This window comes from Lepus europaeus, chromosome 9 (assembly GCF_033115175.1).
Source record: "Lepus europaeus isolate LE1 chromosome 9, mLepTim1.pri, whole genome shotgun sequence".
Classification (NCBI taxonomy): domain Eukaryota; kingdom Metazoa; phylum Chordata; class Mammalia; order Lagomorpha; family Leporidae; genus Lepus; species Lepus europaeus.
Genome location: NC_084835.1, coordinates 74,451,185 through 74,678,325, shown reverse-complemented (window position 1 = coordinate 74,678,325; position 227,141 = coordinate 74,451,185). Strand labels below are relative to the sequence as shown.

Sequence of the window (227,141 nt, the reverse complement as noted above, 5' to 3'; positions counted from 1 at the left end):
AGTGCTCACCCTCTCTGCCTCTCAAGTAAACATACGTAAGTTTACCATGCACTATGAGTCTTAGCATGCCCCAAACTTTCCTCCCAAGACACAGAAATGCACTTGGTGGAGTTAGTTTCCAGCCCACACCCACTCCGTCTCCCAGTAGATGTTCTGAGTCTCAGTCTCTAAGTGAAGACTCTGCTGCTCTATCTTAACAATGCCGATCTCAGGAACTCCTGGATCAGGAGAACATGGAAAATACTGGGTAATACTGTGCTCCCCCAATCTAGGCCCAGAACAATGAGAATTTCCTGGGGATTCCTTGTGACATGCTTGTAAGTGAATTCACTGATTAAAACACACACACACACACACACAGTTGGCATCTCCTACTTTTTTTGAAGGCCATAATGAATACTTCCAAATGCAGTTAATGGGGGTGGTGGCAGAGGGGCTTTGGGAGTGGGTTGGTGTTACAGGGAATTAGAAATTTAACCTCACGGCCTTCACCCTTTCCTAATTAAGTAGAGAACTGCCATGACCCATCAGCTGCAGAATTCTTCCACCTCCTCTTTGAAAGCTGGCAGAGGCTTGAGTGAAAGGAAATCAGGGCAAATAATTAAAAGTGGCAACTACCACCATAACAATAGCTTGCTATAGGTGTGCAGGAATCTACATCTTCCCCTTTATTCTGAGCGAGTTTCTTTGAAACTTAATGACTTCACACCGTGTGCATTGGAAGGGATGTGTAAGTGTATAACCTAGCCATTTACCACAAGACTCCTTCATGTGTGTTGATGCATGTTCGAGCTCAATCTGACTGCACTTCCTACAAGTTCATTTTCTCTCTTGCCTCGCTCTCCACTTCTTTCCCTTCAGTCTCCCAGTGTGAATCACACCTCCCAATCTGCCTGCCTCAGGGAAGCCAGCCAGAAGCAGCAACCGACAGCACAGGTATTAAATTATAGTGCTGGTTAACAGAGCTAGAGAAAAAAAAAAATAAACACCTGCTATGCATTCCATTCAAACTTTGGAACTTGACTGGAAAAGCCCAAGCTGCAAGCAAAAAGACCAAATCTTTGTCACAGAAGGATCACATTAGTTGAAAAAGAAGCAAGACCAGTAGGGGCAGTTGATTCAATCCAGTCTGAGGAGGACTTAAAGGATCATCTAAAGGTCAGAACTTGAGTAATCTCATGCAGCTGGGGTTTTTATTAGTCAGCAGAAATGGGTAACCAGATTGGCAAGGGGAAACAGTGTGCAGTGAATAACCTAAAATCTAAGTTTCTATCACTATTGCTCTTTGAAATATTATTTAAAACATTGCTTGGGGCAGACCCGTGGCACAGTGGCTAAGACACTGCATGGGACACCTGCATCCCATGCCCGAGTGCCTGGGTTCGAGTCCTGCCTCCACCTCCGATTCCATCTTCCTGCTAATGTGCATCCTGGGAGGCAGCAAGTGACAGCTCAGGTGGTCAGGTCCCTGCCACCCACGTGGGATATGTGGACCGAGTTCCAGGCTCTTGGCTTCCGTCTGGCCTAGCCCTGGTTTTTTTAGGCACTTGGGGAATAAACCAGAGGATGGGAGATCGCTCCATCTCTGTCTCTGCCTTGCTAGTGAAAAATAAAATATTGTTTGGTCTCCCAAATACCAGAAAATGTCAAACTCTACATACATTGCATATTCCTGAAATTAGTTCAGTCATCGTTTTCACTTTAAGCAGAGTAGACTCGTTTCAACAGAATGTTGACCTGTGTAATCTGTTCCTTACAGCCACTATAGTTTCAAAATCAGAGTTGTTTTCCCGTGGTTCCTAGCCGAGGATGTGGAAAAGCCTTCCTTCTAGTAGTTTTCTGCCTCTGTCCAGTCAGCAACAACCCCCAGCCTGTGCCTACTCCATGCTTTTCTTCAAGTAAAGTCGGCCAGATGATGGACTGGAATGATTTCTGCACAGTCACTAAATACCCTCAGAATAGTAAGAATACACAGGAAGTGACTTAGCTACCCCACTGGCAGACTGCGGGACTGCCTGCAGCTGGTGACCCTCAGAGCCCACGGAAGAGCCAAAGGACGGAGAGAGGCCACCAGGTCACTCACTGCTCAAATTCTCACCCCCAGTGCGGGCACCTTTCCTTGTCACTGCTCTTCTGCCTGCTCCCCTCTCCAAGTGATCCCACCCATCCATGATTTCCCCATCACCTGTGCAGGGGATAGACTCCCCCAGAGCGTCAGGAGGGTAGCCAGGCCAGAGGATACAGGACCAGTAAGAGCTGGCCCTGCCATCTGCCTTTCACAGCAAGACATGTGATCTCACCATTACAACAGAACGAGTCATAAGCAATGACAGCCGAGGGTCTGCCGAACATTCCCACTGAACTATCCAGACCGACTTTATTTTGACCTTAGGCCACTTTTCTCCTTCAAGATTTCCTACCTTGGTTCAGGATGCTCCCTTCTGTCCACACCATGGAGCCATTACTTGCACTCTCCACCTTTGTTTGGTCATGAAGTTGTACAGAAAGTATCACCTAAACCTTTCTCAAACCAATCCCTTCCTCCCGACCCCACTACCACTTCCCAAGGTGCTATTACCAGTTCCTCCTGTGTAGATCACTTCCATAAGATCTTAAGTACTTTTCCTGTTGGGGCCTGCGCTGTGGCATAGTGGGTTAAGTCACTGCCTGCAGCACAGGCATCCCATATGGGTGCCAGTTTGAGTCCTGGCTGCTTCATTTCCAATCCAGCTCTCTGCTGTGGCCTGGGAAAGCAGTGGAGGATGGCTTAGGTCCCTGCACCCATGTGGGAGACCCAAAAGAAGCTTCTGGCTCTTGGCTTCAGATCAGCCTTGCTCCAGCCATTGCAGCCATCTGGGAGTGAACCAGCAGATGGAAGATCCCTCTCTCCTTCTCCTTCCCTCCCTCCCTCTTTCTGCCTTTCAAATAAATATTTTAAGTTACTTTTTCTACTCAGAAGTGGGAGTGTCATCACCTAAAATCCACCCCCCCCCCACCAGCTGCCACACAGACACTCCCAGCAGCATGTCCTCGTGGTTTTGAGAATCGCCTCATCTCCTTAGTGTGGCACCCAAGGGCCTCCCCCGTCCAACTCCCCTACCCCTCAACCTCGTCTGTGGCCACCCTGGCTTCCTGCCTAGTAACACTCCTGCATAGGTTATGTTGTTCTGCACCTCCCAGCTTTGTTAGCCTCTTGCCTCCTCACCAGCCATGATCCTCCCAGACCTCCTTGGCATACCCCTCCTCCGCCGCCGCCGCCTATGTGCCCCTCAGCTGGGTGACCCTTCTCTGTGCTCTGAAATCACCCTATTTATATTTCATTATCACACTCACTGTGTACTATTGAAATTGCTATTTACATGTCTAATAATCTAATAATTTAAAGATTTGAAAGAGTTACACAGAGAAGGAGAGGCGGGGGAGGGGGGGGAGAGTCTTCCATCCACTGGTTCACTCCCCAGATGGCCACAATGGCCGCAGCTGCACCAATCCAAAGTCAGAAGATTCTTCTGGGTCTCCCATACAGGTGCAGGGGCCCAAACCCTTGGACCATCTTCTACTGCTTTCCCAGGCCATAGCAGAGAGCTGGATAGGAAGTGGAGCAGCCAGGACTCAAACCAGCATCCCTATAGGATGCCAGCACTGCAGGCAGCAGCTTTACCCACTACGCTACAGTGCAAACCCCAACCTAATAATCTTTAGTGCTGACTTATTTATGTCCCAGCATCTAATAGCTACTGAATAAATGTTTGTTGATGACAGATGAACTACACACACAAAAAGGCTGTTATTTCTAGAACTAGCAGAAAACTGATTTCATGTACCTCTCTCTACCCCCTGAAGAGCTTGTGTGCATGGATACACACTCAATTAAATGAGAACCAATGGAATGGAACTGGCACACAATAGGGAATTGTTTATTAGTATATTAAATCCTTCTAATGCTTTGGCCTTTTGATGCTTATTTTGAATTTTGCCCAATTAAAAGTCCTGGAGGACTCCCAACATAACAGATTTACTGCCCTGCCTGAAACAAGTCAAAAACTAGGAAAAAATTATGAATCAATGGCTTTCAAAGACATTGGATATTGAGCAATAGAGAACAGTGCTGACCAAGAAGTAGATAAAAAGCTAAGAGTCATAGGGCTGCCCGAGCTGCCTGCCTCAGGGAAGCTCATGGACGTGGGGCAGGGAGGAATGACCCAGGCAGGAATAACCCAGGTAGGCCTGTGGTTCTGCAAGTTGAAGAGATGGAGCTGGGAGTACAGGAAGCCAGGGCAGCTGGCATTCATGGGGCAGAGTCACAGAGAGGGGAGAGCTAGGCGTGGAGAGAGAAGGCCAAAGAAGTGAGGAAGGACTTCCTGACGTCTCCAGCTGAATGGTGATCAGTGCATTTGTGGGAAGAAACTACCCAAGGTTAGGAAAAATCTAGGAGAAAATTTAGAGAGAAATCTTCGTAGCTCACAAAAGGCCAACAACAGCTCCTGCTCCCACCAGCCAGAGTGGAAAACCTCAGAGCTCCAGGGCACCAGCTAAAGCACCGAGAATGCTGCCTGGAGGAAAACCAGCCCCAGAAGAAACCCCTCCCATCTTACCCAAGAAAGCTTAAAAAGAAGTATCCCACAAGGATCAAACTGTTTCCAAGGAATCAACCTCATTTTCAAACCAGATTTGAGAATATGTATAGAAGTTCACAAACATGTAGCACCCTATGAATTCACAATAGCGGGATCTAATAAAAAACAAGTGGGGGTGTCCTGGTGGTGCAGCAGGTTAAGCCACCACTTGAGACACCAGCATCTCATATCAGAGTGCCAATTTGAGTTCTGGCTGCTCTCCTTCTGTTCCTGGTCACTGCTAATGTACCAGGAAAGCAACTGAAGACGGTTCAAGGGCTTGGAGCTCTGCCTTCTACATGGAAGACCTAGACTGATTTCTAGGCTCCTAGCTTCATCTTGGCCCAGTCCTGATCATTGTGGCTATTTGGGAAGTAAGTCAGAGGATGGAAAAATCTTTCTCCATTTCTCCCCCTCTATCACTCTGCCTTTCCAATAAATAAGTCTTTTTTAATCACCAGGCATTGAAATCAGCAAGAAAATACAATCTATAGTTTAAAAATAAAATCAATTGAGGCCGGCGCCGTGGCTCAATAGACTAATCCTCCGCCTTGCGGCGCCGGCACACTGGGTTCTAGTCCCGGTCAGGGCACCGATCCTGTCCCGGTTGCCCCTCTTCCAGGCCAGCTCTCTGCTGTGGCCAGGGAATGCAGTGGAGGATGGCCCAAGTGCTTGGACCCTGCACCCCATGGGAGACCAGGAGAAGCACCTGGCTCCTGCCAACGGATCAGCGCGGTACGCAGGCCGCAGCGCACCTACCACGGCGGCCATTGGAGGGTGAACCAACGGCAAAAAGGAAGACCTTTCTCTCTCTCTCTCTGTCCACTCTGCCTGTCAAAAAATAAAAAAATAAAAATAAAATCAATTGAAACCAACCTAGAAATGATGGCCCTGACAGGAGGGATTGATAAAGACACTGAAACAGTTTTGAAACAACATTCCATGTGTTCAAGGAGCTGGAGATGGAAAACGTTAAATGGTAATATGGAAGACAAGCAAGAGTAAAATTAAGCTCTAGGAATGAAAATTACAATGTCTTAAAAATACACCTAATAGGACTAGTAGTAAAGTACGCAGAGACAAAACCAGTGAACTTGAAGATACAGCCAAACAACTACTAAAATGAAACACATTTTTTTTTTTTAAAGAACCCAAAACAAAATGAACAGAGCATATTGAATTGTGGGCCAACCTCAAGGAACTGCATTCACATGTAATTGGAGTCTCAAGGAGTACTGGGGAAAATATTTGAAATAATGGCTAAATAGTTTCTGGGCTTGATGATGAACTATAACCCCAGATTCAGAAAATCATGATGAACAGGAGCAACGAAATATAAAGAAAAACATATCATAATCAAATTGTCAAAATCCAGTGATAACAAAGTCTTGGGGCAGGCATTGAAGTACAGTGGGTTAAGCCATCACTTATGACACCCACATCTCATGACAGAGTACCAGTTCAAGTCCCAGCTCCTCCACTTCTGATCCAGCTCCCTGCTAATGCTCCTGGGAAAACAGCAACAGATGGCCTAAGCGCTTGGGCCCTTGACATCCACATGAGAGACACATAAGGAGTTCTGGGTTCCATGTAGAACCCGGTCCAGCCCTGGCTGTTGTGGGGAATGAACAAGCAGGTAGAAGATCTGTCTCTCTCTCTCTGTATCTGCCTTTCAAATAATAAAAAATAAAAAAATAGAAAGGCACAACAGGTTGACAATCAGACCAACTGACTTTATATAAAATTTTCTTTGGTCTCCAAAAACAGTACCTCTAACAAGGCAAATAAACTTCAAAATTATACATCTCGTAACCCAAATGTCTCCTAGCAACACGTACTTATACGAATCTTATATTTTGTTACTCTCTAGGTGGATTTGTAATGAATTTAAAAAGTATTTTATTTGGAAAATTATCTGGCTTTCAACATTAATTTTTCAAAGTAATCGTAAATCCTGTACTTCTTTTCAAGGAAAAGTATTTGCCAGAAAAGCAAAAGTCATTTCAGCTTGTCCTTCAAAGACACTGTAGCTGCTGATACATGCGAGACCTGGCTTTATTCGAGTTTGTGCTAAGGCTTCCTCCTGCTCTTGAGGAGCTGGGAAGTACCAATAGGGTTAACCAGAGCGATAGGATGGGGCCGAGAAGAGAAACTTAACCAGGCTGCTCTCTCCCTTGGCCGCTCCAATCTGAGCGCAGCTGATAAATGAGTTCATCTACTACACAAATAGCCTTTGTTTCATTCTGTAGCCTACTGTCTTCCCACCACTCGGAAGAGAGAAGAGGTAATATGGTCGCCACAACTTGCCTACTCACAGCTGGAGCCTTGCATTGCTAGGCTTGTAATACAGTTAATGATTTCCTGAAATTTGCCTTTATTTCAGCATTCACCATTTTTAAAGATTTTCAAATGAAACTTGGAATCTATAGAAAACTTGAAACAACAGTACAAGCAGCACTTAGATTACACAGTTGTCAACACTCCATCACAGTTGCTCCCCCTCTGTCCCGTGCATATATTGTTTGCTGCATGAAGTCTCCAAAGAACAAGAACATGCTCTGATAACTCTCAAATGTAACATAAAGGTGGACACTTGACCTAGCATCTGACCGCCTGGGTTCTATACCCACCTCCAGCTCCCGACTGTAGACTTCCTGCTAAGGCAGACCCTGGGATCCCAGCAGCAGTGACAGGACAAGTAGTTGGGTTCCTGGTACCTGTGAGAAGATTGCATTCCTAGCTCCTGGCTTTGGCGTGGCCCAGTCCCAGATGTTGTGAGTATTTGGAATGAACCAGTGCTGAGACGGAATGGACTAGTGGATGGCAGGTCTCTTTCCCCTCCCCAACTCTCTTCCAAATACATCAACGTTGATGTGATAGCACACAGTCAGCATTCAAGTTTTCCTAGTTGTTGCACTCCATTGCAGTTTGTAACCCACACTGTGTCTGATTATTCACTCCTACCAGCTAATAAATCTCAGATGAAACTAATAAATGATAGCTTGATTCTGCAATTGATCCAGAAGTAACAACGCCTGAAGTCAACCCTTAAGTATCAGCTACACCACTCAGAAAAAGCAGGAGCAGCAGGTACCTGATTAAACCACCCTTCTGAATAAACACTGTAACCCCCTTTAGGGTGCTGTGCACGCCAACACTGCCCTCGCAGGTAATGCTGGTGCGTACCTGGGGGCCGGTACCACAGGAGCAGCAGTTGCTCCTAACCTCTCATCCTCTGCAGGGCACAGATACCGTTTGCAGCAGTGCCTGCCATGTTGAGCTCCTCAAAACCTCAGGCAGGGCCTCCTCCCACCCACAGAAGGAACAGCCTTCCTGGGGCCCCTGCCATGGTCTCCCAGCTTCTCCTACAATGCCTTGATCAGGCACAGCCTCAGAGTCCATCAGACAGTGTGGGGAACCAACACACGACCTGAACTCTATCAAAGGCCCACTGCATGGCTGAACTCTGCTGAAGGCATGCTTGGCCGGATTGCAAAGCTCGAGTTGTGTCAATGGCAAAGGTCACCTGACATGATGCTGAAGCAGTTAAGGAAACACCATAGCCACCAGTGAACAGCAGGTGGGATTCACCCCAGGTAATAATTAGTCCCCTCAAGACCCCTCCACACTGTGATTCTTCTCTTAATCCCAGCTTCCAAATCCTTCCTGTAAACAGAAACTCCCCACCATTCCCTGTTTCACTACGTTGACGCCTTCATCATGAAATCCTGTTTTCATGAAACTACACATTTTTTATGATTAACCGATCACATCACTGTTGATAACAAATACTAGGAGTAACCAGACATCTGGGCCTCTGCTTCCGCCTCCACCTTGGCAGTAGACAGAGTGACCTCTGGTTTCCCCACACTAAAATCTTTGAGTCTGCTTCCTTAATCTACGCGACGCTGTTCCTCTTTCAGGTTAACCTGACACCCTGCCGAGCTGGACGCAGCAAGACAGGAAGCATGAATGCCTTGACTTTGGTCAAGCTGGGTATCCCCTAGCCCCTGGGCAACTGACCATGTATACCAAGTGAGCTCACCATGACTTCCAGGGAAATCTCTCAGGACAGGCCATGCTTCATCTTCAGTTCCTGCCTCCCAGACGCCTCAGGACTCTTACATCTGCAAGCTATTTATATCTTCAGGTCTTGAGTCGGCTGAGAATTAGGTGAGCAAGGGCCCATGGCTTTCACCTGGCCTCAGACCTAATTGTGGAACTGAAGCACTTGGTCAAAGTTCTCCCCCCACCCCGCCAGGACCACACCTGTCTGCTATTTGATATTCTTTGGGTACGGGTATTTCCAGCAGCTATGAACAAAAAGGATTGTGCTATTGCACAACACAGTCCACTCATTCATTCATTCATTCATTCATTCATTCAGTTACTGAGCCCGAGCACAGCACGCAGTACCAGCCCCTCCCAGACAAAGCTGACGACATGAGTGCCCTGCCAGCTTCCCCACAGCCAGATCGTCTGTGTTGTCCACACCACTCTTTATCGAACTTTCTAGAAGCCCTGATATCAGGAAGGACGTGACTTCTGCAGGGCCTGGGCATCAGCTCACTTTAATAAACTCTTCACAAGTACTCAGTCCAGAATCCCCATCTGAGAAGTTTTCCGACTTGTACTGAGCTGACCGCACCCTTCCCCACTGGAGGTGGGCCGATCATGCCTGCCCAGGAGCCTCCCTCCCCTCAAGATCAGCCCAGAGGGAGCACCTATGCCCCTGAGTCCAGAAGAATCTGGCCTCAGGCTGGGTGGGCTCTGAAAAAGAAAACAACTTGAGTTCTGAAGGCTGCCGGGCTCACGGGCAAGAGAAAACTCAGAGCCGGCACACGGCAGAAGGAGCCTGGTTCTGGTTCACCCAAGCTTGATGGCTCCCTTCTCTCCCATCTGGGAGACAGCTTTGTTCCCTTACAATAAGATGCACTTTATGTAAACTGTTTAAGTTGGTTTCCTTGTGATTTCAAAATCCCACCTAATACCCAAGACAGAGAAGGTGCCATGCCTGGTCTCTCTTTAGATCTTTTTCTAGCCCTTCCAGATAATTAGAACACATGAGGTTGTACTGCACTCTCCTTACCATCTCCATGAGGGAGTGATGCATCTGCAAGTCTCTTCCTTATTGGCAGAAGCAGGTCATGTGACCCAAGAGCCCACACCCATGTGAAGCTCCCAGGAGGCAACCCCCACCTTGCACCTGTCCTGAAGCCCAGCTCCTTCCCTGTTGTGCTTGCTCCACTCTTTCTAATTTCACATCCATGCTCTGAGATCAGGAAGGCAGAAATAAAACAGCAGTGAAGTGGCTCTACCCTGTCTCGGCCATAAGTAATGATACACGGATGCCTGTAGCCAGCCCCGAGGAGCATGTGCCATGAGGACCAGCCCACCTCCAGATCCCTGCTGCTTGCCAGCTGAGTGACCCTGGGAAAGTCACACAACCTCTCTGCGCCTACAAGTGCTCCTGTGAGGACTGGAGCAAGTGAAATAACACAGAGAGAAGACAGGGCGTGGAGCAATAAAAGTTCACTGTCACTCTTTTCTTTTTCCAGTTCTGATTGGAGCTAAAAGAACCCTCATTTGTGTGTGTTTAAAATTTCCATAAGCTTCACTTTAGTCGTTTTGTCACATTTTGTTCACATTTCTTATTTTTCCTTGGGCACTTCCTGCTTTCTTCTGATTGGGAAAAGAAAACCAAGGCTAACTACTGACGTAAAGGGGCCAGCCCACCAATAAGATAAGCTCATTGCTGGAACGTTCTACAGACTCGAGCCTGCATTTGTCCTCCGAGACAGCTCTTCTCTTCCAGATGTCACCCTCGGCTGGACAGGGACCCTGCTGCCACCACCCTTCCCATGCTGTGAGACCACCCAGGCCACAGAAGGTCAAGAGGCAGTGCCCTGCCAATCAAAGAAATCAGTGTCACCTGCCAAAAACCAACAAAGCTACTCCAGAGGGGCTTTTCTAGTATATAGGTATTTGAAAAGCAGAGCTACAGAGAGAGAGAGAGAGAGAGAGATCTTCCATCTGCTGGTTACTCCCCAAAGGTCTCCCACATGAGTGGCAGGGCCCAAGCATTTGAGCCATCACCTGCTGGCTTACTTCCCAGGCTCACCAACAGGGAGATGGATCAGAAGCAGAGCAGCCGAGATTCGAACTGGCGCTCCAGTAAGGGATGCTGGTGTCGCCAGCGGCAGGTTAACCCACCACGCCACAATGCTGGCCAGAGGGGCTTTTCAACCTGCCAGTTCTTCACAGTGAATGAGGGAAGTCCTTCACTGCTCCCAAGCAGAACAGCATCGGCAGGCCCAGGGCTGACAAGACTTACCTACGAGGCTCGGAATTCATCCTCTGGCCCTCCCCAACCACTCTTTCATTGTCTCCTGCTGAAATCAAAGAAGCAAAAGAAAATTCATGAAAAGGACTATCAAAGAAGCTGGAGGTCCTAAGTCGTGCAACATTTACAAATTACACTGAGTTGTTTGCTTATTGTTTTTTGTGGGTTTTTTTTGTTTTTTTGTTTTGTTTTTAATTTTTGACAGGCAGAGTGGACAGTGAGAGGGAGAGACAGAGAGAAAGGTCTTCCTTTGCCGTTGGTTCACCCTCCCATGGCCGCCGCGGCCGGCGTGCTGCAGCCGGCGCACCACGCTGATCCGAAGCCAGGAGCCCTGTGCTTCTCCTGGTCTCCCATGGGGTACAGGGCCCAAGGACTTGGGCCATCCTCCACTGCCTTCCCGGGCCATAGCAGAGAGCTGGCCTGGAAGAGGGGCAACTGGGACAGAATCCGGCGCCCCAACCGGGACTAGAACCCGGTGTGCCGGCGCCGCTAGGTGGAGGATTAGCCTATTGAGCCGGGGCGCCAGCCTTGCTTATTGTTAACACTGTCTGTTGCACCATCTGACAAGCAGTGCTTAGGATGAGACAGATGAGAAAGCGCACGTTCGCTCATTTACTCAGCCCAGGCGCCAAGGACTCCCTAGTGCTGGACACCAAGGACTGGACAGGAGGAGATGCTCCCTGCAAGGAGAGGCCGGAGGGACACACAACTGCAGCGGAGTTGGTAGATGCTTGTCTTAGTCTGCTCTCTGCAGCTGGGCCAAAACACCCGAGGCTGGGGGATTCATAAAGAACGAAGGCTTATTTATGTCGCCCGTGGTTCTGGAGCCTCAGAAGCCCAGGAGCACGGAGCTAGTGTCTGCTTGGCTTCTGCTGAGGTCTTCTCGCTGAGCCACAACATGGGGCAGGGCATCACATGGCTCCCAACCTCAGGAAGCTTGCAAAAAGAGAGCTGCTTTGACCCCACAGCTGCTCCCTCAATAACCTGGTGAGCCATGGTGAATACATTAGTCTCTGAATGGATTCCAGCAGAGCCCTCTTAGAACCTAGGAGGCCAGGAAAGGCCTCACAGGGCTGGGGCCCTAGCAGAAGCTTGTAGCAGGAGGACAGGGAAGGGGGGTGGGAAGCAATGGGTGTTCCAAGTGCAGGCAATACCACGGGCAAGGCTCAGAGGCTGTAAAATGCAGAGGCTTGAACAGCACATCCCTGGGGCTTCTAGGAGCAAGTTCCCTGTGGGGACAGGGCGGGGGCAGAGAAAACAGCTGCGAAACCTGCCTGCAGAATTTAGGAAGGGGGAACTTGTGAATGCAGCTTTCCCAGCCCCACCTGTTGACTCGGAATTCCTGGGGGGAGCCCCAGTGTCCAGCTGACCCTGAGTTCCCGGGCACCCAGGGCGGGCACCAGCCACCAGCAGCTGGGACTCATTGCCGTCTTAAAGGAGAAGAGTGATATAATAAGATTTGGTTTTAAAAACGCTATTTTCGTGGCAGAATGGAGAAGGAAGTAGAGCAGACAGAGACTGAGGAGGAGATAAATCAGGAGCTTACTTCAGCTGTCTCACGAGGCGATGATAAATGGAAGCAATTGGGAGGGAGGATTGGGTGGATTCATGAGATATTTCCAAGGTGGAAACAACAGAACCTGATGAGCAATTAGACGTGGGTGGCGAGGGAGAGAAAATAGTCAGGAATGATTCAAAACAACGGGGGCGGGCAGGTGGGTGTTTGGCCTAGTGGTTGAGACGCTGGTTAAGACGCCTGCAGAGTACTTGGGTTTGATACCCAGCTCTGGCTCTGACTCCAGCTTCCTGTCGATGCAGACTCTGGGAGGCACCAGTGACGGCTCAAAGAATTGGATTCTTTCCACCCCTGTGGAAGACCTGGATTGTGTTCTCAGCTCCTGGCTCCAGCCTTGGCTCAACCCTGGCCTATTGTGGGCATCTGGGGAGTGAACCAGCAGAAAGGAGTGTATTTCTGTCTGTCTGTCTGTCTGTCTCTCTCCCTCCCTCCTTCTCCTCCCACTCTGCAATCTCTCTTCCTCTAAAGTTAAAGAAAAAAAAAGGTTGAGAGCCCTTAAGAGAAAGAGGGGAGCTGGGGTTGTGGCACAGAGGATTAAACAACAGTGACACCATCATCCCACATTGGAGCATCCGTTTGAGTCCTCGCTGTTCCACTTCGAATCCAGCTCCCTGCTAATCAGCCTGGGAAAGCAGCAGAAGATGGCCCAAGGGCTTGGGCCCCTGCACCCATGTGGGAGACCTGGATGAAGCTCCTGGCTCCTGGCTTCAGCCTAGTCCAGCCCTGGCCATTGCAGCCAATTGGGTGTGAACCCAACAGATGGAAGGTCTCTGTCTCTCTCTCTTTCTCTCTCTCTGGAATTCTGATTTTCAAATAAATAAATAAACCTTTAAAAGGAAATAAGAGAAAGCGGGAATCGGAGGCCAAGCAGCAACTCGCATTTGCCGAGCAGGTAAAGAGAACTCTCACCTGCATTCATGTGAGCGTGCCACGTGGGAGGAAGCTGTGGACAACCAGATGTCAGGAGACAACAGCAGTCAGACGTGGGTGGTGGGAGGAGGCAATGTGTTTCTGAGCAGTGACTGACAAGAAACTGCTGCAGAGTGAGTGGGAGTGGGAGTGGGAGTGGGGTGGGGGTGGCCGGCTCCTGGAGAGGTCACCACAGCACAGGTGCTTGGCAGGCAAGAGGAAGGAGAAAACTCATGTGAAATGAGGTGGGAAATTGGGATAGAAGGAGAGTTTCAGGAAGAGATGAAAATGCCCAATGCCTGGGGAAAGTCAGCTAGGTCCCATCGGGCGTGGCCTTTGCAAGGCCATTGCCAACAGAGAGAAAGCAGTCCTGGAGGGCTGGGGTCCAGGGGTGGGGCGGGAGTGAGTCACAGGCCAGGAGGTGCAGCCAGCAGTGGAAAGCCCTGCCTTTACAAACGGATGAAGGGAAACAGGGCCAGGGCAGGTCTTCTCCTCCGGAGGAAAGGCCAGAGCCAGACTCGTGGAAAGGCTTTTAAAACGTTTCACCTTATTAAAATTGCACGCCTTAAGCAAGTCCTTGGATGTAGTTATTCTCTACCTCTACAGGCCAGGAATTGTTAGAAATGCGCTTACTCCCACAGTTCACCACTCCGTGTGTGTAGAAGGTAGAGTCTCCACAAGTTAGGGAGGTCATTTTTTCCAGTTTGAATGTTTGAAAATAATTGTATCTATTGCTAACATCTCAAATTCTTGCAGTAAAATATAACAACACCAGGGTTACATGTGGGCTGACATGATGTTTGTAAGAAAGAATGTAAGTGATAAGAATGAGGTTCAAAATCCATGTTCCTTGGGATATCATCAGAGACATGTTGCTATAACTAATTTCCAGGACAGTACAATAATGATAAAAACAATAGCAAACATTTATAAAGTGTCTATTATATTCCAGGCAATGTCTTAAGCATTTCAATTTATGAACCTATATAATATTCAAAAAAATTTTATGAAAAAGATACTATTATTAGCCCATTTCACAGATGAGGAAACCATAGCTCAGATAGCCTAAGTAATGTGATTCAAGGTTTTTTTTTTCTTTTCTTTTCTTTCTTTCTTTTTTTTTTATGATTCACTTATTTATTTGAAGGGCAGAATTATAGGGAGAGACAGAGATTCCATCTGCTGGTTCACTCTCCAAATGGCCACAACAGCCAGGGTTGGTAGGCTGGAGCCAGGAGCCAGGAACTCCATCTGGGTCTTCTAGGTGAGCAGCAGGGGCATAAGCACTTGGGCCTTCCTCTGCTGCTTTCCCAGGCACATTACCAGGGAGCTGGATTGGAAGTGGAGTATCTAGGACTTGAACCGCATTCATATGGGATGCCAGTGTCATAGGTTGGGGCTTAACCCGCTGTGCTACAACACTGGCCCCAGAGCTAAGTTTTTTGAGATGATTTTATTATATTTAGAAATTAAGGGAAATAGCCCAATATATCAAAGTGGGGGGGTGGGCAGACCCAAAACAACCCAATGTCTTCCAAATCTTCCAAAAAGAGCGTCAGTAAGCAAATTGTGGTTTATTTAAAAAACAAAGTATTACTCAGCAAGCAAAAAAAAAAAAAAAAAAAAACTGAAATAATCAATAAATCTCAAATAAGATGTGGTCAATGAAAAACCGGGAATCAACGGAACACACAGAGTATGGCTCCACTTATATGAAGTTCCAGAACTGGCAGAATTAATTCTCAGAAGTAAAAATAGTGGTTCCCTCCAGGGTCCAGGACTGAGAAGGTGGAGGGCTTGTGCAAGGGGCCTGAGGAACATCCTGGAGTAATGAAAATGTTTTATGAGGCTGGCGGTCCCAAGTGAAGTCATCCGTAAATCAATGTTAGAAAACAGGAAAGGGTTAGGGGAATTGATGGAGTGCGGCTGACGAGCAGGTTGAGGGCCTCGGTCAACACATACAGATGCAGGCCTAGCACCAGCCAAGCCCCTAGCCTCTGGGACTGAGAGCGGTGAGGCAGTTCTGCACCCACAGGAGCCAGCAGGAGCTGGCTGAGGGAGGGAGAACCAGGAGGGTCCTGTGCCATCTTGGCTGGAGGAGTGAGGACGAGGGAGAGTTCTTTCCCAAGGGCAGACGTTCCTGGGGCCAAGGATGTGAGAGCTGGGAGGGAACCCCGCCCCCTCTTATTGATGTAGATGTCATTAATGCCTTATTCGTGGTTTTACAGCGACTTAGTGACAGAGCTGGAACCAGCTTGTTCAGTTGCCCCTCGATTTCAGTGAGGAATGATTCCAGGACCACAGCCCCCACCCCAGGATAACAAAATCCGCGATGCTCAGCACCTTATATAAACTGACATGGTATTTGCACAGAAGCTACACACATCCTCTTGCACACTTTAAAGCATCTCTAGATGACCTGTAATACCTACTACAATGTAAGCATCATGCAAATGGCTGTTCTATAGTACCGTTTAGGAAATATGGCTAGGGGAAAAATGTGTACATGTTCAACTTAGAGGTGATTTTTTTTTTTCCTGAATATTTTCTATCTGCAGTTGGTGGAAGCAGCAGACACAGAAGCAGAAGCAACCGACAGGGATGCTGTCCTTCTGGAAGCAGCCTATAGGGAGAGCCGCCTGTGTTTCCTCTACAGCAATAAAATAAGTCATTTAAGGTAATGCCAGCTCCTCAACAACATGTCCCTGCCTCATCTCCCATGGTCTACTTGGAGCACTGCTAATGGTGGCTCTTACGCCTGTGTACTCAAAGCGAATGTATGATTTCCAGTTAGCTTTTTCATCTAGTAAACATTCATGAATCACCTACCTTGTCAGCAGGTGCTTGCTAGGTGCTGAAAATCCCAAAAGAAAAAGCCACCGTTCCTGTTCTCAGCTAACTCAAGGTTGATCAGGGGAGACGCACACAAACACATGACTCACTGTCACATGAATGAGGCTTACCGGTGACACGAGCTGAGTCGGAGCAATTCTGCTAAGGCGGAGAGTTGAGCAGGCTTCCAAGAGAGGTTGGGGCAGGCATTTGGCACAGTGGTGAAGTCACTGCTTGAGATGCCCACGACCCATATCAGAGTTCCTGGTTCAAGTCCCAGCTCTTCTGCTTCTGATCCAGCTTCCTGCTAACATGTACCCAGGGAAGCAACAGATGATGGCTCAAATGCTTGGATCCCTACAACCGTGTGAGAGACCTGAATTGAGTTCCAGGCACCTGACTTCATCTTGGCCCAGCTCTCACTGTTGTATTTGGGGAGTGAACCACAAGACTGAAGATTCTCTGTCCGTCTGTCTCTCTGTCTTTCAAATAAAATGAAAATAAATAAATTTAAAACTTTTTTTAAAAAAATGTATTTATTCAAAAGGCAGAGTTAAAGAGGGAGGGAAAGCTAGAGAGAGAGCAATCTTCCATCTGCTGGTTCACTCCTGAAATGGCTGCAACAGCCATTTGGGCCAGGCCCAAGCCAGGAGTTTCTTTTGGGTCTCCCACACAATCTGCAGGGGCCCAAGCACTTGGACTATCTTGTGCTACTTTCTCAGGCCATTAGCAGGGAGCTGGAGAGGAAGTAGCACATCTAGGATTTGAACCAGTGCCCACAGGGATGCCGACACTGCAGGCAGCGATGCTACACCACAGCAGTGGCTCTAAAATTTTTTTAAAGAGGAAATGTTTAAGCTTCTGGGAGGATAGAGTGGGGTGCCTAGGGAATTGAGAGGAAGAGTTTAAGGATAAAATTAGTGCACTGAAGCACAGGCAAGTCATGTTGCAAAGACATAAGAAACTGCCCTCGTTTATTCCCCATCCAAGACCCCAAGTCCAAAGACAAGACCTGGCTCTGCTTAGCAATCGCAGCACCAAAGTATCCACGGAAAGGTCACCTTCCATGCACCCCGAAAGTAAATACGATGGGAGCTCAGCATGTTCTCACTGTACAAACAGAATTTCCACACCAGAACTAGGACTGAGCGTCAGTGAGTAGAAACATGTTTTTAAGTGCAACTGAACTACCACAATGATCTTAAAACAGGAACCCGAACTTTTCCATGAGCCGTTGTTAGAGCATTCAACTGTTGGCTTTGTCTACCAATACCTCTCTCATCCAAGAGACATGCATGCTCCTGACATGCATGCCACAGCTCTGCCAGTGATGGTTAGCAGCACTAATGGAAAATTAATGAAAATGGTTACTTCCATAAGAAAAAAAAAAAAGCTTTGTTTTCTCCCACCTCAATATTGATTTTTAACCAGCCCTGTAATTATAAATGTATGATTTCATCCTAAGATAAAGGCAGGCAGAGGGGAGCAGAGTGTGTAATCCAGTCCAAGGCAGGTAGGCTCTGAGCCATGCAGCAAAGCTGTACCCCAGCAGGTGCAGCCTAAGTGTCTCTCACATTCTCTCCACCCAGCATGTTTGGCCTTGTAGTTAACATGTTGGATAAGATACTCATTTCTCACACTGGAGTGTCTAGGTTCAGGTCCCAGCTACCTGATCCCAGCTTCCTGCCATTAGGCACCTTGGGAGGCAGCAGGTGATGGTTCAAGTAGTTGGGTCCCTGCCGCTTCCACAGGAGACCTGGATTGAGTTTCTGGCTCCTGGCTCTGGCCTGACCAGCCCCAAACACTGCAGACATTCAGGGAGTGAACTAGTGGACGAGAGCTGTCTATGTACCTCTGAAATTAATTATCTAATTTTTAAAAAGAGATGGGCATACAGTGAGACCTCAATAAAACATAGCATGACTACTATTATTATACTTAGTTTCCTCTACAGGAAATGAGAGTCGAAATCAGTGGTTTTCAGAGGAATTCCAGCACATCCAAGGGCTGCCCAAACTATTAAGGGATGGGGCTCTGGGTGGTTCATTCTTCAAAATGCCACCCTTTTTCTTTTTTTCCAGTTCTGCTTATCTCAGATTTATGGGTTCTTATTCCTGTTAGGAAAAAAAAAAAAAGGATACTGCAGATTTTAAAAAGTACTTAAAAAAAAAAAAAACTGGACTAGACAATTTTAAGCCCATGACACTAACTAAAAGTGGGAAAACATCTGAGCTCGCATCAGAGGGGCAAGTGATGGCAATGACAGAAAAGCTGTGGTGGTCCTGACCTGAACCCAGACCCACGCCTCCCAGCTTTCCTCACTGAGGGCTCTCTGAGGAAGACTCCCCGTGAGAGCCATCTCTGGAACCACTTGCTCAGCTGCCTGGCAGACGGTGGCTGAACACCTACTTCCTCAGTGAGATATCTCATAATACCATCTCTGCCTACTACCACTCACCTCTCGCTCTGGTTAGTGATTGGGAAATACTTCCCTGTACACCTAGGACTGCTGCCATCTCACATCTTGTCTATCCAAGTTCAGCTCTGGGTATGGATTTCCAACAATGTTATCTCGGAGGTGGTCTTCAAATGCAATAGATGGCGATTCATAGTCACTCCATGTGTTTTGAGGCCACAGGCAACCTTCAGCACTATTCTCCATGGGCTGTTGCTAATCCGAACTGACAGCATGGTAGAAACAGCCTGGTCCAGAATGTGGGGGTGGACCCAGCGCTTTGATCTGTTGGCTAAAAAACCATGGGCAAATAACTTAGATTCTTTAAGCCTTGGCTTCCATGTCTGAAGAATCCACCTAAATTGTGTCCACCTTGTCTACTCCACAGGACTTCTATGAAGATCTCATGAAAGACTGGATGCCAGAACCATGTAGAAGCACCCAGAAGGGAGGGCCCAGGGGCCCAGTGTCACCACAGATGATCTGAGCCTGCCTCTCCAGATCTGGCCTAGCAGGGAGGGCCGTTCTCTGGACACACCCAGACGTCCCCAGCATGAGGTCATTTAGAGAAGGCGAGTGTGGGGGCTACAAGTTACTACATGATCCATCTTCGCATCTGGTCCCAGCTGCTCATGGTCATGGCTTGCCCAATGCCAGGCAGGTTAAGATGAAAGTGTCCTGGCAGAGATTCCATCCAGATACCACCAGTTCTTCCTGGATTGAACAGATAGTGGATCTCACTCCCACAGCTTCTCAATGGCAGAGCTGGCCTTTGGCTCAAGGGGGCCCCAGGCAGGAAAGGGTGGGGCCCCTCCTCCTCCTCGCTCCGCTCCCATTGGCTCTTGAGGAAGGTAGGTGGGAGGGAGCCGCAGGCATAGCCACTTGTTGTTGGGACATCTAGGGTGTGGAAAGTCACAGAAAACCCTTAGAAGAAGGCTAAAGTCACAGAAAATCCTTAAAGGGCCAGGTGGGCTGAAACTGCTGCATAGGAAGTCAGTGATTTAGAAAAGTGCCACGTCCAGTGTAAAGGACATTTGGAGGCTGACCCTGGTGCCCTGGACTGGGGTTTGGAAAACCTGGCTGTCCTCTGAACTCTGGGCGGCCTTGGACAAGTCACATCATCTCCAGATAGAGTGGACCAGAACACTGCTTCTCAATTGGGTGCCTTTAACTCCAGAGTACTCAGTGGTGAAAAGCTGCAAGTCACTCATCTTCTGGGAAGGTCAATTTAACTTGAAGATCGGGAGGAACAACTTTTGGAACAGCTTTATGAGATAAAATTCACATCCTACACCATCCTTCTATGTAAAGTCAATAGTTCAGTGATTGGCAGCATTGCCACAGTCAGCTTGAGACTTTTCCCAGCTTCCCTCAAAGGAAGAAACCCTGCTCCATGTAGCTGTCACCTCCCATTGTTACCCAAGCCTCCCAGGCTCTACTACTCATCTACTTTGTGTCTCTGTAGGTTTGCCTAGTCTAGGCATTTCATGTAAATGGAATCATACAATATGTGGTCTTAAGGGGATAATTTTTATATTAATGAAAACAGTTATGTTATGAAAAACATACAGAAAATTACACTCATTCTTAAATCACAAAAGATTTATGTCAAATGTCTCTTGTGTCTGGTAACTTGCGAATGACTGTGAATCATCTATTGCCTGGGAAGACCACCTCCAGGATAACATCGTTGGAAATCCACACCCAGAGCTGAACTTGGGTTGAAAAGATGTGAGATGGCAGCAGTCCTAGGTGTACAGGGAAGCATTTCCTGTTCTTCTCAAGGAACAGGCATCCACGCTCCTCTCTTCCTAGGGCCACTTTGTGAAAATTCTGCAAAGCACTGGGCTTAATCATCTGCTCTTCCATTCTAGTTCCAATTTTTTTTTTTTTTTTTTTTTGGACAGGCAGAGTGGACAGTGTGAGAGAGAGACAGAGAGAAAGGTTTTCCTTTTGCTGTTGGTTCACCCTCCAATGGCCGCTGCAGCCGGCGCACCGCGCTGATCCGATGGCAGGAGCCAGGTGCTTCTCCTGGTCTCCCATGGGGTGCAGGGCCCAAGCACTTGGGCCATCCTCCACTGCACTCCCTGGCCACAGCAGAGAGCTGGCCTGGAAGAGGGGCAACCAAGACAGAATCCGGCACCCCAACCGGGACTAGAACCCGGTGTGCCGGCGCCGCAAGGCGGAGGATTAGCCTGGTAAGCCATGGCGCTGGCCTCTAGTTCCAATTTTAAAAGGTTCCAAATGCCCAGCTTGATAAATCTAGAGTGATTTTCCAGGATAAATTATTTGTGACTTTCTGGTTTCATTGTCCTCTTCCATGCCTTCATCTTTCATCTTATTTCATATCTATTCAGAAGTCAACATTCGAAATAGCTGAAACAATCATGAGATTAGGCCAATGTTTCAGATTTCAATAAAAAAGAAAAAAAAAGAGTAGAGCTGTCCATTCCACCCATTTACCAAGGAGCATCCTTCCAAGAGTGTCTTTTTTTTTTTTTTTTGACAGGCAGAGTGGACAGAGAGAGAGAGAGAGACAGAGAGAAAGGTCTTCCTTTGCCGTTGGTTCACCCTCCAATGGCCGCCACGGCCGGCGCACTGCAGCCGGCACACCACGCTGATCCGAAGCCAGGAGCCAGGTGCTTCTCCTGGTCTCCCATGGGGTGCAGGGCCCAAGCACTTGGGCCATCCTCCACTGCACTCCCGGGCCATAGCAGAGAGCTGGCTTGGAAGAGGGGCAACCAGGACAGAATCCAGTGCCCCGACCGGGACTAGAACCCGGTGTGCCGGTGCCGCAAGGCAGAGGATTAGCCTGTTGAGGCATGACACCGGCCCCTTGAGCCACGGTGCCGGCCCTCCAGGAGTGTCTTGATCTGTCTTATCCACTGTAGCCTCTCCAGTGTCTTGGACCATGACAAACAGGACAGCTCAAACAACCAACATGAGGAGGGAGCAGTGTTTACCTTAGCATTTAAGCTGCCCATTAAGACACTGTCATCCCTTATCAGAGTGTCTGGGTTCAGTATCCAGCTCTCTGCTAATGCAGACCCTGGGAGTCAATGGTGATGGCTCAAGTAGTTGGGTCCCTGGCACTCCCATGGGAGACCTGGATTGTATTCTTGGCTCCTGGCTTTGGTCCCAGCCCAGCCCCAGTCCTTTAGGTTTAGGGGGAATGAACTAGTAGATGAGAGCTCGCTCACTCGCTCACTCTCTCTCTCTCTCTCCCTGTCTTGTTATTTCTCTATCTTTTTCTGTCTCTCTGTCTCGGTACTTCAATACACTCATGAAAATGAAGTTAAGGGATAAATATAATTTTGGTATAAAAATTGTGAAAGTCATGTATATGAGGGGGTCTCCAAAAAGTTATGAAAAAACTATGAATTTCAAAAATTTTTTTCACCAACAAAACTCTTTTTTTTTTTTTTTTTTTTTGACAGGTGGAGTGGACAGTGAGAGAGAGAGAGAGAGAGAGAGAGAGAGAGAAAGGTCTTCCTTTGCCGTTGGTTTACCCTCCAGTGGCCTCTGCGGCTGGCGCGCTACTGCCGGCGCACCGTGCTGATCCAAAGCCAGGAGCCAGGTGCTTCTCCTGGTCTCCCATGCGGGTGCAGGGCCCAAGCACTTGGGCCATCCTCCACTGCCTTCCCAGGCCATAGCAGAGAGCTGGCCTGGAAGAGGGGCAACCGGGACAGAATCCGGCACCCCGACCGGGACTAGAACCCGGGGTGCCAGGGCCACAGGTGGAGGATTAGCCTATTGAGCCGCAGCAATGGCCCAAAAAAACCCTTTTAAATTCCTTTTTCCACAAACTTTGTAAAAGTACACTAGTAATTTCTGGAAGAAAGGGAGAAAAGGAAGGTGGGCGGGAAGGGGAGCAAGCTGTTTGTACCTTGCTCCACACCTCACCTGGAGCCTGGGTTAGTTCCCGTTGGAAAGGGCATGTACCTTAGGCTCAGCACTGAGCATCTATCTCCAGCCCTGTGCTACACTGCGGGTGCTTTGAAGGAACTCCACTCCTAGAGCCATTATCGCAGTGCAGTGTTCTTCGAGGCCTGTTTTTTCCGACTCACTCTTACCAAACCTTCAACCCTGTTGGGTCTAGTTTCTTGCGGCTGATAGAACCTGAGGGCAGACATGGCGGAGTACGCAATAGCATAGGAAATGCTGAACATGCAGGGCCAAGTGTGACTTTGGGGGCCCGAGACACCTTTGCTTTCCTAGGCTCCTTCCTCCAAAACAATATTAATAATACACTCATAGTCTATGCTTGCAATGGCATGAAGACAAGTATAGTCCTGGCTGGGTTTATGCATTATATACCACATATGTGAATTCTATTGATGTTTTCTCCTGATTTTAAAAGAAATTAAAATGAAAACCTTTTCATTGGCCCCAGGCCCTGTGCTTGTTGTTGCTGGAGACTCTGGTCCTCAGATCAGGACAGTGAAAGAGCCTGGGGACACACAGAGCCTAAAGCCAAGCTTCTTCAGACTGAGCCAATCACTCACCCTGGAGTGCTCAGTTAGTCTTAAAAGAAACCCTCCTGGCGAGAGACTGCAAGTACTGAAATAATGAATTACAGAAGGGCTCCTTTAGCAGAAACTTAAGTTCCACTACAAGAATTTCACCAAGAGAAATGAAAGAGGAGGGTAGGTTCAGAAAAAAGGATTTTAAATCTGTTGGTAGCTCTAGTAAACACACACACACACACACATACACATACACCCAAGCCCAACCAAGAGGTAGAAGCCTGCTATTTGATAATGGCTGCCTACCAAGAATTTGCTGACAGGGCCAGCATAGTGGGTAAAGCTGCTGCCTGTAGTGCCTGCATCCCATACGGACGCCGGTTCGAGTCCCAGCTGCTCTACTTCCAACCCAGCTCTCTGCTATGGCCTGGAAAAGCAGTAGAAGATGGCTCAAGTCCTTGGGCCCCTGTCCCTGTGTGGGAGACCCTGAAGAAGTTCCTGGCTCCTGGCTTCAGATCAGCACAACTCCAGGTGTTGTGGCCAACTGGGGAGTGAACCATTAGATGGAAGACCTCTCTCTCTCTCTCTCTCTCTCTCTCTCTGGCTCTCCTCTCTGTGTCTAACTCTGACTTTCAAATAAATAAATCTTAACAAAAAAAAAGTTTGCTGGCACTTAGGATTTCTGTCCCGTTTCCTGAAACATATATCCTCAAATTGGAAGATTCAGAGAAGGAAATTATCTGGAATGCAGGCCAATTTTTCATAAAATCACTATCTTTGCCACCTCCCCAAACTCCCTGCGAGACGTCTGCCCATGCAAACAGTCATGGATTTTTATCTGTGTCATTGGCCTCCAGTAATGGCCAGTGACTGGATGGGACTCTGAGTAACTGTCCTGAGTACCCTGGCTTGGGCCCCGCTGCCCCATGCACTCTGCACACGAGTGAATGTCTTTAGTTGCCAGAACAGTGGAAGCTGCTCCAAGAACACTGCTTCAGATGTGGTATCCCTAGACCATACCTTACATGGTGACACTAGCAACAACCTGTCAGTGGACACATAAAAATCAATTTCCCACCTGCTGTCACAGAGAAGATGAAAGGGAAGAGAATTATATTCTGGGTTTGTAGATGGGAACAAGTGAGCTCTCTTGGGTCCTGAGCTGGCTGGAAGCTGAGACTGGCTTTCCCTTCCCACAATGCACTGCAACTGGCTTCTAGTGAGCTTCCACCAAAAACAAGACCAACGCCAGAACTCTGGAGTTCCACAATGCCTTTAGCCTCTCTTTCAGAGGGCACAACTTGGATTCTGGGAATAACCCAAGAACTACCATCCTGGGTCCAAACACTTGGCTCTGACATCTATTAGCTAAAACACAGTATTACAATGGGTGATGTCCACTGTGGGTCTCCAGATGGAGAAAATAAAATGTGGTGGTCCCCAAGCAAAATTCTCCATAATACACTTTTATCCATGGAATTCTGAATGAGCAGCTATTTACTGTATGCCATTGATCTTGGGGTGTGGGGCAAAGGGAGAAGGCACACTCCCCAGCCACAAGGAGTGTACATACAGGTAGGTAGGGACCACACTGTTGCCACATCGGAGACCCAGAGGAGGCTCCTGGCTCTGGATCATTCCAGCTCAGGCTATTGCGGTCATTTAGGGAGTGAACCAGTTCTCTCTCTCCTTCTCTCCACCCCCCCCCACCCTGTAACCCTGCCTTCCTAATAAATAAAATGAATTTAAAAAAAAAAAACACCTCTGTGAATCTAGAATTATTTTGGACCTTAGGAATATGGACTAAATAACTAATAGAGAAACTAATCAAAAGCTTATATTCAGGGTGGGCATTGTGTTGCAGTGGATTAAGTCACTGCTTGGGATGCCTGCGTTCCATATTGGAGTGCTGGTTCAAGCCCTGGAACACTCCCAATCCAGCTTCCTGCTGATGTGCCTGAGAGGCAGCAATGGTAACCTAAGTGCTTGGGCCCCTGACAGTCACATGGGAGACCTGGACAGAGATTAGGGACAGAGAATCAAGGTGTGAAATGCAGTCACATTCTTAAGCTGAAGTCATGCAGGGGAGAAGAGGAAAGCTGCAAGCATCAAAGGAGCTTGGGTGCAGGGATCACGAAGGTGCATCATGGGCAGGAGGACACCAGACACTGCAGGGTCCCTTGGGTAAAGGTCCCTTTCCCAGAGATTCCTATACACTGATGATGAGGAAAGGACATGGTGGCAATTAGAAGGAAAGCTTTCATTCTTAAGAGTGTAGTCCACTCTGCCTGTCAAAAAAAAAAAAAAAAAAAAAGAGTGTAGTCTCAGGGCCAGTGCTGTGGCGCAGTGGGTTAATGACCTGGCCTGAAGCGCCGGCATCCCATATGGGCGCCGGTTTGAGACCTGGTTGCTCCGCTTCCAATCCAGCTCTGTGCTGTGGCCTGGGAAAGCAGTAGAAGATGGCTCAAGTCCTTGGGCCCCTGCACCTGCGTGGGAGACCTGGAAGAAGCTCCTGGCTCCTGGCTTCAGATCGGCGCAGTTCCAGCCGTTGCGGCCAATTGGGGAGTGAACCATCGGATGGAAGACCTCTCTCTCTCTCTCTCTCTCTCTCTCTGCCTCTCCTTTCTCTGTGTAACTCTGACTTTCAAATAAATAAATAAATCTTTAAAAAAAAAAAAGAGTGTAGTCTCAATAGGGTAAGTGTGGAGGTCAAATTCTGGAGGGCTGAAGAAAGACTCAGGGTAGGGGCAGGCATTTGGCACAGCAGTTAACTTGCTGCTCTGCTTCTGATCCAATGTCCTGCAAATGTCACTCTGGGAGGCAAGTGATGGCTCAAGTACTTGGGTCCCTGCCACCCATGTGGGAGACTCAGATGTAGCTTCAGGCTCCTGGCTTCAGCCTGGCTCAACTCTGGCTGTTGCAGACATTTGGGGAGCAAACCAGTAGATGGAAGATCTTTCTGTGTCTTTCTACTTCTGTCTCTTTGCCTTCAAAATAAAATGAAAAAAAAAATGTAAATAAGAACTTTAAAAAATAGAAAGACTCAGGGTAAAGAGAGAAGACAAAAATCACAGATCATATACTTAAGATATTTGAATGGAAAAGATTTTTTAAGAAGAAAACAGCAGGATTAAGCAAAGATAGCTTCTTTAAAAATATTTATTTCTTTGAAAGGGAGGGTGACAACAGAGAGAAAAGGACAGAGAGACAGACAGAGAGGGAGAGAGAGAGCTTCCATCTGCTGATTCACTCCCCAAATGGCTACCACAGCCAGGGCTGGGCCAGGTCGAAGACAGAAGCACAAAACTACATTTTGGTCTCCTATGTGGGTGGCAAGGACACAAGCACTTGGGCCATCTTCTGCTGCTTTCCTATGCACAGTAGCAGAGAGCTGGGACTCAACCGTTGCTCCAATAGTGGATGCCAGCATTTTAAGCATCAGCTTAACCCTCTGCATCACAATGCTATACCCAAGCAAATTATTTTTCTTTCTCTTCAAGTTAATAAACGCTTGTGTGCAGACCTAGAAGGAAGGGGTTGAGTAGATGAAAGCTGAGTAAGAAAAAGAGATCATTGAAGAGACTGATTTTAGAGACAGCAGGAAGGGACTCATTTGTTAATTTTGTGGATTAATTTAAAATCAGGCACTTTATGCAAAGTATTGTGTTCTGCACAGTAAGAAATAGAAAGGATATAGGGCAGCAAGATGGCGGAATAGGAAGTGAGCACATTGATAGTTTGTCAAGACACACGTTAATAAAAGTGGAGATACTGCAGGGTCAAGGAAGAGTGGGGGAAGAAACAGCAGAGGAAACTCTTCCGGAACTAGTGATTCACAGTGGACCTGCGTGGAGAGCGTGGGAGCCCAAGTTCAGGACACCAGCGGCAGACTCAACACACCAGCGCTGGAACGCGAGGTGAGCCGAACCTCAATAGCCCGAGACACCAGCGGGCAAGCGGAAAGAGGAGACTAGAGGGAACGAGGCTTGAAACTCCGTGGGGAAAAGTTCACCAGGCTAACTAGAAGAGAGAGAGGAAAAAAAAAAAAAGTGACCGATACGGACACGAGTTTCTCTCTCTCCGCTCACCTCTCAAAGGCGAGCAAGACAAAGAGCAGGCGCCATTTTGGACATACGTCATAAGCAGGGCGACCTCAGGTCTGCACCAGCCCTGAGCCTAGCAGAAAAACCTGACTCTTGGGGGAGGGGTGAAATAACAGGAGATTAGGATCTAACTTGGCAACCCAGTGGGAGACTGCAGGAGAATTGGAGCCCACACTGAGGGCAGCACAGATTCCCTGTGTGGTCCTTGGGAAAGAGCTTCTGATCTCTGGCTCCTGTGGGTATATCATTTGCCTGCTAACTACCTCCAATTACATTCAGCTGTGCGGAATTACTTCCCTTTTGAATCAAAAAAAGAAAGAAAGAAAGAGAGATTTACCACACCTAACTTGGGAGTGACATCTTTGACACACCCTCAGCCCTGAGGAACCAAACACAGCTCTCAGTCCACACTCATCTCAAGCCTCCACCAAAAGCAGACAGTCCACTTAATATAGAGCCATAGTGTAACAAGAAAAAACACCACAGTGAAGAAACCAAATATCTCCAACATGCCAAACAACAAATGCAAAAATCGAGGTAACAAGAACAAGGAAGACACTATGACGCCCCCAAATGAAAAAGACACCCCAATGCAAGATTATGAAGATGATGAGATAGAAGAAATGCAAGAAGCGGATCTCAAAAAATTGATAAGAACATTACGAAGTTCTCAAAAACAAATTCTTGAACTACAGAAATCCTTAATGGACAAGATAGAAAATCTCTCTCATGAAAATGAAATATTAAGGAGGAATCAAAATGAAATGAAACAACTAGTGGAACAAGAAACTCTGATAGTGACGAGAAATCATAATGAAATGAAGAATTCAATAGATCAAATGACAAACACATTAGAGAGCCTTAAAAACAGAATGGGCGAAGCAGAAGAGAGAATATCAGACTTAGAAGACAGAGAACAGGAAAGGAAACAGGCAAACCAAAGAAAAGAAGAAGAAATTAGAAATCTAAAAAATATTGTCGGGAATCTACAGGATACTATTAAAAAACCCAACATTCGGGTTCTAGGAGTTCCTGAAGGCATGGAGAGGGAGAAAGGATTAGAAGGCCTTTTTAAGTGAGATACTTGCAGAAAATTTCCCAGGTTTGGAGAAGGACAGAGGCATCTTAGTACAGGAAGCTTATAGAACCCCTAATAAACATGACCAAAAGAGATCCTCACCACGACATGTTGTAATCAAACTCACCACAGTGAAACACAAAGAAAAGATCCTAAAATGTGCAAGAGAGAAACGTCAGATTACTCTCAGAGGATCTCCAATTAGACTCACAGCAGACTTCTCATCAGAAACCCTACAAGCTAGAAGGGAATGGCGAGACATAGCCCAGGTACTAAGAGAGAAAAACTGCCAGCCCAGAATATTATATCCTGCAAAGCTCTCATTTGTGAGTGAAGGTGAAATTAAGACTTTTCATAGCAAACAGAAACTGAAAGAATTTGTTGCCACTCATCCTGCCCTGCAAAAGATGCTTAAAGATGTGTTACACACAGAAACACAGAAACATGGTCACCAATATGAAAGAAGGTAAAGGAAGGAAACCTCACAGCAAAAGATCACAGGAAGCTCAATTTCTCTTTGACATAGAATTAAACTCTGATGCTCTGTTAAAGCAATGTGTTAAAGTAATCTATTATGTTCTCTTGATGTCTGTTAAATTCTAATTGTTCAAAAACAGCTGAATTTTTATTAAGAGCTACGGGTTATGTAAATATGTAAATATGTAAATATGTGCTTATTTTCAAAGATTTGAATAATCACCTTGTAACAAGATCAAATTTGGTCTATGTTATGTCATGATTTTAAGGAATCTTATTTCAACCAGATATTTTGGATTTTGAGCCTTCTTGGCATTCTTGACAGGCATTCAAAAAATCGAAGTTTCAAACAATCTGGTCTCTAAAATTTCCAGTAAATCCTGGACTTTGGTTTTTCCAGTTTGGGCCCAACTGAAAAAATCGAAGGACCTATGTCTCTCATCTTATAGAGACACCAACTAATCAGGCTATTTGGATCATATTAGAAGTACTGTCAAGATGTGATGTGGTACCAAACTTTAGTTTCTATAATGGAAAATGCTATCAATACAAATGTTTGAGAATTAAAAAGTCTAATGATCTTGTGTTACTAGACATGATAGTTATCTTAATGAGAAAACCCCAGAGGCCTAAAAGGTTAAATACTTGTAAAATCCTACAGGTGCTTTCAAAAATACTGTGAAGTAAGCAAGTGCCTCTTGTTGGTTGATGAGTTTATAATTTTAAACATGGCGACTTAAAGTCTTTTGTCATCCACAGTTATATATATGATGTGCTGCTTATAAAACTAAAGCGTTGTTGGTTCTGTGTTTAGCTGTCCTCCTATAGGTTCCTATGGACTTTTTCCAGCCACTTCCATTGTATTCAGTACTTTGGGATGGCTCTGTAAACAGATGAAGCCAATAATGTATTAACAGTACCAACTGAGAGAAAGTATGGTTAACTGAGGTTACTAAAAACAAAAAGCAATTCAAATCAATTGGCAATTTACAAAAAGAGTTAAAGATTTTAAAAGCTATTATTAAAATTGCTATATTGGTCTATTATGCTATATGTGTGTACATATTGTATGTCCACATGGGGAAATTTTATTAAGAGTTTTATTTTAAATGGCTTATAGATAAGATTGTTCATAAATTTAAGCTGCTAAAATCAATCAAAGATACATTTTAATTTGTGTGACCTGAATCTGTGTATCATATGTTTTAAACTTGTTGGTAGAAAGAAACTAAAAACATTTTATATGGTTGTGCTTAAGTTTACTGGTTAAACAAACTATACCATGTTAGATATTTAAGAGGTGTTTTCAAATATATGATTCTTAAAATTTATAGAAGGCATTGGACCTTCTGGTAAATGTTTTCTTAAGTTGTTATCTAATGGTTGAAACTGTTTGCTAAGTATTCATGTGATATTGCTATTGTCAGCAAGCGATCTAGGACTTGCTCGCTCATTTCTCTATTCTAAGCCCAACTTGTTCTTTCATTTCTCTATTCTCTTCAAGGTAGGAAACTAATTCTATTAAGAAGGAATCTGTAGGATGCACAATTTAATCTTTAGACCTTATAAAAGAGATGGCTAACATTTTTCTGTAATAGCATAGCCAAAATAAGAACTTAAATAATAATCTCATAGCTAGATTCACTTCGCCATCAGCGAAGTATACAGTAAGTAGAAAAAACCTCCCTTTCAGACCAAAGGGAAAGAAAGTTTTTAAGTGAGAATATAATTTTCCTCATGGGCATTGTCTACCTTAGAAAAACTACTACAGAACATGCCTGTGAATAAAGACTTGTAGTTCAGGCCACCGAAGATTAGAGATGGGACACAGGCACTCCCTTGACTTGCATCCTCTGGTCTGCTTTAACACAAACCAGGAGGAAAAGAAAGCTCGGCATCAGAAGCAATGGGTGGCAGGCCTATTAATGGCTGATCTGTACAGTGATCTGCCCTCAAGGAGACCCAACAGGCCAGTCCACTGCAGTGGCTTTCAATGTGGTAAGCCTGGGCTTCAGCAGAAGTCAGCTTGTGAAGAGCCCTGGCAGCTCTGCCAAGAGTTGGATCACTGGAAATGGACCTGCCCTGGAGTCGAAGGATGCCCAGGTCAGAGCCACAGATCTTATTGGCTCTAAGCTGAAAAGCCCTTCACTCAGCCCAACTTCCAAAGTGACCACTGCAGCTGAGGGGATGGTCAAGTAGGGTCAGCAACATTGCAGGCAGAACTGTAAATTTCTTGTTAGAGATGCCCCCTGCCTTTACCTGGCCAGCTCTCCTCCCAGGTCAGCCAAGTAATGAAAGTCAACAGAGTGCCTTCCCCTAGGAGGTTCACACCTCCCTTAGGATATACCCCATGTGAAGAGATAGGTAGGTCTGGGCCTCTGAATTTACAAGGCCTAAAGCCCACCAGATTATTATCAAGCCCCTTCTATCAGGTTCTATTTGCCTCTCAATCAGAAAACTTAATTGTAGCTTAGACAGCATCTTTCTTAGCTCCTCTAATAATGACTCTGTCCTTTGTTCTAGACCCTGTCTAGCGTACTTGGGCCTCATTCCTTTGTAATCATAACCTCTACTCTACCTCCAATGGCTCTACTCCCAACCTGTGTGTACTGATGGTCCTCTTCCCCACTTAATGCTGTATAATTGTTCAAACCTGGTAAATGCCACTCTTAGGATCATTGGTTACTATCCTCACCCTGTCTTTTATGACCTTGTCTAAATATGATCAGAGTCGGCAAACTTGGAAGGCTTCCATAGCCTTGGCAACTCATGACGACAGCCTAGGGTGGTTACTGGCACCATAAACTAGAGTGTCAATTTGTTGGGTCAACAACAGGAGCCACTGTGCACTTGCTCCTCGTGTGGGATCTCTGTCCTTAATGTGCTGTACATTTTGATTTAATGCTATAACTAGTACTCAAACAGTATGTTTCACTTTGTGTGTCTATGTGGGTGCAAACTGTTGAAACCTTTATACTAAATTGATCTTCTGTATATAAAGAGAATTGAAAATGAATCTTGATGCAAATGGAAGGGGAGAGGGAGCGGGAGAGGGGAGGGTTGTGGGTGGGAGGGAAGTTATGGGAGGGGGAAGCCATTGTAATCCATAAGCTGTACACTGGAAATTTATATTCATTAAATAAAAGTTTTAAAAAAAAAGAAATAGAAAGGATAAACAAAAACAGTGTCTTATCTAAGGAGCTCACTACTTAGTGAGAGAAATGACAGTTATGCGAAGAGTAATAATCATGGCAGTAAGCATCCTATGTTGTTAACAGAAAGTGCTATTGCAGTTCAGAGAGGAAATGTGGGATGAAGGGAGAAGGGACATCTCAAAGGGCATCGTGGAAGGGAAAGTGCTATACTTAGTCTTGAGAGATTAGCAAGGGTATGCTCAGCAGAAGATGCGGAAGAAAGGGCCGGGGGAAAGGTGGAGTACTAGCAGCACAGATGGAACTGATGGCAAGGATTGAGGAGTTGGCCTTGGAGAGGAGGAATAATTCACCAAGTGGGACTTAAGGAAATAATAAAAAAGATAAAGAGATACAGAGGATGGAGCATGAAAGAACCCATACCTGCTGGTCCCATTGTACTCTGGAATGTGGGAAAGCAGAGGAGTCTCTGAAAGCAGAGGGTCAGGAGTCAAGGTCAAGAGGAAAAGATTTGAGGGGCTGGCCTCGTGGTGCAGTGGGCTAAGCTTTGGCCTGCAATACTGGCATCCCATATGGGCACTGGTTGAAGTCCAGCTGCTCCACTTCCAATCCAGCTCCCTGCTAATGTGCCTGGGAAAATGGTGGAGAATGGGTCAAGTGCTTGGACCTCTGCCACCCACTTGAGAGACCCAGATGGAGTTTTAGGCTCCTGGCTTCAGCCTGGCTCAGCCCTGGCCATTGCAGCCATTCAGGGAGTAAACCAGAGGATGGATGCTTCTCTCTCTCTCTCTCTCTCGCTCTCGCTCTCGCTCTCGCTCTCTCTCAGTGTGTGTGCATGTGTGTGTGTGCGTGTGTCCCTCGCTCTCTGTCACTCTGCCTTCAAAATGAATTTAAAAATCTTTTTAAAAAAAGAAGATGAAAAGATTTTCACCTGAAAATTCAGGTGTGCCTGAAAGAAATGGAGATGGAGACTGCAAAGCAGCCAGGTGGGTTTTGTTGAAGTTAGAAACTCCCAAAATGTTGTATAGGACAGATCAGCACTCTGGGGATAAAGGCTAGAGCAGTAACTGTTGGGAGGATTTTTGCTTCTGGAAGTATGCTGGAGGTACTCTGGCCTATCTTCTGATGGGAAACTATTAACAACATTGATATACAAAAAGCATTGATGGGCTCGGCAAGAAAATGGCAAGTGACTGAAAACCAGCTGAAAGTAAGAGCAAAAACCAAGAGAGATTAGCAGAGTTCTTATTTATTTGTTTATTATTTTTTTTGGACAGGTAGAGTTATAGACAGTGAGAGAGACAGAGAGAAAGGGCTTCCTTCCGTTGGCTCACCCCCCAAATGGCCGCTATGGCCAGAGCTGCGCTGATCTGAAGCCAGGAGCCAGGTGCTTCTTCCTGTTCTCCCATATGGATGCAGGAGCCCAAACACTTGGGCCATCCTCCACTGCCCTCCCGGGCCACAGCAGAAAGCTGAACTGGAAGAGGAGCAACCAGGATTAGAACCGGCGCCCATATGGGATGCTGGTGCTGCAGGTGGAGGATTAGCCAAGTGAGCCATGGCACCGGCCCCTATTTGTTTATTTTAAAGATTTTTGTTTACTTATTTGAAAGTCAGAGTTACAGAGAAAGGGGGAGAGAGAGAGATCTTCCATCTGCTCATTCACTCCCCAGATGGCTGCAATAGCCAGGGCGGGGCCAGGATGAAGCCAGGAGCCAGGGGCTTCATCTGGATCTCCCAAACATTTGAGTCATCCTTTGCTGCTTTCTCCCAGGCCTAGCAGGGAGCTGGATCAGAAGTGCAACAGCCAGGACACAAACCAGCACCGGTATGGAATGTTTAAGTTGCAGGTGGCAGCTTTACCCACTACACCAGTGGCCTCAACATAAGCAGAATTCTGCCAGTGTGTAGTGAGTAAAGCCATTGCCTGGCTTTGGATTGGCCCAACTCTGGTCACTGCGGCCATTTGGGGAGTGAACCAGAGGATGAAAGATCCTCTCTCTCTCTCTAATTCTTTCAAATAAATAAATAAATCTTAAAAAAAAAAAAGCAGCATCCTAAAGCTGGCTACATCTTGAAAACATTCATCAGGACTTGAAATTTGATTTTCATAGCCTTACTGAGTAAAAAAATCGAGACCCAACCAATGTGAGGGGTTTAATAGAAGAGCCTCCAGCTAGAACCCCAATGACTTACACCTTCTATGTCAGAGTGACCTGAGAAATACATTCACCCTCTCCCTCCCTCAAGGTAGTGAAAGGAATAAGGAATTTGTTTTTTTATACGTTAGATTGAGGAGGAAGGGAAAATCTAAGGTTGAATATTTAAAGTTGTCAATAACTTGTGCACAGAAGAGACAAATACAAATTTTCTCAAGAGAAACTCATTCAATCAAGACTCAATTCCCACAGATAAATGCTCACAGTCAAGAATCATAAAATACACAGGGAAACAAAACACAAGTGAGTAAAAGCAGGAGAGAAAGAACAGAAGAATCAGATTCACAGAGCTTTTAGATAGTGGCATTCTAAGATACAGAATATGAATTAAATATTTAAAAATATAGAAGTTAAAATGAGTAAAGAGTAAAAGACTATATAAATACAAGAGCATATTTGAAAAAGCACCAAATGAAACTTCAAGAAATAAGAATGATAATTAAAATGTGTTAAGTTTAACAGGAGTTAGGATACAGTTGAAGAGACAATTAGTAAACTAGAAGATAATTCTGATGAAATGAGACAGACTATATCACAGAGTTAAAGATATAGAAAATATGGACTAATGTTTAAAGGGTATCAAAATGAGCATGAGAAAATTTAATATAATGTCTATTTAGAATTCCAGAAGCAGAGGGATAAAAGAATGAGGAATATCACATGTCAAGAGATGAAAACTATTCAGAACTGATAGAAGCCACCAGTTTATAATTCAGGAAGCCTAAAAAACATCCACCCAATCCGGTATCAATAAAAAGTCAAATCATGGTCCACAACCAGCTATTTCACAAAAAACTATTTTAACACCAACAAAAGGTTGGAAGAGGATATTAAAGAAAAAGAGAGTGAGAGAGAGCAAGAGAGAACAGATTACCTAAAAGAGGATTGCATCAGTTAGGCAGACAGCTGACTTCTACTTTCTGGCAACTCAGGAAGACAAGACACAGTGGAATGGCATCTTTAACATACTGAGAGAAAATAATCATCCACCGCACATACCCCTGAACAATGTTTCCAGAACAAGAGCAAAATAGCCACTTTGAGACAATGAAAAACTGGGTGAATGTCTCCCAGAAGATTCTCTCGAAGAAAATTCTAAAAGTTACACATCATGCTGAAGGAAAAGTGATTTTATGGAAGATGTGAGATGCAGGAAAGAATGATGAGTGAACAGAAAGTGGTAACTGTGTGGGCAAATCTAAACAAATGTCAGTGGTACAAGATAATGTTTTATAGGGTTAAATATCAGGATGGGGTGTATGTTTGGCACAATAGTTAAGGCGCTGCTTGGGACACGTGCATCCCATGTCAGAATGTGACAGGGTTGAGTCTTGGCTCCACTTCCAATCCAGCTTTCTGCTAATGTGCACCGTGGGAGGTAGCAGTGATGGCTCCAGTAACTGGGTCCTTGCCACCCACATGGGACACCCTGCTTGAGTTCTTGGTTCCCAGCTTTGGCTTGACCTGGACTTGGCTGTTGCAGGCAACTGGTGATGCATATGGAAGATCTCTGTCTGTCTCTTTCTATCTCTCTGTCCTTCAAATAAAATGAAAATAATAAAGATTTTTTTAAAAAATATAGATTAGGACTAACATACAAGACACCAACACCAATAGTATATAACCTGATATTAGGGGGAGAATTTTTTGATAGTAAAGTATTCCAAAAATCATACACAGTGCAAAAGGAGAAAAAATACTTTCAGATTTTGATAATTAGTATTTTTATAATAAGAAGAAAGAATAGGCATAAAGTGTATAATTTCCAACTTAGTAAGAGAAAGATCAGGTAAGAAAAATGTTTACTCAAACAGAAGAAAGGAAGGGGTGGATCTTACTGGATCCAATTTGAACAATCCAAGAATAAAAAAGTTTTGTGCATGAGACAATTTGGAAAATTTGAACAATAACTGGGTATTTAATGATATTTAAAACTTGCTATTTTAAAATATGAATGGTACTGTGGTTTTGTTCTAATATGTAAATATTATAAATACATACTGAGTAATTTATGAATGAGTTAAAATGATGGTTTGGTTTTACTTATAGACGATGTAGGAACAAGGTGTTTGGCTTAGGGGTTAAGCCGCTGGTTTCGACTCCTGACCCCATAATGGAGTGCTTGGGTTCAAGCCCTGGCTCTGCTCTTGACTTCAGCTTCATGCGAGGCACACTTTAGGTTGAATTCTCATCTTCTGGCTTCAGCCAGGTCCAGCTCTGGCTTTTGTGGTAATCTAGGGAGTGAACTAGTGGATGGGAGCAGTGTGTGTGTGTGTGTGTGTTTCTGCCTCTTAAGCACTTTAACTACTATCAGTGTTGGGTTGTGAGAAAGGCATAGACGATAAGCAAAACAAAATTCGTTAATTATTGTTAAGGATGAGAGATGATTTCTCCATTTTTGTAAGCACTAACTACATGGAAGGTCTTCAAGAATTCATGGGTGAGGCCAGTGCTGTGGCGTAGTGGGTAAAGCCGCCACCTGCAGTGCTGGCATCCCATATTGGCAACAGTTCTAGTCCTGGCTGCTCCACTTCTGATCCAACTCTCTGCTATAGCCTGGGAAAGCAGTAAAAGATGGCTCAACTCCTTGGGCCCCTGCACCCATGTGGGAGACCTGGAAAAAGCTCCTGGCCCCTGGCTTCGGATCGGCGCAGTTCTAGCCATTGTGGCCAACTGGGGAGTGAACCATCAGATGGAAGACCTCTCTCTCTCTCTCCCTCTCTCTCTCTGCCTCTCCTTCTCTCTCTGTATAACTCTTTCAGATAAATAAATGAATCTTTAAAAAAAATCCATGGGAAACGTATTATAAAAAACTATGCATAAATTTCAGAAAATGTTGTACCAGAACAAGCTAATTTTTTTTTTATTTATTGGAAAGGCAGGGAGAAAGAGAGAGAGAGAGAGAGAGAGAGAGAGAGAATGTTTCAATCCTCTGATTCACTCTCCAAATGTTAGAAGCTGGATACTCAACCCAGATCTCGCACGTAGGCATCACAGACTCAATTACTTGAGCTATTACTTGCTGCCTCCCAGGGTCTGAATTAGCAGCAAGTTGGAACAGGGAGCAGAGCCGGACTCAAGATCACTCTGATTCACGATACAGCCATCCCAAGTGGCATTTTAACCACTAGGTCAACTGCCCACCCTCAAAGCACACTTTTAAAATTTCAGTTTTCCACGAACTTTTCAAGTACCCTCATATAAGGGATCTAGAAAATATGTATTATCTTTTAATTCTATTTCTCACTAACTCTTTTGAAGTCCCCTCTCTATACAGATATAGATGTAAGTGCAAGTATATCAGAAATCACAATCACTATAAATTGTCAGCTTAAAAATCCATCTATATGCTATTTATAGAAAACACATTTGGGCCGGCGCCGTGGCTCAACAGGCTAATCCTCGGCCTAGTGGCGCCGGCACCACCGGGTTCTAGTCCCAGTCGGGGTGCCGGATTCTATCCCAGTTGCCACTCTTCCAGGCCAGCTCTCTGCTGTGGCCCGGGAAGGCAGTGGAGGATGGCCCAAGTGCTTGGGCCCTGCACCCCATGGGAAACCAGGATAAGCACCTGGCTCCTGGCTTCGGATCAGCGCGGTGCTGATTGGAGGGTGAACCAATGGCAAAGGAAGACCTTTCTCTCTGTCTCTCTCTCTCTTTCACTGTCCACTCTGCCTGTCAAAAATAAAAAAAAATTAAAAAATGGAAACACATTTAAAACATAGGAAAATAAAAAGTTGAAAGTGAAAAAGACATAAAATGATATTCCAGGCAAATGCTAATCAAATAAGCTAGTATAACTAAATTAATCATAAACAAAATAGCTCCTACACACAAGAAACAGTGCTGGGAACAAGAAAGATCCACAGTGGGTTTTGTTAGTTTACTGGGAAAATACAATACTTTTAAATATGTGAACCTATTAACCTAGTTTAACTTTGGTAGCAATACCAGATAACAACTCTAGCTGAGTATAGGTTGCCATCTCACGACATACAGATGTAAAAATCATATACTACTAGCTAGCTAGGGCAGATTAAAGATGTTCACATATTTTACACTACTCCTGTGGAGGCACAGAGATGGATTCCTTTCTCTTTGAATCTGAATCGCCTCCAGAAAAGTGCTTAATCAATGGGTTGTTTTAGAATTGAGCCTGGATGACTTGAGACTATCGAGAAAAACCTGCAGCTTCTGCCTCTGTCTCTTAAGATACTCTCAGGGGCCCTGAGCTGCCACAGAAGTAGCACGGCCTTGACGATGCCCCTGGAGAGGTAACAGGAAGGCAGCACCGGTGACAAGCCCAGGGGACTGCAGATTTTCAGCCACGGCTATCAAGGTGCCAGACGTGAGAACAAAGTTGTCTGGGACTCACCACAATAACCGATTCACCAGCAAAACCACCAAGTGAGCTCCGTAGGTCCACACCGAGCAGGAGTATCCCTGAACTGGGACCTGCACACATTCCTGACCTGAAAAACTGTGGCTATAATGAAATGCATGTTGTTTTAAACAACTCAATGCTGGGATAGCTTGTTATGCAGCAATAGATAACAACAACAAGAAAAAACACTAATACATTCCAGCAGTTTATTAGACCCTAATTGGTCATAAACATTAGAAAATAATATAATTTATTCTATTAACAGATAGAAGGAGAGAATTCATGTTATCCTCTAAATTAAAGCAGAAGAAAAAGCAGCTGTAAAATACTATCTCCAGGGGCTGGCGCTGTGGTGTAGCAGGTAAACTGCCACCTGCAGTGCCGGCATCCCATGTGAGCACCGGTTCGAGTCCCGGCTGCTCTACTTCTGATTCAGCTCTCTGCTAACACAACTGGGAAAGCAGTAGAAGATGGCCCAAGTCCTTGGGGCCCTGCACGCATGTGGGAGATCCAGAAGCTCCTGGCTTTAGATTGGCGCAGCTCCGGCCGTTGCGGTCAACTGGGGAGTGAACCAATGGATGGAAGACCTTTCTCTCTAATTCTCTCTTCCTATCTCTCTCTCTCTCTCTCTCTGCCTCTGCCTCTCTGTAACTCTGCCTTTCAAATAAATAAATAAATCTTTAAAAACAAATACTATATTCAGGTTTTCACAAGGCAAAACAAACTCTTCACAACCTAATAGAAAGGAACTTAATCAGGTTAGTTCAGGGTATCTACAGAAATTGGCATTAACAGTGAGACATCAAATTGGGTTCCTTTTAATATCAAGTATAAGACAAATGTTCCCACCAACCCTACCTCTAATCCATTTCACACTGGAGATTCGAGTCAACAGAGAAAGGCAAGAAAAAAAGAAGAGTAAAGACTGTAAAAGAAGAAATAGTTATCATTTTCAGATGATTCAGCTGTCTTCAGAAACAATCTGCAGAATATAAAATCAACACACAAAATCAACTGCATTTTCAGCTATCAATAATAAGTGATAGAAAATTTATTTTAAAAATATAACTTAGAAGAATATCAAACCTTTTTAAGCAATTTGCCAACCTTTCCCAAATTCATCTACAGATGAATTCCAGTCAAAATACCAACAGAGATTTTGTGGAACTGGACAAGCTAATTCTAAATGTGTATGGAATTACACAAGGACATGGGGACAAAGATGACATTGAGCCCAAGTCACTCTTGAAGAATGGGGGAGGTGGGGTGCATAGCAAGATGTCAGTATTTATTTTAAGGTCCAATAAGTAAAACAGCACAGCAATTAAAGATACAAAGATCAGCCAATAGAATTAAGAGCCTCAAAGAGAACAATGTGAAATTGGCAGCATTACAGATTAATGGGAAAGATGTACTATTCAATAAATTAGTAGAGCAATTGGCTTATCCCTGTGGGGAAAAACTAAAATTGGACCCTGAACTCACACCATGAAAAAGGATAAATTTTAGGTGAGCTAAAGAGCTAAATGTGAAAAAACGAAATCATAAAACTTTTAAAAGAAAACCTAGGAGTATGCATTTAGCCTAGCGGTTAAGACACCCATGGCCCACACTGGAGTACCTGGGTTCAACACACTGCTCTGGCTCCTGACTCCAGTTCCCGCCAATGCAGACCCTGGGAGACAGTGGCCATGGCTCAAGTAATTAGGTTCCTGCCACTCACCTAGGAGACTTGAATTGAGTTCCTGGTTCCCGGCTTTGTCCCAGCCCACAGTCCCAGCTGTTGCGGGCATTTGGCAGTATTTCTCTGTCTTTGTGTCTCTGCCTCTCAAATAAATATTTTTTTTTAATTAAAAAGACAACATAGAAGACTAGCTTTATGAACTTGTATGTAGTAGGGGAAAGATCATTGAAACCAGATACAATTATACAAACTATACAGGGAAAGATTAAAGAATTTAAATGTTAAAATTAGTAACTTCCGTCCATCAAAAGGTACCATAAAGAGAGGTGAATAGTAAGCCAAAATTGGGAGTGTATATTTGCAACATACGTAAATAACTAAGAATTTGGTTTTTTTTAATTTTTATTTTTATTTTATTTATTTATTTATTTTTTTGACAGGCAGAGTGGACAGTGAGAGAGAGACAGAGAGAAAGGTCTTCCTTTTGCCATTGGTTCACCCTCCAATGGCCGCCGCGGTAGGTGCGCTGCGGCCAGCGCACCGCGCTGATCCGATGGCAGGAGCCAGGTGCTTATCCTGGTCTCCCATGGGGTGCAGGGCCCAAGCACTTGGGCCATCCTCCTCTGCACTCCCGGGCCACAGCAGAGAGCTGGCCTGGAAGAGGGGCAGCCGGGACAGGATCGGTGCCCTGACCGGGACTAGAACCCGGTGTGCCGGCGCCGCAAGGCGGAGGATTAGCCTAGTGAGCCACAGCGCTGACTACGAATTTGTTTCCAAAATAAGAGAACATAAAGAACCAACAAAACTTTCAAAAGAAATAGACAAAGGATCTGAGTATGTGCTTCTGCACAGCTGATTTGCACATGGCAAGACACCCATCCTCATGAACCCAACAAGAGAATTCACTGTGAAACCACAGTGAGCCATCACTATATGCCCAGTGCATTGGCAAACATTAGAGTTCCACAGAGAGAGGAGAGGCAGAGAGAGAGAGAGAGAGAGATCTTCTGTCCGATGGTTCACTCCCCAGATGGCTGCAATGGCCAGAGCTGCGCCAATCCGAAGCCAGGAGCCAGGAGCCTCTTCTGGGTCTCCCATGCGGGCACAAGGGCCCAAGGACCTGGGCCATCTTCCACTGCTTTCCCAGGACACAGCAGAGAGCTGGGTTGGAAAAGGAGTAGCTGGGACCAGAACTGGCGCCCATATGGGATGCCAGCGCCTCAGGCCAGGGCGTCAACCTGCTGTGCCACAGCGCCGGCCCCGCGAACATTCAAAACAAGATCAAGCATTGGCAAGGATGTGCAACAAGGAGTCCTTAGTACGTAACTTGCCAAAAAGTAAACTGACCTAGCCACTCTAGAACACTGAGGATGTGGCTATAACCTAGTAATTTCACTTCTAGAGGAAGCCTTGAACAAAGAATCATGTCTAGAATGCGTATATTCTATATACTATATTCTAGTCAAGTCTAGAATATACGTATTGCACACAGGGGCTCCTGTGTCAGTAAAAGCCTAGAAACTGCCCAAATGTCCATCAGAATCAGCATCTCCACACAAGGGGACTTAAGACCACAGTGAGCCTGGGTTAGTGCTAGCTGCAGCCAGGATCATGCCTCTCAGGGCCTGAGCTTGGCAGGAAGAGGCAGACTGCAGAAGACTGTGGACTATGGCACTGCACCCTGTAAAGGCCCAGCCAGAACATCCCCATCAGAGTCCCTTCGACACAGGATGAAGCTAGAACGCACTGCAAGGGAATGGGGACCACATAGCTCAGAATGGCTGATTGTTGTATGGATAGAGATGGCAGGCGGCAACAAAGAGGGCCACCAAGGAGACTCCAAGGGTGAGAGCAGTGGTCTTTTATTCGCTGTGGGTACTGGGTGCACAAAGCATGATTCTCTATTCTGCCTCATACTATTACACAGCTGGTGAGGGTCACCCAGGACTGGCTAAGGTCAGAGGGGCCCCTACAGGACAGCTCTCCCCACCGTGGCCCTCCCCTCCTCCCACCTCTCCTCCCCTCCCTTTCCTTTTCCAAACAGGTTTTCCACTTGCGCTGGATTCAGGGGAAACCGCTGTCTCTGATGGAGTAAGGATTCCATGTGCATGGCCAGGGCAGGGACTGAAGGTCAAGGGGAGTAAGAGAAGAGAGGAAGGTGGTGGTGGTAGTGGGAAGGACCTCTAAGACGTGACACAAAGAACAAGGAGAGGTTCTGGGAAAGCTGATCGCAGCACCCAAAGGAAACGAGGAGTAATGCTCAATGCACCAATTAATGCAACTGTGCGTCCACGCTCAGGGCCTGATGAAACCGGTTTCCTTGTGGCTGACAGCCAGGGGAGAAAAACCCCACTGGGCCTGATTTCCCAGTGCCCTTGGGGATGTGCTTGGCAAATGGGCACCTGGGAACGAGGAATAAAGGCTCCTGTCAGTTCCTGCCAACTTCTTATCCTGACACGGTTCTAGCATCAATTAAGAAGGCCTCCATCCTGTCAAGCCTGTCTGCCAGGGCACAGGGTGGAATACCTTTGCCTCCCCTAATACCAAGATTGCTCTCCCTTTGGTTTTTTTCCTAAAGCAAAACTTGGCACTGGCCTCCAGTGTGGCAGAGAGACAAGCCCGCCCCTCCGAGGCCTCTCACTCTCCCCGGGAGGCAGGGGCTGGCGGGGAGATGATGCACTAAGCACCTCGAGAGAAGAGGCTTAAGCTGGCCCGGCTCCTCCATCACAGGGCCTGCTGTCAAAGGACATGGGGCCGGGGTGGGGGTGGGAGGGGCGCTCTGGCTCCAGCTCGGCTGTCTTCAGAGCTCCAGCTGCTGGGGCTTTTTGTTTCTTATTACATTAGTCTTCTTCAGAGAGTTTTTCATCAGCAAGACTCACTGAAGCAGGCTTTATGGTGCAATAATCCAGCATGTTTTGTTATAAATATCCCCAGGCAAAGTTAGGGCTATTTCATATGACTATCAAAGTAACACGCCCGCTTCGGATGCAACAAGGATCTGCTGGGAGCAGCAAGCAGGAAGCTTACTGTCTACATCTTAAGAGGCCTTTGTTTTAGTAAAATGGGCACATGGTTTCCTGTGAGAGAGCTGGCTAGCTGGGCAAATTCAGAGCACAAGAGAAATAAAGATATAGAAAGAAACCATGCTCTTTGCAGACTTAAAAAGAAAAGAAAAATCACCCATCCACTTGCTTCCTGGGAACAGCACTGTTGGCTGTGCTGATGTGTACAACAACTCTGAGAGCAAAGGCTCCAGGTCCAGAAGCAGAGGCCTTGGCTCTGCACATGATGCTATCGTCTGCTTTTTTATTACGAGTTCAAGTTCACCCTCCTTGCCCTGGAAAAACATTAGATGAAAGTTTTCAATTGGTAAGCCCAAGACTTACTCCCAGGGTTCTGTTTCATACATTGCACTCAATCTTCTCTAGTTAGATCCTGGAGAAGTTTGGCAGGGGACACAGCCAGCTCGTCGAGTGGCAATGCAGTGGCCGCAGAGCCCCATGTCCTGGTTTCCTTTCCTGTGCACACTTGCTGCCCAGCTCTTGAGAGAAGTTTGCAAACTGCAGCCTTCCTACCTGGGAAGACGGTGCACCCCTGAAGCTGTGAGTCTTGAAGCAAAGTTGTCCTGAGGAAGGAGGAGATATCTGTAGGTGTTGCATTTGGCAAGCAGCTTGTTTGTTCACTGACTTTGTAGTTTGTGAAGCACTTCAACTGCCCTAGCCGCTGTCCGGGGCATTTGCATACCGAATCATCCTAATGAGCCAGCAAGGCAGGCACCTTTCCCCCCACACAGATGAACCTGCAGTGGCCACACAGGACAGTAACTGTGCACAAACACACGCTCCGGGGCGTGGGAGGCAGAACCTTCTGCCACCCAGGTGGACAAGTCATGAGAAACACGTGTGCCCAGGAGCTGTGACATGGCTGGAAGCTGATCTAGCCTGGATGCCCAGGCTATTGGATTGTGGAGATGGCTCCTGTGGATGGAGATTTGAGTAGGAAACTTTGGACACTGATGTGGGGCTCCTTTTGCCCATTGCACCCTATTCATGGTGGCTTTCTGGGAATACATCCAGGATAGCTCCTCCCACCCCCAACCCTACCCTCAATCCGCCCCGCCAGGTCTCATGCTGTGGTACAGAATGGATGTATTTATCCATTTTTTTTCCTCTCTCTCTTTTTAAAGATTTATGTATTTGAAAGGCAGAGTTACAAATAGAGAGGGAGAGACAAAGAGAGATTTTCCCTCTACTGGTTCATTCCCCAAATAGCCACAACAGCCAGGGCTGGGTCATGCCAAGACCAGGAACCTGGAATTCCATCTGGGTCTCCCATGTGGATGGCAGGGGCTCAAGTACTTGGGCCATCTTTCTCTGCTTTTCCAGGGGCATTAGCAGGGAGATGGACTGGAAGTAGAGCAGCTGGGACTCAAATTGGTACCCATATGGGATGCTGGTGTCATAGGCAGTGGCTTAAACCATTGTGCCACAACACCAGCCCCTGGCCTCCATTTCTGAGCCACAGGGTTATGTTGCCTAATACAGCCTGTGAACATTGGAGGCCAACAGGGGTACCATGTTGAGTCCCAGGCAGGACCACTGGGCAGGTGTTCCACCACACCTCCACCCAGCATCTGCTGCTCCAGGAGGAGCATCTGGTGGACCCCATGAATCAGGCCCTCTCTTCCAGCCTGGAGCAGGACTCCACACCCACGGGGCTGCAGGGATCTTGGCAGAGATGTGAATCTCCTTCCCTCCCATAAATGCACTCCTGTTGAACACCTAACTGCTTTGTGTTTCAGCCTGGAGCCTGCAGTGAGACTTGAAAGGGATTTCTTTTCTCAAGCCTTTTCCCACAATGGATGTACTAGGCTATCAGACAGCAAACCAGTTCTCCTAGCAAAAGGACTAGGGACCAGCTGTTGGTTAATGGGCAATTAGCTGGTGCCAGCATATACAATGGGGGCTGCAGTTGGAGGCAAAGGATTTAGAGGTAAAACAGGCCACTCCATCTGGACTGCAGAGCTTGTAGCTTCACTCCATAAAGACAGAAGAATGAAAGGGGAAATACCTTCTTCTTCCCTTGGTTTTCCAGTTGGAAGGACAACATCCAGTCCTTTGAGGGAGGAGGGTAATGTCTGGGATTACCACACCGCCACCAGCCAGCAGGAGGAGCAGGGTGACAAAAGGTGAAGATGTGATGCCAGTTCTCAGTCAGAACACCATGTGGGGCCAGCGTTGTGGCACAACAGGTAAAGCTGCTGCCTGCAACGCCAGCAGCCCATATAGGCATCGGTTTATATCCTGGCTGCTCCACTTCCAACCCAGCTGCCTGCTAATGGCTTGGGGAAAGCAGCAGAAGATGGCCCAAGTATTTTGGCCCCTGCATCCATGTGGGAGACCCTGATGAGGCTCCTGGCTCCTGGCTTCAGCCTGGTCCACTCCTGGCCATTGTAACCATTTGAAGAATGAACCAGTGGATAAAAGATCTCTGTCTCTCCCTCTGTATCTCTGCCTTTCAAGTAAATAAATAAATCTTTGGGGCTGGTTGGCACTGTGGTGTAGTAGGTTAAGCTTCCACCTGTGGCGCCACTGGCATCTCATACAGGTGTCAGTTTGAGTCCTGGCTTCCAATCCAGCTCTCTGCTAATGGCCTGGGCAGGCACTGGAGGATGGCCCAAGTGCTTACGCCCTGCACCTGGAGGACCTAGAGGATGGTTCTGGCTCCTGGCTTCGGATCGGCCCAACTCTGGCCATTGTGGCCATTTGGGGAGTGAACCAGCAGATGGAGGATCTCTCTCTCTCTCTGTCTCTCCCTCTCTGTCTGTAACTCTCTCAAATAAATAAATAAATCTTTTTTTTTTTTTAAAGGAAATTTTGCTGAGGCCCATTGATGGAGGCCAGGGGCTGGGCACATTTTTGTGTGACACAGCAAAGATTAATGACTTTGAGGCACAAAGGAACTTGCTGCTGTGGCTTCCCCAAGGTGAATTAAAAGTGTCCTGTGTTCAGTTTCCACCTAACCCCTCTGAGACGGCACCCAGAGGAGCATGACTTCACTCCAAGGGTGGCCTGAGCAACAGTCAGAGGACAAGTGCCAGACTGTTGCCTGGCTGGTTTGGCTACTGCTGACTTCCAGAATTTCCATTCCAGAAGGGAAAAAAAAAAAAAAAAAGGACAGTAAAATCTCTAATTATGCCTTCTGTAGGCACTTCCCTCCCGCAGGCCCAAGCTACCTGGCAGGCAGCTAAGAGACTCCCCAGGTGCCCAGGGAGGGGCCCTGCTGGCATGGAGCCTTCTCATCTAGCCAGGGCTTGCAGCTCCTCCCCATGTCTTCAAACTTCTAGCCTAACGTGGGTTTTCCCCAAGTGATGCTTGCTACAAAGGGTCATTTGTGGACCCCTAACCAATACCACCAGTCAGCTGAACCCCAAGAGCTTGACCAACTCAAAGCTGTGTCCCCACCCAACTCTACCCCCCAGATCTCTTCAAGGAGAGGAGAGGCTGGGGGTGCTGTGGAAGGGCCATAGTAAGAAGCTCCAGGGTCTGATAAAGCAATGGCTTTTTTTTTGACAGGCAGAGTGGACAGTGTGAGAGAGAGAGACAGAGAGAAAGGTCTTCCTTTGCCATTGGTTCACCCTCCAAAGGCTGCCGCGGTCGGTGCACCGCGCTGATCTGAAGCCAGGAGCCACGTGCTTCTCCTGGTCTCCCTTGGGGTGCAGGGCCCAAGCACTTGGGCCATCCTCCACTGCCTTCCCGGGCCACAGCAGAGAGCTGGCCTGGAAGAGGGGCAACCGGGACAGAATCCAGCGCCCCGACCGGGACTAGAACCCGGTGTGCCGGCGCCGCAGGCGGAGGATTAGCCCATTGAGCTGCGGCACCGGCCAAGCCTCTTTTCAAATGCTGGCTCAGAGAGCAGAGCAATGACCCACCCACTGACTGATCCTTCAGTGGTGGTACCTGGTAGGCAGGTAGGGTCACCAAGAGATGCCTTAGCAACCTATAAAGGCCAAATCAGTGGACGAAAGTAGGTGGGCAAAGTGGAGGTTAGAGGAGAGCTGGGAGCACTGATACTTACATTCATATAGACATTGTCTTTCACAGTACATGAGTACACTATGCAGAGTCAAGTGAGTTTGGGATACCTGGTCTGTGCAAGACCACTGGAGGGATCTGACAAGACAGTCTAGTTAACACCTGTACTCCTTAGTTTATACAAGCTGTCACTCTGTGCTTTGTACCAGACACACCCCAGTTTTAGTAGACTAACAAGTCCTCAAACAAGATGTGTCACGGCACCTTGCTCTTTGCCTGTAAAACCTTCTGGATCAGTCTAAGGAAGCCCTATGGATCCTTCAATTCTCCTTGTAAAAGTGCCTTGGTCCCTGTCTCCTACAGAGTAGGTCCTCTGCCTGTGCCTTGCACTCCATCACAGCAGTCAGCACATCCCATGTAGCTTTGCAGTGACAAAGTGCATCTCACCAACTTGGTTCCATCACAGTGCTTGGAGTATAGTGAAAAGTAATAAAATTTAAGAAAGTATTGTTAACCTTATGCCATTTGATAAATAGACATTCTTTTTCAAAAAGACAAGGAAAATGAACTTAAAGGCAGAAGGTAAAATAAACAAGTTGAGGCATAGAACATCAGCAAATCTCTCCTTGTGCTTGGTTCATTTCTTACCCAGACCACATGGTGTGCTGATCACTACTTCCCAATAGGTCTCCCAGTGGCTTCCAGAGGCATCTGTCTCCCTTATGTAGGAATCTACCATATGATATGCAACTCTGATACACAAATATATATATATATATATATATATATATATATATATATATATATATATTTGGTGTCTGTGTGTGTGTGTGTGTATGCATGACAAACCAGTCAACAGATGAAATCCAGAAAGCAAGAGCAGCTATAACACACATAAACTGGAAGTGGTACCATGAATTGAAATACATCCAATTTGGGGTCAGTGTTGTGCATAGCAGGTTAAACCTCACCTGCGATGCTGCAGTCCCAAATCAGAGCACTTGTTTGATTCCCAGCTGTTCTGTTTCTGATCCAGCCCCTGCCAATGCGCCTGGGAATGCAGCAGAGGATGGCCCATATGCTTGGGTCTCTGTCACCCATATAGGAGATCTGGATGGAGTTTCAGGCTCCTGGCTTTGGCCTGGCCCAGCCCCAGATATTGTGGCCATTTGAGGAGTGAACCAGTGGGTGGGGGATTCTATCTCTCTTTCTGTCTTTCAAAGTAAATAAAATATTTTTTTTTTTGACAAGCAGAGTGGACAGTGAGAGAGAGAGAGAGAGAGAGAGAGAAAGGTCTTCCTTTACAGTTGGTTCACCCCCCAATGGCCGCTGCGGCCAGCGCACCGCGCTGATCCAATGGCAGGAGCCAGGTGCTTCTCCTGGTCTCCCATGGGGTGCAGGGCCCAAGCACTTGGGCCATCCTCCACTGCACTCCTGGGCCACAGCAGAGAGCTGGCCTGGAAGAGGGGCAACCGAGACAGAATCTGGCGCCCCGACCGGGACTAGAACCCAGTGTGCCAGCGCTGCAGGCGGAGGATTAGCCTAGTGAGCCACGGCGCCGGCCTAAAATAAATCTTACAAAAAAAAAAAAAAAGAAATATATCTAATTTACAAAACAAAACAAAAAAAACCCTTCATAGATCTAGGAAGAAGCACCAGCAACAAGCTCTATCATTGAGAAAAAGGGATTGATATTTTATGAGACAGCCCAAACTAATGCCCGGATGTCAGGCTCTCAGGTAGCTCCACCACAGGGGAAAACACTATTGGCCTGGAGATAGATCCAAACTTGCTGTTCCCATGGGCTCCAGCTTGGTTTGCAACCAGTCATTTATAGACTGTTAAGTGAGGTGCCTGAATCAGAGTCTCTAACATCAACTAATGATTCAAATAGAAAACTCAGTAGAGAAAACCCTCACTATGGTAATGGCCAATTTTTCAGAATCATATCAAGTTAAGAAATTCCCAAGTAGCTCTTTCAAATAGATAGACCTAAAATGTTCCAGTTATTACTCTCAGTGCTACTACTGATTATAATTTTTGTTATCATGCTGTCTGGTTTAGAAGAAAAACCTGTGTGGGCCAATGGCATTCTGATGTGAATCAAAATGGAAATTCAAAATATTAAAGAAATGGAGGATTTGTTTACAAACGGGGCAGACTTTAATCATCTCTTTTCTAGCAGAGTAAAACCAGATCAAGTACACTGCGAAAGTGAGCTCCTCCAATGGAAAAAATGGTGGTGCCTGTCTTTGGCAGACAATTCTTCTAAGTTTCCAGCGCTCATTCCACTAACAGGTTAAACCTCACCTGCGATGCCGCAGTCCCAAATCAGAGCACTTGTTTGATTCCCAGCTGTTCTCTTTCTGGTCCAGCCCCTGCCAATGCGCCTGGGAATGCAGCAGAGGATGGCCCATATGCTTGGGTCTCTGTCACCCATAAAGGAGATCTGGATGGAATTCATGCAGTTACTCACCCATTGCTGTAAGTTTAAGCTCAGTTCTTAATATTCCTCTGGCTCAGAGACTGACTTGCATTGTCAGGTTGCATATGAAAACTTTTTTTTAATATTACCAGTGTTCCTAGAAATTATAAATGCATTCTAGTGCTATATCCTCAGGCAAACTATCTAATCTCTCTGGGCTTCAACTTCTTGTTCTGAAATCTGACTCCATGGCTAACGATCAGTTCAGCTTTAAAATCCTGAGCCTGGATCTGATCTGACCCACAGGGGTAGGCGTAACCAAACCTAATATACAGAAACGTCCATATTTATTAAACATCAGTGAGGGGATTTGGTGGTACAGAACTTCTTAAACTCACAGTGCATGTAACAATCCACCTACAGGTGGATCCTATTAAATCGCAGATTCTGATCAAGCAGATTTGAGGTTCTGCATTTCTTTTTATAAAATTATTTTTAATTAATTTATTTTATTTGAAAGGAGAGAGAGAGAGATCTCCTATTCAATGGTTCACTCCCCAGATGCCTGTAACAGTTGGGCCAGGACAAAGCCAAGAGCCAGGAACTCCGTCCAGGTCTCTCATATGGGTGGCAAAGACCCAGCTACTTGAACCATCACTGCTGACTCCCAGAATGGAATTGGAATTAGGCTCTCCAGACTCAAACCCAGGCACTCAAAAAAATGGAATGCAGGTATCCCAAGCAGCAACTTAACCATGGCGCCAAACACTCACCTTCTGCATTTCTGACAAGTGCACAGGGATGCCCATGCTCCATGGACCACACTTTGAGTAAGAGGCCTGCTATGCTAAAACCTCCCTCAGGAAAAAAAAAAAAATCGCCAAGGATGTTTCCCTGCCTCTGATCCGCCTTGCCTTATACCCATGACATTGCCACCCCGGCCAAGCTGTCTGCACAAGGACCAGCACCAGAGCAAGGTGCCTGTGAGAGAGAGTTTAGCACAAAAGCACAGTTCAAAAGGAAGAGCCTTTAATAGAACAGGCCACTTCCTCTCTCTTTTAGGAGGTTTGAATATGACACACAGAGAACTGTGCCGAAGTGCAACCTGGGGAAGAGGAAGCAGACAGAACACAGGCAGTGGCAGGAAGACTCACATAGAAGCAGAGACAGAGAGACTGAGGCGCCAGACTACAAAGAAAGTCCTTCTGACACCACATGGATAACAACGCCGGGGCGCTGGAGCTTGTGCTCCGAGGGAATGGCTTTTTTCTTCTCATTTCAGGATGGTTGTATTCTGTATTAAAAAAAAAGCTGACTCAAGTCTCAGCTGCATTACTTTCTCTGGGACTTCCAGTGTTGCATCTTTTCTTGACAAAGCTCTTTGGATTAGCACTTCTACGTGGAATAATGTATGATCTGGTCACAGCGTGGAGAATTTCCTTAAGAACGGTCAACATGTTCTGGACCGGCGCTGTGGTGTAGTAGGCTAAGCCTCACCTACAGCGTGGACATCCCATATGGGCACCAGTTGGAGTCCTGGCTGCTCCACTTCCAATCCAGCTCCCTGCTGATGGCCCAGGAAAACAGTAGAACAAGGACCAAGTGCTTAGGCCCCTGCATCTGCATGGGAGACCAAAAGAAACTCCTGTCTCCTGGCTTCGAATCAGCCCAGCTCCAGCCATTGTGGCCATTTGGGGAGTGAACCAATGGACGGAAGATCTCTCTCTCTCTCTCTGCCTCTCAAATAAATAAATCTTAAAAAACAAACAAACAAACAAACAAAAAACCCTGGGGCCAGCGCTGTGGCACAGTAGGTTAATCCTCTGCCTGTGGCGCCAGCATCCCAAATGGGCACCAGTTCTAGTCCTGGCTGCTCCTCTTTCAGTCCAGCTCTCTGCTATGGCCTGGGAAACCATTAGAAGATGGCCCAAGTGCTTGGGCCCCTGCACCCACGTGGGAGACCAAGAAGAAGCACTGGCTCCTGGCTTTGGATTGGCGCAGCGCCAGGTGTTGCGGCCATTTGGGGAGTGAACCAGCAGATGGAAGACCTTTCTCTGTCTCTCCCTCTCACTGTCTGTAACTCTACCTCTCAAATAAATAAATAAAATCTTTAAAAAAAAAACCTGCCAACATGTGAGTAGTACTCAAAATATCAAAAGGCTTCTGAAGACATTCACTTGAACATCCTACTGCAAACACCAGAAATACCTCATCTTAACCACATCAGAGATACTTCTCAGGACACAACCACTTACTAGGAACCTCTGGGCTGGCCCTGAAGCGGAAGTAAAGGGAGAGAAGGTAAGTGCCAGGATCTTGACAGATCTCAAGATTCCCAGTTTCTATTGTAAGGGAGACACAAATCAGCCTCTTCCCTTGTTATCCACCATAAGATTTTCACTATTACTGAAGTCCGATAGAAAGCAGAAGAGCTATCAGGAATATAAAATGTATATTAGTATGCTCTGATGGTAGGTCGAATAATGACCTCCTAAAATTCACGTCCACCTGGAACCTTAGAATGTGGTCTTATTATAGATGGGGTCTTTGCAGTTGTAATTCGTTAAAGCATAAGGTAAGATTAAATTGGGTTAGAGAGGCCCCACATTCAATGACTGGCATCCTCAAAAGAGAGAGGACAGACACCACGAAGACCCTGTGAAGATAGAGGCAGAGGTGGAATTCTGTGGCTACAGCCAGGAAGATCACTCCGCTGGAATCATGAGGAATGCCCACTGGCACCCTGATTTTGGACTTCTGGCCTGTAGAACTGAGAAAGAATAAATGTCTGTCTTGAGCCACCCAGATTGTGCTAATTTATTATGGCTGCCCTGGGAAACCCAGTTAGATATGGATCAGTAACAGGGCTTATATACTTTTAAAAATTTATTCAATTCTTACTGGAGTGGCAGAGAAGCAGATAGAGACAACTCCCATGCTGGTTCATATTCCAGATGCCTGCAAGGGCTGGGGCTGAGTAGGGTTGAAGCTGGGAGCTAGGAACACAATCCAGGTCTCCCAGGTAGGTGGCATCACTTCCTGAACTGTCACTGCTGCCTCCTGAGGTCTGTATTAGCAGGAAGTTGGAATCAGGGGCCAGAGCTGATAATCAAACCCAGGTACCCCAGTATGAGAGGTAGACATATTAACTGCTAGGCTAACTGCCCACTCATTTGTATTATTTTTCACTGAGGGTTGGCCTAGCACCACACACATACACACACACACACACACAATGGCAGAGGTATGAAAAAAAAAAAGACATGTTATACCATTTCTTCAGATGTCTTCCTCCCCTTGGCATTTGAAGCAACCATGCTTACTTTTCAGTTAAAATTAGAGGTGCACAGTGAGATATCCACATCACCCCAGAGACTACCCCCACCCCCCCAGCTCAACTTTATGCTTCTGTGCAGGGAATCAGGGACCAGAGATGTAAGATTTCATCAAGAAGCCAACCAGCAAGTGCTTCCCTTCCCTTCATCTTCAGGCAAAGCCTCCATTAATATTCATATTATAAACAGAAAATGTTACTAGTCCCGCAGCCTATCCCCCAGGGTTACACTTCTATGCTAACTTTGAATCTGTTCGATAATTTGCATAGAATTAGGGCAAATTGTCTTCTGTCTTATCATGCAAAGGACCATTCTAAGTAAGTGATGAGACCAAAAGGATGCTTCCATTTCACCCCCTGCACAAATTAAACACTGTTTTAGAGATATCCATATGCCATTTGAGCAAATGAGAAATGTGGCCTCCACATCACTTTGAGGGACAGAATTCAAAAGTGATGTCTTATTCACTTTCCTAGTCTCATTTCCCCCTAACCTCTCCAATGGTATATAGGCAAGGACACAGTGTTGCATCAAAAACATCTATGGTTAGCACAGACAGAAAGGTCGAAAGGAAAGGAACCAAAATACTAAGTGTTGTGTGCTTGCATTTTCCTTGCACTTTTATTTTCTAAATTTTCTGCCTGATACCATACTGCTCTTATAAACAAGGAGAAATCTGTGAGAGATGTAAAAGGCTTACAGATAAGCTCTCTCCTCTGCAATGTCTTTGAACTACAATTGTGAGGAATTTACCTGGACAACAAAGGTGAAGAACTTGAATTTATATTCTGTTATACTTGTTGGACTTGGAACACTGTAAATATATCCATTGTCCCCCTCTGACATTTCCAAAATCACCCATCTACCATTTCTCCACACAACGCTCATCATCAGCCAAAGTAAATATTTTCTTCCCTAAACATATTTTTCCTTCTTTGCCTCTCAATCTGACTTAGGTGACCCTATGACTGGGAAAATCATACTCATTCTTTTTTCAAAGCTGGGTATTTCATTTAAAGGTAATATTGTTTTTCTAAGAACTCCATGAAACATACTATTTGCACCACTTTGTAAAACAAAATAAAATTTTTTCTCATCTACTTGAAATGCAGAGCAATATATAGAAAGAGGCAAGAGAAACAGAGAATGAAATTTTCCATCTGTTGGTTCACTTCCCACATGCCAGCAATAGTCAGTGCTGGGCCAGGCTGAAGCGAAGAACCTGGCCATGTGGATGACAGACATCCAAGTACTTAACTGCTGTGTCTCAGTATGTATTAGCAGGAAGGTGGATTGGAAGTAGAGTACAAACCAGTACTCTGATGAGGGCTGGGGGGGTCGCCAGTAGTGGCTTAGCCTGTTGCACCATAATTTCCACCCCAACACTACTTCTTGCAACACAGTGTAAGCTATTTTAGGTTAGTGTGTTTACATATGTATTCCACCTGACAAGAGAGACCTTTCCAGGACATAAACTATGTCTTGTACATATTTATTTCCTACAGTGGTCTATGTACAGAAAATTCTTTCAAGTTTACTAAATGAGTATTTGGGGAATCAGGCATCCCATCAGGGATCACTTTGAGAAATGTCAAATTTAGGGGGTGGCATTGTGGTGCAGGAGGTAAAACCACTGGCTGCAATGCAAGTATCCCATATTCAAGTGTGGGTTTGAGTCCCAACTGCCTTCACTTCTGATCCAGCCCCCTGCTAATGCTCCTGGGAAAGTAGCAGATGATGGCCCTTCTACATGGGAGACCCAAATGGGAGTTTTAGGCTCCTTGCTTTGGCCTTACCCATCCCTGGTCATTGCAGTTGGGACGTGAATCAGCAGATGGAACATTTTTCTCTTTGTTAGTCCTTCTTTAAATAAATAAATAAATCTTAAAGAAAGATAAGAAATGTCAAATTTAGATTATCCTTATTTTGACCTATTTGTTAATTTCAAATGAAGAATAAGCATCTTACAGAAGAGGTGGGATGATCCTAAATTTAGCTTGGTTTCCAGGATACTAGCATTTCATGGTGGGAGGATGCTGTTAGAGAAACTTGATAATTACAATCGAAATACTCAATGTGTCCCTTATGTGACTTTTCTTCTTGCTGCCCATCCCCCTTGGGACTCGCTCTTTCTCTTGTTGACTTTCCTGATGCAGCTTTGGGAGAGGAACCCTGTTGACATGTTCACATGTGACTGGATTCTTTTAGTGAAATAGTAAAGTTTACAAAATAGTAGGCAAGCCTTGATTAAATCAACAAGGAAAACAAAACACGTTTTCCTAAAGATCGCAGCAAGATTCTACCCAGACTCCTGGCCTGGAACAAAGTATAAACCAAGTTAAGAATGAGATTGTGAACGGGACCTATCAGTACACTGTCACATGCCAAGTGATGAGGGGGCAGTCATGTGTTTATGCAGTATATACCGACTGTGTCTGGAAGATATCCAAAGATGTCTATGGTCAAACTTGGCAATCTGGGGCAGGGGGAAGGGACCAGTGGGCCTCTGGGAGATCTCAGGGTAAGGTAATTAGTTTGGTATGCCCTTTGATATTTGATTTTTCACCATATATATCTAAGATGTTTTCAATGAACAATTAGAAGTAAGGGCATGGCTTGCTTACTGCTTCCAACTCTACAGGAAACTGATTAGGCAAAGCCACAAACCTAAGGGTTACTGTTAAATGGCTCCACTGTATTATCATACCTTTCTAACCTCTCTCTCACCTACTCACTCCCATTGCAATACATAAGAATTTTGCATGATCTTAGATTATATTTAAATATGACACTAAGGCTGATGCAGTCAATCAGTGACTGTCATCAACATAATATGCTGCTAGAAGTGGGCAGGAAGTAGAACAGCCACTACTAATATATATATAATATTATATATTAATATATAATAAACTCTAATATATAGTTTATTACATGTGATACACTGTTCTAAGTGGCTTGCATATGCATAGGACAGTTCATTACATTCTCACAACCATCTCACGGGTAAGGTATTATTCTTTACAGATGACCAAAGGCACCGAGAAGTTGCCCAGGGTCACACCAGGTAAGAGGAAACCAGGGTGTGCTCTTGCTCACAGGCAATTGTCTCAACACCACCTACAAGAAAAGAATTTAGAAAGACCCAAACTGACATTATTATTTTAAATAATAAATTATAATAATAAAAACAATTAAAAAAATAAATTTACCAACAAAGTTGTCTTAAAATGAGTTGTTTGGAATATTTTCTTTTTTTTTTTCCTACTGATTGGAATGAATGAGAACTCTTTCTTTTTTATTTATTTATTTATTTATTTATTTTTTTTGACAGGCAGAGTTAGACAATGAGAGAGAGAGAGAGAGAGAAAGGTCTTCCTTCCGTTGGTTCACTCCTCAAATGGCCTCTACAGCCAGAGCTATGCCGATCCGAAGCCAGGAGCCAGGTGCTTCTCCTGGTCTCCCATGCTGGTGCAGGGGCCCAAGGACTTGGGCCATCCTCCACTGCCCTCCCAGGCCATAGCAGAGAGCTATGGAAGAGCTGGAAGAGGAGCATCCAGGACAGAACCGGCACCCCAACCGGGACTAGAACACAGGTGCCGGTGCTGCAGGCAGAGGATTAACCTAAGTGAGCCGCAGTGCTGGCCTGGAATATTTTCTTCCCAGGAATACATGTATTTAACATGTGAAGGTCTACACAGACTCTGGTCCTGTTGCTATTACATATCTATCCTTTCACTTACCACTAGTGTTCAGGTGTATGTTGGCAAACACTTTAGGCTCCTTGTGTGCACAGCAAAGCCTCACAATGTTTCCTGAAGCAAAAGTATGATCAAAATATTCTGCTGAGGACCAGTTTTCAACTGTGAAACAACTGCAGTGAAAAAGCCAATGCACCAGCACAATACAACTGAAAATATCAGGGAGTGCTAAAAAGTGAGCTGTGAACCACGCCCACAGGGCACTTCAGAGGGGCACATGAGTGTTTGAAAACAATGCTAAAAACAAGAATTGGGCCGGCACCATGGCTTAACAGGCTAATCCTCCGCCTTGCGGCGCCGGCACACCAGGTTCTAGTCCCTGTTGGGGCACCAGATTCTATCCCGGTTGCCCCTCTTCCAGGCCAGCTCTCTGCTATGGCCCGGGAAGGCAGTGGAGGATGGCCCAAGTCCTTGGGCCCTGCACCTGCATGGGAGACCAGGAGAAGCACCTGGCTCCTGGCTTCAGATCAGCACGATGTGCCAGCCTCAGCGGCCATTGGAGGGTGAACCAACGGCAAAAAGGAAGACCTTTCTCTCTGTCTCTCTCACTGTCCACTCTGCCTGTCAAAAAAAAAAAAAAAAACACCTTAAAAAAAAAAAAAACAAGAATTAAAAATTGACTGCTAGCTATTAGCAAAGAGGAAGTAACAAATGCTAGTGAGGATGTGGAAAAAGGGGAACTGGTAAATAACACTGATGGGAATGTAAATTCACAACTACTATGGAAAACACTATGGAGATTTCTTTTAAAAATAGAAATCAATATTTCTTTAGAAATGAACTGCCAGGGGCTGGCATTGTGGTATAGCTGGTAAAGCTGCCGCCTGCAGTACCAGCATCTCATATGGGAACCAGTTCAAGTTCTGACTGCTCCACTTCCAATCCAGCTCTGGTGTAGTTCTGATGTAGCTCTGCTACAGCCTCGGAAAGCAGCGGAAGGTGGCTCAAGTCCTTGGGCCCCTGCCCCAACATGGGAGACCCAGAAGAAGCTCCTGGCTCCTGGCTTCGGATAGGCACAGCTCCGGCCGTTGCTGCCAATTGGGGAGTGAACTAGTGGATGGAAAGACCTCTGTTTCTCTGCCTCTCCTCTGTGTAACTCTTTCAAGTAAATAAATAAATCTTTAAAAAAAATATAGAACTTCCATATGACCTAGTAACCCCAGTACTGGGTATAAATGCAAAGGATATGAAATTACTGTTATCAAAGAGCTACCTGTTCTACCATGTGCATTGCAGCACTGTTCACAATAGGCAAAATAGGGAATCAATTGAGGTATCCGTCTTCAGATGAATAAAGAAAATGTGGTATGTATGCATACACACACGCACACACAATTTGACTACCATTCACCTATACAAAATGAATGAAATCCTGTCATTTGCAGCAAAATGGACAGAACTGGAGGACATCATGTTAAATGAAATAAGCCAGACACAGAAAAGAACAAATACTACCTGTTCTCCCTCATATGTGGAAGCTAAAAACAAAACCAACTCAATCTGAATACAGAATGGTGATTCCCAAAGGCCAGGAGGGATGGAAGGAAGAGATTGAGTTTGGATAAAAAAATAAGAGGAAGCCAGGTATGGCTCATTAATTGTGACAAATATATTAATATGAGATGTTAACCGTAGGGGAAGCTGGGTGTAGGGTATATGGGAACTTTGTACTACACATTTTTTGTTTTGTAAATTTAATACTATTTTGAAATAGTGTATTTTTAACACATCAGCCATTAGGTCATGTGCAAACATGCAACATATTGTATTTTTATTTCTTGCAGGATCACTGAGTCTCACTGAAGACAAAGTTTTATAAACACTTATTTGGTTCATTATACAACTAGGCAAGGAGAGAGTCCCATCTATTCAGCCTGAGATCTGTTCAATATTTTCCTAAAGAACATGCATCAGTGTTGCTGTGTTCAATGGTTTTACTTCTAACAGTTTTGCCAAGGTTCTAATAACTTTACTTCAAATGTAGGTCTCTTTTTATTTTTTAAAGATTTTTTTATTTGAAAGGTAGAGTTAGAGAGAAAGGAAGAAAGAGATCTTCCATCTGCTAGTTCACTCCTCAAATGGCCACAATGGTCAGGGTGGGTCAGCTGAAACCAGCAGTTTCTTCCTAATCTCCCACTCACATGAGCGGCAGCATTCCAAGCACTTGGGTCATCTTTTGCTGCTTTTCCCAGGTCATTAGGAGAGAGTTGGATTGGAAGTGGAGCAGTTGAGACTTCAACTATTGCCCGCATGAGATACCAGCACTGTATCTTAAGGTGGCGGGTTAATGTGCTGTACCACAAATGTAGGTATTACAGAGGGCAGGCCTTGTGGTGCAACAGGTTAAGTTGCCACTTGGGGTCACTGGCTCTTCCTATCAGAATGCCTGCTTTGAGGGAACCAGTGTTGAGGCACAGGGTGCCTGAAATGCCAGCATCCATATGAGTGCCAGTTCAATGTCCAGGCTGCTCCACTTCTAATCCAGTTCCCTGCTGAAGCACCTGGGAAAGCAGTGGGGGATGACCCAAGTACTTAGGCCCCTGCCACTGCTATGGGAGATCTGAATGGAGTTCCAGGATCCTGGATTCAGCCTGACTCAACCCTGGTGATTGTAGCCATTTGGGGAGTGAACCAATGGATGGAAGATCTTTCTCTCTGTGTAACTCTGCCTTTCAAATAAATAACATCTTAAAAAATCAAAATCAGGCCGGCACCGCGGCTCACTTGTCTGGTCCTCTGCCTGTGGCGCCGGCACCCCGGGTTCTAGTCCCGGTTGCTCCCCTTACAGTCCAGCTCTCTGCTGCGGCCCAGGAAGGCAGTAGAGGATGGCCCAAGTGCTTGGGCCCTGCACCCGCATGGGAGACCGGGAGGAGGCACCTGGCTCCTGGCTTCGGATCGGCACAGTGCGCCGGCCGCAGCAGCCATTTGGAGGCTGAGCCAATGGAAAAGGAGGACCTTTCTCTCTCAATCTGATTTGAGTCCCAGCTGCTCCACTTCTGATTCAGCTGCCTGCTAATGCACCTTGGAAGGCAGCTGATGATGGTCCACATCTTTGAGCACCTGTAACCCATGCAGATTAGCTAGATAGAGTTTTCAGGCCCCTAGTTTCAGCCTGGCCCAGCTATGGTATAGTCAGCATTTGGGGGAGTAAACCAGTAGGTGGAAGATCTCTGTCTTTGACTGTCATTCTTCCTTGCAAGCAGATGAAAATAAATAAATGTGCCTAGGAAAGCAGCAGAGGATGATCCAAGTATTAGGGACCCTATCACCCAGTAGATCAAGATGGGGTTTCTGGCTTTGGCCTGGCCCAGCCATGGCCATTGTGGCCATTTATCTCTCTGTCACTCTGCCTTTCAAATAAACAAATAGGTAAATCTCAAAAAAAAAAAAAAAAAAAAAAAAAGTAAATGGATGGGCATTTAGCTTAAAGGTTAAGATGCCTGTGTCCCACAATGGAATGTGTGGGTTCAATTCCCAGTGCCTGACTTCAGCTTCTTTGTAATGCAGACTCCAGGAAGCAGCAAGTAATTGGGTTCCTGCCACCCACATGGGAGACCTGGATGGCATTCCCAACTTCCAGCTTCAGCTCCAAGCCACCCTTGGCCAAGTGTGGCCACTGATGACATGTAGAGAGTGATAACTATCTTTCCCTCTCTCTGTGGCTCCCGGGGTAAAATTAAAAAGTTGCAACAGGCAGGTCTGGGCTAGGCTGAAGCCAAGAACTCCACCCTATCTCCCACATGGGTGGCAAAAGCCCAGGAACTTGGGCCATCTTCTGCTATCTTCCCAAGCACGTCAGCAGGAAGCAGGATTGGAAGCAGAGCAGCTGGGACTTGAATTTATGCTCTAGGGATGCTGGCATCTGCAAGCTGTGGCTTAACCCACTGCAGCACAACACCAGCCCCAAATCAAAGAATTTTAACTAAAGTACACCTCAATAAAATTGCTTTTAAAATAGTAAATAGACGAAGAAATTCTGGTACTTCCTAATGTTAGGGTTCATTCATCACCCAAGTTAAATATTCATGTTGTAGACATAGGGTCACAAAATGCAACCCCTAAAGGAATCCAGTAAGGAAAGGTAAACCTATATTCTATCTGTAAAGTAGACAGTGCTGGCTGCTCCAGTGGATTGGTACCATACATGCCTAGTAATTCCAGATCTAAGTTTCCAAAGGAAATAGAAATATATATTCTTGTCAATTAAAACATTGGGAAAACTGTGTGATTCAAAAAGAATGCATCTGTAGATCAAATCCCCCTACCCCCCAATCATTTGGCAAACTGAGCAGAATACCTTGTACACTCTTATTTGTTCTTGTGTGTAAGATATGCTTTACAACAAGAAGTTTTAAAATGTGTATTAAAATTCATTTTGAGGGGCCGGCGCAGTGGCTGACTTGGTTAATCCTCAGCCTGCGGCACCAGCATCCCATATGGGCGCCGGATTCTGTCCCGGTTGCTCCTCTTTCAGTCCAGCTCTCTGCTGTGGCCTGGGAGGGCAGTGGAAGATGGCCCAAGTGCTTGGACCCTGCACCTGCATGGGAGACCAGGAGGAAGCACCTGGCTCCTGGCTTCAGATCGGCATAGCTCTGGCTGTAGCGGCCATTTAGGGGGTGAACCAACGGAAGGAAGACCTGTCTGTCTCATTGTCTATAACTCTACCTGTCAAATAAATTAAAAAACAAAAAAAATTCTTATTTTGAGGGGGCCGGTGTTATGGCATAGAGGGTTAGGTTAGGCTGTAGCCTGAGATGTCAGCATTCCACATGGGTGCCAGGTCATGAACCAGCTGCCCCCACTTCCAATTCAGCTCTCTGCTAACATGCCTGGGAAAGCAGTGGAAAATGGCACAAATGTTTGGTCCCCTGTCACCCATGTGGGGACCAAGATGAAGCTCCTGGCTTCAGCCTGGCTAGGCCAGGCCATTGAGGCCACTTGGAAAGTAACCAGTAGATGAAAGATCCTCTCCGCCCCTGTCTCTTCTCTCTCTCTCTGCAACTCTTTCAAATAAATAAATTTCAAATAAATAAATAAATAGAATGTAAGCAAATCTTGATAGGCCAAGAAAAGATTTTTGTTGTGAATATGCTTAGCTTTCTTCATGAGTCAAATAGCATGGGAATTTACTGTTTCAAACAAAGGGACAGAGCAAGTACTCACACCCCAAAGAAAACATCAACTGAAGCAAAGAGTCAGTGTCCAGGACATTCAAGCACTTGAGAGACTACTTAATGACACAGTTTTTCAAAGGCAGTAATTGAACAGTTATTCTTATAATAAAATAATTATTTTAATGAAGTATTTGAAATAATTTTAAACATCTGATCAATAAGATTATGCACAAATATGAGAGTATGCTGTACTTTACAAAAAATAAAGCTAAGCATTTAAATTTAAATATACAAAACAACATAAGTATAGATCTCTTCTTAAAGTATTCTTTTAACATATACATAATTTATAGCATTTTACATAACCTGCTGAAACAACAAATGTGGCCAATTTAAAACTTACTATGGTGTAGAATACGGCCATAACAAACCTTACTGGAAGAACAGGATGAAAAGTAACATACTTGAGGTGTTTTCTCCCCTGAATTCTTTTCCTAAGAAGCACAGCATTTCCCATTTTTTTAACCCTGCTCGGAGGACTTAATCTTTCTTTCTGTATGTGATTCTAACTAGAGCTATTATTTTTTACTAGTTACATTCTGCATAGGTGGAACTGAAAAAAGAAAAACAAGGAAAGAAAAGAGGGTTTGCTTTGCACATCTTCTTCCTCAGATGTACGATATGTTCCTCTCACTTACAGCGAACATCCCCCAACAGTGAGATGTTGTACAGTACCTTTTAAGAACAGAATCCAAAATGCAGTCATATCATTTAAAATTTTAAGTCATTAATTAGGATTTCTTTTAAATGCACTAAGATGTTTAATATTTAGGGTAACTAAAAGATTTTCCAAAAGAACGAAACCACAGAAAACCATCCTGCTTGGGATTTAAAAAATACAAAACAAAAAATGCCTACTTCTTTTTGAAATTCTATAGTTTGCATCCACATTTCCCTTTTTGGTTGGGCTGTGATGTTTTTCTTCCAACAACAACAACAAAATGGAATAGTTGTTTTGGAGTTCCAGTTCCACCCCCGCCCCCTTAGGCATATGCGGCAAGCTTCCTGTTTTATGACTCCATTTTCATTTTCCCCTCACCGGTTTGAACTCAGTGCCCTATCATTCCTTCCAATACTTTCCATGTTTTCTATATTTCAATGAGGTATATCAACAGCTTCAATTTTAAGGTTTCCCTGACAAGGATGTCCCCTCACTTAGTATGAGGAGCAGCACATGGTGAGATGAACCAGAGAATTAGCAATCACAAGCACAAACTACTCCCATTTGTCTCATTTTGACAACACTGGGACTTAGCCAACCAAAGTCACCACGGGCTCTACTCTCTGGTGTCACTTTCAACTACAGCAGGTGACTGTCCTAGTTACCTAAGCAATTCTGACTCCAACCCAGAAAACCTAACACTTTGGGATAGGCTCAGTATAAGATTAGATACATTTTTCTTGGTAAGTAATGATATATTACAGAAAGACATCTTATTTATTACAGTTTGACAAATGAAGCAAGTAGTAACAAACAGGGCCTTAGCTTACTGTAATTAAACACATAGGTAGACAGATACCTACTTCTGTGTAACCTGTTTCACAGCTGATTTTCAGAAAAGAAAGCTAAGTTCTAGTCTGTAAGAACCACATGGGATGTATAAGTAAGACTTAATAAGAGCCTATAATTGTAAACAATGGTCTTCCATATTGGTGATTATTTTTCAGAAAGAGAATTTCAGGATAGTGCAACAATGCTCGGTACATCTTCTTTGGCAGTAAACAGCAAAGATCTGAATGGAGAGTGGTCACTTCAGAAGGGCCAGGTATAGAGCTCGGGAATACTTCATCTCCCTTTCCTGTTCCATACAAAATATCAAGTCCCTGAGGCAGATTCTTGTGATTCTCGGACGAAGCAACTGTTTGGTGGCTGTCAGGCTGGATGTCCCAGAAGCAAGAAGGTTGTCTTTTAAGCCCTAAACGAGGCAAGGGGAAGTGAGAGAAAGAGAAGCAATTTAAAATAAGCAATCTTTCATAAATGGACAGCCTGTCAATGCTAGCATATAAGGAGAGCCTACCTCTGGTCACTGGGTCAGGTACTTAGATCTTATGATGATGAAGACTCAACTCCACCCTCTGTCTCAAACGGCTACTACAGCTTGTTTAATTCTTAAGTCTGTTACTTCGATGCTGACAAGAGCCTCTGAATTGATTTCTCCACTTTCACATTCTACTTTGCTCCATTCTTTCCTGTATGTTGGAGGCCAGACCTTCCTCTTTAAAGGTATCATACAAAATTTTTCAAAGTGATGGATATGTTTGTCATTTTGATTATGGTGATCATTTCCCAGAGGTATATGTATTCATGAAAATATACCAAATTGTACATTTTAAAGGTGTGCAGTCTTTCGTTTATCAATCAAAACAGAAATCTTGCATTATTCAGATGCCACCACACGATTCCAAAATCTTCAATTGTCAGAGTGGCCACTTGAGCAATTATTAAATGCTGAGAACCATGTTAAGCACTTTTCACACATTATTTTTCTATCATACAATGTGATAGCAAATTATGTGAGTGCTGTCCTCTTTTACCAAATGAGAAAACGGAATCTAGATAGGTTTAGCAATCTGTTCAAAGTCACATTAAAGGTTGTTAAACTGCTACTTGATTTCTCTAATTCGATCTAAAGTGAGCAATCTTAATCACTATGCTATACGATCTACCATACTAGGTACAAACTCAATACCCTGGCTTCTCTGCTGTCTTAGTTCCCATTGTTCCTTTATAAAGCAACTTAATTCCAGCTATAGAGTTCCTCTGCCAATAGGCAGAGTCGAGCAAAGGGGCCATCTAGGTCAATCTACTCTCATGTGTTAAGATGCATTTCAGATTTGCCTACCTGCCTCCCACCTACTAAGGAATTCTTTCTGAGGCAATCACCTCACCCTGTAGGACAATAATTTTCATATGCTCCCATCAACACACAGCTACCAGATCAAAGGTTTTCTGAGAACAGTGGCTATTGTTTATGACCCCTCTAAAGCTTAGCAACGTAAACAGAACAACATAGATTATCAATAGTATTTTCTGAATTCTGTTTAAAACAAAACAACCAGTGTGAATTTTAAATGTCATTAAAAAAATGAATGAAACCCAAGACCCCCATATAAAGACAGTTTTAAAAACATCAGTATGTCTACACCTGTTATTTTAAAAATAAAATTAGAAGTGAAAAACACAGAATTTCCAAAGGATAATTTTGTAAAAATGAAACCCTTTCTTACTTTGATTTTACTATAGTTTCAAAAGCCATCTCAATAGGGTAGTAACTCTCCTTTATCCATCCAAAAGACATAATAAATGACATTTACCTAACACAGGAAGAAAATCTTCTAGTTCTGCAAATTGTAATTACTCCTTCCCCATTTTGGGCCGCTTTGCTTTAATGAAGCAGAGGGAAATCCTTTAAGTTCTCCAAAACAACTGGGTCAAAAACAGTCAATTTGGGGCAGGTGGCTGGCCCAGCGGTTAAGTTGCTGCTTGAGATGCCCATATCCCATATTGCAGTGCCTGGTTCGAGTACTGGCAAGTTTGCTTCCTGCTAATGCATACCCTGGGAAGCAGCAGATAATGACTCAGGTGCTTGGGTCACTGCCATCCATGTGAGAAACCAAGATGGACTCTGGGCTTCCTGGCTTTGGCCTGCCCCAGTCCTGATTATAGCAGGCATCTGGGGAGTGAACCCAAAGATTAGAAGACCTCTCTCTCTCTCTGCCTTTCAAACGCAATGGGGAAAAAACAGTCAACTTAATTCCAAGCATGCTCACAGCATGATGTGGGAAGTACTTTATCTGATGATCAAACAAAATTTCTTTAAAGAATACTATCCAGTTCTGGAAGTATATGCTATCACAATCATATTTCTTTTTTTAATTAATTAATTAATTAATTTGAGATACAGAGCCACAGAGTTTTCCATCTGCTGGTCTACTCCCTAAATGGCCACAATAGCCAGAGCTGGGCCAATCCAAAGCCAGGATCCAGGAAGCTCCTCAGAGTCTCCCATGTTGGCGCAGGAGCCCAAGCACTTGGACCAGCCTCCACTGCTCTCCCAGACCATTAGCAGAGAGATGGATCAGAAGAGGAAAAGCCAGGGCATAAACTGGCACCCCATATGCAATGCTGGTGCTGCAGGCAGAGGCTTAACCTACTATGCCACAGCACTGGCCCCCAAAATCATATCTCTACACTCATTAGGCTATATTTGTTCACAAGTAATCATGTAGCAAATTTTGGAAAGTCCACATTCTACAAGAAGGAAAGACAGATTGCTCTTGGCTGCTTATCCTGGGGTACAGCCAGTCTCTTATCCCTTCTACAGAATTCTTGGTAATGAATTCAACTCGCATAAATATAGGTGTCAGGCTCTGTACCTTCTCTCTGCTGAACACAGCAGCTAAGCCCTAGCCTGTCACTCTTCTTTGCAGCATCACCACTCTGAGATGATGTAACTCAGATGTCACCTTAGCTACTGTAAATTATTACCATCATAATATTTTAATAAGAATTGCTTAGAATGGGCCCACTAATTCAGCTTTAAGAAATGGAATAAAAAATACACATTAGGAATAAAGTTAATAATATGGTAATATGTGCCATTGGTCATGAGTGGCAATTTTGTGTCTATAAGAGTCATTTGTTTAAAACTACAGTATATTCAATGAAACATTTTCTTTAGCCATAAAATAGACATATTATGCTAAAGCTGAATCTGTATACATCTGCAAATGTTTCCCGTCAAGAGTGTGCCCAACATCATTAGTTCAGGGTTTTATATGAATTTTTTAATTAAGTGGCTGGCTGGATACTATGTTTTGATAATTCTATTTCAATGTAAATGCCCAGAAATCTGTCACATGTTCATCAAAAGACATGTAGAAGAATGTTCAACATTTTATTCACAATAGCCCTAAATTCAATGCCCTTAACAGTAAATTGCAGAGGTAAGCATTCTGGCTATAGCAGGTAAAACCACTGCCTGCAACACCGGCATCTCTTCTGGGCACCGGTTTGAGTCCCAGCTGCTCCACATCTGATCCAGATCCCTGTTAATGGCCTTGGTCCAAGTGTTTAAGACCCTGACACCCATGTGGGAGACCCAGATGAAGTTCCTTGCTCTTGGCTTTGGCCTGGCCCAGGTGCTGGCCATTGTGGCCATTTGGGGAGTGAACCAGTGGATGGAAGATATTCTCTCTCTTTCTCTCCCTCCCCCCTTTACCCTCCTCCTTCCCTGTCTATTAACTCTTTCAAAATAAATAAATAAATCTTATGAAATGGCTCAGACACAAAGGAATACACATTTCTATCAACTTCCAAAACAGACAAAAGCAAAAAACAACAGTGAGTCTCCTATGGGTCAATGAGAAGTGATTAGGAGGGGAACCAAGGCTCTTTGGAGTTCTGATGATTTTCCCACCCTGATTTGCCTATGTCTCCACAGCAGTAGCCCTGCTGTGAAAAGTCAGTGAACTTACAATTCATGTACTTTGTGCATCAATGTTATTCCTCAATAAAAAATTAAATAACTAACAACAACAACAACAAATCTTGTCTTGATAGGAAATTGGAAGGGAGCAAAAGGAGAAAAAGGAAAGAAAACAAGGCAAAATTGTTAAACAGAAAAAAATTAAAGAGACTGTCATCTGAGTAAGGAACAAAGGGGTCACAGTTCATGCTCGTCATGTGAGGAGCCTGAAGGATCCAGGGAAAAGAGCTGCATTACAGCTGCCAGGACGGGGTGAAAAGGAGGCCATTCCAACAGGACGCAGCCGAGGCCAGAGGCAACATTATAAATGAAACAAACCCCAAGGGACATCTAGTAACCCAACAGAAACGTCTTTCATATTTCACAAGTTTATGAAGGTGACAGCATCTCTTCCCCAAAGACCGACTGACTTAGAAAGTCAACCTTTCTTGAACCTCAACACAAAATATATGTACAATATTTTTATTCCTATGCTTATGGTTCAGGGAGGCTTCACAATGCCCTGGCCAGAATACTTAGCTCCTTCTCAATTATGCATTGCGAAGCATGATGGGGAATGCAGACAACAAATGGGTTTTTTCACCATCGGTTTTAGCTATCTGTTGTCCTACTGAGTCCTTTCCCCAAAGCTGACTAGCACTAATTTGTGGTCACACTCTACTATCAATGCCAAGCACATTAATACAACTAAGGGTCTGAAGTTTGTAGGAAGGACATACAGGCTCTCTTCACAATGTACTGTGTATTTTTGAAATAGTTTTTCCACTCAACTTTCTACATGAGGATATTCCTTAGTCTAGGATAAAATGGAAGGTGAAAGAAATAATTCACTTCCCAATTCACAACAGATGTCCCAGGGAACCTAGTCAAACCTAAATGTTAACCTGCTCTAACACTGCCTAATCAACTCAGCCTTCATTAATTCATTAAACTATATCACTAAATAAAGCTTAGTTTTAGGGGCTGGTGCTGTGGCATGGTGGGTGAAGCCTGCAATGCCAGCATCCCATATTGGCGCTGTTACAAGTCCCAGCTGTTCCACTTCTGATCTAGCTCTCTGCTATGGCCTGGGAAAGCAACAGAACATGTTGCAAATCTTTGGGCCTCTGCACCTGCTTGGGAGATCTGGAAGAAGCACCTGGCTCCTGATCGGTCCAACTCCAGCTTTTGTAGCCATTTTGGGGAGTGAACCAGCAGATGGAAGTCCTCCCTCTCTCTCTGCCTTTCTGTAACTCTGCGTTTCAAATAAATAAAATAAATAATCTTTAAAAAAAACCCTTAGTTTTACAATGAAACTTCTTTAAAAAATGATTTATTTATTTGAAAGGCAGAGTGACATGGGGTGGGGTGGGGTGGGGGGCAGGGAGAGAAGGTGGGAGAGAGAGAGATCTTCCATCCACTGGTTCACTCTCCAAATGGCCTAAATAGCCATGCTGGGCCAGGCCAAAGCCAGGAGCCTAGAATTACATCTGAGTCTCCCACATGAGTGGAAGGGGCCCAAGTACTTGGGCATATTCTGCATTAACAGGGAGCTGGACTAAAAGAGGAGCACGCAGCCAGGACTCAGACCACTCAAATGGGATGCTGGCATCACAGGCAGCAGGTTAATCTGCTGTGCTACAACACCACTCCTAATGAATCTTTTCAAGGAAAAAAAACTGAATATCACTAGCTACCAACTTCAAAGAAATAACACCATTTTATGAATGACATAAAGTAAGCCAAAATACTAGGCATCCAATTTTCATCCCCTCAACTTAACAGAGGTGTGAAATAAAAGCTTTTCTACTTCTTTTCTCCCATTTCTTTAAATTAGATCACTTCTACATTGTTAGAAGCGGGAACAACATCATTATGAGCCCAAGGATTTCACGACCTATGAACATTCTGACTTACTTCATAGGAGTCTGGAATTTCAAGAACCACTATCCCAAGTAACTTAGCTTCATGCTGGACAGTATTGATCCAATTCAAAATTTTCTGAGAACTTGCTAAGAGTGAAGAACCATGCTACATACCACAGTGGTAAATACTAGCTATCTCCTACTTAAGAAACCCCAAACTATCTCTCTATGCCATAGTTTGTCTGAAAACTAGATATAGTGACAGCAATTATCTCTTAGGTTGGTCTGAAGACTAAATGAGAGCAGTACCTGGCACACAGTATAACTCTATAAATGCTGGCCCTTTTTATCCCAACTAGTTTATTAGTCAGCTGGGGAGGCTCTGAAGGTTTATATATAGAAGTAAGGTAGCCCTAGCTCCAGACCTTTTCTCCCACCAACTTTTTTCCCCATGTCCTCTTTATTCTCTCATGTCCTTGCTAACCCACTGGCCAGCAAACAAGAGAAAAAAGTTCATGTTGTCACATTTAAATTGTCCCTTCCAGTGGAATTTCTGAATTTTAGTAGAACTTTTTAACAAAGAAAAATGGAGAAGCAAAGATTCACTACATTTCTCAGACTCTCTTCCTAATTTATAGTCTAAGTCTCAACCGAATGATACCATGGTACCTCTTAAATGATGACTCGACTCTTAAACTTTGAGGAAAAACCAAGGACTAGACATGGGAATTAGAGAGTAGAATGAAGACCTGGCTCCAGAACAAAACTTGAACATCTAAGTTTTAGAAGCAAGGATAAATAAAAGTGTCGTGGATGCCTGACCAGCGGAACAGGAACACTGAAAAATCTGTATTCTAAACACCTGCACTTAAGAGAACCACAGAGCAGAAAAGACTGAGCTTTGAGACTGACTGCCCTCTGCTGGTCAACATGCAGACTTGTGAAGCTACAGAACTCTCCTTTATCACCTTCATTTTACAATCCCTTTTGAATTATTTCAGAATGCAGACAACTCTGCACATTTAACTTCTGCCCTAGAATGTTGTCATGCCTAACTATATGTGTTTCAACAGTCTTTCACTGGAGCAAACAGATTTAAGGGACATGGAATCATGAGCTTTGAATTCTAATTTTAGTTCTGTAATTACGGGAGCATAAAGATAATATACTAATTGGCATATGTTATTGACCACCCTCCATCTTTATCTCCAACAAGAACACTCTTAAATTCCAGACCCCAATCTTCAATTTCCTAATGAGGTGTCCAACTGAATGTACTCTAGGTATTCCAAATTCAATTCAAACCATTATTTCTTCCTTTTTCCCTCTTCTCTTTCATATTTCAAGGAGTGGTAATATCAACCACCTCCAAAGACCAGGCCAGAGAACTAGAGGACACCTTCAATTCGCTTTTCCTTTATAGTCTACCCAACACTTATTAGCAATTCTATCTCCATAACAGCTCCCAAACCAGCAACTTCTTTCCACATTTTTCACTTCTGCTAGATTACTTCAGCAAACTTCTAAGTAGTCTCAAGATATCTAGTGTTGGGCCAGCGCCGTGGCTCAACAGGCGAATCCTCTGCCTTGCGGCGCTGGCACACTGGGTTCTAGTCCCGGTCGGGGCGCTGGATTCTGTCCCGGTTGCCCCTCTTCCAGGCCAGCTCTCTGCTGTGGCCAGGGAGTGCAGTGGAGGATGGCCCAAGTGCTTGGGCCCTGCACCCCATGGGAGACCAGGATAAGTGCCTGGCTCCTGCCATCAGAACAGCGCGGTGCGCAGGCCACAGCGCACCAGCCGCGGCGGCCATTGGAGGTTGAACAAACGGCAAAGGAAGACCTTCCTCTCTGTCTGTCTCTCTCACTGTCCACTCTGCCTGTCAAAAAGTGTAAAAAAAAAAAAGATATCTAGTGTTAATACTGCTTACACTGCAATGAGAAATATTTTCTTTTCTTTTTTTTTTTTTTCTGACAGGCAGAGTGGACAGTGAGAGAGAGAGAGAGAGGCAGAGAGAGAGAGATAGAAAGGTATTCCTTTGCTGTTGGTTCATCCTCCAATGGCCGCTGCGGCCGGCGCACTGCGCTGATCTGAAGGCAGGAGCCAGGTGCTTCTCCTGGTCTCCCATGCGGGTGTAGGGCCCAAGCACTTGGGCCATCCTCCACTGCACTCCCAGGCCACAGCAGAGAGCTGGCCTGGAAGAGGGGCAACCGGGACAGAACCCGGCGCCCTGACTGGGACTAGAACCTGGTGTGCTGGCGCTGCAGGCGGAGGATTAGCCTATGAGCTGCAGTGCTGGCCAGAGAAATATATTTCTAAAATAAGAAATAATCTAACAATAGTATTTTCCTGCTTACAGTGCTTAATGGCTAAAATATCTCCTAGAGAACCAAGTCAAATATCTATACACGACACATATGGTTATCCACGACCCCATCAAAGCTTATCTCCCTAGTCTCATCTCTCATTTCTCTTTCTGTCTCACACTTGTATTACTAGTGGATGAAGCATTTTCCCAAATTCACTCACTCACACACTCTCTTTCCAACTTTGCCTTTTTTTTCTTTTGTAAAGATTTTATTTATTTGAGAGGTAGTTATAGACAGTGAGAGGGAGAGACAGAGAGAAAGGTCTTCCATCTGCTGATTCACTCCCCAGTTGGTCACAACAGCTGGAGCTGAGCTGATCTGAAGTCAGGAGCCAGGAGCTTCTTCTGGATCTCCTACATGGGTGCAGGGGCCCATGGATTTGGGCCATGTTCTGCTGCTTTCCCAAGCCATAGCAGAGAGCTGGAGTGGAAGAGGAGCAGCCGGGACTAGAACCAGTGTCTATGGGATGCTGGTGCCACAGGCAGAGGATTAACCTACTGCACCACAGTGTCAGCCCCTCTAACTCTGCCTTTCAAATAATTAAATAAAATCTTAAAAGAAAAAAGTGTATTAGTGCTTGCCAGGAGCTGAGAGGAGTGATAGCTAATGAGGGGAGTGATAACTAAGGGCTAAAGAAATATGAATACTGCTTTGTGAGGTAATGAAATGTCCTGGGATTAGGCGGTAGTGATGATTGCATAGTCCTGTGACTATACTAAAAACTACTGAATTGAACATTTTAAAATAGTAAATTTATTGTATGTGAATTGGCACATAATAGTAAGTCAAAAGTCCTAATGAACACTTCTAACATAAACCTTTTTACTCTTCCATTCAATAATTTATGAAATTCTTGGGGGAAATGCATTTTTAGTAGGAATTCAATAATGTACTTCATTTTTCTTGGGGAAAATGGTTAAGTAAGATTTCTAATGCCACAAAAAGTACCATTGCACGTACACCTAAGGCAGATTGATTGTTTTCATGTAAACCTGGGTTTTTACTAGCAACATCAGTTGAAAAATTTGAACATTCAATTTCAGCAAATTTAACAGAGATTATTATATAGGGGAGGGCACTGTGGTGTAGTGGGTGAAGCCGCTGCCTGCAGTGCTGGCATCCTGTATGTGCACTGGTTCAAATCCTGGCCGCTCAACTTCCAATCCAGGTCTCTGCTTTGGCCTGGGAAAGCAGTAGAAGATGGCCCAAGTCCTTGGCTCCTGTATTCATGTGGGAGACCCAGAAGAAGCTTCTGACTTCAGACTGACGCAGCTCCCTTCTGCTTGCTGGTAATCTTTATATACTAGGAAAATTGTGCTTTTCAGCATCTCTAAAGTATGAACCAAATAAATGCATGCAAGACTAAAAGAACTGGTACATTAGGGAATAATATAACTGGTTATATGAGACTACTACAACTTAAAAAGAGTAATACTAGTCTAAATTATAGAAACATCACTCAAAGAGACACAGTATGTCAAGAAATGGCTTCCAGGAATCCTAAAAACCTCATAGGAATCATAGTAAAACTGGAAAACTTAAAAAATAAAAACCTTTTCAGCAAAAGCTCGTCGATGAATAGGCTAACTATACTTAAAAGTGCTTTGAAGAAAAAAAATACCACACAAAGTCTCAAATATTATATATAAAATACAAGTAAGACAACTGACCAAAACGCTTAAATGAAGCAGTGGAAGGTAGTAATAAAAAATACTGGAGGAGGAGCTGGTGCCATGGTGTAGTGGGTAAAGCTACCACCTGCAGCATTGGCATCCCATATGGGCGCTGGTTCTAGTCCCAGTTGCTCCACTTCCTATCCAGCTCTCTGCTATGGCCTGGGAAAGCAGTAAAATATAGCCAAGTCCTTGGGCCCCTTCACCCACATGGGAGACCCAGAAGAAGATCCTGGCTCCTGGTTCCAGATTGGTTCGGCTCCGGCTGTTGTGGCCAACTGGGGAGTGAACCAGCAGACAGAAGACCTTACTTTCTGTCTCTCCCTCTGTCTATACCCCTCAAATAAGTAAATAAAATCTTTTAAAAATATATTTGAGGAAAAAACAGTAATCTTAAAGTTTCCCAGAGAGCTCTGAATAGATAACTCAATATATTATATATATGTGTGTGTGTATATATGTATACATGTATACATATATATACATAAATATATGATGCTAATTTCCAAGTATCCACTGGCAATTTTTAAAAGAACCAGGACTTCTGGGCCAGTTTATGGTGCAGCAGCTTAAGCTGCCAGCTGTGATGCTGGCATCTTGTATCATAGCATAGGTTCAAGTCCTGGTTGCTCTGCTTCTGATCCAGCTCCTTGTTAATAGGCCTGGGAAAGCAGTAGAAGACAGCCCTAGTGCTTAGACTCTTGTCACCCACGCAGGAGACCTGGAGTTTCAGGCTCCTTGCTTCAGCATGGGCCAGCTCTGGCCATTGAGACCATGTGGGGAATGAACCATCAGATGGAAGATCTCTGTGTCTCCCACTCTATCACTCTGCCTTTCAAATAAATAAAATAAAATTTTTTTTTCCCTTCAACACCTCTCTCTCTCTGCAACTGGCTACTCTTGGAAACATGGCAATGACTTTGCTGTGAAGATTTTTATCTTTATTTAATGAATATAAATTTCCAAAGTACAGCTTATGGATTACAATGGCTTTCCTCCCCCAACTTCCCTCCCACCCGCAACCCTCCCCTTTCCCACTCGCTCTCCCCTTCCATTCACATCAAGATTCATTTTCAATTCCCTTTATATACAGAAAATCAATTTAGTATATATAAAGATTTCAACAGTTTTCTCCCACATAGCAACACAAAGTGAAAAAATACTGTTGGAGTACTAGTTATAGCATTAAATAACAGTGTACAGCACATTAATGACAGAGATCCTGCATGATATTTTTAAAAAAGATTAATTTTCTATGTAAATAAATAAATCTTAAAAATTATATATATATATATATATATATATATATATATATATATATATATATATATATAAGAACCACCAGGCTAACAAGGTACTTTACCTTTTCCCTGTATTACTGGTTCCAAGTACTGCCCTAATCATGCTTAATTATAATGTAGGAAAGGCCAGTTCAGCATAAATCCAGCAAAGCTGTGATAAAAGAACTATAACTTTTTTGGGCTATTAAATTATAAGCAAGCTGAGACTTAGTTCTATTCTCACCACTGTATTGAGCACAACTGGATAACTGAACGAATGAATACAACATCTCAACATTAGGAGTCTATTATGACTCCTAATAGGCAACAGAAAATGAGACTAACAAAGATATACAAATGAAATCAAGGATTTTTAGAAAAATAGCTGATACTGATTAGAGACTAACCAACAGGAACATTCATATAGCACTAGCAGGCAGATAAACTAGTTTAATTTTGGGGGACAGCAACTGGAAATACATATTTTTGGAAAATGTAATAAAAATCTATCTGCTTGTTCACTCCCCAAATGACTTCAACCACCAGGGCTGGGCCAGGCCAAAGCCAGGAGCCTGGAACTCCATCTGGGTCTCCCACACAGGTGTTGGCAGGAGCCCAAGTATTTAGACCATCTCCCACTGCTTTTCCAAACACAGTAGCAGGAAGCTGGATCAGAAGTGGGCATCACATTTCTGTCTTTCTCTTACTATTTCCAATGGGTCTCTCATTGTCAGCTCTTCCCAGATCACTTTTGTTTTCTCATCATTACACACTTTTTATTGCCTCAGGTTTATTATTTCTTTTAGCTCTCTCCCACCTCTTTTTTAATATTTATTTTATTTATTTATTTAAAAGAGTTACAGAGAGAAAGGAGAGGCCCTGCATCTGTTGGTTCACTCCCCAGATGGCCACAACAGCTGGAGCTGTGCCAATCCAAAGCCAGGAGCCAGGAGCTTCTTCCAGGTCCCCCATGCAGGTGCAGGGGCCCAAGGACTTGGGCCATCTTCTACTGCTATCCCAGGCCATAGCAGAGAACTGGATAGGAAGAGGAGCAGCCAGGACTAGAACTGCCGCCTATATGGGATGCCGGCACTTCAGGCCAGGGCTTTAACCCATCTCTTTAATTGTGGTTTAACAGGTTAAGCCACCACCTGCAATGCCAGCATCCCAATATGGGTGCCAGTTTGAGTCTCACTGTTCCACTTTTGATCTAGTTCCCTGCTAATGTGCCTGGAAAAGCAGTAGAACATTGCACAAGTACTTGGGACCCTGCACCCATGTTACAAACCTGGATGAAGTTCCTGGCTCTTAGCTGATCTGAAAGATCTCTAACTCTGCTTTTCAGATAAAAATAAATCTTTAAAAAAAATTATGCTCTGGGTATGTCTGTACATGTGTCTTCAGAAGAAATCAGCATTTTAAAAAAAGATTCATTTTATCTGAAAGGCAGAGTTACAGAAATAGGGAGAGACCCAGAGAAAGACATCTTCTATCCTCTAATTTACTCCCCAGATGGCTGCAATGGCCAGGGCTGGACCAGCCTGAAGCCAGGGACTTCATCCAGGTCTCTTACAAGAGTGCATGGGCCCAAGCACTTTGGCCATCTTCCACTGGAAGGAGCTGGATCAGAAGTAGAACAGCAGGGACTCGAACTGGAGCTTATATGGGATGCTTGCATTGCAAACAGTGGCTTAACTGGCTATGCCACAACACCAACTCCAGAAATTAGCATTTAATCAGCAGACTGAATAAAGAAGGTCTACCCTCATCATGTAGGGGTGGGACACTGTCCCATCCACTACGGGTCTGGAAAGAATAAAAAGGCAGAAGGGTGAATTCACTCTCTCTTTGGGAGCTATGACATCCATCTCTTAACCCTGGAAATGAGAACTCCAGGTTCTTATTCCACTGGCACAGCTCCACCCCATTACCCCACTACTCATGGCACCGACAATCTCAGGCCTTCAGTCACATACTGAGAGCCAGCACTGGCTCCCCTGGTTCTCAAGACTTCACACTAGGAATGAATTAAACCACTAACTTTCCTGGGTCTCTAGGTTGCAGGCAGCACATCGTGGGACACTTTGGCTTTCATAATTGTGAGAGCCAGTTCCCATTAAAACAAACAAACAGAAAACCAGAGGGGTCGGCAGTGTGGCACAGTGGGTTAATGCCCTGGCCTGCAGTGCTGGCATCCTATATGGGCACCGGTTCAAGACCCGGCTGCTCCACTTCCAATCCAGCTCTCTGCTGTGGCCTGGGAAAGCAGTAGAAGATGGCCCAAGTCCTTGGGCCAGAGACCCTGAAGAAGTTCCTGGCTCCTGGCTTCAGATTGGTGTAGCTCTGGCCATTGCAGCCAATTGGGGAGTGATCCATCGATGGAACACCTCTCTCTCTCTCTCTGCGTCTCCTCTCTTTGTAACTCTGACTTAGAAAATAAATGAATACATTAACAAAAAAACCCCTCATTTAGTTATATATATCCTATTGGTTCTGTTTCTCTAGAGAACTTTAATACAATGTCCACGATAGATTAAACCACATGATATAGAAAACACTTTTGGGGTAACTGCATTATAGTAGTTAAGAGTACAAACATCAAATTCTCTGGATATATAACTTGGCTCTTCTACTTAGTGTGGAATTACTCCTGTCAAGACCTTTACTTAGAGAAAGCAATAGTATGTTCTCACAGAGGAACTGTGAAGACTAATGAATACACTCTAAGTGCTTGATAAAGGTAAACTATGATTACTGTATATGTATTTTTAAAGTATATACATAATCTTATTAGACTGAACTATATGAAATTGTCAATACTTAATCATTTTTAACCATAATAATGGCAAGTTTATATGGTTTAACCAAATAGATTCATGGGAATTTTCAGGAAGGATATCCAGGAAACTTAAGAGCTGCCTTTAATACACTAATCTGTGTATTTTCAACCTGACCATAGTTAAATACCCCCTCTCTCTTAAATAAGAAACTATCTACACTCCTTGCTTGAAGCAGTATTATATTAAAAGTATGGCAGACACAGGGGACCTCCTCCCTCTCCCCAAATTAACAATCATTTACTTACTGAGCAATCTATCTTCTTACAGTGCTCTTTTAGGAAGACTCTTCTTCATTTCAGAGAAAACTGAAGACTTAAAAGAACTCTGGTACTAGAAAGGTTCTCAGAGACTGTATATTTAGGTAAACTCATTTAAACATTGTCAGAAGCATTCCTAAAATCTGATCTAAATAATACTTTCCAAAGAGCTCTGCCTTAATAATTCTATACAATTAGCTTTTTATAAGTGGGTAGAGTTACAGATGGTCAAGAAATAAAAACAAAATAATATTTTCTGACAGATACAGTCATAGAAATGGGCCAGATACTTGGTGCAGCAGTTAGGACACCACTTGAGGCACCCTCATCTCATATGAGAGTTCCTGGGTATGAGTCCTGGCTGGACTACACATTTCAGCTTCTTGTTAATGCACACTCTGGGAGGCAGTAGGTAATGGGTGAAGTATCTGGGTCTCTGTTATCCACATGAAGTCCTCAATTGAGGTCCCAGCTCATACCTTTACCCTGGCCCAGCCCCACTTGTTCTGGGCAACTGGGAACTGAGCTAGCAGATATAACATCTCAGTCTCTTTATTTCCCTTTTTAAGATTTTTTTAAAAATTTATTTGAAAGGCAGAGTTAGAGAGAGGGAGAGATAAAGATCTTCCATCTACTGGTTCACCCACCAAATGGTGGCAATGTTTGGGGAACACTCATATGAGATGCGGGAAATGTAGGTGGCAGCCTAACCCACCTGCACATTGCTGGTCTCTCTTTCCCTTTCAAATAGAAGAGAAAGAGAAAGAGAAAGGAGAGACAGGAAGGGAGGGGAGAGGAAGAGAAGGGGAGGGAAGGGAAGGGAAAAAGAAAAAGAGAAAAAGGATAAGGAAAAAGGAATCAAAGAAGAAATGATGGGCACACTGTGTTTGAAAAAACTACCACAGATCTAGTATGTTGGAGGCCCTGCATTGCTTGCTACACAATCGAATGATTAATAGAAAGGAATGGTGGGGAAATCCCTAGGAGCATCTTCTCTGAAGACAAAGAGGTGGATTACAGCCCACGCTGCCTCCGGTGTTTTTCCTCTCATCTGGTATGGTCACACGTCAATCATCTGAGTTCCAATCGCTGTGGTACCATCACTGCCTTTTCAGCTCACTCCCACCTAGCTTCCCCAGACTTCTTTTTTGGCAATGAATAGGAAGTTGCTGCTTTCTGGGATTGTTTAAAAATCAGGTGCTCACTACTTGGCACTGAACTAGCTGACTTTCACTTTCCAGAAACAGCATACCATGGAAGCATAGAAATAAAAGGAGGGGAAGAGAGAATACTTGCCTTAAGGATTAGCATAAAGGGGAAAAACTAGCTATCCACCACACAGATTTCCACACCAAAGAAAAGATATTTGCACCACAGTAAATCAGGGAAATTTTTCTCAAATAAATTCAAATTAGGAATGTCCAGATGATTTCATGTTCTCCATTTAGAAAATATGATTATTTTTTCTTTTCCATAACTATGGAATTTGAAATTTCAAAATAGTAGGCACCCAATACAAACTTGCCAAATTAATATGAGTTTTTCTTTCTTAGTAATCTCAAACTCTTAGGTACTTCTTTATTTTTTTAAAAGATTTATTTATTTGAGAGGCAGAGTTACAGACAGAAAGAGGGAGACAAAGAGAAAGGTCTTCCATTTGCTGGTTCACTCCCCAAATGGCCACAATGGCAGGAACTGGGCTGATCTGATGCCAGGAGATTTTTCCAGGTCTCCCACGTGGGTGCAGGGGCCACCTTCCACTGCTTTCCCACACCATTAGCAAGGAGCTGGATCAGCAGTGGAGCAGCCAGGACTCAAACTAGCACCTACATGGGATGTGGGCTTAACTCGTTGCACCACAGTGCCAGCTGCCCAAAGTTTATTAAATACAATGCATTGGGGCTGGCATTGTGGCATAGGTTAAGCCTCTGCCTGCAGCACTAGCATCCCATATAAGTGGTGGTTCAAGTCCTGGATGCTCCACTTCTGATCCAGCTCCCTGGGAAAGCAGAGGAGGATGGCTCAAGTACTTGGACCCCTGCACCCACGTGGGACACCCTGAAGACACTTCTGGCTCTTGGCTTTGGATTGGCCCAGTTTCAGACATTACAGCCATTTGGGGAGTGAACCAGTGGATGGAAGACCTCTGTCTCGCCCTCTCTCTGTCTTTAACTCTGCCTCTCAAATAAACAAATCTTTAAAATTAAACAAATACATTTTACTACTTTTATACTGCTTCAGCACTGATTTGTAGATAACTTTTTTTTCAAACAAGTTCAGTTCATTTCTTTAAAAAAATGATTCATTTCTTATGTAATCTTTAAAGTCATACAAGTAGAAACAAATGAATCTGGGCTCACTTCAGAATCTGAAGATTACATGTAACCTAAAATGGGTTAGCCCCTAACAAGATATGTTACCCTTTAGAGGACCAGGTATTTAGTAGAGGAGAACTATTTTGTGTCTATGGCACCCAAATACAGGGTCAAATAATTATAGCAAACATCAAAAGATTAAACAGTTGCCTTTTAATTTTGATTATTTGTCCATAACCTTTTGAATCTCCTTGATCACCCCAAATGAGACAAACTATCCTAAAGCTTTAAATATCAACTTGGAGCCAGAAAAGGTAAATTGTCTCACTAGTAAAATAAATACTAGTAAGACCCAAAATATTTTTATTTTTATAGTTTTTTAGTATCTTATCACATTCACTTCAAAAGTAGACATTATATGTATATGTATGCATATACATTATTTTTTCTTGAAAACAGATATTAATATCAGAGTGAAGGATTCATGACTATGACTGGAATGTGGGGGAAAGAAGGGTATGTTGTCATTTATATGGTAGGATTCAGTGAAGCCATATTTATAACTAAATACCAAATGATAAGACACCCACACAATTAAGAAAAAACATGATATTTATCTTTCTGGGTCTAGCTTATTTCATTTAGCATAATGATCTGTAGCTCCATCCATTCTGCTGCAAATGTCAGGATTTCATTCTTATTTATGGCTAAATAATGTTCCATTGTGAATATATACCACATTTTCTTGATCCAGTCATCAGATCATGGACATCTAGATTGGTTCCGTATCTTAGTGACTATGAATTGTGCTGCTATAAACTTGGGAGTACAGGTATCTCTTTCATATGCTGACTTAATTTCCTTTGGATATATTCTCAGGATGGGATTGTTGGGTCATATCATATATATTTTTAGTTTTCTGAGCAATCTCCATACTATTTTCCACAATGGTTATACCAACTTGCATTCTCACCAATAGTGAATATTAAGGTACCTTTGTCTTCACAACCTCACCAGCATTTGTTGTTTTATGACTTCTGGATAATAGCCATTCTAACTGAAATGAAGTAATATCTTATGCTGGGTTTTATTCGCATTTCTCTGATGGCCAGCAATCCTGAGCATTTTTGCATGTGTCTATTGGCCATTTGTATTTCATCCTTTGAAAGATGCCTGTTCATATCTTTTGCCCATTTCCTAACTGGATTGTTTATTTTGTTGTTGAGTTTCTTGAGCTCCTTACATATTCTGGATATCAATCCTTTACTGAATGCATATTTTGCAAATATTTTCTCCCATTCTGTCTTCTGTCTGGTACCTCTTCACTTTTGTTAACAGTTTCTCTCACTGTGCAGACACTTCTTAGCTTGATGTAATCCCATGTGTCTATTTTTGCTTTTATTACCTGTGCTTCCAGAATCTTAACCAAGAAATCTTTGCTTAGGCCAATGTCTTGCAATGTTTCCTTTATGTTTTCCTCCAGTAAGTTGATAGTTTCAGGTCATAAGTTTGGGTTCTTGGTCCATTTTGAATTGATTATTGAATAGGATGCAAGATCGGAGTCCTCGTTTCAAATGCCAGCATGCAAAAACCCAGCTTTCCCAACACCATTTGTTGAAGAAATTGTCCTTTCTCCAGTGAATGATTTTAACTTGTTTGTCAAAAATTAGCTGGTTGTAATGCATGGGTTAATTTCTGGGGTTTCTATTCTGTTCCATTGATCTACATGTCTATTTTTGTGTTAGTACCAGGTTGTTTTGATTGTAACTGCCCTGTAGTATATCTTGAAATCTGGTATTTTGACAGTTCTGGTTTTGTTTTTATTGTTTAAGGCTGTTTTGGCTATTCAGAGTCTTGTGTTTATGTATTTTAACACTGTTTTTTTCTAATTTTATGAAGAATATCCTTGGAATTTTGATTGGGATCACACTGAATCTGTAAATTGCTTTGAGTAGTTTGGACATTTTGATGATATCAATTCTTCCAATCCATGAACATGGAAGATTTTTCCATTTTTTTGTGTCTTTCATTTCTTTACAAAAAAGTTTCAACTGAGTATCTACAGCAAACTGCTACAGAACATTTGTGGCACAAGATTTTTTTAGGTCACTTCTAAATACAAGTAAAAATTGGCCAGTGTCGTGACTCATGAGGCTAATCCTCTGCCTGTGGCGCCAGTACTCCAGGTTCTAGTCCCAGTTGCTCCTCTTCCAGTCCACTCTCTGCTGTGGCCCGGGAAGGCAGTGGAGGATGGCCCAAGTGCTTGAGCCCTGCACCTGCATGGGAGACCAGGAGGAAGCCCCATGCTCCTGGCTTCGGATTGGTGCAGCATGCCGGCCGCGGTGGCCATTTGGGGAGTGAACCAACAGAAGGAAGACCTTTCTCCCCCCTCCCACACTGTCTAACACTGCCTGTCAAATAAACATAAATGGTGAGCAATACAGATTGAGTTCTGCAATGAAATAATTTTATAAGTTCTATTCAAATAATACTTGTCTAATAATATTTGAAGAATATTTGGCTTAAAAATAGTTAAAGAATGTCCAAAATGAACTGGTTTTTTCAAGCTTCAGAAATTTTAAAAAGTGCAAGAAGGAAGAAATGTATTTTGGGAATGCACACTTAATTGGGTAAAAAATAGCCAAACTATTATCAGTATCGCATTTCCTTCTCTGGAAAAACTATTTTTTTTTTTAAATGAGAGTGACATTATTCTGATTTTCTTTTTTTTGTTTGTTTGGTTTTTGTTTTTTGTTTTTGACAGGCAGAGTGGACAGTGAGAGAGAGAGACAGAGAGAAAGGTCTTCCTTTTGCCATTGGTTCACCCTCCAATGGCCGCTGTGGCCGGCATGCTGTGGCCAGCGCACAGCGCTGATCCGAAGGCAAGAGCCAGGTGCTTCTCCTGGTCTCCCTTGGGGTGCAGGGTCCAAGCACTTGGGCCATCCTCCACTGCACTCCCGGGCCACAGCAGAGAGCTGGCCTGGAAGAGGGGCAACCGGGACAGAATCCGGCGCCCCGACCGGGACTAGAACCCGGTGTGCTGGCGCCACAAGGCGGAGGATTAGCCTATTGAGCCGCGGCGCCGGCCTATTATTCTGATTTTCAATCAAATTTTCTAGTTTATTACTGAGCAAAGGTCTAAAAAAGACTTTACCCATGTTAACCCAAGAACAAGAACTTGCCTCTAGAAAAACAGAATATACAAGAGGACTTCGAAAACTTCATGGAAAATTCATGTTATTTTTTTTTAAATAGTTGAGAATACTTGTTTTCAACATTGTACTCTTCACTTTTTTTTTTTTTTTAAATTATTTGACAGACAGTGAGAGAGAAACCGAGAGAAAGGTCTTTCCTCCATTGGTTCACCCTCCAAATGGCTGCTATGGCTGGAGCTACACCGATCCAAAGCCAGGAGCCAGGCGCCTCTTCCCGGTCTCCCATGTGGGTGCAGGGGCCCAAGCACTTGGGCCATCCTCCACTGCCTTCCTGGGCCACAGCAGAGAGCTGGACTGGAAGAGAAGCAACAAGGACCAGAACCCGGCGCCTATATGGGATGCCGGCACCGCAGCTGGAGGATTAACCAAGTGAGACACGGTGCAGGCCCAGGAAAATTCATGTTTTAATTCCATTTTCCATGAATTTTCTGAAGCCCCCTCGTTCTTATCCACATAGTTTATTTTGTTAGCAAATGAATGCTATTTTAAGTAAAAGATAGCACCATGTAGCTGATTTGGTACTGTAAATAATGTAATTTTTATAGAAATATCAGCATTTTTAAGCCATTTGAAATAATACTGTTTTTAAGGATAGGGGAAATTTTGCTTTGTTTTATTGAAATAGAAAAATAGAAAAAACTAATAAAGGACCAAAAAAAAGCCTAAAACTAATTTCTCTAATTTATTGTCAAGAAAAATGGCAATCTCTAAATGCTAATGGCAGTAGATTTACTTTTCTAAAATTTACTTTTAAAAAACCACCATCAGTACTATTCAGCTGTTAAAAAAAGAAAAAGAAATCCCATCTTTTGCAACAAAATGGAAGCAACCAGGAACCATTATGCTTAGTGAAACCAGCCAGTACCAAAAAGACAGAAACCATATATTTTCCCTGATCCGAGGTAACTAATAGAGTACCTAAAATGTAACGTATTAGAGTGAAATGGACATCTTGAGTCAATGATTGTTTATAGCCCTTGTCTTTTCTGTTGAGGAATGATGTGTTTTTTCTCTATACTATTTGTTGAATTATTTTACTTAATGTGGGGTTAATTTTATGATCATGAAGAGAACTGAAAGTAGATTTTTTGGGGCCGGCGCTATGCCGCAGTGGGTTAACCCCCTGGCCTGAAGCGCCAGCTTCCCATATAGGTGCCGGTTCCTCGACCTGGCTGCTTCTCTTCCAATCCAGCTCTCTGCTATGGCCTGGGATAGCAGTAGAAGATGGCCCAAGTCCTTGAGCCCCTGCACCCGCAAGTAAGACCTGGAAGAGGCCCCTGGATCCTGGCTTCGGATTGACGCAGCTCCAGCCGTTGCGGCCAGTTGGGGAGTGAACCATCGGATGAAAGATCTCTCTCTCTCTGCCTCTCCTGTCTCTGTGTAACTCGGACTTTCAATTAAATAAATAAATCTTAAAAAAAAAAAAGTAGATTTTTGTAAAAATTAAGAGTGAGAATGGGAGAGGGAGGAGGAAGAAGGGTTGCAGCATGGGCAGAGGGAGGGTAGGGTGGAAGTATCCCTATGTTCCTAAATCTGTATATATGAAATACATGAAACTTGTATAACTTAAATACAATTTAAAAAAATCATTCTATTCAATCTTCCAAAACGAAAACTCACCCACTATAAAAAAAAAAAAAAAAACCTGCACTTGAACTAGAGTTACTCTTTGAAGAAACTCTGATTTAAATTTGTTAGGGTAGTAGGAAATGAAACAGGTATGATTTTGAGTTCTCATCTATAAAGAATGAAGCACGGCCGGCGCCGTGGCTTAACAGGCTAATCCTCCACCTTGCAGCGCTGGCACACCGGGTTCTAGTCCCGGTTGGGGCGCCGGATTCTGTCCCGGTTGCCCCTCTTCGAGGCCAGCTCTCTGCTATGGCCCGGGAAGGCAGTGAAGGATGGCCCAAGTGCTTGGGCCCTGCACCTGCATGGGAGACCAGGAGAAGCACCTGGCTTCTGCCATTGGATCAGCACGATGCGCTGGCCGCAGCGGCCATTGGAGGGTGAACCAACGGCAAAGGAAGACCTTTCTCTCTGTCTCTCTCTCTATCCACTCTGCAAACTAAGTAAAGGCTCAGTTTCCAAAGTATAGAATTCTAAAAATGGTTTCATACACTTGTGTTACCCATGAGAGAATAAAGCAAGTAAATGAAGAGTTCCTGACAATCCTGATCAATGCAGTTCAACTTACTGGCAGGGAAAACAAATAATAGAGTCTTCTTTTCTTTAGCAGAAAAATGCTTTTAACATTAAAATATCACAAATAAAAAAATTAGTCTAACTACTTTCAAAATAAGAATTTACAAAATGTTACCTAGTGATCATAGATGAGGATATGTTCAATTCAAGTTGGTGGCATTACTTAAAAGTCTGACAATAACCTAAGTTTAAAGACCAGGAATTACAAGGGAAAATATACATGCCTAAATTCTCAAGATTAAAGAAGCACCATGTGAACATACAATTCAATATACGTATATCCAAGTTACAAAATATGTTTTGAAACTAAAAATGAAATAATTTATATGTCACATAAACTAACATATATTGCTATCACTGTAGCACTTTCATTCTCTGGCTCTAATTTATGGACTCAGATTCAAATATACAATGAATGAAAAACACTAAAAATCTCTATTATAAATCAGGTATTATTTAACATCTCTTACATTTGTGACAGACTCAAGTGAGACTAAAGCAAATAAAAATTCAAATTTGCTGTCTCCAATGTTCCCTATAGATTCTACGAAAGGCTGAAATAATATTATTAATGGGTTATTACTATGATGATATATATGATAATTTATTAGGCATTTATTTGTGGCCTGAAGCTGTAAAGTGTTTCACATAAACCAATCAAAACATTATAAGGTAGATGTTATGCCCATATTAAAGGTGGAGAATAACTGAGGTATGGGGTTTAAAGAATTTCTTCCAAGGTTGCAAAGTTTAACAGAGTCAAGAATCAAAGTCAAATTTGTCTAAGTCCAAAGTACAATACTCATCCCATGTGCTATGATAACTTCCACAAAGCAAACATTTAACAGAATTTATTGTACAATGCTAACACAGAAAAGTAGGTCAGGAACTTAAACATCCCTAAAACTCATTCTCTAATGAGTTATCACTTATAAACTGTACCTATACGGATTTAAAAAAAAAAAAAAACTAGAAAAACTAACTATACTTGTGATAAAAGGGTGTTAAGGGTTCTTCGTAGGAATATGCTTAACAATGAGATCACATGCCCAATTTTAATAAAACTTTTACAAATATTTATATACAAATGATCCTACATTAAAGAGCCATAGGGTGTCTTGTGCTAAAAAAGTAAAAACTTAAAAATAGTTCTCTATTGGACTACCTTAAGGACATTATCCTAACTCAAATAACCAAGGGGTAGGCATTTGGTACTGCATCGTAAGTCCTCACTTGGATGTGCACATCCCAGTCATAGTGCCTAGTTTGATTGCTGGTTATTTTGCTTCTGATCCAGCTTCCTGCTAGTGTGTACCATAGAAGGTAGCAGGGCATGGTTCAAGTACTTGGGTCCTTCCTTGTTCCTTACATGGTAAACCCAGATGGAATTTCAGCCCATGGTTTTGGCCTGGCCCAGGCCTGGCTGCTGTGTGCATTCGGGGGGTAGACTAGGAGACAGAAATCTGTCTCTCTTAAAAAATTTTTTAAGACCAGTCACAAATCAACAAATACTTCACAATTACACTTAGAAAGGCATCTAACCTAAATCTGCATATATGAAATACATGAAACTTGTATACCTTAAATAAAATTTAAAAAAATTTTTTAAATGTAAAAAATAAAAAAAAGCAGTCAAATTCACAGAAACAAAAAGCAGAATGGTAGTTCCCAGAAGCTGAGGGGAAGGAAAAACAGGAATTGTTTAATGGGTACAGAATTTTAGTTTTACAAAATGGAAGAAGTTCTGGAGAACTTTCCAATGTGAATGTAGTTAACACTGTTTAACTACACACTTACAAACAGTTAAGATGATTAAAAAAAAAAAAAAGAAAAAAGGACTTGGAGCAAAAAAATAGCTATAAACAGATACCAATCAGAATAGCTGTGCTTCACTGCCCAACATAGTAGACACTAACCACATGTGGCTATTAAAATTTGTTAACTTAAAAAAATTTTAAATTCGCTTTTTTTTCCAGTCACACTAGCCACATTTCAAGAGTTCAGCAGCCATATATAGCTATCCCGGACAATGCCGACACATAGTTTCATAATCATATATGCCCTATTAGATAGCCTTGATTCAAAGTTCAGAAACAGACTTAAACACAGACGGGAATTTGTATTTTACACAAAATTGTGTGTGTCAAAGGTGGCATTTCAAATCAGTGAAGGAATTATTAAGTAAATGGTTTTGAGGCAATTTGCTAGCTTAGATGAGAATGACACAGGACTAAGGAGATAAAGCTAAATACATATCTAACTCCTACTCTAAATAAATTCCACAGGAAGCAAAGATTTACATTTTAAAATGAAGCAATAAAAACACTAACATATAAGTTCTAGTTAAGATGGGCTTTGTAGGTGGGTGTTTGGCCTACCAGCTAATATGCCTGTGTCCCACTGTGTAGTAGCTGGATTTGATTCCTAAGTTTGGCTCCCTGATTCCAGCTTCCTGCTAATGCAGACCCTGGGAGTTAGCAGGTGATAGATGGTTCAAGCAGTTGGGGCACTGTCACCCATGTGGGAGACCGAGACTGTTTCTGGCTCTTGGCTCTGGCCCCAGGTCAAGGCCCAATCATTCTGGACATTTGGGGAGTGAACCAGCAGATAGGAGTGTGCTCTCACTCTGTCTCTCAAATAAATTTAAGACGAAAAGAGACTTTAAAGAGAATGTAAGTATAGAAGAGAAAAAGGAACAATTGATTATTTTAAGGAAAAATTAAAAACTTTTACTAGCAAGGATGGGGAAACCTTTTTTCCACCAAGGGCCATTTGGATATTTATAACATCTTTCAGAGGACATACAAAATTATCAACTAAAAAAGGGGCCTGCTGTGGATTTATTGAATTTTAAGTCCCGCTTGCAGTTGCCTTGGCAGGGCCAGACCAAATGATTTCGTGGGTCTTATACAGCCCATGGGCCAGATGTTCCCCATCTGTTACATGAATAAACTCCAGACAAACTGAAAGAAACAAGGGAGTTGTTCATTTCCTTAATCAATTAAAAAATATAACTCAACTGGACAAAGGACAATTGGCAGTACAAACATATACCAAAAAAACTGCTCAACTTACTCATAACTTAAATGGTCTACTAAAAAATGGCTTTTTCAACCATAAAATGGCAAAATAGTGCTACTGTAACTGGAAGTGTGGAGAGACAGGCAATAATAGATATGAAAATGGAAACAAGTTATTCAAGAGATATTTAAAAATACTTATCAAAATTAAGAGCAACAAATAAATTTATGAATAAAATGGTATTGAGTCTGAAATTGACTTTAAAATAATTTGAAAGTGAAAAGGTATTTAGCCTAGAGGTTAAGATGCCCACATCCCATACTGGAGTGCCAGCGGTTGATTACAGCTCCGGTTCCTGACTCCAGCTTCCAGCCAGTGCAGACTCTGGCAGGTCGCAGCGATGGTTCAAGCAGTTGAGTTCCTGACACTCACATGGGAGACCTGGATTGGTGTTCTCAGCTCCCAGTCTCAGATCTGGCCATGAAGAGCATCTGAGGAGTAAACTAGCAGATGGGAGTTTTCTGCCTTTCAAATAAATTAAAATAATAAAATTGATAATTTAAGTATAAAATAACTTACCTGAGAAAGTTGGTACAGATATAAATGAAATAAAGTTAGGCATAAATTACTATTGAAGCAGGGTAAAGGGTACATGGGGCCACATTATACTGCTCTCTCTACCTCTGTATATACTTAAGTTTTTCCAGAGTTCTCCTTTGAAAAATTCCTTTAGGCCAGGAATTCCATTTCTACAAAGTTGGCCTCCACTTAGTTACATTATACAAGCAACTACACAACTATGTAAGTACAAAGAAGTTTTCTGGGGCAATAAAGCAAAAATCTGGAAACAACCCTGTCCATCAGACAAAATGGAAAACTAAATTATGGCTTATTGAAACACAGTCAAGTCACATACCTTCAAAAAGTATGAAAGCAAATTATATGTGGTAGATTTATGGCAAGGGGGGGAAATTTCAAGAATAGAACAATAGGTATAGTCTGACCAAATTTAAGTAAAACCAAAATAAAACACATAGATATGTGAATGCACATCAGATACGTGCTCATATTCATAACAAATCTCTGGAAGAACATGTGAAAAACTTAATGTCAGTTACATCTGAGTAGGAGATGGGGACATTATTACATTCCTCATGTTTAAATGAAAAAGAACATGAATTTTTAATAATCTTTCATCTATTAAGGTAGCTGGCATTCATTTAGGAACTACTACTGTTTAGGGTCAATGTTGTTGGGGAGCTTGCCTCAATTCTAAAGAGAAGGGGCTGGCATTGTGGCATTTGTGCTGAACCAATGCTTGTGATGCAGGTATCTCATGTCAGAGTGCCTGTTTGAAACCTGGCTGCTCTGCTTCCAATTCTGTTTCCTGCCAATGCACCTGGGAAAGCAGTGGATGATGCTCCAAGCACTTGGACCCCTGATACCCATGTGGAAGATCCAGAAGGAGTTCTTGGCTCCCAACTCAGCCTGGCCCAGCCCCAGCTGTTGAGGCCATTTGAGAAGTGAACCAGCAGATGAAAAGATTTCTCTCTCTGACAGTCTGTATGTCTTTTAGATGAATAAATAAATTGCTGACCTCATCCAAGGGCTCTTATCATACCTTCATTGGAGCCCTATTGATTGATCCTGAAGTCTAATCTTATCTCCAGTAATTATTCTGAAGTAGGTAAGATCCTTCCTTAGTATTAATCAAAAAATCAATAATACTTATTGAACATATTGTACCATGTTCTATGGGGAATGCAATGGAATAAGATCACAGTCCTTACACAAGATATGTGCAATTTAACAGAAGAAAAAAAATTTCTTACGAGGCACACAGAAAGAAAAATTAAGTCAGCAGATACATGATATGCTGAGGAAGGGAGAAGCTGGTGTTGGAATGAATCATCCATGTTCAAGGAAGAAATAAAAGGGCATATTCTGTCTTAATAGATGAGCCAGACTCAGATAAATGGAGAGGATTACATAAAACAATCAGAAAAGCTAAACAGAAACAAAAAATAGAAATAGGGAGATTCAGTGTGACTAGAGTCAGGGAATAGGAAGAACTATGAAATAAGAATGAAGTAGAAATAAAGTTCAGGATGATGTATATGGCAAAAATCTAGCAAAATGTAAGATTTCCTAAAATTGACAAAAGAGTTTTAACAAAAGTTTGACAGTAACAATGCATGGAGCAGGGTAAACTATTTCCATTTCTCTGCTCATTTTTGGCTTGCTTTCTTGCCATAAAAAATAAAGTAATAAGCACTATTTCAGTACCTCACTTGCAGACTCTAGTGGTCTCTTCTTCCTTGGTCCAATAGCTGCAAGAGCAGTAAGATTAGCGTCTCTGTGTTGTATCTGTGCGAGTTCCAATTGCTGCAACTAGAAGACAGGAAAAAAATCAACGTTTACACACAGTCACACTTGGGGAGGAAGAAACTGATCTGTAAGCTCATTTCCGAATTCTTCACCAAATAGTTACACTATAAATATTAGACTCCTAAGAGCCAATGGCACATTTCCTGGTTCCCTCACTCCAACAAACTCTTCAGTCTTTAATCTCTATTGAGAAGAGGCAAAACTGAGGTAACAAGGAAGTGCAAGGAAAAAAAAAAGTAGAAAAGAAAGGTATTTAAAGCTTAATTTCTTCTCATTTTTAGCATAGTTAAGAAATGCCAGAAAAATAAGTTTAGCAATAAATTGGAGAGAGTGACCATAGTCCACCTTTCAGATTAAAAGAAGTTACTTCAGAGCCGGCGCCGCGGCTCACTAGGATAATCCTCCGCCTTGCGGCGCCGGCACACCGGGTTCTAGTCCCGGTCGGGGCACCGATCCTGTCCCGGTTGCCCCTCTTCCAGGCCAGCTCTCTGCTGTGGCCAGGGAGTGCAGTGGAGAATGGCCCAAGTCCTTGGGCCCTGCACCCCATGGGAGACCAGAAGAAGCACCTGGCTCCTGCCATTGGATCAGCGCGGTGTGCTGGCCGCAGCGCGCCTACCGCGGCGGCCATTGGAGGGTGAACCAACGGTAAAGGAAGACCTTTCTCTCTGTCTCTCTCTCTGTCCACTCTGCCTGTCAAAAAAAAAAAAAAAAAGAAGTTACTTCAAAATATTGACAAAAAAGACAAAAGAGAAAAGAGAAAAGGGGAAAAAAACACAAAAACAAAAAAGAAAGAAAAAAAATACTGGTAATTTTTGTACATGATAGGGCCCGGTTCTAACATGCTATATGATTTACAAAGCATTTATCTCTCATAATCACACAGAATGGTATACATACATTGCTATCACATATGAAAATTATCCAGATGTGTCATCCCCTTTTTACTCATAGAAATAGAGAGGCTCTGCAAGGTTGGGACAAGTTTATAAAAGTCAAACAAGTACTGAGAGGTAGAAACAGAACTGGATATTGTCATTACAAACCTGCCTGATACACCACAATTTCCCATTTGCAAATTAAAATCAGAAAGTTATATTTATCTTCATGGCAAGAATCAAATGTAACTTCGTACTGTTCTGTTATGCAGCTGTCACCATATTTAATCCAGAACATCCAAATCTGCAGGGTGTAATTTTCTAATATATGGGCAATACTATGCACAAAATATGTCTTATTAAAATAAGGCAGAAACAGCACAATTTCATCAAAATAGTCAAGTGTCAAATTAGGTATTCTTCTTAAAAAACAAAAGTGAGAGAGTCAAAACAAAATATTTTTACAGGGACCAGTGTTGTGACATAATGGCAAAGCCACCACCTGTGATGCCAGCATCACATATGGGCAGTGTTTCCAGTCCCAGCTGCTACATTTCCAATCCAGCTCACTGATAATGCGCCTGGGAAAGCAGCATTAGATGGTCCAAGTGCTTGGGCCCCTGCATCTTTGTGGTGGGAGTCCTAGAAGAAGCCCCTGGCTTCAGTCTAGTCCAGTCCTGGCCACTGTGGTCATTTGGATGGAAGATTTCTTTCTCTCTCTGTGTAACTCTGCTTTTAAAGTGAATAAAATGTATCATTAAAAAAGCCCACTATTACATTTATTACATATTAATTATTATTATATATTAATCTTTCCTAGAAGAGGTATAATGTTCAATTCCCTTCAGAATTTACTACTATGGAAAGTGAAAAGGAAAGAACTCGGGCTGGTAGACAGTCACAAATTCAAGTAAGATTAAGACTGTGAACTAAAAGTAGCCTGTAGAGAGGGGCTAGAATTGGAGCATAACAGGTAAAGCCGCTGCCTGCGATGCTGGCATCCCTTGTGAGTGCCGGTTCAAGTTCCAACTGCTCCACTTCCAATCCAGCTCCCTGCTAATGGCCTGGGAAAAGCAGGAGAAGATGACCCAGGTGTTTGGGCCCCTACCATCCACTGGGGAGACCTGGATGAAGCTCCTGGCTCCTGTCTTCAGCTTGGCCCAGCCCTGGCCATTGTGGCCATTTGGGGGTGAACCAGTGGATGGAATCTCTCTCTCTCTCTAACCGACTTTCAAATAAATAAATCTTTTAAATAAATAGTAGCCTGTGGAGATGTATTACACTTTTATAGAGCACTAACCAAATTTTTAACACTTGCTTTCTTTCTCTTTTCTTTTTAAAGATTTATGTTACTTATTTGAAAGACAGAGTTACAGAGAGAAGTATGTAGAGACAGAGAGAGTGCTGATTTACTCCCCACATGGCCGCAACAGCTGGAGCTGAGCCAATCCAAAGCCAGGAGCCAGAAGCTATTCCAGGTTTCCTATGTGAGTGCAGGGGCCCAAGGACTTGTGTCATCATCCACTGGTTTCCCAGGTGCATTAGCAGGGAGCTGGACTGGAAGTGAAGCAGCTGGGACTCGAACCAGTGCCCACATGGGATACGGGTGCTATATGCCAGGGCTTTTAATTCGCTGTGCCACAGCACCTGTCCCTAGCACTTGTTTTCAAAAATAACAGGATAAAAATAGGAAATATTAGTGCTCAACTGGTCAGTCTCAAGGAGATACCAAGTAAATAAGCCCCACTTTAAGAAAATTCTGATTATAATAATAACAGAGAGAAAACAATGAAAAGCAGAAGAAAATTGCTATGGTGTGGATATTTGTGTCTCCCCAAAATTCACATGATGAAATCCAAACCCCCAGGTGGTAGCATCAGGAGTGAGGCCTTTGTGAAGTGGTCATAGAGCCAAAGGACTCACCAATGGGATTAATGTATTTCTACATATACTAGAGAGATCCCTCACCCCTTCTACCATGTGAGAAAACAGTGAGAAGGTGCCATTTATGAAGAAACAGGCAATTACAACACTCCAAATCTGCAAGCACTTTGAGCTTTGGTTTCCCAGCCTCCAGAACCAAGAGAAATAAAAATGTTATTCATAAACTACCCAGTCTTTCAAATAGGATACTTCTGTTACAGCAGCTTGTATAGATTGAGACAAAAATTAACCAAAGGAAGTAAACTAAAAACTACCTTCCATTTGCTCCACAAATTACAAAACAGAAATCCTTTCGAACTGTGGGCTTCCTTATAAATAGATAACTAGAAAAGTGTTTTCAGAAGCTTTGAAACAGCCTTTGTGGCTGTTGGCTTTTTTAATCACACACACACACACACATACACAAAGCAAAGACAAACAAACAAAAAAAACCATGAACAGAGTTTTAGAGTCTGATGTATAGAAAATCCAGAACTTTTAGGTGACAAAATAAAGATTTTAGTTAATCTACTCTGCAGTACAAACCAAAGAGCAAGCTATATTTTAAAATCCTTCCCTGCAGAGAAATGGCGCCTACAAGATAGCCATACCAAATTAAATGTTTCAAAATTGACCTTTGTCTTCAAATCTCCCTATCATTGTATAAAATATTTTTGTTTCCTGACATTTTACACACAATATCTTAGACAATTTTGCAAAATTCTAACAAAAATGGAAACTGATCATATTTTTCTTTGGTACTTACAACAAACTTTCTCAAAACACATGTAAAATGGTTAGCACAACATGCTTAAAATCAAGACAGGAAGAAGTTGTGGGCATCAAGGCAGATTTAGCATAACCATGGTGGTTTAGCATAACCATGAAGGTGACAACAAGCAAGCTCAGATTTCAAAATGACAGTTAAGTATATATAAAGATAATAATTTAATCCCAATATCAAATAAGAGAAACTCTTTAAAAATAGCAAAAATTTAAATTGAACATGGAATATGCTTTGGGAAAATACATTTACTAAACTCTAAAATTCTCAATGATATTTATATAATTGGTTCTGAATTACTACTAAAAATATCAAGTCTATTCAGGAAAACAAGGTTAGATTCTAAAATTTTGTACTACAAAGTAAACAAAAAAAAAACCTCATTAAACATTAATGGTGATTTTTAAAGGAAAGGAACTTAATATAATTTAAAAAAAATCAGGGGTGGTGCTGTGGAGTAGCTGGTAAAGCCACTGGCTGCAGTGTTGGCATCCCATATGGGCGCCACTTCATGTCCCAACTGCTCCACTTCCAATCCAGCTCAGCTCTCTGCTATGGCCTGGGAAAGTAGTACAAAATGGCCCAAGTCCTTGGGTCCCTGCACCCATGTGGGAGACCTGGAAGAAGCTCTTGGCTCCTGGCTTTGGCCTGGTGCAGCTCCAGCCATTGTGGCCATCTGGGAAGCGAAGCAGCAGATGGAAGACCTCTCTCTCTCTCTCTCTCTCTCTGCCTCTCCTTCTCTTTCTCTGTGTAACTCTGATTTTCAAATAAATAAATAAATTTTAAATAAATAAATAAATCACCACCCTCAAGACATCTAAAATTCAAGGATACCACAATGAAATGCAGAATCATTTTCAAACCCTCAGACAATTACTGGCTAAGCATCCTACCAAATCAAATAGTAAAGAATCTGACTACAGCCGGTGCTATGGCGTAGTGAGTCAAGCAGCTGCCTGCAGCACTGGCATCCCATATGGGTTCCCGTTCTAGTCTTGGCTCCTCCACTTCTGATCCAGCTCCCTGCTGATGGCCTGGGAAAGCAGTAGAAGATGGCCCAAGTGTTTGGGCCCCTGTACTAGTGTGGGAAACCAGGATGAAGTTCCTGCTTTGGATAGGCCCAACTCTGGCCATTGCAGCCATTTGGGGGATGAACCAGTGAATGAAAGACCTGCCTCTATCTCTCCCTCTCTCTGTACCTCTGCCTCCCTAGTAAATACATCTTTAAAAAAAAAAAAACTAATTATTATTATTATTACTTTTTCTAACCACTAACACAAGTTCATAAGATAGCAGGAAACTGTCCAGAACTCCTACAAAATATACACTCTGATGCCTTATTGGCCAGCCTTTCTCATTGATCCCTACCTTCCAGAGAAATGGTATATCCCTCATAATCTCAATCAAACACCTTCTCTTTAAAAAAATATATTTATTTATTTATCAACTTGAAAGGCAGAGTTAGAGAGGGAAAGGCAGAGGCAGAGAGAGAAGTCTTCCATTTACTGGTTCACTCCCCAAATGGCTGCGACTGCTACAGCTGGGCCACTCTGAAGCCAGAAGCTTCTTCCAGGTCTCCCACATGGGTGCAGGGGCCCAAGGTTTTGGGCCATCCTCTGCTGCTTTCCCAGGTGCATTAGCAGGGAGCTGAATCAGAAGTGGAGCAGCCATGTCTCAAACAGGCTCACATATGGGATGTCAGCACCACAGGCAGTGACTTAATCCACTATGCTACAGCACCAGCCCCAGACACCTCCTCTCTTTAACTTAAACATAATACCCAATTTGTAAATTGTTTAAATACAACATGCTACAGTTATTCTAGATTACCAAACATTCCCCCACCCCACCCTGGCTCCCACTGTTACACTCTTCTTTCCTTCTGGTCCTCTGGAAAGAAATAAAACCTAACATCCATAATCAACCCCACATTACATCTATTAGCTTGATGGCATTTAATGTAAATGTTCCTGTAGGTAAGATCTTTTCCCTTTTATGCCTCACTTTTCCCTAAGTTATGACAACCTTGAATAAGCAGAAGAGGCATCGTTACATTCATTTTATTTTATTTCATTTTATTTTGCCAGGCAGAGTTAGACAGTGAGAGAGAGAGAGAGAGACAGAGAGAAAGGTCTTCCTTTTCCATTGGTTCACCCCCCAAATGGCCGCTACAGCAGGTGTGCTGCACCGATCCGAAACCAGGAGCCAGGTGCTTCCTCCTGGTCTCCCACGCAGGTATAGGGCCCAAGCACTTGGGCCATCCTCCACAGCCTCCCTGGACCACAGCAGAGAGCTGGACTGGAAAAGGAGCAACCGGGACAGAATCAGGCGCCCTGACCAGGACTAGAACCCGGTGTGCCAGCGTCGCAGGCGGAGGATTAGCCTAATGAGCTGCAACGCTGGCTTTTTTTTTTTTTTTTTTTTAACATTCATTTTAAATAAAAGGAAAGTGAAGCAAGTTGCAAAAGATGAAGAAACTTCCTGAAAGTGAGATCTACATATTAGGGCAGGCTGAAACTAGAATACAAGACTCCTGTCTTTGAGCTTAATACTATTTGTTTCGTAACATGCTCTGAATAGAGAGCAATATGTCTCCCAAGACACATGAAGCTACTTTTTTTAAAAAAAAAAAAAAAAAAGATTTATTTATTTATTTGAAAGGCAAAGTTAAAGAGAGGCAGAGAGAGAAAGAGAGCGAGCAAGCGAGAGAGTCTTCCATCCACTGGTTCACTCCCCAAATGGCCACAACAGCTGGAGTTGTGCTGATCCAAAGCCAGGAGCCAGGAGTTTCTTTAGGGTCTCCCATGTGGGTGCAGGGGCCCAAGCACTTGGATCATCTTGTACTGCTTTCCCAGGCCACAGCAGAGAGCTGGATCAGAAGTGGAGCAGTGAGGATTCAAATCGGCACCCATATGGCATGCCAGCACTGCAGGTGGCAGCTTCTCCCACTATGCCACAGTGTTGGCACCGAACTTTAAAAAAAAAAAAAATGTTTGAAAGGTAGAGAGAAAGAAGAGAGATGGAGAGGGAAGGAAAGACAGAAAGATCTTCCATCGGCTGGTTCACTTGCCCAAATGACCACAAACACCAGACTAGAGGGGTTGATCTGAAGCTAGAAGCCAGAAGCTTCCTCTAAGTCTCTCACGTGGAGTACTTGAGTCATCTGCTGTTGCTTTTCCCAGATGAATTATCAGAGAGCTGGATATGAAGTAGAGCAGCTGGGACTCAAAACGATGCCCATATGCCAGCACTATTACCCACTATGCCACAGCACTGGACCCCAAAGCTACCCTTTTAAATTAAGGATATATGCAACCTTCTGATGTATCTCTAAATAAAATACTTTCTTTTCTATGTAAAGGAATCCAGTAAAGAAATACAACCAATGAAGTCTCTCATGAAAAGAATCCATGAAAAATGTTAGTGTAACCTTCTTGATTCCAAGACAAACTTAGGAAATGGTAACTGAATTATGTCAGTTCAAGATGCCAGATCTCAGATTCCCATATCACAGACAGCATTTTGTTTCATTTTTGCATATCATTTAATTAAAGGGAAAATGAAAGCGATAAATTTTGAGATTCCCCCCCCCCCATTTTTTTTAGACCAATGGTTCTAAAGTATAATCTGCAGAGCTGCAGCAGCAATAGCAAACATCATCTGGGAATTTTTTGGAAATACAAATTATCCGGCCCCAGCCAGATCTACAACAGCATACATTCTGGGTGTGGAGTTCAGCAATCCATTTTTCACAAGTTCTCTGAATAATTTGCATGCATGTCAAAGTCTAAGAACTATTGTCCTAGACTATCAATGCTTTAGATCTGTTTCTTCACCCATATAAAAATATAAATGCTTTATAACATTTTAAGAATTATTTTCCATCCTGCTTAATTTGATTACTGAGATGTGCTTTTAATTTATTTATTTTGGTGTTTAACAAATTTTTTTTTTATTTACTGATATGGGATCTAGGCATCCCACACAACATTTTAACCACTGGGGCAAATGCCCAACCCAAAGATGTATTATTAATGACAAATTTCATTTTGTCTTGTACAGTGTTCCATGAGTTTTGGCATTTACAAAACTGGCATAAAGTTTAAGTGAAAAAGCTCAACTATTAAATTTTAGTAATTAGCTATCATGTTTCAGTGACTCCATATCTTCAAATTTCATTTTCAAAATACTTATATACACTGCTTTTCTGCTACCTAAATATAAGTAATATATTTTCTAATCAGTTATGACTCTTATGATTCAGTGTTTTATTTCTTGTGCAATAATGCTTTATGGAGAGTTGTGCTTACCATTTTTAAACAAAAATCCTAAATACTTCAGGGTACACTTTTTTTTTTTTTTTTTTTGACAGGCAGAGTGGATAGTCAGAGAGAGAGAGAGAGAGACAGAGAGAAAGGTCTTCCTTTTTGCCATTGGTTCACCCTCCAACGGCCGCTGCGGCTGGCTCATTGCGCTGATCCGAAGCCAGGAGCCAACTGCTTCTCCTGGTCTCCCATGCAGGTGCAGGGCCCAAGGACTTGGGCCATCCTCCACTGCCTTCCCGGGCCATAGCAGAGAGCTGGCCTGGAAGAGGGGCAACCAGGATAGAATCCGGCGCCCCAACCGGGACTAGAATCCGGTATGCCGCCGGGGCTGCAAGGTGGAGGATTAGCCTGTTAAGCCACGGCACTGGCCTAAGGGTACACGTTTTTAAATGGTTATGCATTTTAATCACTTAATGCTATTCTTGTGTCCAGTTCTTACAGGTTGTACTGTCAAGCTAAAGCACCAGCAGGTACATGTACCTCTCCTGTCCTCCACTATATAATAATAAATGAAAGATGGAATGCTACAAATTGTTAAAGAGAGCAAATGAATTCTCTGTCTCATTCTTCATAGATACACTGAACTCACATTTCCCAAAGAAGAAATTCAAAAGGAAATAAGAGTCACAATATGCATAACAAATGTAAGAAATCAGGATGTTTGAACTACAAGGTCAAAAGGCTTGCTCTGCAGAATTCTAGATGATATGGTCAGAAAAGAAAACACTGAGGGCTAGATGTTAATCTAGGACACACAACATACATACATTTCAGACAAGTCCACAATTGCATTAAACAAGGATATGCCAGGTGTGTGAAGTTAGAAGTTGGCAATTAGTAATTTATTAAAAACCTTTTACAAACAAATGGTAAAAGGAAGGAAGAATGTCAGCACTTATGAGGGAAAGTATCTAGGAAAATCAAAAAAACTCACAATGTCAGTATAATTGAAAATATGAAGTTGGGGTCACCGCGGCTTTCGCTTTGCTGCGGCTGCTGGGCGGGCGGGAGGAGCGCACTCGGCGGCCGGCTCCCCCGGCAAGATAAAAAAAAAAAAGAAAGAAAATATGAAGTTAAGAGAAAGATGGAGAGAACAGAGTGATGGCAGGGGGAAGAAAGGAAATATGCTTGGAGAGTAAGACACACACACATACACGTGTACAAAGAGAGCAACAGAGACAATACAATGTTTTTTCAGACAGAGAAGAAAATGAAAGTTTAAAATAAATTGCTTGACTTATGGGGATATTCATGATATTTTAGCTAGGGAAAAGCAAGTTTCCAAATAGATAACCTGTCAGTATGCAGTAAGAACTACTCCAAAAGCATCCTTCCCCTCCCCATCCCACCCCCCAACAGTGCCAAATGAAAATCACAAAATTGAAGAACTCAATAGGAAGAATGAAAAGAAATTAATAGATATCATTATAAAAGCCTGCCCAATTGAACATAATTTTTGTCCTTCTACATGGAATACAAAGAAAGCAACAGACTCTAAAGCTGTATTAGAGAAAACAAAACTGTAGGAGAAATGGTCAAGATCCAAATTCTAATACCTAAGAGCTGAAGGCAAGCATGGATTTTAAGATTAGGGGGTTTCAGGTTGTGACTTAATGATTATATGGAAAATATTGCTGAAACATTTCCCAGGATACCAGGATGTATAATGTCTAGAACTTCTCCACATAGTTCACTGGAATTCTACATTTATAAGAAACTATCTGGCCCGCGCCGCGGCTCAACAGGCTAATCCTCCGCCTTGCGGTGCCGGCACACCGGGTTCTAGTCCCGGTCAGGGCGCCGGATTCTGTTCCGGTTGTTCCTCTTCCAGGCCAGCTCTCTGCTGTGGCCAGGGAGTGCAGTGGAGGATGGCCCAAGTCCTTGGGCCCTGCACCCCACAGGAGACCAGGATAAGCACCTGGCTCCTGCCATCGGGTCAGCGCGGTGCGCCGCCGGCCGCAGCGCGCCTACCGAGGCGGCCATTGGAGGGTGAACCAACGGCAAAAGGAAGACCTTTCTCTCTGTCTCTCTCTCACTGTCCACTCTGCCTGTCAAAAAAAAAAAAAAAAAAAGAAACTATCACTCATCTATTTACTGTTTCCAGCTTGGTAGGTAAGTAGCAGTTACTTGAAAGGGAAAGCAAAGCAGTTCTAAATCATGCAACCCTAAGGAATCTGTGCTAATTCTCCCACCTGAACAAAGAAAACTTTCTAGATAGTAAAATAGCAAAAATTTACAAATCAAAGCATTACAATTTACACCAACATGACAGCAATTAGTACCACCCAAATGCCAATCTTACAAATTACCATTTAAGAACAATTCCACTGTATATTAGGTAAGGTATCAGTATCAAGGCAGTCATGGCATATCCTTATGTGTTTGCTTCTGAACTACAGACCCTTAGAACATTAAAGTTAGTAATAGCTCTAGGCAGTAGGAGAACGACAAAAATGACAATATTTAACTTTCATCAAACATTTTCAACTAACACACAGTGGCTCTGTTCTTGGAATGGAGCCAATGTATTTGATTCTTTTTTGGATCAAAGAGAATTTAAGGTAGAAAACAACCAGAAAACTTCCAAAATATTTTGGAAAAAAAAGTATATTGAGTTCTTTTAATCTTGCTTGGGAAAAAAATAATAAATGGAGGTATAAAAGGAGAGAAAAGCTAGATTTGGTACCACCTGTTCTCATTTAGAGGCTTTTTTTTGGACATTCCCTCTCAGTTTTCTTTGAAAAATGCTGTCCACCTATTCAATCCTCAGGGAATAATGAAACACAATATTAAAAGACAAATCAAAGAAACAAAACCAAAGCTGAAGAAAAAACTAATCTAAGATATAGACGTTTATGAAGGTTTGTGAGGGAGGAATGGACAGTAAGGTTAAAAGGGTAAGCTTTCTGACACATATTTTCCAAAAAGATGGAATTAAAAGTGAGAAAAGCAACTAATCAGTCCTTAATAAAGAAAGAGACAGAGTAACAACAGGTTGCTTATCTCTAACTAATCTACTGTCAATTAGGTTTGCTTAAAGAGAATTATAGATATAGTTCTCATGTTAATATTTTTAGATACTTTTTCTACTAGAAGCAGAGTATTATCAGGAGTATTTTATTGTTGAAAAGGATCCTGGTTTCAACTCATGTTAATGGTTTCCCTTTCCAGGGTTCCTCGTCCCAATCCTAAAACCCCTCCACCAGAGTTCATGTATTTTCCTTCTCCGTGTTAATGAAAAAACACTACATTGAGTGTAAGACTCTTACTAGATTTCCATTTGTTTTGCCTCAGCTCCTACATTAATCCAAACAATAAGGGCCTTTAAAACATTCATAAATAACCTGCTGCTGCTGGCACCTAGGAGCCAAATGCAGCAATGTTAAGCAACAACAAATTTCATAGTTCAAGAGGCACAGTTAAGGAAAAAGGTTGCTCACGAAAATCACTCTTATTTAGACAAAAATGCTTAAAAATTGCATGAAATCAGTGAAGTAACTATAGAAACCAATTTCTTCAGCTCCATATCACACGTCTCACACCTCAATTGTCTTTATTATCATCTGCTGTCAGATCCTTAATCAGAAATGTGAACAGGCTTGATGATTTATTCAGAAGGGAAAAGAATCTGTAGGTCAAGTGAAAAATTTCACACACACACCCACATACACACCACATCTTCAACCTTAGGTACTTTCATTTCATTCTGTTCTCAGCAGCTCTGGGGGCAACTCCAGTGAGATCCAATATTAAGGCTCAATTAAAATAAGCTCCAATTAGTGGAGCTTTTTTCTCTGGGGCTAGAAAAGTCAGGAAATGGATATTGGGAAATGTAAAAAGTCAGCTACTGAGAGGAGGCTGCAGACATAAATGAACTTATTTGTTGATTTCTACAGTTGCTATGCAGAGGCCTCTGGGAGTAAAAGCTTAACCAGTCTAAGCTATAAACTAAAACCCCTGCAGCTAAACATGAACTGTGTGAAACAAGGGCTCCATTCCAGAACAGAAAACTGCTGGGCCCAGAAAATTAAAAGCCAGAGGCGTTTTCCATTTAAAACTAAATCCCAGTACCGCCTCCCAGCCAAAGAATTATAAGCAGTATCAGATTTACAAAACGAACAATTACCCTGGAAAAATGTAGCCTATTGTACATTCCCAGATGCTAAATCTCAAAAGTTTCTTTTTTTTTTTAATCCCACATTATATTTCTCCAAATACACTGCTGTAGTTTACAAAGAGCCATTTCTAGACAGGCCTAAGCCTTGAAAATAAATTTTAAAAAGAGAGCTCATAACTCATTGACCTCATTTGAAGTACTGCCCTTGCCTTTAGCGGTTCCTGTCCTTCCCCAAGGCTTCTGCAAATGGTATGCACCAACAAAATAAGCCCTGACCTAATTGCCAGGAGAGCGCTGCCAACCTTCCCTCAAACACAAAGACAAGCATGGTAACTTGAAAGTCCTACCTCTTTGGCTTTCTGCTTTAATCGCAGCTGTTCCGGGTCTTCTTTATTGGAACGACTCTATCAAAGGAAAAGAAAATTTTAATAGAAATTACTAGCATCTAAACACCATAGTTGCTGTTAAATATTTAATAAATGACAATTTTCTCTTGTGATTGAAAATCTTAGCTCCAGGGGAAATGCCTCAATCCAGGATAGCTTCACTCTGGCCCTAACAACCCCCCTGTCATCATCTGGGCCAGCTGCTGCAGTTCTAGCCTGGAGGGGGCTTACACTGAAAATGATGCTAACAATGTCAGTCAGGTCCAGTTGAGGCATGACGTTGTTCTTGTTGGAACACTGAAAACTAAAAAACGCATGAAAGAAAAGAGGAAGAACTGTTGTTTCAAATGAACGAAAACAATCAATACTGGCTAATCGTCAGGTGAAGCCATTTTGGAAAAACATATTTCAAGGGGTACTAAAATAAGGCAACTGACTAACCTTTAACAAAATCTCCTTCTTTTAAAGTATAATTTCTAAAGTATAAGTAAGAAATACATTTTAGTATTTTTATTAGAGTTTCTTATCTTTGGGTCCTCTAGCATTTAACAGACTGCTGTGCAGAAATAAATGTTCAATAAATACTTGCTGGGTGCCAATATTCTATTGCATAGGACTAGTGCAATAGAGCTATCTTCTGTACATAATAATGCTATAATGGAACATGGGATAAGAAACTTTAATACCATGAGCATCTGTCCATTAAAAAACAAGCTTGGGATAAATGTATCCTTTTTTACATGTTAGCAAAGTTTTCTGAGTCCTATAAATCTGAATATTTGTTCTATAAAATGCAATCTTAGCTAACTAAGCTAATGATAATGAACAAAACCAAATCTATGTATTTTTTGTATTTACTAAATTTACCTGATACTTTCATCAATATAACAGTACTTTTGTTAAAGGAAAACATAAAAGCCCATTTAGAATTAAGAGTGCCTTCTGATTTCAAACACTCTAAATAAATAACTACATTAAATTACATTAAATTAAATTCTACCCAAAGCTGGCAATGTTTTTATCATAGTCCCCAAAATATTAAAGCAACTTCATTTCAGCCAAAATGAAGTCAAATCCCTCTGTTAGTCTTCCTATAATGAATTAGTATGAATATATATAAAAATATCTGTATATCTGTATGTGCATGTGTGTATAAGTTTCTGTGTTTATTTTCTGTCCCAGTATAATGCAGGAGCATCTGAGAATTACATCTTTCTCAGTCATCCGATATTTACTGGTCACCCACAATACAGACTCTATCCTCTGAATACCAGTGTTTACACCAGGGAGATAGAGAAGAAATAACTAGACAAACTCTTCACTCAAGTAATTTACATTTGAAAAAGAGAAAAATAATAAAAGAAAATAATTTTATAAAATTAAACAAATTTGGGGCCGGCACTGTGGTATAGTAGGTTAAGTCTCCACGTGCAGTGCTGGCATCTCATATGGGCACCAGGTCATGTCTGGCTGTTCCTCTTTCAATTCAGCTCTCTGCTTGTGGCCTAAGAAGGCAGTGGAAGATGGATGGCCCAAGTGCTTGGGCTCCTGCACCCGGAGGAGGCTCCTGGCTCCCGGCTTTGGATCAGCTCAGCTCCTACTGTTGCAGCCATTTGGGGAATGATCTAGCAGATGGAAGACCTCTCTCTCTGTCTTCTCCCTCTCTAACTTTGTCTCTCCAATAAATAAAATACAACTTTAAAAAAATAAACTTATGATGTGAAACAATTACTTGTATAACAAAACAAGTAACTGCTAATACTGATAAGTGCTATAAAGAAAACAAATAGAATAAATGTGTTTTAAAAGGAAGAGAGAGGAGTACAATGGGTACGCCCTAGCTAGGATGGTAGGGAAGGTATGTCTGAAGGGGAACATTTGAATAGGGATCTGTATGACAAAAACAAAGAGCCATGCAAAGATCTGGCAGAAGGTACATTAATCATCAAACAGAAACAAGCTTAGGCATACTGACACCGGAGAACATCCACCCCTTTTGGTCTGGCCCTACCAAGGCAATCACAGGCAGGACTCAAAATTCAATAAACCTATAGCAGGTTAACTTTTTAAGTTGATAAACCTATAGTAGGCTAACTTTTTGTATGGCTCATGAATGATGTTATAAATAATCAAATGGTCCTTGGCAAAATAAAGGGTTCCTACCCCTTCTAGGAAATATGGCCTGTCTGGTTGAAACACAGAGAAAAGCCAAAGGAGAGAAAAGAAGTGGATTGTGTGTAGGTAATCATAAGGTGTCAGGGGTTTATCTCCAGTTATGAACAAGCCACTGGAGGGTTTGGATCACAGGAATGAGATGCTGTTGACATGACACTTTCAGAAGATGGCTGTGGCTGTTATGTAGCCGGTGCAAACAAACAGCAATTTGGAGACAGTTTTAAAGACAACTGTTCTAAGATGATGGGAAGGGGCCGGCGCTGTGGTGTAGCAGGTGAAGTTGCTGCTTGCAGTGCCGGCATTCCATGTGGGCGCCGGTTCAAGTCCCGGCTGCTCCACTTCCAATCCAGCTCTCTGCTGTGGCCTGGGAAAGCAGCAGAAGATGGCACAAATCCTTGGGCCCCTGTACCCGCGTGGGAAGACCCAGAGAAAGCTCCTGGCTCCTGGCTTTGGATTGGCACAGCTCCAGCCGTTGTGGCCAATTGGGGAGTGAACCAGTGGATGGAAGACCTCTCTCTCTCTCTCTCTCTCTACCTCTCCTCTCTCTGTGTAACTCTTTCAAATAAATAAATAAATCTTTAAAAAAAAAAAAAGAGAAAGAATGGGGAAAAAGATGCAGGCAGCATAGCTGGCAATACAACATAAAAAATGATGACAAATGGCTAGATTTTTTTAAACATATTTTGCAGGTAAACCAAGCCGGATTTGTTGGAGGATTGACTACTGGGTGTGAAGTTAAGAGAGAGATCAAAGATGACTCCTAGGATCATGGACTAAGTAATTGGGAAGACGGTAATTCCAAATTCCTGAGAGGGCAAACATCTAACAAAGAGCAGATTTAGGGCTAGAGACCTCAACGTTCTTTTATATACCTAATTAGAAGTCTAATAATCTAAGGTGAGCACAAGCTCGGTACACTCAAGGAACAGAAAGGGAACTGTCTCTAGAGCAAAGGGAGTGACATGAGGCAAGCTCAGAGACATAGAAAGGAGACACCAATAATACAAAGCCTTTTAAAATTTGGTTGAAAGTTTGGATATTTTGGGGCTGGTGTTGTGACATAGCAATTAAAGCTGCAGCCTGCAAAACCAGCATCCCATATGGGTGCTGGTTTGTGTCCTGACTGCTCCACTTCTGACCCAGGTCTCTGCTAATGGCCTGGGAAAAGCGCTGAAGATGTCCCAAGCACTTCAGCCTCTGCCACCCTTGTGGGAGACCCAGGTGAAGCTCCTGGTTCCTGGCTTCAGCCTGGTGCAGTCCTAGCTGTTGCAGTCACTTGGGAAGTAAACCAGAGGATGAAAGACACTTCTTTCTGTCTCTCTTTAAAACTCTGCCTTTCAAATAAGCAAATAAATAATTTTCAAAAAAAAATATTTTTTTAAAAGTGCAACAGGAAGGCACAGAATGCTCTACAACAGAAACATATAATTTGTTATGAAAACATAAACATCATTCTGACAATAGTACAAAGAGTTGACTGCAGGAGGAAAAGATCAGTTAAAGATATTATAAAACTCTAAGTAAAAGATGACTTAAATTACAGTGGTGACAGCACTGATGAAGAAAGGGTGACATAACTTCTAGAACTAGAATAGGAAGTAAACTGGATGGAGGGAGAGACAAGAGACAGGGGAATTAGAGATGACTCCTAGGTTTCTGACTTGAATGTCTCAGTGAATGATGGTCTCATTTACTAAGTTAGAAAAGCCTCTGGGGCCGGTGCTGTAGTGTAGCAGGTTAACCTGCTGTCTGCAGTGCTGAAATCCCATATGGGCATTGGTTCAAGTCCCAGCTACTCCATTTCCAATCTAGCTCCCTGCTAATGTGCTTGGGAAAGCAGTGGAAGATGGTCCAAGTCCTTGGGCCCCAGCACCCAAGTGGCAGACCTAGATGAAGCACCTGGTTCCTGGCTTTGGCCTGGCCCAGATCTGGCCATTGCAGCCATTTGGGGAGTGAAACAGCAGATGCAAGATCACTCTCTCCTTCTCTCCCTCTCTCTCTAACTCTTTCAAATAAATAAAATAATAAAATTTTTAAAAAATAGAAAAGAAAAACCTCTAAGAGAGGAGAGGAATATCAGCAGTTCTTTTGGAAGTACTAAATTTAAGATGCCCATTCACCAATTAAATAATGTTAAGGAAGCAATTATCTGCATGAGTCCAAAGTTTTAGAATGTGTGTTGAACTGGAAATATAATCTTAAGAGAAAATGAAGACAGAGAAGAAGGTCTAGGACCGGAGTCCAAGATGCTCCAACATTTAGAAGTCTGGTACAATAGGAAAAGCCAAAGCAGATTGAGGGTAAGTATATTATACTTTTAATGGTTTCTGATTTGTTTACAGCACAGTAATTGGAAATAAAATACCAAGAAACCATCTCATTCAATAGCTTAGTGCTTGCTTATAACACTTGTGGGCTCAAGAAAGGTAATCTTCTTGCTTCTTCCAGTGCTGGAGGCTGGACATGAGGGCTGAGTGTATAGAACAGCAGGAAGCTGCACAGGGACAAGGCTATGATGCCCACATCCTTAGGAAGTAGGGAGTTGGAGCACATGAAAGAATAGACCAGTGGCCAAGAAGGCAAGGCGTTGAGTGACTAGGGAGCTATATCAAGGCACAGGCCAGTGAACATGATGGCCAATTACATGGATAATAAAATTATGGTGGAAGAAATAGCAGTAGCATACAGAGAAGTCAGTCAACATGGCTGGTTGAGACTAGTTACACAGATCAAATAAGCAGACTGATTAAAGACAAAAGTTAAATAAATCAAGGATAATGGTAGTCAAGTTTCCTACTATTGGAGAAAGTTTTCATAAATGTGGAAAGGTTGAAAGGAGAAAGAACCCTGAAGTACAGGATTAGAGCTAGAGACATCCATATGAACTAATGATTTTAAAATATATAAACACAGGTATAGAAATAGTTACAGATGTGCATCTGTGTGCATATATATAGATGTGTACATATAGACATACTATACATATATTTCCTAAATCTTTTAGGAGAGTCTACGCATAATGACACTCTAATAGCAATCAGTGCACTAGGTGCTCCACTCTTGGTTTCTGAATATTGTCCTCAACTAACAAGAAGCACGTTCCTTGAGGAAATGTATTTGATTCCAGAGCTGGGGCAAGGAAAGTAAAAGTTGGGCCTAGAATATCTTATGCAATGAATAAGAACAGAGACTGATGAAAACATGACTAAACAACAGAATAACAGCTGAAAAATGACTTTCAAAAGGTTCAGAGAAAAACTGATTATTGCTGATAGCTACATAACTGTGTTAACATGCTAAAAAGCTCTAAATTAAGCAAGGAACGTTGGGCATATATACATAAAGACACGCTTATCATAATGAGTGTGTAGAAAGAACAGGGGAAATGGTAGAGATGCAGAAAATTCAGTAAAGCATTAAAAATGGTGGCACAGGAGTGGGTGGGAAGTAGAGGAAAGGAGGATGGGGGATGGTAGGGATAGGCATTTGGCGCAGTAGCTAAGTCACTGCATGAGTGCTGCCATCCCAATTTGAGTTTCTGGTCCCAGCCCCAGCTAGTCCTACTCTGCTTCCAAACCAATATTCTGCTAGTGTGCACGCTGGGCATAGCAAGTGATAGTTCAAGTACTTGGGTTCCTACCACCCATGTGGGATACAGTTAATGGATGGGCCAGTCCTGGTTGCTGAGAGCATTTGGGGAGTGAACCAGTGAATGGAAGATCTCTCTCACTCTGCCTCTTTGCCTTTCAAATAAAATAAAAATAAATTTTAAAAAAATTTTTACAAACTTAAAAAGAAACAGAATCTAAGAAAAATGAGAATTCTTTGCATAGTTTTGGCAACTTTTTGTAAATATGAAATTTATTTTGAAATAAATTAATTCTTCAAAACAAAATTGGTATATAATTAGGAACAAATACCCTAAAGGGTGATGTTTCTAAGAATATTAGAAATTAAAACTTAAAAAAGAACCACATAAACTCTAGTGCTTAGCCTTTAAGACTTCTCATGACAGCCTTAAGCCTATGAAGACATGTGGAGCTACAAAATGCAAACTATACTGGAAACAGTTTTTAGCCCATCTGGCTCTAACAGTTCTGGCTAGTGTTTAAATAAATGGAAAAGGAAATAAATAGCCTCAACCTGTTCTCTATTTTATTCTCTTTCTAACCCATTTCTGCCCATCCTGTATTTTGTTCCATATAATCCAAATCCTTCTGCAATGTTCCCCTCTCAACTTTAATTTGGCACATATCAAATCATATCCCTAAAAAGACTGAAAATTTTAGAAACATTTTACCTGGAGGGTGGGAGGGGGTGGGTAGGTATAATACCAGACACACAGGAAATGAGGGTGAGGAGCCAAAAGATTATGACTCATTAAACTAAATTAACTGAAAGCCACCATACCATACCATCCTGGCTATGAGATATTCTATTAGTAATTTCATTTTAAGAAATTCTCCAGAGAAATTGAAAGGCTTAATAAAACCAAGACAATCAACCAATGACAAAGCCAATTCTGACCTCATTCCCAGGCCATGTTCACTCATAAATCACACAGGCCCTTACCTTGGCTGCCTTAAGTAACATTTCTCTTTCTTCTAAATCCTTTCTCTGCTTCTCCAATTGATCCAGCTTTTCAAGAAATTTAAGCTGTGATCTGGTATCACTAGACAGGATGTAATTTTCACTTGCCTGGAAAAAAAAAAAAAGAAAAGAAAGCCTTATGATGATCATAGGCAACACATTCTACACGATATTTAAAATTTAAAGTTATTTTAAAATAACTAAACTCAATAGCACCAATATACACAGGAACTTATATTTTCAAGAAGTAGTATTTTTTCTGTCAAACAAATTTAACCAAAAGGAGGGAGGGGAACTTTAATCATCCTTAAAATTTGAGAGATGATTAAACAGGTATGCTGCAAAGAGCTGTCCTAGCAAACCTTATTCAGAGGTAGGAAAAGGAATTAAGTCAAGCAGATCCTAACAATAGAAAGCAGAATCCAAGCAAGTATACCATTTATCTGTAATTTAAATTTTTAAATTATTGTCTATCTCAGAAGACCTTAATTAAAGGATAAGTATCCCTACTCTGAAACCTGAAATGGTTTAAGTACCAATATGACACTCAGAAAATTTCAGATTTTAGGGCACTCTGAATTTCGGGTTTTCAAATTAGGATGTTCAACCAGTAAAGTTTATGTAACATTTCAAAAATCTGAAACATGTCTGGTTCCAAGCAATTCCAAAACATGTCTGGTTCCAAGCAATTCCAAATACTCAACCTCTATAAGTAATTAAATCTTAGCCTTGTAAAAGACCAAAAGCAAGAAACAATCATCTCAATAACAAATATACTACTATGGTTGAATTGATCTGACCTTCTGAAATGAATATAATTACCAAAATATAACATAAAAAGGCAAACATTAAAATCTCAAAATCCTGTTCTGAAGATTCTCACAAGTTAAGAATTTGAACAGAAACTATAGCTAAAGAAATGAAGTATATGATTTACGAATGAATCATAATAAATAGTCATCTATTGCAAAAAAAGGATAAAATTCAAATTGTCCTGTTTATGCTGATAGTCTAGCATATGAAACAGTACTTTCCAATTTTTTTTCCACCTGACTGTCACTCCTCTGTAACAATATACCAACATATGTATGCTGGGGAAGAGGATGAGCAAGGGGATCCTCTCAATCAATATTTAAGATATTCTTTCATCTCCTCATGTCAGGAAATCATGCTACTGAGGGAGCCTGTATAGCACACAAAATGAGCATCTTTTAAAATTTAGTTTACCAGTCAGTGGCAGCATGGAAATCATGGCTACAGTATCACTCCCATCTTTCTTTTATCCCCCTGCTTTTGGTTGATTCAATTAACTGGGATTGAGAGATTTCATATGCTCGATTCTTTTTAAATTAAATTTTTATTATTGGTATTTAACTAGATAAAAAGAGTATTACATAGTTTAAGGGACAAGGATGCATTAGTGCTACTTATTTAACTTTATATTTAATACAAAAAGAATTCCCAAATGTTTTTAAAGTTAAATAATACAAGATAGAATATGGAATACATTATAAGCCAACTGTAGAGGTTAAATACCATAATAGTGGTTTCTTAAATGCTTCATCTTTCCCATTTCTGTGTTCAGACACTCTGGATATAGTTTACTGACAAGATTTAATTTAAAAGGGACAACAGACACTAAATTAAAAAGGAGTAGACTTCTAAATTTTAACCCTGTCTCATTCCCATATTAATATTCCTCTCTCCCCTCCAACTTGGACACAAATGCCTCTGGCATAGTATTTCTTTCAGATATTACTAAACAAATGAGTGTCTCCCTATCTCCCTATTCCTACAGAGTCCCTAACATTATTTGAATAATAGTAATCTAAATCTTACCCCATTTTTTGCCGTCTATCCAGTGGGTCTAACTGAAGTTTTCACTACCTAATATAGGAGGACTGTGTAGTGGTAAGGCCACTACATATTAAATAGTTTAGCCATGAAAATAGAATGACCGAAACCAAATGATACCAAAACCACCAAGTGAATCCCATCCAAAGGACCACTACAGTGCTTTTTAACAGGAAACACTGACGTTCTTCCATGGACATAGGCAAACAACAGATTATATAATGCATCTTCAGGGGGAAAACACCTGGCAGCAAGATCAAAAATTTTGAACTATATGTACTTTCTACTCCTTTGCTTAAATTTAAGTTTATGGCCCATGACTAATTAGAAAAGTATATCTAATCCAGTAAAAGATTATCAAAAGTAAATAGATACCCACATAAGGGATGGTAGGATTTTTATTTTAATAATTGCAGTTTACTTTTATAAAACGCATGGAAATTTCCTATAGTGTACAGATAAAAATAAATCCTATCAGGGATGAACTGAAATAAGGACATAGTTATATCTGTGATGCAAAAAGTATTACAATCAAAGTCTTCAAAATAAGGGTGATTTTCAATTAGATTCTAATATAACTAAATGATTACTATTTCTTTTTAAAGACTAGTGATAATCCTTCTGCCTTTCTATATATGCAAATTCAGGCAATAGCATGAACTGTATTAAGGAATGAATATGCGTAAAGGTGAGCAAGGGAAAAAAATCAATCAGAGCAGGCAGTGTACAAGACAGAGAGTTAGGGGCCGGCGCTGCGACGCTGGCATTTCATATGGATGCCGGTTCTAGACCCAGCTGTGCCTCTTCTAATCCAGCTCTCTGCTATTGCCTGGGAAAGCTGTAGAAGATGGTCCAGGCCGGCGCCGCGGCTCACTAGGCTAATCCTCCACCTTGCGGCGCCGGCACACCGGGTTCTAGTCCCGGTCGGGGCACCGATCCTGTCCCGGTTGCCCCTCTTCCAGGCCAGCTCTCTGTTGTGGCCAGGGAGTGCAGTGGAGGATGGCCCAAGTGCTTGGGCCCTGCACCCCATGGGAGACCAGGAGAAGCACCTGGCTCCTGCCATCAGATCAGCACGGTGCGCCGGCCGCAGCGCGCCTACCGCGGCGGCCATTGGAGGGTGAACCAACGGCAAAAGGAAGACCTTTCTCTCTGTCTCTTCTCACTGTCCACTCTGCCTGTCAAAAAAAAAAAAAAAAAAAAAAAAAAAAGATGGTCCAATTGCTTGGGCCCCTGCACCTGCATAGGAGACACGGAAGAAGCTCCTGGCTCCTGGCTTCAGATCGCCTCAGCCCTGGTCATTGCAGCCATTTGAGGAGTGAACCAGTGGATGGAAGACCTTTCTCTCTATCGCTTCCTCTCACTCTAACTCTACCCCTCAAATAGATAAACAAAATTTTAAAATAAATGAATAAACAAAAAGACAGATAGTTAAGGAAGTATTAGATTTAAGCTAAGTTATTGGAGTAGATTCCATATATTTTGTATGGGGCAACTAAATCCTTAGGACATACATGAGGGTGCTTCAAAAGTTAGTGGAAAACAGAATTAAAAGATAAGTTTATTTTGGTGCCAAAAATACACAGAAAGCCATGCATAGTTTTCCACAAGATGCATTTTTCATGAACTTTTTTGAGGATCCCTTGTATGTGCAGATTTCAAAAGGTTTTACTCACCAAAATAAACTTGTCTTTTATACTACTGATCTAAAACTGAAGAATTCCAACTGAGCACCACACACAATAGAGATCTAATTGGCCATCAGTAAACATTACCTGGAAAACTTCTATTCCATAATATATTGTACATATTTCATTTTGTATACAAACTGTCCACTATAATTGATGACATACTAATTACCTCTTAAACAGCATCATGATTAAAGGGAATGGGGAGAATCTAGGTTTGAAAAAGTATACAATATTTAAAAGTTAAGTAAAAAAAGCCAAAAAGAAGCCTGTAATTTTTCCCTATCACAAAACTGAAGGTAAGTGGTTATCAAATAAAATGCTTTAGATTTAAGATGTTAATCGTAATCTCATAGTAAATATTAAGCAAATATCTAGAAGATATATGCAAAAGAAAATGAGAAGAGAATCAAATTGGTATAAGACAAAAAAACAAACATTAAAGAAGGTAATACTAGAGAAAATGAGGGACAAAGAAAACATGTAAGGATACAGAAAACAAATAGAAAAACAGCAGAATTAAGTCATTTCTTGTCAGTAATTACTTTAAATATAAATGTATTAAACTTTGAAATCAAAAGGCAGAGAATGACAGAATGAATGGACAAAAATAAAACAAACAAACAAAAAAACATGATCTAACTAACATGCTCTCTGTAAAAGGCTCCATTTAGATGAATACATGCAAATAGGTTAAAAGTAAAAGGGTAGGAAAATATTCCATGCAAGTGATCACTAAAGTACAGTACAGGATGATGCACTAATACTGACATCAGAAAAAAGAATGAAAGTAAAAAAGTAAAAAACTGTTACAAAAGACAAGCGATGATATTATATTTTGAGGAGTCAATTCATCAAGAAGATACATAAACCAAACAAAATTCTAAAACACGAAATTTTCTTAAAAATAGATAATTCTACAATAGTTGAAGACTTTAATACTCAATAACAGATAAAATATCTAGACAATCAATAGTCAACAGAAACCAGCACTGTTGACTCAAGCTAACAGACATATGAACAGAACACTTAACAAAAACACAATACATGATCTTCTCAAAGGATAGATCATACATTAGTTCACAAAACAAGTCTCAATAAATTTAATTGGAAAATTTTAAAATATGTGGAAATTAAAGAATATGGTTCAAACAAATCCCAAAGGAAATCAGAAAAGTATTCACAGGCAAATGAAAATTAAAATACAACATACTGCAATTATTAAATGCAGTGAAAGCATTGTTCAAAGGGAAATTTATAGCAATAAATGCTTACATAGGAAAGGAAGATCTTGGGGCCAGTGTTGTGGTAAAGAGGGTTGAGCTACCAACTGTGATGCCAGCATCCCATGTGGGCAGCTGCTCCATTTCTAATCCAGCTCCCTGCTAATGTGTCTGGGAAGGCAGCAGAGGATGGCCCAAGTTCATGGGCCCCTGCAGCCACATGGGAGTCCTGAATGAAGCTCCAGGCTCCTGGCTTCAGCCTGTCCCAGCCCCAGCCCCTGCCACTGTGACCATTTTGGGAGTGAACCAGCAGATGGAAGAAACATTCTCTCTCTCTCACTCCCTCCCTCCCTCTCCCTCTCTCTCTGCCTTTCAAATAAAATAAATAAATCTCTAAAAAAAAAAAAAAAGAAAAAGAAAAAGAAAAGGAAGATCAAGTCAATAGCTTAACTTTATATTTTATAGAACTAAAAAAAGAGCAAATTAAATCCAAAGCTAATTTGAGGATGGAAATAAAAACACTAGAGGGAAGACAAATAAAAGAACAGAAAAACAGTGAAAGAAATTAATGAAACCAAAAGTTCGTTCTTTGGAACAACAACAAAATTAACAAGACATCAGCTAACCAACAAAGGAAGAAGGGAGAAGCTTCAGACAACTCAACATCAGAAATGAAACTAAGATCATTATTATTGATCCCACAGAAACGAAAAGGATTAATACTCTATGAATAAATATATGTATGCCACAAATTATATAACTTAAGAAACAAATACCTAGAAATACACAAAAACAAACACTTGTTAGCAATTTTCTGGTTTTTCCTCATGTTTTTCTCTTATTGCTCATGTTTTTAAGTTAGTTCAGCAAATTCTCACAAAGATTTACACTAATGAAGATCTCAGCAATTATATATAGTTCTTTCAAAGTTCAAAATGAAGCAGAATGTAAAGAAAACAGAAATGATTCCCCCAGGGAACTTACCGGTGGTACGGCAGCTAATAATTTCCTGGATTCCTTTCAACCGATGTCTAAGATACTATGACAATAACAATTCTTGCAAACTAAAACCTCATAAGATTACTGATACACCATCTTATTCAAAACCTAGCTATCAACATTTCTTGATAAAAAGGTAAAGGGTTATCTTGTTCTTTTTATCCCAGGTTGTCTTTTTTAAAATTCCCAATCACCCTACATATTTGTCCTCCCAGAAAATTACAATTCAAATACATCAAGTGCTTTAATTTGATAATGGTAAGTCATTTGATTCACACCACTAGGCACAAATAGGTTACTTATGCATTTAGTTGTTTATGAAAGCAGTCAATAGTGATAGTTAGCGGCACCAGTAATAGCACTCGAGACAATTATTTAGCTAAAGGAACAGAAACATTAGCAGGGTTCAGACCACTGAAGAGCACACAAGTAGCCAATATTTCAAACATATCCTACTTCCAATGAAAAGCTTAAGGAGGAGAAGCCTCAGGCAGAACAGATGCATATGAGTATTTTAATCTACACTGACACAGAAGCTTTGAATACCACTTAAACTCTATTGTCATTTTAATATTTGTCATGTAACCAAATCTAAATAAGGCAAATTAAGAACAAGACTACTATGGTATATCTCTACTAGTATGAAATCTCAACCATTCCTTTAAAATATATTTAGAATATGTATCCATGCCCAAATAATGACCTTTAACCCTAGAGGAAAGCATTTGTACTTCTTTAATGATTTCCTTTACCTTGTAAGTAGTCATTCGATGCTGAGCAATTGTGGTCAATTTTTCTAGAAGGCCTCGTAATCTCTCTTGTGTTGCATGGGAGATCAAGTTCACAGCATCAGAGTTAAGTTCTGTAATATCATGCTTTTTACCTGTAGAAGTAGAGAAAATCCATTACATGTTTTAGTAGTGGCTGATAATTGAAATAATTAGCACAGCAGGTAATCTGTTCCCCCTGGAAGTCATACCCATTATGAATAAAGGTTTGGAGATTATGATTTTCCTGGTAAAGTCACAACTTCAAAGATCTTAGACATTACATTAATAAAACCTAGCCTGAAGCCTCAGAAAATATAGACATTGTTTCACTTAGCCTCTAGAATTATTCGCCTTGCAAGGTCATTTATAGGACAAAGTTAATAAGAACACAAATCAAGTCTAGTGTTCAGGGAGGAAAATGGTAACTGTAGATATTAGTGCCGATTTCTGTTAATTTCAGTAATTAAAAAAAAAAAACACACAGAAAGTTATATTTCACCCTGACACTGTTAACAACTTATGACATTTATTTCAACAAATTCAGACTGTGAGTCTCTGTTAATGCTTTGTGTATAAGACATATCTACACACTTTAGATCCATTACCAATCATGCTTATTTGAACTGGCTCATCTTCTCACAAATTGACCTGGTAATCAATCTACAAGTGGAAATGGGCATAAAAGCCCATTTTGCCCACCCATCTGAATAACTTTGCTCTCATCAGAAATTCCTTCTATAGCTCTAAACTAGACCTAGACTTCTGTCTAGGAAGAAAGCTTCAGGAAAACAATTTGGACCACATACCCAAAGGCAGAAGCTCATTCACAAATCAACCTTAACAGTATTAAAATAGTATTTTTTGGGCACAGTGAATCTACTGGTATTCATAAACAGCTAAATCTAAAGATACAGGCAATAGGTAGTCCAATTTAAATGGGCTTTTAAAAGTGATAGTACAGGGACCGGTGCTGTGGCATGGCAGGTAAAGCCACCACCTGCAGTACCAGCATCCTATATGGGCACTGGTTTGATTCCCAGCTGCTCCACTTCTGATCCAGCTATCTGTTACGGCCTGGAAAGCAAAAGATGACCCAACTCCTTGAGCTCCTGCACTATGTTGGAGGCCTGGAAGAAGCTCCTGGCTTTGGATCGGCACAGCTCTGGCCACAGTGGCCATCTGGGAAGTGAACCAGCAGATGGAAGTCCTATCTCTGTTTCAGCCTCTGCCTCTCTGTAACTCTGCCTTTCAAATAAACAAACAAATCCTTAAAAAAAAAAGTGATACTGCAATTGTTTTCAACAAATGCATATACACATTCTGAAAAGTTTTTTGAGAATTTTGAGAATACTGTTTGATTTTGCATTCCAATTTATCTAAAACATGCTCATCAAAGGGCAAATGACATCAAAAATACACTTCAGTTAAAAGTCAACATCTCGGCCGGGCCGTGGCTCAGTAGGCTAATCCTCCGCCTTGCGGCGCCGGCACACCGGGTTCTAGTCCCGGTCGGGGCACCGATCCTGTCACGGTTGCCCCTCTTCCAGGCCAGCTCTCTGCTGTGGCCAGAGAGTGCAGTGGAGGATGGCCCAAGTGCTTGGGCCCTGCACCCCATGGGAGACCAGGATAAGCACCTGGCTCCTGCCATTGGAACAGCGCGGTGCGCCGGCCGCAGCGCGCCTACCGCGGCGGCCATTGGAGGTGAACCAACGGCAAAGGAAGACCGTTCTCTCTGTCTCTCTCTCTCACTGTCCACTCTGCCTGTCAAAAATTAAAAAAAAAAAAGTCAACATCTCTTAATACAATGACATATCATAAATATTATACTTTAATTTAAAACGTGGTCCATAGTAACCCAAATAGAAAGATGTAAAATTACCCAATGACCCATAAGCCAAGCCTTCAAAATGTAATTCATTACTTTGTAGCAAAACTTAATTCATCTCTAATTTGAGATTCAAGCAGAGAAAACACTAGAGTCAAATCTATTTTATTAAAAAAAGAAACCCTCAGCATAAATAGTGAGAGGTCCTCTATGGAAAAGGACAGGACAATTTTAAAACAATCCAATGATTAAAATTACAACTAAACATAGGATAGACAGGAGATAACATATCATTTCAAGCTTAAAGAAAATGAGCATTTAAAAATATTTACTATTTGGGAATTTTTGCATATAACTTCATATACATTTATAAAACAAAGTTAATTCATCTGAAGTAAAAAAAAATCCAAATTTTAAAAATAATAAAAACAAGTACTTGGGGAACAACCAAATGTCAAAAATATCATCATTAAATTGGTAATAAAATACAACTTAAGGTTATAAAATTAAAGAGTTTATAGAAAAATTCCCACTTCATAATTAAGAAGATCTAGTTGGTGATTGCATGCTTGTTATGTGATTTTTTTTTAAAGGCCTGTACAATTCAATTAAGGTAATGGGGCGGGGGGGGGGGGGGGGAGAACAATGTCATTTAATCTCTTAACATTATTCAAGTAAGATAAAAATCCTTTTATTTCCAAGAAAATTGATTGAGTAAATTATTTATTTGAAAATCGGAGTTACAGAGAGAGGGGGAGAAAGACATACAGAGAGTGTCCAGGTCCCAGGCACTTCAGACATCTTCCACTGCTTTTTTTTACGCCATCAGCTGGTAAGCATTGGAACAGCCACGACATGAACCTATGTGGGATGCCGTCAGTGCTGACAACAGGTTTACCTGCTACACTACAACACCACCCACAAATTCATAATTTCTGATTTTGAAGAATGGCTTTGGGGTCAGCGCTGCGGCACAACAGGTTAAGCTGCTGCATGCAGCGCTGTAATGGCTGCTCCACTTCTGATCTAGCTCCCTGTTAAGGCACCAGGGACAGCAGTAGAAGATGGCCCAAGTGCTAGAACCCCTGCCATCCATGTGAGAGACCCAGAAGAAGCTCCTGGCTCCGGGCCTCGGCATGGCCCAGCCCTGATGGCCATTTGGCAAGTGAACCAGTAGATGGAAGACCTTTCCCTCTGTGGCTCCCTCACTCTGGCTTTCAAATAAATAAATAAATATTTAAAAAAGAATGGCTTTGACTTTGATATAATCTACAAAGATAGACTATTATTAACAGAAAACATTCCTAGAATACATCTCTATTCACACTATGGTTTTACTTTTTAAGAAAAAACATAAAAAACAAAAGGTTTAGATAGGCTTAGGCTTTTGGCCTGGCAGTTGAGATGGTGCTTGTGTTGCCCACATTCCATATCATACTGCCTGGGTTCAAATTCAGGCTGTGCTCCTGATTCCAGCTTCCTGATAATACAGACACTGGGAGGCAGCAGGTGATAGTTCAAGCGGTTTGGATGCTGAAACACACATAGGAAACCTGAACTGGATTCCCAGCTCCCAGGTTCAACCTGGTCCAGCCCCTGCCACTGCAGACATTTAGGGAGCAAATGAGCAGACGGTAGCTCATTCTCCCTCTCTGCCTCTCCAAAAAAAAAAAAAAAAAATTCAAAAATAACTTCAAAAAATAAGCTTAGATGATCCAAAAGTTAAGAACTTTTGAAGTTTTCCATTATATTATATGACAAGTTCATACATCATTATTAACTTATTCTCAGAGGCTGTCAAACCATGGATAACAAATGAAATCTCATTTATCTTTTTAAAGTAGTTGATGGAAATACACTTACAATAGGCTACATGTATGTTGCCCCAACATTCATACTAAAATCATAATCCCAATGAGAAGCATTTGGAGTAGGCTCTTTTGAGCATAATTAGGTCATGAAGGTAGAAACCTCAAGAATCCAATTTGTGCCCTAACAGAGAGGCCAGAGAACAAGCACAGACACAGGAGGCAGATGGCTGCCGCAACACCAGGAAGAGGCCCTCACCAAGAATCTGACCCTGCAAGTACCCTAATCTCACATTTCTAACCTCTAGAATTGTGAAAAATATGTTTGTCATTTAGGCCATCCAGTTTATGGTGTTTTGTTACAGCAGCCCAAGCTGATTTTGACAATAGTCTTTCCCATTTACTCACATACTATGGCTGCTTTTCCCCAGCAACAGCAGAATCAAGCAGTTGCAACAGAAACAATATGGCCCACAAAGTGGCAAATATTTATCATCTAGCCCTTTGTGAGGAAAAGTTGCTGATACTTGTCCTAATTGATCAAAAAATATTCTTTCAATGCTAAAAACTTCTTTGTAACATAGTCAAGGGGCTGGTGCCGCGGCTCACTTGGTTAATCCCCATCCTGCGGCACCGGCATCCCATATGGGTGCCGGGTTCTAGTCCTGGTTGCTCCTCTTCCAGTCCAGCTATCTGCTATGGCCTGGGAAGGCAGTAGAAGATGGCCCAAGTGCTTGGGCCCTGCCCCCACATGGGAGACCAGGAGGAAGCACCTGGCTCCTGGCTTCAGATCGGCATAGCTCCGGCCGTAGCGGCCATTTGGGGGGTGAACCAACGGAAGGAAGACCTTTCTCTCTGATACTCTCACTGTCTAACTCTATCAAATTAAAAAAAAAAAAAAAGCATAGTCAAGGTTTAAATCAAACCATAAATAAAATCTGGAGAGGATGGGACCCAATTAAACCAAGTACAGTACCCAATTCTCTACCAAAGCTCCAGATATTTATATGGCATACAGGTGTTAAAAAACCAGTAAATTTACCAAGCCATCACAGGAAGGAATAGTGCTTAGGTCTGTTCCAAAGTACTGGAAAGTACAAATACAAATGTGAAGTAAAAAAAGGAAGAAAGAAAGGATAGACAGAAGGTAGGCAAAACACAACTGAACAACAAATATTTTATAAACAGCTCTTCTGAGTTCCTATCTTTTATTTTAGACTACTTGTACTTTCTGGTTTTCAGAAAAAAAGAAAGAATATATCGTTAATTTAAATTAGAAATGAAAAACATGGTCATTTGTATAACAGCACACAGTAGCTCCTTTACTTATTAAATATGAAGTAGACTTAATACATGTAATAGCAATACATTTTGTAGTTTTTAAATGTACCAAGAGTATATAAAAATCAGAAAACTTCACATTTTGTAGGAAGCCTTCAATGTAAAATGTAAAGCTACTTATACTCTGGTCTCCAACATTGACATGGAGAACAAGAGCTGGTTTCTGACCAAGTCTCGGGGTCAGCAACCATTTAGAAGGGACACAACTCACATGCAACAGTTCTCTTCAATCTGTCTCCTTTTCCAGTTAATTTGGGGAAATATCAGTGCTTCACATTAATGTGGGCTTGTGATTAAACAGCAAAAAGCTGTTGCCTAAAGAATAACATTAGTATATTCTCTTCCATTTTCCTTCAGACAACGCAGACAACTGCCTACTATTTCTGGATCTAGAAGAACCCTAATATTCTAATTCAGTTCTTTTAGAGCAAGGATAATTTTAAATTTCAGGGTTGAGACAAAGAAAAGGAGACTTTCTCTGTTGGCTATTGCTATATTTCATAAACACAAACATGTAACATAAGTGTGCATTTATACACATGATGCTTTAAAGGCAACCAAGAAAGCGTAAGACAAAAAAAAAAAAAAAAAAACAGTATGTCATAGTATATATTCATGTAAAAATACACACCGATTCTCCCATAAAGAGATATGAATATCAACTTCTAATATTCAACCCAGAAACCAGAGATCAAGCATTTTAAGTTATATCACTAATTAAAAAAATATTTCTTTCTGTAACACCCATGAAATCAGTATTTCTAGAGTCTTATTTAAGCTTCAAGAGTTCCAGGCTGTCTCTCTGAATAACATTTTCACTCAGACATTCATTTCAGGTCAATAATCTTAATTCTATACTCACCAATATCTAAAATTCTCTTTTGAAGAGCTCCAATGAAAAGAAATGGTTCATCTTTACATGACTGAATGAGTGTGCCAACCAGTTCAGAGTTTGTTGCTAAGATGCAGGCATTTTCTTCATGAAGGTTGACCCCTGCCATGGAAGTCACATCATTGATGTCATCTTCATCTCTAATAGGAAAAAAAAAAAATTACAGTTTTTTGGGTAGGGTATGTGGGTAAGAGTGATTTCAGTGAGAAAAGAATTAAAGATCTCTCCTTGAACTAATGGCATTTTTTTAACTTAAGTTATCCAATCAAGAGGAGAACTGAAGAATGGCTATCTTTTGCCATAAGCCTTTAAATCTAATTAGTGTCTCCAACCACTAGCACACAAATAATGTCAAAAAGACAGTTTAGAAGCAACTTTGTCTTCTAAGGCTCATCTCTTCTTATCTGTTTGGTAAATGAGATAAACTAAAAGGGATCTAGAGTTAAACTATGCTACCCACAAATCCTTTGCAATGAAAGACAAAGAAAGGAAAACAGACATTTTTGTTTCCATCCAAGATGGCTAAAAGTCCCTCAGATTTCCCCCACATTCTATTCTTTCACTGAAGGGCAGTAGAAATCCTGACAGGTCCGTATCCACATAAAGGCCCTTGAGAAGAAGTGTACTCAACTAGCTCATCTGAAATGTTTTAAAACATGTATTAAAACTAGTTTGTTTCTGTTTCAGACTTTTGGTATGTTCTGCTACTGGCATAACTGAATTCATTAAAACCTCATTATCAAGAAACTGGCTCCAAAGAGCTCATATACTCATAGAAACAATAAAACTACACATATGCACACACATAAGACACATATAAAATGCAAAATGTTTGAGCTCCCTGTTTTGCACATCAAAATTAAACTTTTTTTAAAATAACAGAACTGTTAAATGGCTATTATACAAGATGGGTATATATGGTTAAGGGTAAAGACAGAGAGGAATGAAATAATAAAAGTCCCTCACAGTATCCTTACCAACCCATGTAATGACAAACACATTACTGGTGTTAACTCATATACCAATGCATAATATAATATATACAACACAATAATATCAAAAAGATGTTGGTTTCTTTTTACGGCATGGCCAAATGGTTTATCATGTGGTTTCATGTCAACAGATTTAAATTAACTTAATTGTAATACACTTGTGTACAGAAAAAGGAAATAAATTACAACTGTCAAACGCTCAAGAAATGAAGACCTCTGATGTTCAACTTTAAAAAGCAGTAGAATAGGGGTGAGGAACGGAAAGAGCCCATACTCCAACATAGAAGAGATACAAGCTAAATCAAAGATAAAATGCTAGACTTAATACATTTAAACATCCAATGTGTAAGAATGGTAGAAATCATATACCTAAAGATGACCAAAATTTGAGTTAAATATACTTGAAAAGTCTGAGTAAAAATCTAAAAGATCAAGTTTATTTCAGTGAAAAGTCAGTACACTATGGAACAGAACTCTAATCAGTTATTTAACATCTTGGGAACTCTGTATCCTCCTCTGAAAATTGAATGATCTGGATTACCTGCTTTCTAAGGTTCCTCTCTGACTCTTATTGAGGACGCTCTCTTTGGACGAATATGAAGGAGAGAGACTGCAATTTGAAGAGTTGTTTATGTGGACACAACAGGAGAGAACTATAAAAAGTTTGCGGGGGCGGTAAGCAGAGGTGGAGTGGGGGAGGGGCGTTTGGTCGCTAAGGTTAAGTCTTTGCTAAGGACACCATAGCCTATATCTGAGTGCCTGGTTCAAGTTGCAGGTACCCTGCCTCCCATCCACCTTCTTGCTAACTGCACACCCTTAGAGGTAGCAGATGATGGGTTCAAGAACCTGGGTCCCTAAAGTCCATGTGAGAGACCCAGATCCAATCAGGTCTCCTGGCTTCTGGCTGGCCCAGCCCTTACTGTTGTGGGCATTTGGGAGGTAAGCCAGTGAATGGGAGATCACTGAGTATCTGTGTCTTTGTCTCTTTCTCAGACTCCAAATAAAATAAAAATAACAAGTAAAACTTCATAAGTTCACAGAAAATGCATACTATAAAAACTATGTATGGATTTAAAGGTTTTTTAACCAGAGCGCATTTTTTAATACTTTATCTTAATTATTTGAGAGGCAAGAAAAACATGCAGAAAGACATAAAGAGTTCCCAGCTGCTGACCCACTCCCCAAATGTCCACAACAGCCACAAGAGCTATAGCTGGGAGCTGGTGGATGGCAGGAACCAGACTACTTGACCCATCACTGCAGTCTCCAAAGATCCACATTAATAGGAACAAGCAATAAGGAGTCAGAGCCAGGAACTGAACCCAGACACTGATTTGGGACCTGCGTTCCCAGCTGGCATCTTTATGGCTAGTATAAATGCCTGCATCTAAACTTACCTTTTAATTCCATTTACCCACGAACTTTCTGAAAACGCCTCACATAACCCCATACTTAACTTAAAAATAAAATTGCAGTTGTTAAAGGTAACTTCACATGACAGTTACACATATTACTCATATATACACAACATCAAGTGCTTATAATCTCAGTTTGTGCCACTACATAGGCCTCTGGTAAACTGTATCTTGCTTCTCTATCAGGGTAGGGAACCTGTATGACATCTCAGTCACAGGCTGGAGAGACTAATACCTGGCCTGTGGACCACACTTGGAACAATATTGAACTATAAAAATTAAAAAGTACTGATTTTAGAGCTAAAGAGGATCAGTTTTCAGGCACTGTTCTGACAATTATTAATAGGATAACTGTGGACAAGTTTTTTCCCATTTCTATTCATCAATCTCTTTATCTGTAAAGTAGAAGTGAAATTATAACTATCATGTAATTTTGAGCACAAACTATATTAGCAAATGAAAAAGAATATTATAGATTCACTGAAAAATAACAAATCAATTACATGGTAATATAAATAATATGTTTATGAAAACAAAGAAAATAAAAATTAAAAAATAATCCATAAGAAGAGTGGCTTTTGTCATCTATTTTTGCAAATCCCTTTAAAATCCATTGGTACTCTTGGACTTTGAATGAATCTTTTACCCATGCATGGTTTCGTGACATCGTGCCTTGGTATATGGAAAACTGTGTTACACAGTTCACTAAGTCATACAGATCTCCCAAATTCAGACTCATTATACAAAATCTAAAATTTACCTGTTAATATCTCTATCAGATCAGAAAATCTAAGTATTGGCAAGCAGTCAAACTCACTGTAGTGGATTTAAGTTCTTCAAAATTTTAATTTTTTCTGGAAAGCTCAATTATCATTAGCAAACAGTAGATTTTTCCAAGATGTTTGCAAAATTCTCAAGCTTAAATAATCATAGTGTGTCTTTCTTATGTTCTTTCAAGTCAAAAAACAGTAGTCTATGAAAAAAGAGGTCAGCTCAGTTTATAAATCAAACGCAAGTGAAAAAACTTGTCTTGAGACAATCACTGTACTCTGGCACACCGAAGAGCTTTATACAAACTCTCCATTTTGTCACACAGGCTATTTAAAAGGTATGTCCTCAAGGGTTCAGGATTAAAATGACCTTTATTTCTTTTTTTTTTTTTTTTTTTTTTTTGCCATCAGCACAGAAAATAGTGAAAAAAGCAAGTAACATTATTATTATGAAAATTGTCTGAATCTTGAAAATCCTTGAATGAGCTATCAGTTTCAAAACTCTTTTCTGTGGACCACTTTTTGGGAGTTGCTGGAAAGTCCCTAAAGTGGTACTGAACATCATAAATATTATCAGAGTTTTTAAGAAACAAATTCTTGCCATATACCAGTCTCCAAAAATTTCATTCTGGATCTTACCAGAATCCAAAATGTTAACAAAGTTTCCTGGCTAACTCTGAAACTGTTGACCTTTATTATACTAGAAAATATTTACTTGTAAACCATTTCAAAGGTATCTACCAGCCCTTTCCTATATTTCTAAATTTCCAATAGATGCCTATTCCTGTTCAGAACCTTTTTGGCATAAATCACACCACAACATTATTACTGTCTCTTGTCTTTGAACCTTCTAGTAAGACACCCACAACCCATGAATAACATATGCCCTGTCTCCAGCCCACAGAACATAACCTTCAATTTTCACCTCTAAAGTCTCTCAGTTTATTCTGTATAAAAGTACAAGGATGATTTTTCCTAAACATAATTTTATAAGATTTATTTAATTTATTTATTTGAAAGAGTTACACAGAGAGAAAAGGAGAGGCAGAGAGAGAGAGAGAGAGAGAGAGAGAGAGAGAGAGAGAGAGAGGTTTTCCATTCACTGGTTCACTACCCAATTGGCTGCAACAGCCAGAGCTGTGCTGATTCAAAACCTAGGAGCTTCCTCCAGGTCTCCCACGTGGGTGCAGGGGCCCAAGGACTTGTGCCATCTTCTACCACTTTCCCAGTCCATAGCAGAGAGCTGGATTAGAAGCGAAGCAGCCAGGACTTGAACCAGTGCCCATATGGGATGCCTGCACTGCAGGTGGCAGCTTCACCCACTTCGCCACAGCACCAGCCCCTCTAAACATAATTTTAGTTTAACAAAATGTAACTGAAAACTTTGAGACTTCACAATCTCATCTGAGTCTTTACTCATGTAATTTCCTGTGTGGAATGTTCAAAATCTAATTTCCATCAAGATTTAGCATGAGATCTTTTCACTGAATTGTAACCCTATGTTCGAATGCGGATGCTTCTTTGTTTCCCTTATCTTCCCATGATGAGAGATTTGTCACCAGAGACTGTTTTCCCTCTCTTTTAAAAATTCTTGCACAGGAATGATTAATCACTATATCAAATATTATATAACCAGCATATATAACTGATACATTTGTAACCCATAAAGACAAATAGGACTCATTACAGGAGACAACGAATTACGTAAGATGACAACTAAACATACATGTAATATACAATAGAGAACTAGATTCCTCCAATGTGGAAAAAATGAACATTAAAGCTGATGGAAATAATATTATCTATGCAACAGTATGTAACAACCTATATTATTTTCTAAAAGTGCCTTTTTTAAACAAATGCTAAAACATACTAAACTGTTAAAATATCTTCTCTACTAGAAATAATATATGTGTGCAAGAATACATCAGAAAAAGTTATTTTGAAAAATGTACATTATCATTTAATGAATATTTCTTTTAAAAATGTATTTATTTGGAGGAAGCGCTGTAGCATAGCCGGTAGAGCTGCCACCTGCAGTGCTGGCATCCCATATGGGCACCGGTTTGAGTCTCAGATGCTCTACTTCCAATCCAGCTCTCTGCTGTAACCTGGGAAACCAATAGAAGATGGCCCAAGTCCTTGGGCCCCAGCACCTGCATGGGAGACCCAGAAGAAGCTCTTGGCTCCTGGCTTCAGATCGGCACAGCTCTGGCGGTTGCAGCCAATTTCTCTTTCTCCCTCCCCCCCCCCCCCCCCCCCGCCTCTCCTTCTCTCTCTGTGTAACTCTGACTTTCAAATAAATAAATCTTTTTTAAAAAATGTACTTATTCTAAAGGCAGTGTTACAGGAAGAGGAAGGAAGGAAGAGAGGAGGGAGGAAAGGGATAAAGGGAGAAGCAGGGAGAAGGACAGATATCTTCCATCTGCTGTTTCATTTCCTAAACAGCCACAATAGCCGGGACTGGGCCAAGTGGAAGTGAGGAGCCTCCATCCAGGTCTCCTAAGTGGATGGCTGGGGCCCATCGTCCACTGCCTTCCTTAATTTTTCAGCAGAGAGCTGGATCAGAAGTGGAGCAGCCAGGTCTAGAACTGGCCCATGAAAAACATTTGGAAATACCCTTGTATTATCCATCTACAAATATTATAGAACCCTAAAATATAAGGAATCTAATAAAAACATCTTAACCGTAGAATATTATCACATTATTGAGTCCTTATCACCAAATTCCTAGTCAGTTTAAACAGGGCTAACTAAACAAACACAATAAGTACTATAGTACTTGTTACTTCTGGTCCCAAAATCTGATGGATAAAACATGAATATCTGGCACCCTCTGGTGTCTAACCATTGTATGGCTTCCAATATTCATTGAAGTTACACTGACCAACAGAATAGAAAACAGGATTTTCCTAGTGAAGAGAGTCACAAATGAACAATAACAACAAAAAAATTAAGTTAACCAGGTAGTTTTTGAAAAAGAGGCAGATATCACTCCATATTATTAAACCTCATTTCGTTTAGTCAAGACAAGATTTAATGCTATACATATACTACTTCCTATTATTTAACAAAAGTCAGTGAGTCTATTTTAATTTTCATTTTAATAGTAACTAAAGTGCTCATAATATTAAGTATCCAGGAAACAAAATTTAGGTTACAAAGACATCACTGACTGGCATTGTGGCATAGCAGGTAAAGCTGTCACCTTCTATCCCACATAGATACTGGTTTATGTCCCAGCTGCTCTATTTCTGATCCAGCTCCCTGCTAATGGCCTGGGAAAAGCAGAAGATAGCCCAAGTACTTGGGCCCCTGTCATCCACATGGAAAACCTGGAGGAAATTCCTGGCTTCAGCCTGGCCCAGCCCCAGCTGATACGGCCATCTAGGGAGTCAATCAATGGATGGAAGACCTCTCTGTCTCAAACTGTCTCAAATATTTAAGGTTTTTTTTTAGTTTTTTTTTTTTTTTTTTTGGGACAGGCAGAGTTAAGACAGTGAGAGAGAGAGAGAAAGGTCTTCCTTCCGTTGGTTCACCCCCCAAATGGCTGCTATGGCCGGCGTGGCGCCAATCCAAAGCCAATCCGAAGCCAGCAGCCAGGTGCTTCCTCCTAGTCTCCCATGAGGGTACAGGGCCCAACCACTTGGGCCATCCTCCACTGCCTTCCCAGGTCACAGCAGAGAGCTGGACTGGAAGAGGAGCAACTGGGACAGAACCAGTGCTCTAACCGGGACTAGAACCCAGAGTGCCGGCACCGCAGGCAGAAGATTAGCCTAGTGAGCTGCGGCACCTGCCCAAAGTGTTTTTGTTTTTTTTTTTTTTTAAAGCTATCACAGGGGCCAGTGCTGTGGGATAGTGGGTAAAGCTGCTGGCTGCAGTGCCAGCATACCTTATGGGTGCCAGTTCGAGTCCTGGCTCCTAACACCATAGATCATGACAGTTGGAGCTGTCAGAATACTTCCAGTTCTGAATAGGAGAAATAATTTTCTATCTTACTTACACAACTGTTTTTCAGCTTTTCTGTTCCCTACAACCTAACTGAATTCTATAGCAAATACAGATAAGAATTTTCCATAATGTTAAAAAGTCAATTTTGGCCAGTGCCACGGCTCACTAGACTAATCCTATGCCCCGGGTTCTAGTTCCAGTTGGGGCACTGGATTCTGTCCCGGTTTCTCCTCTTCCAGTCCAGCTCTCTGCTGTGGCCCGGGAAGGCAGTGGAGGACGGCCCAAGTGCTTGGGCCCTGCACCCGCATGGAAGACCGGAAGGAGGCACCTGGCTCCTGGCTTCAGATCGGCGCAGCGTGCCGGCCGTGGCGGCCATTTGGGGGGTGAACCAGCAGAAAAAACCTTTCTCTCTGTCTTTCTCTCTAACTCTGCCTATCAAAAAAAAAAAAAAAAAAAGTGAATTCTTCCCATGAATTAACCTAGTCACATAATCTCAATACAGAATTTTCATGGAACTGCCATGCTTATTTTAAAATCCAAGTACAATAATGACAATGAATAAAAGTAAAATTAGGATACTTTTGATTAAAGAAAATGGATTAATGCTATCAGATATAAAAAATAAAGGTGCATATTTGCATCCCAGTTGTTCCACTTCTGATCCAGCTCCATGCTAATGCACCTGGGAAAGAAGCAGATGGTCCAAGTGCTTGGGTCTCAGTCATCCATGTGGGAGATCCACAAGAAGCTCCTGGCTTCAGCCTGGTCCAGCCCTGGCCGTTATGGCCATTTGAAGAGTGAACCAGTGGATGGAAGCACTCTCTATCTCTCTGTTAACTCTGCCTTTCAATTAAATAAACAAATCTTTAAAAAAATTATTGAAGATGTAAATGTCTATGTGCATATGAGGTAAATCTGTATAGGTGTCTTGCAAGAAAACAGAGAACATCATTACAAAGGAAGAATCTTCTAATTCAAAAGCCATAAAGGAGGCACATGTTTGACCTAGCACATAAGATGCCCATGTCATGCATCCCACATCAGATGCTTAGACTCAATTCCTGGCTCTGGCTCCTGACTCCAGCTTCCTGCCAATGCAAACCCAAAGAGGCAGCAGTGATGACTTAACTGACTGGTCCTGCAGCCAACACAAGAAACTTGCATAGTGTTCTCTGATAACCTGCTTATCCCCCAGCTATGGGCTGTTGTGAGCATTTGGGGAGTGAACCAGTAGGAGCAGCTTTTTCCTTATCTGTCTCTCTCTGCTTCTGAAATTAAAAAATTAAAATTAAAAATGTCAAAAAGAGGTTGGTTAACCTGATAATGTGGTTTTAAATTTCAATATGCAAAAGACACTGAAAAAATTTATAAGTGAAACAAAAGATTGGGAAAAAAATAACTATGTATTTAGTATACATACCTAAGTTTAGAAAGCAATAAGCACTCAGATAAATGAGCAAAAGTAATGTCAGAAATCCAAGAAAATACTAATGGTGACATTTTTGCTCCAGGCAGTAAATGCACTACATTTACTAAGAAGCCATTACATGGCATTATAACTAGAACAGCACAAGACATTTTCATTCCATTGTTGGGTTCACAGAATCTGTCCAAAAAAAAGGTGTCAGGAAAAATAAGCAATGAGAACAACCTAAAGGAAAACCTGTGTCAGGGGCAAATGCCTGTGGCTTGTACTGGTTCTTGTGTCTCTGACACGGTGAGAGAACTGTGTCAGAGAGAAACTCCCAAGGCAAGTTAGGCTCCCAAAAACAAAACTAAAGTGGTTTCAAGTAAAGAATCATCCCTGGTTCCTACCAACAACAGTCACAAATCCTCTCTAGAATAAAGGAAATTCAAATTCAGGTATAATCTCACTTTCCCACAGAAAAAAGTTTTGAGTTAACTACATTTGTCACTTCTGAAGGTCCTTTTTGGTTCCTTTTCAAATATTTTAGGCATTTTTTTAATAGATAGCTGTTGCTTTTTTCATTTTTTATTTCATATTTTATTTTTTAATATTTTAAATAGGTTTTTACCAATCAGTTTGATCATCCAATGTTTGAAATCATTGTTGTTCCAAATGTGTTGCTATTTCCCTTGTAGTCTGATGCATGGTAACTTTTCCTTATGTTTATCTTTGAATGTGAACACATACATGAATACCAGAAAAACAATGTAGTGACATTTTATAAATGCTCAAAGAAAAAAATAGAGGGAGAGAATGGCAGAGAGAAGAGAGATCTTCTATCACTGGCTCTCTCCCCAGATGGTCACAAAGGCAAGGGTTGGGCCAGGAAACAGCTAGGAGCCTGGAACTCATCCAGGCCTTCCACATACATGGGTAGCAGGGTCCAAGTACTTGGGCCATCTTCTGTTGCTTTCCCAGGAATATTAGCAGGGAGCTAGACTGTAAGCCCGAGACTCAAACCAGCAACCCAATATGGGATGCCAGCTTCACAAGCAGCAACTTAACCCACTGCACTCCAATGCTGGCCCCAACCTGTAATTCTAATTTCACCCCGAACATCACTGTCTATATAAGTAACCTAAAACAATCTAAAATTATTAGAAATAATTAGGCCATCAGTATTTTTAAATAATGCACCTCTATTGATTTGTATTAAAACAAAAAAATGCCATTGTCAAAAATATTATTGGGGCCAGTGCTGTGGCACAGTAGGCTCCACTTGCAGTGCCAGCATCCCATATGGGTACCAGTTCTAGTCCTGGCTGCTCCTCTTCTGATCCAGCTCTCCGCTATGGCCTTGGAAAGCAGTAGAAGATGACCCAAGCACTTGGGCCCCTGCAGGAAGTGCCTAGCTCCAGGCTTTGGATCAGCCCAGCTCTGGCCTTTGCAGCTATTTGGGGAGTGAACCAGCAGATAGAAGACCTTTCTGTCTATCTCTCCCTCTCACTGTCTGTAACTCTACCTCTCAAATAAATAAATTCTTCTTAAAAATTTGCTCTCGGGGCTGGCGCTGTGGTGCAGCAGGTTAAAGCCCTGGCCTGAAGTGCTGGCATCCCATATGGGTGCTGGTTCTAGTCCTGGCTGCTCCACTTCCTATCCAGCTCTCTGCTATGGCCTGGGATAGCAATAAAAGATGGCCCAAGTCCTTGAGCCCCTGCACCCACGTAGGAGACCCAGAAGAAGCTCCTGGCTTCGGATCTGTGCAGTTCCAGCCATTGTGGCTAACTGGGGAGTGAACCATCGGATGGAAAACCTCTCTCTCTTTGCCTCTCCTCTCTCTATGTAACTCTGACTCTCAAGTAAAAAATAAATAAATCCTTAAAAAAAAATTTGCTCTCTGCTGTGGCCTGGGAAAGCAGTGGAAGATGGCCCAAATCCTTGGGACCCTGTGCCCATGTGGAAGACTGGGAAGAAGCTCCTGGCTTCTTGTGGCCAATTGGGGAGTGAACCAGTAGATGGAGACCTCTCTATCTCTCTGCTTCTCCTTCTCTCTCTGTGTAACTCTTTCAAATAAATAAATCTTTTTAAAAAATCTATATTGAAGTTATAGTAAACTAAAGAATATACTATAGAAATTCAAGATTAACTAACCAAAAGAGAGTAGGACAGGAAAGACCCATGCAGGTTTAACATAGGAGACATTACAGATCATTAAGGAAGCACAGACTCCTCAATAATGCTGTGGGAACACATAGTTATTCATATGGTGAAAAAATAAAGAATACCCCTACTATACACCACCACGGGGGGAAAAAAAAAGAAAACTAACTCCTGATGACATGAAAATTTACATACGGGGCCAGCGCTGTAGCGCAGTGAGTTAATGCCCTGGCCTGAAACGCCGGCATTCCATATGGGCGCTGGTTCTAGTCCCAGTTGCTCCTCTTCCGATCCAGCTCTCTGCTATGGCCTGGGAAGGCAGTAGAAGATGGCCCAGGTCCTTGGGCCCATGCACCCACATGGGAGACCCGGAAGAAGCTCCTGGCTCCTGGCTCCTGGCTCCTGGCTTCTGATCGATGCAGCTCCAGTCGTTGCAGCCATCTGGGGAGTGAACCATCGAATGGAAGACCTCTCTCTCTGCCTCTCCTCTCTCTGTGTAACTCTGACTTTCAAAAAAATAAATAAATCTTTAAAAAAATTTACATACAAAAAGCAAAACTTCAAAGCTTCTAGAAGACAATAAAGGAGATTATCTTTATTATCTCCATAAATAAGACCTAATCAGAAAAGAAACTGTCAGAGCCAACTTCTGCAAAATTAAGAACGTCTGTTTACCAAAATATCGTAACGAAAGTGAACTGAAAAACCCCTACTCCAACAGACATTTGTAATATACAAAAAGTATATTAAAAAAAAACTACAGAGGGATTTCTATTTCAATTCAAGACCATCACTCATAAGAATATTGTTTTGCACATGGAAAACAAATAAAGCTAGAACATTTATTTTTAAAAGCATGTTTTGAAAGCATCAGAGAACTGACAAGGGAGTTAGGTCTTGAGGGGGCCACAGCCCTAAGACAAGAGAACCTCACTGAAACTCCCCCAGTTTTCTCTATGTTTCTCCCTCAGGCATGTGCTAATTCCTAAAGTGGAACAAAACACTTAAAAAGCCACAGAAATGGCAACTGCTAAAAGACAGAAAAGTCAACAGAGTATTGGGTAATCTCTTAATGATGGAGACAAAAAGTTGGAGTTCACAGCTTCAAGGCTGCTAGCATAAGGCCATGATGCTATAAAGAAGACAAGCATTTACCATTAAAGCACTACAAAAGAAAAATCAAAGGAGCCAAGCAAAAGTCTATGAAAAGCATAGTGAGTTTTTGGTAATCTTAAAATACTGAAGAAATAAAAACTAGGGTTCATAATCAAAGTACCCTAAGTCTTAGCTGACCTCCTTGTGGTACTGTATCCTGAGAAGGGGGAACCAAAATTACACAATCTTGGGAAGATTACAGTTAGCTTTCAACTAGCTCAGTCACTGACCACTGAGGTGGCTGCTCCTCTGCTGCCTGCTAAGACACTGGAGTTTTCTTTACGGAGGGAATTTATCCCAAACTCCATTTGGCCAGCATTGTGGCCCAGCAAGTTTAGCTGCTACTTGCAACACTGGCATCCCTTCAGGGAGTGCTGGTTTGGATTGCAGTTGTTCCTTCTGATCCAACTCCCCACTAACACACCTGGGAAGGCAGTGGAAGACAGCCCAAGTACTTGAGCCTATGCTACCCCCAGGGGAGACCAAGATGGAGTTCCTGGCTCTTGGCTTTGGTCTGGCCAGATCTGAATGTTGCAGCTACTTGGGGAGTGAACCAGTAGATGGAAAATCTTTCCTTCTCTCTCACTCATTCCCTCTGCCTTTTAAATAAATAAATAAATATATCTTTAAGGGAAAAAAAAAAAAAAAAACTGGCCAGCACCGCAGCTCAAAAGGCTAATCCTCCACCTGCTGCGCCGCCACCCGGGTCCTAGTTCCAGTTGGGGAGCCGGAATCTGTCCCGGTTGCTCCTCTTCCAGTCCAGCTCTCTGCTGTGGCCCAGGAAGGCAGTGGAGGATGGCCCAAGTGCTTGGGCCCTGCACCCTCATGGGAGATCAGGAGGAAGCACCCAGCTCCTGGCTTTGGATCGGTGCAGCATGCAGGCCGCAGTGGCCATTTGAGGGGGTGAACTAACAGAAAAAGGAAGACCTTTCTCTCTCTCTAACTGCCGGTCAAAAAAAAACAAAACAAAACAAAACAAAAAAACCAAAAAACCAAAAAAAACAAATTGGGTCCCTGCGAGAAGCTAGAATTGAGCTCCTGGCTCAAAGTTTCAGCCTGGCCCAACTCTGGCCATGTCAGGCATTTGGGGGAGTGAACCAGCAAATGTGGGATCTCTCAATACCTTTCTCTTTGCCTTTCAAATAAATAATATTTTAAATTAAAGCGTAAAATAAAATTTCAGGCTCTGCTGGTGGGAATGTAAAATGGTACAACCTCTTAGGGAAAAGCTATGTTCATACAGATTTAGACATAGGGTTCCTAGCAGCTTTATTCATAACTGCCCAAAATAAAACTAAATGCCCCTCAACATGTGACAAGAGAAACAATCCAGTGCATACAATGGAATACTACACAGCACTAAAGTAGTAATAATACATATACATGCACTAACATATTATGCTGAGGACAAGAGGTCTAACAAATTGTATGATGTCATTTATGCAAAACCCTAGGAAAGACAAATCTAATCTATAAAGACAAGCAAACAGATGAATGGTTGTATAAGACTTGGGGTAAAATGTGGGGACTGGCTGGGGAGCTACATAAAGGAATCCTTTAGTATACTGAAAATATTCAATTTCTCTTGATTGTGGTACTTTATACATGGGTTTGGCCTTTTACCAAAACTCACTTAACTGGAAGACAATGAATGTCTAGTAAATCATTGGCTTTCAATATTGCCTCCAAAAATAATACAGAATAGTAGTCATTGCCTAAGCATACCATGAAGACCCAAACTTCAAACCATCTATAAATGAAAAACAACAAACCCTAAGTAGTACACATTCTCTCCATTCTGTGGGGTCCTATCTCTACCCCAAGCCCCACCCCAAATGCCTCAAGGCTTATGGTAAGTCACAAAAGCAGACTGGAGGTAGGGGTGGAGGACTACCAGAAATAGAGACCAGAGAGCAAGCAGCAGGTATAAGGATGAAATGTACTATGGGGAGGAAGACTAAGTCATTCCGAGTCAGAAAAAAAACTAAAAAGGCAGATCGAAGCATGAGCTACATGGAATTTAAATTAGCAGACCTTGAAATGTGTAGATTCTTGGGCGTAGGAGGGCAAAAAGGAGAGGGAGAGAGGGAGAGAGAGAGAGAGAGAGAGAGAGAGAGAGAGAGACGCACCTTTTGGAAGGAAAAAGATCAAAAAGGGGTGAATTTAGAGTACTTCAAGAGAAGAAGAATCAGCCACACTTCAACCTACCATGGATAAAAAATATTTGAGAAAAAAATGTGCATCTGTACTAAACATGCAGATTTTTCTGTTGGTAACAGACAATACAATATAACAGCTATTTACATTGTACTAGGTATTGTAATTCAGAGATGGTTTAATGTATATGGAAGGATGTATACAGGAGGATTATAAGCAAATACTACATCATTTTATATAAGGGTCTTGGGTTCATTTGTGGATTTTGGTATCCATAGGTGCTCCTGGAAAAATCTCTTCCCCCAGATCCTATTTTATACACACCTTTGATAAAATTTAACTTATAAGTTAGGAACTATAAGAAATGAACAACTAGTAACAAAACAATTATAATGCACCACAATTAGAAAGTATGTGATAGAGACTGCACTGTGGTGTAGCAGATGACACCGGCATCCCATATGGGCACCAGTTGGTATCTGGCTGCTCTACTTTCAATCCAGCTCCCTGCTAATGGCCTGGGAAAAGCAGCAGAAAATGTTCCAAGTTTTGGGGCCTCTGCCATCCATGTGGGAGATCCAGAAGAGGCTCCTGGCTCCCAGCTTTGGCTCGGCCCCTTGCTGGCCATTGCCACCATCCAGGGAGTGAACCAGCAGATGGAAGATATCTCTCTGTCTCTTCTCTCTCTGTAACTTTGACTTTCAAAATAAAAAAAAAATAAATCTTAAAAAAATTATGTGAATGTGTTTTGTTACTCTTTCACAATATATTCTTATACTGCACTCATCATCTTTCTTGAGATAATACGAGATGACACAATGCCTACATGAAGAGATAAAGTGAAGTGAATGATGTGGGCATTGTGACATAGCATTAAGCAACTACATGCCACATGAATACAAGTACAGAAATATTGAGTTGATCTGATAATCAAGATAGCTACTAAGTAACTAACCAGGGGATACTATATACCTCATGGATACATTGAACAAAGGAATGATTCACACACTAGGCATGACGATCACATCACATTACTCGAACAACATACATTTTAAAAGTCATGAATTGTGGGACTGGTGCTGTGGTACACTGGGTTAAAGACCCATCCTGCAGCACTGGCACCCAATATGGGCACCAGTTCAAGAACTGGCTGCTCCTCTTCTTATCCAGCTCCTTGCCTGGGAAAGCATCGGAGGATGGCCCAAGTCCTTGGGCCCCTGCATCCATGTGGGAGACCCAGAAAAAGTTCCCAGCTCCTGGCTTAGCTCCAGCTGTTGGGCTATTTGGATGGGCTTAGCTCCAGCTGTTGCGGCTATTTGAGGAGTGAACCAGCAGATGGAAGACTTCCCTCTCTAACTCTTTAAATAAATACAATTCTTTAAAAAGTTATGAATTGTGTATTTCAAGAATTTTCTGCAAAATATTTTGTAACTACAGTTAAATGTGGGCAATTGAAACTGCAGAAAGCAAAGCTGAAGATCAAGAAGAACTACTGTAATAATGTAATTTTCCATTTTTTGTGAAGTTCCAGAATAGAAATCATCTACAGTGACAGACTTAAGAATAGGGATTGCCAGAGGCAGGGAATGGGGTAATTGATTTGAAAGGTGCATAAAGGTGAAGGATATGTTCAGTATCTTGATCTGGATTATGATTACAGAGGAATACATCAAAATTCATTTAATGCAAAAACTTAAAATGTGTGTACTTCACTGTTTATAAATTATACTTTATAAATTATTGCTAGATTTTTTAATGTGTCAATTTATTTTATTCAAGCATTATTCTGTTATCATTTTATTTCTTAAAAATTACTTCCTTAAGACGAGGCCTCAACTATTTATTTTCTTTACCTGAAGCATGTTGTTCCATTCTCTTTTATTTTATGTTTCTGAATAGGAGATGCCTGAAGCGACAGAATTTTATTTCCAGGCAGAGTAATTTGCTTTAGAATGGAAGCTATAAAAACAAAAGAAGAAAAAAATACAAAAAAACAATTATGCTACATTAGGAAAAGTTAGGACAATAACTTTTAATACATATAGGATAATCAAAGAAAATTTCAAGCTGTCCTAGAACTATGCTTAAATTCAAACATGAGAACGCATTTATTCCCTGCATGAGACCACCATATAAAATAAAGATCCTTCCATTTTCTTAACATGGCCCCAAATTACCTATAGCATCACTACAAAAAAACATATATAAAAGTAGCCAAAACATATCAATAAAACATGATTTATACTGATAATACTTTTTTTTTTTTTTTGACAGGCAGAGTGGATAGTGAGAGAGACAGAGAGAAAGGTCTTCCTTTTTGCCGTTAGTTCACCCTCCAATGGCCGCTGCGGCAGGCGCATCTCGCTGATCTGATGGCAGGAGCCAGGTGCTTCTCCTGGTCTCCCATGCGGGTGCAGGGCCCAAGCACTTGGGCCATCCTCCACTGCCTTCCCAGGCCATAGCAGAGAGCTGGCCTGGAAGAGGGGCAACCGGGATAGAATCCGGTGCCCCAACTGGGACTAGAACCCGGTGTACCGGCGCCACAAGGCGGAGGAATAGCCTGTTAAGCCACGGTGCCGGCCATGATTTATACTGATAATATTTTATAAACATATAAAAGCTCTACCTTGTATTTTTAACACTGATTTCCAAACTTAGGGGGAAAGCTGTCTTTTAGAAAGAAATAAGCTATAGCAAACTTTGTAAGTTAAAACAATATTTATTAGCCAGTAGCCATTGTTTTATCTAATTATAGAAAATACCATGAGTGGTTGCTTCTTTTATTCTAAAACAATGTATAACCATAAAAATTATCTATGTATGTATAAAGAATGGAATCGTTATCTTTTTCTCATATATAATAACATAACAACTTTAAGGAGCAAATCTCCCCTCTTTATATAACAGTAAAAAGATGCTTGTCCCTCACAGAGGCAAGCAGTTGGGCTAGTAGTTAAGATTCCAGTTGAGATGCCTGCATCCCGTATCAGAGTGCCTGAGTTCAACTGCTGGCTTTGGCTCCTGTTTCCAATTTCCTGCTAATGTGAACCCTCATAGGAAGCAGGTAATGCCTCAAATAGTTGGCGCCTTATTACTCGTGTTGGAAAACCAGATTGAGTTCCTATCTCCTGGATTTGGTCCCTGCCCAGCTATGTCCTTGTTGGCATTTGGGAAAGTGCCCAACAGATAGGTGATCTCTCTCTCTCTCTTTCTCAAGTTACTTAAGCAAAACCAAACAAAACCCACCATGTTTTAAACTTAATGTGATGGGGCTGGGATCAGTCACTTACTGGTAGGTATTACAGTGTTTACTGGCATCTTCTTCTGTCCAGATTTCTGAATAGACAATGTTGAGGAATGGGAAAGTGTGGTCACTTGTTTTCCAATGCCTCCTGAAGGCTGCTGGACTACCTGAAACAATGAAAACTATCAGTACAGTCATTCAACTAAACCTTTGTTGTGTGAAAAGACTAGCATTGACTTTTGTGCTTATTCCTCCATAAATAGAACTTTATAAGAAAGCCTACTTAAAATGTAAATTTGTATGTAGCAAAATTATCTTGTTCAAAAATGAAGTTGATGACTTCAAATGTACTATTTTATAGAGTATAATTCAAATTTATATTTCACACTATCCAATTTAAATAGCTAAAATGATTTTTTTAAATTTATTTATTTATTTATTTTTTTGACAGGCAGAGTGGATAGTGAGAGAGAGAGACAGAGAGAAAGGTCTTCCTTTTTGCCGTTAGTTCACCCTCCAATGGCCGCTGCGGCCGGCGCATCTCGCTGATCCGAAGCCAGGAGCCAGGTGCTTCTCCTGGTCTCCCATGCGGGTGCAGGGCCCAAGCACTTGGGCCATCCTCCACTGCCTTCCCAGGCCATAGCAGAGAGCTGGCCTGGAAGAGGGGCAACCGGGATAGAATCCGGTGCCCCGACCGGGACTAGAACCCGGTGTGCTGGTGCCGCAAGGCGGAGGATTAGCCTGTTAAGCCACAGCGCCGGCCATGATTCTATTTTCATTTTTAACTTATCTTGAAAAATTTCAAACATACAAAAATACAAGAATAAAAATCATCCATATACCATTACCCAAATTCAGTAATGATTAATTCTTGACCAACCTTGTTCCCTCTATACACCGTCAAGTTCCTTGTCACCTTCAATTATTTTAAAGCAAATCTCAGATACATATTTTTATCCATAAATATTTCAAAATATATGTAAAAGAAATTTTTATATATTGTTTTTTAAAAGTATTTGCTTAAACTATCTAAAAAAGTGACCATGCTAAAGACATTCAGCAAGGTAACAGTTCAAGAAATCCAGAGAAAGAAGGTCGGGGATAAAAAAGAAAAATTAAAATAACAGCAGGCCTATTACTTTTAACTTCAAAGAAAAAGAAAAATAGAATAACAGGTGTCATCTTTTCACTTCAAAGGAGAAAAAGAATCATCATGAATTTGAATCAGCAACTGACAGTGAACTACTGAGAAGTATGTATATTCATATACGACTAATATAAACAAGTCATAGTCTTGCCAGGAGACAGACTTCTGAATAATTTTGGGAGCACAATTTATACAAATTTTTCATTTTTTTTGTAAATAAGTTTTAGAACTCAAGTTGTATTACTTGATACACAAATTATATGGGTAAGTAATCACATGGGAACTAATACTCCTAGAGAAGAAGAAACACACTCATGAGCTGAATAATTCAATTGCCATCATTCTTTGAGAACAAAACATCTGAAAAAACAATTCAATGAAACTGAGAGCATACTTATACACTGTAAAATTCTAGAGATCAAGTATAAATTAAAAAGTGTAATACACATTTAGATTCCCATTTAAGCCTTCCTGGCTGAAACTCAAGAGCTCATTCACTACAATTCTGAATTATTTCCCCATTGTTTGAATTTTTCTTCTTGACACTATAAGATATTCTTTTTAGTATTTTAATTATGAAAGATAATAATAAAATATTATAGAAGTTTTTTTTTTTAACTGATTAGTCTTCATACCATTTCTAAGGGGTACACAAACTATCACATAAAATTTTGGGCCTTAACAATCATAGATTCCCATCATTTCTTATCTTAATGACTATAATACATGGATCAACTAATTTAAAAAAAGAGACAGCATACTCTTGCACACCTGCTTAACAAAATAAAATATACTGAGTGGTAACATAAGAGAATTCATTAGTCTTCATTCAAAGAAAGTACCATAAAAAAACACAATATTAGGTATCTTATGGAGACAAATTATTTTAGCATGATGGAAATTGGCCCAAAGAAGGGATCTACTCTTGGTTATCAAGCAAAATAAACAGCTATTACATGTGTTCTTTAAAAATTCAATCCTTTATTTACTTTTTCTCTGGCTACTTCACTTCCTATCCAGCTCCCTGCTAATGTACCTAGAAAAGCAAAAGAGTATGACCTGATTGGGTCACTGCCATCCATGTGGGAGACCCAGATAAAGCTCCTGGCCTACCACTGGTCATTGTGAGCCAGTGGATAGAAGAACTCTCCCTCTCTGTTCTCTGCCTTACAAATAAATAAATAAAATAAAAAACTGGCCAGTGCCGCGGCTCACTTGGCTAATCCTCTGCCTGCGGTGCCTCCACCCTGGGTTCTAGTCCCAGTTGGGGTGCCGGATTCTGTCCCAGTTGCTCCTCTTCCAGTCCAGCCCTCTGCTGTGGCCTGGGAGTACAGTGGAGGATGGACCAAGTGCTTGGGCCCTACAACCTCATGGGAGACCAGGAGGAAGCACCTGGCTCCTGGCTTCGGGTCGACGCAGCACGCCAGCTGTAGCGGCCATTTGGGGGGTGAACCAACAGAAGGAAGACCTTTCTCTCTGTCTCTCTCCTCTCACTGTCTAATTCTGCGTGTAAAAATAAATAAATAAATAAATGAAAAACTTATTTAATGATACACTTAAAATCTGTGCTGACAAAGTTTACCTAAAAAGAAAAAAAGGCAAGCAAGTATTGAATTGTAGTTAGTGATACACATTGTTTAATTACTTAGGAAGAAATATCTGAAGTCCAATAAAATTATATGGACTAGTTGTTAACAATAATATAAATCAAGTGTGGTCCATTTAAATAGGAGAGTCTAGATGGCTATTATATGAATGTTCATTATAAACTTCAATTTTGCTACAACTGAAATTTTTCATATTGTAAAAAGAACATGTACACTATAAATATTATCTCTATAGTTTTATTTTCCTTAAATTTTAATGTATCCTTACAAAACTTAAAAACCTCAAGTAAATCTAAATAAACTAACAATAACCAATCCATATATTAAGACTATTATACACAATTCTGATTAAATTATAGCTTGTAGAGAATTTTCTATGTAACTCCTCTAATTATACGTGGTAAATAAAGGGTAGGTCTTACTTGAAATTCATCTTCTTTCTTCACCAAACCTTTCATTAGTCCTATTTAATTGAGATTAAAATCAACAACCAAATTCTACCTTTTCTCTCACTCTTAAACAGAAGGCAAGAAAGGAAGACAAAAAAACTGCATGCAGAATTGAGGGTCAACTACTTGAGTCTGGAATACAATTAATGATTCTTGTTGTTTTTCCTAATTGATTTTTATGTCCTCTTCTCTGAGAAAAAAGTCATTAGCCAGCTAAGAAACTAAAATTCATACCTTGAAAATATTTTCCCTATGTTGTGAGAACTGTGAAATCAGCAGCAACTGGCAAACCCAAAGTATCACTGATTATTTCATATAAAATGTGTTGTTGAAAATTTTTTAAAATCTCTCCTACTTCAAAACAATTAGGTACAAGAAAAAAATACAACGTAACAATGACAATTTATTTAATATTCTGGGTTAATTATTTTAGGGGTTTTTACTTTAATGAAATTGAAATTTGCCAAATTAATGAAACACTAATAAGCATTTTCTTTCTCTTTTTTAAAAATTCATGTATTTATTTGAGAAGTAGAGTTGCAGAGAGAGGGAGAGACAGAGAGACAGAGAGTTCTTCCATCCACTGGTTCACTCCCCAAAATGGCCACAACTGCCGGAGCTGAGCTCATCCAAAGCCAGGAGCCAGGAGCTTCCTCCAGGTCTCCCAGGCAAGTGCAGGAACCCAAGCACTTAGGCCATCTTCCACTGCTTTCCCAGATTACCAGAAGAGGGAAGAATCACAAGAGTAGCAGCTGGGACCAGAACCAGCGCCCGTATGTGATGCCTTGATGCAGGTGGAGGTTTAACCCACTATACCACAATGCCAGCCTCAGTAATTTTCTCTTATACCCACAAAACAGTAATATTTGGAAAGTGATGGTTGAATATACTTGTTCACTTATCAATATCTAAAATTCTGTTACAGAAGAAATGTAAGTAAGAGAGTCATTTGGAAATAAATATTTAAAATAAGAAAATATCTTCAATAATATTAAAACTTCCTGCCTTGTCTCCAAATGTTATTATTAAAGAATCCAAATGATAAATAATGCAAAATTATTTAAGAGTAATAATATTCACTTTAGTCTCCAAGATTATCAGCCTTTTTGTTTTTTGCCAGAAATAGAAACTAATATTTTAAATTAACTTTTCATTCTTGAGTTTCATTTCTATATACTGTGGAAATAAATCAAAATTTTCAAAGAAATGGATTAAGTTAAAGAAAGCTGAATCAAATAAAATGTTTCAGGGAAATAATAAAGGCCTTAAAAATTTTTTTAAAGATTTATTTATTTGAAAGAGTTACAGAGAGAAAGGGAGAGACAGAGGTCTTCTACCACTGGTTCACTCCCCAATGGCTGCAACAGCCAGGGCTGCACCAGACCAAAGCCAGGAGCCAAGTGCTTCTTCTTCTGGGTCTCCCATGATGGCTCAAGCACTTGGGCCATCCTTCGCTGCCTTCCTAGGCATATTAGCAGGGAGTTGGACTGAAAGTGGAACAGCTCTGATTCTAACTGGCGCCCATTTGAGATGCCACCATTGTTGCAGGTGGTGGCTTTATTTTACCATGCCACAACACTGGACCCTAAAATTTTTTTTAAAGATTCATCTGTCTGCTTAGTAGAGTGATAGAAAGAGGGAGGAGGGAGAGGAAGAGGGATTAATCCTCCATCTGTTGGTTGACTTCCTAAAAGGCTGCAACAGCCAGGGCTGGGCCAGGCAGGAGTCAAGACCCAAGAACGCTATGCAGATCTCCCACATGGGTGGCAGAGACTGAAGTACTTGAGCCACCATCTGCTGTCTCCCAGGCTGAACAGCTGGGAGCTGTATAGGAAGCAGAGTAGCTGATACTAGAACCAGCAAACTAATACAGGATGCAGGTGTTGCAAATAGTTTCGCCCACTGTACCACAATGACCCCCACCCCACACCAAAAAATTTTATATGGTAAAATCAGTTATAAAAACTTAACAAAATTTAAACATTAAATTAACTTAATAATTAATTAAAGTAATCAGATTTAGCTTTTGGTCAAATATGCATAAAAGTTTTTTCACAAATATCCAAAGGAAGGCATTCAAGTACCAAGTCTTCTGAAGGCTTCTACTTTTATTTATCCAATCAATAGTAACCCATCTAATCTGTTTGTCAATTTTTAAATGCACTTAAAGGTAGATGCTGAGTTCAAGTTTATTAACATCTTTTTATGTTTACTTATTCATTTTTATTTATTTAAAAGGAAGAGAGGGAGAGAGAGGGAGATCTTCCATCCTCTGGTTCATTTCTCAAATGTCCACAATAGCCAGGGCTGGGCCAGGCTGAAGCCAGGAACCAAGAAGTCCCTCCAGATCTCCCATTGGGTGGCAGGGATCCACACACTTAAGGCATAATCTACTGTTTTCCAGGCACATTAGCAAGAAGCTGTATCAGAAAGGAGAGGCAAGACTAGATACCAGGCATTCTGATACAGAAAGCAGGCATCTCACACGGCAGGTTAACCTACTGTACCACAATGCTTGCATCTATCAACATCTAGTAATAATTATTACAGCATAAGGCCAGCACTGTGGCATAGTAATCTAAGCCTCCATCTGCCATGTTGGCATCCCATATGGGCACCAGTTCATGTCCTGGATGCTCATTTTCCAATCCAGCTTTCTGCTTATGGCCTGGGAAAGCAATGGAAGATGGCCCAAATGCTTGGGCCCCTACATCCACGCAGGAGACCTAGAAGAATCGCCTGGCTCCTGGCTTTGGAACCAGTGGATGGAAGACCTTTCTCTCTGTCTCTACCTCTCTCTCTCAAATAAATAAAATCTTTAAAAAAAATTATTTCAACATAACTGATAGCAAATAAAATTCATCATTTATAAGAACTGGATTCTTGTGTGACATTAGATCCATAACTATTGATTAGGCCCATATTTCAACATTTGAAGACCAAAATACATAAATACCAAAATATAAAATACAAAAGCATTACACTATTGGTACAAATTTTAAAACTTACATCTAAAAGAAACTGTGAACAATTCTAGTTGATTTACTTGAAAGCGTTTGCAAAATCCCAGAAGACATCAAGAGATATAAAAAGAGTATATAGTGATAAACCTAAACATTTTTAAGAAGTTGATGGCGGAGGGATAAAAATGGGTCAATTCTTTTTTAAAAATTATTAATTTATTTGAAAGGCAGAGTGACACAGAGATAGCGAGAGAGAGAGAGACAAATCTTCCATCCACTGGTTCACTCCAACAGCCTTGCCAAACCCAGGAACAGGAACTTCATTCAGACCCCTCAGGTGGGTACAAGGGCCCAAGTACTTGGGTTATCTTTCACTGTCTCCCCAGGAATGCTAGTAGGGAGCTGGATCAGAAGCAAAGCAGCAGGGTCTTGAACTAGTGCTCTGATATGGAAAGCTGGTGTTGTAAGTGGCGAATTAACTCACTGCCCCACAACTCTGGTGCCAGAATCTTAAAATAATATTAATAATAATACAAAATCTGCCGGTGCCGTGGCTCAATAGGCTAATCTTCCACCTTGCGGCGCCAGCACACCGGGTTCTAGTCCCAGTCGGGGCGCCAGATTCTGTCCTGGTTGCCCCTCTTCCAGGCCAGCTCTCTGCTGTGGCCCAGGAAGGCAGTGGAGGATGGCCCAAGTGCTTGAGCCCTGCACCTGCATGGAAGACCAGGATAAGCACCCTGCTCCTGGCTTCGGATCAGCAAGATGCGCCGGCCGCAGCGGCCATTGGAGGGTGAACCAACAGCAAAAAGGAAGACCTCTCTCTGTCTCTCTCTCTCACTGTCCACTCTGCCTGTCGGAAAAAAAAAAAAAAAAGAGGAAAAAAAAAAAAAGAATAATACAAAATCTAAGCCATGCAATGGTAGCTTGGGAGGATTCCTCTTGTAACTTCAAAGTGTAATATTTAAACATTTCATCTAAGAGACAAGAAACTTAGACGATTTTCCAAGAAAAATTAGTATAATTTGGAAATATATATTCAAAAGAATTTAAAATCCGTAATTAATTATTAAAGGCACTATACTATAGACATTTTCTTTTTTTAAAAAAAATATTTATTTATTTGAAAGGCAGAGGTACAGAGAGGCAAAGGCAGAGAAAGATAAAGTCTTCCATCTGCTGGTTCACTCCCCAAATGTCCGTAACAGTGGAGCTGTGCCAATCTAAAGTCAGGAGCTTCTTCTGGGTCTCCCACACGAGTGCAGGGGCCCAAGGACTTGGGTCATCTTCTACTGCCTTCCCAGGCCATAGCAGAGCTGGATCACAAGGAGAGTGGCCGGGACTTGAACTGGTGCCCATGTGGGATGCCAGTACTATAGGCTGCTGCTTTACCCACTATGCCACCACGCTGGTCCCCATTACAAACATTTTCAGCCTACCACTAAACGAGTTAACCATTTTTGTATTCTTCAAAGTACACAGAGTTATACAGATCACAGATTTGATCCAGGGTGGCAATTTCTGTATTTGTCATATTTCTTATTTTCTTTTTTTAAAAGATTATTTATGTATCTATTTATTTAACAGATAGAGTTACAAACAGAGGGAAAGACAGAGAGAAAGGTCTTCCATCTGCTGGATCAATTCCCAGATGGCTGCAATGGCTGGAGCTGAGCCAATCTGAAGCCAGGAGCCAGGAGCTTCTTCTGAGTCTCCCACATGGGACGCAGGGCCCAAGCACTCTGGACATTTTCTGCTGCTTTCCCAGGCTGTAGAAAAGAGCTGGATTTGAAAAGCAGCTGGGACACAAACCAATGCTGCAGGAGGAGGCTTAGCCTACTACACCATAGCACCAGCCCTTCCTCTCTTATTTTCTAGCACCCCTTTTTTCCACTGTAACTTGAGTCGAATTAACTATAGTTTCCAATGGGTTTACTAAGGCTATTGATTATTTACAAGCTTGAGAAATACTAATTTTCTAAATTTATTTAAAAGAATACTCGAGTTCAATCTGACATTACCATACAGAATGGTTTGTGGTTTTGTTCCAGTAAATTTGTTTCAAAATAAGAATAGTTCCTCTCTGGCTAGCTACTCCGGCTTTTACCATTTTTAAGTGCATAGGTATAAAGACTAACATCAAATTTGTTTTTAAAATTGAAATAAAGAGCAAATTCACAAGGAAAAAAATCCCACATTCTTTTAAGAATGAAGTAGGGGCCAGCGCCACTGCTCAATAGGCTAATCCTCCGCCTGCGGTGCCGCCACCCAGGTCCTAGTCCTGGTTGGGGCACCGAATTCTGTCCCGGTTGCTCCTCTTCCAGTCTAGCCCTCTGCTGTGGCCTGGGAGTGCAGCGGAGGATGGCCCAAGTGCTTGGGCCCTGCACCCGCACGGGAGACCAGGAGAAGCACCTGGCTCCTGGCTTCGGATTAGCGCCGTGTGCCGGCCACAGTGCACCAGCCGCAGTGGCCATTGAGGGTGAACCAACGGGAAAGGAAGACCTTTCTGTCTCTCTGTCCACTCTGTCAAAAAACAAAAAAAATGAAGTAGGAAGTAAAAGACCTCTAAAATTTGTCAGATTTTCTGTTAAATGTTTTCTTTATTGAAATGTCTAATACATAAAAAATCAAATCACCTGTAAACGCTGTCAAGATATTATTATTAAATTATTTCCTGCTTCAGGACATTCCAGAAAGCTAGGAAGTTTTGCCGGGTGCACTATAACGAAAAAGTCACTAGGATCTAGTCTGATTCATTACTTGTTGACTGCCATTGAAAAGGTCATTCTGAATTTCCAGATTCTTAGTTTTTTGAATAAAAAAATCCATAGTACATAAATGACACACTTTTAAAACTCATGTAACTACAAAGTATTTTTTTACCTTAGGGACCTATAGGTCCTATACTCTAGGTGTACATAAAGATTAGCATTGTTTGAAGAATCAGCTATGACCCATTAAGAGAATTTCAAGTCTAGTTAGTTCTATCAAAAGGGGCCTTTCCTTGGGGGTAACTCTTCTGTTCTCCTGTGTTTGGCTGCCCAAAACAATGATTAAGAATTACTACTTGCGGCCGGCGCCGTGGCTTAACAGGCTAATCCTCCGCCTTGCGGCAGCAGCACAACAAGTTCTAGTCCCGGTTGGGGCGCCGGATTCTATCCCGGTGGCCCTCTTCCAGGCCAGCTCTCTGCTATGTCCCGGGAAGGCAGTGGAGGATGGCCCAAGTGCTTGGGCCCTGCACCCGCTTGGGAGACCAGGATAAGCACCCTGCTCCTGGCTTTGGGTCAGCACGATGCGCCGACCGCAGCAGCCATTGGAGGGTGAACCAACGGCAAAAAGGAAGACCTTTCTCTCTGTCTCCCTCTCTCACTATCCACTCTGCCTGTCAAAAAAAAAAAAAAAAAAAAAAGAATTACTACTTGTAAAAATTCTGTTTTTATCTCAGAGATTAAATTCAGGCACCCACAGAAATCCTTCAAGGCAAGAAGCCCACATTTTTGCATTTGAAAATCACAGCCAGAATATGAAGAGATAGAAAAAGATTAGTGCCTAGGAAGTGACTACTATTTCCTATCTGCCCAACAGTTTGACTCTCCAATTCTGTCCACCTGATTTTCCCCTTTCTATGTCCAAAGCTGCCCTTCTGCCTCAGGAGATAATCATCCAGGGGGTAGGCATTCGACACAGCAGGTTAAGTCCCTGACGTGGAACTCTTCATCCCATGTCAGACTGCCTGGTCGGAGTCCTGTCTATTCCGCTTCAAATGCAGCTTCCATCAGTTGATGGCTTAAGTGTTTGGGTTTCTGCCATCCACATAGGAGATCTGGATTGAGTTCCAGACTCCTATCTGCCTGGCAGAGTATTGGCTCTTGCAGGCATTTGGGGAACCAGAAGATGGAAGATCTCTCTCTTATCAGTCTTTCAAATAAATATATTTTTAAAAAAGATAATTATCAATAAATTTTAAACTCTTATTCCAATCCTGTGAAGTTTAACAGAATTTACTATTCTAAGAAGCAGAATAAACTAAAGCAGAGATTGAAAAAACTGCCTCTAACACACAGGTTTACAATAGAGAACATAGGCAATCATAAAAATTAAAATAGTGAACCGTATGGTACAAAAAAAGGAAAACTTTTCTGTAATTTTTCATTAATTCACCATGTACTATTTCCCATGAGTTAACAATACTTTCATAGGTTTTTGATGAAACTTGATTTTTCTTCAATAAAGTAGAACTTCTATTACCTAACAACAGCTAAAATTTCCTTATTTTATCCAAGAACCTCCAACCTATCAAGCTTACTGAAAACCACAGGAGCCAACCCTGTGCCACAGTAGGTTAAGCCTCTGCCTAACGTGTGGGCATCCCACACAGGCACCAGTTGGTGTACCAGCTGCTCCTCTTCCAACCCAGCTGTCTGCTATGGCCTGGGAAAGCAGATGATGGCCCAAGTACTTGGGCCCCACTACCCATGTAGGAGACCCAGAAAATGCTTCTGGCTCTGGCTTCAGATAGGCCCAGCTCCTGCCGTTGTGGCCATTTCGGGAGTGAACCAGTGGATGGAAGACCTTTCCCCATCTCTCCCTCTGTCTGTAACCCTGCCTCTCAAATAAATGAATAAATTCAAAAAAAGAATAAAAAAACACAGAACTTTTTACTCCTCTATTCACATTACTGTCTTAATATTTTTTAAATAAAGAAATACTATCTTAATATCACTTATGTAATAACTGCCAAAAATATTTAAACTGAATCTAATCTTGATGAAACAATCAAATAAAGTAAAGGGACATCCCACAAAAACAACCAGCATGCTTAAACTGGAACTTAAAGCATTAAAATATAATGAACAACCACAAAAAGCTAGGGAATTGTTCTAAATTTTATAATTCTAAAGGGAAATAATAACTATGTAATATGCAATTTTTCATTAGAAACAAGATCAGAAAAAATAAATCTCTAAAAGGATATTATTAGAACTAGGGAAAATTTCCCATATGTGATATATAATAAGTATGTTGTGTTTATGTCAAAACATCTCTTTTTCTTTAAGACATAAATGGTACTTAGGGGTGCACTGTTACAACTTCTGCAACCAGCTCTCAAACAGCTTGGCAAAAATTATGTGTATGTTTGTGCATGTGACTAGAGAGAGGGAAAGCAAGCAAGGTAAAAAATTAAGTTAGTAAAGCACATATAGTATGCCAGGTTGTTGCTATTGTTTTTAACTCATTTTGCCAGTTCCCTAAATGTCTGAAATTTTCCAAGTAAGTATTTGAGAAAGAAACAAAATGTTACTTACTACTTGCTTGACTTTGACTGCCTGTGGAATCCCGGCTGGCTGTGAAAGGACAGGACTCGACTGGGCAAGTTTGATTTGGACTGGAGCTCCAATGACAGGCTTGTCAGATGTGGTTCCAGCAGTAGTAACTACAGGTTTCACAGATGGGAGACAAAGAGCTGCAGCTGAAGTTTCTCGAAATGTTACCGAAGGAAGGGCCAGGGTTACTGCTGCTCCAGAGGCAACCGGCTTCTCAGGCTGAAGTGAGACTGTTGTAACCGTATTTGGTACAGATGTCACAAGTGGTTTTGAAGTCTGAAGCAAAACAGTTCCAGCTGTTGTGCCTCCTGGTACAGCAGCTGGACCCACAGAGTGAAGAGTCACAACTCCAGTTTTTGCTCTCCCTGGACCAGTGGTGACTGGATTTAGAGTCTGCACAGACACAGTTCTGGGTGTTGCTGCTGCAGAAACAATGATGGGCTTTTCAGGCTGAATTAAGGAAACTGTAGTTGTCACTGCAGGAGTAGCTGTTACTGTTGTGGTACTGGTGGCAATGACTACCTCACCAGAGGTCTGCTGAACACACTGCTGAATGAAGCTCTGGGAGTTAGGCAGAAGCTGTCGTAAGGCAACCACACTTTTCTAGAAACATGAGAGGAAAAAAAACAGTGATAACTAAACAGATTAGCTAGTAATGAAACAAAATTTTGTACTTTATTATCTTTACAATGTAATGCAAATCAAAAATTCATCAAGTATTTCAGCTGAGGAACCGAATTATCACCTATTTATACTCTGTCAATATCCAGGGTACAATCAATTTAAAGCTCCCAAATGTTCCATTTTTAATATGAAATTAGAATCCCTCAGTATTAAACTATTTTACATAACTTAATATCAGTCTGGTAAAATAAAACATAGAATCACACTTCTCCATATTCATCTAAGTCTAAATCCCTTAACTGATCACTAATAATTTTAGTATCTATAAAGTCATTGACACAACAGAAGTTAGGTTTTTTGTTAAATAACTTTCAAACCTTGGAAAAAAAGAGTCTAATAAAACTAATACAAACAAAGTGAATTTTAAGATGTGACTAAAACAATTTCCTTGATTGAACTAGCATATTTTCTGGCTAGCTTTCAACTCTTTTGTCTTTGTATCCTGATGAAAGAATAGACAATTCAAGGGGCCAGCGCAGTGGCACAGTAGGTTAATTTACCTCCGCCTGCAGCACTAGCATCCCATATGGGCACCGGTTCATGTCCCGGCTGCTCCACTTCCAATCCAGCTCTCTTCTATGGCCTGGGAAAGCAATAGAAGATGGACCAGGTCCTTGGGCCCCTGCACCCATGTGGTAGACCCAGAAGCAGCACCTGACTACTGGCTTCGGATCAGCACAGCTCCGGCCGTTGCAGCCATTTGGGGCGTGAACCAGCAGATGGAAGGCCTCTCTCTGTCTCTCCCTCTCACTGTCTGTAACTCTACCTCTCAAATAATTAATTTTTTTTTTAAAAGAAAAAGTGTAGACAATTCAAATAAAATATTACTATGTTCAGTTTTGTCATACCTGGGGTTTGTTTCTTGTTTGTAAGTTAAAAAAAAGGGGGGGGGGGGGTCGGTGTTGTGGCATGACAGGTTAGGCCACCGCCTGGGACACTGGTGTCCCATACGGGCACGGATTCAAGTCCTGGCTGTTCCACTTCCAATCCAGCTCACTGCTAATGTGTCTGAAAAAGCAGCAGAGGATGGCCCAACTCCTTGGGCCCCTGCCACCAACATGGGACACCCAGATGAAGTTCCTGGCATCTGGCTTTGGCCTGGCCCAGCCCTAGCTATTGCATTTGAAGGGATGAACCAGCAGGTAGAAGAGCTCTCTATCTCCCCCCCCCCCAACCCCATAACTCTGCCTTTCAAATAAATAAAATAAATCTTTAAAAGAAAAGTAAAAAGAAAAAAATGAGACACAAAGAACATAGATGGTATGTTACCTTTCTGCTTCAGAAGACGTCATGGTATGACACATTCAGGCTGCCTTTACTAAAAGCTAGAAACAATGAAAGTACTCAAAAAGGAAAAAAAAAGTAAATGGAACTACTTCTCCCTTTCCTTTAGAAAAAGGTTGAGAACATTCAAAAATTTTAAAACACACACACACAAAAGAAAGTAAAAAGCAGAAAATCTCTCAATCTTTTTTTCAAGTTTAAACACAGCAAGAAACAAACAGCATTGGAAATACATGAACAAATTATTTCAGCAAGTTTAAATTGGAAATCATGAAGGAGATTCTGGGGCCAGTACTGTGGCACAGCAGTAATGCCACTGCCTGTCACACTGGCAGCCCATATGGGCAATAGTTTGCATCCCAATTGCTCCACTTCCAATCCAGCTCTCTGCTAATGGCCTAGGAAAGCATCAGAAGATGACCCCAAGCATTTGGGCCCCAACACCCATGTGGGAGACCCGGTTGATGTTCCTGGCTCCTGGTTTTGGCCTGGCCCTAGCAGTTGCAGCCATCTGGGGAGTGAACCAGCAGATGGGAGATCTGTCTCTACCCCTCTCTCTCTCTCTCTGTAACCCTGACTGCCAAAATAAATAAATCTTTTAAAAAAGAAGAAAAAAAGGAGATTCTCAGAAAAAACACTAGTGGAAAAGAAATGTGAAAGGACTGAGATTTAAAGAGACAACAATATAGATTTACACTCGAATTACCTCTTGATCATCTGACCAGGGTGGGCTAAAATACTGAATCTCTCATCCTGATGCAACATCTAGTCCCCCAAAGCTCTTAAGAAAAATGCTAAGGATTAATAGACCCTTTGAAAACAGACACAATGTGCAAATCCAGAATGGTAATATCTGGTAACAAAGGTAGTATCTAACACGTGGAGTGAAATAGCCTAAAACCTGGCCTGCGAGTTTGGTCAAAAATCAATTTAAATAGTTTTGCCTTTCTAAAATGGAAAATACCATACTATCTAGCACCTATCTCAAAAGATTAATAGGAAAATTAAGTACAAACTATGCAAATTAAATGCAAAGTATCTAATTTCTAATGTTCCTTCTCCTTCACAGTGTATCCAGTAACTGCCAAACAAACTCAAGAGAGTTGTCATTGTTTCTTACCCATCTGGTGGTCACTGACCTCTCGCTGAACGGGACCCAAGGAAGAACTGCCTCTAACTTCTCAATCAAGAGAGTGATCATGGGGCCAGCGCAGTGGCTTAACAGGTTAAGCCGCTGCCTGTAGAGCTGGCATCCCATATGGGCACCAGTTCAAGACCTGGCTGCTCCACTTCTGATCCAACTCCCTGCTAATGCGCCTGGGAAAGCAATAGAAAATGGCCCAAATCCTTGAACCACTGCACCCATGTGGGAGACACAGAAGAGGCTGCTGGCTGTGGACTGGCCCAGCTCTAGCCATCACAGCCATTTGGGGAGTGAACCAGCAGATGGAAGATTTCACTCTCTCTATCTCTGCCACTCCCTCTCTGTAACTCCACCTTTCAAATAGATAAATAAAATCTTAAAAAAAAAAAAAGTGATACAGAAGAAAGAGCATAAGTCTCTATAAAGCAGTTTGCCTCATTTTTAGACAAATTTATCTAATCTTAGCTATGGGTTCTGTAACTGCAAAGGTCAAATCTCTTTCATGGGCATGTGCTTATTATGTAATATTAGGTATTGTATTGATCCTTCAACCTCCCCTGATCCAGATCAAGTCTTCTATGGCTCAAACATTCTCAGTGTTTTTAGTCACACTTCATATCATATTGCTTGGATCCTCCTAATAAACCTGGTCACCCTCTCAGGGACACTTTCTACGCTTTAAATATCCTCATGAAGGGTGCTCACATGTCCCTTCCTACTTTCAAGGGACAACAAAAAGGAGTTTTCTAATACTCTCTCCTCTGCCTATCAAATGAATAAATAAATCTTCAAAAAAATTTTATTTATATGAAAGGCAGAGTGTCAGAAAGGGAGGGAAGGAAATAGGGAGGGGAGGGAGAAGTAGGGGAGACAGGCATAGATTGATTTTCCATCTACTGGTTCACTCCTCTAAATGGTCACAAAGCAGGGCTGAGGTCTGAGCACAGGAACTTCATCTGAGTCTACCATATAGGAGGCAAGGGCTCAAGCACTTGGGCCATCACCCACAACCTTTCAAGATGCATTAGCAAAAAGCTGGATCAGAAGCAAAGCAGCAGAGACTCGTACCAGCACTGGTATACAGGATGCTATGTCATTAGCAGTGGCTACATCCACTGTGCCAGGGTCCATACCATGCACAGTGGGAAAGCCACCTCCTGCAGTGCCAGCATCCCATATGGGCACCAGTTCAAGTCCTGGATGTTCCATTTCTGATCCAACTCCCTGCTAATGCACCTGCGAAAGCAGAGGACAATGGCTCAAGTACTTGGGCCCCTGTACCCACTTGGGAGTCCTGGAGAAAGCTCCTGACTCTTGGTCCCTGGCTCCTGGCTTCAGATCGACCCAGCTCTGGCTGTTGCGGCCATTTGAGGAGTGAACCAGCAGATGGAATCTCTCTCTCACTCTCTCTCTTCACATTTCAAATAAATAAATTTTTTTTATTTGACAGGCAGAGTTATAGACAGTGAGAAGCAGAGACAGAGAGAAAGATCTTCCTTCCGTTGGTTCATTCCCCAAATGGCCACCATGGCCAGCGCTGTACATATCCGAAGCCAGGAGCCAGGTGCTTCCTCCTGGTCTCCCATGCAGGTGCAGGGGCCCAAGCACTTGCACCATCCTCCTCTGCCCTCCTGGGCCACAGCAGAGAGCTGGACTAGAAGAGGAGCAACCGGGACTAGAACCTGGCGCCCAATGGGATGCCAGTGCTGCAGGCAGAGGATTAACAAAGTGAGCCACAGCGCCGGCCCCAATAAATAAATTTTTTAAAAAAAATCCACTGTACCACAACACCAGCTCCAAGAAAAATTTTTTCAGTCTGCAAAAATAAAACTCTTGTTTTCAAGTAATTGTTCTCCATGAAAACTTCATGTAATTAAATAAATCATAGAAAAGCATTTGTCTAATAACCTTCCCACCAAATTCAGTACTACTCAGTTTATTATTTTTTTAGATTTTTATTTGACAGGTAAAGTTACAGACAGTGAGAGGGAGAGACAGAGAGAAAGGTCTTCCCTCCGTTGGTTCACTCCCCCAGATGGCCTCAACGGCCTGAGCTGTGCCAATCCAAAGCCAGTAACCAGGAGCTTCTTCTGGATCTCCCATGCAGGTGCAGGGGCCCAAGCACTTGGGCCATCTTCCACTGTTTTCCCAGGCCACAGCAGCGAGCTGGATCAGAAGAGGGGCAGCTGGGACTAGAACGAGTGCTCATATGGGATACTGGCGCTGCAGGTAGAGAATTAACCTACAGTGCCATGGAGCCAGCCCCACATTTGGTTTATTATTATAAAAGAACATGGGGCTAGCAATGTGGCACAGCAGGATAAAGTCCTGGCCTAAAGTGCCGGCATCCCATATGCGTACCGGTTCTAGTCCTGGCTGCCCCTCTTCTGATACAGCTCTCTGCTATGGCCTGGGATAGCAGTGGAAGATGGTCCAAGTCCTTAGGCCCCTGCACCCACATGGAAGACCCAAAAGAAGCTCCTGGCTCCCAGCTTCAGATTGGCATAGATCCAAGCAGTTGTGGCCATCTAGGGGTGTGAACCAAAGGATGGAAGACCTCTCTCTCTGTAACTAAAATAAAATTAAAAAATAGAATAGAATAGAAAAATAAAATAAATCTTAAAAAAAAAAAAAAAAAAAAAAAAAACATGACTTGGGGCCAGTGCTGTGGCGTAGAGAGAGGGTAAAACGGCCACCTGCAGTGCCGGCATCCCACACAGGTGCCAGTTCAAGTCCCAGCTGCTCCACTTCTGATCCAGCTCTCCACTATGGCCTGGGAAAGCAGTAGAAGATGGCCCAAGTCCACTAGCATGGGAGACCTGGAAGAAGCTCCTGGCTCCTGGCTTCCAATCAGTCAAGCTCCAGCCATTACGGCCTTTGGGGAGTGAACCAGAGAATGGAAGACCTCTCTCCTTCTGCCTCTTCCTCTCTGTAACTCTGCCTTTCAAATAATAAATATTAAAAAAAAAATATGAGTCACGGTCATAAAACAAAAGGCCAAGTTACCGCTTTGTTATTTTTCTCTCTCACACACACACATTAAGATCTTTGAGTATTCATATATTTCTATAATATAAGCAATATAATCATTTTGTTCATGAATAAGATGCTACTTCTATTTTTCCAGAGTGTTCAAATGAAAATACTATGTGTGTGATCTGCAGTTTACAAAAGCACTAAGAGGTTTCTACCCCATTGTTAGTACCTTTACACTGAATTGCTGTCATATTGAACCCATCAGGTTTTAATTATTTCAAAGTCATCTAATCCATACAATTACTTCAAAGTAACACATGACTACCTTAAGAAAAGGAACTAGGTGAGGCTGAGGTGAAGACTTGAGTTCAACATACAGTTTCTTGGTAAATTCTTCTGCTTCAATTTTTGCATCCTGAAGAATGGAAGAAAGAAAACACTTTTAGGTCTACCAATATTTTTAAGACAAATTGTAAACTCATAATTATAGACATAGCATGCTTTTTCTAAATGTAAGTCCATCATTAAATGGAGGCTATTTTTCTTCATGGCACCTGTAACATGAGTAAACAGAACAGAAGTTCATGGAAAATATAAAGAACAGATAATTTTTTTTTCCACTTTTTCTAAAGTTTCCAGTAAGTAAAGTAAAAGAGAAGAGCTGACTACCTGAATACCACATTATTAAGTCCAAAGAACAATTAAAAAGAGAATAGGAAGTTACTTGGTTTGGGGACCTTAGGGTATTTTGTTTTGTTCTTATAATTTTTAAATTACCATATTAAGCTAAGACTGTATTTTCAGTCCATGACAGCAGCTCCAAAGCACTGAGGAATTCTTATGTACTGTGTTACACTGTAAGCATTTCAGGGTCTCTGAGATCTAAACTGTTCAGATTAATACTAAGTTTTTGTTTTGGCCTTGTTTTCTGCCTTTTACATTGTACTGAGATTTGTACTGATGTTATAAAAGTACCAACAGATAAACCTGCTGGCAAGAAAGCCAATGGCAGATTAAAAAAAAAAAAAAAAAACAACAGAGCCAGTTTACATTCTCAATGAAACAGTAAAATTTAATTTTACTTTCAACTTTTCAGCTGATGTATTTTTAATATTGTAACAAACAAAACAAACATAAAACATTTCTGCTGCAGATCAAAGTGATTGTTCAAGGAAAAGCACTTTGTGATGGAATCATTTTGCTGAATTCACTTTTTTATTAATTTTACTGGAAAGAATGACAAAGCAATTGTGCTTATTTAGACTTTTCAGTAGAAATTTTCTCAAAAACACACTAAGCCTGCAACTGTAAGGAAAAAAGCTGGTAGCAACTATTGATAATGATAAAAATTAACTCTCAAGCCAAAATTAGAATTTCAGAAATTTATAACCTCTACCCTGATTTGACAGTTGCTCAATAAAGAATTTTTGGGGGGCCGGTACTGTGGAATAGTAGGACTAAGCCTCCGCCTGCAGCGCCGGCATCCCATATGGGCACCAGTTCACGTCCCGGCTGTTCCTCTTCAAACCCAGCTCTCTGCTTGTGGCCTGGGAAAGCAGTGGAAAATGGCCCAGTGCTTGGGTCCCTGTACCCACATGGGAGACCCAGAAGAAGCTCCTGGCTCCTGGCTTCGGATCAGCCTAGCTCTAGCCACTGCAGCCATTTGGGGAGTGAACAAGCAGATGGAAGACCTTTTGTCCTGTCTCTCCTTCTCCCTCTCTGTAAATCTACCACTCAAATAAATAAATAAAATCTTCAAAAAAGAAAAGAACGTTGTTTTAAAAAATGAGAATTTTGGGGGCTGGCACTGTGGTGCAGCAGGTTGAAGCCGTAGCCTGCAGTGCCAGCATCCCATATGGGCACCGGTTCATGTCCCGGCTGCTCCTCGTCTGATCCAGCTCTCTGTTATGGCCTAGGATAGCAGTAGAAGATGGCCCAAGCCCTTGGGCCCCTGCACCCATGTGGGAGATCTGAAGGAAGCTCCTGGCTCCTGGCTTCAGATTGGCACAGTTCCAGCCGTTGTGGCCATCTGGAGAGTGAAGCAGTGTATGGAAGATCTCTCTTTCCATCTGTACTTTTCTCTGTAGCTCTTTCAAATAAATAAAACAAATCTTTAAAAAAAAAAAATTTTTTTTTGGCAGAGGAAGTGGTAGGCGGACAGTGTCACGCACAGCTAACATGCAATGGGATTGTTATTTTTAAATAAGTAAATTAAAAAGTTTTTTTGTCTTAAACCCCACAAAAAATAATAAAATGTTGTGGGAGTCCTAAATTTAAAAAAATATAAAGGTATTTGTGGTTTTCTAAACAAAATATATCTTATGGCATAAAAGATTTTTGTCCACAAAATTCACAAATTTACTTTAAAAAAAAAAAAAAGATTTTATCTATTTGAGAGATAGAGAAACAGAGAGAGGGAAAGACAGAGAGAAAGGTCTTCTACCTGCTGGTTCGCTCCCCAAATGGCCGCAACGGCCGGAGCTGACCAACATAAAGTCAGGAGCTAGGAGCTTCTTCTGGGTCTCCACGTGGGTGCAGAGACCCAAGTACTGAGGCCATCCTCCACTGCTCTCCCAGGTACTTTAACAGAGAGCTGGATCAGAAGAGGAGCAGGCGGGACATGAACCAGTGCCCAAATGGGATGCTGGCACCTCAGGTGGAGGCTTAACCTACTACACCAAAGCACCTGGCCCATACAAATCTCTTTTTCTATTTTTTTAAGGTAGGTTGTGTTTTGTTTGTTTTTAATTTGAGCGGCAGAGAGAAACATACTTGAGAGAATTCCATTTGCTGATTCACTACACAAAGGCCAGAAATTATCTTGGGTCATCAGTCATACCTGACCAGAAGCCAAACCCAGGAGAGCCAGTAAGTAACATAGATCTCTTACTCAGATGGCACAAACCCAACTACTGGAGCCTTCACCCTGACTCTCAGGGTCTACATTAGCAGGAGGCTAATGAAATGGAGCCAAGAATCAACTCAGACTTGGTGAGACATGGATATCATAATCACAAGGCTAAACACACATTCCCACACAAATCTTTTGTGATCAAAAATTTTTAAATGTTTTTGATATGTAGTTCTTTTCATCATGTCTTCCCACTGAGAGTATCCCATGTCAGATACAGATCATCTTATCCTCTCAGAAACTAGCATACTTGGAAAGAGATGATCAAAAAATCAACATTTACTTTTTTTTTTTTTTTTTGACAGGCAGAGTGGATAGTGAGAGATCAACATTTACTTTTGAAAAGATATTTGAGTAGACAGACATTTGGGGCAGTGAGTAGTGAGGATGTGCCTGGAATGCCTGCATCCCATATCAAAGTGCCTGACCCAATTCCAACCTACTCTACTGCTGATCTAGCTTCCTGCTAATGTACAGTCTAGGAAGTAGCAGATGATGGCTCTCTGCCACCCTCAAGATCCTGATTACTTTGACTTGTCTAGGCTGGCTATTGTGGGCATCTGGGAAGTAAGCCAGTGGACAGAAGCTCTCTCTCCACCTTTCAAATCAAATAAAAACAAACAAAAAATTTGAAAGATATTCAAAAATAAATTAAAACCTTACTTATATGACTTTTAATTTTATAATAATTATAAATATATAAAATAAAGATCATCTCAAAAGCAAAACTAACCACTGCAAATGTGTTCTATTTATAACATCTTACAGGTAGCATAAAAAATAGCTATATGAAAAGTGTTTTAATGTTTATAAACCATGCTTGTTTTTCCTGTACGATATCTGAATATACCTGTTCTCCACTGAGAAAAAATGACCAATTTCTATATGAAAAATATATAAAAATTCTGGGGCTAACATTGTGGCATAGCAAGTTAAGCTACTGCCTGCAATGTCAGCGTCCCATATGGGTGCTAGTTCCAGTCCTGGCCATTCCATTTCTGATCCAACACCCTGTTGGTATGCCTGGGAAACCAGCAGAGGCATACTGCTTTCATACAGCCCAAGTGCTTGGGCCCCTGTACACATGCAACCATATGGGGAGAGAACCAGCAGATGAAGAATCTCTCTCTCTCTAACTCTGCTTTTATAAAATAAATCTAAAGAAAAAGAAAAAAATATACAAAAATTCTAATTATACAGCTAGAGAAACCTCTATAGTAGCTCAAAAACTCCAAAATTACATTTGTCTGTTACATCCTCAGCATATGTCTTAAGTACCTAATATGACAAATTTGTTTTGTTAACTTCTACTTTCCTCCTCTTTAGTGTATCTAAACACTTTACTTGAAGGAGAATATAAAAAGCGAAGGATGTATAATTCGGTAGCTAAAAGATATAGCATTGTGGTACTTGCAGAAACATTTATTCTTCTCATCTTATAGGTAAGAAATCTGAGTCCTAAGTCCTCTAAGTCCCAAGGCTTGGTGTTTGGATATATGAGAACCTGAATTTCATTATCTATTATTGATAGGCTGCCTTTTTTGGTATTTTGTAACTTTAATAACAATTTCCTACTTGTTCAAATAGTTGGCCTTCTCTCCAACACTTTTTTTTAGGCTATAGGAATAAACACAGGTATAGAAAAAAAATCATAATTGCATATATAATTATATTTATAATTATATATACAAATCATGTTGTATAAAATACATACAATAAAAATTTTAAAAAGAAACTAGGGGGTAGTTATTTGGCCTAATGGGTAAGATGCCCGCATCTCATATTAAGAGTACCTAGACTCAATTTCTAGCTCCAACTCCTGAATCCAGCTTCCTGCTGATGTAGACTCTGGGAGGTATCAGTGATGACTCAAGTGACTGGGTTCCTCACACCCATGTAGGAGACTGAATTGTGTTCCTGGTTCCTGGCTTCAGCCCTAGCTACTGTGGGCATTTGGGGAGTGAATCAGCAGACAGAAGAGGTGGCAATACTGCTTGTACTCTCTCTTATCTCTCTGCTTCTCAAATAAGTTTTTTTAAAGTAATACATAATAGATTTACTCATCTAAGATTTATAATCATTACAAACCTTTAAAGAAGCAAAAACAAAGTTTATCAAGAAGTATATTAAAATAAACCTCATTTAAAACATATTTCCCATTTAAAACATACTCTAAGGATTCTCATAGAGTTTTCAAGATTTTATAGTCTTCACTTACCAAAAGTTGTTCCACCAGCTTCTTCACATTCTGCCCCATTTCTGGAGACTGTGATCCACTACATGCTAGTTTTATTAACATTGCAAGGAAGTTCTTACATTTCTTCACATTTTCTAGCATTGTCTAAATATGGAAATGTAAACAAAAAATCACAAGTGTTGGCTACAAACAGATTCAAGAAAATGTGTAAGGAATTATATTTATATAAGGTGCAGAAGAGAGCTTACTGGAGAAAGATTGGTCTGAGCAGCTGCTGGACTCTCTGCTTTGAGATTGTGCTCATTTGAGGAGGTGGATGATGCTCCCAAACTTGAAGGTTTCAGAGTAGTTGCTGTGTTCAACGGCTTTACAGGAGTACCTGTGACAACACTGGTTGGCGCAGCCACAGACTGAAATTAAAAATAGTACATATTTAGATATGTATTACAATGAAAAATTAGTGGGTGCCTCCTTCCAAACTTACCAGACTACAGATTTGCTTTTATGTTATATTCTACAAGTCTAAGGTAACACAGTAAAGTTGTTAAGAACACTAGACTTTAGAAGATATGGGCTTCATTCTCATCTAGCTTCCTACATTCCACTGCCACCTAATACAGTATTGACTTGATCCAAGTTACTTAATCCTGCTAATCCTGATTCTTGTCTAAGAAAAAAAAAAAAGAAGGACAGAAATAGTACCTACTGTTCTAGGGTTTGTGAAAAACAATGCCAAGCATATAAGACCTCAAAAAACATTAATACTTCTCTAAAAAGTAATTGTAATTTCCTATCCTTTAATTTTCTTTTTCTTAAGTATAAAGCAAAATGAGCTGATTATCTTATATTCAGATAAGCTGCTTTTAAGCAGATCACTAGAGTAAGCAAAAAGATTACAAAATGTGATATTTTCATACTGAAAAGAAGTTAAATTATTTCTTCTACCTTCTATTGAAATGAGATGTGACTCTAGCACCACCTGCAGGACCAAAAGTTTAACACAAGAAATCACAAGTTCAATAATAACAGAAAACACAATTGAGACAAAAAAATTCTTATTTAAAGACAATCACTAAAAGTTAAAGGGCATAAGAAAAGAGTGGAGGAGGTAGGAAAGAATAGTATTTATAATTCATATAGAAAACTTAATACTGCACCAGCATTTAATTATACCATATAGAAAGGTCAGGTTTGTATTATATACAGAGAAAGGTCAGTTTGCTACCAATTTCGAGAAAATTTCCTGGGGCCGACACTGTGGTGTAGTGGGCTATGCCTCCACCTGCAGTGCTGGTTCATGTCTGGCTGCTTCTCTTCCCATCCAGCTCTCTGCTGTGACCTGAGAAAGCAGCAGAAGATGGCCCAAGTGCTTGGGCCCCTGCACCTGTGTAGGAGACCCAGAAAAAGCTCTTGGCTCCGGATAGGCTCAGCTCCAGCTTTGTGGCCATCCGGCAGAAGGAAGACCTCTCTCTGTCTTTCCCTCTCTCTGTCTGTGACCCTACCTCTCAAATAAATAAATAAAATCTTTTTTTAAAAAATTCCTTCCTTAATAGTCAAGACAGGTGAATTTGAATATACACCAAATTTTCCACTTTAGAAAAGCTGAAGCATATATTATACAAGAATGTTTTGAGGGTAAAAATGAGAAGGAAATTAAGAACACTGATTAATGATGAGACTAGGACCCTAGGACCAATGATGCAATGTTAAATAAAAGAGGTAAAATTAGAAATTTTACCCAAATTAGTACAATTTTATTAACCAGAGCAAGAGCCTCAAAAGAACATTAAAAAGAGAATGTCCTTCCTGTTCATATCCTCAGTTCTGCTCTTCAGAGATAACTATTGTGCAGTTTCTTCTGAATCCCTCCAGAAAATTTCTAATAAACTTTCAGATTTACATACATTAATTATGACTTTTTCTTTGGTGACTATTTTATAATCAGCCATTAATTCTCTGTACTACCAAACTTAAGAAAGTATTATCTGGAATTGTAGCCAGTAATTATAATTTTCTTTGAGGATTGAGGGAGGGGTTTCTCAGGGGTACTCTGGCCTCATCCTTTATGAAGCAAAGTAAGACCCAATGAAATGTGCATTCATGAAAACTGCCCTATTGCTTGTGAACAGAGGAAGCCTTTATAACATTCTACTTTCCCATCTCCAGTACAAAATCTTGTCTTTCATAACATTTTCTGATACAGCTACCACCTGTACCAGATATATGTACCTTCCATGTAAATTTCACCTTTGAAGAGGCCCAGAGAGGTACATACTCTTGTATTGTATCTCTTTTTAATTTCATTGCAGGGCTGGATGGATTCTCTTAAACTCAATAATAACTCTGCCTTAGACCTGATATTCTAGACCAACCAATGGTACTTCCATACTTTCCAAGACTGCACTGTGCTAATTATCCATTTCTTAGGAACAGGAAAGAAAGCAGGGGGTGGAGGATAGGGGTGCATATGTGAAACAAATATACACAGAGCTACTAAAATGAACTGTATGTAAAAATAACAGACCAAACTACATTTCAAAGAGGGTCATTTTTCTGTAACTGTATGAAAAAATAATCACTTTAGGTTTAATGATACTGAATTCAAAATACTATTTGTAAATCAGATAATTCCCACATTTAGATTGTAATCTAACAATGGGCCAACCTACATCTGCATCAAATACAACATAAAAGTGAACACTCAGATTTTTAACTAGTACTTGTATTTACCAGACCAGGCCATGTTTTAAGTCATTTTAAATACTGAGATGAAAATTTGTACTTTATATTCAAATAGTCACGTACACACAGTCTTGGTCTTATTTCCAAGTTCTAGGAATTATTTCCAAGAAGTATCTAAAAATGAGAAATTTTATCCCTCAAAATAGACAAAATACTAACTTTATTCTTTGATAATTTATACTGCCCTAGACTATCCCTGAGGAGCAAACCAGTTTAAAATATATGCCAATTTAAATTAGGAAAAATAAATGGCCACAGAGAAATAAATATATATGGAAAAATAATCCAAGGAAAAAACTAAGCAACCTAGATATACCACATTAGAACTATATGTACTAAATCTTTCTTTGATACACAATTTTTAAATTAATATATTAAAAATAAGACTGATAGGCCGGCGCCGTGGCTTAACAGGCTAATCTTCTGCCTTGCGGCGCTGGCACACGGGGTTCTGGTCCCGGTTGGGGCGCCGGATTCTGTCCCGGTTGCCCCTCTTCCAGGCCAGCTCTCTGCTATGGCCTGGGAAGGCAGTGGAGGATGGCCCAAGTCCTTGGGCCCTGCACCTGCATGGGAGACCAGGAGAAGCACCTGGCTCCTGGCTTCGGATCAGCGCGATGAGCCGGCCGCAGCGGCCATTGGAGGGTGAACCAATGGCAAAAAGGAAGACCTTTCTCTCTGTCTCTCTCTCTCTCTCACTATCCACTCTGCCTGTCAATAAAAAATAAAAAAAAAAAATAAGACTGATAGTGAAGCTAATAACTATTATTAATTTTAATATGGCAATGAGCATGAATAACATTTCAAAATAACTATGATATCTGAAGAAATACAAAAAGAGTGGTTTCTATTGTGAGAGTTACAGGTATACATTAATACACTGTAGCACTCTATGGCTCCATGGATTGAAGCCCACATTCATAGCTGAAAGAAATTCTAAATTTCAGTTTGAGTTTATTAAATACTTTTCTCACCATCTGAATTCAGAAATCCCAGTTTATGAACTCCTGGTTGCCTCTCTATAAAAATTACAAACATAGTTACTGGCCACCAGTTGTGATCATTAAATGAACCCAAGCTTTCACTTTTTATTCCTGTTAAGACTTCAACGAATATTCAGAGAGTACAGAACTAAAACTGTGGCTACAGGAGCTGGCACTGTGGCACAGTGGGTAAAGACACTGCCTGCAGTGCCAGCATCCCATATGGGTGCCAATTCCAGTCTACTTCTGATCTAGCTCCCTACTGATGTGCCTGGGAAAGCAGTGAAGGATGGCCCAAGTCCTTGAGCCCCTGTACCCACGTTCAAGACCCAGAGGAAGCTTTCAGAGGAAGATCCTAGCTTAGGATCAACTTAGCTCTGGCCATTGTGGACATCTGGAGAGTGAACCAGCGGATAGAATACCCCCCTTTCTCTCTCTGTCTCTGCCTCTCTATAACTCCACCTTTCAAATAAAATAAATAAATCTTAAAAAAACAAAAAACAAAATACTGTGGCTGCAGTTGGCAAGGTGGGGGTACTAAAGTCAATGGATATGGAGAAACTCTGATAAACTCTAAGAAGTAACATCTAAGAAATTCACTTTATCCCTAAACTGGCTCCCAGAAAAATAATGAGTATAGTGAAGTTCCTTCAGTTATCCCAACACAACATAATTCATTCTGTGTCCTGAAAACTCACCATGTACAAATGGCAATCCTAAGCATCGAAGACCATGTTGTAAGTATGGTTTTTTGTCTTCAGTATTTTGTATAGTGGCAGAAAATGAAGTAAGAGGCAAAAAGGAATACGTAGGTGATTCACTTAAATATCTACTGATATTTCCTGCACCAATTATGAAGATTAATGGGCAAGTACAGGGGCTGGCACTGTGGTGTAGCAGGTTAAGCCACCACCTGCAGTGTCGGCATCCATATGGCCGCCAATTTGAGTCCTGGCTGATCCAGCTCCCTGCCAATGTACCTGAGAAAGCAGTGGAAGACAGCCCAAGTGTGTGGTCCCCTGCACCCATGTGTGAGACCCAGAAGAAGCTCCTGGCTTTGCCTTGGCTCTGCCCCATATGTTACAGCTATTTGGGGAACGAACCAGCAGATGAAAGATCTGTCTCTCCCTCTCTCTGTTTCTCTGCCTTTCAAATAAATAAATAAATATTTTAAAAAGTGGGCAAGTGTAGCAACCCCGGACTCAAAAAAAGCACAGTGATCAGGACCTTGGATCCCCCAGGGACGAGGGTCTGGTCACACTACAACTTAACCCATCAAAACCATCATTACAATTGATAGTTGATGGTATGTGGAATCTCAATTGGGTAAAAGAAGAGGGAGTTAATTTCTATCAGCTACAGCCAGAAACTAGCTATTGGGGCCTGAACTTCATCCTATTAATCTGCTCTCCTTTGCTTCCCCAAAGAAAAAAGAAAATTAGAATCCCATAACAGCTGGTCTCCAACAGTATGAAGAAGTAGAGCCAAGTGACAGAAGAAGCAGACTGTGATGAGTCAGGGATCTGAGCTGTCCAAGCTGCTGGGAATACTATTAGATAGCCTCCAGTTGTTCATCAAGTTTGCCTCAGCTGCAGAGCACAACTTCCCCAGGAGAGTCCAAAGCCAGAGGACTGATCACAGAGCAGGAATTAAGAACTGGGGGATCATGCTGGTCCACAGTGGGACAATGCTAACTGGCTACACATGCTCCAAAGTCCCTCACCAGGTTGGCTGAGGATTTATTGGACCTGCATTTAGTTCAAACTCTTATTTACCTAGTGTCCTTTCACTGGTATTTATCACTAATAAATATCTCATATACCAAATTCTGTCTCAGCACCTGCTTCCAGAGTGTGACACATGGTTACTAGATATATTTGTATAAATATAATACATTTAGTTGGAATATATCAAGAATATACTCCATGTTTTCCTGTTTCTCATACCTCCAACAAATAAATGTATTCCCTGCTTCTAGTTACATCATCTATCACTGAAATGCTCTTTCAAGGTCATGCAGTCAGCAACCTATCCATCTGGCAGGAAATAATTAAATAATAAAGAAAGATGAGAAAATAACCAGTGTACACATGGCCACAAGTAAGTCACAACTTACTTGTACTGAGGAAGGCTTCGGAACAGTGGTTACCACAGTAGTTCCTATTTGTGCCAATTTTTTAACAGGTGCCACTGCTACTTTCTTGATTAATTGTGAGCTAGAATTCTTGGGAGGGGAGGCAAGATAACACAAGTCATCAGCATTAGTAATTTAAAAATCAGTACTATGGTGAACATTAGAATACTTTACCATAGCAAATTTACTTTTTATAATTGGCTTTATAACCTAATAGGTTTTATGCACATTTTATACCATAAACTTAACTCATCAACTGACCAGTTTAAATTCACTCCAGGTTTCCCAGGAGGCAATTGATTGAATAAATACTCCATTTATCTGAAATCTCCAACTAAATAAGTATTATGGTATTTAACATTAAGTTCTTATTTAATATTTAATTACTGGCCGGCGCCACGGCTCACTTGGCTAATCCTCTGCCTGTGGCGCCGGCACACCGGGTTCTAGTCCCAGTTGCTCCTCTTCCAGGCCAGCTCTCTGCTGTGGCTCGGGAGTGCAGTGGAGGATGGCCCAAGTGCCTGGGCCCTGCACCTGCATGGGAGACCAGGAAGAAGTACTTGGCTCCTGGCTTCAGATCGGTGCAGCGCACCGGCCACAGCGGCCATTGGGGGGTGAACCAACAGAAGAAAGGAAGACCTTTCTCTCTCTTTCACTGTCTAACTCTGCTTGTCCAAAAAAAAATTAATTACAAACAAAACTTGGCTAACTTATGATCTCAACCCACAGCAGTTAGATAAACCAACTAGAAAAAGCAGCAGCAGCTATTATTGACAGAAAATAACAAGCTGAGCACCTACTATTAAATTAAAAGAACACAACACTGGCAGAAAACGATATTCCCATAAAAAGCCAATGCAGTCTTTCCTTAGGTTGAGCCTGAGTCACCATGCTGAATGTAATTCAGCATTTTGTTTAAATAAAGATTCCCATATATTTTTTAAAAATTCTGTCACATGAGGAAGCTGTTATCTAGAAAGATCATCATGTATGTGAAATAAGCCATTTTCTAACAATACCAAAATAATGAAATAGTACATCAGATTTTTGTATTTCTTGATAATTATTATAAGGTATAGATAAAAATGAATACTACAAAGGTGCATCTTAGTATTTTGTCACAAATTAAAACAAACAAAATGCTTATTTTCTTCCCATTTAAGACGCACCTTTTCCTTTGAACATTCCTTTGAGGACTATAAAATATTTAAATATGAAGACTGAATTTTCATTATTTTGCTAATTATCAAATGACAATACCAAAAAAACTTGTTAAAATAACATATTCAGACACTTTATTTAGAAACTTGAATACAATCATCACTCAAACTTTTTTAAAAAGCAAAAGTGTACACTAAAAAAAACTAAAGAAAATGAAAAAATATGATGGTACATTACCGGCACAGTACAGATTTTGACTGTTTGAGTATTCGTTGGTATTGCTGGCCTTGAAGTTACATTACTTGTGGTCTCAGTTCTTGTCATGGCTTGCTGAGGAGATACCAACATTAACTGACCACTGTTACTTTTGATCAAAACTGTTCCTATAGGTTAAAAAAAAAAAAAAAGTGACTTCTGAACTAATAAAACATAAACATCACATATTGTCTTACATTCTTTTTGAATAAATGATTAGTACATACTGAATTCCAGGTGTGCTAATGATTACATAAAACAGAAAAGTGTTTTCATTTAAAACTATTTAAAATATTATGTCTAAGCTTTAATATGGCAAGATAACCCTGAAGAAGGCAAAATATTTTCCCTTTATAAAAATCAAAACTATTTATGAAGTAATTAAGATGGTATGGTAACAGTACAAGATAGAACAGAATAGAGAACCCCAGGAGTGGGCTTTTGGCATAGGGATTAACATACTACTTGGGATACCCATATCCCATATTAAGCGTCCTAGGTCTGCTTCCAATCCCAGCTTCCTGCAATGTGCACCTTGGAAGGAAGCAGGTGATGGCCCAAGTACTTGTGTACCAGCCATTCATATGGGAGACTTGGATGGAGTTCCAGGTTCCTGGTTTTGGCCTGGATAAATCTCTCTCTCTCTCTCTCTACTCCTCTCTCTCTCTACCCCCCACCCCCGTTTTTCAAAAAAGCAAAAAAATTAAAAAGAGAACCCCAAAATAGACTCATACTGGTATGTTGTACATGTTGAATATCTCTTATCTGAAACACTTATGACCAGAAGTGTTTCAGATTGAATTTTTTGGGTTTTAGAATATTTGCATAAACTTTACTAGTTGAACTTCTCTAATCTGAAAACCCAAAATCTGAAATGCTCTGAAGTCCAAAACTTTCCTGTTGGTGCATAGAAAGTCTGGATTTCACAGCATTTTGTATTTCAAGTACTTCAGATTTCAGAATTAGGGATGCTCAACCTGTATCAGGTTTCCTAAGAGGTCTACAGATTCCTGAGAAAAGGAAGGACCATTCAATAGCTACGGCTGGCCTAACTATTCATCTACACAGAAAAGAAAATTGGATGCCTGTTGCATACACACTCACAAAAACCCAGGTGCATTAAGGATACAAAAATAAAAAAGTAAAAGAAAATTTCAAACTTTTAGACAACATAGAAAATTATCTTTTGAAATTGAAATAGAAAAAGATTTGTTAAAATAAGTGAAATCTGACAGATTAAACTATATTTTAAATTTTTTGATGAACAAAAGACAGCATCAGATAAAAAGGTAAACTACAAAAGGGGATAAAATTTTATTTCATGGAGTGGGCATTTGGACTAGTAGTAATGATGTCATTTAGGACACCCACACTGCACATCAGAGTATTTGGATTCAATGTCTGACTCAGACTCTGGATTTCAAATAAATAAAATAAAATAGTTTTGCCGGCGCCGTGGCTTAACAGGCTAATCCTCCCCCTTGCGGCACCGGCACACCGGGTTCTAGTCCCGGTTGGGGCGCCGGATTCTGTCCCGGTTGCCCCTCTTCCAGGCCAGCTCTCTGCTATGGGCCGGGAAGGCAGTGGAGGATGGCCCAAGTCCTTGGGCCCTGCACCCGCATGGGAGACCAGGAGAAGCACCTGGCTCCTGGCTTTGGATCAGCGTGATGCTCCGGCCGCAGCGGCCATTGGAGGGTGAACCAACAGCAAAAAGGAAGACCCTTCTCTCTGTCTGTCTCTCTCACTATCCACTCTGCCTGTCAAAAAATAAAATAAAATAAATAAAAGAAAATAAAAAAAAGAAAAAAAAATAAAAGAAAATAGTTTTAAAGAGAAAAAGCAGTCAATGACAGGAAAAGGTAAAATTTAAAACAGTAAGATATCATTTATTTTATTTATTTATTTATTTATTTTTCATTTGAAAGGCGAAGAGACAAAGACACACAAACGAATATTCCACTCACTGGTTCACTCACCAAAAATTGGCAATAGCTGGGGCTGAGCCAAAGCCAGGAGCCTAGAACTCAATTTGAGTGTCCCATATGGATGGTAGGGACCCAAGTGTTTGAACTATCACTGTTGCCTCCCAGCATATTAGCAGGAAAATGGAAAGCTGAGTCAGGACTCAAACCCATTTACTCTGGTATGGTATGCTGGCATCTGAAATGGCATTCTAATCTCTGGTTCAAATACCTTCCCCTCATTGCTTTATAAGACATAAATTACATAAGATAATTATAATAAGATAATGTATTTATAATATATCAAGATGCAATATGTAGAGAAATAATAGCACACATCCACAAGAGGTAAGAAGGAAATGAGCTAAACAAAGGTTTGTTATTATTTTTTTTTTAGATTTATTTTATTTTATTTGAAAGTCAGAGTTACACAGAGAGAAGAGAGGCAGAGAGAGAGGTCTTCCATCCGCTGATTCACTGTCTAGTTGGCAGCAATGGCCGGAGCTGTGCCGATCTGAAGCCAGGAGCCAGGAGCTTCTTCTGGGTCTCCTACGTGGGTGCAGGGGCCCAAGGACTTGGGCCATCTTCTACTGCTTTCCCAGGCCATAGCAGAGAGCTGGATCGGAAGTAGAGCAGCCAGGACTCAAACCCATATGGGATACCAGCACTGCAGGCGGTGGTTTACCCGCTAAGCCACAGCACCAACCCCACAAAGGTTTCTTTATCTCACTGAATAAGCAAATATAAATGTGAAATAGATTCCAAAAGCTTTATATTGTATGTTCTAGAGCAATCTCTAAGGAAAAAATTCAAAAATCAAACGGCAAAAAGTGTCCAATCAGATTTTAAAAAATGAAATCCAATTATTTGCTGTCTACAGGAGATACACATTACCTTAAAGATCCAAAAGAACTGAAACTAAAAAAGATAGAAAAAAATCTCATCCAACAACAACCACAAGAAAGCTGAAGTGGTCACACTAATATCAAACAAAACAGACTTTCAAACAGAAAACGTTACTAGAGATAAACAGCCCAATAAATTAGGAAGCTATAACTTTTTTTAAAGATTTATCTATTTATTTATTTGAAAGGCAGAGTGACAGCGAGAGGACAGAGGAGGGAAAGAGGGAAGGAGAGATCTTCCATCTACTGGTTCACTCCCCAGATGGCCACAATGTGGGCCAGTCTTGTGGCTTAGTGAGTAAAGCCACTGCCTACAATGCTGGCATCTACTATGGGCACCAGTTTGTGTCCTGGCTGCTCCACTTCCAATAAAGCTCCCTGCTAATGGCTTGAGAAAAGCAGTGCAAGATGCTTGGGCCCCTGCTATCCATATGGGAGACTGGAAGAAGCTGCTGGCTCCAGGCTGCAGCCTGGCCCAGCCTTTACCGTTGTAGCCATCTTGGGGGTGAACCAGCAGATGGAAGATGTCTCTCTCTCTCTCTCTGACTTTCAAATAAATAATAAATCTTTAAAAAAAAAAAAAAAAAGAGCAGGAGCCGGAAACATGGGTGACAAAGGCTTTGCCAGCCTAATTATCAGCAGGAAGCTGGATTGGCAGCAGAGTAACCAGGACACAAATCGGCACTCTGACATGAGTGTCACAAGAAATGACTTTAATCCACTGTACCACAACACCAGCACAGGAAGCTATAACAGTTTAAACATATATACACCAAACTATGGAGTCCACAATTAAAAGCAAAAACTGATATAAGAGAAGGGAAAAACAAAAAGTTCAACAATACTGGGAGACTTCAATACCACTTTCAGTAAAGAACTAGACAAAAAATTAGAAAATACAAAATCTGTAAAACACAATTAACCAACTAGATTTAACATATATCTAAAGAATATTTCACCTAGCAACAGCATTCTTAACTGTACATGGAACATTCTTCAAGACAGAACACAAGGCCAGCGCCACAGCTCAATAGGCTAATCCTCTGCCTGTGGCACCAGCACACCGGGTTCTAGTCCCGGTTGGGGTGCCAGATTCTGTCCCGGTTGCCCCTCTTCCAGGCCAGCTCTCTGCTGTGGCCAGGGAGTGCAGTGGAGGATGGCCCAAGTGCTTGGGCCCTGCACCCCATGGGAGACCAGGAGAAGCACCTGGCTCCTGGCTTCGGATCAGCGTGATGCACCAGCCGCAGCGGCCATTGAAGGATGAACCAACGGCAAAAGGAAGACCTTTCTCTCTGTCTCTCTCTCACTGTCCATTCTGCCTGTCCAAAAAAAAAAAAAAAAAAAAAAAAAAACACACACAGAACACAAACTAGGAGACTTAAAAAGACTCAATACAGGAAGGTCAGCACTGTGATATAGAAGGTTAAGTCTCTGCCTGCGGTGCTAGCATCCATGTGGGTACTGGTTTGAGTCCCAGATGCTCCACCTCCAATCCAGCTCCCTGCTAATGGCCTGGGAAAAGCAGTGGAAGATGGCCTAAGTCCTTGGGCCTCTGCACCAATGTGGGAGACACAGAAGAAGCTCCTGGCTCCTGGCTTCAGCCTGGCCCAGCCTAGGCTGTGGTGGCTACTGGGGAATGAACCAGAAGACAGAGGATATCTCCTGCCCCTTCTTTCTCTGTATTTCTGCCTTTTAAATAAATGTTAAAAGAAAAAAAAAACAACAACAATAAAGTTAAAAGATTTGATCTACAATAGAATGAAGTTAGAAGTCAGTAAAGAACAAAGGTGGAATAACAAAAGTTAAACATCACACTCCTAACCAACCAATGAATCAATGAAAAAAAATCACAAAGCTAGTTCGAAAATACTTTGAGATGAATTAATATGGAGACACAACATACCAAATCTATGGCATTCAACTAAAACAGTGTTTGGAGGCAATTTATAGCTGTAAATGTCTGCCTTAAACAAGAAAAGGGTAAGGGGAGGCATTGTGAAACAGCAGGTTAAGTTGCTTGGGAAGTCTGCGTCCCATATCAGAGTGTAGGTTCAAGTCCCAGTTCCCTGCTAATGCACCTAGGAAGCAGGAGATGATGGCTCAAATACTTGAGTTTCTGCTACCCACACAGAAACCCAGATGGAGTTCCTGGCTTCTGGCTTTAGGCTGGCCCAGCTCCAGGTATTGCAGGCATTCGAGGATATAAAATAGAAGATCTCAACCTCTCAAACTCTCTTTCCCTACTCACCCTCTCTTTCCTTCACCCTGTCTCTGTAACTGTGTCTTTCAAAAGTAAAGTGAATCTTTAAAGGAAGGAAGGAAAGAGAAGACAATCGAGGGCCAGCATGGTGGGGCAGTGAGCCAAACTGCTGCCTGCAAGTCTTCCAGCTCCCCTGCTACCAATCCAGCTCCCTAATAGTGTGCTGGGAAGATAGCAGAGGATAGCCTAGGTACTTGGGCCCCTGCCACTCACTTGGGAGATCCAGATGGAGCTCTGGACTTCTGGCATTAGCCTAAACCAGCTACAGTCATTGCAGCCATTTAGCGAGTGAACCAGTGAATGAGCTCTCTCTTTCTCCCTCTAACTCTCTCAAATGAATCTTTAAAGAAATGTTTTTTAGGCCGGCGCTGCGGCTCACTAGGCTAATCCTCCGCCTTGCGCACCGGCACACCGGGTTCTAGTCCCGGTCGGGGCACCGATCCTGTCCCGGTTGCCCCTCTTCCAGGCCAGCTCTCTGCTGTGGCCAGGGAGTGCAGTGGAGGATGGCCCAAGTCCTTGGGCCCTGCACCCGCATGGGAGACCAGGAGAAGCACCTGGCTCCTGGCTTCGGATCAGCGTGATGCGCCGGCCACAGCGGCCATTGGAGGGTGAACCAACGGCAAAAAGGAAGACCTTTCTCTTTGTCTCTATCTACTCTGCCTGTCAAAAAAAAAAAATAGCAATAAAAGGATATTTCCAGGACAGGCATTGTCACTAGCTGCTTAGGACACCTGCATCCCATATCAGAATACTGGTTCAAGTCCCAGTTGCTCTGCTTCCAATCCAGCTCTCTGCTAATGCACCAGGGAAACAGCAGATGAGGTCTCAAGTACTGTAACCCATGTTGTAAACTCCAATGGGGTTCCTGGCTCCTGGTCTTGGCCCATCCCAGCCCCAAGCTGTTGCAGTCATTTGGGGACTGAACCAATGGATGAAGATCTCTGTCTTGTCCTTTCTCTCTCGCTTTGCCTTTCAAATAAGTAATTATTTGAAATACATATACACATACATACACTTATATTATTACTTAAAGGGGGGGGAGGGGCTGGCACTGTGGCATAGGGGTAAAGCAGCTGCCTGCAGTGCTGACATTCTATATGGGTGCTGGTTCAGGTCCCGGCTGCACCACTTCCGATCCAGCTCTCTGCTATGGCCTGGGAAGGCAGTAGATGGCCCAAGTCCTTGGGCCCCTGCACCCACATGGGAAGACCCAGAGAAAGCTCCTGGCTCCTGGCTTCAGATTGGCAACTCTCTCTCTGCTTCTCCTCTGTGTAACTCTGACTTTCAAATAAATAAATAAATCTTTAAAAAGAAAAAAAAAAAGATATTTGGGGAGTGAAACAGAGGATGTAAGATCTCTCTCATCTCTCATCCTCTGCCATGCTGCCTTTCAAATTAATTAACTTAATTTTTTAAAAAGAGACATCTAACATCATATTTATGGTAAAAGACTAAATGCTAGGGCTGGCACTGTGGTGCAGTGGGTTAAGCTGCCACCTGCAACACCAGCATCCCATATAAGCAGCAGCTCAAGTCCTGGCTGCTCCACTTCCAAACCAGCTCCCTACTAACGCACCTAGGCAAGCAGTAGATAATGGCCCCAGTGTTTGGGCCCTGCCACCCACCCACGTGGGAGACCTGGGTGGAGTTCTAGGCTTCTGGCTTTAGCCTGGCCCAGCCTTGGCCATTTTGGCTATTTGGGGAATGAACCAGAAGATAGAAGAGATATCTCTCCCCCACCCCCAACTCTTCCTTGCAAGTAAATAAATCTTTAAAAAAAAAAAAAAAAAGACTAAATCCTTTCCCCCTAAGATCAGGAACAAGACAAGTATAGATGAGGAATGAGACAAGAATGCCAATAATCACTAATTCTATCCAATACTATACTGACAAGAAAATGAAATAAAAAGCATCTGGATCAGAGAGGATGAAGTAGGGGTATGTGTCTAGTCTAATGGCTAAGACTCCATTTAAGATTTAAGATGTCAGTGTCCCAAATCAGAGTGCCTGGGAGCTCGGCTCCCAGTGTCAGCTTTCTGCTTATGTGCACCCTGAGAAGCAGCAGAGATGGTTCAAGTAATTGGTTCCTGCACCCCAAGTAGGAGATGGGCCCGTTGCAGGCATTTTAGGAATGAACCAGCAAATGGGAGCTTTAGCTTTCTTTCTCTCTCTCTGCCTCTCAAAAATTAAAAGGAACAAAACTATTTACATATGGATGACATGATCTTGTATATAGAAAATTCTAACAAACCCTTAACTATTAGAACTAGCCAGGTAGCAGGATACAAGATCAACATACAAAACCAACTACTTTTATACTCTTGAAATGAATACTTATAAGTCATAAAGAAAATTCCATTTACAATAGTCAAAAAGGATAATATACCTTAAGAGCAAATTTAGTAAAATAAGTATAAAATTAATTCTCTGAAAACTATAAAATATTGTTGAAAGAAATTAAAGATCTAAACAAACAGAAAAACAATTTAGGTTCAAAGACTAGGAAACAGCTACCTTGCAGGATTGTTAAAGTAGTTAAATGAGACAATATACTCACACATGAGATAATTTGTTTTAATTTTAAAGTTCTTTGGCCGGAGCCGTGGCTTAACAGGCTAATCCTCCCCCTTGCGGCACCGGCACACCAGGTTCTAGTCCCGGTCGGGGCGCCAGATTCTATCCCGGTTGTCCCTCTTCCAGGCCAGCTCTCTGCTATGGGCCGGGAAGGCAGTGGAGGATGGCCCAAGTCCTTGGGCCCTGCACCCGCATGGGAGACCAGGAGAAGCACCTGGCTCCTGGCTTCGGATCAGCGCAATGCGCCGGCCGCAGCGGCCATTGGAGGGTGAACCAACGGCAAAAAGGAAGACCTTTCTCTCTGTCTCTCTTTCTCTCACTATCCACTCTGCCTGTCAAAAAAAATTTTTTTTTAAAGTTCTTAGGGGGCAAGCGGCTATTTGCAGAGCGAACCAGTGGATGGAAGACATTGTTTTTCTCCCTCTCCCCCTCTCCTTTTCTGTCACTCTGGGAAAGGAGGGAGGGAGGGAGGGAAGGAGGCAGGGAGGGAGGAAGGAAGGAAAGAAGGGAGGAAGGAAGAAAGGAAGGAAATAAGGGAAGAAGGGAGGGAGGGAGGGAGATGGGAACTCTAAACAGCACAGAGACTCCACAAATCAGACTAGAGAGTAAAACCACACTGCAGTTCCTACCTTGGTTCCCCAGCTGAAGGACTCCATCTTGTTGAGAAAGCACAACAAATTTCTACAACTCCCACCATCATTGCACACCAGCAACCATAACTACAGGAGAATTCCACAGTCCATACTGGCTTTAGATCCAGTCTAGAAAGCTGGCTGGGGCCATGTGACAACAGAGGATTGAATTCTCTGTCTCTAAGCCCTAGAACCAAGCTGCTGCAGTAGACAGTGTTAAACTTCATTCTGTCTTCAGGGACAGCAAGCAGCTTCATCGCTACTAGAAGCCTCCAGAGCCAGTGGCAGGGTGTTTCACGGGGCTAAGAGCAGGCCCCTCTGCATCTAACAGCTGCAGAATTGCTGGGCACAAGCTGTGAAGCCACATTTGCTCAGTCTGCACAATCTCAGAAATCCCCCTTTGCTTACTGGGACTCAGGGTCAGCAGCAGTCGATACACAAGCCAAGAGGACCAGACTTGAGGAACTGCCCTTCTGCATCTCTTAGCACAGGATCTGGGTAGCCAGTGCACAAGCCCCAGGGTTACTCTTGCACTTGGGAACTGAAGGCAGTCCCTTCTGCTTCTCTGAGACTGTAGCTGTTGGTGCTACAATCACTGGAGTAACTGGCACAGTGGTGGGACCTGGAGGGCCCTATCTACATTCCTTCACTTCAGACTGGCAGCTACCAGTTCATACTCCCCAGCATAACCTGTGCTCAAATTGTGAAAACTGGATAAGAGTCCCACTGTATCCTGCAGCTCTGGGACTATGACTGTTGGTTCTGAAAGTCCCAGGTACACTTGTGCTCCCTGTGGGATCTAGGGAAGGCCTTATCTGCATTCCTTTGTTCCAGGTCTGCACCTGTCAGTACACATTCCCCATTATTACATGAGATCACTTGTGGGACTTGAATAAGGTACCATCTGAGTCCTATAGCTCTGTGTCTGTGACTGTTGGAGCTATACTCCACAATCACTTGAGTTTACCCCAAGGGACCAAGATAAGGTTTCCACTGTATCCTGCAGCTCTGGGACTGCGACTGCTGGTTCTTTAAGTTCCAGGAACATCTGTGCTTATTCTGTGGTGTCTGGGGGAGGCCCTATCTGCATCCCATTGATCCAGGCTTGTGTCAGCTAGTATATAATCCCCAGCAAAAACTATATTTTTCCCATGGGACACATGCAGCTCCAAGACTGTGACTACTAGCACTGTATTTCTCAGAGCCATCAGGACCCACCTGCAGAACCTAGGGAAGACTTTACCTGCATTCCACTGCTCCAGGTCCACACCTGTCATATTCCACGGGAATGGAGCAAAATCCTCTTCAAATCCCCTAGAGCTGGGGTTGGAGCTTTTGGTACTATAAGCCACAGGATCACCTTTGCCCACCCAGCAGAACTGAAGGTCTCATCCACAAAACACAGTTGCAGAGCCACAGTTATTGGTGCCACAAACACTAGCATCACTCAATGCTTGCCTGGTGGGACAAGTGGACAGCCTCCCCTGAGTCCCACAGCATGAGGAATGTGGCTACTGTCATCACAAACCCTAGTATGACTGACACCCAACTCTTTGGGGCCTGAAGGCACACCCCTTTGAAAGTTTACATCCACTTTAAAGTCATACTCCACAAACTGTTGCAGATTAGATACCTGTAGCTCTCACAGACACCACTGATACTGATTACTGCTGAAGAAATCATTCAGAGGTTACACTTCCGGGTTCACCTAGCACCAAACCCAAAGCAACAACCCAAGTGATACCCTGCATTCCATCTAAGCAAAAAAGTTTTCCAACCAATGCTCTTCCATAAGGAAAAAGGAATTGTTACACCAGATGTACAGATACCAACACAGGGAAACAGTAAACATGAAGGAAGCATGACACCTCCAAAGAATCACAACAGTTCTCCAGAAATAGATCCTTAGACTTCAAGGAAATCTATGAACTGCCTGAAAAAAATTCAAAATAATGATCCTAAGGAAACTCAATGAGATGCAAGAGAATACAGATAGACAATTCAAAGAAAGGTGAAAAACAATGCATAACATGAATGAGAAATTCAAGAGAATCATCAAAAAGAATTGGAAATTTTGGAGGTAAAAATTTCAACCAATGAAATAAAAACATACAATCAAGAGCATTAGTAACAGAATACACTAGGCAGAAGAAAAAAATTCTGATCTGGAGGACAAGACTTTGAGATAACCCAGTCAGATAAAAATAAAGTGAAAAGAATTTAAAAGAATGAAGAAAGCCTATAAGACATGTGGGATACCATTAAGTGAACAAATATTCATATTATAGGTATGCCTAAAGAAAAAGAAAAGGGAAAAGGCATTAAAACCCTATTTAATGAAATAACAGTTGAAAACTTCCCAAGTCTTGAAACAAATATGGCCATTCAGACACAGGAAGCTCAAAGGACCCAACCAGATTCAACTCCAAAAGGGAGGAAAAAAAAAACAAACACACACACACACACACACACACACCTTCTCCAAGGCATATTATAGGCAAATTTTCAAAAATTAAGGACAGGCCGGCGCTGCAGCTCAATAGGCTAATCCTCCACCTTGCGGCGCCGGCACATCGGGTTCTAGTCCTGGTCGGGGCACCGGATTCTGTCCCGGTTGCCCCTCTTCCAGGCCAGCTCTCTGTTGTGGCCCGGGAGTGTAGTGGAGGATGGCCCAAGTGCTTGGGCCCTGTACCCCATGGGAGACCAGTTGAAGCACCTGGCTCCTGGCTTCGGATCAGCGTGGTGCGCTGGCCGCAGCAAGCCAGCCACGGCAGCCATTGGAGGGTGAACCAACGGCAAAAGGAAGACCTTTCACTCTGTCTCTCTCTCTCTCTCACTGTCCACTCTGCCTGTCACAAAAAAAAAAAAAAAAAAAAGTTAAGGACAAGGAAATAATCCTAAAGACAGTAAGAGAAAAACATCAAGGTACAACTAAAGAAAACCAGTTCAACCAATAGCAGACTTCTTAGCTTCTCAGCAGAAACCCTACAAGCAAGAAAAAATTAGGATGATATATACAAGGTCTTGAAAAAAACATACTACCATATCCATGGAAGCTAACCTTTAGAAGGGAAGGATAAATAAAGTATGTCCCAAATAAAGACTGAGAAAATCCAACATACCTAGTTCAGCCCTACAAGAAATCCTGAAGGGAGTACTACATTAAAAGTAATCATCAAGAAAACACCCCATCATACGAAACACAATAACACAGAAGATACACAAAAGAGAATCTATCCTTCCATGACAAAAAGCTACAAAAACACAAAGACACATAATGAAAGGCAGAAAACAAAAACAAAGAATATATAAAACAATCAGTAAGCAATTGACAAAATAACAGTACTTAGTTCTTATCTATCAATATAACCTTCAATGTAAATGGATTAGATTCCCTAGTCAAGTGGCACAGAGGGTTAATACACTACTTGTAATACTGGCATCCCACACTGGAATGCTAGTTAAAGTCCCAGCTACTTCACTTCCCATCCAGCTTCCTGCAAATGCATCCCATGTGGGAGACCAAAATGGAGTTCCTAGTTTCTAGATTCTGCCTGGCCCAGCCCTGGCTGTTATGGTCACTTGGGGGAATGAACCAGCACAAGAAATATCTCTGTCTCTCCGTCTCTCTCTGTTGCTTTGCCTTTCATACAGATAGATAGATAAATCTATCTTAAAAGAAAATACCCCAGTCATAAGTTGGTAGAATGGGGAAAAAAAAAAAAAGATGAAGACCCAGCTACATGCCACCTACAAGAAACTTACATTTCACGTCAAGATACACATAGACAAGCAAGAGTTGGAAAAAAATTTTTGGAAAAAACTTTTGGAAACCAAAAATGAACTGAAGTATCATATCAGATAAAACAGACTTCAAACCAAAAACCATAAAAAGAGTGGCTGGAGCTGTGGCTTATCAGGTAAAACCGCCACCTGCAGTGCTGGCATCCATATGGGTGCTGGTTCGAGTACAGCTGCCTCACTTCCAATCCCGCTCCCTGCTAATGCACCTGGGAAAGCAGCAAAGGATAGCCCAAGTGCTTGGGCCCCTGCATCCATGTGTGAGACCTGAAGAAGATCCTGACTCCTGGCTTCAGATCAGCCCAGCCCTGATTAATGTGGCCATTTGGGGAGTGAACCAGCAGATGAAGACCTCTCTCACTCTCTCACGCTCTCTCTGTAACTACCTTTCAAAATCAATAAATATTTTAAAAAGATCATTTTTAAAAACTGTTAAAAGAGACAAAGAAGGACATTATATATTGTTACGAGGATCAATGCAGCAAGAAGATATAGCAATCATAAATATATATGCACCAAACACAAGGTCATCCAAATATGTAAAGCAAATATTAGACCTAAAAGGAGAGATAGACTCAAATACCAGAATAGAGAGAGATTTCTTTTTCCTTTTTTTAAGATATATTTTATTTATTTGAAAGGCAGAGTTACAGAGAGCAAAAGGGAAACACACACAGAGAAAGAGGGAGAGCGAGCGAGCGAGCGAGAATCTTCCATCTACTGGCTCACTCCCCAAATGGCTGCAACAGCTGGGGATAGGCCAGGTGGAAGCCAGGAGTCCGGAGCTTCTTCTAGGTCTTCCACGTGGGTGGCAGGGGTCCAAGCACTTGGGCCATTTTCTGCTGCTTTTCCAGGCACATTAGCAGGGAGCTGGATCAGAACTAGAGCATCAGGGACTCAAATGGGCACCCACATGGGATGGCTGCATCAAAGGTGGTGGCTTAACCACTACATCACCATACAGGACCCAAGTTGGGGATTTCAATACCCAACTGTCATCAATGGACAGATCATCCAAACAGAAAGTCAACAAAGATATCAGAGTTGAAGCCTCCTATACAGCAAATAGACCTAGCAGATGCTTACACAACAGTTCACACAACAGCTAAAGAAAATACACTCTCCTCAGTAGCATAAAGAATATTTTCTAGGATAGACCATATAAGCCACTGATCAAGTTTCAGTAAGTTACAGAAGAAAAAAAAAAAAAAACAAAAACACTGAAATAACAAATATCGTCTCAGACCACAAAGGAATAAAACTAGGTATCAACAAGAATAGAAAATTTACAAATACATGGAAACTGCATGCTCCTGAATGACCAATTCATTTCCCTGAAGAAATTAAAAAGAAAGTAAAAAAATTTCATGAAAATGAAAACATAACATAATCTGTGGGAAAGAGCAAAAGTAAACTATCCAGCCGGCGCCGTGGCTCAATAGGCTAATCCTCAGCCTGCGGCGCCGGCACACCAGGTTCTAGTCCCGGTCGGGGCACTGGATTCTGCCCCGGTTGCCCCTCTTCCAGGCCAGCTCTCTGTTGTGGCCAGGGAGTACAGTGGAGGATGGCCCAAGTGCTTGAGCCCTGCACCCCATGGGAGACCAGGAGAAGCACCTGGCTCCTGCTTTTGGATTAGCGCGGTGCGCCAGCCGCAGCACACTGGCCGTGGCAGCCATTGGAGGGTGAACCAACAGCAAAGGAAGACCTTTCTCCCTGTCTCTCTCACTGTTCACTCTGCCTGTCAAAAAAAAAAAAAAAAAAAAGAGTAAACTATCAGGAGGGAAAGTTATAGCAGTAAGTGCATACATTAAAAAGCAGAAATACTGACAATCTTATGATGCCATCACAAGAACAGAAAAGCTGGGGGCTGGTGCTGTGGCACAGTAGGCTAAGCTTCTACCTATGTTGCTGGCACCCCATACGGGCACCAGTTCATGTCCCTGCTACTCTTCTTCTGATCCAGCTCTCTGCTAATAGCCTGGGAAAGCAGAAGATGGCCCAAGTGCTTGAGACCCTGCACCTGAGTGGGAGACCCAGAGGAAGCTCCTGGCTTCGGCTTAAAAAAAAAAAAAAAGAATGAACTTAGAAAAGGGAGAACAAAAAAACCTCAAAATTAAAAGGAGGCAAGAAATGATAAGCATCAGAGCAAAAATAAATAATATTAAATCTAAAAAAACACAAAAATATCAACAAAATGAAAGACTAATACTTTTGAAAAGATAAACAAAATAGACAAAGCTTCAGCGAAACTAACAGAAAAAAAAAAAAACTCAAATAAAATTAGAATTGAAAAAGGAGACATTAGGGCTGGTGCCTTGGCTCACTTGGTTAATCCTCCGCCTGCAGTGCCGGAGTCCCATATGGGCACCAGGTTCTAGTCCCAGTTGCTCCTCTTCCAGTCCAGCTCTCTGCTGTGGCCCGGGAAGGCAATGGAGGATGGCCCGAGTGCTTGGGCCCCTGCACCGCGTGGGAGACCAGGAAGAAGCTCCTGGCTCCTGGCTTCAGACCGGCCGTTGTGGCCATTGGGGGGTGAACCAACGGAAAGAAGACCTTTCTCTCCTCTCTCTCTCTCACTGTCTAACTCTGTCAAATAAATAAATAAATAAATAAACAAACATTATAACTGCTACCACAGAAATATGAAGCATGAGCCAATGCTGTTGCTCCACTTCCAACTCCCAGCTAATGCACCTGGGAGAGCAGAGGAAGATGACCCAAATGCTTGAGCCCCTGCCAACCATGTGGAAGACCCAGAAGAAGCTCCTGGCTCCTGGCTTCAACTTGGCTCAGCCCTGGTCATTGCAGCCATTTGAGGAGAGAACCAGCGGATGGGAGATCTTTCTCCTCTCTCTATGTAATTCTGACTTTCAAATAAATAAATAAATAAATAAATCTTAGCACCGCGGCTCACTAGGCTAATCCTCCGCCAGCAGCACCGGCACACTAGGTTCTAGTCCCGGTTGGGGTGCCGGATTCTGTCCCGGTTGCTCCTCTTCCAGTCTAGCTCTCTGCTGTGGCCCGGGAGGGCAGTGGAAGATGGCCCAGGTCCTTGGGCCCTGCACCTGCATGGGAGACCAGGAGGAAGCACCTGGCTCCTGGCTTTGGATCGGTGCAGCGCGCCAGCCGCAGCAGCCACTTGGAGGGTGAGCCAACGGAAAAAGGAAGACCTTTCTCTCTCTCTCTCACTCTGCCTGTCAAAAAAATAAAAGAAAGAAAGAAAGGAAGGAAGGAAGGGAGAGAGGAAGGGAGGGAGGGAGGGACGGAGGGAGGAAGGAAAACAGCATACAAGAAACTACAATAAACAACTATGTGCTGACAAGTTGAAAAACCTCAAAGAAATGGATAAATTCCTGGATACATACAACCCGCCAAGATTAAATCAAGAAGATACAGAAAATCTAGGCAGATCAAGAAGTAATGATATTGAAGCAGTAATTAAAAGTCTCTCATCGGTGCCAGCAGTGTGGTATAGTAGGCTAAGTTTCTGCCTGTGGCGCCAGCATCCCATATGGGCACCAGTTCCTGTCCTGGCTGCTCCTCTTCCAATCCAGTTCTCTGCTAATGGCCTGGAAAAGCAGTGGAATATGGCCCAAGTGCTGGACCCCTGCACCAATGTGGGAGACTGGGAATAAGCTCCTGGCTTCAGCCTGGCCCAGCCCTGGTTGTTGCGGCTATTTGGGCAGTGAACAAGTGGATGGAAGATCTCTCTCTCTCTCTCTCTCTCTCTCTCTCTAACTCTACCTCTCAAATAAATAAAATCTTTTAAAAAAAAAAAAAAAACTACATACCAATATCCTTGATGACCATAGTTGTAAAACTTCTCAACAAAATATTCACAAATGAATAAACATCATGAATCATGTCAACAGAATGGAGAACAAAAACCATATGATCATTTCAATAGATGGAAAGAAAAACATTTGTTAAAATTCAACATCCCTTCGTTATAAAAACTCTCAACACACTGGGCACAGAAGGAACATACCTCAAAGTGATAAAGGCCATATATGACAATACAACAGAAAATATCATACTGAACAAGGAAAAGCTGAAAATATTTTCCCTAAAATTTTAAATAAGACAAAGACATCCACTTTAATATAGTATTAGAAGTGTTAGCAAGAGCAATTCGGAAAAAGAAAGTAAAAATTAGAAAGGAAGAAGTCAAATTAGGTGCATTTTCAGATGGCATGATTCTGTGTATGGAAAACCTTAAACACTCCACCAGAAAGCTATAAGAACTGATAAACTAATGCAGGAAAGTCACAAGATATTAAATCTACACAAGAGGCCAGTATTGTGGTATAGCAGGGTAAGCCTCCACCTGTGATGCAAATATCACATATTGTCACTGGTTTGAAACTCGGGTGCTCTATTTCAGATCCAGCTCCCTGCTAGTGCACCTGGGAAAACAGCAGGAAAATAGCCCAAGTGCCTGGGCCCCGACACCAACGTGGGAAACCCAGAAGCTTGTGGCTTCTGGCTGTAGCCTGACCCAGTACCAGTTGTTCAGTTGTTGCAGCCATTTGGGGAATGAACCAGCGAATGGAAGATCGATCTATCGATCTCTCTTTCTCTCTCCCCCTCCTTATGTGTGTGTGTGTATGTGTGTGTGTAACTCTGCCTTTCACGGAAATAAAAAATAAATCTTAAAAAAAAAAAAAAGAAAATCGGGGCCGGTGCTGTGGCGTAGCAGGATAAAGCCCTGGCCTGAAGCGCCGGCATCCCATATGGGCACCGGTTCTAGTCCCAGCTGCTCCTCTTCCAATCCAGCTCTCTGCTTTGGCCTGGGAAAGCAGTAGAAGATGGCCCAAGTCCTTCCCCTATACCCACGTGGGAGACCCAGAAGAAGCTCCTGGCTCCTGGCTTCGGATCGGTGCAGCTCTGGCCGTTGCAGCCATCTGGGGAAAGAACCAGAGGATGGAAGACCTCTCTCTCTGTCTCTATCTCTCTCTGTAACTCTTTCAAATAAATAAAATAAATATTTTTAAAAAATCAATACACAAAAAATTGTAGCACTTTTGAGGCCATCCAGTGGCTCCTCAGACGTAGGCAGAAAGTCCTTCACAAGCAGGTTGCCAGCAGTGGCTGGAAAGCTTGTCTCCAGACCAAACAGCATCTACCCTACTAATAGCTTCTGTGATGCATGTGTGACCTTGCGGTTTTAAAATCACACCATCAAGGTGATTCCAATCTTTCACCCAGAGCTGGTAGAAGAAGGGGCTGAGCCCCTGGGGAGAGTCAGGCTTTTTCCAGGAGACCCCCACTACCTCCATGTGCCCCATGGCAATCAACATACAGTATGTGAATCCCTCTTTCCAGTGGGCACACCCATACAATGCCTTAAAAAACCCTGGGCACTTCCTCAAAGCCAGGGTCCCACTCAGGCACTCAGCCTGGTCTCCTCTAGGACCAGATGCTGTTTCTGTCCCTTGGAGGGAGGGAGGAGGGAGGGAGAAGGAAGGGGAAGAGTAGGGGGGAGGAGAGGGAGGGAGAGAGGAGGAGGAGAAAAAGAGGAGGGGGAGAGGAGGAGGGCGAGGAGGGGGGAAGAGGGAGAAGAAGTGGGAAGAGGAGGGGGGAGAGGGGGGAGAGTAGGGGGAAGAGGAGGAGGAAGAAGAAGAGGAAGCTCTTATGCACAGTGGATGGCAGTGTTAATTAGTACAGCCATTATGGAAAAACAGTATGGAGATTTCTTTAAAAACTAGAACTGCTATATGGCGCAGCAAGCCCACTATTAGGCATATACCCAAAAGACATGGAATAATTATTATCAGAGATACCTGTGGGGCCGGTGCTGTGGCATAAAGGGTAGAGCCACTGGCTGCAGTGCCAGCATCCCACATGGGCACCAGTTTGAGTCTCAGCTGCCCCACTTCCAATCTAGCTATCTGCTAATTTTCCTGGGAAAGCAGCAAAAGATGGCCCAAGTCTTTGGCACCCTGCACCCACATGGGAGACTCAGAAGAAGATCCTGGCTCCTGGCTTTTGGCTTCAGTTCAGCCCAGCCCCGGCTGTTGAGGCCACTTGAGGAGTGAACCAGCAGGTGAAAGGGTGAAAGACCTTTCTCTCTCAGCCTCTGCCTCTCTGTAACTCTGCCTTTCAAATAAAATAAATCTTTAAAATAATATATTTTTAAAAAGATACCTGCATGTTTATTGAAATACTGTTCATTCATAATAGCCAAAATACAGAATTAACCAAAGTGTCCATCACCAGATGAATGAAGAAAATGTGATACATACATACATACACACAATGGAATACTAGTCAGCCATTTAAAAATATGAAATCTTGTCATTTACAGCAAAATGAATGGAACTGCAGAACAACATGTGAAGTTAAAGAAGCCAGGCACAGAAAAACAAATACAGTATGTTCTCCCTCATATGTGGAAGCTTGAAAAAAAAAATCACTCTGTCTGAACACACAATGGTGAGTGACGGGATAGAGGGAGTTGAGATAATGGGTACCAAGTCAGAGTTAGATGGAAGGACTAAGTTCCTAGTGTCATAAACCATAGTGGGCACACTATAGTTCACATTAACTTAGTATAAGTGGTATGAACAAATAGAAAAAACTCCAAACCTCCAATCATAAAGTAATATCAAAGAAGGGGAAATGGCTGCTGACGTTGCAGTGCAGATTAAGCTGCCGCTTGCAACACTATTATCCTATATTGGAGTGTCAGTTTGAGTCCCGGTTGTTCTGCTTCCAATCCAGCATTCCTGCTAATGCCATTCCTGGTAATGGGCCTGGGAAGACAACAGATGATGGCCCGAGTAAGTGTTTGGGCCCCTGCCACCCATGTAGGATGGCAGTTCCTAGCTCCTGGTTTCAGCCTGTCCCAGCCCCGAACATTCCAACTATTTGGGGCATGAACCAATAGACTCGCGATCAATCAATCTCTGTCTCTTTCAAATAAATAAGTAAATCTAAAAAAAAAAAAGTGGGCTGGTGGTGTGGTGTGGCAGCTAAGGCTGCTGCCTGTAGTGCCGGCATCCCATGTGGGCGCCGATTCAAGTCCCAGCTGCTCTACTTCTGATCCAGCTCTCTGCTATGGACCCATGCACCCATGTAAGGGACCCAGAGGAAGCTCCTGGCTCCTGGCTTTGGACTGGCCCAGCTCTGGCCACTGCAGCCATTTTGGGAGTGAACCAGTGGATGGAAGACCGCTCTCTCTCTGCCTCTGCCTCTCTGTAACTCTGCCTTTCAAATAAATAAATAAATCTTTAAAAAAAAAAAAAAGGAGAAGAAATCATATGTGAGATGACCTTCAGAATCCTTTAAGAGCTTCAGTTCTTTTTTTTTTTTTTTTAATATTTACTTATTTATTTGAAAGTCAGAGTTACACAGAAAGAGAGGCAGAGAGAGAGAGGTCTTCCATCCGATGGTTCACTCCCCAATTGGCTGCAACAGCCGGAGCTGTGCCAATCCAAAGCCAGGAGCTTCTTCCAGGTCTCCCACGTGGGTGCAGGGGCCCAAGAACTTGGGCCATCTTCCACTGCCTTCCCAGTCCATAGCAGAGAGCTGGATCAGAAGTGGAGCAGCCAGGTCTCGAATTAGCGCCCATATACGGGATGTCAGCACTTCAGGCCAGGGTGTTAACCCACTGCGCCACAGCGCCAGCCCCAAGGGCTTCAGTTCTTTTGCCTCCTACTCTGTCAATATGTGTCTGCTTTCAGTCAAGCAACTTACTAGGCCCTGGGAAGAACAAGGAAAGTGACATACAATCCCTGCCTCTCCGGAACTTTTAATAAAAAAGGGAAGCAGGGGCTGGTGTTGTGGCACAGCAGTTTAAGCCACTGCCTGAGATGCTGGCATCCCATATGAGCACTGGTTCGAGTCCCTGCTGCTCCACTTCCAATTCAGCTCCCTGCTTAACGCACCTAGGAAAGCGGCAGAAGATGGCCAAAGTGCTTGGGTCTCTGCCACTCATTTGGGAGACCTGGATGGAGTTCCTGGCTCCTGGTTTCAGTCTGGCCCAACCCTGGTTGTTTCAGTCATCTGGGAAACGAACCAGCAGATGGAAGGATCTGTCTTTCCCTCTTTGTCACTCTGTCTCCCTGTCAACAAATTAAATCTTTTAAAAAGAGAAAAAAAAAATGCCACTAACACTTATGTGTTAAGCTGACCCCACAGCCTTTGCAATCCAAACAGCAGATGGAGTATGGTGAACACTGAAGAAAACAGCCTCATTTCTTGAAATCCAGCAGCACTGTGAGAACTGTGCAGCTGATGATCATGTAGGCTCCACACACACACACACTATCTTATCCAGGGACTAGTGCAAGAACTGGAAAAAGAACATGCAAATTCTATGCTATGCTTCAGTAAGGAAAAAGGTTGATGAACAAAGACCTCAACTGCTTCCCAAGTCACTTTCATAAACTTTTGTACAATATGACTGTCATAAACAATCTGTCACAGCTAATGACATAGAAGACATCACCAAGTCCTTGCTCATCACTCTCAAATAAGTGATAGAAGAGATGCAAAATACCCAAAAGGGAAAGGGCAACAATCGAATGTTCACAAATGAGAAGACTAAAAGGATTACCAAAGACCTTTCAATTCCTCAAAATGTCCCCCACATATACTTTTTATTTCCAGTCTCTATTCCCTAGAAAAATCTGTCTTGCATACGTATATTTTAAAAGATTTATTTATTTGAAAGTCAGAGATAGAAGGAGAAAGAGAGAGAGACAGAAAGTGAGAGAGATCTTCCATCTGCTGGTTTGCTGCCCAAATGGTCCCAACTACCAAGGCAGAGCCAGGCCAAAGCCAGGAGCCAGGAGCTTCTTTCAGGTCTCCCACATGGATGCAGGGGCCCAAGTACTTGGACCATCCTCTGCTATTCTCCCAGGCACATTAGCAGGGGGCTGGATCAGAAGTGGAGCAGCCGGTACTCGAATCAGTGCCCATAAGGGATGTTGGCACTGCAGGCGAAGGCTTAGGCCTCTATGCTACAGTGCTGGCCCCAACATATGTATATTTTTGTAAGATCAATTCTGTTCATAGAGAACTCTGAAATAAAAAGAAATTGAACTGTTCATTGCATTAGAAAATGAAGAATTGATATATATTATTTAAGCATCCCTGAGAAATCAACTGTTAATCCTCACTACACAAGAAATAGCACAAGATTTATAACCTTTTTTATAAATTACTTTTATTGGTGTTTTCAAATCATTCTTCAGCTGTTGATTATCTTATTCTATACCAATAAGTGCACAAATGTATTAGTGTGCTTTTCACTTACACGCTAGCAGATTCCCAAAAGTAGCTTGACAAAGCACCTCTTCTGTTAAAATTCCTTTTTTTTTTTAAATGAACTTATCTTTTAAATCCTTTTCCCACGAACTTTTCTTTTCAAGATCTATTTATTTATTTGAAGTGCAAAGTTAGAGACAGAAAGAGAGCAAGATCTTCCATCCACTGGTTCACCCCCTAAATGGCCACAACGGCCAGAGCTGGGTCAATCCGAAGCCAGGGGCCAGGAGCTTCTTTCAGTATCCCACATAGGGGCAGAGGCCCAAGCACTCCGCTGCCCTTACAGGACATCAACAGGGAGCTGGGTCAGCTGGGGACAGGAACCAGATCCCATTCGGATGCCAGCGCAACAGACAGCAGCCCCACTGGCCACACCATGGTGCTGGCCCCATCAACAATTCCTAAAGACAAATTATCTCCTTTCTTTTCTGAGGGGGGTTTTCCATGGTCAATAGCATAAAAATTATCTTTTCAAATTTCTTTTATTTGAGGGGCAGAGAGTCAGAGAGAGTACCTATCTACATGTTCACTCCCCAAATACCCACAATGACCAAGGGACTGAAGCCAGGAGCTGGGAACCCCATCCATGTTTCCTAGGTGGGTAGCAGGGACCCAAGTACTTGAGATACGTGTTGCCTCCCAATGTTCACAATGGCAGGAAGCTGGAGTCAGGAGAGGAGCTGGGACTGGAACTCAGGAACTCTGATTTGGAATGCAGGTATCCCACCAGTGTCTTAACCACTAAGCCAAAAGTTGGCTCCACAGAAAATATTTCAGTGTCATATAATGGATATAATCAGGCTGTTCTCTTAGTTTCCTGCTATTTAGCCCAGGCCAAGTTTCAGTTTTGGTTTCTTGGCATATAAAATCAAACATTAGGCTCTCTAATTCTCTAAATTGCCTTTCAGCAATGATACACAATGAGCTATTTAGTATACAAGCAAGCAGTAACCACAGTGTTGTGGAAACAGTTAAACAGATCCAGATTCAAATTCCCTCTGACATACCTATGAGTTGCCTGGCACTGGGCAAATTATTTATCCATGGAGACCTCTTTCCATGTTTGCTACCTGCCTTTTATGTCCAACAAATAAAATATAAATAACATAGAGAAAAAATCTAGCATAGTAAACAGTAAACCCTCAATAAGTAATCTGTTCCAATTTATTGGAATATTTTCACTATTGACAGTTCTGTCTTAATAATAATACTTTTTTTCTGTGTGAACTTTTTTCAGTTTAAACAAATTCAATATAGTTCATAGATATGATTCTAAGAATATAATGACATTCCCTTCCTCCCTCCCTATCTTCCTTCCTTTTGAGTATTTCTAAACAAATCAGTAACCAGGCAGAAATTTATTGTATGAGTCTGTATGCAACAGGACAACTCAGAATCAGCAAACAAGGTACACAGTGCTGCAGAGAGCCTGAACAACTGTGTGCACCTTGTGGGCCATAAACTGAGACAGAATGTCATCAAAAGTAAAGAACATAATCTATTCCAAATGTTCCTGACCAAGTACACTAGTAGCTACAAGAAAGAGCCCCTGCCATTTTGCTAGGGGCTTCCAAAATCTTTTTGAATCAATGTCTCCACTGCTTTACTATTTTTGCTGGTCAGAGTTCCAATGACTGCTTAGCAAAATTAACAGAAAACAAATTCCAAGAGACTTTCACAGTTGAGGAAAGACAGAAGGTCGAACCCTCAGGTTTCATTCAGCGTATTCACAATATGAGAATTATCACGACGCAAAATCTCCGTGTGGATCATGAATAAACAGCCCCAGAAAGAAGCAAAGACTCAGGAACAGCAGTGGTCACACATCCCTTCAAGTCCAACAACTGCACCTCTCTGCCGTGTCTGTCACCTCTGACACTTGTTCCCTGGGAGAGGGATTCCCTGAATGCAAGTTACACTCGGTACACATCACATGCTTGTGCAGGAAGCAGCATTTGTTTCTGGTACTAGACAGCAGTTCTCTCACTCGGGCTGGCATACATGGAAAACTGCCTTTCAGTCTTAACACACAGAAATTTTAAATTACACTTGTGATATCACAATATCCATGCGTGTGGAAATATCAACCGGTTCTTTCTCCCCATAGAAAGGAACTCTGGCTATCTCCTGTCCAACTCCCCGACCCAGGGGCCAGTGCCTCCAGGACTTTCCTAAAGATGCTGCTCCAGCTCTTAGTGTCACTTAGGTGAAAAGATTCCTTAAAATATGAACCGAGCGAAGACGAAAGCTAAAATCACTGCCCACGGGCTGCTTCCTGGGTGCAGGTTCGCAAAGTCAAGATTAGCATCGGTCCTCCAGGCTCGGAGTTTCTAAGCGCTACCAGCTAGGAGCAGCCATCTAGAGCTGCGAGGCTTCCCGGGGCACCGCGAGGGGACCCACTGTAAAGGCTGGAAAAGGCGATCCACCTACCTGGAGGAAGCTGCAAATTAGCCGGCAACTGGATGGTCGTGGTGTTGGGGGCTTTCACGGTCACTATCTGAGGCGCAGGCAGCCTAGGGCCGCCGCTGAGTTTAGGAAGAGCACTGACAGGAGCCACTTTGGTCACCAGGGTCCCCACGGGGGACCGCAGAGGCTGGGACGCCGAGGGCTCCACGCAGACACTAACAGGCGCCTTAGTCACGGCGCCCAGGGGAGCGCTCTCCACCCGCACCGGGAGAGCCCCAGCAGGGGCCATGGTCACGGCGCCCGATGCGCTCACAGCAGCTGGGGGAGCGGCGCCCGCCGGTTCAGTGAGGCCCGCGGGCATCCCCTTGAGGGATCAGCGGCAGCTGCGGCGCTGCCGTTCCGGGAGCTGAGAAGAGAGGCTTGGCAAGCGGCCGCCGACTCCAGTGCAGCTGGGGCTCCACAGCATCGCGGGCGACAGGCGCAGGGGCCGCGGCAGAAAGTAGCCGACGCCGACTGGGCAGCAGGACCCGCGCGTCCCGGACCTTCCCCCCGCGTCCGCGTGAGCTGGGGCGGCCCTGGACAGCACCACCGGTCCCGCCGCTTGCCGGTCCCTCACCGGTGTTCACACGTGCGCCGGCTCAGCCGGGCACCTCAGCCTCGGGTCCCGCGGCAGCAGAGCCCGCGGCTTCCGGAAGGGCGTCACTAAAGGCCCCCACCTCCGGACCTAACTCTTCGCTTCTGTTCCCCCGCCAGAAATTTCAAAACTACAGACCCAGAGCGCCCCCAAAGCCCCCCTTACACACTCTAGGCTCGGCCAGGCTGCGCGGCCACGCCAGCCATGTTTATATAGCCACGCGGAGCCCTCGCGCACGCGCCAAGCCGCCAGCGCCACCCCGGGCTTCCCCGGAATGCGGCCGCCTGATTGGCCACGGGGCGGAATCGCGCTCGTGACGTCACTAGGCACGGCTCTGGAGGGCGTTAGAATCTTGCCCGGAATGGGGGAAGGAGGGGAAGACGGGCAGACTCGTCACGTGGGAGGTGCGGACGGCTCCCGGAGAACTGCGGCAACGGCGCTCCGGTCCTTGGCGTCTCCAGTTGCGTGGTTCTCGGGAAGCCTGAAGAAGCCGTCAGGCTTCTGTTTCTCAGTGGGAAACGTGGCGGGCTGATTTTGGAGAAGGTTAAGTCAATGAGAACTCAGTCACGCTTCAGCGTTGCTCAAATGAACACGCCGGTTGACGTGGTGAAAATAAGAATGGCGCGTTATTTTAGAGTCTGTAAAATGTGCCTGTTTTCAGGTCGTTTTAGGGTTGAGCTGACTGAAACCTAAAATGGAAAATCTTTTCTTGGTGTTTAGATGTCTGTAGTACCTGTAAACTTACTTCAGTTGCCTTGGTGTCCATCTTCTTGGAAACCGGGACTGTGTCTCGCGTCCTATCTCCTTAGATTTCAGCTCCTTTAGATCTGAAGTTCAACTCTAGGCAATCTCTGATTAAGTGAAAGGATTTCGTTGAATGAATGCGTAATACCGTCAACATGAAAAAACTTCCCGGGCCATAATCTAGTCAGAAAACATAACATGGATTTCAGGCTATTGTCATGATATTGTCCATCTGTGGAAAATAACACTATAGTGAAGATTTTGCAAATAGGTGTTGTAGTCTGAATGTTTGTGTTCCCTCAGAATTAATATGTTGAATCTTAATGGTATTAGAAGGTGGGCCCTCTAGGTAGCGAGTAAATTGTGAGGTCCCACCCACCACAAAAATGTTAAGCATGTGAAGTGATTTAATTAACTTGAATTAGTCATGCAACAATGCATATAAATCAAAACATCATATGTACCCCATAAATATAGGTAATTTTTATTTGTCAAAACTAAGTATATTTTTTAAAAGAACCAGGAGAAACCTCTTACTCCCTGTGAGTTTATAGTGAAAGAAAAGACTGCTATGTAGGAAGCCTTCACCAAATACCCAATCTGCCTTTATAGTGGACTTCCCAGCCTTCAGAAGTGTGGGAAATAAATGTCTGTGCTTAAATACACACCGTTTGTGGTTTTTCTGTTTTAGTGACCCAAACTGACTTAAGACAGGAAGCAACCTGACAATCTAAGTTCATTTTCTCTCTTTCTATAAACACCCATGAATAGGACCTACCCACAAGATCTCCACATTTTCACTCCTTTTGCTCTCTCCCACATCAACCAGTCCAAATCAAGAACCCATCTCCTTATTTAAATCAGTCCCAACCTGAGCACTTACCTTAGCAATTGCCTCAGTGTAGAGTTGAGGAGAAGAAAGCAAAATCTTTTAAGTTTCTCTTATGTCCCAAGTGCTGGTCTCTATGAAAATCTACACACAAATACACACACACATTTTTTTCTTAAACAACTGCCTCATTTTACTGTCTTAACAACAAGTTAAAAGAGTAATTTATCCAAGAAGCTGAACTCAAACCAGTCTGTAAGATGCCAAAGTACATCTCTTTCCACTACTACACAAATGTCTGATTCATCATATATCCCACACTGTCCTGGCAAACTACTCTGAACATACAAAGTAGCTGATAAATATTTGCTAAGTAAATGAATTGAGTGGAGCCACACAACATTTTCAGTGAAATGTTTTTCGTATAGTGTAGTGGAATTGAATCTTAGATCTGTGCTTCACTCGTTGGGCAAATGGTTTAGCCTTGATTTTCCTCTTTCCGTGTAGTAACTAAATAGTTCAATAAATACTTGTGGAAGGAAGACTCAAAGTATGCTTTGAAAATTCTTCCTTTCTAAACTTCCATTAGATCCACCCTCAATCCTCATACTTTGTTTAGATATGCAATTAACCTCAATCGAGTTACAAAGAGGTTTGGCTGAGGAACCACTGCATACTTTCTCTTCAAATTGATCACCCACGTTTTTCTTCTAATTCTTTATCCTTATTTTATCATCTGTCTCGCTGATGGGAACTTTAACTTCCTAATTCCAAAGATTTTGCTCTTCCTTACCCAGCACTGATAACCACTGTCCTCAATTTGGAGTTTAAAAACATTTATGTTTACATTTTCTTCCTATAAAAATTTAATAAAACAACACTTAGGGGAGGGCAAAATACAGCATTTTATCTCTGTGTAAAAAATGAAAGGGGAGGGGCTGGTGCCGGCGCTGTGGCGCATTAGGTTAATTCTCCATCTGCGGCGCCGGCATCCCATATGGGTGCTGGGTTCTAGTCCTGGTTGCTCCTCTTCCAGGCTCTCTGCTGTGGCCTGGGAGAGCAGTGGAGGATGGCCCAAGTGCTTGGGCCCCTGCACCCACACGGGAGACCAGGAAGAAGTACCTGGCTCCTGGCTCCTGGCTTCGAACTGGCTGTTGCAGCCGTTTGGGGAGTGAACCAACGGAAGGAGGACCTTTCTCTTTCGCTGTCTATAACTCTACCTGTCAAATAAATAAATAAAATCTTTTAAAAAAATGAAAGAGGAAGATAATATTTTGATTTTATTATGTTGATCTGTTAAACTATTTGTAAAATTAGAGAAGTTGAAAAAATATGTATTCATTTATCTTTTAAATAGTGAACCTATGGGGGCCAGTATTGTGACTCAGCAGGTTAAGCCAAGGCTTATACAGCCTGAATCCCATATCAGAGTGCTGGAGTCCCAGTGGCTCCACTTCTGGCTCAGCTTCCTGCTAATGCTCCTGGGAAAACAGCAGAAGATGGCCAAGTGCTTTGGCCCCTGTTACCATGTAAGAGAGCAGGATGGAGTCCCAGCTCCTGCCTTAGGCCTGGCCCAGCCCCAGCTGTTGCAATCATTTGGGGAGTGAGCCAGAAGATGGAAGATCTCACTTTCTCTGTCTTTCCCTTTCTCTGTCATTTCACTCTTTCAAATAAATAAATTAAATCTTTAAAAAAAAGGACTATGTTATTAAATGTCTATTTATATTCATCAAGTCAGGTAGTGAAAGAAAACTGAACAGGTATAATATTCATACTTCCAATATTTCACTATTTTGCATGAACAAGAATAACACAATTTAACTTGGGCAGAACCAAAGACTATAGATACGGTTATTGAGTGAACAATATAAATTATTCACATTGTCCTTTTGACTTTTCAAGTACCTAAGGTCTCTTCAGAAAATGAACCAAAGTTTGCTACTCTGTAGAATTTTTTTTTTGAAGTTATTTATTTATATGAAAAACAGAGTAATAGAGACAAAGAGAAGTCTTCTATCTGGACCAGGGCTGGGCCAGGCAGAAGCCAGGAGCCCAGATCTCCATCTGTCATAGGCAGGCATATAGGATAAAATTGATCAGGTTTGTGAGCTGGAAGACCATGCCTTCATCACGCTCCTGTGTGACCTCACATCCCTACCTGGCCACACCTGTGCACCCACCTGTCAATCAGGGTAATTAACCACTCCACTTTGGAAGTGGATTAAAGGCCTGGCACACCATGGGCCCAGCCTTTCCTTTTTCTTTCTTTTTTTTTTTTTTTTTTTTTTTTTGCCTTTTGCTTCTTTCGCCATTGTAGGCCCTTGCTGCCCTGCGCCTTCGCTACCCGCCCCATGCTTTCTGGTCTGCATGCCCTTCCATGTGGCTGGCTCCTGGTATTCAGTATGAATCCAGATTTCTCTCTCTGTTTGGGCCCTCACTCTCCTGTGCATTTCTCTCATTAAATAAAAGCTTAAAACTTATCATACTGCTTCATTTATTTATGCTAACATTCAGAATTCTTCTCTGAATATTAGGCAAGAACCCACTGGCTCATTAAGGGGGTATGTCTCCGATATCACATCCTGGTCTCTCACTTGGGTGGCAGAAACCCAAGTACGTGGGCCATCTTCTGCTGCTTTCCCAGGTGCATTCAGAGTAAGCTGGATCAGAAGTGGAGCCACCAGGACTCAAACCTGTGCTCCAGTACGGGATGTCAGCATTACAGGTGGCAGCTTGGCTCACTGCACCACAATCTGACCCCTATCATGGAGAATTTAGAGGGAGAAGACTGTGGGATGAAACCAGCGGAAAAAAAAAAATCTGCCTGAGAAAATCTAAAATAATTCAGCAACAAATACCTTCAAGTTCTGTACTCTTGAACCTGGTCCACTGTGTGCTTTTTCATTAGAACATTTTGATAATTTCTGCAACAAAACATACTTCTACAACATGATTCACTCTGTCATTCCTTTCCTCTTAAAAGAATGTGGCTAGGGAGTGCAGTGGAGGATGGCCCAAGTGCTTGGGCCCTGCACCCCATGGGAGACCAGGAGAAGCACCTGGCTCCTGCCATCGGAACAGCGCGGTGCGCCGGCCGCAGCGCGCTACCGCGGCAGCCATTGGAGGGTGAACCAACGGCAAAAGGAAGACCTTTCTCTCTGTCTCTCTCACTATCCACTCTGCCTGTCAAAAAAAAAAAAAAAAAAAGAATGTGGCTGAAGCTCTTAAAAAGTTTTAACTCCAGGAGCAGACAGTTGGCACAGTGGTTAAGTTGTCACAGGGGATGTCAATGTCCCACATCAAAATCAAAAGCCTCCCTCTTGATTCCAACTTCCTTCTATTATGCACCGTGGGAGGCAGCAGATGACGGCTCAATAATTTGGGTCCCTGCTGCCCAGGTGGGAGACTCAGACCGGGGTGAGGGAGTTGGGGGGTAGATTTTTCATCTGGTTCAGTCTCCCAACTCCTGCAACAGCTGAGGCTAAGGCTAAGGCTAGGAGCTATTAACTGAATCTGGGTCTCACACATGTATAGCAGGGACTCAACCACTTGAGCCATCACCTGCTGCCTCTCAGGGTGCTCGTTAGCAGGATCCAGAGAGGAACTGACTCTAACCCAGGCACTCCAACATGGGCGTGGATGGTCCCACCAGCTTCTTAACAGGCCAAACACCTACCCCTGACTTCCATTTTTTATGCCTCCATTAAGGCTTTAATAAATTCTGGGACACTTTTAAAAGTTTTTACTATTTAAAATAATATTGCTAAAAAATTGTATACAGTAGAAAGATCTAAACATGAGAAACCCATTCATGTGATGGAATCCTCATAGTAATCAGTAATAACATACAGCCTTGCAGGGGGCAGGCATGTGGACCATACTTTACATACCATTTTATAACATCTTTTGTCATCTGACAATACACCATAATCATTTTTTTTCATGTCAGTAAAAGTATCTGTACAAGTATAAATCTCTTTAAAATTTTTTAAAACAAAAGCATGAAGGAATTGGACTATTTATTTGAAAGGCAGAGTCAGTGAGGTGCAGGGAGAGGAAGAGGGAAAGGGAGAAGGGGAGAGGGAGAGGGAGATTTTCCATCTGTTGGTTCACTCCCCAAATGGCTGCAATGCCAGAGCTGCACCAATCCGAAGCCAGGAGCTTCTTAGGGTCTCCCATGGCAGTGCAGGGGCCCAAGCACTTGGGCCATCTTCCACTGCCTTCCCAGGCCATAGCAGAGAGCTAGATCAGAAGTGGAGCAGCCAGGTCTCAAACTGGCACCCATATAGGATGCCGGCACTACAAGCAGCAGCATTACCCACTATGCCACAGCTTCAGGAATTATTTTTAAAGATTTATTCATTTATTTGAGAGGCATAGTTACAGACAGAGAGGGAGAGACAGAGAGAGAGAGAGGTCTTCTATCCGCTGGTTCACTCCCCAAATGGCCACAACAGCTGGGCCGATCTGAAGCCAGGAACCAGGAGTTTCTTCCATGTCTCCCATGCAGGTGCAGGGTCTCAAGCACTTGGACCTTTCTCAGGCCATCAGCAAGGAGCTGGATCAGAAGTAGAGCAGCCCAGACTTGAACCTTCACCCATATGGGATTTTAGCACCACAGGTTGATGCTTAACCTATTACACCACAGCATCAGCCTCAAATCTTTTTCAAATTTTTAATTACTTATTTTTATTTATTTGAAAGACAGAGAAGGGGCTGGCGTTGTGGTATAGTGGGTAAAGCTGCTGCCTGTAACACAGGCATCCCATATAGGCATCAGTTTGTGTCCTGACTATTCTACTTCTGATCTATCTCCCGCTAATGTGCCTGCGAAAGCAGCAGAATAGGCCCCAGCATACACATGGGAGACCTGGAAGAAGCTCCTGGCTCCTGGCTTCAGACTGGACCAGCTCTGGCCATTGTGGCTGTTTGGGGAGTAAAACAGCAGATGAAAGATTCTCTCTCTCTCTCTCTCTCTCTCTCTCTCTTTAACTCTGCCTTTCAACTAAATAAATAAACCTTAAAAAAAAAAAAAGAAAGAAAGAGAAGCAGAGAAAGGCTGAAAGACACATACACACACACACACAAATCACATGGAGAGAAAGGAAGCAAGAAAGATTCAGAGCAGGGGCTAGCTTACTTATAACAACTCACCATCAGGAGTACTAATCTAGTCCCATAAGAGCTAGAATTCCCTCAAGATATGATTAACCCATTCACGAGGGTAGAGCTTCCCGTGACCTAATTATCTCTTAATTAGGTCCTAACACTGTTGCATTGAGGAATTAAATTAATATATCCTTGATTTTCCAACCACCACAGCAGTCTTACCTATTCCAATTAATGGCAACTCAGACTTTCAATTTGCTCTGACCAAAACCTTTGGGCCATTCTTAAAAACTTCTCTCTCATATTTAATACTTGGTCTATCAGGAAAACCTGTTGACCTGCCTTTCAAAATATCCCCAGAATTAGACCATGGTTTACTACTTCCTCCACTAGCACCTTGGTGTACAACACTCTGGTCTCTCACTTGGATTCACCAATAGCCTCCTTATGTGGTCTCTCTACTGTTGTCTTTGTACTCTTGGTTTATTCACACACAGCAGCCAGAGTGAGGCTTTAAAGTATAAATCACATAATGCCACATAGCTGCGCAAACTCTCCCAGCACCTTCCAATCTAACTCCTGGTAAGAGGCAGAATTCTTACCCAGGGCCACAAACTCTCTCATGAGCTCCCACCAAGCGATGCCATCTGCCATGCTGTGATGCAGCAGAGGCCCTCACCAGTTGTGGTTGTCCCACTGGGCCTCAGGAGCTGTGAGCCAAAATAAACCTCGTTTCTTTATAAAGTACCCAGGCTCAGGTATTTTTTTTTTTTTATATATATAGCACACAAAATGTACTAAGGGAATGAATGCAATAAGTAGCTGGATATCCAATCCAGAATTCAAGAAAGAGGGATAGCCAGATAGACATAGGTATAGGTACATTATTTCTAAACCCACTGGACTCAGTAAGATCATGGAGGAAGGGAATATAAATGGAGACCAGAAGAGGCCCAAGTCCCAAGTACTCTAATTCTAAATGTCAGGCTGGGGCAAGTGTGTAACTGCTGATTAAGACACCAGTTAAGAGACCTGCATCCCATATGAGAATGCCTGGGTTCCATACTCAGGTCTGGCTCCTGACTCCAGCTTCCTACTAATAGAGACCGTGGGAGGCAGGAAGTGTTGACCTAAGTACTTGGATCTCTGCCACCCACCTGGGAAACCCAGATTGAGACCAGGCTTCTGGTTTCAGCACACTCAGACTCCACTGTTGTTGATATTTTCATCACTGGTTCACTGTTGTGAACCAGCAAATGGAAGCTCTCTCTCTCTTTCAAAATAAATATTTTAAAATTTTAAAATAAGAAAATGGTGAGATTGAAGAGGACTCAAAAGATGGAGATAGAATTTCCACTGAGAAAATCAGGAGAGTGTAGAGTCCTGGAACTGCAGAAGTGGCTGAGATTCAGATGAAGAGAGTAATCAAATGTGTCAAATGCAGCTGATAGGTCAAGTAAAATGAGAACTGTTGAGTAGCCATTAGATACAGAAACACAGTGCGGAAGTCACTGGTAACCTTTAGAAGAGAAGTCTCTGTGGAGTGTGATGGTGAAAGCCTGGTTAGGATATGTTCCAGAAACAATAAGGGGGCAGATGTTCGGTAAGATACCAGCATCCCATATCGGAGACCTTGGCTTCGAATCCCCGTTCTGGTCTCCTTTCCAACTTCCTACTAATGCACAGCGTGGGAGGCATCAGATGATGGCTTACTTGAGTCCTCACCACCTATGTGGGAGAATCCCCATTGCAGGCATTTTGGGGATGGAGCAAGCCAGCAGATATGAGCTTTCTTTCTTTCCCTCTCTACACCTCAAAACAAACAAACCAGCCTCAGTTAACTGTAGTACAGTTTATTGTTTGAAAAAAATGGGAGAGAAGTAGTGTAGAATAGTAGTAGGGGATGCAGTCAGGAAAGAATTTTTCTTTGTGATAATACAATGCTTGAGGCCGGCACCGTGGCTTAACAGGCTAATCCTCTGCCTTGCGGCGCCGGCACACCGGGTTCTAGTCCCGGTTGGGGCGCCGGATTCTATCCCGGTTGCCCCTCTTCCAGGCCAGCTCTCTGCTATGGCCCGGGAAGGCAGTGGAGGATGGCCCAAGTCCTCGGGCCCTGCACCCGCATGGGAGACCAGGAGAAGCACCTGGCTCCTGGCTTCGGAACAGCGAGATGCGCCGGCCGCAGCGGCCATTGGAGGGTGAACCAACGGCAAAAAGGAAGACCTTTCTCTCTGTCTCTCTCACTATCCACTCTGCCTGTCAAAAACAAAACAAAACAAAACAAACAAAAAAAACAACAACAATGCTTGTATACTGATGAAAAGATTCATTCAGGAGATAAAACTGCTGATAGAAGAATGGAGAGGGGGAGATTTGTTGTTGAACCCATTTCCTTGAAGACAAAAAGGAATGGATTGTAGCACCCGAGTGGAGGCTTTGGGCTTTGTTAAGTGCAATAGACCATTTATCTATGACAGCAAAAGATAAGGCAGAGTTCTTGGCCACAAACTCTTATAGGTGGATTTTTTTAAAAAAAAAAAACTTTTGTTTTTTAAAATTTATTTATTTATTTGAAAGGCTGAGATAGAGAGGCGGGGGGCGGGAGGAGGGGAGAGAGATCTTCAATCCACTGGTTCACTCACCAAATGGCCACAATGGCTAGAGCTAAGCCAATCCGAGGCAAGGAGCCAGGAGCTTCTTCCAGGTCTCCCACATGGGTGAAGGGGCCTAAGGACTTGGACCATCTTCCTCTGTCTTCCTAGGCACATCAGCAGGAAGCTGGATCAGAAGGGCTTGAACCAGCACCCATATGGGTTGCTAGTGCTACAGGCAGAGATTTAACCTACTACGCCACAGTGCCAGCCCCATAGGTGGATATTTGTGATGTAAATTCCCTTCTAACATTTTTCCCCTTTCTCCAATCCAATCCATACCCATCACTGTTTCTAGGATGATTTTACTAAAATGAAAATCTCCCACATATCAATTTTAACATACTGTCATTACCCACAGGATTAAGATCTCAAGTGGTTAGCATGGCAAACAAGGCTTATTATGATCTAACACCTATTAAACTGTCCAAGTGCTCTCATCTGTGACATTCCCACGCATGCCTTCCATTGACATCATAAAGAACTACAGGAATTTCACAGATGTCTCTCAACTTCATGTCTTTGCACACATTGTTTTATCTCCCTTGAAATCCATGTTCCACCACACCAATTCATTTTTGGCCTTGAAAAGTGAACAGTCTATCATGGCCCCTCTGGATGAATTCATTGCCACTCTTTCTTACCCCATAGCACTTTACCATTGCACTTACTGTATTTTAGTGTTCAAGCTGCTTTTCATGCCTGTCATCTTCCACTAAACTGAACTTCCTGATCACTGAAACTGTGTCACGTTCATCTCAGGACTCAAAGAGAGAACATAAATACATAATAGATACTTGACAAAGAATATTTCTCTTTTACCTATTCTACTCCTAATTTGTGGACTAGTCCTCCAGAGGCAGGGATTTTGTCTTGTCTGGATATCCTACTACCATCCTTCATGCAGTAAAAGAGTTTTAACAAATACTTCAGTTTTCTTTTCTCAGTATATTATTTTTGGGGTGATAAAATTCACTTTTATGTCTTAATTTCTACCTATATGTTTCTGACTTCTTATGTCTTTGACCCAGATTTCTCTCCTGGCCTCCAGATCTATAAAGATATCTGCCTCCAATCTCTACTTGGATGATCCACTAGTTCGAAACTAACCTTGTTACTCATCTTCAAGCCTGCTTTTACCTATAATCATTATATCAGTGGGCTAGACCCATTCCTTCCAGTCACTCAAGATGTAAAATTAGGAATTGATCTCAGCTTTATCTCTTCTTCAGCCATGTCAGTGAGTCATTAAATCCTGCCAGTCCTGTCATCAAATCTGTAATATCATAGAATCTTCATTCCCTCTGTCTCTCAGCAAAAACCCAAAAGTTCTCACTTGAATTACCCTGAGCTGGCTCCATGCCTTCAGCCTTACTCTTTCCTGATTCCAGTCTGTGATCAGGGAGAGTTTTATACTCTAAGCTCTAACATAATAATTGTAATCATTACCATCATTCTTTTACCTGAGATTGGGTTTTAAAAAATTTATTTATTTGAAAGGCAGAATGACAGAGGGAGAGACAGAGAGAGAGAGAGAGAGAGAGAAATCTTCTATCTGCTGGTTCACTCCACCAATGGCCACAACAGCCAGGTCTGAGCCAGTCCAAAGCCAGGAGCCCAGAATTCCATCTTGGTCTTCCATGAGGGTGGTAGGGGACCAAGTACTTGGATCATCATCTGCTGGCTTCCCAGGCCAGAAGTAAACACTTTTTAAAAAAGCAGTATTAAGGCCGGCGCCGTGGCTCAACAGGCTAATCCTCCGCCTTGCGGCGCCGGCACACAGGGTTCTAGTCCCAGTCGGGGCACCGGATTCTGTCCCGGTTGCCCCTCTTCCAGGCCAGCTCTCTGCTGTGGCCAGGGAGTGCAGTGGAGGATGGCCCAAGTCCTTGGGCCCTGCACCCCATGGGAGACCAGGAAAAGCACCTGGCTCCTGCCATCGGATCAGTGCGGTGCGTCAGTCGCAGCACACCAGCCGTGGTGGCCATTGGAGGTTGAACCAACGGCAAAGGAAGACCTTTCTCTCTGTCTCTCTCTCTCACTATCCACTCTGCCTGTCAAAAAAAAAAAAAAAGCAGTATTAAAAATTTTTTTCTAATTTGTAATTTATTGATAACTCCATCATTCTGGTTGAATTCTCATTTTTGCATATTATTTTCTAGTCCCTGTCCATTAAATGCTTTCTACTATGCAAAATATATGAATAATTTTGTATACAATTTAGAACTTAACTTTACCTAAATAATTTCCCAAGCCTAGATGTTTATTTTTTTTTATTTTTAAAGATTTATTTATTTACTTGAAAGTCAGAGAGTTACACAGAGAGAGAAGGAAAAGCAGAGAGAAAGGCCTTCCATCTGCTGGTTCACTCCCCAGTTAGCCGCAACGGCCGGAGCTCTGCCGATCTGAAGTCAGGAGCCAGGAGCTCATTCCAGGTCTCCCTCGTGGGTGCAGGGGCCCAAGGACTTGGGCCATCTTCTACTGCTTTCCCAGGCCATAGCAGAGAGCTGGATTGGAAGTAGAGCAGCCAGGACTCGAACTGGCCCCTATATGGGATGCCGGCACTGCAGGCAGTGGCTTTACCCGCTATGCCACAGTGCCTGCCCCAAGCCTAGATGTTTAAATCAGGTCACTTGTATAATTCCATGTCTAAAATGTCTTCATAATTATCATTTATTCATGACATGTTTTGAACAATAACACATTGTTTGCAAACATAGTGGCAACTCGTGATAAACCCTGTGAAAGAAAAGAACAGGATGCTTTGAACAGGAATAATAGACAGTATCTAATTTAGTTTGGGAGCTAGGGAAGTGTTCCAGAAATTGAAAAGAGCCCAGTGAGATTGGTCCGAGTAAGCTGGGCTGTCGGGGGGTGAGGGGCCCAAATGATGTTGAGTAAACAGAGGAGCCAGACTTTGAAGGGCTTTAAAGGTCATGTGGAATACTGAGGGGCTGGCGCTGTGGAGCAGCTGGTAAAGCCGCCATCTGCAGTGCTGGAATCCGTATGTTTGAATCCTGGCTGCTCCACTTCCGAACTAGTTCTATGCTATGGCCTGGGAAAGCAGTAGAAGATGGACCAAGTCTTGTGCCCTTGCACCCACGTGGGAGACCCGGAGGAAGCTCCTGGCTCCTGACTTCGTACCAGCTCAGCTCTAGCCATTGCAGCCATTTACAGAGTGAACTGGAAGGTGGAGGATCTCTCTCTCTGCCTCTGACTCTCTGTAACTCTGCCTTTCAAATAAATAAAAATAAATTTTAAAAAAAGTAACAAGTATTTTAAGAGGAATACTATAAATTTTTACATTGTTCAACGTCATTTTGAAATATTTCAAACTTACAGAAGAGTAGCTGGCAATATTTATAAGTCCCAAATACCCTCCACACTCACCACTATTTAACTCTTTGATTGGCTTGTTATCATTCACTGTCACTCTCTACGTATAAGTGCATGTATATGGATGTGTATGAGCTCACACATATGATTGTCATTATTTCAAGAGTCTGTAGTGGGAATAAGAGAGGGAGGAGATGTATAGTTTGACACATGCTCACTCAGAATTACCCCTAATGGTAGAGCTAGAAACGTGCCAGGGGATTCCAAATCAATCCCATCAAGGTGGCATGTACCAATGCCATCTTACTAGTCAAAGTGATCAGTTTCAGTTCATAATTGATTATAATGATAAGATTAAATGTCAAAGGGATCACATAAACAAGACTAGTGTCTGCTAATACTAACTGATATAATTAAAAAGGAGAGAACAATCCAACATGGGAAGTGGGATACACAGCAGACTCACAGAATGGCAGATGCCCTAAACAGCACTCTGGCCTCAGAATCAGCCCTTAAGGCATTCGGATCCAGCTAAATCTCAGGCATGGAAATTCAAGACAAGGTGGTTAAAAAAAAATATGACCTAAATGAAAAAATCTCTTTGAGTGAGATCCCAGTGGAAAGAACGGGCCATCAAAGAAGGAGGTGCCTTTCTCTGAAGGGAGGAGAGAACTTCCACTTTGATTATGGCCTTGTCTAAGTAAGGTCCGAGTTGGTGAACTCAAGAGGCTTCCATAGCCTTGGCAGCTCATGATAAGAGCCTCGGGTGATTACTGACGTCATAAATAAGAGTGTCAATTGTTAAATCAACAACGGGAGTCACTGTACACTTGTTCCCCGTGTAGGATCTCTGTCCTTAATGTGTTGTACTATGCGAATTAATGGTAAAACTACTACTCAAACAGTACTCTATACTTTGTGTGTCTGTGTGGGTGCAAACTGTTGAAATCTTTACTTAGTATATACCAAGTTGATCTTCCGTATATAAAGATAATTGAAAATGAATCTTGATGAAGAATGGGATGGGAGAGGGAGTGGGAGATGGGATGGTTGGGGTAGGAGGGAGGTTATGGGGGGAAAAGCCACTATAATCCAAAAGTTGTACTTTTGAAATTTATACTTATCAAATAAAAGTTTTTTTAAAAAAAGAGCCTGTAGTTGAGAGTTCACCTACTTAATAAAATCTACTTGTAACCCAGGAATTAGTGCTCAAAGCACTTTTGCAATCTTTTACAGTCATGCTCAGAACAATAAAAATTTGAGTCGCCCAACCTGCACGTTAATCCCCACTGACAATAAGATGAAACTGTGTCTCTTATTTCAACTCATCTATTGTAAAACAATCATACTTTTTGCAAAGTGCCTCCATTTTCATATTTGTGTGCTTTTGTTAGTGTTCAAATGGCTCCCAAACATGGTGCTGAAGGATGTCCAGTGTTCCTAAGTACAAGAAGGCTGTGCTTACAGAGAAAGCGCACATGTTAGAAAAGCATCCTTCAGGTGTTGAATTATGCTGCTGTTGTCTGTGAATTCCATTAAGGGATCAACAACATGTTGATTAGATATCTTTAACAGAAACACACAGGGCCTGGGGTTGTGGCATGCAGCATCCCCTATCAGAGTTCCAGATCAAATCCCAGCTACTTCACTTCCCATTTAGCTTCCTGCTAATGTGTCAGAGAAGGCGGCAGAAAATGGCCCAAGTGCTAGGGCTGGTGCCACCCATGTGGGAGACCCAGATGGAGCTCCTGGTTCCTGGCTTCAGCCCGGCACAGATCTGGATGTTGCAGCCATTTGGGAAGTGAACCAGTGGATTGAAAATCTCTCTCTGTTTCTTCCTTCTCTCTCTGTCACTCAAATGAATAAATAAATCTTTTCTTTTTTAAAAACCAGAAACACACTGGGGCCCAGCGCCGTGGCACACTAGGTTAATCCTCCGCCTGCAGCGCCAGCATCCCCTGTGGGCGCCGGGTTTTAGTCCCGGTTGCTCCTCTTCCAGTCCAGCTCTCTGCTGTGGCCTGGGAGGGCAGTGGAGGATGGCCCAGGTGCTTGGTCCCCTGCACCCACATGGGAGACCAGGGGAAGGCACCTGGCTCCTGGCTTCGGATCGGCATGGCGCCGGCCCTGTCAGCCATTTGGGGAGTGAACAGGCAGAGGGGGGACCTTTCTCTCTGTCTCTCTCTCACTGTCTATAACTCTGCCTGTCAAAAAAAAAAAAAAAAAAAGCCAGAAACACACACAAAATAAGGTTGATTGGTACAGAGCCAAAGCTTCTGACTAGAGGTTCACAGGAACCTGTATTTTCCCTAGGAGCAATGGTTGAGCGTTTCTAATTCAGCTCTTGCAATGACTTTATAGAACATAACTATCTTAAATAACAAGAGTACTCTATATGCACTTTTTTCCCTAGACCACTTTAAAGTAAGCCACAAACATGCCCTTGTACCCCAAATACTTCAATGTACTCATAAATTTTCTTTAAAAAGAACTTTCATTTGTATCATCTCAGTAGAATGAGCAAAATTATGAAATTTAACAGGCAGAGAGAGAGAGAGAAGAGAGACCGCAAAAGAGATCATCCATCTGTTGGTTCACTCCTCAAACAGATGCAATGACTGGGGCTGGGCCACATGGCAGCCAGGAGCCAGGAGCTTGTCCCTGGTATCCCAAGTGGGTACAGGGGTTCAAGGACTTGGGCCACTCCCCGCTGACCTCCCAAGTGCATTAGCAGGGAACTGGATCAGAAGTGGGGCAGCTGGGATTCCAACTGGCGCCCATATAGGATGCTAGCACTGCAGGCTGTGACTAAGCTTACTAAGCCACAGCATTGGCCTTGAGAGAAAAAATCTTCCATATGGTGGTTCACCCCCCAGGTACCTTTGCCATCTTCCACTGCTTTACCAGGTGCTTTATCAGGGAAGTATTGTAGAGATCTTTCACCTCTTTGGTTATATTTATTTCTAGGTATTTTGGCAATTTTTGGAAATTGGATTGCCTTCTTGGTTCCTCTTTTAGATGATTTATTATTGGTATATGACAATATTACTGATTTTTAAAAGATTCATTTTATTTATTTGAAAGACAGAGTTACAGAGAGAGGGAGAGAGATCTTCCATCTTTGGTTCGGTCCTCAAATGGCTGCAACAGCCAGGGCTGGGCTAGGCCAAAGTTAGGAGCCAAGAGCTTCATCTGGATCTCCCATATGGGTGCAGGGGCTCAAGGATTTGAGCCACCTTCTGCTGCTTTCCCAGGTGCATTAGCAGGGAGCTGGATCAGAAGTGGAGTAGCCAGGTCTCAAACTAGTACCTATATGGGATACTGGCATCACAGGTGATAGCTTAACCCATTATGCCACAACGCCAGTCCCAGTACTACTGATTTGTGCACACTGAATTTGTATCTGCAATGTTGCTCAATTTTTTAAATTAGTTCTAGCTGCTTTTTGATGGAATCTCTGAGATTTTCTATATATAAAATAATGTTTTCTGCAAACAGTGACAATTTGACTTCTTCCTTTCTGATTTTGATGTTCTTGATTTCTTTCTCTTGCCTAATTGCACTGGCTAGGAGCTCCAATGCTATGTTGAATAAACATGGTAAAAGTAAGTATCCTTGTTTTGCTCCAAATCTTAGAAAGCAAGCCTCTTGCTTATCTCCATTCAGTATGATGTAAGATGCTGGCTTGTTATATATGGCCTTTGTTATGTTGCAGTACATTTCCTTTAAATCTAATTTCTTCAGTTTTTATCATAACAGGGATGTTGAATTTTGTCATATGCCTTTCTGTATCTATTGAGATGATCATATGATTTTTAAAATTTTTTATTTTTTCATTCGAAAGGCAGAGAGAGACAGACAGAGATAGAGATATTACACCTGCTGGTTCACCCCCCAAATCCCCACAACAGAGATTGTCCAAGATGAAGCCAGGAGTCTGAAACTCAATCCAGGGTCTCTGTGGATGGCAGGGACTCAAATACTTGACCCATCACTTGCTGTCTCTGAGACTGTGCCCTAGTAGGAAGTTGAGCTGGGATTTGAACCCATTTATTCTGATATGGGACACAAGCATCCCAAGAGGCAACCTAATCACTATACTGCATGGCCACCCCATTTATGTGATTTTTGTCCTCCATTTTGTCGATGTGATGTATATATTTATTGATTGCATATGTCTAACCATCCTTGCATCCTAGAATGAATTTCTCTTGACCATGACAAATAACACTTGTGATATGTTTTCGGATTTGGTTTACTAGTATTTTGTTGAGGATTTTGCATTTATATTCTTCAAAGCTGGCCTATAACTTTTGTCTTTTTTTCTCTCTGTCTCTCTCTCTGTCTCTCACTGTGTGTGTGTATGTATATATTTGGTATCAAGGTAATGTTGGCCTTGTAGAGTGAGCTTAGAAGGATTCCTTTCTCTTCTAACTTTGTAAAATAGTTTAAGAAATATTAGTGAGGCCTGTGGCTTCATGGGTTAAGCTGCCACAGGCGAAGCCAGTATCCCACATGGGCACCTACTCAAGACCTGGCTGCTCCACTTCCATTCCAGCTCCCTGCCATTGGCCTGGGAAAAGCAGCAGAGGATGACTCTGCACCATGTGGGAGATCTGAGGGAGGCTCTGAGTTCCCAGCTTCAGCCTGGCCCAGCCTCTGCTGTTGTGGCCATTTGGCAAGTGAAATGGAAGGTGGAGGATCACTCTCTGCCTCCTCCTCTCTCTGTAATCTGATTTCAAGTAAATAATAAATAAATCTTTAAAAAAATAAAAAACAAAAAAAGAACCACCACACACACACAAAAGAAATATTGGTGTGGGCCAGTGTTGTGGCCCAGCAAATTTAACCATTACCTGTGACAACAGCATTCCATATGAGCACCAGTTTGAGTCCCAGCTGCTCCACTTCTGATCCAGCTCCCTGTTAGTGCACCTGGGAAAGCAGCAGAGGATGGCCCAAGTACTTGAACTTCTGCCACTCAGGTTGGAAAACTGGATAGAGTTCCAGGCCTGGCCCAGACCTGACTGTTGTAGCCATTTAGGGACGGAACTAGTGGATGTTAAGATCTCTCTTTCTCTCTCTCTTTCTACAACTCTGCTTTCAAGTAAATAAATAAATCTTTTTTTTTTTTTTTTTTTAAAAGTTTTTTTCTTGGGGCTGGTGCTGTGGTGCAGCGGGTTAACGCCCTGGCCTGAAGCGCCAGCATCCCATATGGGTGCTGGTTCTAGTCCCAGCTACTCCACTTCCAATCCAGCTCTCTGCTATGGCCTGGAAAAGCAGCAGAAGATGGCCCAAGTCCTTGGGCCCCTGAACCCTCGTGGGAGACCCAGAAGAAGCTCCTGGCTCCTGGCTTCAGATTGGTACAGTTCCGGCCGTTGTGACCATCTGGGGAGTGAACCTGCAGGTTGGAAGACCTCTTTCTCTCTGTCTCTCCTCTCTCTGTGAAACTCTTTCAAATAAATAAATAAATCTTTTAAAAAAAGTTTTTTCCTCAAGAAATAAGAAGATATTAATTTTTTAGATTTATTTACTCATTTGAAAGGCAGAAAGAGAGAAGGAGAGATAGAGATCTTCCATCCACTAATTTACTCCCTAAATGGCCACAATGGCCAGGGTGCAGCCAGGTCAAAGCCAGGAGTCAGGAGCTTCTTCCAGATCTCCCATGTGGGTACAGGGGCCCAAAGACTTGGGCCATCCTCTGCTGCATCCCCAGGTGCATGAGCAGGGAGCTGGATTGGAAGCAGAGCAGCCAGGACTCAAACTGGAGCCCATAGGAGATAAGTGTGCTGTGCCACATGGCTTAACCCACTGTGCCACAGCGCCAGCCCCTAAATTTTTTAAAGTTTTTTTTTTTTAAAGAGTTATTTATGTATTTGAGAGGAAGAGTTACAGAAAAAGGGAGAGACAGAGAGAGAGGTCTTCTATCTGTTATTTCACTCCCTGAATGGCCTTGACAGCCAGCGCTGGGCTGATCTGAAGCCAGGATCCAGGAACTTCTGGGTCTCCCACATGGGTGCAGGGACCCAAGTACTTGGGCCATCTTCCACTGCTTTTCCCAGGCCATTAGCAGGGAGTTGGATCGGAAGTGAAGCAGCTGGTTTGAAGAACTCCCGTTAGCATTTCTTATATCACAGGTTTAGAGGTGATAAATTGTATCAGCTGTTAAGATATGGAATCAACCCAGATGTCTGACAACTGAAGACTGGGTAAAGAAATTATGGGATATGGAGGCTGCCACCACGGCTCACTTGGTTGGTCCTCCACCTGCAGCACAGGCATCCCATATGGGTGCCGGGTTCTGGTCCCAGTTGCTCCTCTTCCAGTCCAGCTCTCTGCTGTGGCCCAGGAGGGCAGTGGAGGATGGCCCAAGTGCTTGGGCCCCTGCACCCACATGGGAGACTAGGAGGAAGTACCTGGCTCCTGGCTTCAGATCGGCACAGTGCCAGCCGTGGTAGCCATTTGGGGGCTGAACCAATGGAGGGAAGACCTTTTTCTCTGTCTCTCTCTCTCTTTCTCACTGTCTATAACTCTACCTGTCAAATAAAAAAGAAATTATGGGATATGTACATCATGGAATACTACACAGTGGTAAAAAAAAAAAAAAAAGAAAGAAATCCTATTGTTTGCAGCAAAATGGATGCAACTGGAAACCACTGTACTTAGTGAAATAAGCCAGTCCCACAAAGACAAATACCACATGTTATCCCTGATCTGTGGTAACTAATAGAGTACCTAAAAAGTAATCTGTAGTGTGACTGTGATTTTTAGTTATATTTGTTGGCCTATAATTCGATAGTTGTTATTTGCTGATATAATTGGTTAAGGTATGTTATCAATTATTAAAGTACATGAGGACTCTTAAAAAAATTGTATCAGCTTTTGTTTGTCTGGGAATGTCTTTGTTTTGCCCTTGTATCTGAAGGATAGATAACTTTGCAGGGTACAGTATTCTTGGCTGGCATTTTTTCCCTTCATTATTGTGAAAGTTTCATCTCACTCCCTCCTGGCCTGTGTGGTTTCTGCCAAGAAGTCTGTGGTCTGGCAAATTGGGACTCCTTTATTATTATTTGCTTCCTTTGTTTTGACGCTTTGGGATTCCTATCTTTCTTTCCTTAAAAAATGTTTACTTACTTGAAAGACAGAGATATCTTTCTTCTGCTGGTTCACCTCTCAAAGCCCACAACAACAGAGGCTGGGTCAGATCAAAGCCAGGAACCTGAACTCCATGTGGGCTCCCACGTGATTGGCAGAGACTCAAGCCCTTGAGTCATCATCTGGTGCCTTCCCAGGCATGTTCAAGTGAAGCTGAATTGAAAGTGTAGTAGCTGGCACACAAACTGGCACTCCAATATAGGCTGTGGGCATCCCAAGTGGCAACTTAACTTTCTACACCATGCTTTCCCCCTCTCTTTAACCTTGGAATGCTTGCTAATAATATGCTTTGGGGTAGATCTGGTTGGGTTGAATCTGGTGACCTTTGATTTTCCTTATCTTGGATAGTTGTACCTTTCTGTAGGTTTGGGATGTTTTTTGTCATCATCTCTTTGAATAAGCTTTCTACTCCTTTGGCATTTGCAAGACCATCTTGAACCCCAATAACTCAGATATTTACTCTTAATGCTATTCAAAGTTCCCATAAGCTTCATTCATTCCTCTTAACTCTTTTTTATTTTCCAATTTTATATTTTCAAATAGCCTATCTTCAAACTCACTGGTTCTTTCATTTGATTTTTATTTTATTCATTTGAAAGGCAGAGTCATAGGGAGAGAGGTAGAGAGAGAGGGAGATATCTTCCATCTTCTGGTTCATTCTCCAAATGACTGCAATGGCTAGAGTTGAGTCAAACTGAAGCCAGGAGCCTGGAACACCATCCTGGTCTCCTATGTGGGTAGCAGGGGTCTACACACTTGGGCCATCTTCCGCTGCTTTCCCAGGCTCATTAGCAGGGAGCTGGATCAGAAGTAGAGGAACTAGGACTTGCACTGGTGCTCTGATATGTAATGCTGGCACTATAAGCAGCACAATGCCAGCCCACTTGATCTATTCTGCTGTTGATGCCTTCTACTGTGTTTTCATTTTCATTGAGTGTACTTTTCAGTTGAAAGATTTCTGTCCGATTTTGTGTAATTACTTCCATCTCTCTATTAATTCTGTTAGAATATTAAATTGTTTTTCTCTTTTCTTGACTTCCAATGAGTTTTCTTAAAACAACTCTTTTTTTTTTTTTTTTTTGGACAGGCAGAGTTAGTGAGAGAGAGACAGAGAGAAAGGTCTTCCTTTTCCATTGGTTCACCCCCCAAATGGTTGCTATGGCCGGTGCACTGCGCCGATCCGAAGCCAGGAGCCAGGTGCTTCCTCCTGGTCTCCCATGAGGGTGCAGGGCCCAAGCACTTGGGCCACCCTCCACTGCCTTCCCAGGCCACAGCAGAGAGCTGGACTGGAAGAGGAGCAACCGGGACAGAATCCAGCGCCCTAACTGGGACTAGAACCCGGTGTGCCAGCGCCACAGGCGGAAGATTAGCCTAGTGAGCAGCGGCACTGGCCATCTTAAAACAACTCTTGAAATCTTTATCTGAGCATTTGAAAATTTCAGTTCTTAGACGGTTGGCTTCTGGCACCTTATTTTAGTGTTTAGATGAGGTCATGGTTTCCTGGAAATTCTTGAAGCTTCCTGGTATAGAATGTTGTCTGCCCATTAAAGGATTAATTATAGTAATCTGGCTTCATTTGTGGCTGTCCTAGAAATTCTAAGCAGTTTGCTTATTTTCTCTGAGCTCTTTCAGCACAAGATAGCTCCTTCAATCGAGGTTTGATTCAACTCCATGGTTGAATTTTCTTTTGTATTCTTTCAGTCCCACAGTACCCCTCAAGCTCAAATTTTTTCTAAACCCACCATTGGTGTGTTGTTTAGAATGTCCTGTGTCCAACAATGCCACGTGTTAAATCACACCTGCAGTCTGTGCCTCACTAAGTACAGTACAGCCTGGGGGTAGGACCTACGCTGCTCTGGTTCATCAGCTGCTAAGGTGGGCTCATTGCCCAGTGCTGCTCCTATCAGCTAGTAATACTGGCTGGGAGGTTTGACTCATCAACTGGAACCATGGAACTCTACTTGGCACTGAAACTGGTCCCGAGGCTCTGTCTTCAGGCACTGACCTATGGGCAGGGACCATTAGAATCTGCTCAATGCAGGGCTTCTTCCAGCGTGGTACTGAGTCCCAAAAAGGTTCAGTTGTTCCCTGCTGTCTGTTCACAGGTGTAGGAGGGACAATACAGGCAGCCTCCAAGCTATACAGGTAGAGTCTAGATGGGTCACACCTAGCTTGTTTTTTCTTTTTTAGGATTTATTTATTTGGAAGTCAGAGTTACAGAGAGAGAGAAGGAGAGGCAGAGAGAGAGAGAGAAGTCTTCCATCCGCTGGATCACTCCCCAATTGGCTTCAATGGCTGGAGCTGTGCCAATCCGAAGCCAGGAGCCAGGAGCTTCTTCTGGGTCTCCTATGCTGGTGCAGGGGCCCAAGGACTTGGGCCATCTTCTATTGCTTCCCCAGGCCATAGCAGAGAGCTGGATCAGAAATGGAGCAGCCGGGTCTCAAATCGGCGCCCATATGGGATGCCAGCACTGCAGGCAGCAGCTTTACCTGCTACACAACAGTGCCAGCCCCGCACCTAAGGTCTGATAGTCATCAGACCCTATGAAGTCTTGGGGGCTATACATCAGTTTCATATGAAGTTGGTGGTGATAAACAATGAAACCAATTCATTCCCTGAGGTTACAAGCATTGGCCTGACATGGGGGACAAATCCAGAGATTCCATTCACAGGCACTTGCTTAGGGACAGCAACCATCAGGATCTCCAAGTGTTGGCTTTTACCAGCCTATCACTGAGTCCCAAAACACAGTCCTATGGCTCCCAACTGTCCAGACTGGCACTAGGTTGGATCACAACTGGTTCCCACCATCACTTGACCCCCCAAAGTCCTAGAGTTCATGTCTGGCCTGCCTGAGACCAGTGATGGCACACTCTGAAATGCATCATGTCATTGGAGTGCAGGTTTCTACCTGATGCCAGGCAAGTCCAGAGGCTCTGTCCAAGAGCACTGACTCCCAATGGTCTTTATTAGTTGCTGGATGTCAGGACAGCAGCCTACCTCTGAGCTCCAAGGCAAGGTCCTAAGCCCCTTCTTCTGCCCTCTCTGCAATGCTGGGGTCTTGCTTCACTTTGTGCAGGTGGTTGAGGGAGGGATGGCAGTGGCTACCTGCCTATGGAGACCCCATATACTCAGTCTGCAGGATTAGGTCCACATATAGAAGTTGTGTGGCTCTGTTTGATTCTGAATTTTATCATGGTGAATCTGTACTGGGATTTAATTCACTCTTCCTCCCCAAAGCAGAAGGTGTCTCTCTTCACACTGTGCTCCTTGAAGCTGGGGGAAGGGTGACATGGGCAATACTTCCTGTTTTCTTCAAAGCAACTTTTCTTATTATTATGCTAAAATGAGACATTCTGGTCTGTCACCTGGCTGCTGTAGCTCTTGTGAAGGTGACTTGGTGCTTGATTGGTTGCTCAAATTGCTCTCTCTGTGGGGTGGTAACTGGAATCTCTTACTTAGACACCATCTTGGTTCATCTCTTCTTTTTTTATTTAAAGGAATTCATTGATACATCAGGGTCACAGCAAATGCATGATAATTACTATAATACAATGCTCATCAACTCTCATGTTAATGTGATAGGAATTTCTCCTCTCCTCTCCTTTTGTAATTAATAAGCAACACATAGGACATAATTTGAGACTATGTAAATATCCTGTTCTTCATCAAGCTTTGCTCTATTGATTTTAGCATCCATCCATGACTCTTGGTTAAATCAGTTACTAATATGATGACTACAAAATGGTGATTTTTCGAATGCATTCCTTCTATGTTATTGTTTGAAATTCTACTGAAATAAATAGCTTCCCTTCTCTCTTCTCTTTGTATTAGTGTAGATTCATGTATTCTTTTTTAGTCAATGGGCTAGGATCAATTATTAATTATCATGATTTATTTTAATTCTGCAACTTGGACAGTGGCATCTTCCTTAAGTTGTCTTTTGGCAAGTGTCTCTCTTGAGGCTGCCCATGCTCACATCTGAATGTGCATATCCTTTGCCTTTCAATAAATTCTGCTCTTCTATTCACCTCAGCCAAAAACAAAAAAACAAAAACAAAAAAAAAGTTGTCTCCTGTGTCCTTGTCATGTAACATCATTTTCTGAGTAACATCCTGAGAAGATCTCCGTAGCTGTAATTGTTAGATGGAGAACTACTTGGAGAGATAAAAAGGGAAACCAAGGGACTAGTTAGATGACTCTTGCCGAGGCCAGATGAAAATGGCTTCAAATAGAGTGGAAAAAAATGAGCATACTGAATATATTTTGGAGATAAAGTCTATGGTTCTTAGCAGTGGATTAAATAAAATACCTGAGTGAGTTAAGTGTTTTAAGACTGTCATATTTCTAGTGTAAGAAGTTGAGTGGTGATTTTATTCATGGTGATGTAAGATTGGAGATGGAACAGATGCATGTGAGAAGATCAAGAGTTCAAACAGAAGAAAGATCAATTAGAACTTGCAAGTGAAAGGCAGCAGATGGAAGACCTCCCTCTCTCTCTCTCTCTCTGTAACTCTGTCTTTCAAATAAATAAATCAATCTTAAAAAAAGAGATGAGTGAGTACAGTACAATAAGGTATCTTGAATATCTTGACAGAGATCATAGTCATATAACTTTCATTACAGAATATTGTTACAACTGTTCATTTTATTATTTTAGTTACTCTCTTACTGTGTGCCTAATATGTAGATTAAATTTTATCATAGTTACATATGTATATGAGAAAAATATAATACAAGGTTCAGTACTACCTATGGTTTCAGGTATCCAAGGGGGACTTGGAATATAACATCCTACGGATAAGAAACGACTATGGGGCCGGCATTGTGGCGCAGCAGGTTAAAGCCTGAAGTGCCGGCATCCCATATGGACACTGGTTCTAGTCCCGGCTGCTTCTCTTCCAATACAGCTCTCTGCTACAGCCTGGGAAAGCAGTGGAAGATGGCTCAAGTCCTTGGGCCCCTGCACGCATGTGGGAGACCTGGAGGAAGCTCCTGGCTTCGGATCAGTGCAGCTCCGGCCATTGTGGCCATCTGGGGAGTGAGCCAGGGGAGGGAAGACCTCTCTCTCTATCTCTGCCTTTCTCTGTGGCTCTGTCTTTCAAATAAATTAATCCTAAAAAAAAAAAAAAAAGAACTCATCTTCAATATAAACTTAGTAGAGGGTATAAATATATATAAAAAAAGAAAGGACTACAGTATTTCCCCATATCACTATTAATCTCATTAGCTCTGTAGAATGGGAAGCTGTCAATTTCACAATAGCACATATAAATCTTCTGAAATTTTAATTTTTGCTTGAAATTCTGAATCTTGTTAGCAATTAATGCTTTTCCTTAAGGTGACAGGTTTACAATTTTCATTTTTCATAATATTCCCAAATCTGAAAAAAAAAACCCCACAGTATTTGAATTATCTCAGTAATAAATACTGGTTCATAAAAAATGGTTTAGTTAGTTCATCTGGTGATTCATAGAAGCGCTTTTTCTCAAATCAAGTTTCTTTCTTTCTTTTTTTTGGACAGGCAGAGTGGACAGTGAGAGAGAGAGAGAGAAAGGTCTTTCTCTTTCCATTGGTTCACCCCCCAAAATGGCTGCTGCGGCCAGCGCACTGCGCTGATCTGAAGCCAGGAGCCAGGTGCTTCCTCCTGGTCTCCCATGCATGTGCGGGGCCCAAGCACCTGGGCCATCCTCCACTGCCCTCCCAGGCCACAGCAGAGAGCTGGAATGGAAGAGGAGCAACCGGGACAGAATCCGGCGCCCCGACCGGGACTAGAACCTGGTATGCCGGTGCTGCAGGCAGAGGATTAGCCTATTGAGCAGCAGCGCTGGCCCCAAATCAAGCTTCTTAATATGGTAAATAGTAGAAGAGTTTTATGTGTACTTCTCACTTTATTACACAGAATATGAAAAAAAATGAAATGGAAAGCCAAGACACTGTGGCAAAGAAATGTCCTATATGAAAGATCTCTGTGAGTGAGACCACAGTGGAAAGAAGAGGCCATCAAAGAAGGAGGTACTTTTCTCTGAAAGGAGAACTTCCACTTTGCTTATGGCCTTGTCTAAATACTGAGAGAGTTTGTGGATTCAAAAGCCTGCCATAGCCTTGGTAGCTCATATCAAGAACCTTGGGTGATCACTGATGTCATACATAAGAGTGTTAATTGTTAAATTAACAGCAGGAGTCACTGTGCACTTACTTCCCATGCAGGACCTCTGTCCTCAATGAGTTGCATTATGAAAATTAACTTGTTCTCAGTTTTTTTGTGTGTGTATATGTGTGCAAATCATTGAAATATTTACTTAGTATAGAGTTGGTCTTCTGTGTATAAAGTCAATTGAAAATGAATCTTAATGGAGAATGGGACTGGGAATGGGAGAGAGAGGAGAAAGTGGGGTGGGAGGGCGGGTATGGTGGGAAGAATCGCTGTATTCCTAAAGTTGTACTTATGAAATTTGTACTCCTTAAATAAAAGGTTTCTTTGGGAAAAACAAAAAGGTTATTTTGCTGAAAAAGTATTCTGAAATCCATGCATATGTGAGTTTTCAAAATTCACGAAAATCTCATATTATGAAAAAAATTTTGTACCAAAATAGTTACCTGTTAAGTCTTAAAAAAAAGTAAATTTTATGGTTTCATTAAGAACATTCTTAAATAAAACTGACTTAAAAACCGTGTGTGGCAGTAGACAAGAGTGACTGCTGTAGAAATAGAATATAAAGGCCACAGTGCAGTCTGGGTCAGGGTTCTCCAGAGAGACAACATAATTGAGAGAAATGAGAGGAGATTTATTAGGGGAATTGGCTCATGAAGTGCTGGATACCAAGAATTCCCACGCTAGGCAGCTGCAGACTGAGAAGCTCGCTTCAGTCCAGGAAGGAAGGCCCCAGAACCAGCACGCCTGTGTTCTCTCAAGCTGAGGCTGACAGAGAAAATCGCCAGGGGTGCTGCTCATGCCAAGTCTTCATCCATTCACTGGAGACCCTGGAGTGCTGATGTCCCAGGGCAGCAGCAGCAGACTGTCCCAGCTCCGGGAGACAGAGGAGCAGGGGAGAGGGAGATTGCTTTTCTTTGGCCTTTTGCTCTATCCAGGCCTCAGCTGATTGAAAGGTGCCCACCTATATTGTGTGAGGGGCATTTCCCTGAGTCCATTGATTCTAGTCCCAATCTCTGGTAAAGGCGCTTCCTGACCTCTGCAGAAATGCTTTCCCAATTGTCTGGGATTCCTTAATCTGTCGACTCCTAAAATCATCCATCACAGTATCACTGCCCTCATGTGTTCCAAAGCACCAGCAGAATTACCCACCATTACTTTTGTACTGTCGGTGGAAACGCCCACACAGTGACAACAGCAAATACTTTAGTTTAAAAGGAAATGAAGACCTCCTGTATGCCTCATGAAATAGTCTCGGATATCTGTGAGAACATAGAGTGCATTTTGATAACCACTAAAGTAAAGAAACTGCTTTATTTGTTTGATGGGCAAATAATAGAGAAAGAAAGAGAGAGAGGGTGTTAAAGAGTTTTTAAATGGCTACAACAAACAAGGCTGGACCAGCCTGAATCCAAGAGCCTGCAACTCCATCTGGGTCTCCCACATGGAGGTAAGAACTCAAGTATTCAAGCCATCATCTATTGCTTCCCAGGCATATTAGCAGGGAGCTGGATTGGAAATGGTGTAGCTGAGACTTAAAGTGCCATTCTGATATGAGATGTGGGCATCCTGAATGGTGGCTTATCCTGCCGAGCCACAGTGCTGGCCTCTATTTTTCTCCCTTCCTATCCTCCTTCCTCCCTCCTTTCCTTCCTTCCTTCCTTCCTTCCTTCCTTCCTTCCTTCCTTCCTTCCTTCCTTCCTTCCTTCCTTTCTCCCTCCTTTCCTTCCTTCCTTCCTTCCTTCCTTCCTTCCTATTTATTTTATTTGGAAGGCAGAGTTACAGAGAGGTCTCCCATTCGCTGGTTCACTTCTCTAATAGCCTCAGGAGCCAGGAACTTCATCCAGAACTCCCACATGGGTGCAGGGGCCCAGGTACTTGGGCCATTAGCAGAGAGCTAGATCAGAAGTGGAGCAGCCTGGACTCAAACCAGTGCCCATATGGATGTCTATCTAACATTAATTTAAACATCTTGAAGATACACAGAAATAATAGAGCATATTATAATGAGAATATACACAGCATCCACTATTGATGAGTGGCGTCAAACGCACTGAAGTCCTTTGTGTTCTGTTATCTTTCAACCATTCCTGACTTGCTCTTTATTTTCACACATGGACACATTCATAGACATTATGTAACATAGTTATGCATGCTTTTAAATTTTATTAAATAGTGTGTTTTGTGGATATGCATAATTTTTTCTGCATTGAATACTTTTTAGATTTGTAATTGTGAAATACATAAAACACATAATAATTGCAGATAACTTATGGTACAATTCAGGTAATGATGACATGAACACCAAGCACCAAGCACCAAGCACCGCCCAGCTTTGGAAAAGTCCTACCAGTTCTTGAGCACTCCTCTTCCTGGATCCCAACAGAACTCACTATCCTGAATTTTATTTTCCTTTTTTAAAAAACATAAAAGGTACCTCCTTCTTTGATGGCCCTGTTCTTTCCACTGGGATCTCACTCGCAGAGATCTTTCATTTAGTTTTTTAGTTTTTTGTTTTTTTTTTTTTGCCAGAGTGTCTTGGCTTTCCATGCCTGAAATACTCTCATGGGCTCTTCAGCCAGATCCGAATGCCTTAAGGGCTGATTCTGAGGCCAGAGTGCTGTTTAGGACATCTACCATTCTATGAGTCCACTGTGTATCCCGCTTCCCATGTTGGATCATTCTCTCCCTTTTTTATTCTATCAGTTAGTATTCACAGACCCTAGTCTTGTTTGTGTGATCCCTTTGATTCTTAGACCTATCAGTGTGATCAATTGTGAACTGAAATTGATCACTTGGACCTAAATGAAAGATCTCTGCGAGTGAGATCCCAGTGGAAAGAACAGGGCCATCAAAGAAGGAGGTAGCTTTCTCTGAAGGGAGGAGAGAACTTCTACTTTGACTATGACCCTGTCTGAATAAGATTGAAGTCGGCGAACTCAAAAGGCTTCCATAGCCTTGGCAACTCATGACTAGAGCCTAGGGAGATTACTGACGCCATAAACAAGAGTGTCGAATTGTTAAGTCAACAACAGGAGTCACTGTGTACTTACATCCCATGTGGGATCTGTCCTTAATGTGTTGTCCAATGTGAAGTAATGCTATAACTAGTACTAAAACAGTATTTTACACTTTGAGTTTCTGTGTGGGTGCAAACTGATGCAATCTTTACTCAATATATACTAAATCGATCTTCTGTATATAAAGATAATTGAAAATGAATCTTGATGTGAATGGAATGGGAGAGGGAGCGGGAGATGGGAGGGGTGCGACTGGGAGGGAAGTTATGGGGGGAAAGCCATTGTAATCCATAAACTGTACTTTGGAAATCATATTTACTAAATAAAAGTTTAAAAAAATAAATAAAAGGTTTATTTACTTGAAAGGCAGTTACAGAGGATGAGAGAGCAAGAGAGAGAGAGAGAGCGAGCAAGATTCCATTTGCTGGTTCACTCCCCAAATGGCCACAATGACTGCAGCTGGGCCAAGCTGAAGCCAGGAGACAGGAACTCCATCCGAGTCTCTCAGATGGGTTCAGGGACCCAAGCATTTGAGCCAACATCCCAGGTAGATTATGAGGGAGCTGGCTCAGAAGTGGAACAGCTACAACTCAAACTGGCCCTCATATGGGATACAGGTGTTGCAGATGGCAGGTTAACCTGCTGTACCACAACGCCACACCATCCTGAATTCTTAAACAACTATTCCCTTGCATTTTTCAGTTTTAAAATATACTGGGGGCATTTTAAACAGCAACAATTCTTATTTTTTGGTTAAAACTTCACATTAAATTTAAAAATTGCTTTGTACAGATCAGTGAAACTTGGCCCAAACAATACTTAAGATTTCCAAAGACAAACCAAACAGCTCAGTGCAAAATAATCAAACTCTGATACCGGAGTATAATTGAGTCACAGAAGGAATAAAGCCAGTGAGATTAAGTTCTCACCTCTCATGACACATCTTTGTGAGGGAGACTGGTGAAAAATTTCCCCATTTTGATGGACAGCTGTAGTGGCAAAGTACTTTTTTTATGATTATTTATTTGAAAGGCAAAGTGACAGAGACAGAAAAGCAGAGAGAGAGAGAGAGAGAGAGAGAGAGAGAGAACATCAAGATCTTCCATTTGCTGGTTCACTACCCAAATGTCTGCTATGACCCAAACTGGGCCAGACTGAAGCCAGGAGAGAGAGGGAAAGGGAGAGGGAGAGGGAGAGGGAGAGGGAGAGAGAACATCGAGGTCTTCCATCTGTTGGTTCACTACCCAAATGTCTGCTATGGCCCAAACTGGGCTAGACTGAAGCCAGGAGCCAGGAACTCCATCTGGGTCTCTCACATGGGTGGTAGTCGTCCTAGTACTTGGGTGATCTTCCACTGCTTTCTCAGGTTCATTAGCAGGGAATCAAATGGGAAGCAGAGCAGCTGGGACTTGAATCTGTGCTCTGATATGGGATGCCAGTGTCACAAGTGGTGGCTTAACTCCCTGTACCACAACACTGGCCTCCAAAGTACTATTAAGTAACAGCACCATGGGTATAAGCCATGTGTCTTGTCTCACAGGAATCAGAGAATTAAGTGAGTTAATATTTATAAAGAACTCAAGACAGTGTCTGACATGTAGAGAGCATCATATGAGTACTTACCAAATAAAAACAAAGGATGGAATTACAGGCATACTTTCCATATGATGTGTCCCTATTTTCCTAATAAAAACAATGGAGATTCAGAGAGTAGAGCTGTGGTTCAGAAGAGCATAATTAACATTATATCTATTTACAGTCAAATCCAAGATGTGTGAATGTCCTATCTTTGGACTGAGATGGAAACTGGGAGACAGGGAAGTCTCATTAACAAAATCAGTCTCATTACTTTTTAAAAAGAGATTTGGTATGATGTGCTACATTAACTACAGAAGATTCAAATAAGTTATACCAGAAAACATTAGCAACACAAACCATATTAAATTCATAGGCTTCAAAGGAAACACTGCACTGCTCCGAAGCCAGGAGCCAGGTGCCTCCTCCTGGTCTCCCATGTGAGTGCAGGGCCCAAGGACCTGGGCCATCCTCCACTGCCCTCCCGAGCCCCAGCAGCATTTGTATTAACTCATAAGAATGGGCTTATCTATTTGATGTATGATTTCTTGAAGACAAGGACCACATCTTATTCATTTCTGGTACCTAAACAAAGATAATTCTTTTTTTTTAAGGTTTTATATATTTATTTGAGAGGTAGAGTCAAAGAGAAAGAGAGAGACAGAGAGAAAGGTCTTCCATCCACTGGTTCACTCCCCAAATGGCTGTAATGGCTGGCGCTGGACCAATCCAAAGCCAGGAGCCAGGAGCTTCTTCTGGGTCTCCCACATTGGTGCAGGGGCCCAAGGACTTGGGTCATCTTCCACTGCTTTCCCAGGCCACAGCAGAGAGCTGGATCGAAAGTGGAGCAGCCAGGACTAGAACTGGTGCCCATATGGGATGCCAGTGCTTCACACGGAGGCCCAGCCCACTACACCACAGTGCCGGCCCCACAGAGAATGTTAATCAGAGATGAGTAGTATGGGAAATCCACTTCAAATTATACCTTTAACAGGTTCCCCTGGGCCATGTCACACAATAATAGAGCTTGGGTTTTGGGAAGTCCTTCTGCTTTTATTCAGCCAGGATCTGAATCCATTTTCAGAGCCTGAATGCAACATACATTCATTGACTTTGTCTTCTTGTCGCTGTAATGTTTAGTCAGTGCCAAAGACATTAAGAAATTGACTTCTGATAAAGAAGGCGTCGGCAAGATGGCGGAATAGGAAGGGAGCACACTTATCAGGGAAGAGACAGTTTAATAAAAGTGAAGATACTGCAAGTTCAAGGAAGAGTAGGGGAAGAAACAGCAGAGGAAACTCTTCCGGAACTAGTGATTCACAGTGGACCTGCGTGGAGAACGTGGGAGCCCAAGTTCGGGACACCAGTGGCAGAATCAACACACCAGCGCTGGAACGCGAGGTCAGCCGAACCTCAATAGCCTGAGACACCAGCAGGAAAGCGGAAAGAGGAGACTAGAGGGAATGAGGCTTGTAACTCCGTGGGGAAAAGATCACCAGGCTAACTAGAAGAGAGAGAGAGAAAAAAAAGAAAGTGACCGATATGGACACGAGTTTCTCTCTCTCTGTTCACCCCTCAAAGGTGAGCAAGACAAAGAGCAGGCGCCATTTTGGACATACGTCATAAGCAGGGCGACCTCAGGTCTGCACCAGCCCTGAGCCTAGCAGAAAAACCTGACTCTGGGGGGGTGAAATAACAGGAGATTAGGATCTAACGTGAGAATATAATTTTCCTCATGGGCATTGTCTACCTTAGAAAAACTACTACAGAACATGCCTGTGACTATAGACTTGTAGTTCAGGCCACCAAAGATTAGAGATGGGACTTGGGCACTCCCTTGACTTGCATCCTCTGGTCTGCTTTAACAAAAACCAGGAGGAAAACAAAGCTAGGCATAAGAAGCAATGGGTGGCAGGCCTATTAATGGCTGATCTGTACAGTGATCTGCCCTCAAGGAGACCCAACAGGCCAGTCCACTGCAGTGGCTTTCAATGTGGTAAGCCTGGGCTTCAGCAGAAGTCAGCTTGTGAAGAGCCCTGGCAGCTCTGCCAAGAGTTGGATCACTGGAAATGGACCTGCCCTGGAGTCGAAGGATGCCCAGGTCAGAGCCATAGATCTTATTGGCTCTAAGCTGAAAAGCCCTTCACTCAGCCCAACTTCCAAAGTGACCACTGCAGCTGAGGAGATGGCCAAGTAGGGTCAGCGACATTGCAGGCAGAACTGTAAATTTCTTGTTAGAGATGCCACCTGCCTTTACCTGGCCAGCTCTCCTCCCAGCCCAGCCAAGTAATGAAAGTCAACAGAGTGCCTTTCCCTAGGAGGTTCACACCTCCCTTAGGATGTACCCCATCTGAAGAGATAGATAGGTCTGGGCCTCTTAACTTACAAGGCCTAAAGCCCACCAGATTATTATCAAGCCCCTTCTGTCAGGTTCTATTTGCCTCTCA

The 227,141-nt window shown here is 42.4% G+C and overlaps 1 protein-coding gene across 1 annotated transcript; it reads right to left on the bottom strand.

The window, feature by feature from the left end:
• Positions 1 to 62,275: 62,275 nt before the first annotated feature.
• On the bottom strand, positions 62,276 to 193,854 carry TAF4B (TATA-box binding protein associated factor 4b). The gene is made up of 15 exons (XM_062200244.1): positions 193,518 to 193,854; positions 169,667 to 169,812; positions 168,251 to 168,358; positions 162,661 to 162,822; positions 162,434 to 162,556; positions 157,630 to 157,719; positions 151,199 to 151,819; positions 139,776 to 139,896; positions 138,339 to 138,444; positions 122,448 to 122,617; positions 116,594 to 116,724; positions 110,063 to 110,188; positions 103,277 to 103,333; positions 90,804 to 90,908; positions 62,276 to 63,933 (listed from the first exon to the last, which is right to left on the bottom strand). The coding sequence occupies exons 1-15, from the start codon at positions 193,852 to 193,854 to the stop codon at positions 63,766 to 63,768; spliced, it is 2,571 nt and encodes an 856-aa protein (XP_062056228.1). The 3' UTR covers positions 62,276 to 63,765.
• Positions 193,855 to 227,141: the final 33,287 nt, after the last annotated feature.

Coding starts and splice junctions, on each gene's coding strand:
- TAF4B (XM_062200244.1), bottom strand. CDS start 193,854: ATGCCCGCGGGCCTCACTGAACCGGCGGGCGCCGCTCCCCCAGCTGCT. Junction 168,359..169,666: donor TCAAAATCTGTACTGTGCCG/GTAATGTACCAT, acceptor TCCCCTCCCAAG/AATTCTAGCTCACAATTAAT. Junction 157,720..162,433: donor AGCTGGTGGAACAACTTTTG/GTAAGTGAAGAC, acceptor TCCATTCTTCAG/GATGCAAAAATTGAAGCAGA.